At 41.7% G+C, this 275,784-nt stretch overlaps 6 protein-coding genes, 1 long non-coding RNA gene and 105 other non-coding genes across 113 annotated transcripts; 109 read left to right on the forward strand and 3 right to left on the reverse strand.

The window, feature by feature from the left end:
* Positions 1-963: 963 nt before the first annotated feature.
* TRNAL-CAA (transfer RNA leucine (anticodon CAA)) lies at positions 964-1,085 on the forward strand. Its single transcript has 2 exons — positions 964-1,001; positions 1,040-1,085. It is a non-coding gene; the product is annotated as a tRNA-Leu (tRNA).
* A 1,384-nt stretch (positions 1,086-2,469) lies between these two features.
* TRNAL-CAA (transfer RNA leucine (anticodon CAA)) lies at positions 2,470-2,591 on the forward strand. The gene is made up of 2 exons: positions 2,470-2,507; positions 2,546-2,591. It is a non-coding gene; the product is annotated as a tRNA-Leu (tRNA).
* Positions 2,592-2,845: 254 nt separating this feature from the next.
* On the forward strand, positions 2,846-2,967 carry TRNAL-CAA (transfer RNA leucine (anticodon CAA)). The gene is made up of 2 exons: positions 2,846-2,883; positions 2,922-2,967. It is a non-coding gene; the product is annotated as a tRNA-Leu (tRNA).
* Positions 2,968-3,785: 818 nt separating this feature from the next.
* On the forward strand, positions 3,786-3,908 carry TRNAL-CAA (transfer RNA leucine (anticodon CAA)). Its single transcript has 2 exons — positions 3,786-3,823; positions 3,863-3,908. It is a non-coding gene; the product is annotated as a tRNA-Leu (tRNA).
* A 5,506-nt stretch (positions 3,909-9,414) lies between these two features.
* Positions 9,415-9,536, forward strand: TRNAL-CAA (transfer RNA leucine (anticodon CAA)). The gene is made up of 2 exons: positions 9,415-9,452; positions 9,491-9,536. It is a non-coding gene; the product is annotated as a tRNA-Leu (tRNA).
* Positions 9,537-10,728: 1,192 nt separating this feature from the next.
* Positions 10,729-10,850, forward strand: TRNAL-CAA (transfer RNA leucine (anticodon CAA)). Its single transcript has 2 exons — positions 10,729-10,766; positions 10,805-10,850. It is a non-coding gene; the product is annotated as a tRNA-Leu (tRNA).
* A 3,635-nt stretch (positions 10,851-14,485) lies between these two features.
* Positions 14,486-14,607, forward strand: TRNAL-CAA (transfer RNA leucine (anticodon CAA)). The gene is made up of 2 exons: positions 14,486-14,523; positions 14,562-14,607. It is a non-coding gene; the product is annotated as a tRNA-Leu (tRNA).
* A 1,007-nt stretch (positions 14,608-15,614) lies between these two features.
* Positions 15,615-15,736, forward strand: TRNAL-CAA (transfer RNA leucine (anticodon CAA)). The gene is made up of 2 exons: positions 15,615-15,652; positions 15,691-15,736. It is a non-coding gene; the product is annotated as a tRNA-Leu (tRNA).
* Positions 15,737-16,928: 1,192 nt separating this feature from the next.
* Positions 16,929-17,050, forward strand: TRNAL-CAA (transfer RNA leucine (anticodon CAA)). The gene is made up of 2 exons: positions 16,929-16,966; positions 17,005-17,050. It is a non-coding gene; the product is annotated as a tRNA-Leu (tRNA).
* Positions 17,051-26,311: 9,261 nt separating this feature from the next.
* Positions 26,312-26,433, forward strand: TRNAL-CAA (transfer RNA leucine (anticodon CAA)). The gene is made up of 2 exons: positions 26,312-26,349; positions 26,388-26,433. It is a non-coding gene; the product is annotated as a tRNA-Leu (tRNA).
* A 12,249-nt stretch (positions 26,434-38,682) lies between these two features.
* On the forward strand, positions 38,683-38,804 carry TRNAL-CAA (transfer RNA leucine (anticodon CAA)). Its single transcript has 2 exons — positions 38,683-38,720; positions 38,759-38,804. It is a non-coding gene; the product is annotated as a tRNA-Leu (tRNA).
* Positions 38,805-39,997: 1,193 nt separating this feature from the next.
* TRNAL-CAA (transfer RNA leucine (anticodon CAA)) lies at positions 39,998-40,119 on the forward strand. Its single transcript has 2 exons — positions 39,998-40,035; positions 40,074-40,119. It is a non-coding gene; the product is annotated as a tRNA-Leu (tRNA).
* A 2,132-nt stretch (positions 40,120-42,251) lies between these two features.
* On the forward strand, positions 42,252-42,373 carry TRNAL-CAA (transfer RNA leucine (anticodon CAA)). The gene is made up of 2 exons: positions 42,252-42,289; positions 42,328-42,373. It is a non-coding gene; the product is annotated as a tRNA-Leu (tRNA).
* Positions 42,374-45,442: 3,069 nt separating this feature from the next.
* TRNAL-CAA (transfer RNA leucine (anticodon CAA)) lies at positions 45,443-45,564 on the forward strand. Its single transcript has 2 exons — positions 45,443-45,480; positions 45,519-45,564. It is a non-coding gene; the product is annotated as a tRNA-Leu (tRNA).
* A 630-nt stretch (positions 45,565-46,194) lies between these two features.
* On the forward strand, positions 46,195-46,316 carry TRNAL-CAA (transfer RNA leucine (anticodon CAA)). The gene is made up of 2 exons: positions 46,195-46,232; positions 46,271-46,316. It is a non-coding gene; the product is annotated as a tRNA-Leu (tRNA).
* Positions 46,317-46,570: 254 nt separating this feature from the next.
* On the forward strand, positions 46,571-46,692 carry TRNAL-CAA (transfer RNA leucine (anticodon CAA)). Its single transcript has 2 exons — positions 46,571-46,608; positions 46,647-46,692. It is a non-coding gene; the product is annotated as a tRNA-Leu (tRNA).
* A 2,506-nt stretch (positions 46,693-49,198) lies between these two features.
* TRNAL-CAA (transfer RNA leucine (anticodon CAA)) lies at positions 49,199-49,320 on the forward strand. The gene is made up of 2 exons: positions 49,199-49,236; positions 49,275-49,320. It is a non-coding gene; the product is annotated as a tRNA-Leu (tRNA).
* Positions 49,321-52,200: 2,880 nt separating this feature from the next.
* Positions 52,201-52,322, forward strand: TRNAL-CAA (transfer RNA leucine (anticodon CAA)). The gene is made up of 2 exons: positions 52,201-52,238; positions 52,277-52,322. It is a non-coding gene; the product is annotated as a tRNA-Leu (tRNA).
* A 3,071-nt stretch (positions 52,323-55,393) lies between these two features.
* On the forward strand, positions 55,394-55,515 carry TRNAL-CAA (transfer RNA leucine (anticodon CAA)). Its single transcript has 2 exons — positions 55,394-55,431; positions 55,478-55,515. It is a non-coding gene; the product is annotated as a tRNA-Leu (tRNA).
* A 3,261-nt stretch (positions 55,516-58,776) lies between these two features.
* TRNAL-CAA (transfer RNA leucine (anticodon CAA)) lies at positions 58,777-58,898 on the forward strand. The gene is made up of 2 exons: positions 58,777-58,814; positions 58,853-58,898. It is a non-coding gene; the product is annotated as a tRNA-Leu (tRNA).
* A 66-nt stretch (positions 58,899-58,964) lies between these two features.
* TRNAL-CAA (transfer RNA leucine (anticodon CAA)) lies at positions 58,965-59,086 on the forward strand. The gene is made up of 2 exons: positions 58,965-59,002; positions 59,041-59,086. It is a non-coding gene; the product is annotated as a tRNA-Leu (tRNA).
* A 1,194-nt stretch (positions 59,087-60,280) lies between these two features.
* On the forward strand, positions 60,281-60,402 carry TRNAL-CAA (transfer RNA leucine (anticodon CAA)). Its single transcript has 2 exons — positions 60,281-60,318; positions 60,357-60,402. It is a non-coding gene; the product is annotated as a tRNA-Leu (tRNA).
* Positions 60,403-60,655: 253 nt separating this feature from the next.
* Positions 60,656-60,777, forward strand: TRNAL-CAA (transfer RNA leucine (anticodon CAA)). The gene is made up of 2 exons: positions 60,656-60,693; positions 60,732-60,777. It is a non-coding gene; the product is annotated as a tRNA-Leu (tRNA).
* A 1,193-nt stretch (positions 60,778-61,970) lies between these two features.
* Positions 61,971-62,092, forward strand: TRNAL-CAA (transfer RNA leucine (anticodon CAA)). The gene is made up of 2 exons: positions 61,971-62,008; positions 62,047-62,092. It is a non-coding gene; the product is annotated as a tRNA-Leu (tRNA).
* A 253-nt stretch (positions 62,093-62,345) lies between these two features.
* On the forward strand, positions 62,346-62,467 carry TRNAL-CAA (transfer RNA leucine (anticodon CAA)). Its single transcript has 2 exons — positions 62,346-62,383; positions 62,422-62,467. It is a non-coding gene; the product is annotated as a tRNA-Leu (tRNA).
* Positions 62,468-63,283: 816 nt separating this feature from the next.
* TRNAL-CAA (transfer RNA leucine (anticodon CAA)) lies at positions 63,284-63,405 on the forward strand. The gene is made up of 2 exons: positions 63,284-63,321; positions 63,360-63,405. It is a non-coding gene; the product is annotated as a tRNA-Leu (tRNA).
* Positions 63,406-63,471: 66 nt separating this feature from the next.
* TRNAL-CAA (transfer RNA leucine (anticodon CAA)) lies at positions 63,472-63,593 on the forward strand. Its single transcript has 2 exons — positions 63,472-63,509; positions 63,548-63,593. It is a non-coding gene; the product is annotated as a tRNA-Leu (tRNA).
* A 3,074-nt stretch (positions 63,594-66,667) lies between these two features.
* Positions 66,668-66,789, forward strand: TRNAL-CAA (transfer RNA leucine (anticodon CAA)). Its single transcript has 2 exons — positions 66,668-66,705; positions 66,744-66,789. It is a non-coding gene; the product is annotated as a tRNA-Leu (tRNA).
* An 818-nt stretch (positions 66,790-67,607) lies between these two features.
* Positions 67,608-67,729, forward strand: TRNAL-CAA (transfer RNA leucine (anticodon CAA)). The gene is made up of 2 exons: positions 67,608-67,645; positions 67,684-67,729. It is a non-coding gene; the product is annotated as a tRNA-Leu (tRNA).
* A 1,194-nt stretch (positions 67,730-68,923) lies between these two features.
* Positions 68,924-69,045, forward strand: TRNAL-CAA (transfer RNA leucine (anticodon CAA)). The gene is made up of 2 exons: positions 68,924-68,961; positions 69,000-69,045. It is a non-coding gene; the product is annotated as a tRNA-Leu (tRNA).
* Positions 69,046-69,487: 442 nt separating this feature from the next.
* TRNAL-CAA (transfer RNA leucine (anticodon CAA)) lies at positions 69,488-69,609 on the forward strand. The gene is made up of 2 exons: positions 69,488-69,525; positions 69,564-69,609. It is a non-coding gene; the product is annotated as a tRNA-Leu (tRNA).
* A 66-nt stretch (positions 69,610-69,675) lies between these two features.
* Positions 69,676-69,797, forward strand: TRNAL-CAA (transfer RNA leucine (anticodon CAA)). The gene is made up of 2 exons: positions 69,676-69,713; positions 69,752-69,797. It is a non-coding gene; the product is annotated as a tRNA-Leu (tRNA).
* A 66-nt stretch (positions 69,798-69,863) lies between these two features.
* Positions 69,864-69,985, forward strand: TRNAL-CAA (transfer RNA leucine (anticodon CAA)). Its single transcript has 2 exons — positions 69,864-69,901; positions 69,940-69,985. It is a non-coding gene; the product is annotated as a tRNA-Leu (tRNA).
* Positions 69,986-70,051: 66 nt separating this feature from the next.
* On the forward strand, positions 70,052-70,173 carry TRNAL-CAA (transfer RNA leucine (anticodon CAA)). The gene is made up of 2 exons: positions 70,052-70,089; positions 70,128-70,173. It is a non-coding gene; the product is annotated as a tRNA-Leu (tRNA).
* A 66-nt stretch (positions 70,174-70,239) lies between these two features.
* TRNAL-CAA (transfer RNA leucine (anticodon CAA)) lies at positions 70,240-70,361 on the forward strand. Its single transcript has 2 exons — positions 70,240-70,277; positions 70,316-70,361. It is a non-coding gene; the product is annotated as a tRNA-Leu (tRNA).
* Positions 70,362-70,992: 631 nt separating this feature from the next.
* On the forward strand, positions 70,993-71,114 carry TRNAL-CAA (transfer RNA leucine (anticodon CAA)). Its single transcript has 2 exons — positions 70,993-71,030; positions 71,069-71,114. It is a non-coding gene; the product is annotated as a tRNA-Leu (tRNA).
* A 631-nt stretch (positions 71,115-71,745) lies between these two features.
* Positions 71,746-71,867, forward strand: TRNAL-CAA (transfer RNA leucine (anticodon CAA)). The gene is made up of 2 exons: positions 71,746-71,783; positions 71,822-71,867. It is a non-coding gene; the product is annotated as a tRNA-Leu (tRNA).
* A 441-nt stretch (positions 71,868-72,308) lies between these two features.
* TRNAF-AAA (transfer RNA phenylalanine (anticodon AAA)) lies at positions 72,309-72,430 on the forward strand. The gene is made up of 2 exons: positions 72,309-72,346; positions 72,385-72,430. It is a non-coding gene; the product is annotated as a tRNA-Phe (tRNA).
* A 66-nt stretch (positions 72,431-72,496) lies between these two features.
* TRNAL-CAA (transfer RNA leucine (anticodon CAA)) lies at positions 72,497-72,618 on the forward strand. Its single transcript has 2 exons — positions 72,497-72,534; positions 72,573-72,618. It is a non-coding gene; the product is annotated as a tRNA-Leu (tRNA).
* Positions 72,619-73,060: 442 nt separating this feature from the next.
* On the forward strand, positions 73,061-73,182 carry TRNAL-CAA (transfer RNA leucine (anticodon CAA)). Its single transcript has 2 exons — positions 73,061-73,098; positions 73,137-73,182. It is a non-coding gene; the product is annotated as a tRNA-Leu (tRNA).
* A 441-nt stretch (positions 73,183-73,623) lies between these two features.
* Positions 73,624-73,745, forward strand: TRNAF-AAA (transfer RNA phenylalanine (anticodon AAA)). The gene is made up of 2 exons: positions 73,624-73,661; positions 73,700-73,745. It is a non-coding gene; the product is annotated as a tRNA-Phe (tRNA).
* A 66-nt stretch (positions 73,746-73,811) lies between these two features.
* On the forward strand, positions 73,812-73,933 carry TRNAF-AAA (transfer RNA phenylalanine (anticodon AAA)). Its single transcript has 2 exons — positions 73,812-73,849; positions 73,888-73,933. It is a non-coding gene; the product is annotated as a tRNA-Phe (tRNA).
* A 254-nt stretch (positions 73,934-74,187) lies between these two features.
* Positions 74,188-74,309, forward strand: TRNAL-CAA (transfer RNA leucine (anticodon CAA)). The gene is made up of 2 exons: positions 74,188-74,225; positions 74,264-74,309. It is a non-coding gene; the product is annotated as a tRNA-Leu (tRNA).
* A 2,321-nt stretch (positions 74,310-76,630) lies between these two features.
* On the forward strand, positions 76,631-76,752 carry TRNAL-CAA (transfer RNA leucine (anticodon CAA)). Its single transcript has 2 exons — positions 76,631-76,668; positions 76,707-76,752. It is a non-coding gene; the product is annotated as a tRNA-Leu (tRNA).
* A 2,318-nt stretch (positions 76,753-79,070) lies between these two features.
* Positions 79,071-79,192, forward strand: TRNAV-CAC (transfer RNA valine (anticodon CAC)). Its single transcript has 2 exons — positions 79,071-79,108; positions 79,147-79,192. It is a non-coding gene; the product is annotated as a tRNA-Val (tRNA).
* Positions 79,193-80,196: 1,004 nt separating this feature from the next.
* Positions 80,197-80,318, forward strand: TRNAV-CAC (transfer RNA valine (anticodon CAC)). Its single transcript has 2 exons — positions 80,197-80,234; positions 80,273-80,318. It is a non-coding gene; the product is annotated as a tRNA-Val (tRNA).
* Positions 80,319-80,949: 631 nt separating this feature from the next.
* Positions 80,950-81,071, forward strand: TRNAL-CAA (transfer RNA leucine (anticodon CAA)). The gene is made up of 2 exons: positions 80,950-80,987; positions 81,026-81,071. It is a non-coding gene; the product is annotated as a tRNA-Leu (tRNA).
* A 2,130-nt stretch (positions 81,072-83,201) lies between these two features.
* Positions 83,202-83,323, forward strand: TRNAV-CAC (transfer RNA valine (anticodon CAC)). Its single transcript has 2 exons — positions 83,202-83,239; positions 83,278-83,323. It is a non-coding gene; the product is annotated as a tRNA-Val (tRNA).
* Positions 83,324-84,517: 1,194 nt separating this feature from the next.
* TRNAL-CAA (transfer RNA leucine (anticodon CAA)) lies at positions 84,518-84,639 on the forward strand. Its single transcript has 2 exons — positions 84,518-84,555; positions 84,594-84,639. It is a non-coding gene; the product is annotated as a tRNA-Leu (tRNA).
* A 253-nt stretch (positions 84,640-84,892) lies between these two features.
* TRNAV-CAC (transfer RNA valine (anticodon CAC)) lies at positions 84,893-85,014 on the forward strand. The gene is made up of 2 exons: positions 84,893-84,930; positions 84,969-85,014. It is a non-coding gene; the product is annotated as a tRNA-Val (tRNA).
* A 631-nt stretch (positions 85,015-85,645) lies between these two features.
* On the forward strand, positions 85,646-85,767 carry TRNAL-CAA (transfer RNA leucine (anticodon CAA)). The gene is made up of 2 exons: positions 85,646-85,683; positions 85,722-85,767. It is a non-coding gene; the product is annotated as a tRNA-Leu (tRNA).
* A 442-nt stretch (positions 85,768-86,209) lies between these two features.
* TRNAL-CAA (transfer RNA leucine (anticodon CAA)) lies at positions 86,210-86,331 on the forward strand. The gene is made up of 2 exons: positions 86,210-86,247; positions 86,286-86,331. It is a non-coding gene; the product is annotated as a tRNA-Leu (tRNA).
* Positions 86,332-90,903: 4,572 nt separating this feature from the next.
* TRNAV-CAC (transfer RNA valine (anticodon CAC)) lies at positions 90,904-91,025 on the forward strand. Its single transcript has 2 exons — positions 90,904-90,941; positions 90,980-91,025. It is a non-coding gene; the product is annotated as a tRNA-Val (tRNA).
* A 1,382-nt stretch (positions 91,026-92,407) lies between these two features.
* On the forward strand, positions 92,408-92,529 carry TRNAL-CAA (transfer RNA leucine (anticodon CAA)). The gene is made up of 2 exons: positions 92,408-92,445; positions 92,484-92,529. It is a non-coding gene; the product is annotated as a tRNA-Leu (tRNA).
* A 442-nt stretch (positions 92,530-92,971) lies between these two features.
* On the forward strand, positions 92,972-93,093 carry TRNAL-CAA (transfer RNA leucine (anticodon CAA)). The gene is made up of 2 exons: positions 92,972-93,009; positions 93,048-93,093. It is a non-coding gene; the product is annotated as a tRNA-Leu (tRNA).
* A 1,758-nt stretch (positions 93,094-94,851) lies between these two features.
* Positions 94,852-94,973, forward strand: TRNAL-CAA (transfer RNA leucine (anticodon CAA)). Its single transcript has 2 exons — positions 94,852-94,889; positions 94,928-94,973. It is a non-coding gene; the product is annotated as a tRNA-Leu (tRNA).
* Positions 94,974-95,603: 630 nt separating this feature from the next.
* On the forward strand, positions 95,604-95,725 carry TRNAF-AAA (transfer RNA phenylalanine (anticodon AAA)). Its single transcript has 2 exons — positions 95,604-95,641; positions 95,680-95,725. It is a non-coding gene; the product is annotated as a tRNA-Phe (tRNA).
* An 818-nt stretch (positions 95,726-96,543) lies between these two features.
* TRNAL-CAA (transfer RNA leucine (anticodon CAA)) lies at positions 96,544-96,665 on the forward strand. Its single transcript has 2 exons — positions 96,544-96,581; positions 96,620-96,665. It is a non-coding gene; the product is annotated as a tRNA-Leu (tRNA).
* A 1,008-nt stretch (positions 96,666-97,673) lies between these two features.
* Positions 97,674-97,795, forward strand: TRNAL-CAA (transfer RNA leucine (anticodon CAA)). Its single transcript has 2 exons — positions 97,674-97,711; positions 97,750-97,795. It is a non-coding gene; the product is annotated as a tRNA-Leu (tRNA).
* A 442-nt stretch (positions 97,796-98,237) lies between these two features.
* On the forward strand, positions 98,238-98,359 carry TRNAL-CAA (transfer RNA leucine (anticodon CAA)). Its single transcript has 2 exons — positions 98,238-98,275; positions 98,314-98,359. It is a non-coding gene; the product is annotated as a tRNA-Leu (tRNA).
* Positions 98,360-99,741: 1,382 nt separating this feature from the next.
* TRNAF-AAA (transfer RNA phenylalanine (anticodon AAA)) lies at positions 99,742-99,863 on the forward strand. The gene is made up of 2 exons: positions 99,742-99,779; positions 99,818-99,863. It is a non-coding gene; the product is annotated as a tRNA-Phe (tRNA).
* Positions 99,864-101,058: 1,195 nt separating this feature from the next.
* On the forward strand, positions 101,059-101,180 carry TRNAL-CAA (transfer RNA leucine (anticodon CAA)). The gene is made up of 2 exons: positions 101,059-101,096; positions 101,135-101,180. It is a non-coding gene; the product is annotated as a tRNA-Leu (tRNA).
* A 1,006-nt stretch (positions 101,181-102,186) lies between these two features.
* TRNAF-AAA (transfer RNA phenylalanine (anticodon AAA)) lies at positions 102,187-102,308 on the forward strand. The gene is made up of 2 exons: positions 102,187-102,224; positions 102,263-102,308. It is a non-coding gene; the product is annotated as a tRNA-Phe (tRNA).
* Positions 102,309-103,503: 1,195 nt separating this feature from the next.
* TRNAL-CAA (transfer RNA leucine (anticodon CAA)) lies at positions 103,504-103,625 on the forward strand. The gene is made up of 2 exons: positions 103,504-103,541; positions 103,580-103,625. It is a non-coding gene; the product is annotated as a tRNA-Leu (tRNA).
* Positions 103,626-104,631: 1,006 nt separating this feature from the next.
* On the forward strand, positions 104,632-104,753 carry TRNAL-CAA (transfer RNA leucine (anticodon CAA)). The gene is made up of 2 exons: positions 104,632-104,669; positions 104,708-104,753. It is a non-coding gene; the product is annotated as a tRNA-Leu (tRNA).
* Positions 104,754-105,007: 254 nt separating this feature from the next.
* On the forward strand, positions 105,008-105,129 carry TRNAL-CAA (transfer RNA leucine (anticodon CAA)). Its single transcript has 2 exons — positions 105,008-105,045; positions 105,084-105,129. It is a non-coding gene; the product is annotated as a tRNA-Leu (tRNA).
* Positions 105,130-105,195: 66 nt separating this feature from the next.
* TRNAL-CAA (transfer RNA leucine (anticodon CAA)) lies at positions 105,196-105,317 on the forward strand. Its single transcript has 2 exons — positions 105,196-105,233; positions 105,272-105,317. It is a non-coding gene; the product is annotated as a tRNA-Leu (tRNA).
* A 254-nt stretch (positions 105,318-105,571) lies between these two features.
* On the forward strand, positions 105,572-105,693 carry TRNAL-CAA (transfer RNA leucine (anticodon CAA)). The gene is made up of 2 exons: positions 105,572-105,609; positions 105,648-105,693. It is a non-coding gene; the product is annotated as a tRNA-Leu (tRNA).
* A 254-nt stretch (positions 105,694-105,947) lies between these two features.
* On the forward strand, positions 105,948-106,069 carry TRNAL-CAA (transfer RNA leucine (anticodon CAA)). Its single transcript has 2 exons — positions 105,948-105,985; positions 106,024-106,069. It is a non-coding gene; the product is annotated as a tRNA-Leu (tRNA).
* Positions 106,070-107,451: 1,382 nt separating this feature from the next.
* TRNAL-CAA (transfer RNA leucine (anticodon CAA)) lies at positions 107,452-107,573 on the forward strand. Its single transcript has 2 exons — positions 107,452-107,489; positions 107,528-107,573. It is a non-coding gene; the product is annotated as a tRNA-Leu (tRNA).
* A 2,134-nt stretch (positions 107,574-109,707) lies between these two features.
* TRNAL-CAA (transfer RNA leucine (anticodon CAA)) lies at positions 109,708-109,829 on the forward strand. Its single transcript has 2 exons — positions 109,708-109,745; positions 109,784-109,829. It is a non-coding gene; the product is annotated as a tRNA-Leu (tRNA).
* Positions 109,830-111,211: 1,382 nt separating this feature from the next.
* Positions 111,212-111,333, forward strand: TRNAL-CAA (transfer RNA leucine (anticodon CAA)). Its single transcript has 2 exons — positions 111,212-111,249; positions 111,288-111,333. It is a non-coding gene; the product is annotated as a tRNA-Leu (tRNA).
* Positions 111,334-114,175: 2,842 nt separating this feature from the next.
* TRNAV-UAC (transfer RNA valine (anticodon UAC)) lies at positions 114,176-114,248 on the forward strand. The gene has a single exon. It is a non-coding gene; the product is annotated as a tRNA-Val (tRNA).
* A 1,623-nt stretch (positions 114,249-115,871) lies between these two features.
* On the forward strand, positions 115,872-115,993 carry TRNAL-CAA (transfer RNA leucine (anticodon CAA)). Its single transcript has 2 exons — positions 115,872-115,909; positions 115,948-115,993. It is a non-coding gene; the product is annotated as a tRNA-Leu (tRNA).
* Positions 115,994-116,247: 254 nt separating this feature from the next.
* TRNAL-CAA (transfer RNA leucine (anticodon CAA)) lies at positions 116,248-116,369 on the forward strand. The gene is made up of 2 exons: positions 116,248-116,285; positions 116,324-116,369. It is a non-coding gene; the product is annotated as a tRNA-Leu (tRNA).
* A 1,006-nt stretch (positions 116,370-117,375) lies between these two features.
* TRNAL-CAA (transfer RNA leucine (anticodon CAA)) lies at positions 117,376-117,497 on the forward strand. The gene is made up of 2 exons: positions 117,376-117,413; positions 117,452-117,497. It is a non-coding gene; the product is annotated as a tRNA-Leu (tRNA).
* A 66-nt stretch (positions 117,498-117,563) lies between these two features.
* Positions 117,564-117,685, forward strand: TRNAL-CAA (transfer RNA leucine (anticodon CAA)). The gene is made up of 2 exons: positions 117,564-117,601; positions 117,640-117,685. It is a non-coding gene; the product is annotated as a tRNA-Leu (tRNA).
* A 254-nt stretch (positions 117,686-117,939) lies between these two features.
* TRNAL-CAA (transfer RNA leucine (anticodon CAA)) lies at positions 117,940-118,061 on the forward strand. Its single transcript has 2 exons — positions 117,940-117,977; positions 118,016-118,061. It is a non-coding gene; the product is annotated as a tRNA-Leu (tRNA).
* An 818-nt stretch (positions 118,062-118,879) lies between these two features.
* TRNAL-CAA (transfer RNA leucine (anticodon CAA)) lies at positions 118,880-119,001 on the forward strand. The gene is made up of 2 exons: positions 118,880-118,917; positions 118,956-119,001. It is a non-coding gene; the product is annotated as a tRNA-Leu (tRNA).
* Positions 119,002-120,571: 1,570 nt separating this feature from the next.
* Positions 120,572-120,693, forward strand: TRNAL-CAA (transfer RNA leucine (anticodon CAA)). Its single transcript has 2 exons — positions 120,572-120,609; positions 120,648-120,693. It is a non-coding gene; the product is annotated as a tRNA-Leu (tRNA).
* Positions 120,694-121,887: 1,194 nt separating this feature from the next.
* TRNAL-CAA (transfer RNA leucine (anticodon CAA)) lies at positions 121,888-122,009 on the forward strand. Its single transcript has 2 exons — positions 121,888-121,925; positions 121,964-122,009. It is a non-coding gene; the product is annotated as a tRNA-Leu (tRNA).
* Positions 122,010-122,075: 66 nt separating this feature from the next.
* On the forward strand, positions 122,076-122,197 carry TRNAL-CAA (transfer RNA leucine (anticodon CAA)). The gene is made up of 2 exons: positions 122,076-122,113; positions 122,152-122,197. It is a non-coding gene; the product is annotated as a tRNA-Leu (tRNA).
* A 66-nt stretch (positions 122,198-122,263) lies between these two features.
* Positions 122,264-122,385, forward strand: TRNAL-CAA (transfer RNA leucine (anticodon CAA)). Its single transcript has 2 exons — positions 122,264-122,301; positions 122,340-122,385. It is a non-coding gene; the product is annotated as a tRNA-Leu (tRNA).
* Positions 122,386-123,203: 818 nt separating this feature from the next.
* Positions 123,204-123,325, forward strand: TRNAL-CAA (transfer RNA leucine (anticodon CAA)). The gene is made up of 2 exons: positions 123,204-123,241; positions 123,280-123,325. It is a non-coding gene; the product is annotated as a tRNA-Leu (tRNA).
* A 66-nt stretch (positions 123,326-123,391) lies between these two features.
* On the forward strand, positions 123,392-123,513 carry TRNAL-CAA (transfer RNA leucine (anticodon CAA)). The gene is made up of 2 exons: positions 123,392-123,429; positions 123,468-123,513. It is a non-coding gene; the product is annotated as a tRNA-Leu (tRNA).
* Positions 123,514-125,271: 1,758 nt separating this feature from the next.
* Positions 125,272-125,393, forward strand: TRNAL-CAA (transfer RNA leucine (anticodon CAA)). The gene is made up of 2 exons: positions 125,272-125,309; positions 125,348-125,393. It is a non-coding gene; the product is annotated as a tRNA-Leu (tRNA).
* Positions 125,394-126,775: 1,382 nt separating this feature from the next.
* On the forward strand, positions 126,776-126,897 carry TRNAL-CAA (transfer RNA leucine (anticodon CAA)). Its single transcript has 2 exons — positions 126,776-126,813; positions 126,852-126,897. It is a non-coding gene; the product is annotated as a tRNA-Leu (tRNA).
* An 818-nt stretch (positions 126,898-127,715) lies between these two features.
* Positions 127,716-127,837, forward strand: TRNAL-CAA (transfer RNA leucine (anticodon CAA)). The gene is made up of 2 exons: positions 127,716-127,753; positions 127,792-127,837. It is a non-coding gene; the product is annotated as a tRNA-Leu (tRNA).
* A 10,261-nt stretch (positions 127,838-138,098) lies between these two features.
* On the forward strand, positions 138,099-140,019 carry LOC149665647 (uncharacterized). Its single transcript, XR_016368406.1, has 3 exons — positions 138,099-138,358; positions 138,430-138,651; positions 139,815-140,019. It is a non-coding gene; the product is annotated as an uncharacterized LOC149665647 (long non-coding RNA).
* A 10-nt stretch (positions 140,020-140,029) lies between these two features.
* On the reverse strand, positions 140,030-144,684 carry LOC149665648 (uncharacterized). Of its 2 annotated transcripts, XR_016368405.1 has the most exons (3): positions 144,167-144,684; positions 144,023-144,099; positions 140,030-140,180 (listed from the first exon to the last, which is right to left on the reverse strand). XR_016368405.1 is itself a non-coding variant. In XM_089841946.1 (2 exons), exons 1-2 carry the CDS (start codon positions 144,632-144,634, stop codon positions 144,085-144,087), a joined length of 483 nt encoding a protein of 160 aa, XP_089698072.1. In that variant the 5' UTR covers positions 144,635-144,684; the 3' UTR covers positions 143,652-144,084. The 2 variants fall into 2 exon arrangements, 1 of the variants encoding a protein (XP_089698072.1); XM_089841946.1 differs by lacking the exon at positions 140,030-140,180 and having other exon boundaries at positions 143,652-144,099.
* Positions 144,685-144,888: 204 nt separating this feature from the next.
* Positions 144,889-145,974, forward strand: LOC149665649 (uncharacterized). Its single transcript, XM_089841948.1, has 3 exons — positions 144,889-145,648; positions 145,707-145,840; positions 145,905-145,974. The coding sequence occupies exons 1-3, from the start codon at positions 145,390-145,392 to the stop codon at positions 145,956-145,958; spliced, it is 447 nt and encodes a 148-aa protein (XP_089698074.1). The 5' UTR covers positions 144,889-145,389; the 3' UTR covers positions 145,959-145,974.
* An 877-nt stretch (positions 145,975-146,851) lies between these two features.
* TRNAL-CAA (transfer RNA leucine (anticodon CAA)) lies at positions 146,852-146,973 on the forward strand. The gene is made up of 2 exons: positions 146,852-146,889; positions 146,928-146,973. It is a non-coding gene; the product is annotated as a tRNA-Leu (tRNA).
* A 1,006-nt stretch (positions 146,974-147,979) lies between these two features.
* TRNAL-CAA (transfer RNA leucine (anticodon CAA)) lies at positions 147,980-148,101 on the forward strand. The gene is made up of 2 exons: positions 147,980-148,017; positions 148,056-148,101. It is a non-coding gene; the product is annotated as a tRNA-Leu (tRNA).
* Positions 148,102-148,355: 254 nt separating this feature from the next.
* On the forward strand, positions 148,356-148,477 carry TRNAL-CAA (transfer RNA leucine (anticodon CAA)). The gene is made up of 2 exons: positions 148,356-148,393; positions 148,432-148,477. It is a non-coding gene; the product is annotated as a tRNA-Leu (tRNA).
* An 818-nt stretch (positions 148,478-149,295) lies between these two features.
* On the forward strand, positions 149,296-149,417 carry TRNAL-CAA (transfer RNA leucine (anticodon CAA)). The gene is made up of 2 exons: positions 149,296-149,333; positions 149,372-149,417. It is a non-coding gene; the product is annotated as a tRNA-Leu (tRNA).
* Positions 149,418-150,422: 1,005 nt separating this feature from the next.
* Positions 150,423-150,544, forward strand: TRNAL-CAA (transfer RNA leucine (anticodon CAA)). Its single transcript has 2 exons — positions 150,423-150,460; positions 150,499-150,544. It is a non-coding gene; the product is annotated as a tRNA-Leu (tRNA).
* A 1,194-nt stretch (positions 150,545-151,738) lies between these two features.
* On the forward strand, positions 151,739-151,860 carry TRNAL-CAA (transfer RNA leucine (anticodon CAA)). Its single transcript has 2 exons — positions 151,739-151,776; positions 151,815-151,860. It is a non-coding gene; the product is annotated as a tRNA-Leu (tRNA).
* Positions 151,861-152,303: 443 nt separating this feature from the next.
* Positions 152,304-152,425, forward strand: TRNAL-CAA (transfer RNA leucine (anticodon CAA)). Its single transcript has 2 exons — positions 152,304-152,341; positions 152,380-152,425. It is a non-coding gene; the product is annotated as a tRNA-Leu (tRNA).
* Positions 152,426-154,183: 1,758 nt separating this feature from the next.
* On the forward strand, positions 154,184-154,305 carry TRNAL-CAA (transfer RNA leucine (anticodon CAA)). Its single transcript has 2 exons — positions 154,184-154,221; positions 154,260-154,305. It is a non-coding gene; the product is annotated as a tRNA-Leu (tRNA).
* Positions 154,306-155,686: 1,381 nt separating this feature from the next.
* TRNAL-CAA (transfer RNA leucine (anticodon CAA)) lies at positions 155,687-155,808 on the forward strand. The gene is made up of 2 exons: positions 155,687-155,724; positions 155,763-155,808. It is a non-coding gene; the product is annotated as a tRNA-Leu (tRNA).
* Positions 155,809-157,002: 1,194 nt separating this feature from the next.
* TRNAL-CAA (transfer RNA leucine (anticodon CAA)) lies at positions 157,003-157,124 on the forward strand. Its single transcript has 2 exons — positions 157,003-157,040; positions 157,079-157,124. It is a non-coding gene; the product is annotated as a tRNA-Leu (tRNA).
* Positions 157,125-160,174: 3,050 nt separating this feature from the next.
* On the forward strand, positions 160,175-160,296 carry TRNAL-CAA (transfer RNA leucine (anticodon CAA)). Its single transcript has 2 exons — positions 160,175-160,212; positions 160,251-160,296. It is a non-coding gene; the product is annotated as a tRNA-Leu (tRNA).
* A 631-nt stretch (positions 160,297-160,927) lies between these two features.
* TRNAL-CAA (transfer RNA leucine (anticodon CAA)) lies at positions 160,928-161,049 on the forward strand. Its single transcript has 2 exons — positions 160,928-160,965; positions 161,004-161,049. It is a non-coding gene; the product is annotated as a tRNA-Leu (tRNA).
* Positions 161,050-161,867: 818 nt separating this feature from the next.
* On the forward strand, positions 161,868-161,989 carry TRNAL-CAA (transfer RNA leucine (anticodon CAA)). Its single transcript has 2 exons — positions 161,868-161,905; positions 161,944-161,989. It is a non-coding gene; the product is annotated as a tRNA-Leu (tRNA).
* A 1,759-nt stretch (positions 161,990-163,748) lies between these two features.
* On the forward strand, positions 163,749-163,870 carry TRNAL-CAA (transfer RNA leucine (anticodon CAA)). The gene is made up of 2 exons: positions 163,749-163,786; positions 163,825-163,870. It is a non-coding gene; the product is annotated as a tRNA-Leu (tRNA).
* A 254-nt stretch (positions 163,871-164,124) lies between these two features.
* On the forward strand, positions 164,125-164,246 carry TRNAL-CAA (transfer RNA leucine (anticodon CAA)). The gene is made up of 2 exons: positions 164,125-164,162; positions 164,201-164,246. It is a non-coding gene; the product is annotated as a tRNA-Leu (tRNA).
* Positions 164,247-164,876: 630 nt separating this feature from the next.
* Positions 164,877-164,998, forward strand: TRNAL-CAA (transfer RNA leucine (anticodon CAA)). The gene is made up of 2 exons: positions 164,877-164,914; positions 164,953-164,998. It is a non-coding gene; the product is annotated as a tRNA-Leu (tRNA).
* A 254-nt stretch (positions 164,999-165,252) lies between these two features.
* On the forward strand, positions 165,253-165,374 carry TRNAL-CAA (transfer RNA leucine (anticodon CAA)). Its single transcript has 2 exons — positions 165,253-165,290; positions 165,329-165,374. It is a non-coding gene; the product is annotated as a tRNA-Leu (tRNA).
* Positions 165,375-165,947: 573 nt separating this feature from the next.
* On the reverse strand, positions 165,948-168,521 carry LOC149665667 (uncharacterized). The gene is made up of 3 exons (XM_089842084.1): positions 167,413-168,521; positions 166,784-167,271; positions 165,948-165,985 (listed from the first exon to the last, which is right to left on the reverse strand). The coding sequence occupies exons 1-3, from the start codon at positions 168,519-168,521 to the stop codon at positions 165,948-165,950; spliced, it is 1,635 nt and encodes a 544-aa protein (XP_089698210.1).
* Positions 168,522-171,809: 3,288 nt separating this feature from the next.
* Positions 171,810-172,767, reverse strand: LOC149665668 (uncharacterized). Its single transcript, XM_089842085.1, has 4 exons — positions 172,428-172,767; positions 172,248-172,353; positions 172,043-172,204; positions 171,810-171,942 (listed from the first exon to the last, which is right to left on the reverse strand). Exons 1-4 carry the CDS (start codon positions 172,765-172,767, stop codon positions 171,810-171,812), a joined length of 741 nt encoding a protein of 246 aa, XP_089698211.1.
* A 14,375-nt stretch (positions 172,768-187,142) lies between these two features.
* LOC149665669 (uncharacterized) lies at positions 187,143-188,213 on the forward strand. Its single transcript, XM_089842086.1, has one exon. The coding sequence runs from the start codon at positions 187,143-187,145 to the stop codon at positions 188,211-188,213; it is 1,071 nt and encodes a 356-aa protein (XP_089698212.1).
* A 114-nt stretch (positions 188,214-188,327) lies between these two features.
* LOC149665670 (uncharacterized) lies at positions 188,328-189,347 on the forward strand. Its single transcript, XM_089842087.1, has one exon. The coding sequence runs from the start codon at positions 188,328-188,330 to the stop codon at positions 189,345-189,347; it is 1,020 nt and encodes a 339-aa protein (XP_089698213.1).
* Positions 189,348-275,784: the final 86,437 nt, after the last annotated feature.

Below are 275,784 nucleotides of genomic sequence, written 5' to 3' on the forward strand. Positions count from 1 at the left end.
GTCCAAATTACACAAAACCACGTCAGTATGGCCGAGCGGTCTAAGGCGCCAGACTCAAGGGGCTTAGCTTCCTTCGTTCACGATGTGAATCTGTGTATTCTCGTCTTCGTTTGAGGGCGTGGGTTCGAATCCCACTTCTAACACGATGTGTTTTTTGAAAATAACTGGAAGAGATGTAATTTTATAACGTCCAAATTACATAAAACCACGTCAGGATGGCCGAGCGGTCTAAGGCGCAAGACTCAAGGGGCTTAGCTCTCTTCGTTCACGATGTGAATCAGTGTATTATGGTCCTCGTTTGAGGGCGTGGGTTCGTATCGCACTTCTGACACGATGTGTTTTATGAAAATAACTGGAAGAGATGTAATTTTAAAACGTTCAAATTACATAAAACCACGTCAGTATGGCCGAGCGGTCTTAGGCGACAGACTCAAGGGTTCTTAGCTTCCTTCGTTCACGATGTGAATCTGTGTATTCTCGTTCTCGTTTGAGGGCGTGGGTTCGAATCCCACTTCTGACACGATGTGTTTTTTGAAAATAACTGGAAGAGATGTAATTTTAAAACCTCCAAATTACATAAAACCACGTCAGTATGCCCGAGCGGTCTAAGGCGCCAGACTCGAGTGGCTTAGCTTCCTTCGTTCACGATGTGAATCTGTGTATTCTGGTCCTCGTTTGAGGGCGTGGGTTCGTATCGCCCTTCTGACACGATGTGTTTTATGAAAATAACTGGAAGAGATGTAATTTTAAAACGTCGAAATTACATAAAACCACGTCAGTATGGCCGAGCGGTCTTAGGCGACAGACTCACGGGTTCTTAGCTTCCTTCGTTCACGATGTGAATCGCTGTATTCTGGTCCTCGTTTGCGGGAGTGTTTTCGAATCCCACTTCTGACACGATGTGTTTTATGAAAATAACTAGAAGAGATGTAATTTTAAAACGTCCAAATTACATAAAACCACGTCAGTATGGCCGAGCGGTCTAAGGCGCCAGACTCAAGGGGCTTAGCTTCCTTCGTTGACGATGTGAATCTGTGTATTCTGGTCCTCGTTTGAGGGCGTGGGTTCAAATCCCACTTCTGACACGATGTGTTTTTTGAAAATAACTGGAAGAGATGTAATTTTAAAACGTTCAAATTACATAAAACCACGTCAGTATGGCCGAGCGGTCTTAGGCGACAGACTCAAGGGTTCTTAGCTTCCTTCGTTCACGATGTGAATCTGTGTATTCTCGTTCTCGTTTGAGGGCGTGGGTTCGAATCCCACTTCTGACACGATGTGTTTTATGAAAATAACTGGAAGAGATGTAATTTTAAAACGTTCAAATTACATAAAACCACGTCAGTATGGCCGAGCGGTCTTAGGCGACAGACTCAAGGGTTCTTAGCTTCCTTCGTTCACGATGTGAATCTGTGTATTCTCGTTCTCGTTTGAGGGCGTGGGTTCGAATCCCACTTCTGACACGATGTGTTTTTTGAAAATAACTGGAAGAGATGTAATTTTAAAACCTCCAAATTACATAAAACCACGTCAGTATGCCCGAGCGGTCTAAGGCGCCAGACTCGAGTGGCTTAGCTTCCTTCGTTCACGATGTGAATCTGTGTATTCTGGTCCTCGTTTGAGGGCGTGGGTTCGTATCGCCCTTCTGACACGATGTGTTTTATGAAAATAACTGGAAGAGATGTAATTTTAAAACGTCGAAATTACATAAAACCACGTCAGTATGGCCGAGCGGTCTTAGGCGACAGACTCAAGGGGCTTAGCTTCCTTCGTTCACGATGTGAATCTGTGTATTCTCGTCCTCGTTTGAGGGCGTGGGTTCGAATCCCACTTCTGACACGAATGGTTTTTTGAAAATAACTGGAAGAGATGTAATTTTAAAACGTCCAAATTACATAAAACCACGTCAGGATGGCCGAGCGGCCTAAGGTGCCAGACTCAAGGGGCTTAGCTTCCTTCGTTCACGATGTGAATCGCTGTATTCTGGTCCTCGTTTGCGGGAGTGTTTTCGAATCCCACTTCTGACACGATGTGTTTTATGAAAATAACTAGAAGAGATGTAATTTTAAAACGTCCAAATTACATAGAACCACGTCAGTATGGCCGAGCGGTCTAAGGCGCCAGACTCAAGGGGCTTAGCTTCCTTCGTTCACGATGTGAATCTGTGTATTCTCGTCCTCGTTTGAGGGCGTGGGTTCGAATCCCACTTCTGACACGAATGGTTTTTTGAAAATAACTGGAAGAGATGTAATTTTAAAACGTCCAAATTACATAAAACCACGTCAGGATGGCCGAGCGGCCTAAGGTGCCAGACTCAAGGGGCTTAGCTTCCTTCGTTCACGATGTGAATCGCTGTATTCTGGTCCTCGTTTGCGGGAGTGTTTTCGAATCCCACTTCTGACACGATGTGTTTTTTGAAAATAACTGGAAGAGTTGTAATTTTAAAACGTCCAAATTACATAAAACTACGTCAGGATGGCCGAGCGGTCTAAGGCGCCAGACTCAAGGGGCTTAGCTTGCTTCGTTGACAATGTGTATCTGTGTATTCTGGTCCTCGTTTGAGGGCGTGGGTTCGAATCCCACTTCTGACACGATGTGTTTTTTGAAAATAACTGGAAGAGATGTAATTTAAAAACGTCCAAATTATATAAAACCACGTCAGGATGGCCGAGCGGTCTAAGGCGCCAGACTCAAGGGGCTTAGCTTCCTTCGTTCACGATGTGAATCTGTGTATTCTCGTCCACGTTTGAGGGCGTGGGTTCGAATCCCTCTTCTGACACGAATGGTTTTTTGAAAATAACTGGAAGAGTTGTAATTTTAAAACGTCCAAATTACATAAAACTACGTCAGGATGGCCGAGCGGTCTAAGGCGCCAGACTCAAGGGGCTTAGCTTCCTTCGTTCACGATGTGAATCTGTGTATTCTGGTCCTCGTTTGAGGGCGTGGGTTCGAATCCCACTTCTGATACGATGTGTTTTATGAAAATAACTAGAAGAGATGTAATTTTAAAACGTCCAAATTACATAAAACCACGTCAGTATGGCCGAGCGGTCTAAGGCGCCAGACTCAAGGGGCTTAGCTTCCTTCGTTCACGATGTGAATCTGTGTATTCCCGTCCTCGTTTGAGGGCGTGGGTTCGAATCCCACTTCTGACACGATGTGTTTTTTGAAAATAACTGGAAGAGGTGTAATTTTAAAACGTCCAAATTACATAAAACCACGTCAGGATGGCCGAGCGGTCTAAGGCGCCAGACTCAAGGGGCTTAGCTTCCTTCGTTCACGATGTGAATCTGTGTATTCTCGTCCACGTTTGAGGGCGTGGGTTCGAATCCCTCTTCTGACACGATGTGTTTTTTGAAAATAACTGGAAGAGATGTAATTTTAAAACGTCCAAATTACATAAAACCACGTCAGTATGGCCGAGCGGTCTAAGGCGCCAGACTCAAGGGGCTTAGCTTCCTTCGTTCACGATGTGAATCTGTGTATTCTCGTCCTCGTTTGAGGGCGTGGGTTCGAATCCCACTTCTAACACGATGTGTTTTTTGAAAATAACTGGAAGAGATGTAATTTTATAACGTCCAAATTACATAAAACCACGTCAGGATGGCCGAGCGGTCTAAGGCGCAAGACTCAAGGGGCTTAGCTCTCTTCGTTCACGATGTGAATCAGTGTATTATGGTCCTCGTTTGAGGGCGTGGGTTCGTATCGCACTTCTGACACGATGTGTTTTATGAAAATAACTAGAAGAGATGTAATTTTGAAACGTCCAAATTACATAAAACCACGTCAGTATGGCCGAGCGGTCTAAGGCGCCAGACTCAAGGGTTCTTAGCTTCCTTCGTTCACGATGTGAATCTGTGTATTCTGGTCCTCGTTTGAGGGCGTGGGTTCGAATCCCACTTCTGACACGATGTGTTTTTCGAATATAACTGGAAAGGTGTAATTTTAAAACGTCCAAATTACATAAAACCACGTCAGGATGGCCGAGCGGCCAAAGGTGCCAGACTCAAGGGGCTTAGCTTCCTTCGTTCACGATGTGAATCTGTGTATTCTCGTCCTCGGTTTAGGGCGTGGGTTCGAATCCCACTTCTGACACGAAGTGTTTTTTGAAAATAACTGGAAGAGATGTAATTTTAAAACGTCCAAATTACATAAAACTACGTCAGGATGGCCGAGCGGTCTAAGGCGCCAGACTCAAGGGGCTTAGCTTCCTTCGTTGACGATGTGAATCTGTGTATTCTGGTCCTCGTTTGAGGGCGTGGGTTCGTATCCCACTTCTGACACGATGTGTTTTATGAAAATAACTGGAAGAGATGTAATTTTAAAACGTCCAAATTACATAAAACCACGTCAGGAGGGCCGAGCGGTCTAAAAGCCAGACTCAAGGGGCTTAGCTTCCTTCGTTCACGATGCGAATCTGTGTATTCTGGTCCTCGTTTGAGGACGTGGGTTCGTATCCCACTTCTGACACGATGTGTTTTATGAAAATAACTGGAAGAGATGTAATTTTAAAACGTCCAAATTACATAAAACCACGTCAGGAGGGCCGAGCGGTCTAAACGCCAGACTCAAGGGGCTTAGCTTCCTTCGTTTACGATGTGAATCTGTGTATTCTGGTCCTCGTTTGAGGGCGTGGGTTCGAATCCCACTTATGACACGATGTGTTTTATGAAAATAACTTGAAGAGATGTAATATTAAAACGTCAAAATTACCAAAGACCACAACAGGATGGCCGAGCTGTCTAAGGCGACAGACTCAAGGGGCTTAGCTTCCTTCGTTCACGATGTGAATCTGTGTATTCTCGTCCTCGTTTTAGGGCGTGGGTTCGAATCCCACTTCTGACACGATGTGTTTTTTGAAAATAACTGGAAGAGATGTAATTTTAAAACGTCCAAATTACATAAAACCACGTCAGAATGGCCGAGCGGCCTAAGGTGCCAGACCCAAGGGGCTTAGCTTCCTTCGTTCACGATGTGAATCTGTGTATTCTCGTCCTCGGTTTAGGGCGTGGGTTCGAATCCCACTTCTGACACCATGTGTTTTTTGAAAATAACTGGAAGAGATGTAATTTTAAAACGTCCAAATTACATAAAACTACGTCAGGATGGCCGAGCGGTCTAAGGCGCCAGACTCAAGGGGCTTAGCTTCCTTCGTTCACGATGTGAATCTGTGTATTCTGGTCCTCGTTTGAGGGCGTGGGTTCGTATCCCACTTCTGACACGATGTGTTTTATGAAAATAACTGGAAGAGGTGTAATTTTAAAACGTCCAAATTACATAAAACCACGTCAGGAGGGCCGAGCGGTCTAAACGCCAGACTCAAGGGGCTTAGCTTCCTTCGTTTACGATGTGAATCTGTGTATTCTGGTCCTCGTTTGAGGGCGTGGGTTCGAATCCCACTTATGACACGATGTGTTTTATGAAAATAACTTGAAGAGATGTAATTTTAAAACGTCAAAATTACCAAAGACCACAACAGGATGGCCGAGCTGTTTAAGGCGACAGACTCAAGGGGCTTAGCTTCCTTCGTTCACGATGTGAATCTGTGTATTCTCGTCCTCGTTTTAGGGCGTGGGTTCGAATCCCACTTCTGACACGATGTGTGTTTTGAAAATAACTGGAAGAGATGTAATTTTAAAACGTCCAAATTACATAAAACCACATCAGGATGGCCGAGCGGCCTAAGGTGCCAGACTCAAGGGGCTTAGCTTCCTTCGTTCACGATGTGAATCTGTGTATTCTCGTCCTCGTTCTAGGCCGTGGGTTCGAATCCCACTTCTGACACGATGTGTTTTTTGAAAATAACTGGAAGAGATGTAATTTTAAAACGTCCAAATTACATAAAACTACGTCAGGATGGCCGAGCGGTCTAAGGCGCCAGACTCAAGGGGCTCAGCTTCCTTCGTTCACGATGCGAATCTGTGTATTCTGGTCCTCGTTTGAGGACGTGGGTTCGTATCCCACTTCTGACACGATGTGTTTTATGAAAATAACTGGAAGAGATGTAATTTTAAAACGTCCAAATTACATAAAACCACGTCAGGAGGGCCGAGCGGTCTAAAAGCCAGACTCAAGGGGCTTAGCTTCCTTCGTTTACGATGTGAATCTGTGTATTCTGGTCCTCGTTTGAGGGCGTGGGTTCGAATCCCACTTATGACACGATGTGTTTTATGAAAATAACTGGAAGAGATGTAATTTAAAACGTCAAAATTACCAAAGACCACAACAGGATGGCCGAGCTGTCTAAGGTGACAGACTCAAGGGGCTTAGCTTCCTTCGTTCACGATGTGAATCTGTGTATTCTCGTCCTCGTTTTAGGGCGTGGGTTCCAATCCCACTTCTGAAACGATGTGTTTTTTGAAAATAACTGGAAGAGATGTAATTTTAAAACGTCCAAATTACATAAAACCACGTCAGGATGGCCGAGCGGCCTAAGGTGCCAGACTCAAGGGGCTTAGCTTCCTTCGTTCACGATGTGAATCTGTGTATTCTGGTCCTCGTTTGAGGGCGTGGGTTCGAATCCCACTTTTGACACGATGTGTTTTTCGAATATAACTGGAAAGGTGTAATTTTAAAACGTCCAAATTACATAAAACCACGTCAGGATGGCCGAGCGGCCTAAGGTGCCAGACTCAAGGGGCTTAGCTTCCTGCGTTCACGATGTGAATCTGTGTATTCTCGTCCTCGGTTTAGGGCGTGGGTTCGAATCCCACTTCTGACACGAAGTGTTTTTTTAAAATAACTGGAAGAGATGTAATTTTAAAACGTCCAAATTACATAAAACTACGTCAGGATGGCCGAGCGGTCTAAGGCGCCAGACTCAAGGGGCTTAGCTTCCTTCATTGACGATGTGAATCTGTGTATTCTGGTCCTCGTTTGAGGGCGTGGGTTCGTATCCCACTTCTGACACGATGTGTTTTATGAAAATAACTGGAAGAGATGTAATTTTAAAACGTCCAAATTACATAAAACCACGTCAGGAGGGCCGAGCGGTCTAAAAGCCAGACTCAAGGGGCTTAGCTTCCTTCGTTTACGATGTGAATCTGTGTATTCTGGTCCTCGTTTGAGGGCGTGGGTTCGAATCCCACTTATGACACGATGTGTTTTATGAAAATAACTGGAAGAGATGTAATTTAAAACGTCAAAATTACCAAAGACCACAACAGGATGGCCGAGCTGTCTAAGGTGACAGACTCAAGGGGCTTAGCTTCCTTCGTTCACGATGTGAATCTGTGTATTCTCGTCCTCGTTTTAGGGCGTGGGTTCCAATCCCACTTCTGAAACGATGTGTTTTTTGAAAATAACTGGAAGAGATGTAATTTTAAAACGTCCAAATTACATAAAACCACGTCAGGATGGCCGAGCGGCCTAAGGTGCCAGACTCAAGGGGCTTAGCTTCCTTCGTTCACGATGTGAATCTGTGTATTCTGGTCCTCGTTTGAGGGCGTGGGTTCGAATCCCACTTTTGACACGATGTGTTTTTCGAATATAACTGGAAAGGTGTAATTTTAAAACGTCCAAATTACATAAAACCACGTCAGGATGGCCGAGCGGCCTAAGGTGCCAGACTCAAGGGGCTTAGCTTCCTGCGTTCACGATGTGAATCTGTGTATTCTCGTCCTCGGTTTAGGGCGTGGGTTCGAATCCCACTTCTGACACGAAGTGTTTTTTTAAAATAACTGGAAGAGATGTAATTTTAAAACGTCCAAATTACATAAAACTACGTCAGGATGGCCGAGCGGTCTAAGGCGCCAGACTCAAGGGGCTTAGCTTCCTTCATTGACGATGTGAATCTGTGTATTCTGGTCCTCGTTTGAGGGCGTGGGTTCGTATCCCACTTCTGACACGATGTGTTTTATGAAAATAACTGGAAGAGATGTAATTTTAAAACGTCCAAATTACATAAAACCACGTCAGGAGGGCCGAGCGGTCTAAACGCCAGACTCAAGGGGCTTAGCTTCCTTCGTTTACGATGTGAATCTGTGTATTCTGGTCCTCGTTTGAGGGCGTGGGTTCGAATCCCACTTATGACACGATGTGTTTTATGAAAATAACTGGAAGAGATGTAATTTTAAAACGTCAAAATTACCAAAGACCACAACAGGATGGCCGAGCTGTCTAAGGCGACAGACTCAAGGGGCTTAGCTTCCTTCGTTCACGATGTGAATCTGTGTATTCTCGTCCTCGTTTTAGGGCGTGGGTTCCAATCCCACTTCTGAAACGATGTGTTTTTTGAAAATAACTGGAAGAGATGTAATTTTAAAACGTCCAAATTACATAAAACCACGTCAGGATGGCCGAGCGGCCTAAGGTGCCAGACTCAAGGGGCTTAGCTTCCTTCGTTCACGATGTGAATCACTGTATTCTGGTCCTCGTTTGAGGGCGTGGGTTCGAATCCCACTTCTGACACGATGTGTTTTTTGAAAATAACTGGAAGAGATGTAATTTTAAAACGTCCAAATTACATAAAACCACGTCAGGATGGCCGAGCGGCCTAAGGTGCCAGACTCAAGGGGCTTAGCTTCCTTCGTTCACGATGTGAATCTGTGTATTCTCGTCCTCGTTCTAGGCCGTGGGTTCGAATCCCACTTCTGACACGATGTGTTTTTTGAAAATAACTGGAAGAGATGTAATTTTAAAACGTCCAAATTACATAAAACTACGTCAGGATGGCCGAGCGGTCTAAGGCGCCAGACTCAAGGGGCTTAGATTCCTTCGTTCACGATGCGAATCTGTGTATTCTGGTCCTCGTTTGAGGACGTGGGTTCGTATCCCACTTCTGACACGATGTGTTTTATGAAAATAACTGGAAGAGATGTAATTTTAAAACGTCCAAATTACATAAAACCACGTCAGGAGGGCCGAGCGGTCTAAAAGCCAGACTCAAGGGGCTTAGCTTCCTTCGTTTACGATGTGAATCTGTGTATTCTGGTCCTCGTTTGAGGGCGTGGGTTCGAATCCCACTTATGACACGATGTGTTTTATGAAAATAACTGGAAGAGATGTAATTTTAAAACGTCAAAATTACCAAAGACCACAACAGGATGGCCGAGCTGTCTAAGGCGACAGACTCAAGGGGCTTAGCTTCCTTCGTTCACGATGTGAATCTGTGTATTCTCGTCCTCGTTTTAGGGCGTGGGTTCCAATCCCACTTCTGAAACGATGTGTTTTTTGAAAATAACTGGAAGAGATGTAATTTTAAAACGTCCAAATTACATAAAACCACGTCAGGATGGCCGAGCGGCCTAAGGTGCCAGACTCAAGGGGCTTAGCTTCCTTCGTTCACGATGTGAATCACTGTATTCTGGTCCTCGTTTGAGGGCGTGGGTTCGAATCCCACTTCTGACACCATGTGTTTTATGAAAATAACTAGAAGAGATGTAATTTTGAAACGTCCAAATTACATAAAACCACGTCAGTATGGCCGAGCGGTCTAAGGCGCCAGACTCAAGGGGCTTAGCTTCCTTCGTTCACGATGTGAATCTGTGTATTCTGGTCCTCGTTTGAGGGCGTGGGTTCGAATCCCACTTCTGACACGATGTGTTTTTCGAATATAACTGGAAAGGTGTAATTTTAAAACGTCCAAATTACATAAAACCACGTCAGGATGGCCGAGCGGCCTAAGGTGCCAGACTCAAGGGGCTTAGCTTCCTTCGTTCACGATGTGAATCTGTGTATTCTCGTCCTCGGTTTAGGGCGTGGGTTCGAATCCCACTTCTGACACGAAGTGTTTTTTGAAAATAACTGGAAGAGATGTAATTTTAAAACGTCCAAATTACATAAAACTACGTCAGGATGGCCGAGCGGTCTAAGGCGCCAGACTCAAGGGGCTTAGCTTCCTTCATTGACGATGTGAATCTGTGTATTCTGGTCCTCGTTTGAGGGCGTGGGTTCGTATCCCACTTCTGACACGATGTGTTTTATGAAAATAACTGGAAGAGATGTAATTTTAAAACGTCCAAATTACATAAAACCACGTCAGGAGGGCCGAGCGGTCTAAACGCCAGACTCAAGGGGCTTAGCTTCCTTCGTTTACGATGTGAATCTGTGTATTCTGGTCCTCGTTTGAGGGCGTGGGTTCGAATCCCACTTATGACACGATGTGTTTTATGAAAATAACTGGAAGAGATGTAATTTTAAAACGTCAAAATTACCAAAGACCACAACAGGATGGCCGAGCTGTCTAAGGCGACAGACTCAAGGGGCTTAGCTTCCTTCGTTCACGATGTGAATCTGTGTATTCTCGTCCTCGTTTTAGGGCGTGGGTTCCAATCCCACTTCTGAAACGATGTGTTTTTTGAAAATATCTGGAAGAGATGTAATTTTAAAACGTCCAAATTACATAAAACCACGTCAGGATGGCCGAGCGGCCTAAGGTGCCAGACTCAAGGGGCTTAGCTTCCTTCGTTCACGATGTGAATCACTGTATTCTGGTCCTCGTTTGAGGGCGTGGGTTCGAATCCCACTTCTGACACGATGTGTTTTTCGAATATATCTGGAAGAGGTGTAATTTTAAAACGTCCAAATTACATAAAACCACGTCAGGATGGCCGAGCGGCCTAAGGTGCCAGACTCAAGGGGCTTAGCTTCCTTCGTTCACGATGTGAATCTGTGTATTCTCGTCCTCGGTTTAGGGCGTGGGTTCGAATCCCACTTCTGACACGATGTGTTTTTTGAAAATAACTGGAAGAGATGTAATTTTAAAACGTCCAAATTACATAAAACTACGTCAGGATGGCCGAGCGGTCTAAGGCGCCAGACTCAAGGGGCTTAGCTTCCTTCGTTCACGATGTGCATCTGTGTATTCTGGTCCTCGTTTGAGGGCGTGGGTTCGAATCCCACTTCTGACACGATGTGTTTTTCGAATATATCTGGAAGAGGTGTAATTTTAAAACGTCCAAATTACATAAAACCACGTCAGGATGGCCGAGCGGCCTAAGGTGCCAGACTCAAGGGGCTTAGCTTCCTTCGTTCACGATGTGAATCTGTGTATTCTCGTCCTCGGTTTAGGGCGTGGGTTCGAATCCCACTTCTGACACGATGTGTTTTTTGAAAATAACTGGAAGAGATGTAATTTTAAAACGTCCAAATTACATAAAACTACGTCAGGATGGCCGAGCGGTCTAAGGCGCCAGACTCAAGGGGCTTAGCTTCCTTCGTTCACGATGTGAATCTGTGTATTCTGGTCCTCGTTTGAGGGCGTGGGTTCGTATCCCACTTCTGACACGATGTGTTTTATGAAAATAACTGGAAGAGATGTAATTTTAAAACGTCTAAATTACATAAAACCACGTCAGGAGGGCCGAGCGGTCTAAACGCCAGACTCAAGGGGCTTAGCTTCCTTCGTTCACGATGTGAATCTGTGTATTCTCGTCCTCGTTTTAGGGCGTGGGTTCGAATCCCACTTCTGACACGATGTGTTTTTTGAAAATAACTGGAAGAGATGTAATTTTAAAACGTCCAAATTACATAAAACCACGTCAGGATGGCCGAGCGGCCTAAGGTGCCAGACTCAAGGGGCTTAGCTTCCTTCGTTCACGATGTGAATCTGTGTATTCTCGTCCTCGTTTTAGGGCGTGGGTTCGAATCCCACTTCTGACACGATGTGTTTTTTGAAAATAACTGGAAGAGATGTAATTTTAAAACGTCCAAATTACATAAAACTACGTCAGGATGGCCGAGCGGTCTAAGGCGCCAGACTCAAGGGGCTTAGCTTCCTTCGTTCACGATGCGAATCTGTGTATTCTGGTCCTCGTTTGAGGACGTGGGTTCGTATCCCACTTCTGACACGATGTGTTTTATGAAAATAACTGGAAGAGATGTAATTTTAAAACGTCCAAATTACATAAAACCACGTCAGGAGGGCCGAGCGGTCTAAAAGCCAGACTCAAGGGGCTTAGCTTCCTTCGTTTACGATGTGAATCTGTGTATTCTGGTCCTCGTTTGAGGGCGTGGGTTCGAATCCCACTTATGACACGATGTGTTTTATGAAAATAACTGGAAGAGATGTAATTTTAAAACGTCAAAATTACCAAAGACCACAACAGGATGGCCGAGCTGTCTAAGGCGACAGACTCAAGGGGCTTAGCTTCCTTCGTTCACGGTGTGAATCTGTGTATTCTCGTCCTCGTTTTAGGGCGTGGGTTCGAATCCCACTTCTGACACGATGTGTTTTTTGAAAATAACTGGAAGAGATGTAATTTTAAAACGTCCAAATTACATAAAACCACGTCAGGATGGCCGAGCGGCCTAAGGTGCCAGACTCAAGGGGCTTAGCTTCCTTCGTTCACGATGTGAATCTGTGTATTCTCGTCCTCGTTTTAGGGCGTGGGTTCGAATCCCACTTCTGACACGATGTGTTTTTTGAAAATAACTGGAAGAGATGTAATTTTAAAACGTCCAAATTACATAAAACTACGTCAGGATGGCCGAGCGGTCTAAGGCGCCAGACTCAAGGGGCTTAGCTTCCTTCGTTCACGATGCGAATCTGTGTATTCTGGTCCTCGTTTGAGGACGTGGGTTCGCATCCCACTTCTGACACGATGTGTTTTATGAAAATAACTGGAAGAGATGTAATTTTAAAACGTCCAAATTACATAAAACCACGTCAGGAGGGCCGAGCGGTCTAAAAGCCAGACTCAAGGGGCTTAGCTTCCTTCGTTTGCGATGTGAATCTGTGTATTCTGGTCCTCGTTTGAGGGCGTGGGTTCGAATCCCACTTATGACACGATGTGTTTTATGAAAATAACTGGAAGAGATGTAATTTTAAAACGTCAAAATTACCAAAGACCACAACAGGATGGCCGAGCTGTCTAAGGCGACAGACTCAAGGGGCTTAGCTTCCTTCGTTCACGGTGTGAATCTGTGTATTCTCGTCCTCGTTTTAGGGCGTGGGTTCGAATCCCACTTCTGACACGATGTGTTTTTTGAAAATAACTGGAAGAGATGTAATTTTAAAACGTCCAAATTACATAAAACCACGTCAGGATGGCCGAGCGGCCTAAGGTGCCAGACTCAAGGGGCTTAGCTTCCTTCGTTCACGATGTGAATCTGTGTATTCTCGTCCTCGTTTTAGGGCGTGGGTTCGAATCCCACTTCTGACACGATGTCTTTTTTGAAAATAACTGGAAGAGATGTAATTTTAAAACGTCCAAATTACATAAAACCACGTCAGGATGGCCGAGCGGCCTAAGGTGCCAGACTCAAGGGGCTTAGCTTCCTTCGTTCACGATGTGAATCTGTGTATTCTCGTCCTCGTTTTAGGGCGTGGGTTCGAATCCCACTTCTGACACGATGTGTTTTTTGAAAATAACTGGAAGAGATGTAATTTTAAAACGTCCAAATTACATAAAACTACGTCAGGATGGCCGAGCGGTCTAAGGCGCCAGACTCAAGGGGCTTAGCTTCCTTCGTTCACGATGCGAATCTGTGTTTTCTGGTCCTCGTTTGAGGACGTGGGTTCGCATCCCACTTCTGACACGATGTGTTTTATGAAAATAACTGGAAGAGATGTAATTTTAAAACGTCCAAATTACATAAAACCACGTCAGGAGGGCCGAGCGGTCTAAAAGCCAGACTCAAGGGGCTTAGCCTCCTTCGTTTACGATGTGAATCTGTGTATTCTGGTCCTCGTTTGAGGGAGTGGGTTCGAATCCCACTTATGACACGATGTGTTTTATGAAAATAACTGGAAGAGATGTAATTTTAAAACGTCAAAATTACGAAAGACCACAACAGGATGGCCGAGCTGTCTAAGGCGACAGACTCAAGGGGCTTAGCTTCCTTCGTTCACGATGTGAATCTGTGTATTCTCGTCCTCGTTTTAGGGCGTGGGTTCCAATCCCACTTCTGACACGATGTGTTTTTTGAAAATAACTGGAAGAGATGTAATTTTAAAACGTCCAAATTACATAAAACCACGTCAGGATGGCCGAGCGGCCTAAGGTGCCAGACTCAAGGGGCTTAGCTTCCTTCGTTCACGATGTGAATCACTGTATTCTGGTCCTCGCTTGAGGGCGTGGGTTCGAATCCCACTTCTGACACGATGTGTTTTTTGAAAATAACTGGAAGAGATGTAATTTTAAAACGTCCAAATTACATAAAACCACGTCAGGATGGCCGAGCGGTCTAAGACGCCAGACTCAAGGGGCTTAGCTTCCTTCGTTCACGATGTGAATCTGTGTATTCTGGTCCTCTTTTGAGGACGTGGGTTCCTATCGCACTTCTGACACGATGTGTTTTATGAAAATAACTGTAAGAGATGTAATTTTAAAACGTCCAAATTACATAAAACCGCAACAGGATGGCCGAGCGGTCTTAGGCGACAGACTCAAGTGTTCTTAGTTTCATTGGTTAACGATGTGAATCTCTGTATTCTGGTCCTCGTTTGCGGGAGTGTTTTCGAATCCCACTTCTGACACGATGTGTTTTATGAAAATAACTAGAAGAGATGTAATTTTCAAACGTCCAAATTACATAAAACCACGTCAGTATGGCCGAGCGGTCTAAGGCGCCAGACTCAAGGGGCTTAGCTTCCTTCGTTCACGATGTGAATCTGTGTATTCTGGTCCTCGTTTGAGGGCGTGGGTTCGAATCCCACTTCTGACACGATGTGTTTTTTGAAAATAACTGGAAGAGATGTAATTTTAAAACGTCCAAGTTACATAAAACTACGTCAGGATGGCCGAGCGGTCTAAGGCGCCAGACTCAAGGGGCTTAGCTTCCTTCGTTCACGATATGAATCTGTGTATTCTCGTCCTCGTTTTAGGGCGTGGGTTCGAATCCCACTTCTGACACGATGTGTTTTTTGAAAATAACTGGAAGAGATGTAATTTTAAAACGTCCAAATTACATAAAACCACGTCAGGATGGCCGAGCGGTCTAAGGCGCCAGACTCAAGGGGCTTAGCTTCCTTCGTTCACGATGTGAATCTGTGTATTCTCGTCCTCGTTTTAGGGCGTGGGTTCGAATCCCACTTCTGACACGATGTGTTTTTTGAAAATAACTGGAAGAGATGTAATTTTAAAACGTCCAAGTTACATAAAACTACGTCAGGATGGCCGAGCGGTCTAAGGCGCCAGACTCAAGGGGCTTAGCTTCCTTCGTTCACGATATGAATCTGTGTATTCTCGTCCTCGTTTTAGGGCGTGGGTTCGAATCCCACTTCTGACACGATGTGTTTTTTGAAAATAACTGGAAGAGATGTAATTTTAAAACGTCCAAATTACATAAAACCACGTCAGGATGGCCGAGCGGTCTAAGGCGCCAGACTCAAGGGGCTTAGCTTCCTTCGTTCACGATGTGAATCTGTGTATTCTGGTCCTCTTTTGAGGACGTGGGTTCGTATCGCACTTCTGACACGATGTGTTTTATGAAAATAACTGTAAGAGATGTAATTTTAAAAAGTCCAAATTACATAAAACCGCAACAGGATGGCCGAGCGGTCTTAGGCGACAGACTCAAGTGTTCTTAGTTTCATTGGTTCACGATGTGAATCTCTGTATTCTGGTCCTCGTTTGCGGGAGTGTTTTCGAATCCCACTTCTGACACGATGTGTTTTATGAAAATAACTAGAAGAGATGTAATTTTCAAACGTCCAAATTACATAAAACCACGTCAGTATGGCCGAGCGGTCTAAGGCGCCAGACTCAAGGGGCTTAGCTTCCTTCGTTCACGATGTGAATCTGTGTATTCTGGTCCTCGTTTGAGGGCGTGGGTTCGAATCCCACTTCTGACACGATGTGTTTTTCGAATATAACTGGAAGAGATGTAATTTTAAAACGTCCAAATTACATAAAACTACGTCAGGATGGCCAAGCGGCCTAAGGTGCCAGACTCAAGGGGCTTAGCTTCCTTCGTTCACGATGTGAATCTGTGTATTCTCGTCCTCGTTTTAGGGCGTGGGTTCGAATCCCACTTCTGACACGATGTGTTTTTTGAAAATAACTGGAAGAGATGTAATTTTAAAACGTCCAAGTTACATAAAACTACGTCCGGATGGCCGAGCGGTCTAAGGCGCCAGACTCAAGGGGCTTAGCTTCCTTCGTTCACGATGTGAATCTGTGTATTCTGGTCCTCGTTTTAGGGCGTGGGTTCGAATCCCACTTCTGACACGATGTGTTTTTTGAAAATAACTGGAAGAGATGTAATTTTAAAACGTCCAAATTACATTAAATTACGTCAGGATGGCCGAGCGGTCTAAGGCGCCAAACTCAAGGGGCTTAGCTTCCTTCGTTCACGATGCGAATCTGTGTATTCTGGTCCTCGTTTGAGGACGTGGGTTCGTATCCCACTTCTGACACGAGGGTTTTATGAAAATAACTGGAAGAGATGTAATTTTAAAACGTCCAAATTACATAAAACCACGTCAGGAGGGCCGAGCGGTCTAAAAGCCAGACTCAAGGGGCTTAGCTTCCTTCGTTTACGATGTGAATCTGTGTATTCTGGTCCTCGTTTGAGGGCGTGGGTTCGAATCCCACTTATGACACGATGTGTTTTATGAAAATAACTGGAAGAGATGTAATTTTAAAACGTCAAAATTACCAAAGACCACAACAGGATGGCCGAGCTGTCTAAGGCGACAGACTCAAGAAGCTTAGCTTCCTTCGTTCACGATGTGAATCTGTGTATTCTCGTCCTCGTTTTAGGGCGTGGGTTCCAATCCCACTTCTGACACGATGTGTTTTTTGAAAATAACTGGAAGAGATGTAATTTTAAAACGTCCAAATTACATAAAACCACGTCAGGATGGCCGAGCGGCCTAAGGTGTCAGACTCAAGGGGCTTAGCTTCCTTCGTTCACGATGTGAATCACTGTATTCTGGTCCTCGCTTGAGGGCGTGGGTTCGAATCCCACTTCTGACACGATGTGTTTTATGAAAATAACTAGAAGAGATGTAATTTTTAAACGTCCAAATTACATAAAACCACGTCAGTATGGCCGAGCGGTCTAAGGCGCCAGACTCAAGGGGCTTAGCTTCCTTCGTTCACGATGTGAATCTGTGTATTCTGGTCCTCGTTTGAGGGCGTGGGTTCGAATCCCACTTCTGACACGATGTGTTTTTCGAATATAACTGGAAGAGATGTAATTTTAAAACGTCCAAATTACATAAAGCTACGTCAGGATGGACAAGCGGCCTAAGGTGCCAGACTCAAGGGGCTTAGCTTCCTTCGTTCACGATGTGAATCTGTGTATTCTCGTCCTCGTTTTAGGGCGTGGGTTCGAATCCCACTTCTGACACGATGTGTTTTTTGAAAATAACTGGAAGAGATGTAATTTTAAAACGTCCAAGTTACATAAAACTACGTCAGGATGGCCGAGCAGTCTAAGGCGCCAGACTCAAGGGGCTTAGCTTCCTTCGTTTACGATGTGAATCTGTGTATTCTGGTCCTCGTTTGAGGGCGTGGGTTCGAATCCCACTTATGACACGATGTGTTTTATGAAAATAACTGGAAGAGATGTAATTTTAAAACGTCAAAATTACCAAAGACCACAACAGGATGGCCGAGCTGTCTAAGGCGACAGACTCAGGGGGCTTAGCTTCCTTCGTTCTCGATGTGAATCTGTGTATTCTGGTCCTCGTTTGAGGGCGTGGGTTCGTATACCACTTCTGACACGATGTGTTTTATGAAAATAACTGGAAGAGATGTAATTTTAAAACGTCCAAATTACATAAAACCACGTCAGGAGGGCCGAGCGGTCTAAACGCCAGACTCAAGGGGCTTAGCTTCCTTCGTTTACGATGTGACTCTGTGTATTCTGGTCCTCGTTTGAGGGCGTGGGTTCGAATCCCACTTCTGACACGATGTGTTTTTTGAAAATAACTGGAAGAGATGTAATTTTAAAACGTCCAAGTTACATAAAACTACGTCAGGATGGCCGAGCGGTCTAAGGCGCCAGACTCAAGGGGCTTAGCTTCCTTCGTTCACGATGTGAATCTGTGTATTCTCGTCCTCGTTTTAGGGCGTGGGTTCGAATCCCACTTCTGACACGATGTGTTTTTTGAAAATAACTGGAAGAGATGTAATTTTAAAACGTCCAAATTACATTAAATTACGTCAGGATGGCCGAGCGGTCTAAGGCGCCAGACTCAAGGGGCTTAGCTTCCTTCGTTCACGATGCGAATCTGTGTATTCTGGTCCTCGTTTGAGGACGTGGGTTCGTATCCCACTTCTGACACGATGTGTTTTATGAAAATCACTGGAAGAGATGTAATTTTAAAACGTCCAAATTACATAAAACCACGTCAGGAGGGCCGAGCGGTCTAAAAAACAGACTCAAGGGGCTTAGCTTCCTTCGTTTACGATGTGAATCTGTGTATTCTGGTCCTCGTTTGAGGGCGTGGGTTCCAATCCCACTTATGACATGATGTGTTTTATGAAAATAACTGGAAGAGATGTAATTTTAAAACGTCAAAATTACCAAAGACCACAACAGGATGGCCGAGCTGTCTAAGGCGACAGACTCAAGAAGCTTAGCTTCCTTCGTTCACGATGTGAATCTGTGTATTCTCGTCCTCGTTTTAGGGCGTGGGTTCCAATCCCACTTCTGACACGATGTGTTTTTTGAAAATAACTGGAAGAGATGTAATTTTAAAACGTCCAAATTACATAAAACCACGTCAGGATGGCCGAGCGGTCTAAGGCGCCAGACTCAAGGGGCTTAGCTTCCTTCGTTCACGATGTGAATCTGTGTATTCTGGTCCTCGTTTGAGGGCGTGGGTTCGAATCCTACTTATGACACGATGTGTTTTATGAAAATAACTGGAAGAGATGTAATTTTAAAACGTCCAAATTACATAAAACTACGTCAGGATGGCCGAGCGGTCTAAGGCGCCAGACTCAAGGGGCTTAGCTTCCTTCGTTCACGATATGAATCTGTGTATTCTGGTCCTCGTTTGAGGGCGTGGGTTCGTATCCCACTTCTGACACGATGTGTTTTATGAAAATAACTGGAAGAGATGTAATTTTAAAACGTCCAAATTACATAAAACCACGTCAGGAGGGCCGAGCGGTCTAAACGCCAGACTCAAGGGGCTTAGCTTCCTTCGTTTACGATGTGAATCTGTGTATTCTGGTCCTCGTTTGAGGGCGTGGGTTCGAATCCCACTTATGACACGATGTGTTTTATGAAAATAACTGGAAGAGATGTAATTTTAAAACGTCAAAATTACCAAAGACCACAACAGGATGGCCGAGCTGTCTAAGGCGACAGACTCAAGGGGCTTAGCTTCCTTCGTTCTCGATGTGAATCTGTGTATTCTGGTCCTCGTTTGAGGGCGTGGGTTCGTATACCACTTCTGACACGATGTGTTTTATGAAAATAACTGGAAGAGATGTAATTTTAAAACGTCCAAATTACATAAAACCACGTCAGGAGGGCCGAGCGGTCTAAACGCCAGACTCAAGGGGCTTAGTTTCCTTCGTTTACGATGTGAATCTGTGTATTCTGGTCCTCGTTTGAGGGCGTGGGTTCGAATCCTACTTAATGACACGATGTGTTTTATGAAAATAACTGGAAGAGATGTAATTTTAAAACGTCAAAATTACCAAAGACCACAACAGGATGGCCGAGCTGTCTAAGGCGACAGACTCAAGGGGCTTAGCTTCCTTCGTTCACGATGTGAATCTGTGTATTCTCGTCCTCGTTTTAGGGCGTGGGTTCGAATCCCACTTCTGACACGATGTGTTTTTCGAATATAACTGGAAGAGATGTAATTTTAAAACGTCCAAATTACATAAAACCACGTCAGGATGGCCGAGCGGCCTAAGGCGCCAGACTCAAGGGGCTTAGCTTCCTTCGTTCACGATGTGAATCTGTGTATTCTCGTCCTCGTTTTAGGTCGTGGGTTCGAATCCCACTTCTGACACGATGTGTTTTTTGAAAATAACTGGAAGAGATGTAATTTTAAAACGTCCAAATTACATAAAACCACGTCAGGATGGCCGAGCGGTCTAAGGCGCCAGACTCAAGGGGCTTAGCTTCCTTCGTTCACGATGTGAATCACTGTATTCTGGTCCTCGTTTGAGGGCGTGGGTTCGGATCCCACTTCTGACACGATGTGTTTTATGAAAATAACTGGAAGAGATGTAATTTTAAAACGTCCAAATTACTTAAAACCACGTCAGGAGGGCCGAGCGGTCTAAACGCCAGACTCAAGGGGCTTAGCTTCCTTCGTTCACGATGTGAATCTGTGTATTCTGGTAATCGTTTGAGGGCGTGGGTTCGAATCCCACTTATGACACGATGTGTTTTATGAAAATAACTGGAAGAGATGTAATTTTAAAACGTCCAAATTACATAAAACCACGTCAGGAGGGCCGAGCGGTCTAAACGCCAGACTCAAGGGGCTTAGCTTCCTTCGTTTACGATGTGAATCCGTGTATTCTGGTAATCGTTTGAGGGCGTGGGTTCGAATCCCACTTATGACACGATGTGTTATATGAAAATAACTGGAAGAGATGTAATTTTAAAACGTCAAAATTACCAAAGACCACAACAGGATGGCCGAGCTGTCTAAGGCGACAGACTCAAGGGGCTTAGCTTCCTTCGTTCACGATGTGAATCTGTGTATTCTGGTCCTCGTTTGAGGGCGTGGGTTCGAATCCCACTTCTGACACGATGTGTTTTTCGAATATAACTGGAAGAGATGTAATTTTAAAACGTCCAAATTACATAAAACCACGTCAGGATGGCCGAGCGGCCTAACATGCTAGACTCAAGGGGCTTAGCTTCCTTCGTTCACGATGTGAATCACTGTATTCTGGTCCTCGTTTGAGGGCGTGGGTTCGAATCCCACTTCTGACACGATGTGTTTTTTGAAAATAACTGGAAGAGATGTAATTTTAAAACGTCCAAATTACATAGAACTACGTCAGGATGGCCGAGCGGTCTAAGGCGCCAGACTCAAGGGGCTTAGCTTCCTTCGTTCACGATGTGAATCACTGTATTCTGGTCCTCGTTTGAGGGCGTGGGTTCGGATCCCACTTCTGACACGATGTGTTTTATGAAAATAACAGGAAGAGATGTAATTTTAAAACGTCCAAATTACTTAAAACCACGTCAGGAGGGCCGAGCGGTCTAAACGCCAGACTCAAGGGGCTTAACTTCCTTCGTTCACGATGTGAATCACTGTATTCTGGTCCTCGTTTGAGGACGTGGGTTCGAATCCCACTTCTGACACGATGTGTTTTTTGAAAATAACTGGAAGAGATGTAATTTTAAAACGTCCAAATTACTTAAAACCACGTCAGGAGGGCCGAGCGGTCTAAACGCCAGACTCAAGGGGCTTAGCTTCCTTCGTTCACGATGTGAATCTGTGTATTCTGGTAATCGTTTGAGGGCGTGGGTTCGAATCCCACTTATGACACGATGTGTTTTATGAAAATAACTGGAAGAGATGTAATTTTAAAACGTCCAAATTACATAAAACCACGTCAGGAGGGCCGAGCGGTCTAAACGCCAGACTCAAGGGGCTTAGCTTCCTTCGTTTACGATGTGAATCCGTGTATTCTGGTAATCGTTTGAGGGCGTGGGTTCGAATCCCACTTATGACACGATGTGTTATATGAAAATAACTGGAAGAGATGTAATTTTAAAACGTCAAAATTACCAAAGACCACAACAGGATGGCCGAGCTGTCTAAGGCGACAGACTCAAGGGGCTTAGCTTCCTTCGTTCACGATGTGAATCTGTGTATTCTGGTCCTCGTTTGAGGGCGTGGGTTCGAATCCCACTTCTGACACGATGTGTTTTTCGAATATAACTGGAAGAGATGTAATTTTAAAACGTCCAAATTACATAAAACCACGTCAGGATGGCCGAGCGGCCTAACATGCTAGACTCAAGGGGCTTAGCTTCCTTCGTTCACGATGTGAATCACTGTATTCTGGTCCTCGTTTGAGGGCGTGGGTTCGAATCCCACTTCTGACACGATGTGTTTTTTGAAAATAACTGGAAGAGATGTAATTTTAAAACGTCCAAATTACATAGAACTACGTCAGGATGGCCGAGCGGTCTAAGGCGCCAGACTCAAGGGGCTTAGCTTCCTTCGTTCACGATGTGAATCACTGTATTCTGGTCCTCGTTTGAGGGCGTGGGTTCGGATCCCACTTCTGACACGATGTGTTTTATGAAAATAACAGGAAGAGATGTAATTTTAAAACGTCCAAATTACTTAAAACCACGTCAGGAGGGCCGAGCGGTCTAAACGCCAGACTCAAGGGGCTTAACTTCCTTCGTTCACGATGTGAATCACTGTATTCTGGTCCTCGTTTGAGGACGTGGGTTCGAATCCCACTTCTGACACGATGTGTTTTTTGAAAATAACTGGAAGAGATGTAATTTTAAAACGTCCAAATTACATAAAAGCACGTCAGGATGGCCGAGCGGCCTAAGGTGCCAGACTCAAGGGGCTTAGCTTCCTTCGTTCACGATGTGAATCTGTGTATTCTCGTCCTCGTTTTAGGGCGTGGGTTCGAATCCCACTTCTGACACGATGTGTTTTTTGAAAATAACTGGAAGAGATGTAATTTTAAAACGTCCAAATTACATAGAACTACGTCAGGATGGCCGAGCGGTCTAATTCGCCAGACTCAAGGGGCTTAGCTTCCTTCGTTCACGATGTGAATCACTGTATTCTGGTCCTCGTTTGAGGGCGTGGGTTCGGATCCCACTTCTGACACGATGTGTTTTATGAAACTAACTGGAAGAGATGTAATTTTAAAACGTCCAAATTACTTAAAACCACGTCAGGAGGGCCGAGCGGTCTAAACGCCAGACTCAAGGGGCTTAACTTCCTTCGTTCACGATGTGAATCACTGTATTCTGGTCCTCGTTTGAGGGCGTGGGTTCGAATCCCACTTCTGACACGATGTGTTTTTTGAAAATAACTGGAAGAGATGTAATTTTAAAACGTCCAAATTACATAAAAGCACGTCAGGATGGCCGAGCGGTCTAAGGCGCCAGACTCAAGGGGCTTAGCTTCCTTCGTTCACGTTGTGAATCTGTGTGTTCTGGTAATCGTTTGAGGGCGTGGGTTCGAATCCCACTTATGACATGATGTGTTTTATGAAAATAACTGGAAGAGATGTAATTTTAAAACGTCCAAATTACATAAAACCACGTCAGGAGGGCCGAGCGGTCTAAACGCCAGACTCAAGGGGCTTAGCTTCCTTCGTTTACGATGTGAATCCGTGTATTCTGGTAATCGTTTGAGGGCGTGGGTTCGAATCCCACTTATGACACGATGTGTTATATGAAAATAACTGGAAGAGATGTAATTTTAAAACGTCAAAATTACCAAAGACCACAACAGGATGGCCGAGCTGTCTAAGGCGACAGACTCAAGGGGCTTAGCTTCCTTCGTTCACGATGTGAATCTGTGTATTCTGGTCCTCGTTTGAGGGCGTGGGTTCGAATCCCACTTCTGACACGATGTGTTTTTCGAATATAACTGGAAGAGATGTAATTTTAAAACGTCCAAATTACATAAAACCACGTCAGGATGGCCGAGCGGCCTAACATGCTAGACTCAAGGGGCTTAGCTTCCTTCGTTCACGATGTGAATCACTGTATTCTGGTCCTCGTTTGAGGGCGTGGGTTCGAATCCCACTTCTGACACGATGTGTTTTTTGAAAATAACTGGAAGAGATGTAATTTTAAAACGTCCAAATTACATAGAACTACGTCAGGATGGCCGAGCGGTCTAAGGCGCCAGACTCAAGGGGCTTAGCTTCCTTCGTTCACGATGTGAATCACTGTATTCTGGTCCTCGTTTGAGGGCGTGGGTTCGGATCCCACTTCTGACACGATGTGTTTTATGAAAATAACAGGAAGAGATGTAATTTTAAAACGTCCAAATTACTTAAAACCACGTCAGGAGGGCCGAGCGGTCTAAACGCCAGACTCAAGGGGCTTAACTTCCTTCGTTCACGATGTGAATCACTGTATTCTGGTCCTCGTTTGAGGACGTGGGTTCGAATCCCACTTCTGACACGATGTGTTTTTTGAAAATAACTGGAAGAGATGTAATTTTAAAACGTCCAAATTACTTAAAACCACGTCAGGAGGGCCGAGCGGTCTAAACGCCAGACTCAAGGGGCTTAGCTTCCTTCGTTCACGATGTGAATCTGTGTATTCTGGTAATCGTTTGAGGGCGTGGGTTCGAATCCCACTTATGACACGATGTGTTTTATGAAAATAACTGGAAGAGATGTAATTTTAAAACGTCCAAATTACATAAAACCACGTCAGGAGGGCCGAGCGGTCTAAACGCCAGACTCAAGGGGCTTAGCTTCCTTCGTTTACGATGTGAATCCGTGTATTCTGGTAATCGTTTGAGGGCGTGGGTTCGAATCCCACTTATGACACGATGTGTTATATGAAAATAACTGGAAGAGATGTAATTTTAAAACGTCAAAATTACCAAAGACCACAACAGGATGGCCGAGCTGTCTAAGGCGACAGACTCAAGGGGCTTAGCTTCCTTCGTTCACGATGTGAATCTGTGTATTCTGGTCCTCGTTTGAGGGCGTGGGTTCGAATCCCACTTCTGACACGATGTGTTTTTCGAATATAACTGGAAGAGATGTAATTTTAAAACGTCCAAATTACATAAAACCACGTCAGGATGGCCGAGCGGCCTAACATGCTAGACTCAAGGGGCTTAGCTTCCTTCGTTCACGATGTGAATCACTGTATTCTGGTCCTCGTTTGAGGGCGTGGGTTCGAATCCCACTTCTGACACGATGTGTTTTTTGAAAATAACTGGAAGAGATGTAATTTTAAAACGTCCAAATTACATAGAACTACGTCAGGATGGCCGAGCGGTCTAAGGCGCCAGACTCAAGGGGCTTAGCTTCCTTCGTTCACGATGTGAATCACTGTATTCTGGTCCTCGTTTGAGGGCGTGGGTTCGGATCCCACTTCTGACACGATGTGTTTTATGAAAATAACAGGAAGAGATGTAATTTTAAAACGTCCAAATTACTTAAAACCACGTCAGGAGGGCCGAGCGGTCTAAACGCCAGACTCAAGGGGCTTAACTTCCTTCGTTCACGATGTGAATCACTGTATTCTGGTCCTCGTTTGAGGACGTGGGTTCGAATCCCACTTCTGACACGATGTGTTTTTTGAAAATAACTGGAAGAGATGTAATTTTAAAACGTCCAAATTACATAAAAGCACGTCAGGATGGCCGAGCGGCCTAAGGTGCCAGACTCAAGGGGCTTAGCTTCCTTCGTTCACGATGTGAATCTGTGTATTCTCGTCCTCGTTTTAGGGCGTGGGTTCGAATCCCACTTCTGACACGATGTGTTTTTTGAAAATAACTGGAAGAGATGTAATTTTAAAACGTCCAAATTACATAGAACTACGTCAGGATGGCCGAGCGGTCTAATTCGCCAGACTCAAGGGGCTTAGCTTCCTTCGTTCACGATGTGAATCACTGTATTCTGGTCCTCGTTTGAGGGCGTGGGTTCGGATCCCACTTCTGACACGATGTGTTTTATGAAAATAACTGGAAGAGATGTAATTTTAAAACGTCCAAATTACTTAAAACCACGTCAGGAGGGCCGAGCGGTCTAAACGCCAGACTCAAGGGGCTTAACTTCCTTCGTTCACGATGTGAATCACTGTATTCTGGTCCTCGTTTGAGGGCGTGGGTTCGAATCCCACTTCTGACACGATGTGTTTTTTGAAAATAACTGGAAGAGATGTAATTTTAAAACGTCCAAATTACATAAAAGCACGTCAGGATGGCCGAGCGGTCTAAGGCGCCAGACTCAAGGGGCTTAGCTTCCTTCGTTCACGTTGTGAATCTGTGTGTTCTGGTAATCGTTTGAGGGCGTGGGTTCGAATCCCACTTATGACATGATGTGTTTTATGAAAATAACTGGAAGAGATGTAATTTTAAAACGTCCAAATTACATAAAACCACGTCAGGAGGGCCGAGCGGTCTAAACGCCAGACTCAAGGGGCTTAGCTTCCTTCGTTTACGATGTGAATCCGTGTATTCTGGTAATCGTTTGAGGGCGTGGGTTCGAATCCCACTTATGACACGATGTGTTATATGAAAATAACTGGAAGAGATGTAATTTTAAAACGTCAAAATTACCAAAGACCACAACAGGATGGCCGAGCTGTCTAAGGCGACAGACTCAAGGGGCTTAGCTTTCTTCGTTCACGATGTGAATCTGTGTATTCTCGTCCTCGTTTTAGGGCGTGGGTTCGAATCCCTTTTCTGACACGATGTGTTTTTTGAAAATAACTGGAAGAGATGTAATTTTAAAACGTCCAAATTACATAGAACTACGTCAGGATGGCCGAGCGGTCTAAGGCGCCAGACTCAAGGGGCTTAGCTTCCTTCGTTCACGATGTGAATCTGTGTATTCTGGTCCTCGTTTGAGGGCGTGGGTTCGAATCCCACTTCTGACACGATGTGTTTTTTGAAAATAACTGGAAGAGATGTAATTTTAAAACGTCCAAATTACATTAAAGCACGTCAGGATGGCCGAGCGGCCTAAGGTGCCAGACTCAAGGGGCTTAGCTTCCTTCGTTCACGATGTGAATCTGTGTATTCTCGTCCTCGTTTTAGGGCGTGGGTTCGAATCCCACTTCTGACACGATGTGTTTTTTGAAAATAACTGGAAGAGATGTAATTTTAAAACGTCCAAATTACATAGAACTACGTCAGGATGGCCGAGCGGTCTAATTCGCCAGACTCAAGGGGCTTAGCTTCCTTCGTTTACGATGTGAATCACTGTATTCTGGTCCTCGTTTGAGGGCGTGGGTTCGGATCCCACTTCTGACACGATGTGTTTTATGAAAATAACTGGAAGAGATGTAATTTTAAAACGTCCAAATTACTTAAAACCACGTCAGGAGGGCCGAGCGGTCTAAGGCGCCAGACTCAAGGGGCTTAGCTTCCTTCGTTCACGATGTGAATCTGTGTATTCTGGTAATCGTTTGAGGGCGTGGGTTCGAATCCCACTTATGACACGATGTGTTTTATGAAAATAACTGGAAGAGATGTAATTTTAAAACGTCCAAATTACATAAAACCACGTCAGGAGGGCCGAGCGGTCTAAACGCCAGACTCAAGGGGCTTAGCTTCCTTCGTTTACGATGTGAATCCGTGTATTCTGGTAATCGTTTGAGGGCGTGGGTTCGAATCCCACTTATGACACGATGTGTTATATGAAAATAACTGGAAGAGATGTAATTTTAAAACGTCAAAATTACCAAAGACCACAACAGGATGGCCGAGCTGTCTAAGGCGACAGACTCAAGGGGCTTAGCTTCCTTCGTTCACGATGTGAATCTGTGTATTCTGGTCCTCGTTTGAGGGCGTGGGTTCGAATCCCACTTCTGACACGATGTGTTTTTCGAATATAACTGGAAGAGATGTAATTTTAAAACGTCCAAATTACATAAAACCACGTCAGGATGGCCGAGCGGTCTAAACGCCAGACTCAAGGGGCTTAGCTTCCTTCGTTCACGATGTGAATCACTGTATTCTGGTCCTCGTTTGCGGGAGTGTTTTCGAATCCCACTTCTGACACGATGTGTTTTATGAAAATAACTGGAAGAGATGTAATTTTAAAACGTCCAAATTACATAAGACCACGTCAGGATGGCCGAGCGGCCTAAGGTGCCAGACTCAAGGGGCTTAGCTTCCTTCGTTCACGATGTGAATCACTGTATTCTGGTCCTCGTTTGCGGGAGTGTTTTCGAATCCCACTTCTGACACGATGTGTTTTTTGAAAATAACTGGAAGAGATGTAATTTTAAAACGTCCAAAATACATAAAAGCACGTCAGGATGGCCGAGCGGTCTAAGGCGCCAGACTCAAGGGGCTTAGCTTCCTTCGTTCACGATGTGAATCTGTGTATTCTGGTAATCGTTTGAGGGCGTGGGTTCGAATCCCACTTATGACACGATGTGTTTTATGAAAATAACTGGAAGAGATGTAATTTTAAAACGTCCAAATTACATAAAACCACGTCAGGAGGGCCGAGCGGTCTAAACGCCAGACTCAAGGGGCTTAGCTTCCTTCGTTTACGATGTGAATCCGTGTATTCTTGTAATCGTTTGAGGGCGTGGGTTCGAATCCCACTTATGACACGATGTGTTTTATGTAAATAACTGGAAGAGATGTAATTTTAAAACGTCCAAATTACAAAAAACTACGTCAGGATGGCCGAGCGGTCTAAGGCGCCAGACTCAAGGGGCTTAGCTTCCTTCGTTTACGGTGTGAATCTGTGTATTCTGGTCCTCGTTTGAGGGCGTGGGTTCGTATCCCACTTCTGACACGATGTGTTTTTTGAAAATAACTGGAAGAGGTGTAATTTTAAAACGTCCAAATTACATAAAACCACGTCAGGATGGCCGAGCGGTCTAAGGCGCCAGACTCAAGGGGCTTAGCTTCCTTCGTTCACGATGTGAATCTGTGTATTCTCGTCCACGTTTGAGGGCGTGGGTTCGAATCCCTCTTCTGACACGATGTGTTTTTTGAAAATAACTGGAAGAGATGTAATTTTAAAACGTCCAAATTACATAAAACCACGTCAGTATGGCCGAGCGGTCTAAGGCGCCAGACTCAAGGGGCTTAGCTTCCTTCGTTCACGATGTGAATCTGTGTATTCTCGTCCTCGTTTGAGGGCGTGGGTTCGAATCCCACTTCTGACACGAATGGTTTTTTGAAAATAACTGGAAGAGATGTAATTTTAAAACGTCCAAATTACATAAAACCACGTCAGGATGGCCGAGCGGCCTAAGGTGCCAGACTCAAGGGGCTTAGCTTCCTTCGTTCACGATGTGAATCAGTGTATTCTGGTCCTCGTTTGAGGGCGTGGGTTCGAATCCCACTTCTGACACCATGTGTTTTATGAAAATAACTAGAAGAGATGTAATTTTGAAACGTCCAAATTACATAAAACCACGTCAGTATGGCCGAGCGGTCTAAGGCGCCAGACTCAAGGGGCTTAGCTTCCTTCGTTCACGATGTGAATCTGTGTATTCTGGTCCTCGTTTGAGGGCGTGGGTTCGAATCCTACTTAATGACACGATGTGTTTTTTGAAAATAACTGGAAGAGATGTAATTTTAAAACGTCCAAATTACATAAGACTACGTCAGGATGGCCGAGCGGTCTAAGGTGCCAGACTCAAGGGGCTTAGCTTCCTTCGTTCACGATGTGAATCTGTGTATTCTCGTCCTCGTTTTAGGGCGTGGGTTCGAATCCCACTTCTGACACGATGTGTTTTTGAAAATAACTGGAAGAGATGTAATTTTAAAACGTCCAAATTACATAGAACTACGTCAGGATGGCCGAGCGGTCTAAGGCGCCAGACTCAAGGGGCTTAGCTTCCTTCGTTCACGATGTGAATCACTGTATTCTGGTCCTCGTTTGAGGGCGTGGGTTCGGATCCCACTTCTGACACGATGTGTTTTATGAAAATAACTGGAAGAGATGTAATTTTAAAACGTCCAAATTACTTAAAACCACGTCAGGAGGGCCGAGCGGTCTAAACGCCAGACTCAAGGGGCTTAACTTTCTTCGTTCACGATGTGAATCACTGTATTCTGGTCCTCGTTTGAGGGCGTGGGTTCGAATCCCACTTCTGACACGATGTGTTTTTTGAAAATAACTGGAAGAGATGTAATTTTAAAACGTCCAAAATACATAAAAGCACGTCAGGATGGCCGAGCGGTCTAAGGCGCCAGACTCAAGGGGCTTAGCTTCCTTCGTTCACGATGTGAATCTGTGTATTCTGGTAATCGTTTGAGGGCGTGGGTTCGAATCCCACTTATGACACGATGTGTTTTATGAAAATAACTGGAAGAGATGTAATTTTAAAACGTCCAAATTACATAAAACCACGTCAGGAGGGCCGAGCGGTCTAAACGCCAGACTCAAGGGGCTTAGCTTCCTTCGTTTACGATGTGAATCCGTGTATTCTTGTAATCGTTTGAGGGCGTGGGTTCGAATCCCACTTATGACACGATGTGTTATATGAAAATAACTGGAAGAGATGTAATTTTAAAACGTCAAAATTACCAAAGACCACAACAGGATGGCCGAGCTGTCTAAGGCGACAGACTCAAGGGGCTTAGCTTCCTTCGTTCACGATGTGAATCTGTGTATTCTGGTCCTCGTTTGAGGGCGTGGGTTCGAATCCCACTTCTGACACGATGTGTTTTTCGAATATAACTGGAAGAGATGTAATTTTAAAACGTCCAAATTACATAAAACCACGTCAGGATGGCCGAGCGGCCTAAGGTGCTAGACTCAAGGTGCTTAGCTTCCTTCGTTCACGATGTGAATCTGTGTATTCTCGTCCTCGTTTTAGGGCGTGGGTTCGAATCCCATTTCTGACACGATGTGTTTTTTGAAAATAACTGGAAGAGATGTAATTTTTAAACGTCCAAATTACATAAAACTACGTCAGGATGGCCGAGCGGTCTAAGGCGCCAGACTCAAGGGGCTTAGCTTCCTTCGTTCACGATGTGAATCTGTGTATTCTCGTCCTCGTTTGAGGGCGTGGGTTCGAATCCCACTTCTGACACGATGTGTTTTATGAAAATAACTGGAAGAGATGTAATTTTAAAACGTCCAAATTACATAAAACCACGTCAGGAGGGCCGAGCGGTCTAAACGCCAGACTCAAGGGGCTTAGTTTCCTTCGTTTACGATGTGAATCTGTGTATTCTGGTCCTCGTTTGAGGGCGTGGGTTCGAATCCTACTTAATGACACGATGTGTTTTTTGAAAATAACTGGAAGAGATGTAATTTTAAAACGTCCAAATTACATAAGACTACGTCAGGATGGCCGAGCGGTCTAAGGCGCCAGACTCAAGGGGCTTAGCTTCCTTCGTTCACGATGTGAATCTGTGTATTCTGGTAATCGTTTGAGGGCGTGGGTTCGAATCCCACTTATGACACGATGTGTTTTATGAAAATAACTGGAAGAGATGTAATTTTAAAACGTCCAAATTACATAAAACCACGTCAGGAGGGCCGAGCGGTCTAAACGCCAGACTCAAGGGGCTTAGCTTCCTTCGTTTACGATGTGAATCCGTGTATTCTGGTAATCGTTTGAGGGCGTGGGTTCGAATCCCACTTATGACACGATGTGTTATATGAAAATAACTGGAAGAGATGTAATTTTAAAATGTCAAAATTACCAAAGACCACAACAGGAAGGCCGAGCTGTCTAAGGCGACAGACTCAAGGGGCTTAGCTTCCTTCGTTCACGATGTGAATCTGTGTATTCTGGTCCTCGTTTGAGGGCGTGGGTTCGAATCCCACTTCTGACACGATGTGTTTTTCGAATATAACTGGAAGAGATGTAATTTTAAAACGTCCAAATTACATAAAACCACGTCAGGATGGCCGAGCGGCCTAAGGTGCCAGACTCAAGGGGCTTAGCTTCCTTCGTTCACGATGTGAATCTGTGTATTCTCGTCCTCGTTTTAGGGCGTGGGTTCGAATCCCACTTCTGACACGATGTGTTTTTTGAAAATAACTGGAAGAGATGTAATTTTAAAACGTCCAAATTCCATAAAACTACGTCAGGATGGCCGAGCGGTCTAAGGCGCCAGACTCAAGGGGCTTAGCTTCCTTCGTTCACGATGTGAATCTGTGTATTCCGGTGCTCGTTTGAGGGCGTGGGTTCGTATCGCACTTCTGACACGATGTGTTTTATGAAAATAACTGGAAGAGATGTAATTTTATAACGTCCAAATTACATAAAACCACGTCAGGAGGGCCGAGCGGTCTAAACGGGGGCTTAGTTTCCTTCGTTTACGATGTGAATCTGTGTATTCTGGTCCTCGTTTGAGGGCGTGGGTTCGAATCCCACTTCTGACACGATGTGTTTTTCGAATATAACTGGAAGAGATGTAATTTTAAAACGTCCAAATTACATAAAACCACGTCAGGAGGGCCGAGCGGTCTAAACGCCAGACTCAAGGGGCTTAGTTTCCTTCGTTTACGATGTGAATCTGTGTATTCTGGTCCTCGTTTGAGGGCGTGGGTTGGAATCCTACTTATGACACGATGTGTATTATGAAAATAACTGGAAGAGATGTAATTTTAAAACGTCAAAATTACCAAAGACCACAACAGGATGGCCGAGCTGTCTAAGGCGACAGACTCAAGGGGCTTAGCTTTCTTCGTTCACGATGTGAATCTGTGTATTCTCGTCCTCGTTTTAGGGCGTGGGTTCGAATCCCACTTCTGACACGATGTGTTTTTTGAAAATAACTGGAAGAGATGTAATTTTAAAACGTCCAAATTACATAAAACCACGTTAGGATGGCCGAGCGGCCTAAGGTGCCAGACTCAAGGGGCTTAGCTTTCTTCGTTCACGATGTGAATCTGTGTATTCTCGTCCTCATTTTAGGGCGTGGGTTCGAATCCCACTTCTGACACGATGTGTTTTTTGAAAATAACTGGAAGAGATGTAATTTTAAAACGTCCAAATTACATAAAACCACGTCAGGAGGGCCGAGCGGTCTAAACGCCAGACTCAAGGGGCTTAGCTTCCTTCGTTTACGATGTGAATCTGTGTATTCTGGTCCTCGTTTGAGGGCGTGGGTTCGAATCCCACTTATGACACGATGTGTTTTATGAAAATAACTGGAAGAGATGTAATTTTAAAACGTCCAAATTACATAAAACCACGTCAGGAGGGCCGAGCGGTCTAAACGCCAGACTCAAGGGGCTTAGTTTCCTTCGTTTACGATGTGAATCTGTGTATTCTGGTCCTCGTTTGAGGGCGTGGGTTCGAATCCTACTTAATGACACGATGTGTTTTTTGAAAATAACTGGAAGAGATGTAATTTTAAAACGTCCAAATTACATAAGACTACGTCAGGATGGCCGAGCGGTCTAAGGCGCCAGACTCAAGGGGCTTAGCTTCCTTCGTTCACGATGTGAATCTGTGTATTCTGGTAATCGTTTGAGGGCGTGGGTTCGAATCCCACTTATGACACGATGTGTTTTATGAAAATAACTGGAAGAGATGTAATTTTAAAACGTCCAAATTACATAAAACCACGTCAGGAGGGCCGAGCGGTCTAAACGCCAGACTCAAGGGGCTTAGCTTCCTTCGTTTACGATGTGAATCCGTGTATTCTGGTAATCGTTTGAGGGCGTGGGTTCGAATCCCACTTATGACACGATGTGTTATATGAAAATAACTGGAAGAGATGTAATTTTAAAATGTCAAAATTACCAAAGACCACAACAGGAAGGCCGAGCTGTCTAAGGCGACAGACTCAAGGGGCTTAGCTTCCTTCGTTCACGATGTGAATCTGTGTATTCTGGTCCTCGTTTGAGGGCGTGGGTTCGAATCCCACTTCTGACACGATGTGTTTTTCGAATATAACTGGAAGAGATGTAATTTTAAAACGTCCAAATTACATAAAACCACGTCAGGATGGCCGAGCGGCCTAAGGTGCCAGACTCAAGGGGCTTAGCTTCCTTCGTTCACGATGTGAATCTGTGTATTCTCGTCCTCGTTTTAGGGCGTGGGTTCGAATCCCACTTCTGACACGATGTGTTTTTTGAAAATAACTGGAAGAGATGTAATTTTAAAACGTCCAAATTCCATAAAACTACGTCAGGATGGCCGAGCGGTCTAAGGCGCCAGACTCAAGGGGCTTAGCTTCCTTCGTTCACGATGTGAATCTGTGTATTCCGGTGCTCGTTTGAGGGCGTGGGTTCGTATCGCACTTCTGACACGATGTGTTTTATGAAAATAACTGGAAGAGATGTAATTTTATAACGTCCAAATTACATAAAACCACGTCAGGAGGGCCGAGCGGTCTAAACGGGGGCTTAGTTTCCTTCGTTTACGATGTGAATCTGTGTATTCTGGTCCTCGTTTGAGGGCGTGGGTTCGAATCCCACTTCTGACACGATGTGTTTTTCGAATATAACTGGAAGAGATGTAATTTTAAAACGTCCAAATTACATAAAACCACGTCAGGAGGGCCGAGCGGTCTAAACGCCAGACTCAAGGGGCTTAGTTTCCTTCGTTTACGATGTGAATCTGTGTATTCTGGTCCTCGTTTGAGGGCGTGGGTTGGAATCCTACTTATGACACGATGTGTATTATGAAAATAACTGGAAGAGATGTAATTTTAAAACGTCAAAATTACCAAAGACCACAACAGGATGGCCGAGCTGTCTAAGGCGACAGACTCAAGGGGCTTAGCTTTCTTCGTTCACGATGTGAATCTGTGTATTCTCGTCCTCGTTTTAGGGCGTGGGTTCGAATCCCACTTCTGACACGATGTGTTTTTTGAAAATAACTGGAAGAGATGTAATTTTAAAACGTCCAAATTACATAAAACCACGTTAGGATGGCCGAGCGGCCTAAGGTGCCAGACTCAAGGGGCTTAGCTTTCTTCGTTCACGATGTGAATCTGTGTATTCTCGTCCTCATTTTAGGGCGTGGGTTCGAATCCCACTTCTGACACGATGTGTTTTTTGAAAATAACTGGAAGAGATGTAATTTTAAAACGTCCAAATTACATAAAACCACGTCAGGAGGGCCGAGCGGTCTAAACGCCAGACTCAAGGGGCTTAGCTTCCTTCGTTTACGATGTGAATCTGTGTATTCTGGTCCTCGTTTGAGGGCGTGGGTTCGAATCCCACTTATGACACGATGTGTTTTATGAAAATAACTGGAAGAGATGTAATTTTAAAACGTCAAAATTACCAAAGACCACAACAGGATGGCCGAGCTGTCTAAGGCGACAGACTCAAGGGGCTTAGCTTCCTTCGTTCACGATGTGAATCTGTGTATTCTCGTCCTCGTTTTAGGGCGTGGGTTCGAATCCCACTTCTGACACGATGTGTTTTTTGAAAATAACTGGAAGAGATGTAATTTGAAAACGTCCAAATTACATAAAACCACGTCAGGATGGCCGAGCGGCCTAAGGTGCCAGACTCAAGGGGCTTAGCTTCAATCGTTCACGATGTGAATCACTGTATTCTGGTCCTCGTTTGAGGGCGTGGGTTCGAATCCCACTTCTGACACGATGTGTTTTTTGAAAATAACTGGAAGAGATGTAATTTTAAAACGTCCAAATTACATAAAACTACGTCAGGATGGCCGAGCGGTCTAAGGCGCCAGACTCAAGGGGCTTAGCTTCCTTCGTTCACGATGTGAATCTGTGTATTCTCGTCCTCGTTTTAGGGCGTGGGTTCGAATCCCACTTCTGACACGATGTGTTTTTTGAAAATAACTGGAAGAGATGTAATTTGAAAACGTCCAAATTACATAAAACCACGTCAGGATGGCCGAGCGGCCTAAGGTGCCAGACTCAAGGGGCTTAGCTTCCTTCGTTCACGATGTGAATCACTGTATTCTGGTCCTCGTTTGAGGGCGTGGGTTCGAATCCCACTTCTGACACGATGTGTTTTTTGAAAATAACTGGAAGAGATGTAATTTTAAAACGTCCAAATTACATAAAACTACGTCAGGATGGCCGAGCGGTCTAAGGCGCCAGACTCAAGGGGCTTAGCTTCCATCGTTCACGATGTGAATCTGTGTATTCTCGTCCTCGTTTTAGGGCGTGGGTTCGAATCCCACTTCTGACACGATGTGTTTTTTGAAAATAACTGGAAGAGATGTAATTTTAAAACGTCCAAATTACATAAAACTACGTCAGGATGGCCGAGCGGTCTAAGGCGCCAGACTCAAGGGGCTTAGCTTCCTTCGTTCACGATGTGAATCTGTGTATTCTGGTCCTCGTTTGAGGGCGTGCGATCGTATCCCACTTCTGACACGATGTGTTTTATGAAAATAACTGGAAGAGATGTAATTTTAAAACGTCCAAATTACATAAAACCACGTCAGGAGGGCCGAGCGGTCTAAACGCCAGACTCAAGGGGCTTAGTTTCCTTCGTTTACGATGTGAATCTGTGTATTCTGGTAGTCGTTTGAGGGCGTGGGTTCGAATCCCACTTATGACAAGATGTGTTTTATGAAAATAACTGGAAGAGATGTAATTTTAAAACGTCAAAATTACCAAAGACCACAACAGGATGGCCGAGCGGTCTAAGGCGCCAGACTCAAGGGGCTTAGCTTCCTTCGTTCACGATGTGAATCTGTGTATTCTGGTCCTCGTTTGAGGGCGTGGGTTCGAATCCCACTTCTGACACGATGTGTTTTTCGAATATAACTGGAAGAGATGTAATTTTAAAACGTCCAAATTACATAAAACCACGTCAGGATGGCCGAGCGGCCTAAGGTGCCAGACTCAAGGGGCTTAGCTTCCTTCGTTCACGATGTGAATCTGTGTATTCCGGTGCTCGTTTGAGGGCGTGGGTTCGTATCGCACTTCTGACACGATGTGTTTTATGAAAATAACTGGAAGAGATGTAATTTTAAAACGTCCAAATTACATAAAACCACGTCAGGAGGGCCGAGCGGTCTAAACGCCAGACTCAAGGGGCTTAGTTTCCTTCGTTTACGATGTGAATCTGTGTATTCTGGTCCTCGTTTGAGGGCGTGGGTTCGAATCCTACTTATGACACGATGTGTATTATGAAAATAACTGGAAGAGATGTAATTTTAAAACGTCAAAATTACCAAAGACCACAACAGGATGGCCGAGCTGTCTAAGGCGACAGACTCAAGGGGCTTAGCTTTCTTCGTTCACGATGTGAATCTGTGTATTCTCGTCCTCGTTTTAGGGCGTGGGTTCGAATCCCACTTCTGACACGATGTGTTTTTTGAAAATAACTGGAAGAGATGTAATTTTAAAACGTCCAAATTACATAAAACCACGTCAGGATGGCCGAGCGGTCTAAGGCGCAAGACTCAAGGGGCTTAGCTTCCTTCGTTCACGATGTGAATCTGTGTATTCTGGTCCTCGTTTGAGGGCGTGGGTTCGAATCCCACTTCTGACACGATGTGTTTTTTGAAAATAACTGGAAGAGATGTAATTTTAAAACGTCCAATTTACATAAAACCACGTCAGGATGGCCGAGCGGTCTTAGGCGACAGACTCAAGTGGCTTAGCTTCCTTCGTTCACGAAGTGAATCGCTGTATTCTGGTCCTCGTTTTCGGGAGTGTTTTCGAATCCCACTTCTGACACGATGTGTTTTTTGAAAATAACTGGAAGAGATGTAATTTTAAAACGTCCAAATTACATAAGACTACGTCAGGATGGCCGAGCGGTCTAAGGCGCCATACTCAAGGGGCTTAGCTTCCTTCGTTCACGATGTGAATCTGTGTATTCTGGTCCTCGTTTGAGGGCGTGGGTTCGAATCCCACTTCTGCACGATGTGTTTTATGAAAATAACTAGAAGAGATGTAATTTTAAAACGTCCAAATTACATAAAACCACGTCATTATGGCCGAGCGGTCTAAGGCGCCAGACTCAAGGGGCTTAGCTTCCTTCGTTCACGATGTGAATCTGTGTATTCTTGTCCTCGTTTGAGGGCGTGGGTTCGAATCCCACTTCTGACACGATGTGTTTTTTGAAAATAACTGGAAGAGATGTAATTTTAAAACGTCCAAATTACATAAAACCACGTCAGGATGGCCGAGCGGCCTAAGGTGCCAGACTCAAGGGGCTTAGCTTCCTTCGTTCACGATGTGAATCTGTGTATTCTGGTCCTCGTTTGAGGGCGTGGGTTCGAATCCCACTTCTGACACGATGTGTTTTTTGAAAATAACTGGAAGAGATGTAATTTTAAAACGTCCAATTTACATAAAACCACGTCAGGATGGCCGAGCGGTCTTAGGCGACAGACTCAAGTGGCTTAGCTTCCTTCGTTCACGAAGTGAATCGCTGTATTCTGGTCCTCGTTTTCGGGAGTGTTTTCGAATCCCACTTCTGACACGATGTGTTTTTTGAAAATAACTGGAAGAGATGTAATTTTAAAACGTCCAAATTACATAAGACTACGTCAGGATGGCCGAGCGGTCTAAGGCGCCATACTCAAGGGGCTTAGCTTCCTTCGTTCACGATGTGAATCTGTGTATTCTGGTCCTCGTTTGAGGGCGTGGGTTCGAATCCCACTTCTGCACGATGTGTTTTATGAAAATAACTAGAAGAGATGTAATTTTAAAACGTCCAAATTACATAAAACCACGTCATTATGGCCGAGCGGTCTAAGGCGCCAGACTCAAGGGGCTTAGCTTCCTTCGTTCACGATGTGAATCTGTGTATTCTTGTCCTCGTTTGAGGGCGTGGGTTCGAATCCCACTTCTGACACGATGTGTTTTATGAAAATAACTAGAAGAGATGTAATTTTAAAACGTCCAAATTACATAAAACCACGTCAGGATGGCCGAGCGGCCTAAGGTGCCAGACTCAAGGGGCTTAGCTTCCTTCGTTCACGATGTGAATCACTGTATTCTGGTCCTCGTTTGAGGGCGTGGGTTCGAATCCCACTTCTGACACGATGTGTTTTTCGAATATAACTGGAAGAGATGTAATTTTAAAACGTCCAAATTACATAAAACCACGTCAGGATGGCCGAGCGGCCTAAGGTGCCAGACTCAAGGGGCTTAGCTTCCTTCGTTCACGATGTGAATCTGTGTATTCTTGTCCTCGTTTGAGGGCGTGGGTTCGAATCCCACTTCTGACACGATGTGTTTTATGAAAATAACTAGAAGAGATGTAATTTTGAAACGTCCAAATTACATAAAACCACGTCAGTATGGCCGAGCGGTCTAAGGCGCCAGACTCAAGGGGCTTAGCTACCTTCGTTCACGATGTGAATCTGTGTATTCTGGTCCTCGTTTGAGGGCGTGGGTTCGAATCCCACTTCTGACACGATGTGTTTTTCGAATATAACTGGAAGAGATGTAATTTTAAAACGTCCAAATTACATAAAACCACGTCAGGATGGCCGAGCGGTCTAAGGCGCAAGACTCAAGGGGCTTAGCTTCCTTCGTTCACGATGTGAATCTGTGTATTCTGGTCCTCGTTTGAGGGCGTGGGTTCGAATCCCACTTCTGACACGATGTGTTTTATGAAAATAACTCGAAGAGATGTAATTTTAAAACGTCAAAATTACCAAAGACCACAACAGGATGGCCGAGCTGTCTAAGGCGACAGACTCAAGGGGCTTAGCTTTCTTCGTTCACGATGTGAATCTGTGTATTCTCGTCCTCGTTTTAGGGCGTGGGTTCGAATCCCACTTCTGACACGATGTGTTTTTTGAAAATAACTGGAAGAGATGTAATTTTAAAACGTCCAAATTACATAAAACCACGTCAGGATGGCCGAGCGGTCTAAGGCGCAAAACTCAAGGGGCTTAGCTTCCTTCGTTCACGATGTGAATCTGTGTATTCTGGTCCTCGTTTGAGGGCGTGGGTTCGAATCCCACTTCTGACACGATGTGTTTTTTGAAAATAACTGGAAGAGATGTAATTTTAAAACGTCCAATTTACATAAAACCACGTCAGGATGGCCGAGCGGTCTTAGGCGACAGACTCAAGTGGCTTAGCTTCCTTCGTTCACGAAGTGAATCGCTGTATTCTGGTCCTCGTTTTCGGGAGTGTTTTCGAATCCCACTTCTGACACGATGTGTTTTTTGAAAATAACTGGAAGAGATGTAATTTTAAAACGTCCAAATTACATAAGACTACGTCAGGATGGCCGAGCGGTCTAAGGCGCCATACTCAAGGGGCTTAGCTTCCTTCGTTCACGATGTGAATCTGTGTATTCTGGTCCTCGTTTGAGGGCGTGGGTTCGAATCCCACTTCTGCACGATGTGTTTTATGAAAATAACTAGAAGAGATGTAATTTTAAAACGTCCAAATTACATAAAACCACGTCATTATGGCCGAGCGGTCTAAGGCGCCAGACTCAAGGGGCTTAGCTTCCTTCGTTCACGATGTGAATCTGTGTATTCTTGTCCTCGTTTGAGGGCGTGGGTTCGAATCCCACTTCTGACACGATGTGTTTTATGAAAATAACTAGAAGAGATGTAATTTTGAAACGTCCAAATTACATAAAACCACGTCAGTATGGCCGAGCGGTCTAAGGCGCCAGACTCAAGGGGCTTAGCTACCTTCGTTCACGATGTGAATCTGTGTATTCTGGTCCTCGTTTGAGGGCGTGGGTTCGAATCCCACTTCTGACACGATGTGTTTTTCGAATATAACTGGAAGAGATGTAATTTTAAAACGTCCAAATTACATAAAACCACGTCAGGATGGCCGAGCGGCCTAAGGTGCCAGACTCAAGGGGCTTAGCTTCCTTCGTTCACGATGTGAATCTGTGTATTCTCGTCCTCGTTTTAGGGCGTGGGTTCGAATCCCACTTCTGACACGATGTGTTTTTTGAAAATAACTGGAAGAGATGTAATTTTAAAACGTCCAAATTACATAAAACCACGTCAGGATGGCCGAGCGGTCTAAGGCGCAAGACTCAAGGGGCTTAGCTTCCTTCGTTCACGATGTGAATCTGTGTATTCTGGTCCTCGTTTGAGGGCGTGGGTTCGAATCCCACTTCTGACACGATGTGTTTTTTGAAAATAACTGGAAGAGATGTAATTTTAAAACGTCCAATTTACATAAAACCACGTCAGGATGGCCGAGCGGTCTTAGGCGACAGACTCAAGTGGCTTAGCTTCCTTCGTTCACGAAGTGAATCGCTGTATTCTGGTCCTCGTTTTCGGGAGTGTTTTCGAATCCCACTTCTGACACGATGTGTTTTTTGAAAATAACTGGAAGAGATGTAATTTTAAAACGTCCAAATTACATAAAACTACGTCAGGATGGCCGAGCGGTCTAAGGCGCCATACTCAAGGGGCTTAGCTTCCTTCGTTCACGATGTGAATCTGTGTATTCTGGTCCTCGTTTGAGGGCGTGGGTTCGAATCCCACTTCTGCACGATGTGTTTTATGAAAATAACTAGAAGAGATGTAATTTTAAAACGTCCAAATTACATAAAACCACGTCATCATGGCCGAGCGGTCTAAGGCGCCAGACTCAAGGGGCTTAGCTTCCTTCGTTCACGATGTGAATCTGTGTATTCTTGTCCTCGTTTGAGGGCGTGGGTTCGAATCCCACTTCTGACACGATGTGTTTTTTGAAAATAACTGGAAGAGATGTAATTTTAAAACGTCCAAATTACATAAAACCACGTCAGGATGGCCGAGCGGCCTAAGGTGCCAGACTCAAGGGGCTTAGCTTCCTTCGTTCACGATGGGAATCACTGTATTCTGGTCCTCGTTTGAGGGCGTGGGTTCGAATCCCACTTCTGACACGATGTGTTTTTCGAATATAACTGGAAGAGATGTAATTTTAAAACGTCCAATTTACATAAAACCACGTCAGGATGGCCGAGCGGTCTTAGGCGACAGACTCAAGTGGCTTAGCTTCCTTCGTTCACGAAGTGAATCGCTGTATTCTGGTCCTCGTTTTCGGGAGTGTTTTCGAATCCCACTTCTGACACGATGTGTTTTTTGAAAATAACTGGAAGAGATGTAATTTTAAAACGTCCAAATTACATAAAACTACGTCAGGATGGCCGAGCGGTCTAAGGCGCCATACTCAAGGGGCTTAGCTTCCTTCGTTCACGATGTGAATCTGTGTATTCTGGTCCTCGTTTGAGGGCGTGGGTTCGAATCCCACTTCTGCACGATGTGTTTTATGAAAATAACTAGAAGAGATGTAATTTTAAAACGTCCAAATTACATAAAACCACGTCATCATGGCCGAGCGGTCTAAGGCGCCAGACTCAAGGGGCTTAGCTTCCTTCGTTCACGATGTGAATCTGTGTATTCTTGTCCTCGTTTGAGGGCGTGGGTTCGAATCCCACTTCTGACACGATGTGTTTTTTGAAAATAACTGGAAGAGATGTAATTTTAAAACGTCCAAATTACATAAAACCACGTCAGGATGGCCGAGCGGCCTAAGGTGCCAGACTCAAGGGGCTTAGCTTCCTTCGTTCACGATGGGAATCACTGTATTCTGGTCCTCGTTTGAGGGCGTGGGTTCGAATCCCACTTCTGACACGATGTGTTTTTCGAATATAACTGGAAGAGATGTAATTTTAAAACGTCCAAATTACATAAAACCACGTCAGGATGGCCGAGCGGCCTAAGGTGCCAGACTCAAAGGGCTTAGCTTCCTTCGTTCACGATGTGAATCTGTGTATTCTTGTCCTCGTTTGAGGGCGTGGGTTCGAATCCCACTTCTGACACGATGTGTTTTATGAAAATAACTAGAAGAGATGTAATTTTGAAACGTCCAAATTACATAAAACCACGTCAGTATGGCCGAGCGGTCTAAGGCGCCAGACTCAAGGGGCTTAGCTACCTTCGTTCACGATGTGAATCTGTGTATTCTGGTCCTCGTTTGAGGGCGTGGGTTCGAATCCCACTTCTGACACGATGTGTTTTTCGAATATAACTGGAAGAGATGTAATTTTAAAACGTCCAAATTACATAAAACCACGTCAGGATGGCCGAGCGGCCTAAGGTGCCAGACTCAAGGGGCTTAGCTTCCTTCGTTCACGATGTGAATCTGTGTATTCTCGTCCTCGTTTTAGGGCGTGGGTTCGAATCCCACTTCTGACACGATGTGTTTTTTGAAAATAACTGGAAGAGATGTAATTTTAAAACGTCCAAATTACATAAAACTACGTCAGGATGGCCGAGCGGTCTAAGGCGCCATACTCAAGGGGCTTAGCTTCCTTCGTTTACGATGTGAATCTGTGTATTCTGGTCCTCGTTTGAGGGCGTGGGTTCGAATCCCACTTCTGCACGATGTGTTTTATGAAAATAACTAGAAGAGATGTAATTTTAAAACGTCCAAATTACATAAAACCACGTCATCATGGCCGAGCGGTCTAAGGCGCCAGACTCAAGGGGCTTAGCTTCCTTCGTTCACGATGTGAATCTGTGTATTCTTGTCCTCGTTTGAGGGCGTGGGTTCGAATCCCACTTCTGACACGATGTGTTTTTTGAAAATAACTGGAAGAGATGTAATTTTAAAACGTCCAAATTACATAAAACCACGTCAGGATGGCCGAGCGGCCTAAGGTGCCAGACTCAAGGGGCTTAGCTTCCTTCGTTCACGATGTGAATCACTGTATTCTGGTCCTCGTTTGAGGGCGTGGGTTCGAATCCCACTTCTGACACGATGTGTTTTTCGAATATAACTGGAAGAGATGTAATTTTAAAACGTCCAAATTACATAAAACCACGTCAGGATGGCCGAGCGGCCTAAGGTGCCAGACTCAAGGGGCTTAGCTTCCTTCGTTCACGATGTGAATCTGTGTATTCTTGTCCTCGTTTGAGGGCGTGGGTTCGAATCCCACTTCTGACACGATGTGTTTTTCGAATATAGCTGGAAGAGATGTAATTTTAAAACGTCCAAATTACATAAAACTACGTCAGGATGGCCGTGCGGTCTAAGGCGCCAGACTCAAGGGGCTTAGCTTCCTTCGTTCACGATGTGAATCTGTGTATTCTCGTCCTCGTTTTAGGGCGTGGGTTCGAATCCCACTTCTGACACGATGTGTTTTTTGAAAATAACTGGAAGAGATGTAATTTTAAAACGTCCAAATTACATAAAACTACGTCAGGATGGCCGAGCGGTCTAAGGCGCCAGACTCAAGGGGCTTAGCTTCCTTCGTTCACGATGTGAATCTCTGTATTCTGGTCCTCGTTTGAGGGCGTGGGTTCGTATCCCACTTCTGACACGTTGTGTTTTATGAAAATAACTGGAAGAGATGTAATTTTAAAACGTCCAAATTACATAAAACCACGTCAGGAAGGCCGAGCGGTCTAAACGCCAGACTCAAGGGGCTTAGTTTCCTTCGTTTACGATGTGAATCTGTGTATTCTGGTAATCGTTTAAGGGCGTGGGTTCGAATCCCACTTATGACACGATGTGTTTTATGAAAATAACTGGAAGAGATGTAATTTTAAAACGTCCAAATTCCATAAAACTACGTCAGGATGGCCGAGCGGTCTAAGGCGCCAGACTCAAGGGGCTTAGCTTCCTTCGTTCACGATGTGAATCTGTGTATTCCGGTGCTCGTTTGAGGGCGTGGGTTCGTATCGCACTTCTGACACGATGTGTTTTATGAAAATAACTGGAAGAGATGTAATTTTAAAACGTTCAAATTACATAAAACCACGTCACGAGGGCCGAGCGGTCTAAACGCCCGACTCAAGGGGCTTAGTTTCCTTCGTTCACGATGTGAATCACTGTATTCTGGTCCTCGTTTGAGGGCGTGGGTTCGAATCCCACTTCTGACACGATGTGTTTTTTGAAAATAACTGGAAGAGATGTAATTTTAAAACGTCCAAATTACATAAAACTACGTCAGGATGGCCGTGCGGTCTAAGGCGCCAGACTCAAGGGGCTTAGCTTCCTTCGTTCACGATGTGAATCTGTGTATTCTCGTCCTCGTTTTAGGGCGTGGGTTCGAATCCCACTTCTGACACGATGTGTTTTTTGAAAATAACTGGAAGAGATGTAATTTTAAAACGTCCAAATTACATAAAACTACGTCAGGATGGCCGAGCGGTCTAAGGCGCCAGACTCAAGGGGCTTAGCTTCCTTCGTTCAGGATGTGAATCTGTGTATTCTGGTCCTCGTTTGAGGGCGTGGGTTCGTATCCCACTTCTGACACGATGTGTTTTATGAAAATAACTGGAAGAGATGTAATTTTAAAACGTCCAAATTACATAAAACCACGTCAGGAGGGCCGAGCGGTCTAAACGCCAGACTCAAGGGGCTTAGTTTCCTTCGTTTACGATGTGAATCTGTGTATTCTGGTCCTCGTTTGAGGGCGTGGGTTCGAATCCTACTTATGACACGATGTGTTTTATGAAAATAACTGGAAGAGATGTAATTTTAAAACGTCAAAATTACCAAAGACCACAACAGGATGGCCGAGCTGTCTAAGGCGACAGACTCAAGGGGCTTAGCTTCCTTCGTTTACGGTGTGAATCTGTGTATTCTGGTCCTCGTTTGAGGGCGTGGGTTCGTATCCCACTTCTGACACGATGTGTTTTATGAAAATAACTGGAAGAGATGTAATTTTAAAACGTCCAAATTACTTAAAACCACGTCAGGAGGGCCGAGCGGTCTAAACGCCAGACTCAAGTGGCTTAGTTTCCTTCGTTTACGATGTGAATCTGTGTATTCTGGTCCTCGTTTGAGTGCGTGGGTTCGAATCCCACTTATGACACGATTTGTTTTATGAAAATAACTGGAAGAGATGTAATTTTAAAACGTCAAAATTACCAAAGACCACAACAGGATGGCCGAGCTGTCTAAGGCGACAAACTCAAGGGGCTTAGCTTCCTTCGTTCACGATGTGAATCTGTGTATTCTCGTCCTCGTTTTAGGGCGTGGGTTCGAATCCCACTTCTGACACGATGTGTTTTTTGAAAATAACTGCAAGAGATGTAATTTGAAAACGTCCAAATTACATAACACCACGTCAGGATGGCCGAGCGGCCTAAGGTGCCAGACTCAAGGGGCTTAGCTTCCTTCGTTCACGATGTGAATCACTGTATTCTGGTCCTCGTTTGAGGGCGTGGGTTCGAATCCCACTTCTGACACGATGTGTTTTTTGAAAATAACTGGAAGAGATGTAATTTTAAAACGTCCAAATTACATAAAACTACGTCAGGATGGCCGTGCGGTCTAAGGCGCCAGACTCAAGGGGCTTAGCTTCCTTCGTTCACGATGTGAATCTGTGTATTCTGGTAATCGTTTGAGGGCGTGGGTTCGAATCCCACTTATGACACGATGTGTTTTATGAAAATAACTGGAAGAGATGTAATTTTAAAACGTCAAAATTACCAAAGACCACAACAGGATGGCCGAGCGGTCTAAGGCGCCAGACTCAAGGGGCTTAGCTTCCTTCGTTCACGATGTGAATCTGTGTATTCCGGTGCTCGTTTGAGGGCGTGGGTTCGTATCGCACTTCTGACACGATGTGTTTTATGAAAATAACTGGAAGAGATTTAATTTTAAAACGTCCAAATTACATAAAACCACGTCAGGATGGCCGAGCGGCCTAAGGTGCCAGACTCAAGGGGCTTAGCTTCCTTCGTTCACGATGTGAATCTGTGTATTCCGGTGCTCGTTTGAGGGCGTGGGTTCGTATCGCACTTCTGACACGATGTGTTTTATGAAAATAACTGGAAGAGATGTAATTTTAAAACGTTCAAATTACATAAAACCACGTCAGGATGGCCGAGCGGCCTAAGGTGCCAGACTCAAGGGGCTTAGCTTCCTTCGTTCACGATGTGAATCACTGTATTCTGGTCCTCGTTTGAGGGCGTGGGTTCGAATCCCACTTCTGACACGATGTGTTTTTTGAAAATAACTGGAAGAGATGTAATTTTAAAACGTCCAAATTACATAAAACTACGTCAGGATGGCCGTGCGGTCTAAGTCGCCAGACTCAAGGGGCTTAGCTTCCTTCGTTCACGATGTGAATCTGTGTATTCTCGTCCTCGTTTTAGGGCGTGGGTTCGAATCCCACTTCTGACACGATCTGTTTTTTGAAAATAACTGGAAGAGATGTAATTTGAAAACGTCCAAATTACATAACACCACGTCAGGATGGCCGAGCGGCCTAAGGTGCCAGACTCAAGGGGCTTAGCTTCCTTCGTTCACGATGTGAATCACTGTATTCTGGTCCTCGTTTGAGGGCGTGGGTTCGAATCCCACTTCTGACACGATGTGTTTTTTGAAAATAACTGGAAGAGATGTAATTTTAAAACGTCCAAATTACATAAAACTACGTCAGGATGGCCGTGCGGTCTAAGTCGCCAGACTCAAGGGGCTTAGCTTCCTTCGTTCACGATGTGAATCTGTGTATTCTCGTCCTCGTTTTAGGGCGTGGGTTCGAATCCCACTTCTGACACGATGTGTTTTTTGAAAATAACTGGAAGAGATGTAATTTTAAAACGTCCAAATTCCATAAAACTACGTCAGGATGGCCGAGCGGTCTAAGGCGCCAGACTCAAGGGGCTTAGCTTCCTTCGTTCACGATGTGAATCTGTGTATTCCGGTGCTCGTTTGAGGGCGTGGGTTCGTATCGCACTTCTGACACGATGTGTTTTATGAAAATAACTGGAAGAGATGTAATTTTAAAACGTTCAAATTACATAAAACCACGTCAGGATGGCCGAGCGGTCTAAGGCGCCAGACTCAAGGGGCTTAGCTTCCTTCGTTCACGATGTGAATCTCTGTATTCTGGTCCTCGTTTGAGGGCGTGGGTTCGTATCCCACTTCTGACACGATGTGTTTTATGAAAATAACTGGAAGAGATGTAATTTTAAAACGTCCAAATTACATAAAACCACGTCAGGAGGGCCGAGCGGTCTAAACGCCAGACTCAAGGGGCTTAGTTTCCTTCGTTTACGATGTGAATCTGTGTATTCTGGTAATCGTTTGAGGGCGTGGGTTCGAATCCCACTTATGACACGATGTGTTTTATGAAAATAACTGGAAGAGATGTAATTTTAAAACGTCAAAATTACCAAAGACCACAACAGGATGGCCGAGCGGTCTAAGGCGCCAGACTCAAGGGGCTTAGCTTCCTTCGTTCACGATGTGAATCTGTGTATTCTGGTCCTCGTTTGAGGGCGTGGGTTCGAATCCCACTTCTGACACGATGTGTTTTTCGAATATAACTGGAAGAGATGTAATTTTAAAACGTCCAAATTACATAAAACCACGTCAGGATGGCCGAGCGGCCTAAGGTGCCAGACTCAAGGGGCTTAGCTTCCTTCGTTCACGATGTGAATCTGTGTATTCCGGTGCTCGTTTGAGGGCGTGGGTTCGTATCGCACTTCTGACACGATGTGTTTTATGAAAATAACTGGAAGAGATGTAATTTTAAAACGTCCAAATTACATAAAACCACGTCAGGAGGGCCGAGCGGTCTAAACGCCAGACTCAAGGGGCTTAGCTTCCTTCGTTCACGATGTGAATCTGTGTATTCCGGTGCTCGTTTGAGGGCGTGGGTTCGTATCGCACTTCTGACACGATGTGTTTTATGAAAATAACTGGAAGAGATGTAATTTTAAAACGTTCAAATTACATAAAACCACGTCAGGAGGGCCGAGCGGTCTAAACGCCAGACTCAAGGGGCTTAGTTTCCTTCGTTCACGATGTGAATCACTGTATTCTGGTCCTCGTTTGAGGGCGTGGGTTCGAATCCCACTTCTGACACGATGTGTTTTTTGAAAATAACTGGAAGAGATGTAATTTTAAAACGTCCAAATTACATAAAACCACGTCAGGATGGCCGAGCGGCCTAAGGTGCCAGACTCAAGGGGCTTAGCTTCCTTCGTTCACGATGTGAATCTGTGTATTCTCGTCCTCGTTTTAGGGCGTGGGTTCGAATCCCACTTCTGACACGATGTATTTTTTGAAAATAACTGGAAGAGATGTAATTTTAAAACGTCCAAATTCCATAAAACTACGTCAGGATGGCCGAGCGGTCTAAGGCGCCAGACTCAAGGGGCTTAGCTTCCTTCGTTCACGATGTGAATCTGTGTATTCCGGTGCTCGTTTGAGGGCGTGGGTTCGTATCGCACTTCTGACACGATGTGTTTTATGAAAATAACTGGAAGAGATGTAATTTTAAAACGTCCAAATTACATAAAACCACGTCAGGAGGGCCGAGCGGTCTAAACGCCAGACTCAAGGGGCTTAGTTTCCTTCGTTTACGATGTGAATCTGTGTATTCTGGTCCTCGTTTGAGGGCGTGGGTTCGAATCCTACTTATGACACGATGTGTTTTATGAAAATAACTGGAAGAGATGTAATTTTAAAACGTCAAAATTACCAAAGACCACAACAGGATGGCCGAGATGTCTAAGGCGACAGACTCAAGGGGCTTAGCTTCCTTCGTTTACGGTGTGAATCTGTGTATTCTGGTCCTCGTTTGAGGGCGTGGGTTCGAATCCCACTTATGACACGATGTGTTTTATGAAAAAAACTGGAAGAGATGTAATTTTAAAACGTCAAAATTACCAAAGACCACAACAGGATGGCCGAGCTGTCTAAGGCGACAGACTCAAGGGGCTTAGCTTCCTTCGTTCACGATGTGAATCTGTGTATTCTCGTCCTCGTTTTAGGGCGTGGGTTCGAATCCCACTTCTGACACGATCTGTTTTTTGAAAATAACTGGAAGAGATGTAATTTGAAAACGTCCAAATTACATAACACCACGTCAGGATGGCCGAGCGGCCTAAGGTGCCAGACTCAAGGGGCTTAGCTTCCTTCGTTCACGATGTGAATCACTGTATTCTGGTCCTCGTTTGAGGGCGTGGGTTCGAATCCCACTTCTGACACGATGTGTTTTTTGAAAATAACTGGAAGAGATGTAATTTTAAAACGTCCAAATTACATAAAACTACGTCAGGATGGCCGTGCGGTCTAAGTCGCCAGACTCAAGGGGCTTAGCTTCCTTCGTTCACGATGTGAATCTGTGTATTCTCGTCCTCGTTTTAGGGCGTGGGTTCGAATCCCACTTCTGACACGATGTGTTTTTTGAAAATAACTGGAAGAGATGTAATTTTAAAACGTCCAAATTACATAAAACTACGTCAGGATGGCCGAGCGGTCTAAGGCGCCAGACTCAAGGGGCTTAGCTTCCTTCGTTCACGATGTGAATCTCTGTATTCTGGTCCTCGTTTGAGGGCGTGGGTTCGTATCCCACTTCTGACACGATGTGTTTTATGAAAATAACTGGAAGAGATGTAATTTTAAAACGTCCAAATTACATAAAACCACGTCAGGAGGGCCGAGCGGTCTAAACGCCAGACTCAAGGGGCTTAGTTTCCTTCGTTTACGATGTGAATCTGTGTATTCTGGTAATCGTTTGAGGGCGTGGGTTCGAATCCCACTTCTGACACGATGTGTTTTTCGAATATAACTGGAAGAGATGTAATTTTAAAACGTCCAAATTACATAAAACCACGTCAGGATGGCCGAGCGGCCTAAGGTGCCAGACTCAAGGGGCTTAGCTTCCTTCGTTCACGATGTGAATCTGTGTATTCCGGTGCTCGTTTGAGGGCGTGGGTTCGTATCGCACTTCTGACACGATGTGTTTTATGAAAATAACTGGAAGAGATGTAATTTTAAAACGTCCAAATTACATAAAACCACGTCAGGAGGGCCGAGCGGTCTAAACGCCAGACTCAAGGGGCTTAGCTTCCTTCGTTCACGATGTGAATCTGTGTATTCCGGTGCTCGTTTGAGGGCGTGGGTTCGTATCGCACTTCTGACACGATGTGTTTTATGAAAATAACTGGAAGAGATGTAATTTTAAAACGTTCAAATTACATAAAACCACGTCAGGAGGGCCGAGCGGTCTAAACGCCAGACTCAAGGGGCTTAGTTTCCTTCGTTCACGATGTGAATCACTGTATTCTGGTCCTCGTTTGAGGGCGTGGGTTCGAATCCCACTTCTGACACGATGTGTTTTTTGAAAATAACTGGAAGAGATGTAATTTTAAAACGTCCAAATTACATAAAACCACGTCAGGATGGCCGAGCGGCCTAAGGTGCCAGACTCAAGGGGCTTAGCTTCCTTCGTTCACGATGTGAATCTGTGTATTCTCGTCCTCGTTTTAGGGCGTGGGTTCGAATCCCACTTCTGACACGATGTGTTTTTTGAAAATAACTGGAAGAGATGTAATTTTAAAACGTCCAAATTACATAAAACTACGTCAGGATGGCCGAGCGGTCTAAGGCGCCAGACTCAAGGGGCTTAGCTTCCTTCGTTCACGATGTGAATCTCTGTATTCTGGTCCTCGTTTGAGGGCGTGGGTTCGTATCCCACTTCTGACACGATGTGTTTTATGAAAATAACTGGAAGAGATGTAATTTTAAAACGTCCAAATTACATAAAACCACGTCAGGAGGGCCGAGCGGTCTAAACGCCAGACTCAAGGGGCTTAGTTTCCTTCGTTTACGATGTGAATCTGTGTATTCTGGTAATCGTTTGAGGGCGTGGGTTCGAATCCCACTTCTGACACGATGTGTTTTTCGAATATAACTGGAAGAGATGTAATTTTAAAACGTCCAAATTACATAAAACCACGTCAGGATGGCCGAGCGGCCTAAGGTGCCAGACTCAAGGGGCTTAGCTTCCTTCGTTCACGATGTGAATCTGTGTATTCCGGTGCTCGTTTGAGGGCGTGGGTTCGTATCGCACTTCTGACACGATGTGTTTTATGAAAATAACTGGAAGAGATGTAATTTTAAAACGTCCAAATTACATAAAACCACGTCAGGAGGGCCGAGCGGTCTAAACGCCAGACTCAAGGGGCTTAGCTTCCTTCGTTCACGATGTGAATCTGTGTATTCTCGTCCTCGTTTTAGGGCGTGGGTTCGAATCCCACTTCTGACACGATGTGTTTTTTGAAAATAACTGGAAGAGATGTAATTTTAAAACGTCCAAATTCCATAAAACTACGTCAGGATGGCCGAGCGGTCTAAGGCGCCAGACTCAAGGGGCTTAGCTTCCTTCGTTCACGATGTGAATCTGTGTATTCCGGTGCTCGTTTGAGGGCGTGGGTTCGTATCGCACTTCTGACACGATGTGTTTTATGAAAATAACTGGAAGAGATGTAATTTTAAAACGTCCAAATTACATAAAACCACGTCAGGAGGGCCGAGCGGTCTAAACGCCAGACTCAAGGGGCTTAGTTTCCTTCGTTTACGATGTGAATCTGTGTATTCTGGTCCTCGTTTGAGGGCGTGGGTTCGAATCCTACTTATGACACGATGTGTTTTATGAAAATAACTGGAAGAGATGTAATTTTAAAACGTCAAAATTACCAAAGACCACAACAGGATGGCCGAGATGTCTAAGGCGACAGACTCAAGGGGCTTAGCTTCCTTCGTTTACGGTGTGAATCTGTGTATTCTGGTCCTCGTTTGAGGGCGTGGGTTCGAATCCCACTTATGACACGATGTGTTTTATGAAAATAACTGGAAGAGATGTAATTTTAAAACGTCAAAATTACCAAAGACCACAACAGGATGGCCGAGCTGTCTAAGGCGACAGACTCAAGGGGCTTAGCTTCCTTCGTTCACGATGTGAATCTGTGTATTCTCGTCCTCGTTTTAGGGCGTGGGTTCGAATCCCACTTCTGACACGATCTGTTTTTTGAAAATAACTGGAAGAGATGTAATTTGAAAACGTCCAAATTACATAACACCACGTCAGGATGGCCGAGCGGCCTAAGGTGCCAGACTCAAGGGGCTTAGCTTCCTTCGTTCACGATGTGAATCACTGTATTCTGGTCCTCGTTTGAGGGCGTGGGTTCGAATCCCACTTCTGACACGATGTGTTTTTTGAAAATAACTGGAAGAGATGTAATTTTAAAACGTCCAAATTACATAAAACTACGTCAGGATGGCCGTGCGGTCTAAGTCGCCAGACTCAAGGGGCTTAGCTTCCTTCGTTCACGATGTGAATCTGTGTATTCTCGTCCTCGTTTTAGGGCGTGGGTTCGAATCCCACTTCTGACACGATGTGTTTTTTGAAAATAACTGGAAGAGATGTAATTTTAAAACGTCCAAATTACATAAAACTACGTCAGGATGGCCGAGCGGTCTAAGGCGCCAGACTCAAGGGGCTTAGCTTCCTTCGTTCACGATGTGAATCTCTGTATTCTGGTCCTCGTTTGAGGGCGTGGGTTCGTATCCCACTTCTGACACGATGTGTTTTATGAAAATAACTGGAAGAGATGTAATTTTAAAACGTCCAAATTACATAAAACCACGTCAGGAGGGCCGAGCGGTCTAAACGCCAGACTCAAGGGGCTTAGTTTCCTTCGTTTACGATGTGAATCTGTGTATTCTGGTCCTCGTTTGAGGGCGTGGGTTCGAATCCCACTTCTGACACGATGTGTTTTATGAAAATAACTGGAAGAGATGTAATTTTAAAACGTCAAAATTACCAAAGACCACAACAGGATGGCCGAGCGGTCTAAGGCGCCAGACTCAAGGGGCTTAGCTTCCTTCGTTCACGATGTGAATCTGTGTATTCTGGTCCTCGTTTGAGGGCGTGGGTTCGAATCCCACTTCTGACACGATGTGTTTTTCGAATATAACTGGAAGAGATGTAATTTTAAAACGTCCAAATTACATAAAACCACGTCAGGATGGCCGAGCGGCCTAAGGTGCCAGACTCAAGGGGCTTAGCTTCCTTCGTTCACGATGTGAATCTGTGTATTCCGGTGCTCGTTTGAGGGCGTGGGTTCGTATCGCACTTCTGACACGATGTGTTTTTTGAAAATAACTGGAAGAGATGTAATTTTAAAACGTCAAAATTACCAAAGACCACAACAGGATGGCCGAGCGGTCTAAGGCGCCAGACTCAAGGGGCTTAGCTTCCTTCGTTCACGATGTGAATCTGTGTATTCTGGTCCTCGTTTGAGGGCGTGGGTTCGAATCCCACTTCTGACACGATGTGTTTTTCGAATATAACTGGAAGAGATGTAATTTTAAAACGTCCAAATTACATAAAACCACGTCAGGATGGCCGAGCGGCCTAAGGTGCCAGACTCAAGGGGCTTAGCTTCCTTCGTTCACGATGTGAATCTGTGTATTCTCGTCCTCGTTTTAGGGCGTGGGTTCGAATCCCACTTCTGACACGATGTGTTTTTTGAAAATAACTGGAAGAGATGTAATTTTAAAACGTCCAAATTCCATAAAACTACGTCAGGATGGCCGAGCGGTCTAAGGCGCCAGACTCAAGGGGCTTAGCTTCCTTCGTTCACGATGTGAATCTGTGTATTCCGGTGCTCGTTTGAGGGCGTGGGTTCGTATCGCACTTCTGACACGATGTGTTTTATGAAAATAACTGGAAGAGATGTAATTTTAAAACGTCCAAATTACATAAAACCACGTCAGGAGGGCCGAGCGGTCTAAACGCCAGACTCAAGGGGCTTAGTTTCCTTCGTTTACGATGTGAATCTGTGTATTCTGGTCCTCGTTTGAGGGCGTGGGTTCGAATCCTACTTATGACACGATGTGTTTTATGAAAATAACTGGAAGAGATGTAATTTTAAAACGTCCAAATTACATAAAACTACGTCAGGATGGCCGTGCGGTCTAAGGCGCCAGACTCAAGGGGCTTAGCTTCCTTCGTTCACGATGTGAATCTGTGTATTCTGGTCCTCGTTTGAGGGCGTGGGTTCGAATCCCACTTCTGACACGATGTGTTTTTTGAAAATAACTGGAAGAGATGTAATTTTAAAACGTCCAAATTCCATAAAACTACGTCAGGATGGCCGAGCGGTCTAAGGCGCCAGACTCAAGGGGCTTAGCTTCCTTCGTTCACGATGTGAATCTGTGTATTGCGGTGCTCGTTTGAGGGCGTGGGTTCGTATCGCACTTCTGACACGATGTGTTTTATGAAAATAACTGGAAGAGATGTAATTTTAAAACGTCCAAATTACATAAAACCACGTCAGGAGGGCCGAGCGGTCTAAACGCCAGACTCAAGGGGCTTAGCTTCCTTCGTTCACGATGTGAATCTGTGTATTCTTGGTCCTCGTTTGAGGGCGTGGGTTCGAATCCTACTTATGACACGATGTGTTTTATGAAAATAACTGGAAGAGATGTAATTTTAAAACGTCAAAATTACCAAAGACCACAACAGGATGGCCGAGCTGTCTAAGGCGACAGACTCAAGGGGCTTAGCTTTCTTCGTTCACGATGTGAATCTGTGTATTCTCGTCCTCGTTTTAGGGCGTGGGTTCGAATCCCACTTCTGACACGATGTGTTTTTTGAAAATAACTGGAAGAGATGTAATTTTAAAACGTCCAAATTCCATAAAACTACGTCAGTATGGCCGAGCGGTCTAAGGCGCCAGACTCAAGGGGCTTAGCTTCCTTCGTTCACGATGTGAATCTGTGTATTCCGGTGCTCGTTTGAGGGCGTGGGTTCGTATCGCACTTCTGACACGATGTGTTTTATGAAAATAACTGGAAGAGATGTAATTTTAAAACGTCCAAATTACATAAAACCACGTCAGGAGGGCCGAGCGGTCTAAACGCCAGACTCAAGGGGCTTAGTTTCCTTCGTTTACGATGTGAATCTGTGTATTCTGGTCCTCGTTTGAGGGCGTGGGTTCGAATCCTACTTATGACACGATGTGTTTTATGAAAATAACTGGAAGAGATGTAATTTTAAAACGTCAAAATTACCAAAGACCACAACAGGATGGCCGAGCTGTCTAAGGCGACAGACTCAAGGGGCTTAGCTTTCTTCGTTCACGATGTGAATCTGTGTATTCTCGTCCTCGTTTTAGGGCGTGGGTTCGAATCCCACTTCTGACACGATGTGTTTTTTGAAAATAACCGGAAGAGATGTAATTTTAAAACGTCCAAATTACATAAAACCACGTCAGGATGGCCGAGTGGTCTAAGGCGCAAGACTCAAGGGGCTTAGCTTCCTTCGTTCACGATGTGAATCTGTGTATTCTGGTCCTCGTTTGAGGGCGTGGGTTCGAATCCCACTTCTGACACGATGTGTTTTTTGAAAATAACTGGAAGAGATGTAATTTTAAAACGTCCAATTTACATAAAACCACGTCAGGATGGCCGAGCGGTCTTAGGCGACAGACTCAAGTGGCTTAGCTTCCTTCGTTCACGATGTGAATCTGTGTATTCCGGTGCTCGTTTGAGGGCGTGGGTTCGTATCGCACTTCTGACACGATGTGTTTTATGAAAATAACTGGAAGAGATGTAATTTTAAAACGTTCAAATTACATAAAACCACGTCAGGAGGGCCGAGCGGTCTAAACGCCAGACTCAAGGGGCTTAGTTTCCTTCGTTCACGATGTGAATCACTGTATTCTGGTCCTCGTTTGAGGGCGTGGGTTCGAATCCCACTTCTGACACGATGTGTTTTTTGAAAATAACTGGAAGAGATGTAATATTAAAACGTCCAAATTACATAAAACTACGTCAGGATGGCCGAGCGGTCTAAGGCGCCAGACTCAAGGGGCTTAGCTTCCTTCGTTCACGATGTGAATCTGTGTATTCTGGTCCTCGTTTGAGGGCGTGGGTTCGTATCCCACTTCTGACACGATGTGTTTTATGAAAATAACTGGAAGAGATGTAATTTTAAAAGGTCCAAATTACATAAAACCACGTCAGGAGGGCCGAGCGGTCTAAACGCCAGACTCAAGGGGCTTAGTTTCCTTCGTTTACGATGTGAATCTGTGTATTCTGGTAATCGTTTGAGGGCGTGGGTTCGAATCCCAATTATGACACGATGTGTTTTATGAAAATAACTGGAAGAGATGTAATTTTAAAACGTCAAAATTACCAAAGACCACAACAGGATGGCCGAGCGGTCTAAGGCGCCAGACTCAAGGGGCTTAGCTTCCTTCGTTCACGATGTGAATCTGTGTATTCTGGTCCTCGTTTGAGGGCGTGGGTTCGAATCCCACTTCTGACACGATGTTGTTTTTCGAATATAACAGGAAGAGATGTAATTTTAAAACGTCCAAATTACATAAAACCACGTCAGGATGGCCGAGCGGCCTAAGGTGCCAGACTCAAGGGGCTTAGCTTCCTTCGTTCACGATGTGAATCTGTGTATTCTCGTCCTCGTTTTAGGGCGTGGGTTCGAATCGCACTTCTGACACGATGTGTTTTTTGAAAATAACTGGAAGAGTTGTAATTTTAAAACGTCCAAATTCCATAAAACTACGTCAGGATGGCCGAGCGGTCTAAGGCGCCAGACTCAAGGGGCTTAGCTTCCTTCGTTCACGATGTGAATCTGTGTATTCCGGTGCTCGTTTGAGGGCGTGGGTTCGTATCGCACTTCTGACACGATGTGTTTTATGAAAATAACTGGAAGAGATGTAATTTTAAAACGTCCAAATTACATAAAACCACGTCAGGAGGGCCGAGCGGTCTAAGGCGCCAGACTCAAGGGGCTTAGTTTCCTTCGTTTACGATGTGAATCTGTGTATTCTGGTCCTCGTTTGAGGGCGTGGGTTCGAATCCTACTTATGACACGATGTGTTTTATGAAAATAACTGGAAGAGATGTAATTTTAAAACGTCCAAATTACATAAAACTACGTCAGGATGGCCGTGCGGTCTAAGGCGCCAGACTCAAGGGGCTTAGCTTCCTTCGTTCACGATGTGAATCTGTGTATTCTGGTCCTCGTTTGAGGGCGTGGGTTCGAATCCCACTTCTGACACGATGTGTTTTTTGAAAATAACTGGAAGAGATGTAATTTTAAAACGTCCAAATTCCATAAAACTACGTCAGTATGGCCGAGCGGTCTAAGGCGCCAGACTCAAGGGGCTTAGCTTCCTTCGTTCACGATGTGAATCTGTGTATTCTGGTCCTCGTTTGAGGGCGTGGGTTCGAATCCTACTTATGACACGATGTGTTTTATGAAAATAACTGGAAGAGATGTAATTTTAAAACGTCAAAATTACCAAAGACCACAACAGGATGGCCGAGCTGTCTAAGGCGACAGACTCAAGGGGCTTAGCTTTCTTCGTTCACGATGTGAATCTGTGTATTCTCGTTCTCGTTTTAGGGCGTGGGTTCGAATCCCACTTCTGACACGATGTGTTTTTTGAAAATAACTGGAAGAGATGTAATTTTAAAACGTCCAAATTCCATAAAACTACGTCAGTATGGCCGAGCGGTCTAAGGCGCCAGACTCAAGGGGCTTAGCTTCCTTCGTTCACGATGTGAATCTGTGTATTCCGGTGCTCGTTTGAGGGCGTGCGTTCGTATCGCACTTCTGACACGATGTGTTTTATGAAAATAACTGGAAGAGATGTAATTTTAAAACGTCCAAATTACATAAAACCACGTCAGGAGGGCCGAGCGGTCTAAACGCCAGACTCAAGGGGCTTAGTTTCCTTCGTTTACGATGTGAATCTGTGTATTCTGGTCCTCGTTTGAGGGCGTGGGTTCGAATCCTACTTATGACACGATGTGTTTTATGAAAATAACTGGAAGAGATGTAATTTTAAAACGTCAAAATTACCAAAGACCACAACAGGATGGCCGAGCTGTCTAAGGCGACAGACTCAAGAGGCTTAGCTTTCTTCGTTCACGATGTGAATCTGTGTATTCTCGTCCTCGTTTTAGGGCGTGGGTTCGAATCCCACTTCTGACACGATGTGTTTTTTGAAAATAACTGGAAGAGATGTAATTTTAAAACGTCCAAATTACATAAAACTACGTCAGGATGGCCGAGCGGTCTAAGGCGCCAGACTCAAGGGGCTTAGCTTCCTTCGTTCACGATGTGAATCTGTGTATTCCGGTGCTCGTTTGAGGGCGTGGGTTCGTATCGCACTTCTGACACGATGTGTTTTATGAAAATAACTGGAAGAGATGTAATTTTAAAACGTCCAATTTACATAAAACCACGTCAGGATGGCCGAGCGGTCTTAGGCGACAGACTCAAGTGGCTTAGCTTCCTTCGTTCACGATGTGAATCTGTGTATTCCGGTGCTCGTTTGAGGGCGTGGGTTCGTATCGCACTTCTGACACGATGTGTTTTATGAAAATAACTGGAAGAGATGTAATTTTAAAACGTCCAAATTACATAAAACCACGTCAGTATGGCCGAGCGTACTTAGGCGACAGACTCAAGGGTTCTTAGCTTCCTTCGTTCACGAAGTGAATCGCTGTATTCTGGTCCTCGTTTTCGGGAGTGTTTTCGAATCCCACTTCTGACACGATGTGTTTTTTGAAAATAACTGGAAGAGATGTAATTTTAAAACGTCCAAATTACATAAAACTACGTCAGGATGGCCGAGCGGTCTAAGGCGCCAGACTCAAGGGGCTTAGCTTCCTTCGTTCACGATGTGAATCTGTGTATTCTGGTCCTCGTTTGAGGGCGTGGGTTCGAATCCCACTTCTGACACGATGTGTTTTATGAAAATAACTAGAAGAGATGTAATTTTAAAACGTCCAAATTACATAAAACCACGTCAGTATGGCCGAGCGGTCTAAGGCGCCAGACTCAAGGGGCTTAGCTTCCTTCGTTCACGATGTGAATCTGTGTATTCTGGTCCTCGTTTGAGGGCGTGGGTTCGAATCCCACTTCTGACACGATGTGTTTTTCGAATATAACTGGAAGAGATGTAATTTTAAAACGTCCAAATTCCATAAAACTACGTCAGGATGGCCGAGCGGTCTAAGGCGCCAGACTCAAGGGGCTTAGCTTCCTTCGTTCACGATGTGAATCTGTGTATTCCGGTGCTCGTTTGAGGGCGTGGGTTCGTATCGCACTTCTGACACGATGTGTTTTTTGAAAATAACTGGAAGAGATGTAATTTTAAAACGTCCAAATTCCATAAAACTACGTCAGGATGGCCGAGCGGTCTAAGGCGCCAGACTCAAGGGGCTTAGCTTCCTTCGTTCACGATGTGAATCTGTGTATTCCGGTGCTCGTTTGAGGGCGTGGGTTCGTATCGCACTTCTGACACGATGTGTTTTATGAAAATAACTGGAAGAGATGTAATTTTAAAACGTCCAAATTCCATAAAACTACGTCAGGATGGCCGAGCGGTCTAAGGCGCCAGACTCAAGGGGCTTAGCTTCCTTCGTTCACGATGTGAATCTGTGTATTCCGGTGCTCGTTTGAGGGCGTGGGTTCGTATCGCACTTCTGACACGATGTGTTTTATGAAAATAACTGGAAGAGATGTAATTTTAAAACGTCCAAATTACATAAAACCACGTCAGGAGGGCCGAGCGGTCTAAACGCCAGACTCAAGGGGCTTAGTTTCCTTCGTTTACGATGTGAATCTGTGTATTCTGGTCCTCGTTTGAGGGCGTGGATTCGAATCCTACTTATGACACGATGTGTTTTATGAAAATAACTGGAAGAGATGTAATTTTAAAACGTCAAAATTACCAAAGACCACAACAGGATGGCCGAGCTGTCTAAGGCGACAGACTCAAGAGGCTTAGCTTTCTTCGTTCACGATGTGAATCTGTGTATTCCGGTGCTCGTTTGAGGGCGTGGGTTCGTATCGCACTTCTGACACGATGTGTTTTATGAAAATAACTGGAAGAGATGTAATTTTAAAACGTCCAAATTACATAAAACCACGTCAGTATGGCCGAGCGTACTTAGGCGACAGACGCAAGGGTTCTTAGCTTCCTTCGTTCACGAAGTGAATCGCTGTATTCTGGTCCTCGTTTTCGGGAGTGTTTTCGAATCCCACTTCTGACACGATGTGTTTTTTGAAAATAACTGGAAGAGATGTAATTTTAAAACGTCCAAATTACATAAAACCACGTCAGTATGGCCGAGCGGTCTAAGGCGCCAGACTCAAGGGGCTTAGCTTCCTTCGTTCACGATGTGAATCTGTGTATTCTGGTCCTCGTTTGAGGGCGTGGGTTCGAATCCCACTTCTGACACGATGTGTTTTTCGAATATAACTGGAAGAGATGTAATTTTAAAACGTCCAAATTACATAAAACCACGTCAGGATGGCCGAGCGGCCTAAGGTGCCAGACTCAAGGGCTTAGCTTCCTTCGTTCACGATGTGAATCTGTGTATTCCGGTCCTCGTTTGAGGGCGTGGGTTCGAATCCCACTTCTGACACGATGTGTTTTATGAAAATAACTAGAAGAGATGTAATTTTAAAACGTCCAAATTACATAAAACCACGTCAGTATGGCCGAGCGGTCTAAGGCGCCAGACTCAAGGGGCTTAGCTTCCTTCGTTCACGATGTGAATCTGTGTATTCTGGTCCTCGTTTGAGGGCGTGGGTTCGAATCCCACTTCTGACACGATGTGTTTTTCGAATATAACTGGAAGAGATGTAATTTTAAAACGTCCAAATTACATAAAACCACGTCAGGATGGCCGAGCGGCCTAAGGTGTCAGACTCAAGGGCTTAGCTTCCTTCGTTCACGATGTGAATCTGTGTATTCTCGTCCTCGTTTTAGGGCGTGGGTTCGAATCCCACTTCTGACACGATGTGTTTTTTGAAAATAACTGGAAGAGATGTAATTTTAAAACGTCCAAATTCCATAAAACTACGTCAGGATGGCCGAGCGGTCTAAGGCGCCAGACTCAAGGGGCTTAGCTTCCTTCGTTCACGATGTGAATCTGTGTATTCCGGTGCTCGTTTGAGGGCGTGGGTTCGTATCGCACTTCTGACACGATGTGTTTTATGAAAATAACTGGAAGAGATGTAATTTTAAAACGTCCAAATTCCATAAAACTACGTCAGGATGGCCGAGCGGTCTAAGGCGCCAGACTCAAGGGGCTTAGCTTCCTTCGTTCACGATGTGAATCTGTGTATTCCGGTGCTCGTTTGAGGGCGTGGGTTCGTATCGCACTTCTGACACGATGTGTTTTATGAAAATAACTGGAAGAGATGTAATTTTAAAACGTCCAAATTACATAAAACCACGTCAGGAGGGCCGAGCGGTCTAAACGCCAGACTCAAGGGGCTTAGTTTCCTTCGTTTACGATGTGAATCTGTGTATTCTGGTCCTCGTTTGAGGGCGTGGATTCGAATCCTACTTATGACACGATGTGTTTTATGAAAATAACTGGAAGAGATGTAATTTTAAAACGTCAAAATTACCAAAGACCACAACAGGATGGCCGAGCTGTCTAAGGCGACAGACTCAAGAGGCTTAGCTTTCTTCGTTCACGATGTGAATCTGTGTATTCCGGTGCTCGTTTGAGGGCGTGGGTTCGTATCGCACTTCTGACACGATGTGTTTTATGAAAATAACTGGAAGAGATGTAATTTTAAAACGTCCAAATTACATAAAACCACGTCAGTATGGCCGAGCGTACTTAGGCGACAGACGCAAGGGTTCTTAGCTTCCTTCGTTCACGAAGTGAATCGCTGTATTCTGGTCCTCGTTTTCGGGAGTGTTTTCGAATCCCACTTCTGACACGATGTGTTTTTTGAAAATAACTGGAAGAGATGTAATTTTAAAACGTCCAAATTACATAAAACCACGTCAGTATGGCCGAGCGGTCTAAGGCGCCAGACTCAAGGGGCTTAGCTTCCTTCGTTCACGATGTGAATCTGTGTATTCTGGTCCTCGTTTGAGGGCGTGGGTTCGAATCCCACTTCTGACACGATGTGTTTTTCGAATATAACTGGAAGAGATGTAATTTTAAAACGTCCAAATTACATAAAACCACGTCAGGATGGCCGAGCGGCCTAAGGTGCCAGACTCAAGGGCTTAGCTTCCTTCGTTCACGATGTGAATCTGTGTATTCCGGTCCTCGTTTGAGGGCGTGGGTTCGAATCCCACTTCTGACACGATGTGTTTTATGAAAATAACTAGAAGAGATGTAATTTTAAAACGTCCAAATTACATAAAACCACGTCAGTATGGCCGAGCGGTCTAAGGCGCCAGACTCAAGGGGCTTAGCTTCCTTCGTTCACGATGTGAATCTGTGTATTCTGGTCCTCGTTTGAGGGCGTGGGTTCGAATCCCACTTCTGACACGATGTGTTTTTCGAATATAACTGGAAGAGATGTAATTTTAAAACGTCCAAATTACATAAAACCACGTCAGGATGGCCGAGCGGCCTAAGGTGCCAGACTCAAGGGCTTAGCTTCCTTCGTTCACGATGTGAATCTGTGTATTCTCGTCCTCGTTTTAGGGCGTGGAATCGAATCCCACTTCTGACACGATGTGTTTTTTGAAAATAACTGGAAGAGATGTAATTTTAAAACGTCCAAATTCCATAAAACTACGTCAGGATGGCCGAGCGGTCTAAGGCGCCAGACTCAAGGGGCTTAGCTTCCTTCGTTCACGATGTGAATCTGTGTATTCCGGTGCTCGTTTGAGGGCGTGGGTTCGTATCGCACTTCTGACACGATGTGTTTTATGAAAATAACTGGAAGAGATGTAATTTTAAAACGTCCAAATTACATAAAACCACGTCAGGAGGGCCGAGCGGTCTAAACGCCAGACTCAAGGGGCTTAGTTTCCTTCGTTTACGATGTGAATCTGTGTATTCTGGTCCTCGTTTGAGGGCGTGGGTTCGAATCCTACTTATGACACGATGTGTTTTATGAAAATAACTGGAAGAGATGTAATTTTAAAACGTCAAAATTACCAAAGACCACAACAGGATGGCCGAGCTGTCTAAGGCGACAGACTCAAGAGGCTTAGCTTTCTTCGTTCACGATGTGAATCTGTGTATTCTCGTCCTCGTTTTAGGGCGTGGGTTCGAATCCCACTTCTGACACGATCTGTTTTTTGAAAATAACTGGAAGAGATGTAATTTTAAAACGTCCAAATTACATAAAACTACGTCAGGATGGCCGAGCGGTCTAAGGCGCCAGACTCAAGGGGCTTAGCTTCCTTCGTTCACGATGTGAATCTGTGTATTCTGGTCCTCGTTTGAGGGCGTGGGTTCGAATCCCACTTCTGACACGATGTGTTTTATGAAAATAACTAGAAGAGATGTAATTTTAAAACGTCCAAATTACATAAAACCACGTCAGTATGGCCGAGCGGTCTAAGGCGCCAGACTCAAGGGGCTTAGCTTCCTTCGTTCACGATGTGAATCTGTGTATTCTGGTCCTCGTTTGAGGGCGTGGGTTCGAATCCCACTTCTGACACGATGTGTTTTTCGAATATAACTGGAAGAGATGTAATTTTAAAACGTCCAAATTACATAAAACCACGTCATTATGGCCGAGCGGCCTAAGGTGCCAGACTCAAGGGGCTTAGCTTCCTTCGTTCACGATGTGAATCTGTGTATTCTCGTCCTCGTTTTAGGGCGTGGGTTCGAATCCCACTTCTGACACGATGTGTTTTTTGAAAATAACTGGAAGAGATGTAATTTTAAAACGTCCAAATTCCATAAAACTACGTCAGGATGGCCGAGCGGTCTAAGGCGCCAGACTCAAGGGGCTTAGCTTCCTTCGTTCACGATGTGAATCTGTGTATTCCGGTGCTCGTTTGAGGGCGTGGGTTCGTATCGCACTTCTGACACGATGTGTTTTATGAAAATAACTGGAAGAGATGTAATTTTAAAACGTCCAATTTACGTAAAACCACGTCAGGATGGCCGAGCGGTCTAAACGCCAGACTCAAGGGGCTTAGTTTCCTTCGTTTACGATGTGAATCTGTGTATTCTGGTCCTCGTTTGAGGGCGTGGGTTCGAATCCTACTTATGACACGATGTGTTTTATGAAAATAACTGGAAGAGATGTAATTTTAAAACGTCAAAATTACCAAAGACCACAACAGGATGGCCGAGCTGTCTAAGGCGACAGACTCAAGAGGCTTAGCTTTCTTCGTTCACGATGTGAATCTGTGTATTCTCGTCCTCGTTTTAGGGCGTGGGTTCGAATCCCACTTCTGACACGATGTGTTTTTTGAAAATAACTGGAAGAGATGTAATTTTAAAACGTCCAAATTCCATAAAACTACGTCAGGATGGCCGAGCGGTCTAAGGCGCCAGACTCAAGGGGCTTAGCTTCCTTCGTTCACGATGTGAATCTGTGTATTCCGGTGCTCGTTTGAGGGCGTGGGTTCGTATCGCACTTTCAACACGATGTGTTTTATGAAAATAACTGGAAGAGATGTAATTTTAAAACGTCCAATTTACATAAAACCACGTCAGGATGGCCGAGCGGTCTTAGGCGACAGACTCAAGTGGCTTAGCTTCCTTCGTTCACGATGTGAATCTGTGTATTCCGGTGCTCGTTTGAGGGCGTGGGTTCGTATCGCACTTCTGACACGATGTGTTTTATGAAAATAACTGGAAGAGATGTAATTTTAAAACGTCCAAATTACATAAAACCACGTCAGTATGGCCGAGCGTACTTAGGCGACAGACTCAAGGGTTCTTAGCTTCCTTCGTTCACGAAGTGAATCGCTGTATTCTGGTCCTCGTTTTCGGGAGTGTTTTCGAATCCCACTTCTGACACGATGTGTTTTTTGAAAATAACTGGAAGAGATGTAATTTTAAAACGTCCAAATTCCATAAAACTACGTCAGGATGGCCGAGCGGTCTAAGGCGCCAGACTCAAGGGGCTTAGCTTCCTTCGTTCACGATGTGAATCTGTGTATTCCGGTGCTCGTTTGAGGGCGTGGGTTCGTATCGCACTTCTGACACGATGTGTTTTATGAAAATAACTGGAAGAGATGTAATTTTAAAACGTCCAAATTACATAAAACCACGTCAGGAGGGCCGAGCGGTCTAAACGCCAGACTCAAGGGGCTTAGTTTCCTTCGTTCACGATGTGAATCTGTGTATTCTGGTCCTCGTTTGAGGGCGTGGGTTCGAATCCTACTTATGACACGATGTGTTTTATGAAAATAACTGGAAGAGATGTAATTTTAAAACGTCAAAATTACCAAAGACCACAACAGGATGGCCGAGCTGTCTAAGGCGACAGACTCAAGGGGCTTAGCTTTCTTCGTTCACGATGTGAATCTGTGTATTCTGGTCCTCGTTTGAGGGCGTGGGTTCGAATCCCACTTCTGACACGATGTGTTTTTCGAATATAACTGGAAGAGATGTAATTTTAAAACGTCCAAATTACATAAAACCACGTCAGGATGGCCGAGCGGCCTAAGGTGCCAGACTCAAGGGGCTTAGTTTCCTTCGTTCACGATGTGAATCTGTGTATTCTCGTCCTCGTTTTAGGGCGTGGGTTCGAATCCCACTTCTGACACGATGTGTTTTTTGAAAATAACTGGAAGAGATGTAATTTTAAAACGTCCAATTTACATAAAACCACGTCAGGATGGCCGAGCGGTCTTAGGCGACAGACTCAAGTGGCTTAGCTTCCTTCGTTCACGATGTGAATCTGTGTATTCCGGTGCTCATTTGAGGGCGTGGGTTCGTATCGCACTTCTGACACGATGTGTTTTATGAAAATAACTGGAAGAGATGTAATTTTAAAACGTCCAAATTACATAAAACCACGTCAGTATGGCCGAGCGTACTTAGGCGACAGACTCAAGGGTTCTTAGCTTCCTTCGTTCACGAAGTGAATCGCTGTATTCTGGTCCTCGTTTTCGGGAGTGTTTTCGAATCCCACTTCTGACACGATGTGTTTTTTGAAAATAACTGGAAGAGATGTAATTTTAAAACGTCCAAATTACATAAAACTACGTCAGGATGGCCGAGCGGTCTAAGGCGCCACACTCAAGGGGCTTAGCTTCCTTCGTTCACGATGTGAATCTGTGTATTCTGGTCCTCGTTTGAGGGCGTGGGTTCGAATCCCACTTCTGACACGATGTGTTTTATGAAAATAACTAGAAGAGATGTAATTTTAAAACGTCCAAATTACATAAAACCACGTCATTATGGCCGAGCGGTCTAAGGCGCCAGACTCAAGGGGCTTAGCTTCCTTCGTTCACGATGTGAGTCTGTGTATTCTTGTCCTCGTTTGAGGGCGTGGGTTCGAATCCCACTTCTGACACGATGTGTTTTTCGAATATAACTGGAAGAGATGTAATTTTAAAACGTCCAAATTACATAAAACCACGTCAGGATGGCCGAGCGGCCTAAGGTGCCAGACTCAAGGGGCTTAGCTTCCTTCGTTCACGATGTGAATCTGTGTATTCTCGTCCTCGTTTTAGGGCGTGGGTTCGAATCCCACTTCTGACACGATGTGTTTTTGGAAAATAACTGGAAGAGATGTAATTTTAAAACGTCCAAATTCCATAAAACTACGTCAGGATGGCCGAGCGGTCTAAGGCGCCAGACTCAAGGGGCTTAGCTTCCTTCGTTCACGAAATGAATCTGTGTATTCTGGTCCTCGTTTGAGGGCGTGGGTTCGAATCCCACTTCTGACACGATGTGTTTTTCGAATATAACTGGAAGAGATGTAATTTTAAAACGTCCAAATTACATAAAACCACGTCAGGATGGCCGAGCGGCCTAAGGTGCCAGACTCAAGGGGCTTAGCTTCCTTCGTTCACGATGTGAATCTGTGTATTCCGGTGCTCGTTTGAGGGCGTGGGTTCGTATCGCACTTCTGACACGATGTGTTTTATGAAAATAACTGGAAGAGATGTAATTTTAAAACGTCCAAATTACATAAAACCACGTCAGGATGGCCGAGCGGTCTAAGGCGCCACACTCAAGGGGCTTAGCTTCCTTCGTTCACGATGTGAATCTGTGTATTCTGGTCCTCGTTTGAGGGCGTGGGTTCGAATCCCACTTCTGACACGATGTGTTTTATGAAAATAACTAGAAGAGATGTAATTTTAAAACGTCCAAATTACATAAAACCACGTCATTATGGCCGAGCGGTCTAAGGCGCCAGACTCAAGGGGCTTAGCTTCCTTCGTTCACGATGTGAGTCTGTGTATTCTTGTCCTCGTTTGAGGGCGTGGGTTCGAATCCCACTTCTGACACGATGTGTTTTTCGAATATAACTGGAAGAGATGTAATTTTAAAACGTCCAAATTACATAAAACCACGTCAGGATGGCCGAGCGGCCTAAGGTGCCAGACTCAAGGGGCTTAGCTTCCTTCGTTCACGATGTGAATCTGTGTATTCTCGTCCTCGTTTTAGGGCGTGGGTTCGAATCCCACTTCTGACACGATGTGTTTTTGGAAAATAACTGGAAGAGATGTAATTTTAAAACGTCCAAATTCCATAAAACTACGTCAGGATGGCCGAGCGGTCTAAGGCGCCAGACTCAAGGGGCTTAGCTTCCTTCGTTCACGAAATGAATCTGTGTATTCTGGTCCTCGTTTGAGGGCGTGGGTTCGAATCCCACTTCTGACACGATGTGTTTTTCGAATATAACTGGAAGAGATGTAATTTTAAAACGTCCAAATTACATAAAACCACGTCAGGATGGCCGAGCGGCCTAAGGTGCCAGACTCAAGGGGCTTAGCTTCCTTCGTTCACGATGTGAATCTGTGTATTCCGGTGCTCGTTTGAGGGCGTGGGTTCGTATCGCACTTCTGACACGATGTGTTTTATGAAAATAACTGGAAGAGATGTAATTTTAAAACGTCCAAATTACATAAAACCACGTCAGGAGGGCCGAGCGGTCTAAACGCCAGACTCAAGGGGCTTAGTTTCCTTCGTTTACGATGTGAATCTGTGTATTCTGGTCCTCGTTTGAGGGCGTGGGTTCGAATCCTACTTATGACACGATGTGTTTTATGAAAATAACTGGAAGAGATGTAATTTTAAAACGTCAAAATTACCAAAGACCACAACAGGATGGCCGAGCTGTCTAAGGCGACAGACTCAAGGGGCTTAGCTTTCTTCGTTCACGATGTGAATCTGTGTATTCTCGTCCTCGTTTTAGGGCGTGGGTTCGAATCCCACTTCTGACACGATGTGTTTTTTGAAAATAACTGGAAGAGATGTAATTTTAAAACGTCCAAATTACATAAAACCACGTCAGTATGGCCGAGCGGTCTAAGGCGCAAGACTCAAGGGGCTTAGCTTTCTTCGTTCACGATGTGAATCTGTGTATTCTGGTCCTCGTTTGAGGGCGTGGGTTCGAATCCCACTTCTGACACGATGTGTTTTTTGAAAATAACTGGAAGAGATGTAATTTTAAAACGTCCAATTTACATAAAACCACGTCAGGATGGCCGAGCGGTCTTAGGCGACAGACTCAAGTGGCTTAGCTTCCTTCGTTCACGATGTGAATCTGTGTATTCCGGTGCTCGTTTGAGGGCGTGGGTTCGTATCGCACTTCTGACACGATGTGTTTTATGAAAATAACTGGAAGAGATGTAATTTTAAAACGTCCAAATTACATAAAACCACGTCAGTATGGCCGAGCGTACTTAGGCGACAGACTCAAGGGTTCTTAGCTTCCTTCGTTCACGAAGTGAATCGCTGTATTCTGGTCCTCGTTTTCGGGAGTGTTTTCGAATCCCACTTCTGACACGATGTGTTTTTTGAAAATAACTGGAAGAGATGTAATTTTAAAACGTCCAAATTACATAAAACTACGTCAGGATGGCCGAGCGGTCTAAGGCGCCAGACTCAAGGGGCTTAGCTTCCTTCGTTCACGATGTGAATCTGTGTATTCTGGTCCTCGTTTGAGGGCGTGGGTTCGAATCCCACTTCTGACACGATGTGTTTTATGAAAATAACTAGAAGAGATGTAATTTTAAAACGTCCAAATTACATAAAACCACGTCATTATGGCCGAGCGGTCTAAGGCGCCAGACTCAAGGGGCTTAGCTTCCTTCGTTCACGATGTGAGTCTGTGTATTCTTGTCCTCGTTTGAGGGCGTGGGTTCGAATCCCACTTCTGACACGATGTGTTTTTCGAATATAACTGGAAGAGATGTAATTTTAAAACGTCCAAATTACATAAAACCACGTCAGGATGGCCGAGCGGCCTAAGGTGCCAGACTCAAGGGGCTTAGCTTCCTTCGTTCACGATGTGAATCTGTGTATTCTCGTCCTCGTTTTAGGGCGTGGGTTCGAATCCCACTTCTGACACGATGTGTTTTTGGAAAATAACTGGAAGAGATGTAATTTTAAAACGTCCAAATTCCATAAAACTACGTCAGGATGGCCGAGCGGTCTAAGGCGCCAGACTCAAGGGGCTTAGCTTCCTTCGTTCACGATGTGAATCTGTGTATTCTGGTCCTCGTTTGAGGGCGTGGGTTCGAATCCCACTTCTGACACGATGTGTTTTTCGAATATAACTGGAAGAGATGTAATTTTAAAACGTCCAAATTACATAAAACCACGTCAGGATGGCCGAGCGGCCTAAGGTGCCAGACTCAAGGGGCTTAGCTTCCTTCGTTCACGATGTAAATCTGTGTATTCTGGTCCTCGTTTGAGGGCGTGGGTTCGAATCCCACTTCTGACACGATGTGTTTTATGAAAATAACTAGAAGAGATGTAATTTTAAAACGTCCAAATTACATAAAACCACGTCAGGATGGCCGAGCGGCCTAAGGTGCCAGACTCAAGGGGCTTAGCTTCCTTCGTTCACGATGTAAATCTGTGTATTCTGGTCCTCGTTTGAGGGCGTGGGTTCGAATCCCACTTCTGACACGATGTGTTTTATGAAAATAACTAGAAGAGATGTAATTTTAAAACGTCCAAATTACATAAAACCACGTCAGGATGGCCGAGCGGCCTAAGGTGCCAGACTCAAGGGGCTTAGCTTCCTTCGTTCACGATGTGAATCTGTGTATTCTGGTCCTCGTTTGAGGGCGTGGGTTCGAATCCCACTTCTGACACGATGTGTTTTATGAAAATAACTAGAAGAGATGTAATTTTAAAACGTCCAAATTACATAAAACCACGTCAGGATGGCCGAGCGGCCTAAGGTGCCAGACTCAAGGGGCTTAGCTTTCTTCGTTCACGATGTGAATCTGTGTATTCTGGTCCTCGTTTGAGGGCGTGGGTTCGAATCCCACTTCTGACACGATGTGTTTTTTGAAAATAACTGGAAGAGATGTAATTTTAAAACGTCCAATTTACATAAAACCACGTCAGGATGGCCGAGCGGTCTTAGGCGACAGACTCAAGTGGCTTAGCTTCCTTCGTTCACGATGTGAATTTGTGTATTCCGGTGCTCGTTTGAGGGCGTGGGTTCGTATCGCACTTCTGACACGATGTGTTTTATGAAAATAACTGGAAGAGATGTAATTTTAAAACGTCCAAATTACATAAAACCACGTCAGTATGGCCGAGCGTACTTAGGCGACAGACTCAAGGGTTCTTAGCTTCCTTCGTTCACGAAGTGAATCGCTGTATTCTGGTCCTCGTTTTCGGGAGTGTTTTCGAATCCCACTTCTGACACGATGTGTTTTTTGAAAATAACTGGAAGAGATGTAATTTTAAAACGTCCAAATTACACAAAACCACGTCAGGATGGCCGAGCGGCCTAAGGTGCCAGACTCAAGGGGCTTAGCTTCCTTCGTTCACGATGTGAATCACTGTATTCTGGTCCTCGATTGAGGGCGTGGGTTCGAATCCCACTTCTGACACGATGTGTTTTATGAAAATAACTAGAAGAGATGTAATTTTGAAACGTCCAAATTACATAAAACCACGTCAGTATGGCCGAGCGGTCTAAGGCGCCAGACTCAAGGGGCTTAGCTTCCTTCGTTCACGATGCGAATCTGTGTATTCTGGTCCTCGTTTGAGGGCGTGGGTTCGAATCCCACTTCTGACACGATGTGTTTTTTGAAAATAACTGGAAGAGATGTAATTTTAAAACGTCCAATTTACATAAAACCACGTCAGGATGGCCGAGCGGTCTTAGGCGACAGACTCAAGTGGCTTAGCTTCCTTCGTTCACGATGTGAATTTGTGTATTCCGGTGCTCGTTTGAGGGCGTGGGTTCGTATCGCACTTCTGACACGATGTGTTTTATGAAAATAACTGGAAGAGATGTAATTTTAAAACGTCCAAATTACATAAAACCACGTCAGTATGGCCGAGCGTACTTAGGCGACAGACTCAAGGGTTCTTAGCTTCCTTCGTTCACGAAGTGAATCGCTGTATTCTGGTCCTCGTTTTCGGGAGTGTTTTCGAATCCCACTTCTGACACGATGTGTTTTTTGAAAATAACTGGAAGAGATGTAATTTTAAAACGTCCAAATTACACAAAACCACGTCAGGATGGCCGAGCGGCCTAAGGTGCCAGACTCAAGGGGCTTAGCTTCCTTCGTTCACGATGTGAATCACTGTATTCTGGTCCTCGATTGAGGGCGTGGGTTCGAATCCCACTTCTGACACGATGTGTTTTATGAAAATAACTAGAAGAGATGTAATTTTGAAACGTCCAAATTACATAAAACCACGTCAGTATGGCCGAGCGGTCTAAGGCGCCAGACTCAAGGGGCTTAGCTTCCTTCGTTCACGATGCGAATCTGTGTATTCTGGTCCTCGTTTGAGGGCGTGGGTTCGAATCCCACTTCTGACACGATGTGTTTTTCGAATATAACTGGAAGAGATGTAATTTTAAAACGTCCAAATTACATAAAACCACGTCAGGATGGCCGAGCGGCCTAAGGTGCCAGACTCAAGGGGCTTAGCTTCCTTCGTTCACGATGTGAATCTGTGTATTCTCGTCCTCGTTTTAGGGCGTGGGTTCGAATCCCACTTCTGACACGATGTGTTTTTGGAAAATAACTGGAAGAGATGTAATTTTAAAACGTCCAAATTCCATAAAACTACGTCAGGAGGGCCGAGCGGTCTAAACGCCAGACTCAAGGGGCTTAGCTTCCTTCGTTCACGATGTGAATCTGTGTATTCCGGTGCTCGTTTGAGGGCGTGGGTTCGAATCTCACTTCTGACACGATGTGTTTTTTGAAAATAACTGGAAGAGATGTAATTTTAAAACGTCCAAATTACATAAAACCACGTCAGGATGGCCGAGCGGCCTAAGGTGCCAGACTAAAGGGGCTTAGCTTCCTTCGTTCACGATGTGAATCACTGTATTCTGGTCCTCGTTTGAGGTCGTGGGTTCGAATCCCACTTCTGACACGATGTGTTTTTTGAAAATAACCGGAAGAGATGTAATTTTAAAACGTCCAAATTACATAAAACTACGTCAGGATGGCCGAGCGGTCTAAGGCGCCAGACTCAAGGGGCTTAGCTTCCTTCGTTCACGATGTGAATCTGTGTATTCTGGTCCTCGTTTGAGGGCGTGGGTTCGAATCCCACTTCTGACACGATGTGTTTTATGAAAATAACTAGAAGAGATGTAATTTTAAAACGTCCAAATTACATAAAACCACGTCATTATGGCCGAGCGGTCTAAGGCGCCAGACTCAAGGGGCTTAGCTTCCTTCGTTCACGATGTGAGTCTGTGTATTCTTGTCCTCGTTTGAGGGCGTGGGTTCGAATCCCACTTCTGACACGATGTGTTTTTTGAAAATAACTGGAAGAGATGTAATTTTAAAACGTCCAAATTACACAAAACCACGTCAGGATGGCCGAGCGGCCTAAGGTGCCAGACTCAAGGGGCTTAGCTTCCTTCGTTCACGATGTGAATCACTGTATTCTGGTCCTCGATTGAGGGCGTGGGTTCGAATCCCACTTCTGACACGATGTGTTTTATGAAAATAACTAGAAGAGATGTAATTTTGAAACGTCCAAATTACATAAAACCACGTCAGTATGGCCGAGCGGTCTAAGGCGCCAGACTCAAGGGGCTTAGCTTCCTTCGTTCACGATGCGAATCTGTGTATTCTGGTCCTCGTTTGAGGGCGTGGGTTCGAATCCCACTTCTGACACGATGTGTTTTTCGAATATAACTGGAAGAGATGTAATTTTAAAACGTCCAAATTACATAAAACCACGTCAGGATGGCCGAGCGGCCTAAGGTGCCAGACTCAAGGGGCTTAGCTTCCTTCGTTCACGATGTGAATCTGTGTATTCTCGTCCTCGTTTTAGGGCGTGGGTTCGAATCCCACTTCTGACACGATGTGTTTTTGGAAAATAACTGGAAGAGATGTAATTTTAAAACGTCCAAATTCCATAAAACTACGTCAGGAGGGCCGAGCGGTCTAAACGCCAGACTCAAGGGGCTTAGCTTCCTTCGTTCACGATGTGAATCTGTGTATTCCGGTGCTCGTTTGAGGGCGTGGGTTCGAATCTTACTTCTGACACGATGTGTTTTTTGAAAATAACTGGAAGAGATGTAATTTTAAAACGTCCAAATTACATAAAACCACGTCAGGATGGCCGAGCGGCCTAAGGTGCCAGACTAAAGGGGCTTAGCTTCCTTCGTTCACGATGTGAATCACTGTATTCTGGTCCTCGTTTGAGGTCGTGGGTTCGAATCCCACTTCTGACACGATGTGTTTTTTGAAAATAACCGGAAGAGATGTAATTTTAAAACGTCCAAATTACATAAAACCACGTCAGTATGGCCGAGCGGTCTAAGGCGCCAGACTAAAGGGGCTTAGCTTCCTTCGTTCACGATGTGAATCTGTGTATTCTGGTCCTCGTTTGAGGGCGTGGGTTCGAATCCCACTTCTGACACGATGTGTTTTTCGAATATAACTGGAAGAGATGTAATTTTAAAACGTCCAAATTACATAAAACCACGTCAGGATGGCCGAGCGGCCTAAGGTGCCAGACTCAAGGGGCTTAGCTTCCTTCGTTCACGATGTGAATCTGTGTATTCTCGTCCTCGTTTTAGGGCGTGGGTTCGAATACCACTTCTGACAAGATGTGTTTTTTGAAAATAATTGGAAGAGATGTAATTTTAAAACGTCCAAATTACATAAAACTACGTCAGGATGGCCGAGCGGTCTAAGGCGCCAGACTCAAGGGGCTTAGCTTCCTTCGTTCACGATGTGAATCTGTGTATTCTGGTCCTCGTTTGAGGGCGTGGGTTCGAATCCCACTTCTGACACGATGTGTTTTTTGAAAATAACTGGAAGAGATGTAATTTTAAAACGTCCAAATTACACAAAAGCACGTCAGGATGGCCGAGCGGTCTAAGGCGCCAGACTCAAGGGGCTTAGCTTCCTTCGTTCACGATGTGAATCTGTGTATTCTGGTCCTCGTTTGAGGACGTGGGTTCGTATCGCACTTCTGACACGATGTGTTTTATGAAAATAAATGGAAGAGATGTAATTTTAAAACGTCCAAATTACATAAAACCACAACAGGATGGCCGAGCGGTCTTAGGCGACAGACTCAAGTGTTCTTAGTTTCATTGGTTCACGATGTGAATCGCTGTATTCTGGTCCTCGTTTGCGGGAGTGTTTTCGAATCCCTTTTCTGACACGATGTGTTTTATGAAAATAACTGGAAGAGATGTAATTTTAAAACGTCCAAATTACATAAGACCACAACAGGATGGCCGAGCGGTCTAAGGCGCAAGACTCAAGGGGCTTAGCTCCCTTCGTTCACGATGTGAATCTGTGTATTCTGGTCCTCGTTTGAGGGCGTGGGTTCGAATCCCACTTATGACACGATGTGTTTTATGAAAATAACTGGAAGAGATGTAATTTTAAAACGTCAAAATTACCAAAGACCACAACAGGATGGCCGAGCTGTCTAAGGCGCCAGACTCAAGGGGCTTAGCTTCCTTCGTTCACGATGTGAATCTGTGTATTCTGGTCCTCGTTTGAGGGCGTGGGTTCGAATCCCACTTCTGACACGATGTGTTTTTCGAATATAACTGGAAGAGATGTAATTTTAAAACGTCCAAATTACATAAAACCACGTCAGGATGGCCGAGCGGCCTAAGGTGCCAGACTCAAGGGGCTTAGCTTCCTTCGTTCACGATGTGAATCTGTGTATTCTCGTCCTCGTTTTAGGGCGTGGGTTCGAATCCCACTTCTGACACGATGTGTTTTTTGAAAATAACTGGAAGAGATGTAATTTTAGAACGTCCAAATTCCATAAAACTACGTCAGGATGGCCGAGCGGTCTAAGGCGCCAGACTCAAGGGGCTTAGCTTCCTTCGTTCACGATGTGAATCTGTGTATTCCGGTGCTCGTTTGAGGGCGTGGGTTCGTATCGCACTTCTGACACGATGTGTTTTATGAAAATAACTGGAAGAGATGTAATTTTAAAACGTCCAAATTACATAAAACCACGTCAGGAGGGCCGAGCGGTCTAAACGCCAGACTCAAGGGGCTTAGTTTCCTTCGTTTACGATGTGAATCTGTGTATTCTGGTCCTCTTTTGAGGGCGTGGGTTCGAATCCTACTTATGACACGATGTGTTTTATGAAAATAACTGGAAGAGATGTAATTTTAAAACGTCCAAATTACATAAAACTACGTCAGGATGGCCGTGCGGTCTAAGGCGCCAGACTCAAGGGGCTTAGCTTCCTTCGTTCACGATGTGAATCTGTGTATTCTCGTCCTCGTTTTAGGGCGTGGGTTCGAATCCCACTTCTGACACGATGTGTTTTTTGAAAATAACTGGAAGAGATGTAATATTAAAACGTCCAAATTACATAAAACTACGTCAGGATGGCCGAGCGGTCTAAGGCGCCAGACTCAAGGGGCTTAGCTTCCTTCGTTCACGATGTGAATCTGTGTATTCTGGTCCTCGTTTGAGGGCGTGGGTTCGTATCCCACTTCTGACACGATGTGTTTTATGAAAATAACTGGAAGAGATGTAATTTTAAAACGTCCAAATTACATAAAACCACGTCAGGAGGGCCGAGCGGTCTAAACGCCAGACTCAAGGGGCTTAGTTTCCTTCGTTTACGATGTGAATCTGTGTATTCTGGTAATCGTTTGAGGGCGTGGGTTCGAATCCCACTCATGACACGATGTGTTTTATGAAAATAACTGGAAGAGATGTAATTTTAAAACGTCAAAATTACCAAAGACCACAACAGGATGGCCGAGCGGTCTAAGGCGCCAGACTCAAGGGGCTTAGTTTCCTTCGTTCACGATGTGAATCTGTGTATTCTGGTCCTCGTTTGAGGGCGTGGGTTCGAATCCCACTTCTGACACGATGTGTTTTTCGAATATAACTGGAAGAGATGTAATTTTAAAACGTCCAAATTACATAAAAGCACGTCAGGATGGCCGAGCGAACTAAGGTGCCAGACTCAAGGGGCTTAGCTTCCTTCGTTCACGATGTGAATCTGTGTATTCTCGTCCTCGTTTTAGGGCGTGGGTTCGAATCCCACTTCTGACACGATGTGTTTTTTGAAAATAACTGGAAGAGATGTAATTTTAAAACGTCCAAATTCCATAAAACTACGTCAGGATGGCCGAGCGGTCTAAGGCGCCAGACTCAAGGGGCTTAGCTTCCTTCGTTCACGATGTGAATCTGTGTATTCCGGTGCTCGTTTGAGGGCGTGGGTTCGAATCCCACTTCTGACACGATGTGTTTTTCGAATATAACTGGAAGAGATGTAATTTTAAAACGTCCAAATTACATAAAAGCACGTCAGGATGGCCGAGCGGCCTAAGGTGCCAGACTCAAGGGGCTTAGCTTCCTTCGTTCACGATGTGAATCTGTGTATTCTCGTCCTCGTTTTAGGGCGTGGGTTCGAATCCCACTTCTGACACGATGTGTTTTTTGAAAATAACTGGAAGAGATGTAATTTTAAAACGTCCAAATTCCATTAAACTACGTCAGGATGGCCGAGCGGTCTAAGGCGCCAGACTCAAGGGGCTTAGCTTCCTTCGTTCACGATGTGAATCTGTGTATTCCGGTGCTCGTTTGAGGGCGTGGGTTCGTATCGCACTTCTGACACGATGTGTTTTATGAAAATAACTGGAAGAGATGTAATTTTAAAACGTCCAAATTACATAAAACCACGTCAGGAGGGCCGAGCGGTCTAAACGCCAGACTCAAGGGGCTTAGGTTCCTTCGTTTACGATGTGAATCTGTGTATTCTGGTCCTCGTTTGAGGGCGTGGGTTCGAATCCTACTTATGACACGATGTGTTTTATGAAAATAACTGGAAGAGATGTAATTTTAAAACGTCCAAATTACATAAAACTACGTCAGGATGGCCGTGCGGTCTAAGGCGCCAGACTCAAGGGGCTTAGCTTCCTTCGTTCACGATGTGAATCTGTGTATTCTCGTCCTCGTTTTAGGGCGTGGGTTCGAATCCCACTTCTGACACGATGTGTTTTTTGAAAATAACTGGAAGAGATGTAATATTAAAACGTCCAAATTACATAAAACTACGTCAGGATGGCCGTGCGGTCTAAGGCGCCAGACTCAAGGGGCTTAGCTTCCTTCGTTCACGATGTGAATCTGTGTATTCTGGTCCTCGTTTGAGGGCGTGGGTTCGTATCCCACTCCTGACACGATGTGTTTTATGAAAATAACTGGAAGAGATGTAATTTTAAAACGTCCAAATTACATAAAACCACGTCAGGAGGGCCGAGCGGTCTAAACGCCAGACTCAAGGGGCTTAGTTTCCTTCGTTTACGATGTGAATCTGTGTATTCTGGTAATCGTTTGAGGGCGTGGGTTCGAATCCCACTCATGACACGATGTGTTTTATGAAAATAACTGGAAGAGATGTAATTTTAAAACGTCAAAATTACCAAAGACCACAACAGGATGGCCGAGCGGTCTAAGGCGCCAGACTCAAGGGGCTTAGCTTCCTTCGTTCACGATGTGAATCTGTGTATTCTGGTCCTCGTTTGAGGGCGTGGGTTCGAATCCCACTTCTGACACGATGTGTTTTTCGAATATAACTGGAAGAGATGTAATTTTAAAACGTCCAAATTACATAAAACCACGTCAGGATGGCCGAGCGGCCTAAGGTGCCAGACTCAAGGGGCTTAGCTTCCTTCGTTCACGATGTGAATCTGTGTATTCTCGTCCTCGTTTTAGGGCGTGGGTTCGAATCCCACTTCTGACACGATGTGTTTTTTGAAAATAACTGGAAGAGATGTAATTTTAAAACGTCCAAATTCCATAAAACTACGTCAGGATGGCCGAGCGGTCTAAGGCGCCAGACTCAAGGGGCTTAGCTTCCTTCGTTCACGATGTGAATCTGTGTATTCCGGTGCTCGTTTGAGGGCGTGGGTTCGTATCGCACTTCTGACACGATGTGTTTTATGAAAATAACTGGAAGAGATGTAATTTTAAAACGTCCAAATTACATAAAACCACGTCAGGAGGGCCGAGCGGTCTAAACGCCAGACTCAAGGGGCTTAGTTTCCTTCGTTTACGATGTGAATCTGTGTATTCTGGTCCTCGTTTGAGGGCGTGGGTTCGAATCCTACTTATGACACGATGTGTTTTATGAAAATAACTGGAAGAGATGTAATTTTAAAACGTCCAAATTACATAAAACTACGTCAGGATGGCCGTGCGGTCTAAGGCGCCAGACTCAAGGGGCTTAGCTTCCTTCGTTCACGATGTGAATCTGTGTATTCCGGTGCTCGTTTGAGGGCGTGGGTTCGTATCCCACTTCTGACACGATGTGTTTTATGAAAATAACTGGAAGAGATGTAATTTTAAAACGTCCAAATTACATAAAACCACGTCAGGCGGGCCGAGCGGTCTAAACGCCAGACTCAAGGGGCTTAGTTTTCTTCGTTTACGATGTGAATCTGTGTATTCTGGTAATCGTTTGAGGGCGTGGGTTCGAATCCCACTTATGACACGATGTGTTTTATGAAAATAACTGGAAGAGATGTAATTTTAAAACGTCAAAATTACCAAAGACCACAACAGGATGGCCGAGCGGTCTAAGGCGCCAGACTCACGGGGCTTAGCTTCCTTCGTTCACGATGTGAATCTGTGTATTCTGGTCCTCGTTTGAGGGCGTGGGTTCGAATCCCACTTCTGACACGATGTGTTTTTCGAATATAACTGGAAGAGATGTAATTTTAAAACGTCCAAATTACATAAAAGCACGTCAGGATGGCCGAGCGGCCTAAGGTGCCAGACTCAAGGGGCTTAGCTTCCTTCGTTCACGATGTGAATCTGTGTATTCTCGTCCTCGTTTTAGGGCGTGGGTTCGAATCCCACTTCTGACACGATGTGTTTTTTGAAAATAACTGGAAGAGATGTAATTTTAAAACGTCCAAATTACATAAAACCACGTCAGGATGGCCGAGCGGTCTTAGGCGACAGACTCAAGTGGCTTAGCTTCCTTCGTTCACGATGTGAATCTGTGTATTCCGGTGCTCGTTTGAGGGCGTGGGTTCGTATCGCACTTCTGACACGATGTGTTTTATGAAAATAACTGGAAGAGATGTAATTTTAAAACGTCCAAATTACATAAAACCACGTCAGGAGGGCCGAGCGGTCTAAACGCCAGACTCAAGGGGCTTAGTTTCCTTCGTTTACGATGTGAATCTGTGTATTCTGGTCCTCGTTTGAGGGCGTGGGTTCGAATCCTACTTATGACACGATGTGTTTTATGAAAATAACTGGAAGAGATGTAATTTTAAAACGTCCAAATTACATAAAACTACGTCAGGATGGCCGTGCGGTCTAAGGCGCCAGACTCAAGGGGCTTAGCTTCCTTCGTTCACGATGTGAATCTGTGTATTCCGGTGCTCGTTTGAGGGCGTGGGTTCGTATCCCACTTCTGACACGATGTGTTTTATGAAAATAACTGGAAGAGATGTAATTTTAAAGCGTCCAAATTACATAAAACCACGTCAGGCGGGCCGAGCGGTCTAAACGCCAGACTCAAGGGGCTTAGTTTTCTTCGTTTACGATGTGAATCTGTGTATTCTGGTAATCGTTTGAGGGCGTGGGTTCGAATCCCACTTATGACACGATGTGTTTTATGAAAATAACTGGAAGAGATGTAATTTTAAAACGTCAAAATTACCAAAGACCACAACAGGATGGCCGAGCGGTCTAAGGCGCCAGACTCACGGGGCTTAGCTTCCTTCGTTCACGATGTGAATCTGTGTATTCTGGTCCTCGTTTGAGGGCGTGGGTTCGAATCCCACTTCTGACACGATGTGTTTTTCGAATATAACTGGAAGAGATGTAATTTTAAAACGTCCAAATTACATAAAAGCACGTCAGGATGGCCGAGCGGCCTAAGGTGCCAGACTCAAGGGGCTTAGCTTCCTTCGTTCACGATGTGAATCTGTGTATTCTCGTCCTCGTTTTAGGGCGTGGGTTCGAATCCCACTTCTGACACGATGTGTTTTTTGAAAATAACTGGAAGAGATGTAATTTTAAAACGTCCAAATTACATAAAACCACGTCAGGATGGCCGAGCGGTCTTAGGCGACAGACTCAAGTGGCTTAGCTTCCTTCGTTCACGATGTGAATCTGTGTATTCCGGTGCTCGTTTGAGGGCGTGGGTTCGTATCGCACTTCTGACACGATGTGTTTTATGAAAATAACTGGAAGAGATGTAATTTTAAAACGTCCAAATTACATAAAACCACGTCAGTATGGCCGAGCGGTCTTAGGCGACAGACTCAAGGGTTCTTAGCTTCCTTCGTTCACGAAGTGAATCGCTGTATTCTGGTCCTCGTTTTCGGGAGTGTTTTCGAATCCCACTTCTGACACGATGTGTTTTTTGAAAATAACTGGAAGAGATGTAATTTTAAAACGTCCAAATTACATAAAACTACGTCAGGATGGCCGAGCGGTCTAAGGCGCCAGACTCAAGGGGCTTAGCTTCCTTCGTTCACGATGTGAATCTGTGTATTCTGGTCCTCGTTTGAGGGCGTGGGTTCGAATCCCACTTCTGACACGATGTGTTTTTTGAAAATAACTGGAAGAGATCTAATTTTAAAACGTCCAAATTACATAAAACTACGTCAGGATGGCCGAGCGGTCTAAGGCGCCAGACTCAAGGGGCTTAGCTTCCTTCGTTCACGATGTGAATCTGTGTATTCCGGTGCTCGTTTGAGGGCGTGGGTTCGTATCGCACTTCTGACACGATGTGTTTTATGAAAATAACTGGAAGAGATGTAATTTTAAAACGTCCAAATTACATAAAACCACGTCAGGAGGGCCGAGCGGTCTAAACGCCAGACTCAAGGGGCTTAGGTTCCTTCGTTTACGATGTGAATCTGTGTATTCTGGTCCTCGTTTGAGGGCGTGGGTTCGAATCCTACTTATGACACGATGTGTTTTATGAAAATAACTGGAAGAGATGTAATTTTAAAACGTCCAAATTACATAAAACTACGTCAGGATGGCCGTGCGGTCTAAGGCGCCAGACTCAAGGGGCTTAGCTTCCTTCGTTCACGATGTGAATCTGTGTATTCTCGTCCTCGTTTTAGGGCGTGGGTTCGAATCCCACTTCTGACACGATGTGTTTTTTGAAAATAACTGGAAGAGATGTAATATTAAAACGTCCAAATTACATAAAACTACGTCAGGATGGCCGTGCGGTCTAAGGCGCCAGACTCAAGGGGCTTAGCTTCCTTCGTTCACGATGTGAATCTGTGTATTCTGGTCCTCGTTTGAGGGCGTGGGTTCGTATCCCACTCCTGACACGATGTGTTTTATGAAAATAACTGGAAGAGATGTAATTTTAAAACGTCCAAATTACATAAAACCACGTCAGGAGGGCCGAGCGGTCTAAACGCCAGACTCAAGGGGCTTAGTTTCCTTCGTTTACGATGTGAATCTGTGTATTCTGGTAATCGTTTGAGGGCGTGGGTTCGAATCCCACTCATGACACGATGTGTTTTATGAAAATAACTGGAAGAGATGTAATTTTAAAACGTCAAAATTACCAAAGACCACAACAGGATGGCCGAGCGGTCTAAGGCGCCAGACTCAAGGGGCTTAGCTTCCTTCGTTCACGATGTGAATCTGTGTATTCTGGTCCTCGTTTGAGGGCGTGGGTTCGAATCCCACTTCTGACACGATGTGTTTTTCGAATATAACTGGAAGAGATGTAATTTTAAAACGTCCAAATTACATAAAACCACGTCAGGATGGCCGAGCGGCCTAAGGTGCCAGACTCAAGGGGCTTAGCTTCCTTCGTTCACGATGTGAATCTGTGTATTCTCGTCCTCGTTTTAGGGCGTGGGTTCGAATCCCACTTCTGACACGATGTGTTTTTTGAAAATAACTGGAAGAGATGTAATTTTAAAACGTCCAAATTCCATAAAACTACGTCAGGATGGCCGAGCGGTCTAAGGCGCCAGACTCAAGGGGCTTAGCTTCCTTCGTTCACGATGTGAATCTGTGTATTCCGGTGCTCGTTTGAGGGCGTGGGTTCGTATCGCACTTCTGACACGATGTGTTTTATGAAAATAACTGGAAGAGATGTAATTTTAAAACGTCCAAATTACATAAAACCACGTCAGGAGGGCCGAGCGGTCTAAACGCCAGACTCAAGGGGCTTAGTTTCCTTCGTTTACGATGTGAATCTGTGTATTCTGGTCCTCGTTTGAGGGCGTGGGTTCGAATCCTACTTATGACACGATGTGTTTTATGAAAATAACTGGAAGAGATGTAATTTTAAAACGTCCAAATTACATAAAACTACGTCAGGATGGCCGTGCGGTCTAAGGCGCCAGACTCAAGGGGCTTAGCTTCCTTCGTTCACGATGTGAATCTGTGTATTCCGGTGCTCGTTTGAGGGCGTGGGTTCGTATCCCACTTCTGACACGATGTGTTTTATGAAAATAACTGGAAGAGATGTAATTTTAAAACGTCCAAATTACATAAAACCACGTCAGGCGGGCCGAGCGGTCTAAACGCCAGACTCAAGGGGCTTAGTTTTCTTCGTTTACGATGTGAATCTGTGTATTCTGGTAATCGTTTGAGGGCGTGGGTTCGAATCCCACTTATGACACGATGTGTTTTATGAAAATAACTGGAAGAGATGTAATTTTAAAACGTCAAAATTACCAAAGACCACAACAGGATGGCCGAGCGGTCTAAGGCGCCAGACTCACGGGGCTTAGCTTCCTTCGTTCACGATGTGAATCTGTGTATTCTGGTCCTCGTTTGAGGGCGTGGGTTCGAATCCCACTTCTGACACGATGTGTTTTTCGAATATAACTGGAAGAGATGTAATTTTAAAACGTCCAAATTACATAAAAGCACGTCAGGATGGCCGAGCGGCCTAAGGTGCCAGACTCAAGGGGCTTAGCTTCCTTCGTTCACGATGTGAATCTGTGTATTCTCGTCCTCGTTTTAGGGCGTGGGTTCGAATCCCACTTCTGACACGATGTGTTTTTTGAAAATAACTGGAAGAGATGTAATTTTAAAACGTCCAAATTACATAAAACCACGTCAGGATGGCCGAGCGGTCTTAGGCGACAGACTCAAGTGGCTTAGCTTCCTTCGTTCACGATGTGAATCTGTGTATTCCGGTGCTCGTTTGAGGGCGTGGGTTCGTATCGCACTTCTGACACGATGTGTTTTATGAAAATAACTGGAAGAGATGTAATTTTAAAACGTCCAAATTACATAAAACCACGTCAGGAGGGCCGAGCGGTCTAAACGCCAGACTCAAGGGGCTTAGTTTCCTTCATTTACGATGTGAATCTGTGTATTCTGGTCCTCGTTTGAGGGCGTGGGTTCGAATCCTACTTATGACACGATGTGTTTTATGAAAATAACTGGAAGAGATGTAATTTTAAAACGTCCAAATTACATAAAACTACGTCAGGATGGCCGTGCGGTCTAAGGCGCCAGACTCAAGGGGCTTAGCTTCCTTCGTTCACGATGTGAATCTGTGTATTCCGGTGCTCGTTTGAGGGCGTGGGTTCGTATCGCACTTCTGACACGATGTGTTTTATGAAAATAACTGGAAGAGATGTAATTTTAAAACGTCCAAATTACATAAAACCACGTCAGGATGGCCGAGCGGTCTTAGGCGACAGACTCAAGTGGCTTAGCTTCCATCGTTCACGATGTGAATCTGTGTATTCCGGTGCTCGTTTGAGGGCGTGGGTTCGTATCGCACTTCTGACACGATGTGTTTTATGAAAATAACTGGAAGAGATGTAATTTTAAAACGTCCAAATTACATAAAACCACGTCAGTATGGCCGAGCGGTCTTAGGCGACAGACTCAAGGGTTCTTAGCTTCCTTCGTTCACGAAGTGAATCGCTGTATTCTGGTCCTCGTTTTCGGGAGTGTTTTCGAATCCCACTTCTGACACGATGTGTTTTTTGAAAATAACTGGAAGAGATGTAATTTTAAAACGTCCAAATTACATAAAACTACGTCAGGATGGCCGAGCGGTCTAAGGCGCCAGACTCAAGGGGCTTAGCTTCCTTCGTTCACGATGTGAATCTGTGTATTCTGGTCCTCGTTTGAGGGCGTGGGTTCGAATCCCACTTCTGACACGATGTGTTTTATGAAAATAACTGGAAGAGATGTAATTTTAAAACGTCCAAATTACATAAAACCACGTCAGGCGGGCCGAGCGGTCTAAACGCCAGACTCAAGGGGCTTAGTTTTCTTCGTTTACGATGTGAATCTGTGTATTCTGGTAATCGTTTGAGGGCGTGGGTTCGAATCCCACTTATGACACGATGTGTTTTATGAAAATAACTGGAAGAGATGTAATTTTAAAACGTCAAAATTACCAAAGACCACAACAGGATGGCCGAGCGGTCTAAGGCGCCAGACTCACGGGGCTTAGCTTCCTTCGTTCACGATGTGAATCTGTGTATTCTGGTCCTCGTTTGAGGGCGTGGGTTCGAATCCCACTTCTGACACGATGTGTTTTTCGAATATAACTGGAAGAGATGTAATTTTAAAACGTCCAAATTACATAAAAGCACGTCAGGATGGCCGAGCGGCCTAAGGTGCCAGACTCAAGGGGCTTAGCTTCCTTCGTTCACGATGTGAATCTGTGTATTCTCGTCCTCGTTTTAGGGCGTGGGTTCGAATCCCACTTCTGACACGATGTGTTTTTTGAAAATAACTGGAAGAGATGTAATTTTAAAACGTCCAAATTACATAAAACCACGTCAGGATGGCCGAGCGGTCTTAGGCGACAGACTCAAGTGGCTTAGCTTCCTTCGTTCACGATGTGAATCTGTGTATTCCGGTGCTCGTTTGAGGGCGTGGGTTCGTATCGCACTTCTGACACGATGTGTTTTATGAAAATAACTGGAAGAGATGTAATTTTAAAACGTCCAAATTACATAAAACCACGTCAGTATGGCCGAGCGGTCTTAGGCGACAGACTCAAGGGTTCTTAGCTTCCTTCGTTCACGAAGTGAATCGCTGTATTCTGGTCCTCGTTTTCGGGAGTGTTTTCGAATCCCACTTCTGACACGATGTGTTTTTTGAAAATAACTGGAAGAGATGTAATTTTAAAACGTCCAAATTACATAAAACTACGTCAGGATGGCCGAGCGGTCTAAGGCGCCAGACTCAAGGGGCTTAGCTTCCTTCGTTCACGATGTGAATCTGTGTATTCTGGTCCTCGTTTGAGGGCGTGGGTTCGAATCCCACTTCTGACACGATGTGTTTTATGAAAATAACTAGAAGAGATGTAATTTTAAAACGTCCAAATTACATAAAACCACGTCATTATGGCCGAGCGGTCTAAGGCGCCAGACTCTAGGGGCTTAGCTTCCTTCGTTCACGATGTGAATCTGTGTATTCTGGTCCTCGTTTGAGGGCGTGGGTTCGAATCCCACTTCTGACACGATGTGTTTTATGAAAATAACTAGAAGAGATGTAATTTTAAAACGTCCAAATTATATAAAACCACGTCATTATGGCCGAGCGGTCTAAGGCGCCAGACTCAAGGGGCTTAGCTTCCTTCGTTCACGATGTGAATCTGTGTATTCTGGTCCTCGTTTTCGGGAGTGTTTTCGAATCCCACTTCTGACACGATGTGTTTTTTGAAAATAACTGGAAGAGATGTAATTTTAAAACGTCCAAATTACATAAAACTACGTCAGGATGGCCGAGCGGTCTAAGGCGCCAGACTCAAGGGGCTTAGCTTCCTTCGTTCACGATGTGAATCTGTGTATTCTGGTCCTCGTTTGAGGGCGTGGGTTCGAATCCCACTTCTGACACGATGTGTTTTATGAAAATAACTAGAAGAGATGTAATTTTAAAACGTCCAAATTACATAAAACCACGTCATTATGGCCGAACGGTCTAAGGCGCCGGACTCAAGGGGCTTAGCTTCCTTCGTTCACGATGTGAATCTGTGTATTCTCGTCCTCGTTTTAGGGCGTGGGTTCGAATCCCACTCATGACACGATGTGTTTTATGAAAATAACTGGAAGAGATGTAATTTTAAAACGTCAAAATTACCAAAGACCACAACAGGATGGCCGAGCGGTCTAAGGCGCCAGACTCAAGGGGCTTAGCTTCCTTCGTTCACGATGTGAATCTGTGTATTCTGGTCCTCGTTTGAGGGCGTGGGTTCGAATCCCACTTCTGACACGATGTGTTTTTCGAATATAACTGGAAGAGATGTAATTTTAAAACGTCCAAATTACATAAAAGCACGTCAGGATGGCCGAGCGGCCTAAGGTGCCAGACTCAAGGGGCTTAGCTTCCTTCGTTCACGATGTGAATCTGTGTATTCTCGTCCTCGTTTTAGGGCGTGGGTTCGAATCCCACTTCTGACACGATGTGTTTTATGAAAATAACTAGAAGAGATGTAATTTTAAAACGTCCAAATTATATAAAACCACGTCATTATGGCCGAGCGGTCTAAGGCGCCAGACTCAAGGGGCTTAGCTTCCTTCGTTCACGATGTGAATCTGTGTATTCTGGTCCTCGTTTTCGGGAGTGTTTTCGAATCCCACTTCTGACACGATGTGTTTTTTGAAAATAACTGGAAGAGATGTAATTTTAAAACGTCCAAATTCCATAAAACTACGTCAGGATGGCCGAGCGGTCTAAGGCGCCAGACTCAAGGGGCTTAGCTTCCTTCGTTCACGATGTGAATCTGTGTATTCCGGTGCTCGTTTGAGGGCGTGGGTTCGTATCGCACTTCTGACACGATGTGTTTTATGAAAATAACTGGAAGAGATGTAATTTTAAAACGTCCAAATTACATAAAACCACGTCAGGAGGGCCGAGCGGTCTAAACGCCAGACTCAAGGGGCTTAGTTTCCTTCGTTTACGATGTGAATCTGTGTATTCTGGTCCTCGTTTGAGGGCGTGGGTTCGAATCCTACTTATGACACGATGTGTTTTATGAAAATAACTGGAAGAGATGTAATTTTAAAACGTCCAAATTACATAAAACTACGTCAGGATGGCCGTGCGGTCTAAGGCGCCAGACTCAAGGGGCTTAGCTTCCTTCGTTCACGATGTGAATCTGTGTATTCTCGTCCTCGTTTTAGGGCGTGGGTTCGAATCCCACTTCTGACACGATGTGTTTTTTGATAATAACTGGAAGAGATGTAATATTAAAACGTCCAAATTACATAAAACTACGTCAGGATGGCCGAGCGGTCTAAGGCGCCAGACTCAAGGGGCTTAGCTTCCTTCGTTCACGATGTGAATCTGTGTATTCTGGTCCTCGTTTGAGGGCGTGGGTTCGTATCCCACTTCTGACACGATGTGTTTTATGAAAATAACTGGAAGAGATGTAATTTTAAAACGTCCAAATTACATAAAACCACGTCAGGAGGGCCGAGCGGTCTAAACGCCAGACTCAAGGGGCTTAGTTTCCTTCGTTTACGATGTGAATCTGTGTATTCTGGTAATCGTTTGAGGGCGTGGGTTCGAATCCCACTCATGACACGATGTGTTTTATGAAAATAACTGGAAGAGATGTAATTTTAAAACGTCAAAATTACCAAAGACCACAACAGGATGGCCGAGCGGTCTAAGGCGCCAGACTCAAGGGGCTTAGCTTCCTTCGTTCACGATGTGAATCTGTGTATTCTGGTCCTCGTTTGAGGGCGTGGGTTCGAATCCCACTTCTGACACGATGTGTTTTTCGAATATAACTGGAAGAGATGTAATTTTAAAACGTCCAAATTACATAAAACCACGTCAGGATGGCCGAGCGGCCTAAGGTGCCAGACTCAAGGGGCTTAGCTTCCTTCGTTCACGATGTGAATCTGTGTATTCTCGTCCTCGTTTTAGGGCGTGGGTTCGAATCCCACTTCTGACACGATGTGTTTTTTGAAAATAACTGGAAGAGATGTAATTTTAAAACGTCCAAATTCCATAAAACTACGTCAGGATGGCCGAGCGGTCTAAGGCGCCAGAGTCAAGGGGCTTAGCTTCCTTCGTTCACGATGTGAATCTGTGTATTCTGGTCCTCGTTTGAGGGCGTGGGTTCGAATCCCACTTCTGACACGATGTGTTTTTCGAATATAACTGGAAGAGATGTAATTTTAAAACGTCCAAATTACATAAAAGCACGTCAGGATGGCCGAGCGGCCTAAGGTGCCAGACTCAAGGGGCTTAGCTTCCTTCGTTCACGATGTGAATCTGTGTATTCTCGTCCTCGTTTTAGGGCGTGGGTTCGAATCCCACTTCTGACACGATGTGTTTTTTGAAAATAACTGGAAGAGATGTAATTTTAAAACGTCCAAATTCCATAAAACTACGTCAGGATGGCCGAGCGGTCTAAGGCGCCAGACTCAAGGGGCTTAGCTTCCTTCGTTCACGATGTGAATCTGTGTATTCCGGTGCTCGTTTGAGGGCGTGGGTTCGTATCGCACTTCTGACACGATGTGTTTTATGAAAATAACTGGAAGAGATGTAATTTTAAAACGTCCAAATTACATAAAACCACGTCAGGAGGGCCGAGCGGTCTAAACGCCAGACTCAAGGGGCTTAGTTTCCTTCGTTTACGATGTGAATCTGTGTATTCTGGTCCTCGTTTGAGGGCGTGGGTTCGAATCCTACTTATGACACGATGTGTTTTATGAAAATAACTGGAAGAGATGTAATTTTAAAACGTCCAAATTACATAAAACTACGTCAGGATGGCCGTGCGGTCTAAGGCGCCAGACTCAAGGGGCTTAGCTTCCTTCGTTCACGATGTGAATCTGTGTATTCTCGTCCTCGTTTTAGGGCGTGGGTTCGAATCCCACTTCTGACACGATGTGTTTTTTGAAAATAACTGGAAGAGATGTAATATTAAAACGTCCAAATTACATAAAACTACGTCAGGATGGCCGAGCGGTCTAAGGCGCCAGACTCAAGGGGCTTAGCTTCCTTCGTTCACGATGTGAATCTGTGTATTCTGGTCCTCGTTTGAGGGCGTGGGTTCGTATCCCACTTCTGACACGATGTGTTTTATGAAAATAACTGGAAGAGATGTAATTTTAAAACGTCCAAATTACATAAAACCACGTCAGGAGGGCCGAGCGGTCTAAACGCCAGACTCAAGGGGCTTAGTTTCCTTCGTTTACGATGTGAATCTGTGTATTCTGGTAATCGTTTGAGGGCGTGGGTTCGAATCCCACTCATGACACGATGTGTTTTATGAAAATAACTGGAAGAGATGTAATTTTAAAACGTCAAAATTACCAAAGACCACAACAGGATGGCCGAGCGGTCTAAGGCGCCAGACTCAAGGGGCTTAGCTTCCTTCGTTCACGATGTGAATCTGTGTATTCTGGTCCTCGTTTGAGGGCGTGGGTTCGAATCCCACTTCTGACACGATGTGTTTTTCGAATATAACTGGAAGAGATGTAATTTTAAAACGTCCAAATTACATAAAACCACGTCAGGATGGCCGAGCGGCCTAAGGTGCCAGACTCAAGGGGCTTAGCTTCCTTCGTTCACGATGTGAATCTGTGTATTCTCGTCCTCGTTTTAGGGCGTGGGTTCGAATCCCACTTCTGACACGATGTGTTTTTTGAAAATAACTGGAAGAGATGTAATTTTAAAACGTCCAAATTCCATAAAACTACGTCAGGATGGCCGAGCGGTCTAAGGCGCCAGAGTCAAGGGGCTTAGCTTCCTTCGTTCACGATGTGAATCTGTGTATTCCGGTGCTCGTTTGAGGGCGTGGGTTCGTATCGCACTTCTGACACGATGTGTTTTATGAAAATAACTGGAAGAGATGTAATTTTAAAACGTCCAAATTACATAAAACCACGTCAGGAGGGCCGAGCGGTCTAAACGCCAGACTCAAGGGGCTTAGTTTCCTTCGTTTACGATGTGAATCTGTGTATTCTGGTCCTCGTTTGAGGGCGTGGGTTCGAATCCTACTTATGACACGATGTGTTTTATGAAAATAACTGGAAGAGATGTAATTTTAAAACGTCCAAATTACATAAAACTACGTCAGGATGGCCGTGCGGTCTAAGGCGCCAGACTCAAGGGGCTTAGCTTCCTTCGTTCACGATGTGAATCTGTGTATTCTGGTCCTCGTTTGAGGGCGTGGGTTCGTATCCCACTTCTGACACGATGTGTTTTATGAAAATAACTGGAAGAGATGTAATTTTAAAACGTCCAAATTACATAAAACCACGTCAGGCGGGCCGAGCGGTCTAAACGCCAGACTCAAGGGGCTTAGTTTTCTTCGTTTACGATGTGAATCTGTGTATTCTGGTAATCGTTTGAGGGCGTGGGTTCGAATCCCACTTATGACACGATGTGTTTTATGAAAATAACTGGAAGAGATGTAATTTTAAAACGTCAAAATTACCAAAGACCACAACAGGATGGCCGAGCGGTCTAAGGCGCCAGACTCACGGGGCTTAGCTTCCTTCGTTCACGATGTGAATCTGTGTATTCTGGTCCTCGTTTGAGGGCGTGGGTTCGAATCCCACTTCTGACACGATGTGTTTTTCGAATATAACTGGAAGAGATGTAATTTTAAAACGTCCAAATTACATAAAAGCACGTCAGGATGGCCGAGCGGCCTAAGGTGCCAGACTCAAGGGGCTTAGCTTCCTTCGTTCACGATGTGAATCTGTGTATTCTCGTCCTCGTTTTAGGGCGTGGGTTCGAATCCCACTTCTGACACGATGTGTTTTTTGAAAATAACTGGAAGAGATGTAATTTTAAAACGTCCAAATTCCATAAAACTACGTCAGGATGGCCGTGCGGTCTAAGGCGCCAGACTCAAGGGGCTTAGCTTCCTTCGTTCACGATGTGAATCTGTGTATTCTGGTCCTCGTTTGAGGGCGTGGGTTCGTATCGCACTTCTGACACGATGTGTTTTATGAAAATAACTGGAAGAGATGTAATTTTAAAACGTCCAAATTACATAAAACCACGTCAGGAGGGCCGAGCGGTCTAAACGCCAGACTCAAGGGGCTTAGTTTCCTTCGTTTACGATGTGAATCTGTGTATTCTGGTCCTCGTTTGAGGGCGTGGGTTCGAATCCTACTTATGACACGATGTGTTTTATGAAAATAACTGGAAGAGATGTAATTTTAAAACGTCAAAATTACCAAAGACCACAACAGGATGGCCGAGCTGTCTAAGGCGACAGACTCAAGGGGCTTAGCTTTCTTCGTTCACGATGTGAATCTGTGTATTCTCGTCCTCGTTTTAGGGCGTGGGTTCGAATCCCACTTCTGACACGATGTGTTTTTTGAAAATAACTGGAAGAGATGTAATTTTAAAACGTCCAAATTACATAAAACCACGTCAGGATGGCCGAGCGGTCTAAGGCGCAAGACTCAAGGGGCTTAGCTTCCTTCGTTCACGATGTGAATCTGTGTATTCTGGTCCTCGTTTGAGGGCGTGGGTTCGAATCCCACTTCTGACACGATGTGTTTTTTGAAAATAACTGGAAGAGATGTAATTTTAAAACGTCCAATTTACATAAAACCACGTCAGGATGGCCGAGCGGTCTTAGGCGACAGACTCAAGTGGCTTAGCTTCCTTCGTTCACGATGTGAATCTGTGTATTCCGGTGCTCGTTTGAGGGCGTGGGTTCGTATCGCACTTCTGACACGATGTGTTTTATGAAAATAACTGGAAGAGATGTAATTTTAAAACGTCCAAATTACATAAAACCACGTCAGTATGGCCGAGCGGTCTTAGGCGACAGACTCAAGGGTTCTTAGCTTCCTTCGTTCACGAAGTGAATCGCTGTATTCTGGTCCTCGTTTTCGGGAGTGTTTTCGAATCCCACTTCTGACACGATGTGTTTTTTGAAAATAACTGGAAGAGATGTAATTTTAAAACGTCCAAATTACATAAAACTACGTCAGGATGGCCGAGCGGTCTAAGGCGCCAGTCTCAAGGGGCTTAGCTTCCTTCGTTCACGATGTGAATCTGTGTATTCTGGTCCTCGTTTGAGGGCGTGGGTTCGAATCCCACTTCTGACACGATGTGTTTTATGAAAATAACTAGAAGAGATGTAATTTTAAAACGTCCAAATTACATAAAACCACGTCATTATGGCCGAGCGGTCTAAGGCGCCAGACTCAAGGGGCTTAGCTTCCTTCGTTCACGATGTGAATCTGTGTATTCTGGTCCTCGTTTGAGGGCGTGGGTTCGAATCCCACTTCTGACACGATGTGTTTTATGAAAATAACTAGAAGAGATGTAATTTTAAAACGTCCAAATTACATAAAACCACGTCATTATGGCCGAGCGGTCTAAGGCGCCAGACTCAAGGGGCTTAGCTTCCTTCGTTCACGATGTGAATCTGTGTATTCTGGTCCTCGTTTTCGGGAGTGTTTTCGAATCCCACTTCTGACACGATGTGTTTTTTGAAAATAACTGGAAGAGATGTAATTTTAAAACGTCCAAATTACATAAAACTACGTCAGGATGGCCGAGCGGTCTAAGGCGCCAGACTCAAGGGGCTTAGCTTCCTTCGTTCACGATGTGAATCTGTGTATTCTGGTCCTCGTTTGGGGGCGTGGGTTCGAATCCCACTTCTGACACGATGTGTTTTATGAAAATAACTAGAAGAGATGTAATTTTAAAACGTCCAAGTTACATAAAACCACGTCATTATGGCCGAGCGGTCTAAGGCGCCAGACTCAAGGGGCTTAGCTTCCTTCGTTCACGATGTGAATCTGTGTATTCTCGTCCTCGTTTTAGGGCGTGGGTTCGAATCCCACTTCTGACTTGATGTGTTTTTGGAAAATAACTGGAAGAGATGTAATTTTAAAACGTCCAAATTCCATAAAACTACGTCAGGATGGCCGAGCGGTCTAAGGCGCCAGACTCAAGGGGCTTAGCTTCCTTCGTTCACGATGTGAATCTGTGTATTCCGGTGCTCGTTTGAGGGCGTGGGTTCGTATCGCACTTCTGACACGATGTGTTTTTCGAATATAACTGGAAGAGATGTAATTTTAAAACGTCCAAATTACATAAAAGCACGTCAGGATGGCCGAGCGGCCTAAGGTGCCAGACTCAAGGGGCTTAGCTTCCTTCGTTCACGATGTGAATCTGTGTATTCTCGTCCTCGTTTTAGGGCGTGGGTTCGAATCCCACTTCTGACACGATGTGTTTTTTGAAAATAACTGGAAGAGATGTAATTTTAAAACGTCCAAATTCCATAAAACTACGTCAGGATGGCCGAGCGGTCTAAGGCGCCAGACTCAAGGGGCTTAGCTTCCTTCGTTCACGATGTGAATCTGTGTATTCCGGTGCTCGTTTGAGGGCGTGGGTTCGTATCGCACTTCTGACACGATGTGTTTTATGAAAATAACTGGAAGAGATTTAATTTTAAAACGTCCAAATTACATAAAACCACGTCAGGAGGGCCGAGCGGTCTAAACGCCAGACTCAAGGGGCTTAGTTTCCTTCGTTTACGATGTGAATCTGTGTATTCTGGTCCTCGTTTGAGGGCGTGGGTTCGAATCCTACTTATGACACGATGTGTTTTATGAAAATAACTGGAAGAGATGTAATTTTAAAACGTCAAAATTACCAAAGACCACAACAGGATGGCCGAGCTGTCTAAGGCGACAGACTCAAGGGGCTTAGCTTTCTTCGTTCACGATGTGAATCTGTGTATTCTCGTCCTCGTTTTAGGGCGTGGGTTCGAATCCCACTTCTGACACGATGTGTTTTTTGAAAATAACTGGAAGAGATGTAATTTTAAAACGTCCAAATTACATAAAACCACGTCAGGATGGCCGAGCGGTCTAAGGCGCAAGACTCAAGGGGCTTAGCTTCCTTCGTTCACGATGTGAATCTGTGTATTCTGGTCCTCGTTTGAGGGCGTGGGTTCGAATCCCACTTCTGACACGATGTGTTTTTTGAAAATAACTGGAAGAGATGTAATTTTAAAACGTCCAATTTACATAAAACCACGTCAGGATGGCCGAGCGGTCTTAGGCGACAGACTCAAGTGGCTTAGCTTCCTTCGTTCACGATGTGAATCTGTGTATTCCGGTGCTCGTTTGAGGGCGTGGGTTCGTATCGCACTTCTGACACGATGTGTTTTATGAAAATAACTGGAAGAGATGTAATTTTAAAACGTCCAAATTACATAAAACCACGTCAGTATGGCCGAGCGGTCTTAGGCGACAGACTCAAGGGTTCTTAGCTTCCTTCGTTCACGAAGTGAATCGCTGTATTCTGGTCCTCGTTTTCGGGAGTGTTTTCGAATCCCACTTCTGACACGATGTGTTTTTTGAAAATAACTGGAAGAGATGTAATTTTAAAACGTCCAAATTACATAAAACTACGTCAGGATGGCCGAGCGGTCTAAGGCGCCAGTCTCAAGGGGCTTAGCTTCCTTCGTTCACGATGTGAATCTGTGTATTCTGGTCCTCGTTTGAGGGCGTGGGTTCGAATCCCACTTCTGACACGATGTGTTTTATGAAAATAACTAGAAGAGATGTAATTTTAAAACGTCCAAATTACATAAAACCACGTCATTATGGCCGAGCGGTCTAAGGCGCCAGACTCAAGGGGCTTAGCTTCCTTCGTTCACGATGTGAATCTGTGTATTCTGGTCCTCGTTTGAGGGCGTGGGTTCGAATCCCACTTCTGACACGATGTGTTTTATGAAAATAACTAGAAGAGATATAATTTTAAAACGTCCAAATTACATAAAACCACGTCATTATGGCCGAGCGGTCTAAGGCGCCAGACTCAAGGGGCTTAGCTTCCTTCGTTCACGATGTGAATCTGTGTATTCTGGTCCTCGTTTTCGGGAGTGTTTTTGAATCCCACTTCTGACACGATGTGTTTTTTGAAAATAACTGGAAGAGATGTAATTTTAAAACGTCCAAATTACATAAAACTACGTCAGGATGGCCGAGCGGTCTAAGGCGCCAGACTCAAGGGGCTTAGCTTCCTTCGTTCACGATGTGAATCTGTGTATTCCGGTGCTCGTTTGAGGGCGTGGGTTCGTATCGCACTTCTGACACGATGTGTTTTATGAAAATAACTGGAAGAGATGTAATTTTAAAACGTCCAAATTACATAAAACCACGTCAGTATGGCCGAGCGGTCTAAGGCGCCAGACTAAAGGGGCTTAGCTTCCTTCGTTCACGATGTGAATCTGTGTATTCTGGTCCTCGTTTGAGGGCGTGGGTTCGAATCCCACTTCTGACACGATGTGTTTTTCGAATATAACTGGAAGAGATGTAATTTTAAAACGTCCAAATTACATAAAACCACGTCAGGATGGCCGAGCGGCCTAAGGTGCCAGACTCAAGGGGCTTAGCTTCCTTCGTTCACGATGTAAATCTGTGTATTCTCGTCCTCGTTTTAGGGCGTGGGTTCGAATCCCGCTTCTGACAAGATGTGTTTTTTGAAAATAACTGGAAGAGATCTAATTTTAAAACGTCCAAATTACATAAAACTACGTCAGGATGGCCGAGCGGTCTAAGGCGCCAGACTCAAGGGGCTTAGCTTCCTTCGTTCACGATGTGAATCTGTGTATTCTGGTCCTCGTTTGAGGGCGTGGGTTCGAATCACGCTTATGACACGATGTGTTCTATGAAAATAACTGGAAGAGATGTAATTTTAAAACGTCCAAATTACATAAAACCACGTCAGGATGGCCGAGCGGCCTAAGGTGCCAGACTCAAGGGGCTTAGCTTCCTTCGTTCACGATGTAAATCTGTGTATTCTCGTCCTCGTTTTAGGGCGTGGGTTCGTATCCCACTTCTGACACGATGCGTTTTATGAAAATAACTGGAAGAGATGTAATTTTAAAACGTCCAAATTACGTAAAACCACGTCAGGAGGGCCGAGCGGTCTAAGGCGACAGACTCAAGGGGCTTAGCTTCCTTCGTTCACGATGTGAATCTGTGTATTCTCGTCCTCGTTTTAGGTCGTGGGTTCGAATCCCACTTCTGACACGATGTGTTTTTTGAAAATAACTGGAAGAGATGTAATTTTAAAACGTCCAAATTACATAAAACCACGTCAGGATGGCCGAGCGGCCTAAGGTGCCAGACTCAAGGGGCTTAGCTTCCTTCGTTCACGATGTGAATCACTGTATTCTGGTCCTCGTTTGAGGGCGTGGGTTCGAATCCCACTTCTGACACGATGTGTTTTTTGAAAATAACTGGAAGAGATGTAATTTTAAAACGTCCAAATTACATAAAACCACGTCAGGATGGCCGAGCGGTCTTAGGCGACAGACTCAAGTGGCTTAGCTTCCTTCGTTCACGATGTGAATCTGTGTATTCCGGTGCTCGTTTGAGGGCGTGGGTTCGTATCGCACTTCTGACACGATGTGTTTTATGAAAATAACTGGAAGAGATGTAATTTTAAAACGTCCAAATTACATAAAACCACGTCAGTATGGCCGAGCGGTCTTAGGCGACAGACTCAAGGGTTCTTAGCTTCCTTCGTTCACGAAGTGAATCGCTGTATTCTGGTCCTAGTTTGCGGGAGTGTTTTCGAATCCCACTTCTGACACGATGTGTTTTTGGAAAATAACTGGAAGAGATGTAATTTTAAAACGTCCAAATTACATAAAACCACGTCAGGATGGCCGAGCGGTCTAAGGCGCAAGACTCAAGGGGCTTAGCTTCCTTCGTTCACGATGTGAATCTGTGTATTCTGGTCCTCGTTTGAGGGCGTGGGTTCGAATCCCACTTCTGACACGATGTGTTTTTTGAAAATAACTGGAAGAGATGTAATTTTAAAACGTCCAATTTACATAAAACCACGTCAGGATGGCCGAGCGGTCTTAGGCGACAGACTCAAGTGGCTTAGCTTCCTTCGTTCACGATGTGAATCTGTGTATTCCGGTGCTCGTTTGAGGGCGTGGGTTCGTATCGCACTTCTGACACGATGTGTTTTATGAAAATAACTGGAAGAGATGTAATTTTAAAACGTCCAAATTACATAAAACCACGTCAGTATGGCCGAGCGGTCTTAGGCGACAGACTCAAGGGTTCTTAGCTTCCTTCGTTCACGAAGTGAATCGCTGTATTCTGGTCCTCGTTTTCGGGAGTGTTTTCGAATCCCACTTCTGACACGATGTGTTTTTTGAAAATAACTGGAAGAGATGTAATTTTAAAACGTCCAAATTACATAAAACTACGTCAGGATGGCCGAGCGGTCTAAGGCGCCAGTCTCAAGGGGCTTAGCTTCCTTCGTTCACGATGTGAATCTGTGTATTCTGGTCCTCGTTTGAGGGCGTGGGTTCGAATCCCACTTCTGACACGATGTGTTTTATGAAAATAACTAGAAGAGATGTAATTTTAAAACGTCCAAATTACATAAAACCACGTCATTATGGCCGAGCGGTCTAAGGCGCCAGACTCAAGGGGCTTAGCTTCCTTCGTTCACGATGTGAATCTGTGTATTCTGGTCCTCGTTTGAGGGCGTGGGTTCGAATCCCACTTCTGACACGATGTGTTTTATGAAAATAACTAGAAGAGATATAATTTTAAAACGTCCAAATTACATAAAACCACGTCATTATGGCCGAGCGGTCTAAGGCGCCAAACTCAAGGGGCTTAGCTTCCTTCGTTCACGATGTGAATCTGTGTATTCTGGTCCTCGTTTTCGGGAGTGTTTTCGAATCCCACTTCTGACACGATGTGTTTTTTGAAAATAACTGGAAGAGATGTAATTTTAAAACGTCCAAATTACATAAAACTACGTCAGGATGGCCGAGCGGTCTAAGGCGCCAGACTCAAGGGGCTTAGCTTCCTTCGTTCACGATGTGAATCTGTGTATTCTGGTCCTCGTTTGGGGGCGTGGGTTCGAATCCCACTTCTGACACGATGTGTTTTATGAAAATAACTAGAAGAGATGTAATTTTAAAACGTCCAAGTTACATAAAACCACGTCATTATGGCCGAGCGGTCTAAGGCGCCAGACTCAAGGGGCTTAGCTTCCTTCGTTCACGATGTGAATCTGTGTATTCTCGTCCTCGTTTTAGGGCGTGGGTTCGAATCCCACTTCTGACTTGATGTGTTTTTGGAAAATAACTGGAAGAGATGTAATTTTAAAACGTCCAAATTCCATAAAACTACGTCAGGATGGCCGAGCGGTCTAAGGCGCCAGACTCAAGGGGCTTAGCTTCCTTCGTTCACGATGTGAATCTGTGTATTCCGGTGCTCGTTTGAGGGCGTGGGTTCGTATCGCACTTCTGACACGATGTGTTTTATGAAAATAACTGGAAGAGATGTAATTTTAAAACGTCCAAATTACATAAAACCACGTCAGTATGGCCGAGCGGTCTAAGGCGCCAGACTAAAGGGGCTTAGCTTCCTTCGTTCACGATGTGAATCTGTGTATTCTCGTCCTCGTTTTAGGGCGTGGGTTCGAATCCCGCTTCTGACAAGATGTGTTTTTTGAAAATAACTGGAAGAGATCTAATTTTAAAACGTCCAAATTACATAAAACTACGTCAGGATGGCCGAGCGGTCTAAGGCGCCAGACTCAAGGGGCTTAGCTTCCTTCGTTCACGATGTGAATCTGTGTATTCTGGTCCTCGTTTGAGGGCGTGGGTTCGAATCACGCTTATGACACGATGTGTTTTATGAAAATAACTGGAAGAGATGTAATTTTAAAACGTCCAAATTACATAAAACCACGTCAGGATGGCCGAGCGGCCTAAGGTGCCAGACTCAAGGGGCTTAGCTTCCTTCGTTCACGATGTAAATCTGTGTATTCTCGTCCTCGTTTTAGGGCGTGGGTTCGTATCCCACTTCTGACACGATGCGTTTTATGAAAATAACTGGAAGAGATGTAATTTTAAAACGTCCAAATTACGTAAAACCACGTCAGGATGGCCGAGCGGTCTAAGGCGCCAGACTCAAGGGGCTTAGCTTCCTTCGTTCACGATGTGAATCTGTGTATTCTCGTCCTCGTTTTAGGGCGTGGGTTCGAATCCCACTTCTGACTTGATGTGTTTTTGGAAAATAACTGGAAGAGATGTAATTTTAAAACGTCCAAATTCCATAAAACTACGTCAGGATGGCCGAGCGGTCTAAGGCGCCAGACTCAAGGGGCTTAGCTTCCTTCGTTCACGATGTGAATCTGTGTATTCCGGTGCTCGTTTGAGGGCGTGGGTTCGTATCGCACTTCTGACACGATGTGTTTTATGAAAATAACTGGAAGAGATGTAATTTTAAAACGTCCAAATTACATAAAACCACGTCAGTATGGCCGAGCGGTCTAAGGCGCCAGACTAAAGGGGCTTAGCTTCCTTCGTTCACGATGTGAATCTGTGTATTCTGGTCCTCGTTTGAGGGCGTGGGTTCGAATCCCACTTCTGACACGATGTGTTTTTCGAATATAACTGGAAGAGATGTAATTTTAAAACGTCCAAATTACATAAAACCACGTCAGGATGGCCGAGCGGCCTAAGGTGCCAGACTCAAGGGGCTTAGCTTCCATCGTTCACGATGTAAATCTGTGTATTCTCGTCCTCGTTTTAGGGCGTGGGTTCGAATCCCGCTTCTGACAAGATGTGTTTTTTGAAAATAACTGGAAGAGATCTAATTTTAAAACGTCCAAATTACATAAAACTACGTCAGGATGGCCGAGCGGTCTAAGGCGCCAGACTCAAGGGGCTTAGCTTCCTTCGTTCACGATGTGAATCTGTGTATTCTGGTCCTCGTTTGAGGGCGTGGGTTCGAATCACGCTTATGACACGATGTGTTTTATGAAAATAACTGGAAGAGATGTAATTTTAAAACGTCCAAATTACATAAAACCACGTCAGGATGGCCGAGCGGCCTAAGGTGCCAGACTCAAGGGGCTTAGCTTCCTTCGTTCACGATGTGAATCTGTGTATTCTCGTCCTCGTTTTAGGTCGTGGGTTCGAATCCCACTTCTGACACGATGTGTTTTTTGAAAATAACTGGAAGAGATGTAATTTTAAAACGTCCAAATTACATAAAACCACGTCAGGATGGCCGAGCGGTCTAAGGCGCCAGACTCAAGGGGCTTAGCTTCCTTCGTTCACGATGTGAATCTGTGTATTCTGGTCCTCGTTTGAGGGCGTGGGTTCGTATCGCACTTCTGACACGATGTGTTTTATGAAAATAACTGGAAAAGATGTAATTTTAAAACGTCCAAATTACATAAAACCACAACAGGATGGCCGAGCGGTCTTAGGCGACAGACTCAAGTGTTCTTAGTTTCATTGGTTCACGATGTGAATCGCTGTATTCTGGTCCTAGTTTGCGGGAGTGTTTTCGAATCCCACTTCTGACACGATGTGTTTTATGAAAATAACTGGAAGAGATGTAATTTTAAAACGTCCAAATTACATAAAACTACGTCAGGAGGGCCGAGCGGTCTAAGGCGCCAGACTCAAGGGGCTTAGCTTCCTTCGTTTACGATGTGAATCTGTGGATTCTGGTCCTCGTTTGAGGGCGTGGGTTCGAATCCCACTTCTGACACGATGTGTTTTTCGAATATAACTGGAAGAGATGTAATTTTAAAACGTCCAAATTACATAAAACTACGTCAGGATGGCCGAGCGGTCTAAGGCGCCAGACTCAAGGGGCTTAGCTTCCATCGTTTACGATGTGAATCTGTGTATTCTGGTCCTCGTTTGAGGGCGTGGGTTCGAATCCCACTTCTGACACGATGTGTTTTATGAAAATAACTGGAAGAGATGTAATTTTAAAATGTCCAAATTACATAAAACCACGTCAGTATGGCCGAGCGGTCTAAGGCGCCAGACTAAAGGGGCTTAGCTTCCTTCGTTCACGATGTGAATCTGTGTATTCTCGTCCTCGTTTTAGGGCGTGGGTTCGAATCCCGCTTCTGACAAGATGTGTTTTTTGAAAATAACTGGAAGAGATCTAATTTTAAAACGTCCAAATTACATAAAACTACGTCAGGATGGCCGAGCGGTCTAAGGCGCCAGACTCAAGGGGCTTAGCTTCCTTCGTTCACGATGTGAATCTGTGTATTCTGGTCCTCGTTTGAGGGCGTGGGTTCGAATCACGCTTATGACACGATGTGTTTTATGAAAATAACTGGAAGAGATGTAATTTTAAAACGTCCAAATTACATAAAACCACGTCAGGATGGCCGAGCGGCCTAAGGTGCCAGACTCAAGGGGCTTAGCTTCCTTCGTTCACGATGTAAATCTGTGTATTCTCGTCCTCGTTTTAGGGCGTGGGTTCGTATCCCACTTCTGACACGATGCGTTTTATGAAAATAACTGGAAGAGATGTAATTTTAAAACGTCCAAATTACGTAAAACCACGTCAGGATGGCCGAGCGGTCTAAGGCGCCAGACTCAAGGGGCTTAGCTTCCTTCGTTCACGATGTGAATCTGTGTATTCTCGTCCTCGTTTTAGGGCGTGGGTTCGAATCCCACTTCTGACTTGATGTGTTTTTGGAAAATAACTGGAAGAGATGTAATTTTAAAACGTCCAAATTCCATAAAACTACGTCAGGATGGCCGAGCGGTCTAAGGCGCCAGACTCAAGGGGCTTAGCTTCCTTCGTTCACGATGTGAATCTGTGTATTCCGGTGCTCGTTTGAGGGCGTGGGTTCGTATCGCACTTCTGACACGATGTGTTTTATGAAAATAACTGGAAGAGATGTAATTTTAAAACGTCCAAATTACATAAAACCACGTCAGTATGGCCGAGCGGTCTAAGGCGCCAGACTAAAGGGGCTTAGCTTCCTTCGTTCACGATGTGAATCTGTGTATTCTGGTCCTCGTTTGAGGGCGTGGGTTCGAATCCCACTTCTGACACGATGTGTTTTTCGAATATAACTGGAAGAGATGTAATTTTAAAACGTCCAAATTACATAAAACCACGTCAGGATGGCCGAGCGGCCTAAGGTGCCAGACTCAAGGGGCTTAGCTTCCATCGTTCACGATGTAAATCTGTGTATTCTCGTCCTCGTTTTAGGGCGTGGGTTCGAATCCCGCTTCTGACAAGATGTGTTTTTTGAAAATAACTGGAAGAGATCTAATTTTAAAACGTCCAAATTACATAAAACTACGTCAGGATGGCCGAGCGGTCTAAGGCGCCAGACTCAAGGGGCTTAGCTTCCTTCGTTCACGATGTGAATCTGTGTATTCTGGTCCTCGTTTGAGGGCGTGGGTTCGAATCACGCTTATGACACGATGTGTTTTATGAAAATAACTGGAAGAGATGTAATTTTAAAACGTCCAAATTACATAAAACCACGTCAGGATGGCCGAGCGGCCTAAGGTGCCAGACTCAAGGGGCTTAGCTTCCTTCGTTCACGATGTGAATCTGTGTATTCTCGTCCTCGTTTTAGGTCGTGGGTTCGAATCCCACTTCTGACACGATGTGTTTTTTGAAAATAACTGGAAGAGATGTAATTTTAAAACGTCCAAATTACATAAAACCACGTCAGGATGGCCGAGCGGTCTAAGGCGCCAGACTCAAGGGGCTTAGCTTCCTTCGTTCACGATGTGAATCTGTGTATTCTGGTCCTCGTTTGAGGGCGTGGGTTCGTATCGCACTTCTGACACGATGTGTTTTATGAAAATAACTGGAAAAGATGTAATTTTAAAACGTCCAAATTACATAAAACCACAACAGGATGGCCGAGCGGTCTTAGGCGACAGACTCAAGTGTTCTTAGTTTCATTGGTTCACGATGTGAATCGCTGTATTCTGGTCCTAGTTTGCGGGAGTGTTTTCGAATCCCACTTCTGACACGATGTGTTTTATGAAAATAACTGGAAGAGATGTAATTTTAAAACGTCCAAATTACATAAAACTACGTCAGGAGGGCCGAGCGGTCTAAGGCGCCAGACTCAAGGGGCTTAGCTTCCTTCGTTTACGATGTGAATCTGTGGATTCTGGTCCTCGTTTGAGGGCGTGGGTTCGAATCCCACTTCTGACACGATGTGTTTTTCGAATATAACTGGAAGAGATGTAATTTTAAAACGTCCAAATTACATAAAACTACGTCAGGATGGCCGAGCGGTCTAAGGCGCCAGACTCAAGGGGCTTAGCTTCCATCGTTTACGATGTGAATCTGTGTATTCTGGTCCTCGTTTGAGGGCGTGGGTTCGAATCCCACTTCTGACACGATGTGTTTTATGAAAATAACTGGAAGAGATGTAATTTTAAAATGTCAAAATTACCAAAGACCACAACAGGATGGCCGAGCTGTCTAAGGCAACAGACTCAAGGGGCTTAGCTTCCTTCGTTCACGATGTGAATTTGTGTATTCTCGTCCTCGTTTTAGGGCGTGGGTTCGAATCCCACTTCTGACACGATGTGTTTTTTGAAAATAACTGGAAGAGATGTAATTTTAAAACGTCCAAATTACATAAAACCACGTCAGTATGGCCGAGCGGTCTAAGGCGCCAGACTAAAGGGGCTTAGCTTCCTTCGTTCACGATGTAAATCTGTGTATTCTCGTCCTCGTTTTAGGGCGTGGGTTCGAATCCCGCTTCTGACAAGATGTGTTTTTTGAAAATAACTGGAAGAGATCTAATTTTAAAACGTCCAAATTACATAAAACTACGTCAGGATGGCCGAGCGGTCTAAGGCGCCAGACTCAAGGGGCTTAGCTTCCTTCGTTCACGATGTGAATCTGTGTATTCTGGTCCTCGTTTGAGGGCGTGGGTTCGTATCGCACTTCTGACACGATGTGTTTTATGAAAATAACTGGAAGAGATGTAATTTTAAAACGTCCAAATTACATAAAACCACGTCAGGAGGGCCGAGCGGTCTAAGGCGCCAGACTCAAGGGGCTTAGCTTCCTTCGTTTACGATGTGAATCTGTGGATTCTGGTCCTCGTTTGAGGGCGTGGGTTCGAATCCCACTTATGACACGATGTGTTTTATGAAAATAACTGGAAGAGATGTAATTTTAAAACGTCAAAATTACCAAAGACCACAACAGGATGGCCGAGCTGTCTAAGGCGACAGACTCAAGGGGCTTAGCTTCCTTCGTTCACGATGTGAATCTGTGTATTCTCGTCCTCGTTTTTGGGCGTGGGTTTGAATCCCACTTCTGACACGATGTGTTTTTTGAAAATAACTGGAAGAGATGTAATTTTAAAACGTCCAAATTACATAAAACCACGTCAGGATGGCCGAGCGGCCTAAGGTGCCAGACTCAAGGGGCTTAGCTTCCTTCGTTCACGATGTGAATCACTGTATTCTGGTCCTCGTTTGAGGGCGTGGGTTCGAATCCCACTTCTGACACGATGTGTTTTTTGAAAATAACTGGAAGAGATGTAATTTAAAAACGTCCAAATTACATAAAACCACGTTAGGATGGCCGAGCGGTCTAAGGCGCCAGACTCAAGGGGCTTAGCTTCCTTCGTTCACGATGTGAATCTGTGTATTCTCGTCCTCGTTTGAGGGCGTGGGTTCGAATCCCACTTCTGACACGATGTGTTTTTTGAAAATAACTGGAAGAGATGTAATTTTAAAACGTCCAAATTACATAAAACCACGTCAGGATGGCCGAGCGGCCTAAGGTGCCAGACTCAAGGGGCTTAGCTTCCTTCGTTCACGATGTGAATCACTGTATTCTGGTCCTCGTTTGAGGGCGTGGGTTCGAATCCCACTTCTGACACGATGTGTTTTTTGAAAATAACTGGAAGAGATGTAATTTTAAAACGTCCAAATTACATAAAACCACGTCAGGATGGCCGAGCGGTCTAAGGCGCCAGACTCAAGGGGCTTAGCTTCCTTCGTTCACGATGTGAATCACTGTATTCTGGTCCTCGTTTGAGGGCGTGGGTTCGAATCCCACTTCTGACACGATGTGTTTTTTGAAAATAACTGGAAGAGATGTAATTTAAAAACGTCCAAATTACATAAAACCACGTCAGGATGGCCGAGCGGTCTAAGGCGCCAGACTCTAGGGGCTTAGCTTCCTTCGTTCACGATGTGAATCACTGTATTCTGGTCCTCGTTTGAGGGCGTGGGTTCAAATCCCACTTCTGACACGATGTGTTTTATGAAAATAACTAGAAGAGATGTAATTTTGAAACGTCCAAATTACATAAAACCACGTCAGTATGGCCGAGCGGTCTAAGGCGCCAGACTCAAGGGGCTTAGCTTCCTTCGTTCACGATGTGAATCTGTGTATTCTGGTCCTCGTTTGAGGGCGTGGGTTCGAATCCCACTTCTGACACGATGTGTTTTTTGAATATAACTGGAAGAGATGTAATTTTAAAACGTCCAAATTACATAAAACTACGTCAGGATGGCCGAGCGGCCTAAGGTGCCAGACTCAAGGGGCTTAGCTTCCTTCGTTCACGATGTGAATCACTGTATTCTGGTCCTCGTTTGAGGGCGTGGGTTCGAGTCCCACTTCTGACACGATGTGTTTTATGAAAAAAACTGGAAGAGATGTAATTTTAAAACGTCCAAATTACATAAAACTACGTCAGGATGGCCGAGCGGTCTAAGGCGCCAGACTCAAGGGGCTTAGCTTCCATCGTTTACGATGTGAATCTGTGTATTCTGGTCCTCGTTTGAGGGCGTGGGTTCGAATCCCACTTCTGACACGATGAGTTTTATGAAAATAACTGGAAGAGATGTAATTTTAAAACGTCCAAATTACATAAAACCACGTCAGGATGGCCGAGCGGTCTAAGGCGCCAGACTCAAGGGGCTTAGCTTCCTTCGTTCACGATGTGAATCTGTGTATTCAGGTCCGCGTTTGAGGGCGTGGGATCGAATCCCACTTCTGACACGATGTGTTTTATGAAAATAACTGGAAGAGATGTAATTTTAAAACGTCCAAATTACATAAGACCACAACAGGATGGCCGAGCGGTCTAAGGCGCAATACTCAAGGGGCTTAGCTCCCTTCGTTCTTGATGTGAATCTGTGTATTCTGGTCCTCGTTTGAGGGCGTGGGTTCGAATCCCACTTCTGACACGATGTGTTTTTTGAATATAACTGGAAGAGATGTAATTTTAAAACGTCCAAATTACACAAAACCACGTCAGGATGGCCGAGCGGCCTAAGGTGCCAGACTCAAGGGGCTTACCTTCCTTCGTTCACGATGTGAATCTGTGTATTCTCGTCCTCGTTTTAGGGCGTGGGTTCGAATCCCACTTCTGACACGATGTGTTTTTTGAAAATAACTGGAAGAGATGTAATTTTAAAACGTCCAAATTACATAAAACCACAACAGGATGGCCGAGCGGTCTAAGGCGCCAGACTCAAGGGGCTTAGCTTCCTTCGTTCACGATGTGAATCTGTGTATTCTCGTCCTCGTTTGAGGGCGTGGGTTCGAATCCCACTTCTGACACGATGTGTTTTTTGAATATAACTGGAAGAGATGTAATTTTAAAACGTCCAAATTACATAAAACCACAACAGGATGGCCGAGCGGTCTAAGGCGCCAGACTCAAGGGGCTTAGCTTCCTTCGTTCACGATGTGAATCTGTGTATTCTGGTCCTCGTTTGAGGGCGTGGGTTCGAATCCCACTTCTGACACGATGTGTTTTTTGAATATAACTGGAAGAGATGTAATTTTAAAACGTCCAAATTCCATAAAAACACGTCAGGATGGCCGAGCGGCCTAAGGTGCCAGACTCAAGGGGCTTACCTTCCTTCGTTCACGATGTGAATCTGTGTATTCTCGTCCTCGTTTGAGGGCGTGGGTTCGAATCCCACTTCTGACACGATGTGTTTTTTGAATATAACTGGAAGAGATGTAATTTTAAAACGTCCAAATTACATAAAACTACGTCAGGATGGCCGAGCGGCCTAAGGTGCCAGACTCAAGGGGCTTAGCTTCCTTCGTTCACGATGTGAATCACTGTATTCTGGTCCTCGTTTGAGGGCGTGGGTTCGAGTCCCACTTCTGACACGATGTGTTTTATGAAAAAAACTGGAAGAGATGTAATTTTAAAACGTCCAAATTACATAAAACTACGTCAGGATGGCCGAGCGGTCTAAGGCGCCAGACTCAAGGGGCTTAGCTTCCATCGTTTACGATGTGAATCTGTGTATTCTGGTCCTCGTTTGAGGGCGTGGGTTCGAATCCCACTTCTGACACGATGAGTTTTATGAAAATAACTGGAAGAGATGTAATTTTAAAACGTCCAAATTACATAAAACCACGTCAGGATGGCCGAGCGGTCTAAGGCGCCAGACTCAAGGGGCTTAGCTTCCTTCGTTCACGATGTGAATCTGTGTATTCAGGTCCGCGTTTGAGGGCGTGGGATCGAATCCCACTTCTGACACGATGTGTTTTATGAAAATAACTGGAAGAGATGTAATTTTAAAACGTCCAAATTACATAAGACCACAACAGGATGGCCGAGCGGTCTAAGGCGCAATACTCAAGGGGCTTAGCTCCCTTCGTTCACGATGTGAATCTGTGTATTCTGGTCCTCGTTTGAGGGCGTGGGTTCGAATCCCACTTCTGACACGATGTGTTTTTTGAATATAACTGGAAGAGATGTAATTTTAAAACGTCCAAATTACACAAAACCACGTCAGGATGGCCGAGCGGCCTAAGGTGCCAGACTCAAGGGGCTTACCTTCCTTCGTTCACGATGTGAATCTGTGTATTCTCGTCCTCGTTTTAGGGCGTGGGTTCGAATCCCACTTCTGACACGATGTGTTTTTTGAAAATAACTGGAAGAGATGTAATTTTAAAACGTCCAAATTACATAAAACCACAACAGGATGGCCGAGCGGTCTAAGGCGCCAGACTCAAGGGGCTTAGCTTCCTTCGTTCACGATGTGAATCTGTGTATTCTCGTCCTCGTTTGAGGGCGTGGGTTCGAATCCCACTTCTGACACGATGTGTTTTTTGAATATAACTGGAAGAGATGTAATTTTAAAACGTCCAAATTACATAAAACCACAACAGGATGGCCGAGCGGTCTAAGGCGCCAGACTCAAGGGGCTTAGCTTCCTTCGTTCACGATGTGAATCTGTGTATTCTGGTCCTCGTTTGAGGGCGTGGGTTCGAATCCCACTTCTGACACGATGTGTTTTTTGAATATAACTGGAAGAGATGTAATTTTAAAACGTCCAAATTCCATAAAACCACGTCAGGATGGCCGAGCGGCCTAAGGTGCCAGACTCAAGGGGCTTACCTTCCTTCGTTCACGATGTGAATCTGTGTATTCTCGTCCTCGTTTTAGGGCGTGGGTTCCAATCCCACTTCTGACACGATGTGTTTTATGAAAATAACTGGAAGAGATGTAATTTTAAAACGTCCAAATTACATAAGACCACAACAGGATGGCCGAGCGGTCTAAGGCGCAATACTCAAGGGGCTTAGCTCCCTTCGTTCACGATGTGAATCTGTGTATTCTGGTCCTCGTTTGAGGGCGTGGGTTCGAATCCCACTTCTGACACGATGTGTTTTTTGAATATAACTGGAAGAGATGTAATTTTAAAACGTCCAAATTACACAAAACCACGTCAGGATGGCCGAGCGGCCTAAGGTGCCAGACTCAAGGGGCTTACCTTCCTTCGTTCACGATGTGAATCTGTGTATTCTCGTCCTCGTTTTAGGGCGTGGGTTCGAATCCCACTTCTGACACGATGTGTTTTTTGAAAATAACTGGAAGAGATGTAATTTTAAAACGTCCAAATTACATAAAACCACAACAGGATGGCCGAGCGGTCTAAGGCGCCAGACTCAAGGGGCTTAGCTTCCTTCGTTCACGATGTGAATCTGTGTATTCTCGTCCTCGTTTGAGGGCGTGGGTTCGAATCCCACTTCTGACACGATGTGTTTTTTGAATATAACTGGAAGAGATGTAATTTTAAAACGTCCAAATTACATAAAACCACAACAGGATGGCCGAGCGGTCTAAGGCGCCAGACTCAAGGGGCTTAGCTCCCTTCGTTCACGATGTGAATCTGTGTATTCTGGTCCTCGTTTGAGGGCGTGGGTTCGAATCCCACTTCTGACACGATGTGTTTTTTGAATATAACTGGAAGAGATGTAATTTTAAAACGTCCAAATTACATAAAACTACGTCAGGATGGCCGAGCGGCCTAAGGTGCCAGACTCAAGGGGCTTAGCTTCCTTCGTTCACGATGTGAATCACTGTATTCTGGTCCTCGTTTGAGGGCGTGGGTTCGAGTCCCACTTCTGACACGATGTGTTTTATGAAAAAAACTGGAAGAGATGTAATTTTAAAACGTCCAAATTACATAAAACTACGTCAGGATGGCCGAGCGGTCTAAGGCGCCAGACTCAAGGGGCTTAGCTTCCATCGTTTACGATGTGAATCTGTGTATTCTGGTCCTCGTTTGAGGGCGTGGGTTCGAATCCCACTTCTGACACGATGAGTTTTATGAAAATAACTGGAAGAGATGTAATTTTAAAACGTCCAAATTACATAAAACCACGTCAGGATGGCCGAGCGGTCTAAGGCGCCAGACTCAAGGGGCTTAGCTTCCTTCGTTCACGATGTGAATCTGTGTATTCAGGTCCGCGTTTGAGGGCGTGGGATCGAATCCCACTTCTGACACGATGTGTTTTATGAAAATAACTGGAAGAGATGTAATTTTAAAACGTCCAAATTACATAAGACCACAACAGGATGGCCGAGCGGTCTAAGGCGCAATACTCAAGGGGCTTAGCTCCCTTCGTTCACGATGTGAATCTGTGTATTCTGGTCCTCGTTTGAGGGCGTGGGTTCGAATCCCACTTCTGACACGATGTGTTTTTTGAATATAACTGGAAGAGATGTAATTTTAAAACGTCCAAATTACACAAAACCACGTCAGGATGGCCGAGCGGCCTAAGGTGCCAGACTCAAGGGGCTTACCTTCCTTCGTTCACGATGTGAATCTGTGTATTCTCGTCCTCGTTTTAGGGCGTGGGTTCGAATCCCACTTCTGACACGATGTGTTTTTTGAAAATAACTGGAAGAGATGTAATTTTAAAACGTCCAAATTGCATAAAACCACAACAGGATGGCCGAGCGGTCTAAGGCGCCAGACTCAAGGGGCTTAGCTTCCTTCGTTCACGATGTGAATCTGTGTATTCTCGTCCTCGTTTGAGGGCGTGGGTTCGAATCCCACTTCTGACACGATGTGTTTTTTGAATATAACTGGAAGAGATGTAATTTTAAAACGTCCAAATTCCATAAAACCACGTCAGGATGGCCGAGCGGCCTAAGGTGCCAGACTCAAGGGGCTTACCTTCCTTCGTTCACGATGTGAATCTGTGTATTCTCGTCCTCGTTTTAGGGCGTGGGTTCGAATCCCACTTCTGACACGATGTGTTTTTTGAAAATAACTGGAAGAGATGTAATTTTAAAACGTCCAAATTACATAAAACCACAACAGGATGGCCGAGCGGTCTAAGGCGCCAGACTCAAGGGGCTTAGCTTCCTTCGTTCACGATGTGAATCTGTGTATTCTCGTCCTCGTTTGAGGGCGTGGGTTCGAATCCCACTTCTGACACGATGTGTTTTTTGAAAATAACTGGAAGAGATGTAATTTTAAAACGTCCAAATTACATAAAACCACGTCAGGATGGCCGAGCGGCCTAAGGTGCCAGACTCAAGGGGCTTAGCTTCCTTCGTTCACGATATGAATCACTGTATTCTGGTCCTCGTTTGAGGAAGTGGGTTCGAATACCACTTCTGACACGATGTGTTTTATGAAAATAACTAGAAGAGATGTAATTTTGAAACGTCCAAATTACATAAAACCACGTCAGTATGGCCGAGCGGTCTAAGGCGCCAGACTCAAGGGGCTTAGCTTCCTTCGTTCACGATGTGAATCTGTGTATTCTGGTCCTCGTTTGAGGGCGTGGGTTCGAATCCCACTTCTGACACGATGTGTTTTTTGAATTCTGAGAGAGCGGTAGCTCTCTTAGATAAGACTTCATACTGCTTTTAATGTATAAGGAGGGTTTTTTGTTTGGATGTAGTTTTTTTTGTATTGTATTAATTCATTCGAAAACATTCCACAGAACTACAATTCGGGCCCTTAATATGTGGTTAAAATTTCAAAGAGATTCATAAATTAGTTTATTTTATGAAAAATAAAGTTGCTAAGGGTGGTTTTCATTTCCATAAAATTAATCACACCTTTTGATGAAAAACAGGAATTTTTCCCATAGAAATAACATGGGAAATGTTTCGAAAAAAACAAATCGGTTATTCGTGATTTAGGAAAACTATACGTTGGTTAGTTTTGGGAACGGTCTTAAATTAAACTTTAAACCTTTTTCTAGGACCATTTTTAAGGTTTTTGAGAAAAATTAATTTTAAGTATGTTTAATTTTAAATTTCAAAAACTACCCCAATCTGCGATATTTTGGCATGGATAGACTGTTTTATTAGCAAATATCAGCGCAACCAATATTGGCCTTTTTTTACGTATAGTTGCCTCATAATAATCCGATTGTTTATTCTTAATGCCTTTTGGTTGAAATGGCCTATCGATAGTGAGATAAGACTGCTTTAATAGCTCTTTTCCCCTTTTTCACCCCGTTTGTGGCCGCCATTTTTTTAAGGTGAAAAAATTTGAGAGTGGGTCCTTTTTCGTTGTCATTTTCATATATTTTGAGGATTTGCTCATGGATGGATTTTAAATATAATATAAAGTAGGTTTCAAGCTTTAATATAAGCCCAATTTCATAATTTTCCACCTTTTTATTGTCCCACAATCTATTTCTAAACTTGGCACTTTTTCTGAGGCGGTGAAACCCGTGAAATTGCGCTAAGCCTTGGCTTACCGCTAATTTTGCCATTTAAAAAAATGTTTACCTCTCGTTGCCCGTTACTTCGCCTTCTCGTATCGTCGAATTTTTAAAGTTTAGACTTTGAAAGTAGTGCTTAGTTTTCTTAAATATTACTTAATTGTATAAAATTTTAATATTATAATTGCGTAAAACGAATTCAATGTTTTTTGTTGATGGAACGCGCCTTGCATTTGAATTTCGTTCCCTCGAAACTACCCCCTTTAAGTTACTGGCCGGACTCCGCCGGAGGCTTTTTCTTTATTGCCGCGGTCGCTCCTTCAGCCCCAAAAACAGCTGTAGTGAGAATTGTTATTTACTTAAATGTATAGGCTCAGTGTGTTGTTGTGTTTGCATTTTAATGCTTCCAATCGTAGTGCGTGTCGAGGTTTACGAATCCAACGTGTGTTGCGAAATGAAAATCAAGGGTGGATACTATATGATCTATGCTTTAAAAGGAATTTGACGGCGACATGCAGCCAAGCAAAACGGTATTAGGCCTTGCCAAAACTTGACTGAGCTAGTGCACCTTGTCAAATTATCACATATAATAAATTCACCCTCGGATATTCTGTGAGGAGGAGATGGTTTTAAAGTTACTAACACTCGATTTTGGAGGTAGATATTGTCTTGTGACACTTGAAGTAACGATTTAATCTTATAAACAAACTAACATCATGAGCCCATATAGTAAATTAACCGATGTTGATATTACAGCTTAATTGAAATACTGATACCAATTTTTTTAACTCAATGAATCTTTAATATCAACATCAACAATTATCTTCTAAAAGAGATAACTACTTATATTCCATTCAAATTTCTCGCAACATTTCAAATTAACGAATAGAAATGTGCAAATGAAGTTCAAACTGATTAATTGGGCAAATTGCTATATTGTTCACCGTTACCGATCACACATAGATTTGCGTCCTTCAGTAGTGTTTATTATGCTTGTGAAATGGTAAGCGAAATCTGCGATTAAAGTTTAAAATAGACATGAGCAAAAAGGGCTTTATAAACATCAACTCGGTGACTAAAATTAAATTTAAAATAAATCATTTGCATAATGCACATTTTAGATTTTTAATTACAGTACTAACGCTTCCCACGAAAAGAATGTATAATTGTCAGCCTTTTCCAACAGTATCATTAGGTGTTTATGAAATTAAAAATAAATAAATTTTTTTGGTTTAATTATTGATGGTTGTTAAAGAGGTTTGGACTACCTTAATCTGGTCTCTGATGGAGAAAGCTCTGCGTTAGTGTAAACAATAGTTTTTAAACTTTGAATCATGGGATGGTTTAGTTATTATTTAGTGACAATTATTAGGTAACAGTTAAATTTGAAAATTTTTTGCTGTCCATAACTCCGTTTTAAAAATTATAATTTCTAATTTTGTAAAATAATTATCTCTTTACGATAAATACAGTTTATTTCCCTAACTTTCAACTTAGGCCCTCGACTATGGGAGCATCTAGTTGTGCTGCCCCAGATATTTTCTTATATCACTCTAAGAAAAATTAATTATGTTAGGAACGAAATGATTAACGTAAGTTGATGAAGAAATTCATTATTATTTAATAGATATTTTTCATTCTACAGGGACGGTAGGCCCTTGTAGATATGACTTGATACTCTTTTGTAACGTTAAAGCAAAATTCACATGCTTTTACCAATTTTCCTATGGAGATTAACATGGGGTTTTTCGTGATATTTAACCACCTCTAACTGAAAAACTAGAGCGAAGTTACTTTTCGGAATACTCTTAAATTAACAATTAAGTATTCAGGGTGTGCGATCGGCTAGTCTAATCAGAAACAATTAAGTCTAAGTATGTTAATTTTAGTTAATTACAGAAGTACTTGTTTCGACCATCGTGATTGGACATAATAATAATGCTAGAGCTCTTCGAAAACTGAAAATAACTAAGTATCTATGGTGTAGTGGTTATCACGTCCGCTTTACACTCGGAAGGTCCCAGGTTCGAGCCCTGGTAGATACATGACTTGACTATCGTTATTGGACACAATAATAAGCTAGATCTCTTCGAAAACTCAGAATAACCAAGTATTCATTGTGTAGTGGTTATCACGTCCGCTTTACATGCGGAAGGTCCCGGGTTCGAGCCCTGGTAGATACATGTTTTGACCATCGTGATTGGACATAATAATAAGCTAAGATCTCTTAGGAATCTCAGTATTACCAGGTATGTGTAGTGTAGTGGTTATCTCGTCCGCCTAACACGCGGAAGGTGCAACGTTCGGGCCCTGCTAGATGCATGTTTTGACCATCGTAATTGGACATAATAATAAGCGGTAAAGAAAACATAATTACTCAAAATTTAATTACATTAAGACTGAAGCGACAGATATTATATAAAAACGTCTTGGTTTGGACCAAGGCCGAAAAAACAAACGATATGAGTGAGGTTTTTCAATTGACTGAAGTATCAGATATTGAAATTTTTTCTAGTTATTTTTATACACTCAATCCTTAATCAATATTTAATTCAATCAACTGATTTTACTGTTAATCGACCTAGTCCCTCTAAATTAATTGAAAAAATTACATATCTACGCTTTTTCAAGAACAATTACATTTTCCGAAAACATTTTATCATGAAATTAATTATTTTGAAGGGATTTCGTGTCGATGCTCACAAGTTAGTGAGCATCTTGACCGACATAGATTTAATTGTTGCTGGCTTGACAAATTTTCAAGTTTGCACCAAAAGAAGTTTAAATCTGTTTTAAGTTGTTGATAAGACTGTAGTTTAGAGTGAATGTCGTCTACTTAAGACAAAGCAACAAAGTTTATCCTGTGTGGTAAAGGGTAAAGATCACATAAACAGAAATACTTCTCAGAATTGTTATATTCATTTCCCGCGGAAATAATATGGTTAAACACATCACTCATTACTAGTTATGCCAAGAAGGTCACATTTAACTCCGACACCCCCTCCCTTCCTCTAATTTCAAAATATATGGCATTTTATAATCACCAGTGGTTTCAGTGTATGGGTCATCTGAGCCGTCGCAACACACTCAGCCAATATTACCATAGACTGAGTTATGACCAAGAAATTCTTAAGTACGGAAAAGGAAGTTCCAGTGCAACTTTACCATCAAAGATGCGACAATAGAAATGTAGCATTTCGATATACGAAATTAAATGTATAAATTCGCGCAACACCCTTTTTTGGCATCCACGATCAAATATTTACATTTTCCATTCGAGTTATGCCAAAGTTCGCTTGCTTTTTTTAGACATCCAGTAGAACATTTCAAATATTCAATACTGTATCCTCAACATGATAAATTAATTTCACGATAAAATGTTTTCGGAAAATGTAATTGTTCTTGAAAAAGCGTAGATATGTAATTTTTTCAATTAATTTAGAGGGACTAGGTCGATTAACAGTAAAATCAGTTGATTGAATTAAATATTGATTAAGGATTGAGTGTATAAAAATAACTAGAAAAAATTTCAATATCTGATACTTCAGTCAATTGAAAAACCTCACTCATATCGTTTGTTTTTTCGGCCTTGGTCCAAACCAAGACGTTTTTATATAATATAACTGGAAGAGATGTAATTTTAAAACGTCCAAATTACATAAAACCACGTCAGGATGGCCGAGCGGCCTAAGGTGCCAGACTCAAGGGGCTTAGCTTCCTTCGTTCACGATGTGAATCTGTGTATTCTGGTCCTCGTTTGAGGGCGTGGGTTCGAATCCCACTTCTGACACGATGTGTTTTTTGAATATAACTGGAAGAGATGTAATTTTAAAACGTCCAAATTACATAAAACTACGTCAGGATGGCCGAGCGGCCTAAGGTGCCAGACTCAAGGGGCTTAGCTTCCTTCGTTCACGATGTGAATCACTGTATTCTGCTCCTCGTTTGAGGGCGTGGGTTCGAGTCCCACTTCTGACACGATGTGTTTTATGAAAATAACTGGAAGAGATGTAATTTTAAAACGTCCAAATTACATAAAACTACGTCAGGATGGCCGAGCGGTCTAAGGCGCCAGACTCAAGGGGCTTAGCTTCCATCGTTTACGATGTGAATCTGTGTATTCTGGTCCTCGTTTGAGGGCGTGGGTTCGAATCCCACTTCTGACACGATGAGTTTTATGAAAATAACTGGAAGAGATGTAATTTTAAAACGTCCAAATTACATAAAACCACGTCAGGATGGCCGAGCGGTCTAAGGCGCCAGACTCAAGGGGCTTAGCTTCCTTCGTTCACGATGTGAATCTGTGTATTCTGGTCCGCGTTTGAGGGCGTGGGATCGAATCCCACTTCTGACACGATGTGTTTTTTGAATATAACTGGAAGAGATGTAATTTTAAAACGTCCAAATTACATAAAACTACGTCAGGATGGCCGAGCGGCCTAAGGTGCCAGACTCAAGGGGCTTAGCTTCCTTCGTTCACGATGTGAATCACTGTATTCTGGTCCTCGTTTGAGGGCGTGGGTTCGAGTCCCACTTCTGACACGATGTGTTTTATGAAAATAACTGGAAGAGATGTAATTTTAAAACGTCCAAATTACATAAAACTACGTCAGGATGGCCGAGCGGCCTAAGGTGCCAGACTCAAGGGGCTTAGCTTCCTTCGTTCACGATGTGAATCACTGTATTCTGGTCCTCGTTTGAGGGCGTGGGTTCGAATCCCACTTATGACACGATGTGTTTTATGAAAATAACTAGAAGAGATGTAATTTTGAAACGTCCAAATTACATAAAACCACGTCAGTATGGCCGAGCGGTCTAAGGCGCCAGACTCAAGGGGCTTAGCTTCCTTCGTTCACGATGTGAATCTGTGTATTCTGGTCCTCGTTTGAGGGCGTGGGTTCGAGTCCAACTTCTGACACGATGTGTTTTATGAAAATAACTGGAAGAGATGTAATTTTAAAACGTCCAAATTACATAAAACTACGTCAGGATGGCCGAGCGGCCTAAGGTGCCAGACTCAAGGGGCTTAGCTTCCTTCGTTCACGATGTGAATCACTGTATTCTGGTCCTCGTTTGAGGGCGTGGGTTCGAATCCCACTTATGACACGATGTGTTTTATGAAAATAACTAGAAGAGATGTAATTTTGAAACGTCCAAATTACATAAAACCACGTCAGTATGGCCGAGCGGTCTAAGGCGCCAGACTCAAGGGGCTTAGCTTCCTTCGTTCACGATGTGAATCTGTGTATTCTGGTCCTCGTTTGAGGGCGTGGGTTCGAGTCCCACTTCTGACACGATGTGTTTTATGAAAATAACTGGAAGAGATGTAATTTTAAAACGTCCAAATTACATAAAACCACGTCAGGATGGCCGAGCGGCCTAAGGTGCCAGACTCAAGGGGCTTAGCTTCCTTCGTTCACGATGTGAATCTGTGTATTCTGGTCCTCGTTTGAGGGCGTGGGTTCGAATCCCACTTCTGACACGATGTGTTTTTTGAATATAACTGGAAGAGATGTAATTTTAAAACGTCCAAATTACATAAAACTACGTCAGGATGGCCGAGCGGCCTAAGGTGCCAGACTCAAGGGGCTTAGCTTCCTTCGTTCACGATGTGAATCACTGTATTCTGGTCCTCGTTTGAGGGCGTGGGTTCGAGTCCCACTTCTGACACGATGTGTTTTATGAAAATAACTGGAAGAGATGTAATTTTAAAACGTCCAAATTACATAAAACTACGTCAGGATGGCCGAGCGGTCTAAGGCGCCAGACTCAAGGGGCTTAGCTTCCATCGTTTACTATGTGTATCTGTGTATTCTGGTCCTCGTTTGAGGGCGTGGGTTCGAATCCCACTTCTGACACGATGAGTTTTATGAAAATAACTGGAAGAGATGTAATTTTAAAACGTCCAAATTACATAAAACCACGTCAGGATGGCCGAGCTGTCTAAGGCGCCAGACTCAAGGGGCTTAGCTTCCTTCGTTCACGATGTGAATCTGTGTATTCTGGTCCGCGTTTGAGGGCGTGGGATCGAATCCCACTTCTGACACGATGTGTTTTTTGAATATAACTGGAAGAGATGTAATTTTAAAACGTCCAAATTACATAAAACTACGTCAGGATGGCCGAGCGGCCTAAGGTGCCAGACTCAAGGGGCTTAGCTTCCTTCGTTCACGATGTGAATCACTGTATTCTGGTCCTCGTTTGAGGGCGTGGGTTCGAGTCCCACTTCTGACACGATGTGTTTTATGAAAATAACTGGAAGAGATGTAATTTTAAAACGTCCAAATTACATAAAACTACGTCAGGATGGCCGAGCGGCCTAAGGTGCCAGACTCAAGGGGCTTAGCTTCCTTCGTTCACGATGTGAATCACTGTATTCTGGTCCTCGTTTGAGGGCGTGGGTTCGAATCCCACTTATGACACGATGTGTTTTATGAAAATAACTGGAAGAGATGTAATTTTAAAACGTCAAAATTACCAAAGACCACAACAGGATGGCCGAGCGGTCTAAGGCGCCAGACTCAAGGGGCTTAGCTTCCATCGTTTACGATGTGAATCTGTGTATTCTGGTCCTCGTTTGAGGGCGTGGGTTCGAATCCCACTTCTGACACGATGAGTTTTATGAAAATAACTGGAAGAGATGTAATTTTAAAACGTCCAAATTACATAAAACCACGTCAGGATGGCCGAGCGGTCTAAGGCGCCAGACTCAAGGGGCTTAGCTTCCTTCGTTCACGATGTGAATCTGTGTATTCTGGTCCTCGTTTGAGGGCGTGGGTTCGAATCCCACTTCTGACACGATGTGTTTTTTGAATATAACTGGTAGAGATGTAATTTTAAAACGTCCAAATTACACAAAGCCACGTCAGGATGGCCGAGCGGCCTAAGGTGCCAGACTCAATGGGCATACCTTCCTTCGTTCACGATGTGAATCTGTGTATTCTCGTCCTCGTTTTAGGGCGTGGGTTCGAATCCCACTTCTGACACGATGTGTTTTTTGAAAATAACTGGAAGAGATGTAATTTTAAAACGTCCAAATTACATAAAACCACAACAGGATGGCCGAGCGGTCTAAGGCGCCAGACTCAAGGGGCTTAGCTTCCTTCGTTCACGATGTGAATCTGTGTATTCTCGTCCTCGTTTGAGGGCGTGGGTTCGAATCCCACTTCTGACACGATGTGTTTTTTGAATATAACTGGAAGAGATGTAATTTTAAAACGTCCAAATTACATAAAACCACAACAGGATGGCCGAGCGGTCTAAGGCGCCAGACTCAAGGGGCTTAGCTTCCTTCGTTCACGATGTGAATCTGTGTAATCTGGTCCTCGTTTGAGGGCGTGGGTTCGAATCCCACTTCTGACACGATGTGTTTTTTGAATATAACTGGAAGAGATGTAATTTTAAAACGTCCAAATTACATAAGACCACAACAGGATGGCCGAGCGGTCTAAGGCGCAATACTCAAGGGGCTTAGCTCCCTTCGTTCACGATGTGAATCTGTGTATTCTGGTCCTCGTTTGAGGGCGTGGGTTCGAATCCCACTTCTGACACGATGTGTTTTTTGAAAATAACTGGAAGAGATGTAATTTTAAAACGTCCAAATTACATAAAACCACGTCAGGATGGCCGAGCGGCCTAAGGTGCCAGACTCAAGGGGCTTACCTTCCTTCGTTCACGATGTGAATCTGTGTATTCTGGTCCGCGTTTGAGGGCGTGGGATCGAATCCCACTTCTGACACGATGTGTTTTTTGAATATAACTGGAAGAGATGTAATTTTAAAACGTCCAAATTACATAAAACTACGTCAGGATGGCCGAGCGGCCTAAGGTGCCAGACTCAAGGGGCTTAGCTTCCTTCGTTCACGATGTGAATCACTGTATTCTGGTCCTCGTTTGAGGGCGTGGGTTCGAGTCCCACTTCTGACACGATGTGTTTTATGAAAATAACTGGAAGAGATGTAATTTTAAAACGTCCAAATTACATAAAACTACGTCAGGATGGCCGAGCGGCCTAAGGTGCCAGACTCAAGGGGCTTAGCTTCCTTCGTTCACGATGTGAATCACTGTATTCTGGTCCTCGTTTGAGGGCGTGGGTTCGAATCCCACTTATGACACGATGTGTTTTATGAAAATAACTGGAAGAGATGTAATTTTAAAACGTCAAAATTACCAAAGACCACAACAGGATGGCCGAGCGGTCTAAGGCGCCAGACTCAAGGGGCTTAGCTTCCATCGTTTACGATGTGAATCTGTGTATTCTGGTCCTCGTTTGAGGGCGTGGGTTCGAATCCCACTTCTGACACGATGAGTTTTATGAAAATAACTGGAAGAGATGTAATTTTAAAACGTCCAAATTACATAAAACCACGTCAGGATGGCCGAGCGGTCTAAGGCGCCAGACTCAAGGGGCTTAGCTTCCTTCGTTCACGATGTGAATCTGTGTATTCTGGTCCTCGTTTGAGGGCGTGGGTTCGAATCCCACTTCTGACACGATGTGTTTTTTGAATATAACTGGTAGAGATGTAATTTTAAAACGTCCAAATTACACAAAGCCACGTCAGGATGGCCGAGCGGCCTAAGGTGCCAGACTCAATGGGCATACCTTCCTTCGTTCACGATGTGAATCTGTGTATTCTCGTCCTCGTTTTAGGGCGTGGGTTCGAATCCCACTTCTGACACGATGTGTTTTTTGAAAATAACTGGAAGAGATGTAATTTTAAAACGTCCAAATTACATAAAACCACAACAGGATGGCCGAGCGGTCTAAGGCGCCAGACTCAAGGGGCTTAGCTTCCTTCGTTCACGATGTGAATCTGTGTATTCTCGTCCTCGTTTGAGGGCGTGGGTTCGAATCCCACTTCTGACACGATGTGTTTTTTGAATATAACTGGAAGAGATGTAATTTTAAAACGTCCAAATTACATAAAACCACAACAGGATGGCCGAGCGGTCTAAGGCGCCAGACTCAAGGGGCTTAGCTTCCTTCGTTCACGATGTGAATCTGTGTAATCTGGTCCTCGTTTGAGGGCGTGGGTTCGAATCCCACTTCTGACACGATGTGTTTTTTGAATATAACTGGAAGAGATGTAATTTTAAAACGTCCAAATTACATAAGACCACAACAGGATGGCCGAGCGGTCTAAGGCGCAATACTCAAGGGGCTTAGCTCCCTTCGTTCACGATGTGAATCTGTGTATTCTGGTCCTCGTTTGAGGGCGTGGGTTCGAATCCCACTTCTGACACGATGTGTTTTTTGAAAATAACTGGAAGAGATGTAATTTTAAAACGTCCAAATTACATAAAACCACGTCAGGATGGCCGAGCGGCCTAAGGTGCCAGACTCAAGGGGCTTACCTTCCTTCGTTCACGATGTGAATCTGTGTATTCTCGTCCTCGTTTTAGGGCGTGGGTTCGAATCCCACTTCTGACACGATGTGTTTTTTGAAAATAACTGGAAGAGATGTAATTTTAAAACGTCCAAATTACATAAAACCACGTCAGGATGGCCGAGCGGCCTAAGGTGCCAGACTCAAGGGGCTTAGCTTCCTTCGTTCACGATATGAATCACTGTATTCTGGTCCTCGTTTGAGGAAGTGGGTTCGAATACCACTTCTGACACGATGTGTTTTATGAAAATAACTAGAAGAGATGTAATTTTGAAACGTCCAAATTACATAAAACCACGTCAGTATGGCCGAGCGGTCTAAGGCGCCAGACTCAAGGGGCTTAGCTTCCTTCGTTCACGATGTGAATCTGTGTATTCTGGTCCTCGTTTGAGGGCGTGGGTTCGAGTCCCACTTCTGACACGATGTGTTTTATGAAAATAACTGGAAGAGATGTAATTTTAAAACGTCCAAATTACATAAAACTACGTCAGGATGGCCGAGCGGTCTAAGGCGCCAGACTCAAGGGGCTTAGCTTCCATCGTTTACGATGTGAATCTGTGTATTCTGGTCCTCGTTTGAGGGCGTGGGTTCGAATCCCACTTCTGACACGATGAGTTTTATGAAAATAACTGGAAGAGATGTAATTTTAAAACGTCCAAATTACATAAAACCACGTCAGGATGGCCGAGCGGTCTAAGGCGCCAGACTCAAGGAGCTTAGCTTCCTTCGTTCACGATGTGAATCTGTGTATTCTGGTCCTCGTTTGAGGGCGTGGGTTCGAATCCCACTTCTGACACGATGTGTTTTTTGAATATAACTGGAAGAGATGTAATTTTAAAACGTCCAAATTACACAAAGCCACGTCAGGATGGCCGAGCGGCCTAAGGTGCCAGACTCAATGGGCATACCTTCCTTCGTTCACGATGTGAATCTGTGTATTCTCGTCCTCGTTTTAGGGCGTGGGTTCGAATCCCACTTCTGACACGATGTGTTTTTTGAAAATAACTGGAAGAGATGTAATTTTAAAACGTCCAAATTACATAAAACCACAACAGGATGGCCGAGCGGTCTAAGGCGCCAGACTCAAGGGGCTTAGCTTCCTTCGTTCACGATGTGAATCTGTGTATTCTCGTCCTCGTTTGAGGGCGTGGGTTCGAATCCCACTTCTGACACGATGTGTTTTTTGAATATAACTGGAAGAGATGTAATTTTAAAACGTCCAAATTACATAAAACCACAACAGGATGGCCGAGCGGTCTAAGGCGCCAGACTCAAGGGGCTTAGCTTCCTTCGTTCACGATGTGTATCTGTGTATTCTCGTCCTCGTTTGAGGGCGTGGGTTCGAATCCCACTTCTGACACGATGTGTTTTTTGAAAATAACTGGAAGAGATGTAATTTTAAAACGTCCAAATTACATAAAACCACGTCAGGATGGCCGAGCGGCCTAAGGTGCCAGACTCAAGGGGCTTAGCTTCCTTCGTTCACGATATGAATCACTGTATTCTGGTCCTCGTTTGAGGAAGTGGGTTCGAATACCACTTCTGACACGATGTGTTTTATGAAAATAACTAGAAGAGATGTAATTTTGAAACGTCCAAATTACATAAAACCACGTCAGTATGGCCGAGCGGTCTAAGGCGCCAGACTCAAGGGGCTTAGCTTCCTTCGTTCACGATGTGAATCTGTGTATTCTGGTCCTCGTTTGAGGGCGTGGGTTCGAGTCCCACTTCTGACACGATGTGTTTTATGAAAATAACTGGAAGAGATGTAATTTTAAAACGTCCAAATTACATAAAACTACGTCAGGATGGCCGAGCGGTCTAAGGCGCCAGACTCAAGGGGCTTAGCTTCCATCGTTTACGATGTGAATCTGTGTATTCTGGTCCTCGTTTGAGGGCGTGGGTTCGAATCCCACTTCTGACACGATGAGTTTTATGAAAATAACTGGAAGAGATGTAATTTTAAAACGTCCAAATTACATAAAACCACGTCAGGATGGCCGAGCGGTCTAAGGCGCCAGACTCAAGGGGCTTAGCTTCCTTCGTTCACGATGTGAATCTGTGTATTCTGGTCCGCGTTTGAGGGCGTGGGATCGAATCCCACTTCTGACACGATGTGTTTTATGAAAATAACTGGAAGAGATGTAATTTTAAAACGTCCAAATTACATAAGACCACAACAGGATGGCCGAGCGGTCTAAGGCGCAATACTCAAGGGGCTTAGCTCCCTTCGTTCACGATGTGAATCTGTGTATTCTGGTCCTCGTTTGAGGGCGTGGGTTCGAATCCCACTTCTGACACGATGTGTTTTTTGAATATAACTGGAAGAGATGTAATTTTAAAACGTCCAAATTACACAAAACCACGTCAGGATGGCCGAGCGGCCTAAGGTGCCAGACTCAAGGGGCTTACCTTCCTTCGTTCACGATGTGAATCTGTGTATTCTCGTCCTCGTTTTAGGGCGTGGGTTCGAATCCCACTTCTGACACGATGTGTTTTTTGAAAATAACTGGAAGAGATGTAATTTTAAAACGTCCAAATTACATAAAACCACAACAGGATGGCCGAGCGGTCTAAGGCGCCAGACTCAAGGGGCTTAGCTTCCTTCGTTCACGATGTGAATCTGTGTATTCTCGTCCTCGTTTGAGGGCGTGGGTTCGAATCCCACTTCTGACACGATGTGTTTTTTGAATATAACTGGAAGAGATATAATTTTAAAACGTCCAAATTACATAAAACCACAACAGGATGGCCGAGCGGTCTAAGGCGCCAGACTCAAGGGGCTTAGCTTCCTTCGTTCACGATGTGAATCTGTGTATTCTGGTCCTCGTTTGAGGGCGTGGGTTCGAATCCCACTTCTGACACGATGTGTTTTTTGAATATAACTGGAAGAGATGTAATTTTAAAACGTCCAAATTACATAAAACCACGTCAGGATGGCCGAGCGGCCTAAGGTGCCAGACTCAAGGGGCTTACCTTCCTTCGTTCACGATGTGAATCTGTGTATTCTCGTCCTCGTTTTAGGGCGTGGGTTCGAATCCCACTTCTGACACGATGTGTTTTTTGAAAATAACTGGAAGAGATGTAATTTTAAAACGTCCAAATTACATAAAACCACAACAGGATGGCCGAGCGGTCTAAGGCGCCAGACTCAAGGGGCTTAGCTTCCTTCGTTCACGATGTGAATCTGTGTATTCTCGTCCTCGTTTGAGGGCGTGGGTTCGAATCCCACTTCTGACACGATGTGTTTTTTGAAAATAACTGGAAGAGATGTAATTTTAAAACGTCCAAATTACATAAAACCACGTCAGGATGGCCGAGCGGCCTAAGGTGCCAGACTCAAGGGGCTTAGCTTCCTTCGTTCACGATATGATTCACTGTATTCTGGTCCTCGTTTGAGGAAGTGGGTTCGAATACCACTTCTGACACGATGTGTTTTATGAAAATAACTAGAAGAGATGTAATTTTGAAACGTCCAAATTACATAAAACCACGTCAGTATGGCCGAGCGGTCTAAGGCGCCAGACTCAAGGGGCTTAGCTTCCTTCGTTCACGATGTGAATCTGTGTATTCTGGTCCTCGTTTGAGGGCGTGGGTTCGAATACCACTTCTGACACGATGTGTTTTTTGAAAATAACTGGAAGAGATGTAATTTTAAAACGTCCAAATTACATACAACCACGTCAGGATGGCCGAGCGGTCTAAGGCGCCAGACTCAAGGGGCTTAGCTTCCTTCGTTCACGATGTGAATCTGTGTATTCTGGTCCTCGTTTGAGGGCGTGGGTTCGAGTCCCACTTCTGACACGATGTGTTTTATGAAAATAACTGGAACAGATGTAATTTTAAAACGTCCAAATTACATAAAACTACGTCAGGATGGCCGAGCGGTCTAAGGCGACAGACTCAAGGGGCTTAGCTTCCTTCGTTCACGATGAGAATTTGTGTATTCTCGTCCTCGTTTTAGGGCGTGGGTTCGAATCCCACTTCTGACACGATGCGTTTTTTGAAAATAACTGGAAGAGATGTAATTTTAAAACGTCCAAATTACATAAAACCACGTCAGGATGGCCGAGCGGTCTAAGGCGCCAGACTCAAGGGGCTTAGCTTCCTTCGTTCACGATGTGAATCTGTGTATTCTGGTCCGCGTTTGAGGGCGTGGGTTCGAATCCCACTTCTGACACGATGTGTTTTATGAAAATAACTGGAAGAGATGTAATTTTAAAACGTCCAAATTACATAAGACCACAACAGGATGGCCGAGCGGTCTAAGGCGCAATACTCAAGGGGCTTAGCTCCCTTCGTTCACGATGTGAATCTGTGTATTCTCGTCCTCGTTTGAGGGCGTGGGTTCGAATCAAACTACTGACACGATGTGTTTTTTGAAAATAACTGGAAGAGATGTAATTTTAAAACGTCCAAATTACATAAAACCACGTCAGGATGGCCGAGAGGCCTAAGGTGCCAGACTCAAGGGGCTTAGCTTCCTTCGTTCACGATGTGAATCACTGTATTCTGGTCCTCGTTTGAGGGCGTGGGTTCGAATCCCACTTCTGACACGATGTGTTTTTTGAAAATAACTGGAAGAGATGTAATTTTAAAACGTCCAAATTACATACAACCACGTCAGGATGGCCGAGCGGTCTAAGGCGCCAGACTCAAGGGGCTTAGCTTCCTTCGTTCACGATGTGAATCTGTGTATTCTGGTCCTCGTTTGAGGGCGTGGGTTCGTATCGCACTTCTGACACGATGTGTTTTATGAAAATAACTGGAAGAGATGTAATTTTAAAACGTCCAAATTACATAAAACCACAACAGGATGGCCGAGCGGTCTAAGGCGCCAGACTCAAAGGGCTTAGCTTCCTTCGTTCACGATGTGAATCTGTGTATTCTCGTCCTCGTTTGAGGGCGTGGGTTCGATTCCCACTTCTGACACGATGTGTTTTTTGAAAATAACTGGAAGAGATGTAATTTTAAAACGTCCAAATTACATAAAACCACGTCAGGATGGCCGAGCGGCCTAAGGTGCCAGACTCAAGGGGCTTAGCTTCCTTCGTTCACGATATGATTCACTGTATTCTGGTCCTCGTTTGAGGAAGTGGGTTCGAATACCACTTCTGACACGATGTGTTTTATGAAAATAACTAGAAGAGATGTAATTTTGAAACGTCCAAATTACATAAAACCACGTCAGTATGGCCGAGCGGTCTAAGGCGCCAGACTCAAGGGGCTTAGCTTCCTTCGTTCACGATGTGAATCTGTGTATTCTGGTCCTCGTTTGAGGGCGTGGGTTCGAATCCCACTTCTGACACGATGTGTTTTTTGAATATAACTGGAAGAGATGTAATTTTAAAACGTCCAAATTACATAAAACCACGTCAGGATGGCCGAGCGGCCTAAGGTGCCAGACTCAAGGGGCTTAGCTTCCTTCGTTCACGATGTGAATCACTGTATTCTGGTCCTCGTTTGAGGGCGTGGGTTCGAATCAAACTACTGACACGATGTGTTTTTTGAAAATAACTGGAAGAGATGTAATTTTAAAACGTCCAAATTACATAAAACCACGTCAGGATGGCCGAGAGGCCTAAGGTGCCAGACTCAAGGGGCTTAGCTTCCTTCGTTCACGATGTGAATCACTGTATTCTGGTCCTCGTTTGAGGGCGTGGGTTCGAATCCCACTTCTGACACGATGTGTTTTTTGAAAATAACTGGAAGAGATGTAATTTTAAAACGTCCAAATTACATACAACCACGTCAGGATGGCCGAGCGGTCTAAGGCGCCAGACTCAAGGGGCTTAGCTTCCTTCGTTCACGATGTGAATCTGTGTATTCTGGTCCTCGTTTGAGGGCGTGGGTTCGTATCGCACTTCTGACACGATGTGTTTTATGAAAATAACTGGAAGAGATGTAATTTTAAAACGTCCAAATTACATAAAACCACAACAGGATGGCCGAGCGGTCTAAGGCGCCAGACTCAAAGGGCTTAGCTTCCTTCGTTCACGATGTGAATCTGTGTATTCTCGTCCTCGTTTGAGGGCGTGGGTTCGAATCCCACTTCTGACACGATTTGTTTTTTGAAAATAACTGGAAGAGATGTAATTTTAAAACGTCCAAATTACATAAAACCACGTCAGGATGGCCGAGCGGCCTAAGGTGCCAGACTCAAGGGGCTTAGCTTCCTTCGTTCACGATATGAATCACTGTATTCTGGTCCTCGTTTGAGGGCGTGGGTTCGAATCCCACTTCTGACACGATGTGTTTTATGAAAATAACTAGAAGAGATGTAATTTTGAAACGTCCAAATTACATAAAACCACGTCAGTATGGCCGAGCTGTCTAAGGTGCTAGACTCAAGGGGCTTAGCTTCCTTCGTTCACGATGTGAATCTGTGTATTCTGGTCCTCGTTTGAGGGCGTGGGTTCGAATCCCACTTCTGAAACGATGTGTTTTTTGAATATAACTGGAAGAGATGTAATTTTAAAACGTCCAAATTACATAAAACCACGTCAGGATGGCCGAGCGGCCTAAGGTGCCAGACTCAAGGGGCTTAGCTTCCTTCGTTCACGATGTGAATCACTGTATTCTGGTCCTCGTTTGAGGGCGTGGGTTCGAGTCCCACTTCTGACACGATGTGTTTTATGAAAATAACTGGAACAAGTAGTGATAGCTACCTAGATTCGCAGAGATCCAAGATGGCCGCCCTCTCCTCATCCACCAAACTCAAACCAAACTTCCACCCAAAGATTAAGCTAAACTCCTACCTGATCAACCCTACCTTCCAGCATGCTATGACTCTTTAGAGGGGTTTTACCCATTTTTTCCCCAAAACAAGCTCGGCTTAACCCTCGGAGGCTGTAGTTCTTTTAATAAACCAGTCTAGTTATTTTGTAAGATTCTTGTTTGAATTTCCCGCCATAAACCCATGTCTGAGAAACAAAGACAAATAAATAAATAAAGATTTTTTAATAACAAATACCAAATAATATATACAATAAAATAGAGAATAACAAGAATATAAATAGAGAATAACAAGAATATAAATAGAGAATAACAAGAATATAAACAAAAATTAAATTAAAACCAGAAATATTTACCGCTACTTTTACCACTAATAAAAACCAGTCTTTAAATCGAAATTTTGAAGGTAATTGTTTTTATCTCTGGCGTAAAAAGCATCTTGCTCAAAGTGACATTTTGATTTTCAAAACTTGATATTTTAGTCGAAATCTTAACTGAAAGCCGGTCTTTAAATCGTAATTAGCGCCACGTTTTATTAACAATTTCACGACATCAACGCGGCATTCACTCTAGCGGGGCGTCGGTTGCCAGCTTTTTTCAGGCACTCTGGTGGTACATGCCTCCATTGACTCAAGAAGATCTTGGGCATTTTCGGCTCCGAATCCTATCCACGTTGATCGAGCGAACAGCTGTTAAGTTTGAGAAGGACATCGAAGTCAAGGCCTCACTGAAGAGAACGTGCTCCAGTTGGTGCAGGGTACGCAGAACCTTATGCGGTGGCAGGGCTTGTCGGGTTGTACGGGCCATGTCCTATAAAATTCTTCGTTGACCCTTTACCTCCCGAAGGAAGTTACATCCGAGCCACTGCGGGGCTTGAAGCGACTTCACACAAATTTTACACAACTTTAAAGAGACCATAATACAAATTTCTTTTCCATCCCGATCTATAACCAAGATGGAAAAAGCGTCAAATTAAGTCCTGGCGCAAACTGTTGCTTGCGCCAGGACTTCCCCTTCATTGCAATAGTCAGTTGTATGTATGCATATGACATTGCAATGAAGGGCGATTCATGAACCACAACCAACAGGCTTTGCTCATGCATTCTGATGGCTGAGGCAACTTTTTACGTTGGCTAGACTATATGTAACTTTGAAGGATTTATACAAAAAGTTACATAAATCTAGCTCATGAATCGAAATTGGTCTCTTTTCAGGCGATGCCCGAGAAGAGACAGCTAGAAAAATCGAAATTGGTCCCTTTTCCGTTGGAAAATTGAGTTTGGTCTTTTCTCACCCAACAAAAGCGGCACGAGTTAAAGAAAGACATCTTTAGTTGGACTTTTAAGAGCATAGCTGAGCAACTGATAACTTTCTTCATGAAACACGGAGCTTATATACTAAATGACCGAGAGCAGATTTAATATTAAACAAGCTCTCTAGATAAAAAAATTTATTTTTTACCGACCACACCCTATTGACCACACCCTGAAACGTATTATTAAAGCCGCGTGTCTTATATAATAACCGCTTGAAAACAGGTTAAAACCGGCTCGAACTAGTCAGGGCGTTGTCTTTTTTATTGGAATCGGGTAAGGTCAATTACCTAGCTACGTAGATTTTTCAAGGGTAGCGACTTTTAAAAGTTTAAGAATTTAAGTTTTTTTGATGAAGATAAACGGCGTGTATTTTAAGATCGTCCATAGCTCAGTGGTTAAAGGCAGGGTCTACTAATGTAATACCCAAAAAGGTGGCGAGTTCAAATCCCGGCCAGGCTACCGAGCTATGGACGATCTTTTTTATGTATAAAATAAGCTTTGTTTAAGAAGTTGGGGTTAGTTGATAAACAGGCGTTAGTCATGAATGACGACTTTTTTTTAACTTTAGCGTCTAATACGTGTCTAGATATATACCCAAACAATACCCAATCAAGTTTTAAAAATTATTTGCATCAACCTCTTAACTTGACTAGCGATTATGAAGTTGGGCTGGCAGAAATCATATTTCCAAATCATTGGGTGAATATAAGCGAAGAGTTTAACAAGTTTGAAATTCAGGTTGTAAGTGACCCGAACCGTGACAACTATGCAGCTGTTCGAGAGCCTGTTGAATATCAAAAAATAGAGATACCTGTCAATCGTTATGCCAAGACCAAAGAGTACGAACTGCCCCAAAATTTTGTCGAGCTGTTAAATGATGATGTAAACAGTCATCCGTATTTAAAAGGCAAATTATCTTTTAAATTAGTGAATAAATATAAAGACGGGGCCCTGGGAAAACAGTTAGATACAAACTTTCCCGTTTACCTGCAAGTTTTAGGAGAGGAAAACATACGGTTCAAAATACCAGCTGATTCTCCCTTGACCACGCTATTTGAATTTAAAGAGAATAATTACGAAGATGTTCCATATATATCCAAATATCCTGTATCAAAGCATGCTAAAAATATAAGTTTAAATTACACTAATAATTACGTGGAAATCGAAATTGATAATGTTGGAGATAGTTTTAAAAAAAAATTTGATTACAAGTACATTCCCAAAGCCGCCATTAAACGTAAAACAAGCCATGAGGTTCCGCCAATAAGAAAAAAGCCTCAACCAGAATATAAACCTGTACCGCCATCTATACCTATTTTACCGCGAACTACGCCTTTTCTTCCGATACCTATTGCTACGACTGAATCCGTAGTATTTGTACAACCACAGCCATCCAAAATAACCCCTCCCCCACCACCACCACCACCACCACCACCCAAAATAACGCTTCCGAAACAAACCTCTCCAAAGCCTTATTATCCAACATATTCAGGGCCTGACCCCTCTAAAACGCCAGCTTCAGGTAAACAGTTACCTCCAAATTCGACTAAACCGATACCTCCAAGTTCAAATAAACCGATACCTCCAAGTTCGGATAAACTAATACCTCCGAGCTCAACTAATTCAGCCGCTACTACAACGATTAATTCAGCATCTACCACAACAACTAAACCAACATCTACTACAACAACAACATCTAGACCAACCCCGTCTACTTCAGATCCCTTAAAGATTCTGACTACAGACCCACCAAAGGCTGAATTACCGAAGCCAAAGCCGGAGCCAACGAAGTCCGAACTACCAAAACCAAAGGCTGAATTACCGAAGTCAAAGCCGGAGCCAGATCCCCTAAAACTTCCGGATCCCCCCAAAATTCCAGCTCCGGACCCATATAAGCCTGATCTATCAAAACAAGAGACCCCGAAACCCTCTACCTTCGAACCACTGACGCCGACCCCCTCGCCAACGGAGGTTGAGGAAATATATATATTTCCAGACCTCCCAAAACCTGACTTACCGAAACCCGACTTACCGAAACCCGACTTACCGAAACCCGACTTACCGAACCCCGACTTACCAAACCCCGACCTATCAAAACCTGATCTATCCAAGCCTGATCTCTCAAAATCTCCAGACTCTACAACATCCTCTACTTTTGAGCTACCCGTATTACCGACATCCTCCCCACCACCGGTTGATAAAAAACCCTTGTTTCCGCAGCCGGTTGATCCGCCAAAGAAAAAACCCGAGCCAATTATCTCTGAAAAGCCTAAACAAATTAACCCCGAAGATTATGATAACTATAAAATATTGTTCTTACCTCAAACTTTTAAAGCCAGTAAAACGCCAGAGAAAAACGCCGAAGGGCTTTATCGAGCCGTAGCCAACACCTTAGAAAAATTAGTAATAAATAAAATTCAATTCACATATCACGTAGTAGATAATTGGGGCTATGCTATCGTGTATAATTTCAAAACACCGGAATGGGTGGAAATTAAATTTTCTCCCCAATTAGCTAAATTGCTCAACCTCGACCCCGATAAATATTATACCGGAAAGCAGCAATGCGGGCCCTTAAGCCTCACGATACAAGAATATACCATAAATGAAAACAATGCCTATCTAGAATATCGAATCAATAGAACCATTAAGCATTATACCGCCGGGGAGGAGCCATGGATTTATTTATTGTTCTTGGTGTCAGGCGAGTTTAAAGCGAAACAATCTTTGGAGGATGATTTTAAAATTTATTATGAAATCGCCGAAAAGCTCAAAATAAGCTCGAACAACCACGATCCTTTAAGATTGCACAATGCTGAATTTAGCGTTATTAAACAAGGAGCGGAGCATTATTTTAGAGTCCATTGTCCGGCAAAAATTGAAATGAAATTTTCGCCGGATTTGCAGGATATATTAAATTTAGAAAATGAATACGTTGGGGGGACGTTTCTATCCAAGAGGCCTCTAGAGCGTAATTTTACGCATTTTAAAACTACTAACAGTACAGGAGTGTCATATCGCGTCCACTTTTCATTAATGTATCTTTTTACAAAGACGGAGACAACGAAAATCAAAATACCGGCGCGTGAATATACCTGTGATTTTACCCCGACCGGTGCGGTAATCCCCTTTTCGCTACATTTGAAAGTGATTAACAAATTATTAGAAGCTCAGCAATTTATGACTCGCCGTCATTTTAAAATCTTTATTCTCAAAACGGCGCCAGAAAATAGATACTACACGCGTCTCGAAATAGAGCGAGGTGTTCGCGTATCGGTAGCTGGACCGATGGCCAAGTTATTTAACATTCCCGAAGAGGGAGAAGTTTTGCAACATAGCCACTCGGGTGTAGCGTTGGTGAACCCCCGATTGAGATCAATGACACTGACAGAGGCTAATAATTTTTGGACTAGCGAATACGATGTTGATAGATTTCCAGAAGATCCAAATATGGCTGACCAGCCGTCCCTACCCGGATATCAACAGGATAACCCTCAAGGCAAACGAGTTGACAATTACGCGTGCGAGATTCCTCCCGGGGTATACTATCATATTAGCGATGTTTTAAGTGCTATGAGCGAAGCCATGTCCCCGGCGCATAGGAAAAGTCTAAAATTTACGCAGAATGTAGACGGAACCGTGACGGTTTCAAAATTAAACGATACGGTCTCAATTTTGTTTCCCAAAACAACACCCGGAAGAGGGCTCGGGAGGCTGTTAGGCTTTAGTGCCAATCAATTAGATCGGTATCTTAATAACGAGACTTCGGAGTACCCCGCTGATATCATGAGAGGCGTCGATGCCATGTTTGTTTATACCAATATTATCCGCCAACAAGTGGTGGGTGGTGGTCAAGCCCCTCTGTTACGTTTCATAAAAATGCCGGCTTTTTCGCTGCTAGACGAGGAGAACCAGGAAATATTTAATAATATCGACTTTTATCCAATTTCAACCAGCGATATACAAGAAATTGAAATTGAATTGAAATCCGATTACGGGGAAAATATCCCGTTTAATTTGGGCAAAGTATATATTAAACTGTTTTTTAGGCGTCGACGTCAATAGAACAGGAGCAATGGTGCCTAATAGATACACTCTGTATTTCCAAAGAGGATCGTCCCTTCCGGCTTTACACGCAAACGTTTTCCAATCTGGGGGTCGCTTCAGTGTGGGCGGCATCTTTAATTCTTTATTGCGCAAAATTACACCCTTTATTAGGCCGGCCATTAGTACTTTAGCGTCCGAAGCTGTGGGGTTAACGAGTAGAGTAATTAGCGATGCCCAAAACCCCACCATATCACCTCGAGAATCGATTAAACGAAATGTCAAACAATCTATAAATTCCCTACTACATAAAGGCGTGGACCGGTTCGTCAACACTCAAAGCGGGACGGGCCGAAAACGAAAGAGGACTGCTAAAACAAGCCGGAGCAAACGTGTTAAGCGACGCACTAAACGCGATTTTCTAGACTAAACATGTCGACCTACGAAAGTGTTCTTTCCGACTTTGAAGTATTTGAAAAGCCAGTGGTGAATAATAATATTGTTGGGACTAAAACGACTGCTCATTATCCAATTGCCCCACTAACTAATGCAAAATATATAGAATTTATCATTCCTCCCTCTAACAATTATCATGATTTGACTAAAACTCTTTTGAGATTAAAATTTCGCGTTTTACACGAGGACGGCACGGCCGTTCCAGATGCGGAAAAGAAAGTCTCGGTAACAAATTTAATAATTGCCTCGCTATTTTGTCAAGTAGAATTATTTCTCAATGGTGTTGCTGTCCAGCAACCTAATAATATGTACCCATATATGGCCTATTTTAAAATACTTTTAAATTATGGACAAACGGCGGCCAATTCCTGGTTAACTTCTATGTTATATTATTTGGATACCATTATCGATCCGGCGACGGCTTTAGCAGATGCCAATATTAACAAAGAAAATAATGGTATTGGTCGTCGCGCTAAACGCGTGGCACAATCAAAGACGTGCGATGTAATTGGCGAATTATTTTTGGATATGTTCAAAACGCCCAAATTCTTACTAGATAATATCGAGGTGCGAATTAGACTTCATCGAAGCTCCACGGATTTTGCTATTATTCACAATGAAACGGGCAAAAAGTATAAGATTGATTTAACGGAATGCACTTTGTTTACGCGCGAAATTGAGGTTAATCCCGAACTGCAACTAGCTCACGCCCAGATGTTAAACTCGGGAATAAACGCTCGCTACGAAGTAAACTCTATTGTTATGAAAAATTTCTTAATAACCACCGGAACGCAAGATTTTATTAGGGACAGCTTGTTTACGGGGCAATTACCCTCGCGAACTGTCGTGGCTTTCGTTACTAATAAAAAATTTGTAGGGGAAGCAACTTCTAACCCCCTGGATCTCCAACATTTCAAACTCGATTTCATGCAATTCTCTTTAAATTCTCAAAATTATCCTGATATCCCGTTTACGCCTAATTTTGACGACGACCAGTACGTTAGATGTTACAATTCTTTATTCGAGGGTCTCGAGATATTAGGTCTTGACCGAGGAAATATAATTTCTTACGATTTATATAAGAAGGGCTTTTTTGTCGTTGTTTTTGATTTGAGTAGAGAACATCTCGCTTCGTTAGGTTTAAATTCCATGCCCCAGACTGGTAACTTGCGATTATCGTTAAGATTTAGTTCTCCGCTAACCGAAAACGTCACGTGTATTGTCATGGCCGAATTTCCAAACAATCAGTTAATAATATCTAAAAACAGAGAAATTATTTATAATCACCCCAACGTATAAAAGACTAAAACTTTATAAATACAATATCAGTCGCGAGCCAAGATGCACCAAGTACACACCGTCACGCCAAAGCTCGACATTTGCGTCATTGAATCAATTGAACCTAAAATATTAATTCAAAGATCGGATACGCGTACAAAAACTATATTAAAACCTAACGCCTGGTACGCTTTGTTTCGGTTTCAAAATGAACTCACGTCCTTTTTTGACGGAAAAATACCTCGCTATCATATTTGGTTGCCCGTCAAAGAGCGCATCAAGCTGGAATGCTTCGTCAACTCGAAAGATGAACGTCTAATCGATCTTCGATACTATGAACGAGGCAGCGGCAGTCGTTATTTCCTCAACTTTAGCACCAGCGAAGGATTCAGCCTGAACAAAACAGGATGGCAGACATTGATCGACTTAAAGCCGTTGATTGACGAGGATCTCAAGGCTAAAGGGATAGCTGTCTGTCGCATGCGCGAATTAATTTTAAACGAGCTCACTACCACTTTGTTTGACGTCACTTCCACTTGCTCCAACGTCGAGTGTCGAAAACAAATATGCCACTCTCAAAGCTGCTCGGAATTTGACACAAATTTCAGCGATCGAGTCGAGCGTAATTTGCACGAAGCGTTGCCTCAACTGGATCGTGAGAAAATTTTGCATCAATTTGAGACCGAACACGGATGGATCGAGGATCAAGAGGATATTTACGCTTATTTTGTCAACAGTTTTGCCGATTTAAAGAATGCCTTGATTTATGGCTATTAAGATAAATGTACTGATATATCGTATTTGTTTAACTGATATTGTTTTTATAAAATACCTTTGCGTGTATTAAATAAAGTTGTTTATTGGTAAACCATTTAGTCGTTATTTATACTTGTTAAGACATGGACGCTAAAATTAGAAAAATTTATTACGACATGGCTAATCCGGCCGCCTATGGATCGCTAGCCAGATTACAAAAGGCCTTACCGGACGTGCCAAAAGCAAAATTAATCGCCTTTCTCGAGAAACAACCTGCCTACACGAAACATCGATTTCGACGTTTCCGATTCAAAACTAACCAGGTGTACGCTTCGAGCATGGACGATGTTTTTCAAGCTGATTTGTTGGATCTACCGAAATTAAAACGTTTTAATAAAAATGTTCGCTATGTTTTGTGCGTCATTGACGTCTTAAGCCGCTACGGATGGACAGTACCTCTTAGAAACAAAACATCTGGCGAGGTTATCGAGGCTTTTAAAAAAATATTTCGAGAGAGGATCCCTTTAAAAATATACACGGACTACGGTGGAGAATTTAGTTCGCGCAACTTTGATTCCTTCTTGAAACGGCACAATGTGCAAATACATTTTGCCCGGAGTCAGCATAAAGCCAGTCTCGCGGAACGCTTTATTAGAACAATTAAGGAACAAATTGCCCGGGTTATTACGGCCACGGGGAATAAAAATTACGTTAAATATTTACCTTTAATTACTCAAGCCTATAATGAACGGGTTCATTCAACTACTGGAATTGCACCGGTTCGTGTTAATATAGATAACGAATCAATCATTTGGAATAAACTGTACGGGAAATCAAACGGCATTACTCGATACGCACCGAGGCTTAAAGTTGGCGACTACGTGCGTCTCTCTATAGCTAGTCGGGTATTTAGAAAAACCAGCTCGGGAGGCACGTTTACTGACGAAATATTTCGCGTTGTTGACGTCATACCCAGGTCACCACCCGTCTATCGCGTAGCGGATTTAAAGGGGGAGCAAATTCTGGGTGTTTTCTACGGCGCCGAATTACAAAAAGTCTCGTTACCTGAGACTAAATTATGAACACTTCGCAAATAAACGCTCTTTTAACTTGCGACAAAAGAACGCGACCCTATTATTTAGGGTGCTTCCCAGTAGACAGACTCCCAGAACGGCCAAAAAGGTCCAAATTTTGCTTTATATTTAATAATGAAGCAGCTGGAGAGGCTGGAGAACATTGGATAGCGTGCTTTTCTAACAATGACACGGTGGAAATGTTTTGCACTTACGGAAATTCGCCGCGATACTATAAAGTTAATTTAAAACGATACGGGAAACGAGTTGTTTACAATAAACAACAAATTCAACATCCATTTTTTCAACTGTGCGGTATCCATTGTTGTCTGTACCTAGCACTCCGCTGTCAGGGCGTGGCTAGAAAGACGATATTAGACGCCATCTATGACCAGAATCTTAAACTTAACGACTATGTCGCCTTATTATATTTATCTTTACATTTAAAAAAACATGTACACAGATATTGTTCGCAATAAAACAATTTTTTATTTGTCTAAATATTACATTTTTTTATTAATCAATATCGCGCCATTTATTATGCCTCTTTCTCCTCTCGTTAGATGGAACCAGCGGTCCTAAGTTTTGAAGTTCGTCTTTCTTTTTCCGAGGTTTTTTCTTTTTTTCTTGTTCTTCTGTTTAGCGGAGGCCGTCTCAAACAGGTTTTCCAAGTCCGTTAAATTGTCCCCGTTTTCCTCCGCTAAATTCTCTTGTTCATCGACAATTTCCTCTTGTAAATCGTCATCACGATTTGCATAACCGACAGCTCCTTCTTCTAGCTCTCTTTTTGGCGTGAAAAATGTGTTTTGCAAATGATTTGCAAGAACTTCGGCTTGCCGTTTCACCATATCTCCAACATAGGTCGGCCCATATTGCTGGTAAAAATCTTCTCGTGTTGGTGTCCCCGCAGCCGTTTCGCTTTTTAAAACCTTTTGCCGAGGCTCGGTTCGTTTAGGCGTAGTAAAAGAACTGCCCGAAGCGCTTGTTGTCGGTGATGACGTGGCATAGCTCGGCCATGACAATTGTTTTTTTCGCGGGGGCATTTTAGGGGTGACCGGTAATGGCGGCGTGGGGACATTGGACATTGCTTGTGTTACGACCTCAAATTTAGGTAAGGGAATTTGTTTCTCGATACTTAAATATTTCTTAAAAGCGTCTAAATATTTATATAATTTATCGTAGGCATTCAATGGCGATTTTAAAATATCCTCAATCTCTCGGTCCAAAGCAGAGTGCTCTTGGGCAGCTGTTGAAGTTACGGCAGACGCCGGTACAAGAACCATTTGTTTCATAGTTTAGCAGCTATAGCTTGGACAATTGAAGGCAAGATTGCGGCAAGCAACGTCGTAAGAAAACCACCTGATTGCTGCAACAACAGCTTTTTTTTTGCTTTTCTGCGACAAGGTACTTGATCCGAGTTGTCTAATAATTTTCTTGTACTTTGCTAGCTTTTTCTTACGGTCTTTACTCAAATAAATACCTCCGCCCTTTAAATTCTTACAAATTGTCTGAATGCTCTTTAATTGAGGCGCGCTACTATTGTTTAAGAGGGTTCGCCGTTGTTTACAGCTAGTTTGACGCAAACTCTGTAAATAAGGGACAAATTTGGCAAACTTGGTCGAGGGACGCGCTACGACGAGTCGGGAGCGTTTTGCTGATCGACGTTTAACGCGTGGGGCCATTATTCAAATGACAATTAAATTTAATCGACATAGACATACATAGGTGATTCGTGAGGTAGAACTCGCGACCTTAATCGTAAATTTTCCGGAGTTTCTTGTTTTAAATCAATTAACAAATAGCTATAGGGTTCTCTAGTGGCTAGTCTGTACGCCTCCGTAATACGCTTCGGGTTATCTGGACTTATTTGTTGCGCCAAATATCTAATAGAGGCGACATCTCGAGGATTTTTCATTATTATAAAATAGGAAGAGTTTTGAGAAATTATCCGCGATTGGCTACCCTTGGGAAACAGTTGTTGAGTAATAATAATAACCGTATACCCTAAATGATGCGATGTCACGCACACTAAATCGGCAATATGAGTTTGTTTAAATAATTGGCTAGCTAAGTCGTCTAGTATCAAGTAGGAGTCGCGATTCATTTCCCAAAAGTCCGGATCCGCCGTTGGCAAGCCTTGAATAAATTGAATTCCCGGAATCAATTGTTTCAATTTTTCGTAGTTTGGCTGCCAGGCGGCGTAGCAATAAATAACCTTTTTATGCGGTGGGTCAAACATAAGCTGATGATTTTGCAATAAGTTACTTAAAAGAAAACTCTTCCCCGCTTGCGTTGGCCCCACGATTAGAAACTGGGCGGGTGTTTGGAACTTTAAAGAATGCGAGACTGACTCGGTTGGATTCATCTTGATTAATAAACATTTTTATTTTAATTAACAGTTTATATATATAATATACATAATCAAAAATACAATTAACCCAAAACCCAAAGACCCTTAATAAACACAAATTAGAAAATATTTAAACAAAATAAACGAAACCCTTTTACCCAAAAAATTCCCCTATTTAGTAATTGTTTTTTTTAAAAAGTTTCTCTTCTAATTCCAGACAACGCTGGCGGAAGCGTTGGGCGTTGAGGAGGTTAAAGTTGACGCGTGACTCGGAGGGTAGTTGGTACACACGCACTACAGAAGAAAACACGACGGATTTATGCGCACGCGCACTTTTTCGTTTCCCGACCGCTCGTTGTTGGTGGCTGGGCATGTTTGGATTAGAGGCTCGCAAACATCCTCGCCCTCGCTGGTCGGGAAGTCCGGAACCCCTGACGCAGTGGTTTATTGTTGCACGGTTTTTTGGAAACCATCGGACACGATGGGCTGTGTTTCCGATGTTCCCTCGATGGATGGTCCGTGCAACGCCACTAGTACAAGGCGATGCCGCAAAAGGCGCAGCGCGTCGTCTGTGTTTCTACATCTGCAAGATAGAAACCGTCTTTGGCCAGGGCTTCGATAGGAACGCAAGATTCCCACAAGCCCTCAAAAGTATGTCTTCGCCTAGCCTCGTAATTCATGCGAAAGAGATGCTGAAGCGGGTGTTGCCTCTTTGAAACCGTAGGGTCGACTGGTTGTCAAATCGGCGTTCAACAATCTCTTATTCGAGGTTTGGCGAAATCTTTTGGTGATTTTAACGGCCTCTAGCTGCAGCTTGTATTTATCCCGTTTAAAATTAAAAGGGACATTGACTGTAACTTCCTTTTCCGGATTCATCGCTACACTTTCAAAGGTTTCAAAGTCAAGTTTTTCAAGATTTTCTCGATTTAACGTCAACCCTTTAATTTTCTTGACTTCTTTTCCTTTGCTAGTGCAAAACGAGTAACTTTTGGCACCGGTACTACAAAAGGAAGTTATATAATCACCGCCGAGTTCGTCCGCCCAGCAACCAATATGATTGCCAGTTGGAATGTCAAACTTTCCCGGTAGATGGCGGTAGATTATCGAGTCGGTGTCACAATACAAAGCTGCGCGGTCTAATTGAAGCAGCATCTTGTTCAATTCGAGTCGCCCGTAGCAAGAAACAAAGCTCCCCACAATGGCCGACCCCAGTTTGTAGTCTAGAATGTAATCGCTTTTGGCTTTGTACGATAAGAGAGCGATCGACTCCGTAACTGGCCGTAAGTCGACTAATTCCAGAGTGTAATCGCTCGCGTATCGTATCAATTCGTAATAATTGTTGATAAAGATGCTGCGAATCTTTCCCGTATTTAACGCCATGCGACCCCAAAGAGAATTTAAATTAATTTTAGCGATATTACGCAGGGAAGGATTTGTTTGAATATCCGCCACGGTCAGAGAAAGCTTTTCATTCTTGTTTATATCAGCGATATACGCCTCTTTTTGCAGAGGCGTTTGCGCGTGAGCGGGAAATCCGGAATTCTTCACTTTCAAGGCGATAAAATCAGTCATGTACTGGGCAAAGAAATATTCCGTTTTTGGATAATGGTACACCTCGAATATATCGAGGAGTTTATAACCATGTTCCATAGCGGCATAGACTTCGACCGTTGGCCAAACTGATTCGAAAGCCCGTTCATTAACAGTGTGATCGCAGATTTCCGCTCGCAATTCTAGGCACGTGCGACAGAGGGCGTAAGCTAATTTACCACCGCTGCGAAAGGGAATTAAGGGGATGTGGAGATCTTGAGGGGCCAACAGACGACAACTCATAACGCCAAAATACCACCCTGGCGATTTGTCAAAATCTCTGTTATAGATTATGGGGTGGCCGCTAGGGTACGGACAATCGCGACAAACTTTCGGGTACAAAGAAATAATATCCTTGTAGAAAATTTTCTCCTCACCTTGCACGTGGCAGTTAAGAACAAAATTTTCCGTTCGTCCCCCATAGAGAGCGCTACGGGCTGATATTTGAGGTCGAAAAGTTAAACTTTTACAGAAAGCCTTTGCTTCGGCGTTTTCTTTTAAAAGCTTAGCAAATTGACACTCAAAAATCGAGGTATATTCATACCCGACCATCTTCTCTTTAATAAACAGCTCTCTATCTAGAGTCCGTTCGTACAGAAATCTGTTGCTGGCTTTGAGTTGGGTATTGTAGGCATTAAGTTTTTGGCATGGACAACCGTGAAAGTAGCAACCGTGGAAATCGTAGATTTTGGGCGGAGTTTCGCTATAGCCGTCCACTAAATAGCGCCCCACCCGATATTCACCCCCATAGCTTAAAGCCGTTCGCAATTTTATATTTTCCGTTTTCTCCACCCAAGCGAGATATTTTAAACTAATCTGACTGTGATTAAATTTTGCGTTATAGCCGTTAGAAGGAACAATACCCATGCTGTAAGGTTTATAGTAATTGTTAAGATAAATAGTGGTTAAAGCACCCGCCAAAGTAATATTTTTTAAGCAAAAAGGGTCTAATTTTGTTAGATCTACGTAAATTTTTCTAAAAGCTTCGACGCCTTGTCTTAGGACTTTGACGTCTTGAATGCAATATTTAATAAGCTCTTCTTTGATGTTGTAAATAGATCCTTCCATTGACGCGTACCAAGCTTGAAAATCTCGATAATCATTGGCCTTCATTTGAGCTACGTTAAAGTACGAAGCTTCAGGGATGACACCAATGTAATTAAGATTTTCTTCGGTATGAAAATCAAATGGAAAGAATCCTTTCGCCACATCGCCGAGGCTAAACATGCTGGTGAAATTACGCAGAGGTTGACTAATGTAATTAAAGCTATCGAGGAATCTAATTTGCGGTCCCTCAAGATGAATCATTAAAATTTTACTACCGTCAAAAATAACGGCAGGGGTGACGTGTCTATGGACTAAAGCGTTAAGAATTAAGAAGTTATCAAAAGCTTTCGCGTAATGAGCTACGACTTGAGTCTTGGTAAAGCGCGGTTGATACGTCTTACGTTTCTGTCCAGTCAAAACTACCTGCTCTACGCTAAATAAATAATTTAAAAATTGCTCGACGCAATTGGCGCCGTAAAAAATTTTAGTTTCAAAGCCAGCTTCAGTCTCTACGTCGCAAACTAGCAAAATGGGGACGTGGATATTATTTCTCAGAATAGTCTCAATGTCGTAATAAATAAACCGCGAGGCTTTCATTTTGGTTTCCAAAGGCATAACAAAATGTTCACCTGGCGGATGGCCTATTTTACACTGAGAGTATTTGGGATTGCAGTCGTGATCGTCACCCATCAGTCGCCCACATTCTAAACATCGTTTTTGGCTCGCGCAGGTGCCATTAAGTAAATGAGTTTCGTAGCAGGGGCCCGGGAAAAAGTAGCGGTGGCATTCATCGCAGCGTTTTAAAACATCCTCGTTGGTTAAATGAAAAGCTTCTCCTTGACACCGAAAACATATATAGGGTTTTGTATCCTCGGGGCATTTATGCTCTTTTAACAATTCACGTTTGTAAAAAGATTTCAAGCATAAATCGCAAGAGGTAACACCGCCCATCATGCCGTGCCAAGTTTTCGCGGGGTGGATATGGTCGCCAATTTTTAAGAGATAGATAAATTTAGGGGCTTGGGGGCCTTTGAAAAATATGGTAAAATTATTCGCAGCATCAACAATTACGATTCGATAATGGGGAACTAAATAATTTTGAAATTTTTGAATATCTTCTAGAGTAACGAAACCTTCGGGGACGCTGGCTTTTCGGTGCAAGATTTTCGCAATATTGCCCACGAGGGTGCTATTGCGTTTCAGTTTGTCAAAATTGTTCTGGTTAAAGGGCGGACCTTGCTTATTTTGTTGGTAAAAATTGCGATCGGCCATCTCTTTACCCAGAACTAAACTTCGAGCAAAGCAGAGGTTATCATTGTTCTCCATAAAAATAAATTGGTTATTTTGTTTAACGAAATAATCCAAATTAACCAAAGTTCTATTTTTTATAGATTTATAATAAGTCCCTATATTTGCATCGAGGTTTAGAAAAATTATGTCAAACTGAAAATCTTCACCATTAAAGACAAAGTCCCGACTAGATTGCGTTACTCTATAGATGGTGCGCATGATTCGCTTACTGGTGAATTTGTCAATTTTTATAAATTTAATATTAACGGGAGTCGTCAATCCGGGGGAGCTTAAAACAAATCGAACCCGATTATACCCGGGATTCTCGGTTACTAATTTACGTATAACTTCGTCGAGAATTTTTCGAAAAATTCGAAAAAAATCTCGCGTTGGAATGTCATTCAAATTTTTAAAAGCTATACGCAAATCGATTTGTTTACAATGCCACTTGCGACTTGTTTTGTCAATCTGCCGCTCAATTGTGTAGTACCGGTTTACCTGTGCGTGTTCATCTCTGTCGCTACCCTCCGAGTCACTCCCGCTGCTGCCGCTGCTCGAACTCATTTTTTGAATCTCTATCAGAAATAATAAAAATTGGAACAAAATTTTGGTTTGTAAATTTATTGTTAATAAGATACGTACTTTGCTAGGCGGCTGCTGAGCGGCTTCTGCGTCGTTCTTCACGTCGTCCACCAAGCGATGGAAAGCGTTAAGAAGTTTGATGGCGTCTTTGTTTTTAGCGTCAACGACTCTTTTTAGCCGCTTATGTCTACACTCCCACAGTTTGTCCGCCTGGGCGTCTTTTATATCTTTAAATTTATAGATACTGATGTCTATGTAGAAATCCCCCTTTCGCGGGGGGATTTTAGTTTCGAAATATTGCCCGTCGCTTCTCAAGCGATAGGACCCCTCAACCCCGTTGACGCCGACAACGTGTTTCTGCAACACGTCCTGGACAAACTCCTCGTCGTCAGAATCGAGGAGGATCTCAACGGGGTCGGGTTTTACAAATTGACTCAGCGTTCGTTGACCGTTGCTGGATCCTTGTCGATTATTAGGAGAAGACGGTGGAGATTCAAACATAGATTGAGACTCTTGGTACTTGTTCATGGCTGGATCGATTGTGAGAATCCAATACCAATGCTCAAGCTTTTATACCCAAAATCTTAGACCATTTTTTTTTTAGAATACAGGCTTAGACATGGTTTTTTTATTAAGAGTTTAAAAAATATAATTATGTCTGATACGCTATTTTTAATTTGACCTAAAAAACATTTTTTTATTGTGGAGTTGGTACTAAAGATTATAGAAGACATTAGGATATCTATCTATATAAAAAATACCTCTATAGTTTAATATTAATATACATTTATTTAGATTTAAATCATGTTAAAAAACAATTTCCGTCCCTCCCAAAGTAATTAGTTTTAACCTTCACTAATAAATTGTTTTTCTTATATAAAGCGATCTCGTGAGAATTATTCAAATTATTCGAAACACGCCTAAACAAGCTTTTGCATACGAATAATATTTGTCCCCTTAGGCATTTATCAAAGTAACTTCTTTTTAACCTTCGCTAAAGGGTTTTTTATATAACACGATCTCGTTTGAATTATTTAAAACACACCTAGACAACTTTTTTGCATACGAAAAAAAAACTTAGACCTCGGAGAGATTTTGTAATTTTATACCTATATATCTAATTAACTTTTTGGCTATTTATTGAATTTTAAAAATCTTGAAAGTATTGGCTAGACACTATTAGATTTGACCTCGCTAATTTTGTATATAAGCCCCGTGTTTCAAAATGAAAGTTATCAGTTGTTTAACTTCTGTTTCTGAAACACTATCCCAAAAACTTTAAGATGTCTTTTTCGACCGCTCCTCGTTTGCCCTGCCTGCCCGTGATCAAAATCCATCCGGCAGCGCTTACTCCCCGTCGTGCCACCCCCCAGTCGGCCGGGCTGGACTTATATTGTCCAGTGGATACCGTAATCGACCCTCACGGTATCAAAATCGTGTCGACTGGGTTAGGCGTGATGCTGCCCGAGAACAGCTACGGCCGCCTTGTTGGCCGTAGCAGCTTAACAGCCCAAGGGCTGTTTGTCGCCGAGGGGACGATAGGTATGTTTATTAGTTATTTTATAGTGTGTAAAAGTATAATAATTCTTAACAATAATAGACGCCGACTATCGGGGACCCCTAAAAGTCGTCGTCGCAAATGTCGGGGAAACCCCCTACGTTGTCAAGCGGGGTGATCGTTTCGCCCAATTGATAGTGACCCCGGTTATATTGCTAAGACCGGTGGAAACGGCGGTAAATATTTTCAAGTTTTTTAATTTAGAATTCAACTTGTAACATGTTTTTATGTTGTTTCTAGACTTTGACCCCGACGGCACGCGGCAGTGGGGGGTTTGGGTCGACCAGTGTTTAATCTTTTTAAATGGTGGTGGGTTTTTTCATATAAATATTTGTTATTGTATATATTATATTGTTTGTTATTAAAAATTTTTATTTCTATATTTGTTATTCTTGTCAGACTTATAATTATAGGCTTATTTTCTAACTCCACCTTAATTAGCCTATCCAATGATATTATCTCTTTACTTACGCTCCGCCTAATGTGACAAATAGGATCCAATTAAAACTGCCGCTTAACTCTCTAGTATGTTACATATAGCATGTACTAGCAATTTAAATATCATTTGTTATCATAGCCCTCGCAATATGTTGTGCCTCATTTTCTTTTTTGTTTACGGGTTAATAGTCAACGTTTTGTTAACTCTTTACGAAATTGAACGGCGAAGCAGAAAACAATTAGAAAATAAACCCAAACGTCCCTCCGCCGATTGCACTTCCGAGTCAAATAACGATACAGGGTCAACGTGAAAAAATGAACTCTTTAAAACATGTTTGTTTATCCTTGTTGGTTGTTGATTATTTTGTAATATATATTCTGTATTTATTTATCACCCATATCTGTACATCTTATAAAAAGTAAATATTTGATGTCTTAAAATCTGTGTTTTTATTAACTTTAGGCTTACAGAGAAAAAAGGGTAACACCCAATGTTAGCAAGCCAGGGAATGACGTCAAGGTTGACTATAGTTTTAGTTTTAGTTTAAGTTAAGAAGATGATGTCATGGGAGGGATGAAACTAACAGCTCGGGCTAGTCCAGACTTGTCTGAAAAGTTTGGTTTGAGTCTGGTGGATGGGGAGAGGGCGGCCATCTTGGGTGGCGGCCATCTTGGATCTCTGCGAATCTAGGTAGCTATCACTACTGGAACAGATGTAATTTTAAAACGTCCAAATTACATAAAACTACGTCAGGATGGCCGAGCGGTCTAAGGCGCCAGACTCAAGGGGCTTAGCTTCCTTCGTTTACGATGTGAATCTGTGTATTCTGGTCCTCGTTTGAGGGCGTGGGTTCGAATCCCACTTCTGACACGATGTGTTTTATGAAAAGAACTGGAAGAGATGTAATTTTAAAACGTCAAAATTACCAAAGACCACAACAGGATGGCCGAGCTGTCTAAGGCGACAGACTCAAGGGGCTTAGCTTCCTTCGTTCACGATGAGAATTTGTGTATTCTCGTCCTCGTTTTAGGGCGTGGGTTCGAATCCCACTTCTGACACGATGTGTTTTTTGAAAATAACTGGAAGAGATGTAATTTTAAAACGTCCAAATTACATAAAACCACGTCAGGATGGCCGAGCGGTCTATGGCGCCAGACTCAAGGGGCTTAGCTTCCTTCGTTCACGATGTGAATCTGTGTATTCTCGTCCTCGTTTGAGGGCGTGGGTTCGAATCAAACTACTGACACGATGTGTTTTTTGAAAATAACTGGAAGAGATGTAATTTTAAAACGTCCAAATTACATAAAACCACGTCAGGATGGCCGAGAGGCCTAAGGCGCAATACTCAAGGGGCTTAGCTCCCTTCGTTCACGATGTGAATCTGTGTATTCTCGTCCTCGTTTGAGGGCGTGGGTTCGAATCAAACTACTGACACGATGTGTTTTTTGAAAATAACTGGAAGAGATGTAATTTTAAAACGTCCAAATTACATAAAACCACGTCAGGATGGCCGAGAGGCCTAAGGTGCCAGACTCAAGGGGCTTAGCTTCCTTCGTTCACGATGTGAATCACTGTATTCTGGTCCTCGTTTGAGGGCGTGGGTTCGAATCCCACTTCTGACACGATGTGTTTTTTGAAAATAACTGGAAGAGATGTAATTTTAAAACGTCCAAATTACATAAAACCACGTCAGGATGGCCGAGCGGCCTAAGGTGCCAGACGCAAGGGGCTTAGCTTCCTTCGTTCACGATATGAATCACTGTATTCTGGTCCTCGTTTGAGGGCGTGGGTTCGAATCCCACTTCTGACACGATGTGTTTTATGAAAATAACTAGAAGAGATGTAATTTTGAAACGTCCAAATTACATAAAACCACGTCAGTATGGCCGAGCGGTCTAAGGTGCCAGACTCAAGGGGCTTAGCTTCCTTCGTTCACGATGTGAATCTGTGTATTCTGGTCCTCGTTTGAGGGCGTGGGTTCGAATCCCACTTCTGACACGATGTGTTTTTTGAATATAACTGGAAGAGATGTAATTTTAAAACGTCCAAATTACATAAAACCACGTCAGGATGGCCGAGCGGCCTAAGGTGCCAGACTCAAGGGGCTTAGCTTCCTTCGTTCACGATGTGAATCACTGTATTCTGGTCCTCGTTTGCGGGCGTGGGTTCGAGTCCCACTTCTGACACGATGTGTTTTATGAAAATAACTGGAACAGATGTAATTTTAAAACGTCCAAATTACATAAAACTACGTCAGGATGGCCGAGCGGTCTAAGGCGCCAGACTCAAGGGGCTTGGCTTCCTTCGTTTACGATGTGAATCTGTGTATTCTGGTCCTCGTTTGAGGGCGTGGGTTCGAATCCCACTTCTGACACGATGTGTTTTATGAAAAGAACTGGAAGAGATGTAATTTTAAAACGTCAAAATTACCAAAGACCACAACAGGATGGCCGAGCTGTCTAAGGCGACAGACTCAAGGGGCTTAGCTTCCTTCGTTCACGATGAGAATTTGTGTATTCTCGTCCTCGTTTTAGGGCGTGGGTTCGAATCCCACTTCTGACACGATGTGTTTTTTGAAAATAACTGGAAGAGATGTAATTTTAAAACGTCCAAATTACATAAAACCACGTCAGGATGGCCGAGCGGTCTATGGCGCCAGACTCAAGGGGCTTACCTTCCTTCGTTCACGATGTGAATCTGTGTATTCTGGTCCGCGTTTGAGGGCGTGGGTTCGAATCCCACTTCTGACACGATGTGTTTTATGAAAATAACTGGAAGAGATGTAATTTTAAAACGTCCAAATTACATAAGACCACAACAGGATGGCCGAGCGGTCTAAGGCGCAATACTCAAGGGGCTTAGCTCCCTTCGTTCACGATGTGAATCTGTGTATTCTCGTCCTCGTTTGAGGGCGTGGGTTCGAATCAAACTACTGACACGATGTGTTTTTTGAAAATAACTGGAAGAGATGTAATTTTAAAACGTCCAAATTACATAAAACCACGTCAGGATGGCCGAGAGGCCTAAGGTGCCAGACTCAAGGGGCTTAGCTTCCTTCGTTCACGATGTGAATCACTGTATTCTGGTCCTCGTTTGAGGGCGTGGGTTCGAATCCCACTTCTGACACGATGTGTTTTTTGAAAATAACTGGAAGAGATGTAATTTTAAAACGTCCAAATTACATACAACCACGTCAGGATGGCCGAGCGGTCTAAGGCGCCAGACTCAAGGGGCTTAGCTTCCTTCGTTCACGATGTGAATCTGTGTATTCTGGTCCTCGTTTGAGGGCGTGGGTTCGAATCCCACTTCTGACACGATGTGTTTTTTGAAAATAACTGGAAGAGATGTAATTTTAAAACGTCCAAATTACATAGAACCACGTCAGGATGTCCGAGCGGCCTAAGGTGCCAGACTCAAGGGGCTTAGCTTCCTTCGTTCACGATGTGAATCACTGTATTCTGGTCCTCGTTTGAGGGCGTGGGTTCGAATCCTTTTCTGACACCATGTGTTTTATGAAAGTAACTAGAAGAGATGTAATTTTGAAACGTCCAAATTACATAAAACCACGTCAGTATGGCCGAGCGGTCTAAGGCGCCAGACTCAAGGGGCTTAGCTTCCTTCGTTCACGATGTGAATCTGTGTATTCTCGTCCTCGTTTGAGGGCGTGGTTCGAATCCCACTTCTGACACGATGTGTTTTTTGAAAATAACTGGAAGATATGTAATTTTAAAACGTCCAAATTACATAAAACCACGTCAGGGTGGCCGAGCGGCCTAAGGTGCCAGACTCAAGGGGCTTAGCTTCCTTCGTTCACGATGTGAATCACTGTATTCTGGTCCTCGTTTGCGGGAGTGTTTTCGAATCCCACTTCTGACACGATGTGTTTTATGAAAATAACTGGAAGAGATGTAATTTTAAAACGTCCAAATTACATAAGACCACAACAGGATGGCCGAGCGGTCTAAGGTTCAAGACTCAAGGGGCTTAGCTCTCTTCGTTCACGATGTGAATCTGTGTATTCTGGTCCTCGTTTGAGGGCGTGGGTTCGTATCGCACTTCTGACACGATGTGTTTTATGAAAATAACTGGAAGAGATGTAATTTTAAAACGTTCAAATTACATAAAACCACGTCAGTATGGCCGAGTGGTCTTAGGCGACAGACTCAAGGGTTCTTAGCTTCCTTCGTTCACGATGTGAATCGCTGTATCCTGGTCCTCGTTTGCGGGAGTGTTTTCGAATCCCACTTCTGACACGATGTGTTTTTTGAAAATAACTGGAAGAGATGTAATTTTAAAACGTCCAAATTACATAAAACTACGTCAGGATGGCCGAGCGGTCTAAGGCGCCAGACTCAAGGGGCTTAGCTTCCTTCGTTCACGATGTGAATCTGTGTATTCTGGTCCTCGTTTGAGTGCGTGGGTTCGAATCCCACTTCTGACATGATGTGTTTTATGAAAATAACTAGAAGAGATGTAATTTTAAAACGTCCAAATTACATAAAACCACGTCAGTATGGCCGAGCGGTCTAAGGCGCCAGACTCAAGGGGCTTAGCTTCCTTCGTTCACGATGTGAATCTGTGTATTCCCGTCCTCGTTTGAGGGCGTGGGTTCGAATCCCACTTCTGACACGATGTGTTTTTTGAAAATAACTGGAAGAGATGTAATTTTAAAACGTCCAAATTACATAAAACCACGTCAGGATGGCCGAGCGGTCTAAGGCGCCAGACTCAAGGGGCTTAGCTTCCTTCGTTCACGATGTGAATCTGTGTATTCTCGTCCACGTTTGAGGGCGTGGGTTCGAATCCCTCTTCTGACACGATGTGTTTTTTGAAAATAACTGGAAGAGATGTAATTTTAAAACGTCCAAATTACATAAAACCACGTCAGTATGGCCGAGCGGTCTAAGGCGCCAGACTCAAGGGGCTTAGCTTCCTTCGTTCACGATGTGAATCTGTGTATTCTCGTCCTCGTTTGAGGGCGTGGGTTCGAATCCCACTCCTGACACCATGTGTTTTATGAAAATAACTAGAAGAGATGTAATTTTGAAACGTCAAAATTACATAAAACCACGTCAGGATGGCCGAGCGGTCTAAGGCGCCAGACTCAAGGGGCTTAGCTTCCTTCGTTCACGATGTGAATCTGTGTATTCTCGTCCACGTTTGAGGGCGTGGGTTCGAATCCCTCTTCTGACACGATGTGTTTTTTGAAAATAACTGGAAGAGATGTAATTTTAAAACGTCCAAATTACATAAAACCACGTCAGTATGGCCGAGCGGTCTAAGGCGCCAGACTCAAGGGGCTTAGCTTCCTTCGTTCACGATGTGAATCTGTGTATTCTCGTCCTCGTTTGAGGGCGTGGGTTCGAATCCCACTCCTGACACCATGTGTTTTATGAAAATAACTAGAAGAGATGTAATTTTGAAACGTCAAAATTACATAAAACCACGTCAGTATGGCCGAGCGGTCTAAGGCGCCAGACTCAAGGGTCTTAGCTTCCTTCGTTCACGATGTGAATCTGTGTATTCTCGTCCTCGTTTGAGGGCGTGGGTTCGAATCCCACTTCTGACACGATGTGTTTTTTGAAAATAACTGGAAGAGATGTAATTTTAAAACGTCCAAATTACATAAAACCACGTCAGGATGGCCGAGCGGCCTAAGGTGCCAGACTCAAGGGGCTTAGCTTCCTTCGTTCACGATGTGAATCACTGTATTCTGGTCCTCGTTTGAGGGCGTGGGTTCGAATCCCACTTCTGACACCATGTGTTTTATGAAAATAACTAGAAGAGATGTAATTTTAAAACGTCCAAATTACATAAGACCACAACAGGATGGCCGAGCGGTCTAAGGCGCAAGACTCAAGGGGCTTAGCTCTCTTCGTTCACGATGTGAATCTGTGTATTCTGGTCCTCGTTTGAGGGCGTGGGTTCGTATCGCACTTCTGACACGATGTGTTTTATGAAAATAACTGGAAGAGATGTAATTTTAAAACGTTCAAATTACATAAAACCACGTCAGTATGGCCGAGCGGTCTTAGGCGACAGACTCAAGGGTTCTTAGCTTCCTTAGTTCACGATGTGAATCGCTGTATTCTGGTCCTCGTTTGCGGGAGTGTTTTCGAATCCCACTTCTGACACGATGTGTTTTTTGAAAATAACTGGAAGAGATGTAATTTTAAAACGTCCAAATTACATAAAACTACGTCAGGATGGCCGAGTGGTCTAAGGCGCCAGACTCAAGGGGCTTAGCTTCCTTCGTTCACGATGTGAATCTGTGTATTCTGGTCCTCGTTTGAGGGCATGGGTTCGAATCCCACTTCTGACACGATGTGTTTTATGAAAATAACTAGAAGAGATGTAATTTTAAAACGTCCAAATTACATAAAATCACGTTAGTATGGCCGAGCGGTCTAAGGCGCCAAACTCAAGGGGCTTAGCTTCCTTCGTTCACGATGTGAATCTGTGTATTCCCGTCCTCGTTTGAGGGCGTGGGTTCGAATCCCACTTCTGACACGATGTGTTTTTTGAAAATAACTGGAAGAGATGTAATTTTAAAACGTCCAAATTACATAAAACCACGTCAGGATGGCCGAGCGGTCTAAAGCGCCAGACTCAAGGGGCTTAGCTTCCTTCGTTCACGATGTGAATCTGTGTATTCTCGTCCACGTTTGAGGGCGTGGGTTCGAATCCCTCTTCTGACACGATGTGTTTTTTGAAAATAACTGGAAGAGATGTAATTTTAAAACGTCCAAATTACATAAAACCACGTCAGTATGGCCGAGCGGTCTAGGGCGCCAGACTCAAGGGGCTTAGCTTCCTTCGTTCACGATGTGAATCACTGTATTCTGGTCCTCGTTTGAGGGCGTGGGTTCGAATCCCACTTCTGACACCATGTGTTTTATGAAAATAACTAGAAGAGATGTAATTTTGAAACGTCCAAATTACATAGAACCACGTCAGTATGGCCGAGCGGTCTAAGGCGCCAGACTCAAGGGGCTTAGCTTCCTTCGTTCACGATGTGAATCTGTGTATTCTCGTCCTCGTTTGAGGGCGTGGGTTCAAATCCCACTTCTGACACGAATGGTTTTTTGAAAATAACTGGAAGAGATGTAATTTTAAAACGTCCAAATTACATAAAACCACGTCAGGATGTCCGAGCGGCCTAAGGTGCCAGACTCAAGGGGCTTAGCTTCCTTCGTTCACGATGTGAATCACTGTATTCTGGTCCTCGTTTGAGGGCGTGGGTTCGAATCCTTTTCTGACACCATGTGTTTTATGAAAGTAACTAGAAGAGATGTAATTTTGAAACGTCCAAATTACATAAAACCACGTCAGTATGGCCGAGCGGTCTAAGGCGCCAGACTCAAGGGGCTTAGCTTCCTTCGTTCACGATGTGAATCTGTGTATTCTCGTCCACGTTTGAGGGCGTGGGTTCGAATCCCTCTTCTGACACGATGTGTTTTTTGAAAATAACTGGAAGAGATGTAATTTTAAAACGTCCAAATTACATAAAACCACGTCAGTATGGCCGAGCGGTCTAGGGCGCCAGACTCAAGGGGCTTAGCTTCCTTCGTTCACGATGTGAATCACTGTATTCTGGTCCTCGTTTGAGGGCGTGGGTTCGAATCCCACTTCTGACACCATGTGTTTTATGAAAATAACTAGAAGAGATGTAATTTTGAAACGTCCAAATTACATAAAACCACGTCAGTATGGCCGAGCGGTCTAAGGCGCCAGACTCAAGGGGCTTAGCTTCCTTCGTTCACGATGTGAATCTGTGTATTCTGGTCCTCGTTTGAGTGCGTGGGTTCGAATCCCACTTCTGACATGATGTGTTTTATGAAAATAACTAGAAGAGATGTAATTTTAAAACGTTCAAATTACATAAAACCACGTCAGTATGGCCGAGCGGTCTTAGGCGACAGACTCAAGGGTTCTTAGCTTCCTTAGTTCACGATGTGAATCGCTGTATTCTGGTCCTCGTTTGCGGGAGTGTTTTCGAATCCCACTTCTGACACGATGTGTTTTTTGAAAATAACTGGAAGAGATGTAATTTTAAAACGTCCAAATTACATAAAACTACGTCAGGATGGCCGAGTGGTCTAAGGCGCCAGACTCAAGGGGCTTAGCTTCCTTCGTTCACGATGTGAATCTGTGTATTCTGGTCCTCGTTTGAGGGCATGGGTTCGAATCCCACTTCTGACACGATGTGTTTTATGAAAATAACTAGAAGAGATGTAATTTTAAAACGTCCAAATTACATAAAATCACGTTAGTATGGCCGAGCGGTCTAAGGCGCCAAACTCAAGGGGCTTAGCTTCCTTCGTTCACGATGTGAATCTGTGTATTCCCGTCCTCGTTTGAGGGCGTGGGTTCGAATCCCACTTCTGACACGATGTGTTTTTTGAAAATAACTGGAAGAGATGTAATTTTAAAACGTCCAAATTACATAAAACCACGTCAGGATGGCCGAGCGGTCTAAAGCGCCAGACTCAAGGGGCTTAGCTTCCTTCGTTCACGATGTGAATCTGTGTATTCTCGTCCACGTTTGAGGGCGTGGGTTCGAATCCCTCTTCTGACACGATGTGTTTTTTGAAAATAACTGGAAGAGATGTAATTTTAAAACGTCCAAATTACATAAAACCACGTCAGTATGGCCGAGCGGTCTAGGGCGCCAGACTCAAGGGGCTTAGCTTCCTTCGTTCACGATGTGAATCACTGTATTCTGGTCCTCGTTTGAGGGCGTGGGTTCGAATCCCACTTCTGACACCATGTGTTTTATGAAAATAACTAGAAGAGATGTAATTTTGAAACGTCCAAATTACATAGAACCACGTCAGTATGGCCGAGCGGTCTAAGGCGCCAGACTCAAGGGGCTTAGCTTCCTTCGTTCACGATGTGAATCTGTGTATTCTCGTCCTCGTTTGAGGGCGTGGGTTCAAATCCCACTTCTGACACGAATGGTTTTTTGAAAATAACTGGAAGAGATGTAATTTTAAAACGTCCAAATTACATAAAACCACGTCAGGATGTCCGAGCGGCCTAAGGTGCCAGACTCAAGGGGCTTAGCTTCCTTCGTTCACGATGTGAATCACTGTATTCTGGTCCTCGTTTGAGGGCGTGGGTTCGAATCCTTTTCTGACACCATGTGTTTTATGAAAGTAACTAGAAGAGATGTAATTTTGAAACGTCCAAATTACATAAAACCACGTCAGTATGGCCGAGCGGTCTAAGGCGCCAGACTCAAGGGGCTTAGCTTCCTTCGTTCACGATGTGAATCTGTGTATTCTCGTCCACGTTTGAGGGCGTGGGTTCGAATCCCTCTTCTGACACGATGTGTTTTTTGAAAATAACTGGAAGAGATGTAATTTTAAAACGTCCAAATTACATAAAACCACGTCAGTATGGCCGAGCGGTCTAGGGCGCCAGACTCAAGGGGCTTAGCTTCCTTCGTTCACGATGTGAATCACTGTATTCTGGTCCTCGTTTGAGGGCGTGGGTTCGAATCCCACTTCTGACACCATGTGTTTTATGAAAATAACTAGAAGAGATGTAATTTTGAAACGTCCAAATTACATAAAACCACGTCAGTATGGCCGAGCGGTCTAAGGCGCCAGACTCAAGGGGCTTAGCTTCCTTCGTTGACGATGTGAATCTGTGTATTCTGGTCCTCGTTTGAGGGCGTGGGTTCGAATCCCACTTCTGACACGATGAGTTTTTTGAAAATAACTGGAAGAGATGTAATTTTAAAACGTCCAAATTACATAGAACCACGTCAGTATGGCCGAGCGGTCTAAGGCGCCAGACTCAAGGGGCTTAGCTTCCTTCGTTCACGATGTGAATCTGTGTATTCTCGTCCTCGTTTGAGGGCGTGGGTTCAAATCCCACTTCTGACACGAATGGTTTTTTGAAAATAACTGGAAGAGATGTAATTTTAAAACGTCCAAATTACATAAAACCACGTCAGGATGTCCGAGCGGCCTAAGGTGCCAGACTCAAGGGGCTTAGCTTCCTTCGTTCACGATGTGAATCACTGTATTCTGGTCCTCGTTTGAGGGCGTGGGTTCGAATCCTTTTCTGACACCATGTGTTTTATGAAAGTAACTAGAAGAGATGTAATTTTGAAACGTCCAAATTACATAAAACCACGTCAGTATGGCCGAGCGGTCTAAGGCGCCAGACTCAAGGGGCTTAGCTTCCTTCGTTCACGATGTGAATCTGTGTATTCTCGTCCTCGTTTGAGGGCGTGGGTTCGAATCCCACTTCTGACACGATGTGTTTTTTGAAAATAACTGGAAGATATGTAATTTTAAAACGTCCAAATTACATAGAACCACGTCAGGATGGCCGAGCGGCCTAAGGTGCCAGACTCAAGGGGCTTAGCTTCCTTCGTTCACGATGTGAATCACTGTATTCTGGTCCTCGTTTGCGGGAGTGTTTTCGAATCCCACTTCTGACACGTTGTGTTTTATGAAAATAACTGGAAGAGATGTAATTTTAAAACGTCCAAATTACATAAGACCACAACAGGATGGCCGAGCGGTCTAAGGCGTAAGACTCAAGGGGCTTAGCTCTCTTCGTTCACGATGTGAATCTGTGTATTCTGGTCCTCGTTTGAGGGCGTGGGTTCGTATCGCACTTCTGACACGATGTGTTTTATGAAAATAACTGGAAGAGATGTAATTTTAAAACGTTCAAATTACATAAAACCACGTCAGTATGGCCGAGCGGTCTTAGGCGACAGACTCAAGGGTTCTTAGCTTCCTTCGTTCACGATGTGAATCGCTGTATCCTGGTCCTCGTTTGCGGGAGTGTTTTCGAATCCCACTTCTGACACGATGTGTTTTTTGAAAATAACTGGAAGAGATGTAATTTTAAAACGTCCAAATTACATAAAACTACGTCAGGATGGCCGAGCGGTCTAAGGCGCCAGACTCAAGGGGCTTAGCTTCCTTCGTTCACGATGTGAATCTTTGTATTCTGGTCCTCGTTTGAGGGCGTGGGTTCGAATCCCACTTCTGACATGATGTGTTTTATGAAAATAACTAGAAGAGATGTAATTTTAAAACGTCCAAATTACATAAAACCACGTCAGTATGGCCGAGCGGTCTAAGGCGCCAGACTCAAGGGGCTTAGCTTCCTTCGTTCACGATGTGAATCTGTGTATTCCCGTCCTCGTTTGAGGGCGTGGGTTCGAATCCCACTTCTGACACGATGTGTTTTTTGAAAATAACTGGAAGAGATGTAATTTTAAAACGTCCAAATTACATAAAACCACGTCAGGATGGCCGAGCGGTCTAAGGCGCCAGACTCAAGGGGCTTTTTTTTTTTTTTTTTTTTTCCACCTACAACACTAGTGCTTAGCCGTTAGGCCTTGAGCACCAGGAAGAATTGAGCGGGAGACCCTACGCGGCCCAGCACTGACGGGGGCCGCTAGGTCGTATGTGTATAAGCAGGGAAGGAAATGAGGTTTACTTGGGAGGTGACGGAAGGTGGAATTGGGGTAAGTCACCTCCGGCGGACACGGGACAGTCGGCACCTATAGGGTAGGATCGCCGACATGTGTCGTATTCCCTCAAACTTTGCCGCCCAGAAGCGACTCAAGGGGCTTAGCTTCCTTCGTTCACGATGTGAATCTGTGTATTCTCGTCCTCGTTTGAGGGCGTGGGTTCGAATCCCACTTCTGACACGATGTGTTTTATGAAAATAACTGGAAGAGATGAAATTTTAAAACGTCCAAATTACATAAGACCACGTCAGGATGGCCGAGCGGCCTAAGGTGCCAGACTCAAGGGGCTTAGCTTCCTTCGTTCACGATGTGAATCACTGTATTCTGGTCCTCGTTTGCGGGAGTGTTTTCTAATCCCACTTCTGACACGATGTGTTTTATGAAAATAACTGGAAGAGATGTAATTTTAAAACGTCCAAATTACATAAGACCACAACAGGATGGCCGAGCGGTCTAAGGCGACAGACTCAAGGGTTCTTAGCTTCCTTCGTTCACGATGTGAATCGCTGTATCCTGGTCCTCGTTTGCGGGAGTGTTTTCGAATCCCACTTCTGACACGATGTGTTTTTTGAAAATAACTGGAAGAGATGTAATTTTAAAACGTCCAAATTACATAAAACCACGTCAGGATGTCCGAGCGGCCTAAGGTGCCAGACTCAAGGGGCTTAGCTTCCTTCGTTCACGATGTGAATCACTGTATTCTGGTCCTCGTTTGAGGGCGTGGGTTCGAATCCTTTTCTGACACCATGTGTTTTATGAAAGTAACTAGAAGAGATGTAATTTTGAAACGTCCAAATTACATAAAACCACGTCAGTACACTGTTAAAAATAAAGGTATTTTGAAGGTACTATAAAATACCTCCGCGACCTTTTTAGTACCCATGAACGTATTTTATTAGTTGTCTCACAGTGCGGGTATTAAATGATTTCGAAAAAGGTATTTTGGAAATATAAGGTATATAATGAAACCTTTTAGAGTTTCTGCGCTTCTGCTGGTATGTTATCGTACCCTGGAAGCAGAAAAGGACTTAACAGACTCCTTTAGAGGGAGTTTTTAGTTCCGGCGTGCTGATTATAATTAACACTACGAAAGTAAAATACATGATATAATACTTCAAGCCCAAATTCTCTAACACTAACTGTTTACTTCACCAGTAGCACTAGTAATGACAGCGTAGAAGAAATCTCTGTTGGAATATTATTAATAACCATAAAGAATAGGTTCGGTAGGGTAGAATAGGGTAGTGGTTTTCTACCCGAGATTTCAATTTCAATCTCAAGTTTCCTAGCTAGTGGTTTTTCTTAAATATATAATTACATATAATTAACATTAATTATTTTCTTTGACAGCTATATACACTAGCATACGTTACATCATTTAAAGGCAATACAATTATGATATAAGGCTTACATAGTTAATATAAAGGTTTGAATCCGAGCTTACGCCTTCAGTCGCCATTCAGAAAATATCCATGTATATGTGACCCTGAATTACCTTTACACTATAACAGTATCACACCTTCCTTAACAAGGGGAAGCTAAATATAGTATCGGGAAATGTAGAGTGGTTAATCCCTTGCTTACTATGCGAACTCTCACGACCCCGCAAGCCTATGGCGCAGACACTTAAAGGCGAGATGGAAGGCAAAATTTTACCCTCATCCCGTAAGCCCACAAAACAGACACTAAAAGTTGAGATGGAAGGAAAATATTACTCTCGTGTCTTTCAGTCTCATTTGCATCGAAGTGGTGTATTGCTTACCATGTCTGAAAATGATTCAAGCCCGCGGTAATAAAGGAAAGTTTACCAGTTTCAAATGTGGCGCAAATATTTTTGATGGCGCGAAAGTATAATTTAGACCTGTTTGTGGGTTTTATTTGACACCTAATTCGGTAGCACAAAATACCTTTAGAAGTATATTATCGAACCTTTTCGAGTGTTAACAGGTACCCTTTTCGGTAATAAGGAGTACCTTTCACAATTTGAAAGTTTTATTCCGACCTTTGTTGAGGTTTAAATGATACCCATTACGGGGTCACAAAATACCTTGTAGTCCTCAAAAGTACCTTCTTCAAGAGGTATTTCATAGTACCTTTACACAACGGTATTTTGTAGTACCTATATAGGTACGTCTGGGGATGCATTGAAAAATACCTTTAAAGGTACTAGACAGTACGGTTATTTTTTACAGTGTATGGCCGAGCGGTCTAAGGCGCCAGACTCAAGGGGCTTAGCTTCCTTCGTTCACGATGTGAATCTGTGTATTCTCGTCCACGTTTGAGGGCGTGGGTTCGAATCCCTCTTCTGACACGATGTGTTTTTTGAAAATAACTGGAAGAGATGTAATTTTAAAACGTCCAAATTACATAAAACCACGTCAGTATGGCCGAGCGGTCTAGGGCGCCAGACTCAAGGGGCTTAGCTTCCTTCGTTCACGATGTGAATCACTGTATTCTGGTCCTCGTTTGAGGGCGTGGGCTCGTATCCCACTTCTGACACCATGTGTTTTATGAAAATAACTAGAAGAGATGTAATTTTGAAACGTCCAAATTACATAAAACCACGTCAGTATGGCCGAGCGGTCTAAGGCGCCAGACTCAAGGGGCTTAGCTTCCTTCGTTGACGATGTGAATCTGTGTATTCTGGTCCTCGTTTGAGGGCGTGGGTTCGAATCCCACTTCTGACACGATGAGTTTTTTGAAAATAACTGGAAGAGATGTAATTTTAAAACGTCCAAATTACATAGAACCACGTCAGTATGGCCGAGCGGTCTAAGGCGCCAGACTCAAGGGGCTTAGCTTCCTTCGTTCACGATGTGAATCTGTGTATTCTCGTCCTCGTTTGAGGGCGTGGGTTCAAATCCCACTTCTGACACGAATGGTTTTTTGAAAATAACTGGAAGAGATGTAATTTTAAAACGTCCAAATTACATAAAACCACGTCAGGATGTCCGAGCGGCCTAAGGTGCCAGACTCAAGGGGCTTAGCTTCCTTCGTTCACGATGTGAATCACTGTATTCTGGTCCTCGTTTGCGGGAGTGTTTTCGAATCCCACTTCTGACACGATGTGTTTTATGAAAATAACTGGAAGAGATGTAATTTTAAAACGTCCAAATTACATAAGACCACAACAGGATGGCCGAGCGGTCTAAGGCGACAGACTCAAGGGTTCTTAGCTTCCTTCGTTCACGATGTGAATCGCTGTATCCTGGTCCTCGTTTGCGGGAGTGTTTTCGAATCCCACTTCTGACACGATGTGTTTTTTGAAAATAACTGGAAGAGATGTAATTTTAAAACGTCCAAATTACATAAAACCACGTCAGGATGGCCGAGCGGTCTAAGGCGCCAGACTCAAGGGGCTTAGCTTCCTTCGTTCACGATGTGAATCTGTGTATTCTGGTCCTCGTTTGAGGGCGTGGGTTCGAATCCCACTTCTGACATGATGTGTTTTATGAAAATAACTAGAAGAGATGTAATTTTAAAACGTCCAAATTACATAAAACCACGTCAGTATGGCCGAGCGGTCTAAGGCGCCAGACTCAAGGGGCTTAGCTTCCTTCGTTCACGATGTGAATCTGTGTATTCCCGTCCTCGTTTGAGGGCGTGGGTTCGAATCCCACTTCTGACACGATGTGTTTTTTGAAAATAACTGGAAGAGATGTAATTTTAAAACGTCCAAATTACATAAAACCACGTCAGGATGGCCGAGCGGTCTAAGGCGCCAGACTCAAGGGGCTTAGCTTCCTTCGTTCACGATGTGAATCTGTGTATTCTCGTCCACGTTTGAGGGCGTGGGTTCGAATCCCTCTTCTGACACGATGTGTTTTTTGAAAATAACTGGAAGAGATGTAATTTTAAAACGTCCAAATTACATAAAACCACGTCAGTATGGCCGAGCGGTCTAAGGGGCCAGACTCAAGGGGCTTAGCTTCCTTCGTTCACGATGTGAATCTGTGTATTCTCGTCCTCGTTTGAGGGCGTGGGTTCGAATCCCACTTCTGACACGAATGGTTTTTTGAAAATAACTGGAAGAGATGTAATTTTAAAACGTCCAAATTACATAAAACCACGTCAGTATGGCCGAGCGGTCTAGGGCGCCAGACTCAAGGGGCTTAGCTTCCTTCGTTCACGATGTGAATCACTGTATTCTGGTCCTCGTTTGAGGGCGTGGGCTCGTATCCCACTTCTGACACCATGTGTTTTATGAAAATAACTAGAAGAGATGTAATTTTGAAACGTCCAAATTACATAAAACCACGTCAGTATGGCCGAGCGGTCTAAGGCGCCAGACTCAAGGGGCTTAGCTTCCTTCGTTGACGATGTGAATCTGTGTATTCTGGTCCTCGTTTGAGGGCGTGGGTTCGAATCCCACTTCTGACACGATGAGTTTTTTGAAAATAACTGGAAGAGATGTAATTTTAAAACGTCCAAATTACATAGAACCACGTCAGTATGGCCGAGCGGTCTAAGGCGCCAGACTCAAGGGGCTTAGCTTCCTTCGTTCACGATGTGAATCTGTGTATTCTCGTCCTCGTTTGAGGGCGTGGGTTCAAATCCCACTTCTGACACGAATGGTTTTTTGAAAATAACTGGAAGAGATGTAATTTTAAAACGTCCAAATTACATAAAACCACGTCAGGATGTCCGAGCGGCCTAAGGTGCCAGACTCAAGGGGCTTAGCTTCCTTCGTTCACGATGTGAATCACTGTATTCTGGTCCTCGTTTGCGGGAGTGTTTTCGAATCCCACTTCTGACACGATGTGTTTTATGAAAATAACTGGAAGAGATGTAATTTTAAAACGTCCAAATTACATAAGACCACAACAGGATGGCCGAGCGGTCTAAGGCGACAGACTCAAGGGTTCTTAGCTTCCTTCGTTCACGATGTGAATCGCTGTATCCTGGTCCTCGTTTGCGGGAGTGTTTTCGAATCCCACTTCTGACACGATGTGTTTTTTGAAAATAACTGGAAGAGATGTAATTTTAAAACGTCCAAATTACATAAAACCACGTCAGTATGGCCGAGCGGTCTAAGGCGCCAGACTCAAGGGGCTTAGCTTCCTTCGTTCACGATGTGAATCTGTGTATTCCCGTCCTCGTTTGAGGGCGTGGGTTCGAATCCCACTTCTGACACGATGTGTTTTTTGAAAATAACTGGAAGAGATGTAATTTTAAAACGTCCAAATTACATAAAACCACGTCAGGATGGCCGAGCGGTCTAAGGCGCCAGACTCAAGGGGCTTAGCTTCCTTCGTTCACGATGTGAATCTGTGTATTCTCGTCCACGTTTGAGGGCGTGGGTTCGAATCCCTCTTCTGACACGATGTGTTTTTTGAAAATAACTGGAAGAGATGTAATTTTAAAACGTCCAAATTACATAAAACCACGTCAGTATGGCCGAGCGGTCTAAGGGGCCAGACTCAAGGGGCTTAGCTTCCTTCGTTCACGATGTGAATCTGTGTATTCTCGTCCTCGTTTGAGGGCGTGGGTTCGAATCCCACTTCTGACACGAATGGTTTTTTGAAAATAACTGGAAGAGATGTAATTTTAAAACGTCCAAATTACATAAAACCACGTCAGGATGGCCGAGCGGCCTAAGGTGCCAGACTCAAGGGGCTTAGCTTCCTTCGTTCACGATGTGAATCACTGTATTCTGGTCCTCGTTTGAGGGCGTGGGTTCGAATCCCACTTCTGATACCATGTGTTTTATGAAAATAACTAGAAGAGATGTAATTTTGAAACGTCCAAATTACATAAAACCACGTCAGTATGGCCGAGCGGTCTAAGGCGCCAGACTCAAGGGGCTTAGCTTCCTTCGTTCACGATGTGAATCTGTGTATTCTCGTCCTCGTTTGCGGGAGTGTTTTCGAATCCCACTTCTGACACGATGTGTTTTATGAAAATAACTGGAAGAGATGAAATTTTAAAACGTCCAAATTACATAAGACCACGTCAGGATGGCCGAGCGGCCTAAGGTGCCAGACTCAAGGGGCTTAGCTCTCTTCGTTCACGATGTGAATCTGTGTATTCTGGTCCTCGTTTGAGGGCGTGGGTTCGTATCGCACTTCTGACACGATGTGTTTTTTGAAAATAACTGGAAGAGATGTAATTTTAAAACGTCCAAATTACATAAAACCACGTCAGTATGGCCGAGCGGTCTAAGGCGCCAGACTCAAGGGGCTTAGCTTCCTTCGTTGACGATGTGAATCTGTGTATTCTGGTCCTCGTTTGAGGGCGTGGGTTCGAATCCCACTTCTGACACGATGAGTTTTTTGAAAATAACTGGAAGAGATGTAATTTTAAAACGTCCAAATTACATAGAACCACGTCAGTATGGCCGAGCGGTCTAAGGCGCCAGACTCAAGGGGCTTAGCTTCCTTCGTTCACGATGTGAATCTGTGTATTCTCGTCCTCGTTTGAGGGCGTGGGTTCAAATCCCACTTCTGACACGAATGGTTTTTTGAAAATAACTGGAAGAGATGTAATTTTAAAACGTCCAAATTACATAAAACCACGTCAGGATGGCCGAGCGGCCTAAGGTGCCAGACTCAAGGGGCTTAGCTTCCTTCGTTCACGATGTGAATCACTGTATTCTGGTCCTCGTTTGAGGGCGTGGGTTCGAATCCCACTTCTGACACCATGTGTTTTATGAAAATAACTAGAAGAGATGTAATTTTGAAACGTCCAAATTACATAAAACCACGTCAGTATGGCCGAGCGGTCTAAGGCGCCAGACTCAAGGGGCTTAGCTTCCTTCGTTCACGATGTGAATCTGTGTATTCTCGTCCTCGTTTGCGGGAGTGTTTTCGAATCCCACTTCTGACACGATGTGTTTTATGAAAATAACTGGAAGAGATGAAATTTTAAAACGTCCAAATTACATAAGACCACGTCAGGATGGCCGAGCGGCCTAAGGTGCCAGACTCAAGGGGCTTAGCTTCCTTCGTTCACGATGTGAATCACTGTATTCTGGTCCTCGTTTGCGGGAGTGTTTTCGAATCCCACTTCTGACACGATGTGTTTTATGAAAATAACTGGAAGAGATGTAATTTTAAAACGTCCAAATTACATAAAACCACGTCAGTATGGCCGAGCGGTCTAAGGCGCCAGACTCAAGGGGCTTAGCTTCCTTCGTTCACGATGTGAATCTGTGTATTCTCGTCCTCGTTTGAGGGCGTGGGTTCGAATCCCACTTCTGACACGAATGGTTTTTTGAAAATAACTGGAAGAGATGTAATTTTAAAACGTCCAAATTACATAAAACCACGTCAGGATGGCCGAGCGGTCTAAGGCGCCAGACTCAAGGGGCTTAGCTTCCTTCGTTGACGATGTGAATCTGTGTATTCTGGTCCTCGTTTGAGGGCGTGGGTTCGAATCCCACTTCTGACACGATGAGTTTTTTGAAAATAACTGGAAGAGATGTAATTTTAAAACGTCCAAATTACATAGAACCACGTCAGTATGGCCGAGCGGTCTAAGGCGCCAGACTCAAGGGGCTTAGCTTCCTTCGTTCACGATGTGAATCTGTGTATTCTCGTCCTCGTTTGAGGGCGTGGGTTCAAATCCCACTTCTGACACGAATGGTTTTTTGAAAATAACTGGAAGAGATGTAATTTTAAAACGTCCAAATTACATAAAACCACGTCAGGATGGCCGAGCGGCCTAAGGTGCCAGACTCAAGGGGCTTAGCTTCCTTCGTTCACGATGTGAATCACTGTATTCTGGTCCTCGTTTGAGGGCGTGGGTTCGAATCCCACTTCTGACACCATGTGTTTTATGAAAATAACTAGAAGAGATGTAATTTTGAAACGTCCAAATTACATAAAACCACGTCAGTATGGCCGAGCGGTCTAAGGCGCCAGACTCAAGGGGCTTAGCTTCCTTCGTTCACGATGTGAATCTGTGTATTCTCGTCCTCGTTTGCGGGAGTGTTTTCGAATCCCACTTCTGACACGATGTGTTTTATGAAAATAACTGGAAGAGATGAAATTTTAAAACGTCCAAATTACATAAGACCACGTCAGGATGGCCGAGCGGCCTAAGGTGCCAGACTCAAGGGGCTTAGCTTCCTTCGTTCACGATGTGAATCACTGTATTCTGGTCCTCGTTTGCGGGAGTGTTTTCGAATCCCACTTCTGACACGATGTGTTTTATGAAAATAACTGGAAGAGATGTAATTTTAAAACGTCCAAATTACATAAAACCACGTCAGTATGGCCGAGCGGTCTAAGGCGCCAGACTCAAGGGGCTTAAGGCCCGTTCACATTACCCAACTTTAGTCAGCTGACAAATCATAGACTTGTCAGGCCGACTTGTCACCCAATTTAGTCTAGTCAGGTCACTCGTTCACACCACCCAACCAGTCGGGTTGACTACCTTTGAAACACAAGAGGACGTACAAAGCGGTACATAATGATAGGAATTATTTGTTTTGGATTATAAATGAACTCATATTCTCGAATAAATTCGACTACTTTACGAGCATCAAAGCTATTCCCACTAAATTTCTGCAGTTCAGAACAAAATAAAGGTCAATTATATCAGAAGCAATATAGGAAACTTCCCTACTATATTACTACTGATAATATTCAATGAGGAACAACCATCAAAACGTAAAAATTAACCCATGTTAAAAAATGGCCAAGGCCCGAAATCATTTTTCAGGCTTTCATCGACAATTAAATAATGGCCGATACTCTCGGTTCTCTCTCTCTCTCGAGCTGAAAGAAAACCAGCTCGTGTCCCATGACGTAATAGCCAAGGCTTATTGTGATTGGTTTGTTCCCTCTCTGACTTTAGTCGGCCCGACTCCAATCGCCTACCTACCCGATTAGAATCCGAGCTTGAACCTGACAATAGTACGGTTGGGTGAAACGTTCATATTGCCTGACAATCTGGCCTGACTGGTCAGATCGGCTTTGTCAGCTGACTATAGTTGGGTAATGTGAACGGGCCTTTAGCTTCCTTCGTTCACGATGTGAATCTGTGTATTCTCGTCCTCGTTTGAGGGCGTGGGTTCGAATCCCACTTCTGACACGAATGGTTTTTTGAAAATAACTGGAAGAGATGTAATTTTAAAACGTCCAAATTACATAAAACCACGTCAGGATGGCCGAGCGGCCTAAGGTGCCAGACTCAAGGGGCTTAGCTTCCTTCGTTCACGATGTGAATCACTGTATTCTGGTCCTCGTTTTTGAGAAAACTCCTCGATTTCTTGGCTGCTTACAATGGTGACAGCATGGCAGACGTAAGGGGCCTCGAGTGCGACGATTTCAATTTGCAAATCTCGATCATGAATGTTTCGGAGCATTGACTTAACTTCTTTCAGAAACTGATCACCAAATCCGACAATCATTAAAACTTGCTCTCCCACGACTGGAAGCCTTAATCGGCTTCTGATGAAAGTGGCCTGACTCCCGGTGTCTAAAAGGCATCTTGATTGAAGGGTATTATTTGGGTTTCCTGGGTTATTGACTTGTATTTTAGCCGTTTGGAGCAGGATGGTTTTTCTGGTTTGCGCTGGCTCTAACGTCGAGATGTAGGCACCTATAGGTTCCTTTGGTGTGGTTTCTGTTTCCTTGGCTCGGTGATTGGCTTCGTTTTCCTCGCAAATGGCGAAATTGTGACCCTTTCGACATTTTTTGCATGTGGAGTAATGGGATCTACAATTCGCGGTTTCATGATTTCGGCGTAGACAAATAAAACATCTTCCCGACACGCGGACGATTTTTTTCTTTTCCTCGAGCGAGAGATTTTGGCAATTGTTAGTGGCGTGGGTTGTGTTCTTGCAGAAGATGCGTTACGTTTCCCTTGGTGCAACGTTGTTTGACAAGACACTTGCGGTTGCGGGATTGTGGGTATTTAGGTTTTTATCATAATGGTTGGATTTAGAATTATAGCGGTCTCGATTTTGATTCGACCACTGATGACGCGGCTTTTCGCGACTTTCTTGTTTTTCTTCTCCTAAATTGGAGCACGTTTCGCGGCTCTCTACTTCCTTTCTAAGAAATTCAACTAAAGCGGTGAGGTTCCATTCCTCGTCTCTTAAATTTGAACGACTATAAGCTAACCGCTCATCGGGTGGTAAGCATGCGATAAGAACTGGACAGATAAAATTGCCGCTTAAGGCGGCGTCTACCCCTAAGCCACTCAAACATCTGATATTTACTTGTATTACATCATATAAATTACGTAAAGCTACAATGTTGTTCGAATCGCTGACAGTTTGTACACCCATAAGGCGTTTACTATGCGTTTGAATGACTAAATCCTTGCGTTCGAAACGCTCTTTTAAAGTTCTAATAGCTTCGAGGTAGTTCTCGTCCGATGCCTTCATGCCCTTGAGAGACTTTTTCGCGTCCCCTTCCAGGTAACCAATTAAATAATTAAATTTTTGGACCCTAGTTAGCGTAGTCTTCTCGTCCACGGAGGTTTGAAACTGTGACCAAAATCCGTCCCATTCGGTCCTGTCGCCAGCAAAATTCGGTATTGAAAGTTCTGGGAGTTTGGACTCTTGGAATTTGCAGGTCGACTCCACTATTGTTGATGCTGATGAAGAGGCTCCACTCGGAAATCGGTATTTCCTCAGCCACCTTTCCGCAGCTCTACGACTCATCGTTATACGGTCTTGATAATCCATCGCGGTCTCGGTTTCTTTTTCCAAGTCTTTTCCCTCAACTGAATAGCGCACTACTTCCGAATCTAATTTAGTTAAGATTTCGTTTTTATTTAAAAGAAGCGCGAGCTGGTCCTCCACATCATCTTCATTGGAATTGGGATCTTTTGATAAGGCATTGAAAGTATTCATTAATCGCGAAACACTGGATCGCGTTGTGGTTCTAAGCGATTTGGCCTTCGCTAATTCATCTAGGCGGATATTTTCTTCCTCTTGTTGCGCGGCAGTTAGGGACATCTTGGTTCTTGGTGAATGGACTTGAATTTATTTGGTATTTACTTCAGTTTATGCACTGTCTTTTCCCTTTTGTCCCGGGTTTCGGTACCATGTTGCGAATAGCTCTTTGTTGGTGTTTAGGTTATTGGGAGAACCAATACTAACTAGATGAACTAATTAACCGACTGAAAAATTAACTAGTCTTAATATACTTTTGTTGGTAATTTTGTAAATGATATATTGCTTTTGATATAATAAACAGTATATTATAAACTTTGCGACTTTATTGTAGGTAATGGTTTACTCTAGCAAGGTTAAAATTAGATGAACTTCTCGCGTTGGAGGTAATTTCGAGAGTGATTCTTAAGAAATCCACTAGCAAGAGACGCGAGACCCCATAGGTCACGTGTCCATTTTTTATCTTAGAACAACAGAGGTTTTTTAAGTTGTTATCTTGTTTACCTATATTCTTTTTTTACAATGGTCTATTTTGTTAATTTTATACTATCCATTATTAATTTTTATGATTATTTGATTATTATTTTACACAAGATAAAATCACTAAAAATAGTTTAAATTCTTAAAATTTCTGGCGCGACATTCTTAACATCGATAGCTTACCGCGACGGATTCGAAGAGGAAGTTACGATCGGCAAACTATTGTCCGAGTTTGAGGGGCTTTACGAGGAAGTGAACCGGAGACTTCCTCGTTAAGTTTTCTACGTTTGCGAAAACCGGAACTTTTTAAATTACTCCTATGGGGCGACATGCCATTAAGAGTTTAGTAGAGTGACCTAAAAGCCTGCGGAACTTAAAAGAAAAAGTGGAGTAGCAGTGCGGGGCGCGATTTAATGCCGCGGTGGTGAATTTGTATCGGGATGGGAGGGATAGTGTTGGGTGGCACTCCGATGATGAATATGGAGTGCACTCCACTATCGCCTCCCTATCTTTCGGCGCTGAAAGGAAATTTCAGATGCGACCGAAAGGCGAATCTCGGGCAACCATTTCGGTTGTTTTAAGAAACGGTTCCCTTCTTTCAATGAGGGGTTTGAATTGTCAAAAAGATTGGGAGCTTTCCGTTCCCAAGGATTTCAACCCCTCATTAAAAGAAAGGGTAAATGTTACCTTTAGACACATGGGGGACATAAGGCGTGGATACGCGAAGGAAAATCCCTCATGCGTGTGATTTTTTATAAAAATATGCTGTAATATGTCTATATATATTTAGTTAAATAAATGAGAAAGTATTAAATTCGAATATTTATTATTTAAATTCAAAGTATTATTTACAGGATGAGTTACATACACTTAAGGTGCGTTCAGATTATCCAACTTTTGTCAGCTGACAAGGTCAGTCGTACAAGTCAGTACGACATGTCGGGTTGTGTGAATGCTAGTCCTGACTTGATTTTTGTCAGGTTCGAAGCCGATTTTTAATCGGGTTGGTAGCCGATCAGGGTCAGGCCGACAAAAATCGGGGGAGCGTTTATCCAATCAGGAGATAGAGACTTTGACGTCACTAAACACGTGCCTAAAGTGTTTTGTGGCGAAGAACGAGACTTTGGACGTTCAATATGAGCTCAAATAAAGGAAGAACAAAACCTGTGGTAAGATAGAAAACTAATTGTATTTGGTTTAATGTATGTATGTACTATAAATAGTAATTATGAAATTGTAGAAATTTAACTGGAGCAGCATAGCTTCGCGGAAATTGAGAGAATTTATCAAACCAAATGAATTTTTGTATAATACAAAGCACCCGAACTACAAAAAAAAACCGCTCAGTGAGAAAAGGTTTTCCAGGATGTGGCTGAAAATATTGGTTGTTCAGGTATTTATTGATTGGTACATCATGCGATTAAAGCTCAATTGTTATGTGTTTGTTTAAAGTGGCTGATGTTAAAACTCGCTGGGAAGGGCTCAGGACGTACTTTTCGCGTGAGCTCTCAAAGGTAACAGCGTGAAAAAAAAGCGGTTCTAGCACTGATGATGTGTATGAGCCCAAGTGGGAGTTCTTCAGTGATATGCTATTTTTGAAAACCTCACTTCAACCAAGAAAAGCTCGCTCAAGTTTAGAAACTGAGGAAACACAAAGAGCAATGGATACGGTATAAATATTCAGTTAAAATCAGAACATAAATACCAAAAACTCTTAAAGCTTATTTTTATTCTTAGGTTGAAAATGAACGCAAACCAATTGAAATATGCCAACAAACAATTAGTTTTTTCGATGATGAAATTATCGAGCCTCAGGATGGGGAAGGTGAAAAAGATTTGGATGATATCACTGAAGCTCGGGAAGACGTAAGACCGTCATCATCATTTTCGTCATCGACAAATTGGACTAGCATAGGAGCTTGTCCCTCCCACTCTGAATATGGGAAACTTCCACCAAAAAAAGAGCAAAACAAGTGAAGCATCGGCAGTGACTGAAGAATTTCTGGTGGAAGCTCTTGAGTGCTTAAAAAATCCGCCAAAAACAAAAAAAGACACTAGCGACGAACATGATTTGTTTGGGGCCTTCATAGCATCACAGATGCGAGGTCTTAACACTAAAGTGGCTGATAAATTGCGGTGCAGCATTATGCAAATGATTTTTGAAAAAAAGCATGAAAACTTCGATGATTAAAATATTTTATTTGAACATTTAAAGAGATGAAAACACTGAAATTCGAGAAATTTTTTACATTTTCCTTTCCTTTGATCTTTAAAATATAAATCGTCATAACTTTTTTAACGTTTTTTTCTACTTACAATATTAACGTTAGTAATCACGAATTCTTTCCCATTGGAAATCAACTGCTCCTTCATTGCAAAAATACTGCATAAACTCTTCCTCTACTTTTTTCGCCTCTGCCGATGACCTAGAGCCTTGGTGAGCAAGGGGCGTCAATCTTCTTATATCATTGTTTTTCTCATTGCCTTCTCCTAGGCCTACATCTTCATCCTCGTTAGTATCAATAGATTGTTGACGTAGAATATTGTTCAGAGTGCAGACCGCTAGAACAATAGTTTCCACATTTTTCGGCAGGGCTTGAATGGTTTTCAGTAAAATCCGAAATCTTTTTACAATTATTCCGAAGAAATTTTCAGAGACCCTTCTAGCTCTCGAAAGCCTAAAAAGCAAGAAATTAATTAATGCTTCAATTGTCCATAAAGTAATTAAACGAGCATAGGTTCCTGTATTTATTTCATACCTATAGTTGAAAACTCTTTTGTGGAATGTCAGCTCATTTTTTGAATATGGTCTCATTACATTAGGTTTCAAGGTAAAAGCTTCATCGGCCACTATAACATAAGGCACGGGAATTAATCTTTCAGGTAAGGGTTTAGGGTCTGGTAGCTTCTCCGAATCATTTTGTAAAGATTTTGAGAGTTTAGAGTTGGAAAAGTTGGAAATGTCATGACACCGTCTATTTGTTCCGACATCAACAAATATTGCCTACAATTAGAACATACATTAGAATTCAAATAACAACATTAATTTGAATTCTCGAACCTTTGAATTTGCATCTACCAGAGCCAAAAGTACAACACTGAACGTCCCTTTGTAATTGTAAAAAAACGAGCCGGAGTTTGGAGGTGCAGTAATGTTTATGTGCTTTCCATCCATAGCACCGATACAATTGTCAAACTGCCACTTGTTCTTGAATTTTTTGGCAATTTTTAACCAATCGTCTTTGGACTGAGGATACGCTAGGTGCCTGTTTAGAATCACAACATATTTAATTTTATAAATAAATTTACTTTGGTGCAAGTTGCTGAAATATTGCGTTGCATGGCTCGTAAACGATTTCGTGAATGGTGCTCACACCCATACGGAATTGATATCGTAAAGAATGCATGCTTTCCCCTAAAAAAATAATAACAATTTTAATTATAAGAGTCTAGTAAAATGTCATAATGAATTAGTAACAAAATACCAACCTGTTGCCAAGAACCGTAGCGTCAGTGCCAATCGTTGTTCAGCAGGAATAGGTTCTCTAAACAGTGTTTCTTGTTTTTCAATATGAAATTTAACAGCTTTAAGACTATCGACAAAGGTATCTTCAGACATTCGAAGATAATTTCGATAATCATTCGCCTCTTCCTTCAGCTTCAAAATAAGAGAGTTGTACGCTCCTTTTTCATTTCGCTTCGCTATCCAGTTCTTAACCCACATCGACCTTTTCTTGGCTTGTTTCTTTTTTTTCGTTCGATCTATTAAAGTCACTATTCCTATAAGGGCAATGTTTCTCTTTCTACAATAATCCTCCTCCACATCCATAATGTGGTTTTAAAATCGTCAAAGTTCGAACCAAAAGAGAAGCTTAACAAGCTATTTTCGTATTTCCTTAAGCAGACGACAATAGCAGACGATAATAATTTCGATTGGCAATTTTCAATATTTTAGCCATCTCGTGGCGAAGAAGAGAACTAAAAACCTTCTTAAAAGCGCACTGACTGGTCAGGTAGTGTGAATGATTGGACAGACCTAACTGGTCGGCCGGACAAGTCAAGCCGACTAGTCGGGGTTTTGTCAGCTGACAAAAGTTGGATAATCTGAACGCACCTTCAGAGAAACCATTTGCTTACAGAATTGAAAACTTAAGTGCAATTATTAAACATCTAATTCAACCAATAAGTTAAATAAAATCTGCGAAATAATTATTGGCGAAATAATGATTCGAACCGTTGGATCTCATATGATAATGAACTTCGTAAAACATTAAACTCTGGGTGTGATCATACAGACACTCGGCTAACTAGCAAGTATACATGGCCTTGAACATATAATGTATGGCCGTCTCGTTTTTATCCTTATAGTTTTTTCTAACTGCCTTGTAAGTTTTATAAACCATAAACATGCACATATGGAGAGCTAGGTTTAGAACTCTTAAGTACTGTAGGGACAATGAAATTCGTATCCCCCGTAGTAAAAGGTGCGAAATTTACATTCCTCCTCATTGCGAGGATGGCAACTGCCTAACGGGCAATAATTTTGGGTTGGGCATTCCGTACATTTTGTGGGGGAGAGATGTACATAATGTGCATAGATAGAATCCCCCTCGAATTCTTTTCTATTATTTATGATACATGGAAACTGTCTAGCAAACATGTCGATAAATGTCCGTGGTGGGAGTTGGGCAGAGACAGTTAGTAACTTGTACACCGCTAAGTGCTTCAAACCTAAATTTATGTAAGGAGCATTAACGTATTGCAATGTGTAATATTCGCCACAATCATATAAATTAAAGACTTCATTCGGTATGGGGTTTATTACTAAATCCCCCGTTTCTGAATCTATGGTACGTTCGGCTCTCCCGTAATCCTTATCCCGTCCGATGGCTTCGAATTTCCTAATTCTTCTTAAGTTCTTTCGTCTTACGACAGATTCTACAATAATGGGATAATTCTTTCTCGGATCCACATTACTCCGAATAGAGTTGGAAAGCTCGTTCTGTGTATTACTGGTTTCAAAGGATGTTAAAGGTTCAACCCTGTTGTGGTAGAAAACCATATCCATAAAAAAGGGGGAAATTAACTACCATAAATATATGAAAATAATTATACTTACATTTTGCGAATCTGGATCGGTACTTCAAGGGAGGATGTAGGATTTTCAGGGTGCACCTGATTCACTGACGCCATAGGACGACTGCGACACGTCATCTACGTTTCACTGACGACGTCACAACATGGTTGTCAGAAAAATGTTCGATTCACTGGCGCCATAAGAAGAAAAAATGCGGTGGACACCATGTCTGACTCATTGACGCCATATTTACTGGTGCCAGATCATGTGCCAGATCTGGCACGATGCTGGCACACTGACGCCACTGTCCCCAATTCGGTATTTACTATTAAGCGCCCTCGTCTCAATGTAGTCAAAAACTCATTTATTTATCGGGTAGTTCCCCTATGGAGCTCCTTGCCCCCGGAAATAGTAGATTCTCCAAACATCAATATTTTTAAAACTAAACTTAAAACTCATTTAATATCCACGTAAATTTAATATCATTTAATTTCTTTTCGATAAACAAAACTAAAGGACATTGTCCATCATATTCTCCCCTAAAACAAACAATTTTTAATATTCCACCCTATCAAACGGAGCTGTAATGGCTTAACAAGCCCTAGTTCCTAGCCAAAAAACAGAAAAGAAAAAGATAAGAATGCAAGGAATCTAATGACACTGCCCCCCCAAACTCGTATAAATTTAGACACGTCTGAACGTGTTTACGTATAAATAAAAACAGATTGGGATAAATCCTTTTGTTGTGGACCAAGTTCGATCTCCTCCACCCCTAATGTCATATAACCTACACTTGGTGGGTGGCCGAAAGGGAATTCTGTAAACTATAGAGTGATTTCACTTCGGAACTCTGGAGAGAAAGGTTGGTGACTATGCTAGTAAGAAATCATGAATTTCCTCCGATGCAGGTTATGGTAATTCGAACGAAATTGAAAATTTCTAACTGGACCAAATTTTTCAAATATCCCACATCAAGGTGTTTATCCCAGAGTCCACTTCACCACACCTGGCCTATATTTAGAATTGCTTGAAGCATGGTTTGATACAGCAAACGAATTCCCTGACTCTTTAGGAAGGAACTTAGAAAACTAAGTCAGACCACTGACTCACCGTGCATCCCTGATGTCGATTCGACACAAAATTAACGTGATAACAGAATATTTATAAAAACCTTTACGAGCTTCTAATTCCGGACACTCGAAGCTACACCGTGTATCATAATTTAAAAAACATATGATTTTACCGATTAGTTTCCCCTAGTTTCTCAATCAGACATATTTGGTTAACCAGACTCCCTGGAACCAAGCAGTCTTGGAAAATAAGGAACTTTTTTTCTAAACGAGACCTTGAAACTGTTGACCCTCTAGCGTCCATAATTGTAAACTGTTAAGTTTTCCTATAGAATTCGCAATTTATAAATTGGTTTTTGACCTGTGGACCTTTGCTACTTCCAAGACTATCAACCCCCCACCGTAAAAAATATCAATCTCGCGCCAAGTATGAACTCCTCCGGGTCCTCCCTTAATGCGTTTTTTAAAGTACATTAAAATATTTTAAACAAATATGCTGTATGTTCAGTTTTCATCACAAAGGCCACCTAAAATCGTTTACAATAAAGGCAGAAGTCCATTAAATTAGCCTAGGAAGTATACAAGAGCGGGGTTTGGGACTCCCCTCTCTTATGTAGCAATACTGAAGAAGGGCGACACATTCGCCACCTCGCGATAATTTTTCTCAGATCTCCGGTTTAGGTGCGACTTGTACGCCAAAATTTGCCCTTTCGAGAGAAAAAACTATTGGCTGAAAATGAACACTGTACCTCTAAAGGGACCGGGAAACGCCCCCTTCCACTGTAAAACCGAGCCCTCTTTAGCATAGAATCAGGGGAGGGATGGGGGTGTGAATTTTTGGAACCGTCAAGGTCATTCAGTTTTTTATGACTCTTCATAAACCTATTGAAAAAAAACTATTTAACGACCGTGGCCGTTCCTTTTTTTATATATAAAACAAACAATCTACCCTTTAGAGATCCAGTGGTCAAGGGCTGAAAAAGTCACGCTCCGCTCACGTCAAGAAAGAGAGGAGCTCGAGATTTCTAACAATGTTAGGAAAGGGGGAAATTTTAACCCCCTTTCCATGGAGTTAGAAGGATTTCTTACCCCAGCAGAGACGTACGCTATACCAGCTATTTTAATTGTTTACTTTCTTGGCTAATTTAATGGACTTCTGATAAAGGCTTTTAGTTAATCCAACAATAATTTAGTTTATTAATAGTGGTTAAACAAAAATGAAGGAAGAGTTACAAATTGGATTACAATAACACATTTGAAAAGAGTGCATGTGCATGAATATGATTTATAAAGAGAAGATTATTATTTTTTAGCGTTTTCAATATAAGAACTCGAGCTCAAAGTTATTACCTTAAATAGGTGGCCAAAATTGGGGAAACCTACAATGAAACACAGAACTAAATTAAAACAGTGGGCTGTGTTCGATTTACATGGTCTAAAGATACAATAGATATCAAATATCATGAATAAGATATACAATTAAAAATATAGAATAGAATAGCTTGTTTACTGGGCATAAAAATAATTGCATAGGATTCACGAGATTATACAGAAAATTATTATATACATACATTCGTAATACTAATACTAAACTGGAAGCAATACTTATGTCTTAATTAAATAATTGTACAATTTAGTGTCACGTAAGTAAAACCTTTTATTTAAACAAGATGACCCAGTCATATTATTTTTTATCGCCTTTTAGTGAAAAGAATTAGTATTACTATATTCATTATAAGATGACCCCAGCTAATTAAGAATTTCGAGTTTTTTTTCATTGTTTATAAAATAGCATTCTTATTATGAATAAACCAAAATCTAGTAATAAACTACAGCAACTTACTCATTTGGTTCATTTTAAACTTAACCTACAGAACTTTATCTTAATTAAATTACAGAATAATATTTATTAAACTAGGGTTGGTACTGGTAAATGTGAACGATTCTATTTTTCTTTAAAATTTTGCAGCTAATTTTTGGGCGGCTTAAATTCCTTTTAAAAGGGCTCTATTTGCAGATTGAAAATCGAGAGTTACGATAAAAATGGTCCAAATATTGTAGGAATTCGTGGATGAAAGATACGAACCTATATACACACCAACTCGGACTAATCAACTTAAGTTGATGCCAATTTTAGGTGTTGCTTAATACAATACCATCGGGGAATAAGCTTTAGCAAGAGTTACAATAATCCCACGATAACAAACCTTTAATCGTTAGATAGATCACGTTTTTCGCTAGAAAATTGATATTAATATCTGTGGGTTTCGATTCGGAATTCGATTTTATAAATAGAGTTGGAAAAAACCAAGTAAAAATTGCAAATGTTTCAAGGTTAATTAGAATCCTTTTTAAACTATTTTACTATAAAATAAAAAGTAAAAGTGGTGTAAGGAATCTACGTTCGGATAATATTAACTTTAAAAAACCATCATTGACCCAAAAAAGACTCAAATTTCGCGCCATTAGTAAATTTATCAATTTAGCGGTAAGAGGGCGGTAGCTACCACTACTTTTTGGGCGGGAAAGCGAGAAAACGAGACAGCTGTTATGGTATCGAAATAAATAGGACTTCTCAACAAATTATTGAACATTTTGACTCGGGTATTGTTTTAACTATATTATCTTATTATCCTATTATCACTTATCACATCTGCGTAAACTTTAATCTAGGTGCATGAATTTAGGCCCTACGTAATGGTAGCTCCTTCAGGGTTGCCACGGAATTTTCAGAACCAAATTCCCTGACTTTTCCAGGTTTTCCCTGAGACATTTTAAAAAAGGTACTGTTGAAATCTTTAGAAAACAACTGATAACTTTCATTTTGAAATACAGGGCTTATATACTAAATTAGCGAGGTCAAATCTAATAGTGTCTAGCCAATACTTTTAAGATTCTTAAAATTCAATAAATAGCAAAAAGTTAATTATATATATAGGCATAAAATTACAAAATCTCTCCGAGGTCTAAGTTTTTTTCGTATGCAAAAAAGTTGTCTAGGCCTGTTTTAAATAATTCAAACGAAATCGTGTTATATAAAAAAACCCTTTAGTGAAGGTTAAAAATGAGTTACTTTGATAGAAGCCTGAGGGGACAAATATTATTCGTATGCAAAAGCTTGTTTAGGCGTGTTTCGAATAATTAAATTTGAATAATTCTCACGAGATCGCTTTATATAAGCAAAACAATTTATTAGTGAAGGTTAAAACTAATTACTTTGGGAGGGACGGAAATTGTTTTTTAACATTATTTAAATCTAAATAAATGTATATTAATATTAAACTATAGAGGTTATTTTTTATATAGATAGATATATTAATGTCCTCTTTAATCTTTAGTATCAACTCCGCAATAAAAAAATGTATTTTAGGTTAAATTAAAAAATAGCGTATCAGACATAATTATATTTTTTTTAACTCTTAATAAGAATAGAATAAGGTTGTGTTATAAAAAAACCATGTCTGGGCCTGTATTCTAAAAAAATGGCCCTGAGATTTTGGTATAAAAGCTCGAGCATGGGCATTGGATTTTCACAATCGAACTATCAACAATGAACAAGTATCAGGAATCAAAGTCCCTCTCCCAGTCACTTATTGATTCACCACCAACGTCTCCCGGTGCTCGACCAGGACCGAGTAGCGGTCGTCATTCGTTAGGCCATTTTCTAACACCGGCTGCCCCGGAGAAACTAATAGACTCGGACGACGAGTCATTTGTGCAGGAAGTCCTGCAGAAAAACATCGTCGGGTCCAGTGGTATCGAGGGCTCCTTTCGCCTCAGAAAAGAAGGGCAGTACTTCGAGACAAAAGTCCCCCCACGCCAGGGGCATTTTTACGTAGACGTCGCGGTCTATAAGTTTCCGGACATTAGAAACTCCCAGCCTGATAAGGTCTGGGAGTGCGATCACATAAGACTGAAAACAGTCTTAAAAAAACCAACAAAGAAGGCGTTAAATTCCTTAACGCCTTCAAGAAGCTGGTGGAGGTCGTCAAACAAGACGAAGAAGCCAAACAAGTAAGTATCTTATTAACAATAAAATTACAAACCAAATTTTTTTTTATTTCTTTTTATTTCTGATAGAGATTTAAAAAATGAGTTCGAGCAGCAGCAGCGGCAGCGACTCGGAGGGTAGTGAGAGGGAAGAACACGCGCAGGTAAACCGTTACTACAGAATTGAGCGGCAGATTGACAAAACGAGTCGCAAGTGGCACTGTAAACAAATCGATTTGCGTATAGCTTTCAAAAATCTGGAAGACATTCCAACGCGAGACTTTTTTCGAATTTTTCGAAAAATTCTCGACGACGTTATACGCAAATTAGTAACCGAGAACCCCGGATATAATCGGGTTCGATTTGTTGAAAGCTCCCCCGGATTGACGACCCCCGTAAATATTAAATTTATAAAAATTGACAAATTCACCAGTAAGCGAATTATGCGCACAATCTATAGAGTAACGCAATCTAGTCGGGACTTTGTCTTTAATGGGGAAGATTTTCAGTTTGACATAATTTTTTTAAACCTCGATGCAAATATAGGAGTTTATTATAAGTCCATTAAAAATAGAACTTTGGTTAATTTGGATTATTTCGTAAAACAAAATAACCAATTTATTTTTATGGAGAACAATGATAATCTCTGTTTTGCTCGGAGTTTAGTTTTGGGTAAAGAGATGGCCGATCGCAATTTTTATCGACAAAAAAAGCAAGGTCCGCCCTTTAACCAGAACAATTTTGACAAACTGAAACGTAATAGCACCCTTCAAGGTAATATTGCGAAAATCTTGCACAGAAAAGCCGGCGTCCCCGAGGGTTACGTTACTCTAGAAGATATTCAAAAATTTCAAAATTATTTAGCTCCCCATTATCGGATCGTGATAGTTGATGCTTCGAATAATTTTACCATATTTTTCAAAGGACCCCAAGCTCCTAAATTTATTTATCTATTCAAAATTGGCGACCATATCCACCCTGCGAAAACTTGGCACGGCATGATGGGTGGTTGTATTTCTTGCGATTTATGCTTGAATTCTTTTTACAAATACGAATTGTTAAAAGAGCATAAATGCCCCGAGGATACAAAACCCTATATATGTTTCGGTGCCAAGGAGAAGCTTTTCATTTAACCAACGAGGACGTTTTAAAACGTTGCGACGAATGCCACCGCTATTTTCTCCCTGGCCCCTGCTACGAAACTCATTTACTTAATGGCACCTGCGCGAGTCGAAAACGTTGTTTAGAATGCGGGCGGCTGATGGGCAAGGAGCACGACTGCAATCCCGAATGCTCTCAATGTAAAATAGTTCATCCGCCAGGCGAACATTTTGTTATGCCTTTGGAAACCAAAATGAAAGCCTCGCGGTTTATTTATTACGACATTGAGACTATTCTTAGAAATAATATCCACGTCCCCATTTTATTAGTTTGCGACGTAGAAAATGAAGCTGGCTTTGAAACTAAAATTTTTTACGGCGCCAATTGCGTCGAGCAATTTTTAAATTATTTATTTAGCGTAGAGCAGGTAGTTTTGACTGGACAGAAGCGTAAGACGTACCAACCGCGCTTTACTAACACTCAAGTCGTAGCCCATTACGCGAAAGCTTTTGATAACTTCTTAATTCTCAACGCTTTAGTTCATAGACACGTCACCCCTGCCGTTATCTTTGACGGCAGTAAAATTCTAATGATTCATCTTGAGGGACCGCAAATTAGATTCCTCGATAGCTTTAATTACATTAGTCAACCTCTGCGTAATTTCACCAGCATGTTTAACCTCGGCGATGTGGCGAAAGGATTCTTTCCATTTGATTTTCATACCGAAGAAAATCTCAATTACATTGGCGTCATCCCTGAAGCTTCGTACTTTAACGTAGCTCAAATGAAAGCCAATGATTATCGGGATTTTCAAACTTGGTACGCGTCAATGGAAGGATCTATTTATAACATCAAAGAGGAGCTTATTAAATATTGCGTTCAAGAGGTCAAAGTCCTAAGACAAGGCGTCGAAGCTTTTAGAAAAATTTACGTAGATCTAACAAAATTAGACCCCTTTTGCTTAAAAAATATTACTTTGGCGGATGCTTTTACCACTATCTATCTTAACAATTACTATAAACCTTACAGCATGGGCATTGTTCCTTCTAACGGCTATAACGCAAATTTTAATCACAGTCAGATTAGCTTAAAATATCTCGCTTGGGTGGAGAAAACGGAGGATATAAAATTGCGAACGGCTCTAAGCTATGGGGGCGAATATAGGGTGGGTCGCTATTTAGTCGACGGCTATAGCGAAACTCCGCCCAAAATCTGCGATTTCCACGGTAGCTACTTTCACGGCTGTCCATGTCAAAAACTTAATGCCTACAATACCCAACTCAAAGCCAGCAACAGATTTCTGTACGAGCGGACGCTAGATAGAGAGCTGTTCATCAAAGAGAAGATGGTGAGGTATGAATAAACCTCGATTTTTGAGTGTCAATTTGCTAAGCTTTTAAAAGAAAACGCCGAAGCAAAGGCTTTCTGCAAAAGTTTAACTTTTCGACCTCAAATATCAGCCCGTAGCGCTCTCTATGGGGGACGAACGGAATTTTGTTCTTAACTGCCACGCGCAAGGTGAGGAGAAAATTTTCTACAAGGATATTATTTCTTTGTACCCGAAAGTTTGTCGCGATTGTCCATACCCTAGCGGCCACCCCATAATCTATAACAGAGATTTTGACAAATCGCCAGGCTGGTATTTTGGCGTTATGAGTTGTCGTCTGCTGGCCCCTCAAGATCTCCACATCCCTTTAATTCCCTTTCGCAGCGGTGGTAAATTAGCCTACGCCCTCTGTCGCACGTGTCTAGAATGGCGAGCGGAAATCTGCGATCACACTGTCAACGAACGGGCTTTCGAATCAGTCTGGCCAACGGTAGAAGTTTATGCCGCTATGGAGCATGGTTATAAAGTCCTCGATATATTCGAAGTTTACCATTATCCAAAAACGGTAAACTTCTTCGCGCAGTACATGACTGATTTTATCGCCTTGAAGGTGAAGAATTCCGGATTTCCCGCTCACGCGCAAACGCCTCTGCAAAAAGAAGCGTATATCGCCGATATAAACAAGAATGAAAAGCTCTCGCTGACCGTAGCGGATATTCAATCAAATCCTTCTTTGCGTAATATCGCTAAAATTAATTTAAATTCTCTCTGGGGTCGCATGACTCTAAATACGGGAAAGATTCGCAGCATCTTTATCAACAATTATTACGAATTGATACGATACGCGAGCGATTACACTCTGGAATTAGTCGACTTACGGCTAATCACGGAGTCGATCGCTCTCTTATCGTACAAAGCCAAAAGCGATTACGTTTCGGACTATAAACTGGGGTCGGCCATTGTGGGGAGCTTCGTTTCTTGCTACGGGCGACTCGAATTGAACAAGATGCTGCTTCAATTGGACCGCGCAGCCTTGTATTGTGACACCGACTCCATCATCTACCGCCATCTACCGGGAGAGTTTGACATTCCGATTGGCAATCATATTGGTTGCTGGGCGGACGAACTCGGCGGTGATTATATAACTTCCTTTTGTAGTACCGGTGCCAAAAGTTACTCGTTTCGCACTAGCAAAGGAAAAGAAGTCAAGAAAATTAAAGGGTTCACGTTAAATCGAGAAAATCTGGAAAAACTTGACTTTGAAACCTTTGAAAGTGTGGCGATGAATCCGGAAAAGGAAGTTACAGTCAATGTCCCTTTTAATTTTAAACGGGACAAATACAAGCTGCAGCTAGAGGCCGTTAAAATTACCAAAAGATTTCGCCAAACCTAGAATAAGAGATTGTTGAACGCCGATTTGACAACCAGTCGTCCGTACGGTTTCAAAGAGACAACACCCGCTTCAACATCTCTTGCGCATGAATTACGAGGCTAGGCGGAGACAAACTTTTGAGGGCTTGTGGGAATCTTGCGTTCCTATCGAAGCCCTGGCCAAAGACGGTTTCTATCTTGCAGATGTAGAAACACAGACGACGCGCTGCGCCTTTTGCGGGATTGCCTTGTACCAGTGGCGTTGCACGGACCATCCATCGAGGGAACATCGGAAGCACAGTCCATCGTGTCCGATGGTTTCCAAAAAACCGTGCAACAACAAACCACTGCGTCAGGGGTTTCCCGACTTCCCGACCAACGAGGGCACGGATGTTTGCGACCTCCAAACGTGCCCAACCATCAACGAAGAGCGGTCGGGAAACGAAAAAGTGCGCGTGCGCATCAATCCGTCGTGTTTTCTACTGTAGTGCGTGTGTACAGCCTACCCTCCGAGTCTCGCGTAAACTTTGACCTCCTGAATGCCCAACGGTTTCGGCAACGGATTACGGGCTTTGAAATTTTTTTTAAAAACAATTAACTAATAGGGGTTTTTTCTGGGTAAAAGGGTTTTTGTTTGTTTATAGTGTTTTTTTTTAATTCTGTTTAAATGTGTAAGGGTTTTTTGGGGGTTTTCTGGGTTTGTATTGTTTTAATTCTTTAATTATTGTTATGTTTTATTAAATATATTTTTATGTTACTATATAATATGTGCATCTAAATAAAAAATGTTTATTATTCGAAATGAATCCGCCCGAGTCAGTCTCGCATTCTTTAAAGTTCCAAACACCCGCTCAGTTTCTAATCGTGGGGCCGACGCAAGCGGGAAAAAGCAGCCTTTTAAGTAACTTATTGCAAAATCATCAGCTTATGTTTGACCCGCAGCATAAAAAGGTTATTAATTGCTACGCCGCCTGGCTACCAAACTACGAAAAATTGAAACAATTGATTCCGGGAATTCAATTTATTCAAGGATTGCCAACCGCCGATCCGGGTTTTTGGGAGACGCATCGCGATTCCTACTTGATACTAGGCGACTTAGCTAGTCAATTATTTAAGCAAGCTCATATTGCCGATTTAGTGTGCGAGAAGAGAGAGAGAGGACGTCGCATCGTTTAGGGTATACTGTCATTATTATTACGCAACAACTGTTTCCCAAGGGTAGTCAGTCGCGGATAATTTCTCAAAACTCTTCCTATTTTATAATAATGAAAAATCCTCGAGATGTTGCCTCTATTAGGTATTTAACGCAACAAATTAGTCCAGATAACCCGAAGCGTATTACGGACGCGTACAGACTAGCCACTAGAGAACCCTATAGCTATTTGTTAATTGATTTAAAACAAGAAACTCCGGAAAAATTACGATTAAGGTCGCGTGTTCTACCTCACGAATCCCCTATGTATGTGTATGTCGATTAAATTTAATTGTCATTTGAATAATAGCCCCGCGCGTTAAACGTCGATCAGGAAAACGCTCCCGACTCGTCGTAGCCCGTCCCTCAGCCAAGTTTGCCAAATTTGTCCCTTATTTACAGAGTTTGCGTCAAACTAGCTGTAAACAACGGCGAACCCTCTTAAACAATAGTAGCGCGCCTCAATTAAAGAGCATTCAGACAATTTGTAAGAATTTAAAGGGCGGGGGCATTTATTTGAGTAAAGACCGTAAGAAAACGCTAGCAAAGTACAAGAAAATTATTAGACAACTCGGATCAAGTACCTTGTCGCAGAAAAGCAAAAAAAGTTGCTCTTGCAGCAATCAGGTGGTTTTCTTACGACGCTACTTGGCGCAATCTTGCCTTCAATTGTCCAAGCCATAGCTGCTAAACTATGAAACAAATGGTACTTGTCCCGGCTTCCGCCGTAACTTCAACAGCTGCCCAAGAACATACCGCCTTGGACCGAGAGATTGAGGACATTTTAAAATCGCCATTGAATGCCTACGATAAATTATATAAATATTTAGACGCCTTTAAGAAATATTTAAGTATCGAGAAACAAATTCCATTACCTAAATTTGAGGTCGTCAGTCCTACAATGGCTACCGCCAGCGTGCCGCCATTACCGGTCACCCCTAAAATGCCGCCGCGAAAAAAACAATATTCATGGCCGAGCTCTGCCACGTCCTCACCGACAACAAGCACGTCGGGCAGTTCTTTCACTACGCCTAAACGAACCGAGCCTCGACAAAGGGTTTTTAAAAGCGAAACGGCTGTTGGGACACCAACACAAGAAGATTTTTACCAACAATTTGGACCGACCTATGTTGGCGACCTGGTAAAACGGCAAGCTGAAGTTTTGGCAAATCGTTTGCAAAAGACATTTTTTACGCCGAAAAAAGAGGACGAAACAGAAGGGGCTGTCGGTTATGCAAATCCGGACGACGCTTTTCAAGAAGAAATTGCAGATGAACAAGAGAATCTAGCGGAAGCGGACAGTTTAACGGACTTGGAAAACCTGTTTGAGACGGCCTCCGCTAAACAGAAGAAAAAGAAAAAACAAAAAACCTCGGAAAAAGAAAGACGAGCTTCAAAATCTCGGCCCAGTAGTTCCATCTAACGAACGGAGGGCTCGACACCATAAATGGCGTGATATTGATTAATAAAAAATGTAATATTAAGACAAATAAAAAATTGTTTTATTGTGAACAATATCTGTGTACATGTTTTTTTAAATGTAAACATAAATATAATAAATCAACATAGTCGTTAAGTTTAAGATTCTGGTCATAGATGGCGTCTAAGATCGTCTTTCTAGCCACGCCCTGGCAACGGAGTGTTAAAAACATGGCGGCGTGCAGACTGCAGACCACACAGTTGAAAGTATGGATGTTGAATTTGTTGTTTATTGTAACAACAACTCGTCTCCCGTATCGTTTTAAATTAACTTTATAGTATCGCGGCGACTTTCCGTAAGTGCAAAACATTTCTACCGTGTCATGGATACAAAAACACGCTATCCAATGTTGTCCAGCCTCTCCAGCTGCTTCATTATTGAATATGAAGCAAAATTTGGGCCTTTTTGGATGTGCTGGGAGTCTGTCTACTGGGAAGCATCCTAAATAGTAGGGTCGCGTTCTTTTATCGCAAGTTAAAAGAGCGTTTATTTGCGAAGTGTTCATAATTTAGTCTTGACAACTCCCGTCTCAGGTAACGAGACTTTTTGTAGTTCAGCACCGTAAAAGACACCTAGAATCTGCTCTCCTTTCAAATCCGCTACGCGATAGACGGGTGGTGACCTTGGTATAACGTCAACAACTCGAAATATTTCGTCAGTAAACGTGCCGCCCGAGCTGGTTTTTCTAAATACCCGACTAGCTATAGAGAGACGCACGTGGTCGCCAACTTTAAAAGTCGGGGCGTATCGATTAATTCCGTTAGATTTCCCGTACAATTTATTCCAAATGATTGATTCGTTATCTATATTAACATGAGCCGGTGCAATTCCAATTGTTGAATGAACCCGTTCATTATAGGCTTGAGTAATTAAAGGTAAATATTTAACGTAATTTTTATTCCCCGTGGCCGTAATAACCCGGGCAATTTGTTCCTTGATTGTTCTAATAAAACGTTCCGCTAGACTGGCTTTATGCTGACTCCGGGAAAAATGTATTTGCACATTGTGACGTTTCAAGAAGGAATCAAAGTTGCGTGAACTAAATTCTCCACCGTAGTCAGTGTATATTTTTAAAGGGATCCTCTCTCGAAATATTTTTTTAAAAGCTTCGATAACCTCGCCAGATGTTTTGTTTTCGATGGCTCTTCTCACTCTCCAAACTTTCCGTCAATTAACGACTGTCTCCACTCAGGACCAGCTTTGAATGTAGATCTATTTAGGTCTTCTCGTCAAATTCAGAAAGAATAAAATCGCCTTCACCGCGGACATAGAAAAAGCGTTTCTCCAAGTTGGACTGTCCGAAAGCGATCGAGATGTGACGAGATTCTTATGGATTAAAAACAGAGAATTAAGCCCGGATAAACTTGAATTCGAAGTACTCAGAATGACCCGAGTTTCATTTGGACTGACGTCAAGCCCTTATTTACTCGCGGCAACCATTCGATTTCATATCGAAAAGTACAAAGAAGAATTACCGGAAGCCTACGAACTGTTAAGAGATTTTTATATGTTGATGACCTCGTGGGAGGAGCTCAAGAAGAACAGAAAGCGCTGGATCTAGCTAAAGAAGCTAAAGGCATCTTAAGCACCGCGGCAATGCCTTTACGCAAATTCCAGTCAAACTCGACATGGCTAAAAGACCAACTGTCAGAAGAACAAAGTAATCAAGAATCAAAGGAAATTACCAGTAAACCAGAAAGCACCCTCATGAAAGTATTGGGTATCTCTTGGAAACCAGAAGCGGACGTATTTTGTTTTGATGTCTCGAACCTTCTAACGTTTATCAAAGACAAAAGAAATACGAAGCGATTTATTTTGCAAGCATCCTCACGTATTTTTGATCCAATTGGGTTGATATCACCATTCACAGTTAGAATCAAGTGCGTCTATCAAGAATTATGGAAACGTGGCACTGATTGGGACCAAGAAATAGATCCAGATTTAACTGAAAATTGGAACAAATGGTGCCTGGAATTGCAGCACATGTCTGAATTAGAAATTCCAAGACATTACGGTTCTAACTTTGGAAAACTTCAGCTACATTGCTTCACTGATGCCAGCGAGAGGGCATTCGGAGCCGTTGTCTATATTCGATCAATAGAAGAAAATGGCACTCCCAAAGTACTATTAGTGGCGTCTAAGAGTCGTGTTTCGCCTTTGAAGAAACTGGCAGTTCCTAAACTAGAGCTTATGGGAGCTATAATTGGATCCAGATTGATGAAAACAATTAAATCTAATTTCGAAAAGGAGAAACCCATTTTACATTTTTGGTGCGACAACCAATCAGTCATTTCCTGGATCAAAAGTAACGCCACAGAGTGGAAGCCTTTCGTAGAGAACCGCGTTGGCGAAATCCAGGAACTAACGGAACCAGTACAATGGAAATACGTTCCTACCAAACAGAATCCAGCCGACTTTCTCACGCGTGGCCTAACAATAGATGGACTTAAAGCGAACGATACCTGGTGGACAGGACCAGAGTTTTTAAAGAAGCCTGAATCAGAATGGCCTGTTCAACCTGCCAGATATATCAAATCAGATGAAGCTGAAGCAGAAAAAAGGCCTAAGTACAGACCCTCCATTGTCTTATACGCGAGCGAAATGTCAACCAAAAGGATTGAACCTGTATTTAAACTAGAGAACTACAGTAGTCATTCGAGAGTCTAAAGGACAACCGCTTGGATAAGAAGGTTTATTTTCAACTGTAAGAATCCAACCAAGAAAATTAAAGGAGAATTAAGCACAGAAGAAATCAACCAAAGCGAAATTTATTGGATTAAAATGGCGCAACAGGAAACCTATCTAAGAGAAATAAAGGCTCTCAAGGAAAAACGGGAGATTCATCAAGGTTCATTACTGTCAGAATTGAAGCCCTTCTTAGACCAAGACGGTTTATGTAGAATAGGAGGTAGACTTGGCTTCGCAAACATGACATTTGATGAAAGACATCCAATTATCCTGCCAACCGAACATCATTATACCTACCTTCTAATCCAGAAGCAACACAAAAATGTAATGCACATGAGCGTCACCGCAACTCTTTCGAGTCTTAGAGGAAGGTACTGGATTCCGCGAGGACGGCAGATCGTGAAGAAACAATTGGCCGGTTGTGTAACATGCAAGAGAATGAAATCGCGTCCGTTCGTTCGCGAAACCGCGCCTTTACCTCCAGAACGTATCAACGCGAGTCCGGCTTTCGAAACGACAGGAGTAGACTTTGCAGGTCCGGTCTATGTTAGATGTTATGACGAAAAGGAAGCAAAGTTTATTCAATCGAAAACTAAAAGTTACATCGCGCTTTTCACTTGCGCAATAACTCGGGCAGTGCATCTCGAATTGGTTTCGGATTTGAGCACTGAAAATTTTATATTGGCTCTCAAACGGTTTGTCGGTCGTCGAGGCGTATGTAGACTTTTCTTGTCGGACAATTCAAAAACATTTAAAAGACCAGAAAAGGAATTGTCAAAACTTTGGAACTCGGTCCTCACACCAGAAACTAAACAATATTTCGGAGAAAATAAAATTGAGTGGAAATTTATTGTAGATTATGCCCCATGGTGGGGAGGAATATGGGAAAGGATGGTAAGGACAGTGAAGGACTGTTTGAAGAAGGTTTTAGGCACAGCTCTATTGTCTTACGAAGAGTTCGAAACGGTTTTGATAGAAGTTGAATCAGTAGTTAATTCTCGCCCTATTACCTTTACCGCTAGTGACCATAACGAGCCTTCACCCCTTACTCCATCCCATTTCCTTATTGGAAGGAGACTTGACGCTCTTCCCCCACGGAAATTTAAATTGTAGGAGTTAGAACACAGAAGACATGATCTAACAAGTAGACGGAAACACCGTCAAGAGTTAGTATACAGATTTTGGGTTAGGTGGCGGAAAGAATACCTGCTAGAGCTCAGAACAGCTCAGATAATGGAACCAAATGGTCAGCTCAGATTAAAGTAGACGACATATTTTAATAAAGGATGATAAGTTGCCAAGACATCTTTGGAAATTAGGAAAGGTATTGGAACTCCATCTAGGACGAGATGGAATATGTCGGTCTGTTTCAATTAAGAAAAGTTCATCCATCATAAAGCGTCCAGTACAACTTTTGTACCCATTAGAAGTTCAAAAGTAGTTTTTTCTTTTTGTCATTAAGTTTAAAAAAAAATTGATTGTAAAAATAAGGATTCAAAGAACCCTCATTTGGGGGGAGTGTAACGAAAACATGATTTTTTTATATATTTAACCGTTCTAAGTTTTATTTGCTCATGACAGAGCCCGAGGAAAAATATCGTCGCGAAAAATCCCCTTTCGTACCAAAAACGTTAAAGAAGATAGTTCGCCTTGATAAGTTGATAAGCGGCCTTTGGCCTACCCTTATCTACCTAGATAAAAAACACCTATTGTGAGCAGCATGGACACTAGTGGAAAATTTGGTGATTCACGCGTTCTTGGTACGAGAGAGGCCTCCTATTTTTAAGATACTGTACCCTTTCTATAGAGAGGGTAGTTGTAAACTTTTTGTAAACCCGAAAGGACGTGTTTTTCGCTTCAAATAAAGTTGTTTTTTCATTAAGTTTATATCGACGTTTAGTGTTGTTAATTTTAAGTCGCCAACCTCAGTTAAGTTTAGTCTGAAACTATTTCGAATCGTTTCACACGCCATTCAATAATACTTTCTTACTTACTTTGAACTGCAAAAACTAGTGGTTTGCATATACATAAATGTAGTATAGTTTAACTAAAATGTAAACACCCATTTCAAATATTAATATCAAAAGATGTTCTTCAAATATCGTAATGAAACGGAGCATTAGTGCTACAAAGCTAGTAAAGGCATCGCATTTCCAAAGAATTTTCGTTTTATATTGTAAAAAAAAAGGTAATTATAATTTTGTTGTATTTCTTCACACACCAACACAAGGGAAACTGCTAAAGTGGTGCACTAATGTCACAACGGACGCTTACAGACACACAGATAGACGACTTTATTACTCTTTCTGTATAAAAATTGAGCTAAGAAATAAGAGTATCTTAAAATATCAAAGTAAAGGTAATTAATATTATATATTTTCGTCGTTAATATTTCATCTTATTGCGCATTACATCGTTTTGAGAAAGAACAATTAAACACTCTTGAGAGACTGGACTAATATTGACGTTTGAAATGAAGCATACGCCGGTTGTTTCGCCATACGCAAATCGGTAGTATATAAAGATTTCGAATTCCAATGATGTAAATGACAGCGCAATTGCATAAAGCTTTGAAGGAAGCACTGAGTTACAATCTCCTCGGTATTTTAAGTCAATCACACAATAAAACTTGTATTTAAAAAAATTGCGTCATCTTTTGGCTAAAATTGTGCTGGTATAACCCAGAAGCTGCATATGGGCATCTTTCGCATATAACCTAATTTTGAATACTAAGACCTTGAATTTTAATATTAAATTTTAAATTGGTTTCTGGATTTTTTACCTCTCCGAGTGAAGATGACGGTACGGAGAGGTATTACATCGGACTTGCCTGTCAGCGCGTTCGCACATAAAAAATTGGAGCAAACGCGTTCACAGAAAGCAATTTTTGGCTTCTATTCCCATCATTTCACCAAAGATGCACGCAGTAACAATTTTTCTTATAATTTATGATATAATGTGAATCAAAGCGCCTTATATACCCCAAATTTCCAAAAATTGTTAAAGAGGCATACAGTTGTATTCAAACGTCAACAATAGCAATGTTTTAAATTATTTTAGGAATAAAGTTTCTTGAAACTATTTAACTAATATTAAGGTAAGTTAATTACGATTAATATAATAATTATCAATTATATTTATTTGATTATGAGAAAAACCTCTTAATTTCGTCTCGACTTGGAGTAGTCTATTTTAGTTTATCATAAGAAAATAGCTCATAGCTCCCTGTAAGTATGAAACTCTTAACAGCATTTTCATCCATATTTTCCGGCGCATCGTGCTTTTCGCGAACCCCTTAGGCGGCGGTGCTGGTTTTGTGCCCACCTATTGTAGTACCAAAACTCCTACCACAGGGTGCAAAAGTGTAAGCGAGCTAAATCTGAAAGCAAATGTTGTAGTATGAAAATATTCTACGTTTCATAATTATAGGGTGCCATATATTATTTTCTTATGAATTTATTATTAGTATTTTTAATTGGATAGCTAAATTGTTAAAAGTTTCGGGAACTCAAAGGTTTTTGAAATTCCAGCATTACCATCTTTCAAGGTTCTTTTTTCAGAAGTAAAAGGGTTTGTATTCAGCACATACGTATTATATGTTTTTTAAAATCGAAAGAAGACCCTCTTGCTTCTTTTTTAACTCAGAGGTTTACGCTGTTTGTTCAACCTATGCAAACCTTGCTGTTTTTAGCATTACCATTTTTTAAACCATCAAGGAGTTATCTTAAAAGGGACTACATTGAAACCATTTTTTCAAAGATCCCTGGCATTTCTTTTCAAAAACCAGAAACGGTTTATCAAAGTTGTTTTAAACTAGTAATAGTTTGCTGTTTTTGAAGGCGACCCTTTTAAACCATTTAGTTGGTGCTGTAAAACCCTTAGTGGTTGCTGAGAAAATCATAAACCCTATATAAACCCTTTGAGCACCATTATTTTTAACTGTGCAAATTGTCTGATAAAATTAGGGTAGTGAATCAAATAGTGACATTTTGGTGTTAAACTTTCTGCACCATATCTTTCCACAATTATTTCGAGAAAATCGGGAATCATTATTTCTAATTCGTCTATTTGTTGCAAGGGAATTTTTTCAGCAAATAAAATGTCGCAAATATCACGTAATTTCAAGTAAACTTTCCAATCTTCTGTGCATACGTTAACGAAGTCGTGCAGCATTAATGGAAAAAGTCAGAAAAGACCAAAAATCTCGCTTGCCGAACTTTTTAAGCTACTCTTCCCAGTAATTGCATTTTTAGTTTGAGTTTTAGATTTGTTTATCTCATATTTTTCATAAGGAAATTAATCTATTATTTTATTAATTTCCTTGAGAGTTACTTTATTTCTGATACTAAACGACATAAAAGTTGTTTCAATAAAAACGGAATAACACGAAGTAAATCATGCATGATATCAGGTACTAACTGTTGAGTTAAATCAAAGTAGGACATATTCGTTAAGGGGTTTTAACACCGTACAGAGTCAATTCGTTTGGAATATTTTCGATAAACGACAATGATCAATCCAAAGACCTCAAAACCGTGTCTTTTTCCCATTTTCTTACTCCTATTTCTGAATAATCTGTCATGCAAAACCTGCATATCCTACCAGAGGAGAAATACGGCACAAAACCACCAATTTTATGCTGATCAAGGTTATCACCACTAATAATTGATACGTAGTCCCCAGTGACTCGCCAAAATTTCCAGGAGGTTTGAGAATTTCGGACCACCCGTAATTTTCGACATCATTAGAATTTGCTGGGGAAATTAAGTGTATATCTTCTAATTTTGACCGATACTTGTATTTTCGGTTTAAAATGGAAAAATAGCATCCTAATGTTTTGTGCACTCTTCGTTTTGAGCCTAATGAGTTGACGATCTCAAACTCATCCCAATATATTTGGAAATGTATGGTTTTAGCAGATAGTTTGATCAAATTTCATACAAAATGAACTGTTTAGAAAATGAGAAACAACTTGTCCATCTAATTCCTTTTTGACCTTTTCATGATAACGAAATTAATCGCTTTGCTTGAAGATATTCGCGATGGTACGTAACAATAGTACGTAACGGAAATGTTGTTTTCATCCATTCCAGCGGATTGAGCAAATTTTACTTGAGTTGGTTCTACCATTCCCATCTCCAATATGCATATCCTCTTAATTTTGTGAATGTAATTTAGAAAATCAAACGCAGCACTCAAAGTCTCGATGTCACTGTAAACTATTTCCCTCTGGTCACTTTTATCTAGATTATCATCTTTGTTGAAAACCTTTTTAGCTTGAGCTGTTAATACAAACTAATTAAGTCATTTAATAAATCTTGAATAACAGAATAAGCTAACCTGTGCTGCTCACTGTATTTAAGTAAAATTAACCAAATAGAATTTTTAAAATTTAATGGATCAGTCGCATTATCCTTATTTTCCAGATCTCTTGATCCATAAAACTGTTAAACTCATAATTTCCGCTGTATAGTTTTGATTATCGTCAGAAAGATCTTCCGTGTCAGGGCCGTTGTTTTCCTGTAAAGCTGTAGGGTATTTTTTCCTTAGATGTCGGCGAAAGTACAATAATTTATGTGAACTCGACCACACGAACTACACCACACTTTATCTGAAAATTTGATTCATTCTTATGTTTCAGTCGAATATGATTCAACAGCAACGAGTATTTTTGGCTAAAATACGTACACCTCTCACAACTTAAAAGTTTCATAATATTATAACTCATTACTGTTCAAAAACGTTTAATAAATACTAAATAATCGAAACACCTTGGTTAAAACCACAACATATTTAAATTTTCAAGGCAACTTTTTGGTGACTCGACTACGAGAATGATAATTATTTCACTGAGCCGTGATCAATGTCCATAGATATAAAACATTAACTAAATTTTATTGCGTATTATCGCGATGAAAGTCTTTTAACATTAAATAATATGTGCACAACAGTATGCCTAACATACGAAAAAATTAAAAGATTTTAAACTTTAAACTAAAAAAGAAAATTGCGATGATTTAAAATTAAGAAGAGAAAATTCAAGCCATAATACATTGAAAAACAGGCAGATGTTTAAATGTATGGTATTTTTAGCTTGTTAATTTACATTAGGTCTATGTCAGTGTAATCGTGGGGGAAAGGAAACGCTAGAAATGGGACTTTGACTCCATTGAATTTCTACCGTTGCCATTTCGCTGCTATAGGAACGAAGTAGAGTGAAATATTTTTGGCCTAAACGAGGATTCAATTTGCAACAGTACATGTACGCCTACGCTACAATACAGGGAGGCTCGCTATTAAACTTGCGATTTGTCCCCCATCCGATATCACTATCGATACAGAAAAGTGTAAGAATTCAAAAGAATCTTGGTGTTTTTTTTGTTCAATATAAAAAGTAATAGATGCATAATTTTTCGATTCCGTTTGTAAAGACTGAGTTGCAAATAAATATGTCGTTAAATAGCATTGAAAAACGTGACATTTTGGCTGTATTCGGTCCAACCTGGAGGGTCCGGTCCAATGAGACACAAGCCTAAGTTTCGGCCTTTTATAATTTATTAATCAACGAGAAAATAAAAAATGTTTTATTTGCGGAAATTGCAAGGAAATGAGTTATGAAAAACTGTGCGATTAAAGGGACATTACAACGGGCTGGCTATTGTTCGTTAAAGTGTCCCTTGAAAAAAATTGGAGGCCCCAAAATCAATTGGAAAACCATGATAATAAATTAGTTTTAAAAAGAAATCTTACGACCTTGATCATTTTTCACTTCAGAATCCCTTTAAGGTCGACTGATATAGTGTTCTGTCCTCGCTGATATCGTTAATTTTGACTGATATTGTATTTTGCTGAACTCTAGATAAACGCTTCCTTAATATGGCTCTAGGTAGAAGTTAACTGCTATTACCACCACAGCACTTTCGATCACGCGAGTTGCGAGCGCGTGATCGAGTGAGCTATGTGCTATAACAGACGGGGGTTTTACAAAAAAGTGACGTCACGTGACAATCTCGCTGCTAAAAGCTATAATCACGTGTATAGAAAATAATTCACCAACAACGTATAAATATATATAAACAGTCTCTTGTTACATTATTAACGCCACAATTACATTTTCGTCTAAAAATATTGAAATTTTGTATTAACAACGATATAGCCACGGCAACACGTATTATTTTCCAGCCTGGTTTTAATACAGGTGCCATTACTATACGTTAATATATCGTCGATATAAAATAGAGCCCTAGGCTGTCCGCTGCAAATATCACTTAACAATATTTAACACTTAAGGTTTATAATTACGCCTCGTTAACTTTAATCTCAATTTAATTTCTCAATTAATAACGTCATTAATTAGACGAAATTAATTATTTTTAAAAGTGACTAGTATTCAATTCAGGTTTTTCCCGTCGCGGTATTTATTTTCCGTCCCGGTATTTATTTTTCCGTCACCGTATTTATATTCCGTCGCGGTATTTATTTATCCGTCGCGGTTTCTAATGTTCACGGTTCTGAATTCGGCATTTCGGTAAAATAGTCGAAAAGGTTCAGTGTGTTTAGGGTTTGGTACGATGGGAGGATTTGATATTCGGAATTCTCCTTTTTTCAGCAGTTCAGACGTTCAGCAGATTAGTCAATCCCTGATTTGGGAGTGTTTCGAATGATCTGGTAGGAATTCGAGTGACAATTTTAATGATTACATTGATTTTAATCGATCCTCAGTGATTTTTATAGTGATTTGAATGATTTACTAGTGATTTCACACTGAGTTGCGCGCGGGAATTTGTGCAGGGATTTTATTGATTTCATAGCGATTTTCGTGGTTGGCTTGATTTTTGAAGTGATTACATACGTCATTTGTATGATTTGAATTTGCCTAGGTGGGTGTACGAGATTTGAAGGAGCGACGGGGACCCTCGTAACTTCTCTAATTAATAACCCTGGATGGATGTGAAGGGAGGAGATGTCTTTGAATATGCCTTTCTTTTATAGTGTACTAGCACTGCCAGAGACAAAAGAAATGATCCTATCCCTCAATTTCCTATTAGTTCACCCTCTCTTTAAAGCGCATAAACTAATTAAAAACAGGGAGCACAATTCGACTTGCCTTAATATACTATATCTATATACACGCGAACAAAATAAATTACCATAAACAGGAATCCGTGTCATTTTAGAAACGGGAATGGAGAACGGTTAACCGTTACTTCAGTTATTCCGACTCATAGCCCAGAGGCGGGAGGGTCATAACGACAGAGGTAAAAAGGAAACTATGTATTTTTCGTCGTACCCGTTAGCAACGTCATCATAACTTAGTTTAAGTGAGACAATAAGATAATTTAATATTTTTGTTACGTGTTGGAGGGAGAAAGGCTCTATGAGTCGCACTGAAGTAAATACTAACCGTTCTCCATTCCTGCTTGTAAAATTACATTTATCCCTGATAATATTAATGAGCAATGTTTATTTAAAACGCACCTTTTTAAATCCAATTTAATGAGGTTGGAGGTATTTTTAGCCACATCGTGGGTCATAGTTTGACCTCGCCTGTTGTTGGCGGCGGCGGCGGTGTCGTGAAAGAGAACCGCAATAAGCCTGGATCCCAATTGGCAAATAAAAGAACGCGAAATAATTTATCGCTGGGCGAAATTTCTTGGCGATAATTTATTCGCCGGAGCCTCCGTTCCCATTTGCCGGGAATTTTGAATCGATAGATCGCGCGCGAGATTTATTTTAGGCTAACGTTAAGCCTATTATTCTTTTCGTACGGCTTAAAATGGAAAACATAAATTATGAAAATGCTGGAAGGTTGAATTTAACGCTAATTAACGTTATAATATTTTACACTGTTTATAACAAATTCATCGCTTCGAAAGTTAGATGCTTTTGGGTTAGGGACATATTTCAAAAAAGGCCTGAGCAAGGTTATTTCAAAAATCTCATTCGGGAAATGAGAGAAGTTCACCGTGAAAGCTTCTTCAGCTAAGAAATAATGAATTATCAGAACTTCAATTCGGATTCTATAAAGTTTTATTTTTGAATACATTTTTTAGGATGTCACCTGAGCAGTTCGATACTATATTAAGCTTGATAAAGCCAAAGACAGAAAAAAGAATACTAGGTTCCGAGAAGCTGTTTCTGCTAATGAAAGACTGGCTCTCACCCTACGGTAGTTATGGGTAATTGTAAATTTTAGCTAAGCTGTAAGTTATACACGTAATTCTGTCATTAGGTTTCTAGCTAGCGGTGATACGCAAGTTAGCTTCTCCTTTGGTTTTCGGCTAGGAAGATCTACGTTATGCAAAATTATAAAAGAAACCTGTCAAGGAATGTGGGAGGTTCTTTCTCCTACATAATTACAATTTCCTAAGTCAATTAATGAGTGGCTCGAGATAGCATCTGGTTTTGAAAATAGATGGGATTTACCACATTGCCTGGGAGCAATAGATAGAAAACAAGTACAAATCGAATGTCCAGCTAAAACTGGCTCGAAATTTTTCAATTACAAGGGCACATTCAGCATAATTCTCATGGGCTTATGCGACTCCCATTATCGGTTCAAAATGGTTGATATCGGCAATTTCGGAAGGCAGAGTGATGGGGGGGTATTTTTCCTTTCTAATTTCGGAATTACGCTACGCAATAAGAAACTAAATCTACGAAAAGAAAGCGTAATGCCCAATTCGGATCTTGTACTACCTTATTTTTTTGTTGGAGATGAAGCTTTCCCTCTTATGGAAAACCTTATGCGCCCATATCCAGGAAAATATTTGAACTACGCGAAGAAATTGTACAATTTCAGAATATGCCGGGCTCGTCGTGTTATAGAGAACACCTTTGGAATAATGGTAGCCAGATGGAGAATATTCAAAACCGCTATTAAAGGTAGCCCAAAAAATATTGATGAGATCATAAAGGCTTGCGTTGTCTTGCATAATTTCATGTTGTCTGATGATTTTGGCAAGCCCACACATCATCGAATGTACGCGCCTCCTGGATTTGCTGACACTGAGGATGCGGATGGAAATGTGATAAATGGGATGTGAAGAGATATAGTTGCTGTTGATGTCTTGCATAATAATTTTTGTCAACCTGGACCAAACAGGTACAAGAAAACTGCCGGCCAAATACGAGACCTATTAGCAGAATACCTCGTACAAGATAGTAAAGTTCCTTGGCAAGATGCCTACGTTCGACGAGGGGCTATCTAAAGTTACCAGAAATGAGATCCACAAGAATTTTCGTAAGAATTTTAATAAATTTATGTACAACGCATAAAAACAAAAACAATTTATAAGGAGCTCAGCTCTATTTGTTTTTATTGTTATTATGTTTAAAATAAATAAATATTATCGCTTGGCTACATAGTTTCTTTAAGATGAATGTCACTCTTCTTCCGCTTTTTCTTCAAAAAATATAGTTTCCACTTTCATTGGAAGAGTCCTTTGTTTTTTCGTTGGTAAACGTCGAAATCTTTCAGCCAGACTGGAGAAATATAAGGTAATTTCATCTTTTGAACACACAGGCTGTGAAACTGGAGCAAATTCTCTATGTTCTCCTTTGCAATTTAAATGAGTGAACTCATTTCCGAAGCTATCTTGCGCTTGTTGGTGGAACTTTTAGGGGCATCATATATCTTGCGCTTCTCACTTTCAGATAAGCAAGTTTCGTTTCTTCGTTGGTGATAATCAGGTGTTGTGTTCTCATTTCTATTTTCATTTGCGTTATTTACTGATACGTTTGAATCTATATCAATAGTAACCCTAAAGGAAAAACATAATTAGAAACGTATGCGATAATGAAGTACCATACAGAAGCGCATAATTAACTCTCCATAGTAGGAAAGGACAGACTGCACAAAGATTGTGAAAAAACTCAAACCCCAAAGTATCTGCGGACATAACGGCGCTAATATTTTCCAGGTAATCCTCATTTTTGCTGAGATCACTATAGTCACAGACATTTTTCATTTGATTCAATAATTGGTTAGCTAATTGGCTTTTTTCTTTGTAAGCTGCTTTATTAGCTTTTTGTTCAGTGGAAATATTGTCCCTTATTAATTCCAAATCACAGTTTGATGATGAACTATATAAAAAATGTTTGCTTTAAATTAATTATTGAGATTATAATCCAAAATACAACTTACTCTTTACGCTGCAAAGACTCGCACAAAACACTCTCTAAAATGCTGTACATTCTCCATTAGGGATTTTTCATCTCAATAGTACCAGCTCCACACCTAGTACTAATCTCTTTTTCCCGTTTTAGTTTCATGTAAGTATATCTCAAACCTTTCCATTTTTTCTTGGCTACTACTCCTATGGAAATTTGTGTTTACATATTATTACACCACGCAAAGCATTGACATGAATTGAGCGATTGTCAACCACCATGCATTAAAATGATTATATAAACAAACAGGTTGAAATCAGAAACGAATTTAATTAAACTCTCAGCTCTTACTTGCTATATTGAATTTTTCTGCGATGACGTCCCAGCGATTGTCCTTCTTTCTTATATCCTTATAATCAGACTCGATAGGGTCATAAAAATACGGAGTTTTCCTAACCTCTTCCACATTAATTCAGTATTTAGGAAAAATTTTTCTCTGTGCTTTTTATCTTCCGCGGTTGCGACTCCACTTTTATTATATAAATTGTAAATTACTCTCCGAGGGTTCGATTGAGCAAACTGTTAAACCTTGAAGGTAGAACAAACCGAGACAGCGAGAATTAGGCCTAAAACAAAACCCGAAACGATCGAGCAGACGACACCACAAGAGTTCAAGAGAAAGGACAGGGAGGGATCTAGGTTTTGATTGGTTGTTTCAAGGACGATTTTTTTTTCCTTTTTCGCCTTGACTAGAAAAATAGAACAAGTCAGTCGCTCCGTTTCGCGAAAGTGATTTTTTGTCGGCGAATATGAAAAATTCGCTCAATTTTATCGCGTTGATCATTTCGCGCTCAATTTTCGTCCTGTTTTCGCCAAGTGGGAACCAGGCTTTAGGCTCTAAAAGATATTTTTGGTCAAAGTCGCGAAACGTTACCAAATGCCCGAAATGTCAAGTTGAGCAAAATTCGGAAAATATTGTTGAAAGCAACATTTTCAATCTTCCACTAGAAAACCGAGATAAAATTCATTGGAAATCTCTAGAAAAAAGGATGAGATTAACAGAGATGAGATGCGTTTTCTGTAATAATCCAACAATACAAGAGCGTGATGTATTATGATATCCAGCGGAAAGTACGTTTTTCTGTGCCTTCTACGGGGAGATTATTATTATTATTGTTGTTGAGGAGGGCACGCGCCCTAGCACCGATGCCAAAGGCATATTGTGCATCCTCATATTCAGGCCTTGAATAGGCCCGTAGCTGCAGCGTAGCGAAGAATTCGCTCCACCGTAATAGAGGAGACCCTCGAGGGTTCCAATGTATGTGAATGAAAATATTCTAGTCTAAGCGAGGCGAAGCAGTCGCACTCGCAAAGTACGTGAGCGGATGTTTCTTCCTTCTCCTGACACGACCTACAAAGAGGGTCGTCGGCAAAACCCATCAGATGGAGGTGCCTATTAAGCCGACAGTGCCCGGTCAGAAGACCGGTGGCCAACCTAATATCCCATCTGCTGAGCGAAATTAGGTCTCTAGCACGAGACCTGCAGGGACCATTGACTAACTGTTTTGTCTGTCTCTGGCCCTCCATGTTATGCCAGAGCTGGTTTTGTATGACAGTCAACCTGTCTTGCAGACTCCGTTTGACGTGCCCGTAGTGGATGGGGACGGCCGGCTCCGGCCCCAAGAGCTTGGCCTCCGCGCCCCTTTTCGCAAAACTATCGGCTTTCTCATTGCCATATTATCCGCTATGCCCTGGCACCCAGTACAACAGAACCCTGTTGCAGGACGCCAGCCGCGCTAGCAGATCAAGGCAGCTGCGCACCAGTTGTGAAGTAATCTGACACTGGTTCAGCGCGTTCAGGGCGGCCTGACTGTCAGAATAAATTCCCACAGTCCGTCCGGTATACCCTTTGTTAATGCAGTAATCTGCGCAATAACAGATCGCGGTAATTTCCGCCTGGAACACACTAGCAAAGGTGCCCAGGCAAGCAGAAAAGCCGACCCTTGTGGTTTGGCAGTAATAGCCGGCGCCAGCGCCGGAATCAGTCTTGGAACCATCGGTGAACCAAATAGTTTCACCCCAGTGCCAAGAGGCAGTAGGTTAGTCCACTCTGCTCGACTGGGGAAGTGGATGCTGAATGGCTTAGTGAAATCAAAACTGGTAACGGTTTTGTCAGAGCACATCGTTAACGACGGCTCAAGTGCGGCGTTCTCCCGAAAGAGCTTCGTATGGCTGTAATCCCAGAGTATTGGAACCCAACAGCCATTAATGTTGAGCCTGTAGGCCCCCATGACAGCCTCCTCCTCAATGAAGAGATGAAGAGGATGCATGTCAAGGAGCACCTCCAGGGAAGCAGTTGGGGTCTATCTCATGGCCCTCGTAACTTCAATGCAGGCAAGCCTTTGAAGCTTGCACAGGGCAGCCTGCACCGTCTCGAGCCGGACCCTTGTCCACCAGACAAGTGCCCCGTAGGATAGTATGGGTCTGATGATCCCAGTATAGAGCCAGTGTACAGCCTTGGGGTTGAGGCCCCAAGTCTGGAAGACAGAGCTCCTGGTCCTCCAGAAAAGCATCTTGGCCTTCTTGATGAACCTATCAAGATACGGCTTCCATGTGAGTCTGCAATCAAAGGTCATCCCTAGGTATTTCACCTCGGAGGACTTGGCCAAAGAAAGAGATATTATTGAACAGATCCTTAGTATTCTTCCTCGTTAAAGGAACAAGGACAGTTTTATCAGGATTAACAGTGAGGTTAACCGCCTGACACCATTGCTCCACGCTAGAGAGAGCAGATCTCATGAGTGCGGTAACAGCATCCGGGAACTTCCCGTTAAAGACTATCGCTACATCGTCCGCATACCCGAAGCAGCTACAGCCCCCAGCGCCCCCGAGCCCCTCCAAGAGTTCGTCCACCACCAGGCACCAAAACAGGGGGGAGAGCACTCCACCCTGAGGGCAGCCCCTGCTGGTAGTCACCCCTAGAGAGTCCCCAAGGAGGCACGCCGACACCTTGCGGTCGGTAAGCATGGACTTGATCCAGCGGCCAAGAGTGTCGCTGATGCCAAATCTCTTAACAGCTTCAGTAATAACCGAGCTAGAGACCTTATCGATATCGAGGAAAATGGCCACTTAAAATTCCTTAAACTCGAATGCCCTATCCAGGCAATTCGTAAGGCCATGAAGGGCCGTCTCAGTGGATTTGCCTTTTTGGTAAGCGAGTTATGAAGAAGAGAGAGGAGTTACCGAAAGTACCTCGTCTCTAATGTACCTGTCCACCAGCTTCTCCAGAATTTTGAGGAAGAAGGAGGTCAGACATATGGGCCTAAATGCCTTCGCCTCGAGATAGGAAGCCTTCCCGGGCTTGGGAATAAAGATGACCCTGGAGCGCTTCCAGTCACAAGGTATGTGACCGAGAGCAATGCAAAGTCTATAGATCTTGCATAGCGGAGAGGCGATGTGGACTAAGCCCTCCTGCAAAAGAAGAAGGAAGACCCCATCGGGACCCGGAGACTTGTAGGGCTCAAAACAGTTGACAGCCCACCGAAGCTTAAGAATAGTGACAACCTGTCTGGCTACAAGCCAGTCCTCTCTCTTCGCCCTGTGCAGAACAGGGTATAGAGAGTCAGGGTTTGTTGGATTGATTGGAGTGGAGTCAGGGAAGTGGACCTCCAGCATATGCTTGAGAGTCTCAACCCCAGACTTAGTGTACACACCCTCCCGCAGCTTAATAGTATTAAGTCGATGTGTGCTTTCGTGCGCTAGAATCTTCATGACCCTGGCCGTAGCAGGGACATTGGAGACTTGCTCACAGAAGGTCCGCCAGGAGTCCTTCTTAGCAGCTCTAATGGCCCTGTTGTAGGTGTTAAGGGACTTCCTGTATCCAGTCCATTCACCCGTGCGCTTGGCTTTGTTAAAGAGCCTGCGCGTGTATTTCCGAAGCCGGCTGAGATCCGCGTTCCACAAAGGGACAAGCCCTCGCTACCCTATTGTAAATTTCTTTAAATTTGGTTTGGCTCTCCTACAAGAGAGTCGCAATAAAATTTACTATTCATCAGCTGCTCTTTGCACCGGATTGTGTCGTTGAATATTTCCATAAGAGCTGATAAGGTTATTTTCAGTGGAAAATTTCCGATTGGAATTACTTTTAGAGACGGGGGCTGAAAATATAGAAGTTTTAACTAATGAAGCAAATTTGTTGAATTATTATTTCTCACAATACAGAATAAAAATGGTTTTATATTCACAATTTTAGTTTAGAGCCTATTATTGTATTTAATTATTAATTAGATTGTGCGCTTGATGTGTTCTCGGAGAGATTAAATGACTGAAGCTTCACTTCACTTACAATTAACTTTATAATTAATTATAAATTCTAGCAGTTCTACTTCGCGTTTCATTAGATTTGATATTTAAAAGAGAACTGACCATTTCATGTCTGCTGGATTAGCGAAACTAGAGTGCCCCAATTTTACCACTAACATCTATTTTATGCCAGTATAGTGTGCTAAAGAATAGTTTTTAATTTTCATGTTAGTTGATGCGTATAGATTAGTGTCCGGATTCAGCTGCCAAAGAAATCTCCACCTACCACTCCTACGCTCCTTCATTGGTCAATCCAAATCAAGATTAAGGCTTTTCATTGGCGATGGCAGTTATGAGCAGATTGACCTTAAAGGTTGTGATTCGATGTTGATATGAGGAAGAAAACAATCTGGTTCAGTTCAGTTTACTTTTTCATGAACAATGAACTGTGTGAGGTCAGTGCAATAACCTTTACAATAAATGTTTAAGTGCTTTACGCCATCTAGTTTATTAACCATAACTTAACCATATATATTTCCCACGGGCTTGGAGAATTTTTGTACTGTGTTTTATCCGAAGGGTCGGTCATTCATGAAATCCCGTACGCTACCCGTGAAATCCAATTTAAGATATCCGAAGTCAATGTTGATTTCGAAATCAAATAAAAAATCTGAAATCAGCAATGAAATCACAAAATCAGTAAAGAAATCACAAAATCAGCAAAGAAATCACGAAATCAGAAGCGAAATCACAAAATCAGTAAAGAAATTGTGAAATCCATTCCAAAATTCACGAAATCCAAAATCCGACGAAATCACGGGGAAAAATCTCAAAATCCGAGGAAATCACGCGAAAATCCAACGAAATCAAGGAAAATATCGCAAAATCAGTCGAAATCATGGTAAAAATAGCAAAATCCGACGGAATCACGGGAAAAATCTCAAAATTCGATGAAATCCATATCCATTGGATTTTATCGAATTCTGAAATCAAACAAAATCCGATGAAATCAAACGAAATCCGATGAAATCAAATGAAATCCTATGAAATCAAATGAAATCCGACGAAATCAAATTGGATTTCGAAATCCCGTACACTTTTTCTTAAACGCCCGACCCCTCGGTTTTATCACACTGGCATGAGATTGGAAAAGCTATTTTTTACGGTATTGAAATCAAATTTCTGGGTTGGCTTTTGGTAGGTGGAATGAAACTATATTTAATTTTAAATTGTTAAATTCATTACTATAATGTATCAGCCCCTCTTAATGTTATTAGCCAGAGCTTCGTTATTGGGCTTTGCGAGCGCGTTTGACATGAACAAAATGAAACTGATACTTTCTTCCCATTGATAATTAGTTGGGTCCACTCTCCACTGCCAACATACTCAGTTGCTGTGTAAATATATATATAAAATTCACCGTATTTGATCAAAGAAGTACACTCGAAATTAATTTTTAAGTGTGAGTAAAGGTTAGAAGTGGTAATTGAAAAAATGTATTGATTCGAGATAAAATACATCGTCCTCTTTCAATTACAGATCATAATTTTAAAAACTATTAGTTTAATCTTATTAATATATATTAAAATTACCATATTTAATGAAACAAGTACACTCGAAATTAATTTTTAAGTGCATGTAAATTTAAAACCGGTTTAGAAAAATGCAAAAAAGGCAAATTTTATTATGTAGTCAAAACGTTAAGATAAGAAACATGTCCAATTTACCATTAGAGACTATAAAAGATAAGAAAAATTTCCAATTTACCATTAGGGACTATAAAAGAAACGAAGATCCGCTAATGTTGATTAAAAATGTTCGCTCTCTCTCTTTGGTAAGTCATATTTTTAATATCTTTCCTTCCACTGCTCGAATAATTTCTAGAAGACTCTTCTTTAGACTTAATATTCGCAATATGAATTTATAAAATAAAAACCTTCAGAAATTATGAAAAACAAGATGACCTCCCCCCCGGTTTAGGCTCGCAATAAGGGTCGCATCGTACCTTACTTAACAAGCGTGGCGAAAATTAGTGTGAACAGCCCCTCGTCAAGTTGCCTTTACATTCCAGCGCTAAAATTATTATCCGGAACATCTAAATAGCCCTTATTTCCAGTCCCTTTTAAAGTTTTAATTGAGAAGTCCCTCGACGCGTTACCTTCAAACGATACCATGAACTCTGTGTGGTTATGTAATTACCACCAACGGAGGAATGCGCTGACTCCCAGTTAGTTATTTAGTATAATGCAGGCAGTGGAAGCAATGCCATAGATATTTGATACATAAAGGGGGACTGGTAAAAGCGATTGATTCGATATCTCAAACATTTTGGCACGAGGATAGTTTTGAAGATCAGTAGCTAGCTGGGGTTCTATAAGAAGTTGTGAAACGTACCTCATAAGAGTTTGTAGAAGTGTAGAATCATTTGTAGAAGTGTAGAATCATTTTTAAAGTCGTCCTAGAAGTGAATAATTTCGCTTTTTTTATATACCTATAATGTACCTTACTTCCGCCAGTCTTACACCAGCCCATTTGCTTTTTTTTATATTGTATCTAACTTCCGTTAGTCTTACACCAGCCCCAAAAGATCCAAGACTTTTTCACAACGAAATATGCATTCGGGTAAGGGTATGATCAACATTTATAGTAGTTTAATTGAATTTCGTTAATTCGTTTAAATTACATTAGGGCAAGAACAAAACACCGACAAACGAATTTTGTCTGGCCAAGAAACATGGTTTGGTTACCAACAAACTGTTACCAAGGCAATGGAAGCCCATGTTGAACGTTGATAAATACGTGTCCTTTTCGTTCCAAACGGACCGATTATCGATTTTATTTCTTCCATTTTGAAAATTGGTAGCGATGACATTGGTCATTTAAACGCTAACCAAATCAAAATGTTGAATGGGGAGTTCGAAAATCTGCAAATTCAGACTAATCACTTAACGACGTATAAACGAAAGTATCGGGTCTGGAAGATAACGAAGAGTTAGACCCCAGTAGCGGAGTCTTCATCGAGAAAATGTTTCTCGAAATTAAATCTAAACCTCGGTTTTGGTTTTTACTCTTAGCTGCCCGACGTCAACTTGAGCGATGTCGTCTTAGGACGCAATAGCAACTACGGCCAAATCAAACAAATGGTCGAAACTATACTGGATCTTAGGACTCAATGCGTTAAAGATGAAATTGAAAAATTGAGTTGTTATTTGTGCAACACTTTTGATAGGTAATATTACAATCCTCGATGTTTTGAAAGAAGTTTGTTTGTTCAACTTATAATTTTGGTTTCAGATGCACGCACGCAATTTCATTACCAGCGCCAACAAAATACGCTCATTTAGTCACAAAAAGGGCAAAAAATTAATTCAACAATATTGTAGGCGATATTGCTGAATTGCCGGATAATGTAATTAAGAATGTAATTAATATGGAAATGTATTTCATTTTAACAGTTCTTTTTTTTTAATTTTAAGAAATAAATACCGCTTTTTTCCACTTCAATTTTGTTCTAGAACTTTATTCTCTAAAAATTTAGCGTCACTACCTTTTTCATTACTAAAATTTTCTTCTTATTTATTAGTCAATACAATTGGTTTATATACAAGTAATACCAGATTTTTAGCTGAATATCAATTGGAAAATAGTAAGCGAAATTTGCGAGTAACGTTTGAAATATTTACCAAATATTAATACTTTTTAATTAGTTTTGAAATGAGTTTAATTCTAACTTTAAATATATGGGCTAATTAGTTGACCCTAGATAATTTACTACCTTAGTGAAATTTATGCTTAAAATTTATATTGGCTTTAAAATTTCAATATAATTATTTTCCGATTGCTGAATCTACAAAACAATTTCGAAATAACATGAAAAAATCCAAGGCTTAAAAACATTTTATTTATATATATAGCCGCTCAAAAGAATTTACTAAACAACATGAAGTAAAATTATTAATGAAAGAGAAAGTGATGTACATTTGGTTGGGTAAAGGTTTCGCGGGAGATCCAAATGTCTATTTAAAGAATACAGTTTTAAGCGCCCTGTCCAAATGGAAGCGATCCAAATATTTAGATTTGCATCTTCGTCCGAATGATTTAGATTTTTAGAGAATATGATCCAAATTATCAGTAAAATGAAGTAAATAAAATAATTATAAAATATGAAGAAAAAGTTGAAGAAGAAAAAGAAGATTCGGAGGAAAATGAAAATTTAGAATTGTATTGAGAAAAATTACTTTAAAGTAAATTAAAAAAAACATTCTAAACATTTTAAAATATTTATCAAATTTTAATGAAACGGTTTAAACAAAAGAAATATGAATTTTTTTAAAAAATCGAAAAAAGCGTCCGTATTTGCTTCTTAAAGTTCGTGTTCCAAGGGAAAGAAAACGAGAAAAATCTACGCTATAAAACATTATTTTTAAATGATTATATAAAGATATATATTGTATATTTCGTAATCAATGGGTTTGATGACGGAAATAGTTTCATCATCGCATCATGGGCCAAGAATAGTAAGAGGACTAGGCAGGGTCGCGAAAAGGCGTCCAACGGAAAAAACGGCCACTAGTAGCGCGATCTATCGGCTCAATTTATCGGAAAGCGGAACTTCGTCACTCTTTGTGGTCAAATCACGTGGCTCAAAAATCCGGAAACTATAATTCCAACTTCAGCGCATGCGCGAGTGTGACAAGGCCTAAGAGCAGCTGAGCTGATTACTTCAGTCACTCTGTCAGACTGTCACGCTCAGCCGAGAAGTATCATGCAAATTTAATTAAAAATAAAGTGAGTATTAACTTTTAATTTAAGATATTAAACGCTTGTAAACAATAAAAATTGTTTATTTTAGAATGTTTAGTCTTAATACCTTTTCAACTTTGGGGATTAAACATCATCCCCGTGTTATTGACGCAGGTGAGGTTCACATTTTAATTCGATTATCTCATCACAAAGCTTATTATCTAATTAGAAACCGCTTGTTTTCAACAGATTCAGAATCAGATACCGCCTGTGATGATTTAATAGCAGCTTGTGATAAACTTTTTGATGACAATTTTATGGATGAAGACAATATGAAACCAGGGCCAAGTCAATGTAATGAAATTACCCCACCGAAACCAACAAAACCAAAGAAGAAAACGGTGAAAAAAATTAAATGTGATAAAGAAGAAGAAGCTGCTATCAAAGTACCGAAGAGATTAAACGCCACAATCGTTGGTTTAGAGGACTATGATCTAATGTTTGATTATGTTGTTAATTATGCAATCGGAGCAGTATGAACTGCTATTGATGAAATGGAAGTGGAAGATAATAGTTCCACAGTTTTACTATGGGCGTTAAAATTAAAAAACAATGAAACTATATTTGCTCTAAAGTCGCATCTAAAGGAGCTATTCACCAAGACACCGGAAGAGCGATAGGTTCAAAAAAGTGAAGACATAAAATCATCTCTAACATTCATGAATGATATTTTGTCCACAATGTCAAGTGTAACTGTAAGTCTAGCGGGTACTTTATCTTAATACGTCTATACGAACCCCCAGAGATCTAATTGTAATAACTACTTTTGCAAATATAAACAGGAACCGCAAATATCTGATTTTCTAAAGACCAGAGCAGTCCATTTTTTCCTTATACACATCTTAGAAAAAGGTTTGAGGTTTGGTGAGGCTGCTCCTCAAGTTCCGCTGCACGATAAAAAAGGAAATGACGGAGCCTTATTCTACGTTGTGGGAACACTTTTGAGGTCCTTTCAAAAAACACAACAAGGCTGTGCAGTATTCGAAGCAATGTCCTGTGATAAAGATGATAAGGATTGTGTAGTATGCCCAATTAAGAAATGGACTGAGATGCAAGATCGGGGAGCCCTAATCTACGCAAGGAAAGATAGCTTCGAATTCTTCTCGAAAATTCATAATATTATTACGGATCTGCTTTGTAAGAAAAATAAGCAGCAGTTAGATAGGACGAGAAAAGTGAAAGATCTGATCATAAGGGACGAAGCTATTCAGTCACATTGGAAACAAATTTGTGATTCTTGTCATATTTCAAATGAGCTTCAAACAAAGTTGTTTGACAAAATGCTTTCTAAATTTATAAATACGGTGGCCAATGGACACGTAAAAAATGAAAAAGAAGACATGAAGGAGGAACAACGTCATAAAAATGCTGAAGCTAGATCAAAGAAAGCTTTACGGCAACAACTTTCCGATATTAGCAACTGCGCCTCTAATAAAATGTGATTCCCCTCCCCCACTCTGTTTTATTTATTATGTTCTGTTTGTTGTTAAATGAAAGTTCCTAAGTTATTAGTGACAAAATGAAATTGCTTTTATTTTAAGCAGATTAAAAAATAAAATTTCATACAATGACTAAGATTCATAATTATAAAAACACATCTATTTACAATTCCTTCCCATAGCTTTAATTTTTATATTCCCACTCTTGATTGCTACTAGTTTAGGACCATTAGTGCACACCTGTTGGTAAGTTGGATTTTGTCCAGAACCACAGGCTTGTCTGTGTCTACTAAATTCATTTTCCAACGGATCTTGATTGAAGTTTTCTGACAATACAAACTTGGCGCCTTTAGAAAGCAAAAATGGAATAATTTACACCATAGCTTTGGCTATAAAAATATCATTTGAACCAATATAATTATTTTTCATTAATAATATTAGGCAGGGTTACCACAGGTCAGGCTATACCTGAAAAGTTTGGCATTAGGCCAAAAAGTCTGGGAATTTGAATCTTAACATTCCGTGGCAACCCTGTTAGGTTTTTAGTTTTAAACCCTCACTTGTCTGTTTTAATCCTGATAATGTCTCCTGACTCAGTAACATCTTCTTTCTTGCCTCATTTGATAAAGGTTTTCCTTCGAATGTTTTTTTTTTGACGCACATCCTCTTCCCAGTCAGTGAGGTATTGCATGAAGTCTTCTCTGAGCCACTGTAAGAAATGAAAATGCTCAACTATGATTTCATTTTATATTAGTATTTTCTAAAATTACCTTCAGCCTAAAATCATTTGGGGTTCGGTAAGAGTTCACCCAATTATATTATATAAAAAAGGACTTGGTTTGCCCAAGCCTAAAAAACAAAACGATAAGAGTTTTTTCCAGTTGACTGAAGCGCGGATATTTTATTTTTCTGTATAATTTTAAAGACAATCTGTATTTTACTACTCTTTAATTCAATCTCCTGATTTTACTGGTAATGGATTTATTTCCTATAAATTAATTGCAATAAAATATCTTATCTCAGATTTTTCAACAACAATTCCATTTTCGTAAAAATTTTATCATGAAAAATCTGAGATAAGTAATTTTTAATTTCAATTAATTTATAGGAAATAAATCCATTACCAGTAAAATCAGGAGATTGAATTAAAGAGCAGTAAAATACAGATTGTCTTTAAAATTATATAGAAAAATAAAATATCCGCGCTTCAGTCAACTGGAAAAAACTCTTATCGTTTTGTTTTTTAGGCTTGGGCAAACCAAGTCCTTTTTTATATAATATCTGTTCCTTCAGTCTTTATTTGTATTAATCTATTATAAAATAATATTTGCCTGAAATGCGAAATTTTTCACTTCTAGGACGAGGTTAAAAATGGCTCAACATTTCAACTAATTCTTATAAGATACGGCTCACAATTCGTTTTAGAACCCGAGCTTTATGGTCAACTTCAAAACCAACATCCTGCCACGATTTTAAACTATCAAAGCCGTATCTTTTACAGTCCACTTTACGATTGCAATTATCCATGACATTGCGTGCACTGCCCTTGTACGTTTACAGTGATTGGCATCGTGGACAGTTATTTTAATTAAAATACCTAGGCCACAGGTCCAGTTTTAAAAATATCCTTATTTCCAACACTGATCCATCTATCCTTCCAGCTTTTACAATCACCCATTGCATAGACTCACTCAATAGTCTGCCTAAGCATGGATTTATAATAGAAGCTTACGCTTCCTGGATATTTCACTCACCTTAAAACGCGCACAACATTTATTCCTCGTCTAAAATAGTACCAGCCTGGCACGCGCGTTTGTGACGTAGAATTTGAGGCAAATTCAGAGGGGGGTTGAAGTTTTTCACGTGATCGAGTTCTAATTTTGAATAGCGCGCGCGCGCACGCGCGCCAAAAGAAACAAGTTTGCCTCAATTTCTACGTCATCAGCCCCCCAGTCCCCACCCGCGCGAATTTTTGTGACATAAATGTGTTTAAAAACAAAATGCCTTACTGAAGGCTACAGGGAAATATCCATGAAGCGTAAGCTTCTATTATAAATCCATGGCATAAGTAAGGCAACTTAAGCCTTAGTCGAAACTAACATCTAAAATATAAATTAAAAAGGTATCTTAAGTATAGAATTTCAACCGAGACACGTAATTAAACGAAAATTAGACCCGCCAGAGAAGTTTTTAATAAATATAGTGTTATATTTATTGAAAAATATCAAGTTAAAGTTTCAAGGCGGTGAATTGGCAAATTAGCGTCGTCTACTGTAGAGTAACGAACAATTAGCGCCGTCTGCTGTAGAATTATCTTTTGAGGTACTTACATTTTTAATTAAATTAACATACTTAGACTTAATTAAATTTGATGAAACTTGAAAAAGGCACACCTTGAATAGTTACTTGTTAATTTAAAAGTATTCCGAAAGCTAACTTCCATGTAGTTTTTAAATGATTCGATGTACAGGAGCACCAAAAACCCCATGTTATTCCTATGGGAAAATCGGCGAAAATCTGTGAATTTTCATTTAACATTACGGGAGGGTGTGGGATCTTATCTAGAAGGGCCTACCGGCCCTCTAGAATTTCTTGTAAAGTATCCTTCTTTAAAATTGGTAACATTCATGCAGTCGAATAGGAATAGCGTTGTTTCGGACACAGATGCACCAAACTCCTCCTCAACTGCATTCGCAACAGAACCACTAAGTACTTGAGTAGCAAGTTTTACTTTCATCTTAGCCTGAGGCGTAGGGTACAAATGATCATCAGATAATTTGTAAGCTTTTCGTAACGTTGACCTACTCCGTTCCACTTCCAGCAATTTGATAATTGTAGTCCAAACCAAATCCTGGCCATTTTTATACATTAACCTAAAGCTACAACCGTCTCGGCTGTTTAGAAGGCAGTTTCGCACTGTTTTTATTAAATGCGGAGGATCAAAAATGAAATATATGTAGCGCTCTTCATCCATAGCATGTGCATTAATGCAGCGATGAGAACCATCTGCACCTTGGTGTTTGGTAAACACTTTTCTATTTGTAGAAGCACCATCTCCAATAACTGATATCATTCTAAATCCTTTTAGCTCCAAAAGAGCTATACATCGCCAAACTAGGAAATGTAGTTCATCACCACATATGCAGTGAGTAAGAAAATGTGCCAAAGCAAATTTCAGATTCGTTGTAGCACCCCTAGCCATGAAAACCAACGCATGAGTTGCAACAGGTTTAACTTTAGTATGAAATAAATCGTTTTCAATTGCTGCCATTTTATCGAAGGGATCCGTAACATTTGTATAGCCGATTAAATCACCCATCTTCTTACTATATATTAAATCTTTTTTAATTTTCATCTCATCAATGAGCAAGGAAAAGTATTTTTGATAATCCGCAAGTGGCGTGTTGTGCTAGTTTAATAAACATTGCTGGTTGAAAACTTGGCTTTCGACCTTCATCACCCGTGTTCCGCAACAAAGTTTTATAGCTGGGTAAGTGGAGGATTCCAGAAGATTCGAGGGATTTATAGAGACCTGGTGATTTATGGTACATAAAAAGCCACCACTGAATCACCAGTGGATGCCATCACCTCATTTTTTTACTATTTATCTGGCTCATTTTCAATTGAGTACATAAGAAAAGTTTAGGGAACTCAACTTTCTCTTCGTCTAATCCTTTGTGGATGACATCTTTGAGCCATTCTTCTCCTTTAGGGCTGACAGTCTCTCCAATCTTCATGATCAATTTACTAATTTTTTTCTCTCTCCGATTAAGTTTTCTTTTCAGCTTTATTTCTTTTGATTTACTATTTTTAAGTTCGCGTATAATTTCAGACTGGCTTAGGCTTTTGAAAGAAGAAATTCTATCTTTCTGCTTTTTTCTCCTAAAACTCTCGCCAAGGAAATAGCTTCTTAATTTTACACAGTTTCCACATATTTTCATTTGCGAAAGTAGGCAGCATTTTTTATGACGGATCGCATCCGTAAACCAACAAAATTTGCCATTAGGAACAACTTTTTCCTTGAAAATATTTTTGTATACTTCATCACGACTTCCTTGGCTGACTTTTAGAGAAGAATGTCCAATAATTTGGTGAAATCATCTAGACACGATAATTTGATTACTAAGTTTGGTAGTAAAGTGTGTTCTTTTATAGTTTCATTCAGAATTTGAAGAGATAAGTCTAACTCTTGACTAATAGTTATTAAAATTATAACCCCGCCGGTATTATAATTGATTTTGGATATTTTCAAACCCTCGTCAATTTCCGCAATGGACCACTCTTTGGGAAAATCGTATAAGGAAAACAGATCCCTGAGTTTTTGGTTTGATAAATATGAACCCAAAATCTTCAGAATTTGCCTTGGATTAGCTGTAATATCAACTGGTGACGATGAGTTACGTTTAGAGCCTTCAATTCCTTCATCGATCAAACCACTTGTTGATGTTGTTACATTATCATGATTGAGAAGAGGTTGTGGTTTGGGTAAAGGGCTGGCCACACAGTGTGTTTTCTTTACAGCACGGCTTATTTCCAATTCCTTTTGTCCATCAACATTGGAATTCTCAATAAAATCAGAATTGTTTGAGAGCGTATCTTCATAACTCACTGCTAATACTGTTCTATCGCAAAGAAAATCTGAAGCCTGCGTGTTCAACGTTTGACTTGAAACTGGAGTCATGAATATTGATTTTCTGGGTAGAGATTTTCTTTCAGTTGCAACAGGTGTTTTATTTAAAATATTTGAACTGTTAGTTGGACATGCTTCCGCAGTCATGAGCAGAGAATCTGGGGTCCCCGTGTCCATAATAGGTGTTTCAGTGACTGATGACGATCTCAATGGGGTTGTCAAGATAGAAACTGAAGGTTTCATAATTGTCAAAGCTTTTAAAATGTAATAAAGACATATCAGTAACAAATTATGTTGAGAGTCAATAAAATATTTAATACTCACCAGGAGCCTGAGTTCTTGGATTTAGCCAGTCTTGGGTTTTAAAAAATTCATCCCTCAAATGCTTGGAGCAGATGAATGTATGATACTTCACATCACTAACCTTAAACCCTGGCCTAAATTTAGCCAGCCAATCCGCCCATTGTTTGCATAGCAAAGGCTTAGTTTTTAGTTTAGGAAACGCTATGAACTCAACACCTTTCATGTACGGTTTATAAAAGTAGCGACTATCACTATTGCAGTTAGGTAAAGCGCAGAGCTTGTTTTTAACCATCTTGAAAAATTTAAATACTAAACTTTACCCTTTCCTGTACCGTTTATTTATTTTTGGTTTGGGATTAAACAAGATAAATTCGGGATTCGGAAAACCGCCATATTTAAAAGGCAATACTCTGAAATACGGCCAACCGAGATCGCACAAAGTTGGCCGTAGCCGGAAATGCTTGACCCCAATTCCGGTTTCTCCCCTATTTTAACCCCCACTGATATAGGAAGGCTGTTTTTTTAGAAAGACGAAATCGTTTGCGCGTAGAAGCTTGCGACTGCCTAGTCCTCTTACTATTCTTGGCCCATGATCGCATCTACATTTTGGTAAGGCATTTATAAAAGCTCTTCTTAAAGCCGTGTAGTCTGCGTTCGTTTTTTTTCGGAAAATCCCGCTTTTTTAGTCTGGCGTAATCTTTTGAAAAAAAATAAACAAAACATAAAACGTGAAATAAAAAGTTTTTAAATTTTTTTATTTTTACTTACGAAAAACATTCGCCAATATTCATCTCTGGTATCATCTGAATATCCGTTGAGAGTAGATTGGTGAATAAAATTCACCCGGAAAATCATGTAATTATGTGATCTATTTATGATTGTTAGTGTGTTTGCGTATGCATTGTTAAAGAGGGCATTTTTCACAAAATTCCACATTAGAATAATTTTACTGAAAATATTGTTTAAAGAAAACAAAAAATTAATTTAATAACCTATAAAACTAATGTAATAACTGTACCTTTTAGATGTGGCGTAATCTGTATCCGTCGTTGAGGATGCTTCTTTATATTGACTTTTGGTTGGAATCTGGGCGTAAGCCATAGTATTGTAGTGTTTTTATTGCATACTAAACAAAAAAATAGTAAAAATAATATTTTTTTTTATTTAAGAAGTTAGATATTATACGGAATTTCATTGATATTGTGTTGAATTTAGAATCGCGATGCTCTTAAATTAAAAATATTTATAATTTTACACTTCAATTTTTTCGACAAAAGAATTATAATTTATACTTTTTCTTAACTTATAATTATTCCTCCCCCCTTTAACCTAATTGTAGTCAAGTAGCGTCTCAGCTACTATTAGAGCTTAGCCCCTGGGTCGTCATTTTGTTAAACTTTATTCGTGGAAGAAACAGGGGCTCCGACAATGTGGGGGGTTCAGACCCCCTTCTGGAAAGCGCTCCTTCTTTTGACACTATAAGGAAAATAATAATGGCCTTTTCTTGTTGCGATAATAGAGTTATTTTAGTCTCTTTTACTTATTAGAATTAGGTTTGTACTTTCATTGGCATAGTCATCCCTATCAACATATATACCCTAAATTTCAAGTAAACATATTCCGTTAATTATGGAACTAGCACGATTATTTTCATAACGGAGACACTCAATGTTTTCAGGTTCGATTTTTTAATACCAATACTTGGTATCGCTTAGAAACGCCAATCAGTGACTGCTAGAGACCTAATTATCCAGGAGTCGGGGGGGGGGGGTTGATGTTGCGAGGAGACCAGCGGTCCTATAACTCCTATAAAATGCTATATCTTTGAAACTAGATAGGTGTTACCCTATAATTTCATGAAAGTTCCTATAATATGCTATATTTTTGTCCTAGTAGTAGATATTCTACTAGATCCATAAATAGTAATTTCCGTGTGGAAGGCTTGAAAAATACGTTACGAAAGAAAAAACTAAATTTCCTTACATAACATTATGGATCAATTAGTCGAAAGATATGGACTCAATCATACGAGAATTTTTTTCTCATATATTTTTCTATTAAAACACACAATTTCTCCTATAAAAACCTATAACTCCTATTTTTCCTATTGGCTACACTCTCTGGTGTTATTCCTTGGGCACAGCCCCCCCCCTGGGAAAAATAATGATCGGCGTCCCTGGGAGGATAGTATTAATATTGAAACTTCAACTTACCAAACTAGGATATGCTTAAAGAATAACTTTCAGTCAGTTCCGTCTTGCGAATTTAAACCTTTTTTATCTCAACCATTAGCTCGGTTAAGTTTGAAGTACAAAATTTGTCTCAAAAGTATCAAAATTTTAATAAATCGTTAAGTACCTTATTCTCATGATTGAACTACATGTGTCTTATTAATTTCAAACCCTCACACCCGACCTGCCCCATGCCACTAGTATTAAATTTCAAAGAGGCACTTCGAATATTTTAAGCGTAATTCATAATTTCAAAACTAGTTAGTTTAGTACACTCGAAATTAATTTTTAATAGTCATAAAGGAAAAAGTTAATTGATACAAGATAAACTACCACGTCTTTACTCGAATGTTTTAAATGCATATCATATTTTTAAAAACTATTAGTTTAATTTTATTATATATATAAAATTCACTATATTTAATCAAACAAGTACTCGCGAAATTAATTTTAAAGTACGCGCAAAGGTTAAAAGTCGTGGAAAAGAAATGGATCGATACAAGATAAATTTTTATTTCATCTAGTGAAAAGTTAAGATAAGAAATATTTCCTATTTACCATTAGGCTTTATAAATAAACGGAATCCACAAATTTTCATTAAAAATATTCTCTCTCTCTTGGGTATGTCATATTTTTCATATTTTTCCTTCCACCACGCGAATAATTTCTAGAAGACGCTTCTTTAAAACTTACATTTTGCAAAATGAGCTTATAAAATAAGAACCTCCAGAAATTATGAAAAAAAGATGACCTCCCGAGGTTTAGGCTCGTAATAATGGTCATATCGTACCTTACTTAACAATAAATATTAAACTTTTCTTTTGCCATGGTAAAATATTTTTATAATGAAAGACTAATTTTGCGAAGAAAAGCTCATGGTAATGATTTAGTACATTATTAGATGTAAAATTTCTCTAGCAAATAAAACAAGCGGATGGCTTTCGACCCGAGGGTCTTCATCAGTCCAAAACACTATTGGCTCTAAACTATCACGGAAACTAAAACCATATGAAATCATCTCGGTTTATGTTAATCAGATTGCGCCCTCTTACGGCTTAAGATGTTTATCATCGATCACACCCCACAGTGTTGATTCACTACTACCCTGATTTAAATTTAGTGTTCCAGATTTTTTAATGAATAGGCCTTCGATAAATTTTCTTTCTCGCCAATGTTTTTCATGGTATAAAATCTTTGGTTCTTTAAAGTCTATTATGTGACCTTTCGACTCCCAAACGTGTGCAGCAAAGCCATTCTCCTTATTAAAGTTTTTTTGTACATTGTTTATGTCCATTTAATCTATTTTTTAGGGTTTGTTGGGTTTCGCCAACATAAGTTTTACTACAGGTTTGGCAATTTACTTGGTAGACTACGCAACGGTTCTCTAATAAATTTTTGTTTTGTTTTGGTCTATTTTTAACTAAGTGATCTCTAACCGTTTTCCCCCCCGCATGAATTAATTGAATACCAAATTTTCCCTTTAAAAGTCTACTTAATTTTTCGCTGTTTCCTTTTATATATGGTAGTGCTAAACACGGCTGGGAGTCGTTAGGGTTACTAATATTATTTTTCTTGATTATATGGTTCTTAAAAATAGAATCAATTAAATTATCTGGATAATTACTATTGATTAATTGCTTTTTAACTAAGGCTTTATATATGTCAGATTCGTCGGATATATTTTCAATACGATATTTTAGGCTTTATACTACAACGATATTTTTGATACGAACAAAGATGTATTATAATGATAGAGTCAAAGAATATTGGCTCTTCATTAGGAAAAGGACTTAATTTATAACATAATTGTTCAATTGGCGATTGAATGAGAACCAAATGGCAGACTTGGCTCTACATGGGATCTCAGAACGTTTTACGGCGGACAAGGTTGGCAAAAATTAAGTTTTTTTAAAAAAAAACAAAAGTTGTGTTTTTTATTGTTTAAAACACGATTTTTTGTTTTAAATTGTTTTTTAAACAAGTAGAAAAAAACACAAAAAAAACTAGTTTTAAAACTTGTTTAAATCACTCTTCCAGATCTAATAGTCTATATCGCGGCTCTCCATTTAAGCCACTACTCTCGCTAGCGCAAGGCGCTTATTTTCACAACCTACTTGATTAAAAAAAGGTCTTGGTTTGGACCAAGACAGAAAAAACAAACGATAAGAGTGACGTTTATCAATTGACTGAAGTCCCGATATTGCAATTTTTCTTTATTTATATTAATTTAATCCTTAATCAATATTTAAATCAATCAACTGATTTAACAGTTAGTCGATTTATTCCCTCCAAATTGATTGAAAAACTACAAATTTACGCATTTTCAAGAACCAATTAGATTTTCCGAAATTATTTTATGATATTAATTATTTTGAGAGTTCAATATTGAATAAATTTAGAATTTCAATTTCAAGGTGTAAGAAATTGTCCGTGGACCGTGTGGAATTAGAACCAGGGACCACTTGAACCCAAGGCAAGTATTATACACCTAGACCAACGGACCACGAAATGTGTTGAGAAGTAAAACACGAAAATAAAAATACTCTTAAATTTATAATATGAAGCTCTAAGACGCGACGTTCCGGGATTTAACCTGGTACCACTCGCAACCAGCGCGAGTATCATACCCCAAGACCAACGTACAACGAACATGTACTGCAAAGTCAAACAGGAAAATCGAGAGCTCCTAAAATTTAGAATTTGAAGGTGTAAGAAAGGGTCCTTGTCAGGGTTGGCAAAAAAAAATTTGTGTTTTTATTGTTTATAACACGATTTAAAGATAGATTTTCGGAAAACATTTTATCATGAAATTAATTATTTACGTGTTGAGGGTACAATATTGAATATTTGAAAAATTCTACTGACTGTTTAAAAAAGAGCAAACGATCTTTTCAAAAGGAAAATATAATTTTTTTAATAGCGGATACAAAATGAGTGTGATGCGTAAATTTGTACATTTAACCCCTAATGTCTAGATGCCTGATTTCTTTTGTGGCCACTATTCAGTCATTTCCGCTCCGTACTTCCGAGTTTCTTGGTCAGAACTCATCATACATTTGAAACTTCACCACCCCTTACTTATTTGTAGGCGCTCATGTTTTCCGTTTTCGGATTAGGCGTATTAATTTTAGCACTGTCAAAGGCCTGGCTTTATAGATTACGCGTAATCCTTTTAGAACAGTAAAATGTACCAACAGTGTAGAGAAACCACATAGGAAAAATGTTATTGGCTTGCTTTAAGTAGATGACAAAATAAATTATCCTTAATCATATTTTTCAATATCAGTCTTCAATACAGATTGGTAATGGATAAAACAACTGGTAGGGTCTCCAAACAATTAAACACACATTTGAAACAGTCGAATAATTGGAAGGTTTTGACTGGAGCTTATTATTTGTATTATTTAATCTTTTCGCTCATTTTCAAATAAAAAAGAGTTAAAAATATTCGAAATTTTTCTCCATAAAAAAAACATGTTTTAAACTTTTTGTTTAAAACGTTTTAAACAAATTAAAGTTTTTTTTCATGGCTGTTTAAAACAAGTTTTAAACCAAAGTTTAAAACAATTTGTTTAAAACTTGCCAACCCTGACGGCGGAGAGGCTTGGTCCATTTGGAAAATTGTGTTGGCTCCGCTGGCTATTCTACTTGAGTTCCCACACCACCAGTTTTGGTTTTCGTCCACTCCACATAGACACTAGTCTGTACTTGCTGGCTTCCAGGCATCACCATCTTCAGGTCTTTGTCCATTCCACATGGACGCCAGTCAGTACATTCGGGCTTCTTTTCCGACGTCATCGTTTGGTTTCAAGATATACGCGGCGATAGGCTAGGGTTACGAGAAACGTCTAGCCTCCCAGTGGCAGGGCTTCCACCATCGGTTCACGCGAATGCGTTTTTATCTATTATTATAATGGAAACGAATCGTATATATATCCCAAAATTTTAAAAAAGCGGGCAAGAGGGGTACCCTTCACTTTAAACGTCAATATTAGAAAAGTTTCGAAAGATAATAGGAACAACTTTATTTTAAACGATTTAACTATTTGTAAAGTTATTTACTGGCGATTAAAATAATTAAAAATAATTATATTTATTTAAATATTAAAGGTAAACCTCTCAAGTACCGAAGTCGATAAATCATTGCCTCCTATATCTATTTAGGCCCGTGCATTGCGTTATATTTCCTTCTTTGCCTTCCTTATCCAACAAGGCCCGTGCGTTGTGATATATTTCCTTCATTGCCTCTATATATCTATCAACGCCCGTACATTGAGATATATATCCTTCATTGCCTCCTATTCTATCAAGGCCCGTGCATTGCGATATAATTTGAAAACAACAGCCAAAATGGGAAGCTCCTATCGGCAATTCGATTTGAATGGCTCTTTCTGATGTATCATTCTCTGAGCACTGTTCATAATGGACAGGAACGTAGAGATTCGAGACACAATAAATTACGATAGTGTTTCAAATCCTCTGTAATGAGGGGTTAACGTCTTGGAGTGAGTCTAAAGATAAATACACATCCGATATTTTAGTTGTACCATGCGTACCACAATGTTGCCAGGCGTTTATTGAAGGATGCTTGGGTACTTGGTACAGACTGTTACGTCTACCAAGTTTTCTTGCATCCAAGAATAAATAGGATTCATTGAAGCCATGGGTCAAGTCGTTAAATATATCGACGCAGTTAAATAGCTGATTACATTATTTTATCCACTTTCTCATTGCGTTTCGAGAGGAAGTTCAACTTTGGCACGGACGACAGATGGCGCTCTTAACCTTCTACCCCCAAAAATCGTTGTTGTCTGCTCGTTTTCCCCCTCCGCGTTTTTTCGTTATAAACTTATGATTTAACAAACTGTTAAGATAAAATAGACAGATAAGCTTCTACTCCTTTCATCTTACTCCCAGTTAGATTTAACCTTGTTAAAATATAATCAGATGAATTTGAGTTACAATGCCGTAAAATCCTCTGCATACAGTTACCTAGGAGTGATAGAGACATTTTTACCGATAAACTTAAGCAAAATTGTTTTACGTTTGAATAAAAATACCGCTTCCAGTAGTGGGTTTATAGTACTCCTTGTTTGTGTAAGATTAGTGTAGGTGTAGAGAGTAATCATTATAAACGCTTAAAAATATATTTTCAAAAATGAAGAATATAGAACATTTATTTTGTATCAAAAAGTATTTTGGTGCTAAGATTGCATTAGAAAAAACCAAACGGCTAAGTATTGGTAAAAAAAGACATGTGTAAGCTATTTGTAGATGAGATAATTGTTTAACATGATTTAATTGAGACTAAAACTTCCACTATTGTGTCTAAAAAAGTGTTGGCAATGTATATTTTTTAAATATGACGGAATTGCGGTTGATATGATAGCGCCCTATTTGCGAAAAAAACCTTTTTTTAAACAGTTGAATCACTCTTTGATAGAATTTCAAAGGCAGAAATTAAGCGTTAAATTTGCTCAATTAATTTTGTTCTGAAAATAATATATTTAAGCGTTACGTATTACTGAAGGAGATTGATTTTGCCAATTTTTGTGAGTATTTAACTACTGAAGGAGATTGATTTTGCCAATCTTTGTGAGTATTTAACTACTGAAAGAGTTTGATTTTGCCAATCTTTGTGAGTTTTTAACTGATTAATAATTAAATGGAGGAAGATAATAATTTAAGTAAAGAGGAAATCAGGAAACGTAAAGCAAGGGAAAGAATGAGGGCAAAAAGGTCAGATCGTGAATTTAGAAAACGAGAAAATGAAAGGAGAAGAGTGTTAGTAGCTGAAAAAAAGGCTGTTTCGGGAACAGGTTCTAGCACACCCAATGTTGGTCCTACCGCGAGGCCAGTTGGCCATGATCCTGAGAAAGATGATGCATTAAATAAAAGCTCTATTGAAAGTACTATAAGCGTAGACATATCTATTAATGAGGAACCCAATAATGTACAAAATGATAATGCTAATATTAGTGAAATAATCGAAGACGATGAACAAGAAACTTGTACGTCCCATGGTAATGTCTATCCCTTAGAAAGATTAAGAATCTGGAGACAAAATGAAGAATGCAGTAAGAGGGAGTCGCTAGGTAAGGGGAAAAAGCAAGAGAATGAGTCAAATTGCGAAATTGAAAATCAGAGTGGAATATTTACCAAGAAATTAAAAAGGGTTGATGAATCGTATAAAGCAAACGAACGTGTAAGAAATCAGTTAAGTAAGGCTACTGAACGCCAAGATCCAAATTATAGGGAAAGAGAACGTGTCAGAAACCAATTGTATAAGTCGGTTAAACGCCAAGATCCCGAGTATAGGCATGTTGAATGTGCTAGAAACCAGACGGGTATGGCGGCTAAACGCCAAGATCCCGAGTATAGAGATGTTGAACGTGATAGAAACCAGGCTTGTAAGGCGGCTAAACGCCAAGGTCCCGAGTATAGAGATGTTGAACGTGATAGAAACCAGGCTTGTAAGGCGGCTAAACGCCAAGATCCCGAGTTTAGAGATGTTGAACGTGCTAGAAACCAGACGCGTATGGCGGCTAAACGCCAAGATCCCGATTATAGAGATGTTGAACGTGCTAGAAAAAGATCTTCAGCCGCAGATAGGCGAGCAAATCCCTCGCTTATAGAGCAGAACCATTTTAATACCATAAAAGACGGCCCAACGTGGCCGTGTGAAGGATGTTCAAATCTTTTTTTAAGTCATCTGGCACCATTGTAAAGTCCATAGATTTTTGGTCAGTCCCTGGTATTGAACAAAGAGAGATGAATGATGAAATATTTTTGTGTAGTACTTGTAATAAAACCGTTAAGAGAAAGCAAATTCCAAAATTTTCAAGGGAAAATGGATTTGTGTTTCCTAAAATACCTGCGCAATTAAGTAACATAAGTAATTTAGAAGAAAGAATGATATCACCACGAATACCATTCATGCAAATACGAAGTTTAGGGTGTGACCAACAACGTGGTATTAAAGGAAATGTGGTTAACGTCCCTATAAATGTAGAGTCCAACGTCTCGGTTTTACCCAGGTTACCTCGAGACACGGATACTATTCAAATGGAGTTTATGAGAAGAATGCAGTATAACACACCCTATTTGTACGAAACTGTGAGACCCAGTCATTTTAGAGGCCCTTAACGTTCTGGTAAAAACGCCTTTGTATGTTAAACATGGAATTACCGTTAAGAGTGACATATTAGACCCCATTCCTGAAGAACTTGAATTTATTGTTGACGAAAATGACCGTCAGGTAAATCAAGTTGATGTATCAGGAGATAATCCAGTAGCGCCAATAAACGCAGAGAATGATAGCGATGATATGTGGAATGAACCCAACGAAAGTAGTTCGTTAAAAGTGGGAATCAAGACACATTATTAGTTTCTTTAAGTAATTTCTTGCCAAGTAATACCATGCATGTTAAGTTTGCTCCTGGTGAAGGTCAAACCCCAATGTCTTTACTCTTTGACGAGGATGCGGAAGAATTGTCATTCCCGAGCATTTACGTGGGTCAAAAAATGAACCTTAAGGTTAAGGGAAGTTTTGGTGATATTTTTAAATAGGAGCTTCGTAATATTGATAGGCGCTGTGCTAAAAATCCTTCGAAATTGTTTTACTCTTTTGTCAAATTGGAAACCTTGAAAGTTAGTCAATCTATACAGGTTTGCATGAGGAAAACTAAAAGAACAGATGGGTCTAATTATACTGCTGGACTTTTAGCCTCTGCAGGTTCTCTTGATGCTTTAATTAAGCAGGATGATGGTTTTAGGGTTTTAGAAAGACTACAGAGCTCGCCTTCTTATTGGCAACACAGACAAAAGGAATTGATGGGTATGATTAGACAGCTTGGTACGGCTACCTTTTTCATAACGTTTTCGGCTGCCGAAAGTAAATGGCCTGAGCTACTGAATATTTTGAGACTAGAATCTGGGCAGGAGAGTTTACCTAACGATGATATTAATAATTTAAGTTTTTCGGAAAGGGCAAAACTGATTCAGGATGATCCTGTTACTTGCGCTAGATATTTTGACCACCGTTTTCGGGCTTTGCTTAAGGCTTTACAGAAATTAGGTCCTCTTGGCGTTATAGAAGACTATTATTTTAGAGTTGAAATACAGCAAAGAGGTTCGCCCCACCAACATGGTTTGATTTGGATAAAAGATGCTCCAAAACTTAAGAATGATCTCTCAAATGTTAAGGAAGTAGAGGAATTTATTGATAACGTTATTTCTTGTGCTGCTGAGCACAATGACGATCATTTAGATTTGTTAACACGATTACAAATTCACAAACACACAACGACTTGCAGAAAGAAGGTCGATAATAATTCCGTTTGTCGTTTTGGAATCCCGTTTCCACCTATGCCCAGAACCATAATTTACGACCCTGGTTTAAGAGAGCCTGGTAGCGTACAGGAAGAACTCAGATGTAAGGCAAGTTCAAAGAGATTGTATGAGATGTTGCAATCGAAAGAAAAAGATTTTTGGGTAGATAGTTTTGAGGAGTTGCTAGCTAAGTTGGGTTGGTCAGAAGTGGAATATATTTCTGCCGTTACTTATGACCTCAAAAGGAAAAGAGTTTTGTTGAAAAGACACCCTAAAGATACTAGAGTTAATCCTTACAATCCGTGCGCTTTGCGTCTTTGGCAGGCGAATATGGACATTCAATTCGTTCTTGATGCTTACGCACTGATTATGTATATTGTATCATATATAGGAAAGTCTCAAAGAGGGATGTCTTTGCTTCTGCGCGAAGCTTCTAAACAGGCCAAAAATGATAAATGTTCAGTAAAACAGAAGTTGAAACTAATTGCTAATCAGTTCTTGAATGCCCACGAGGTAAGCGCTCAGGAAGCGGCTTACTGTGGTTTACAAATTCCTGTGTCCAGGTGCAGTCGCGCCTGTGTTTTTATAAACACCAATGCCCCTGAATATCAGTAGTGATAGCTATACAAATACGCATGGATCCAAGATGGCCGCCACCCCAAGATGGCGGCCAGAACCTCATCCACCAGACTCAAACCAAACTTTTCAGACAAGTCTGGACTAGCCCGAGCTGTTAGTTTCAACCCCCATGACATCATCTTCTTAACTTAAACTAAAACTAAAACTATAGTCAATCTTGACGTCATCCCTGGCTTGCTAACATTGGGTGTTGCCCTTTAACCACTCCAGCTTTCTGTAAGCCTAAAGTTAATAAAAAACACAGATTTTAAGACATTAAATATTTACTTTTTATAAGATGTACAGATATGGGTGATAAATAAATACAGAATATATATTACAAAATAATCAACAACCAGCAAGGATAAACAAACATGTTTTAAAGAGTTCATTTTTCACGTTGACCCTGTATCGTTATTTGACTCGGAAGTGCAATCGGCGGAGGGACGTTTGGGTTTATTTTCTAATTGTTTTCTGCTTCGCCGTTCAATTTCGTATAGAGTTAACAAAACGTTGACTATTAACCCGTAAACAAAAAAGAAAATGAGGCACAACATATTGCGAGGGCTATGATAGCAAATGATATTTAAATTGCTAGTACGTGCTATATGTAACATACTAGAGAGTTAAGCGGCATTTTTAATTGGATCCTATTTGTCACATTAGGCGGAGCGTAAGTAAAGAGATAATATCATTGGATAGGTTAATTAAGGTGGAGTTAGAAAATAAGCCTATAATTATAAGTCTGACAAGAATAACAAATATAGAAATAAAAATTTTTTAATAACAAACAATATAATATATACAATAACAAATATTTATATGAAAAACCCACCACCATTTAAAAAGATTAAACACCGGTCGAGCCGAACCCCCCAGTGCCACGTGATGTAGGGGTCAGACTCTAGAAACAACATAAAAATGTGTTACATGTTGAAACCTAAATTAAAAACTTGAAAATATTTACCGCCGTTTCCACCGGTCTTAGCAATATAACCGGGGTCACTATCAATTGGGCAAGCCTATTGCCCCGCCGAATATTGTAGGCGGTGTCCCCGACGTTGGCGATGACGACTTTTAGGGGTCCCCGATAGTCGACGTCTATTATTGTTAAGAATTATTATACTTTTACGCACTATAAAATAACTAATAAACATACCTATCGTCCCCTCGGCGACAAACAGCCCTTGGGCCGTTAAACTGCTACGGCCAACAATGCGGCCGTAGCTGTTCTCGGGCAGCATCACGCCTAACCCAGTCGACACGATTTTGATACCGTGAGGGTCGATTACGGTATCCACTGGACAATATAAGTCCAGTCCGGCCGACTGGGGGGTGGCACGACGGGGAGTAAGCGCTGCCGGATGGATTTTGATCACGGGCAGGCAGGGCAAACGAGGAGCGGTCGAAAAAGACATCTTAAAGTTTTTGGGATAGTGTTTCAGAAACAGAAGTTAAACAACTGATAACTTTCAATTTGAAACTTGGGGCTTATAAACAAAATTAGAGAGGTCAAATCTAATAGTGTCTAGCCAATACTTTCAAGATTCTTAAAATTCAATAAATAGCAAAAAGTTAATTAGATATATAGGCATAAAATTACAAAATCTCTCCGAGGTCTAAGATTTTTTTTCGTATGCAAAAAAGTTGTCTAGGTGTGTTTTAAATAATTCAAACGAGATCGTGTTATATAAAAAAACCCTTTAGCGAAGGTTAAAAAGAAGTTACTTTGATAAATGCCTAAGGGGACAAATGTTATTCGTATGCAAAAGCTTGTTTAGGCGTGTTTCGAATAATTTGAATAATTCTCACGAGATCGCTTTATATAAGAAAAACAATTTATTAGTGAAGGTTAAAACTAATTACTTTGGGAGGGACGGAAATTGTTTTTTAACATGATTTAAATCTAAATAAATGTATATTAATATTAAACTAGAGAGGTTATTTTTTATATAGATAGATATATTAAGGTCCTCTTTAATCTTTAGTATCAACTTCGCAATAAAAAAATGTATTTTAGGTTAAATTAAAAAATAGCGTATCAGACATAATTATATTTTTTGAAACTCTTAATATGAATCGAATAAGGTTGTGTTATAAAAAACCATGTCTGGGCCTGTATTTTTAAAAAAAATGCCCCTGAGATTTTGGGTATAAAAGCTCGAGCATGGGCATTGGATCTTCACAATCAATCCAGCCATGAGTAGCAAATATCCTCAAGAATCACAGTCTATGTTTGACTCTCCACCGTCTTCTCCTGGGGATCGAGCCGGAACCAGCAGCGGTAAGCGGACCATAAATCAATTTTTGAAGCCCGACCCTGTCGAAGTGTTAATCGACTCGGACGACGAGACGTTCGTCCAAGACGTACTACAAAAACACGTCGTTGGCATTCACGGCATTGAAGGGTCGTACAGGCTGAGGAGTGACGGCCAATACTTCGAGACACGAGTCCCCCCGCGAAAAGGGGACTATTTTGTAGACATAAGTGTCTACAAATTTAAGGATATAAAGGACTCCCAAGCCGACAAGCTTTGGGAGTGCAGCCACAAGCGGCTGAAGCGAGTCGTTGACGGGAAAGATAAAGAGGCGGTCAAACTCCTCAACGCCTTCCACCGGTTGGTGGAGGACATAAAGGGTGACGCGCAGGCCACGCAGCAGCCGCCAAGCAAAGTAAGTATCTTATTAATAATAAATTTACAAACCAAAATTTTGTTCCAATTTTTTTTATTTCTGATAGAGATTCAAAAAATGAGTTCGAGCAGCGGCAGCAGCGGGAGTGACTCGGAGGGTAGTGGAGGAGAGGAACACGCACAGGTAAACCGGTACTACACAATTGAGCGGCAGATTGACAAAACGAGTCGCAAGTGGCATTGTAAACAAATCGATTTGCGTATAGCTTTTAAAAATTTGAATGACATCCCAACAAGAGATTTTTTTCGAATTTTTCGAAAAATTCTCGACGAAGTTATACGTAAATTAGTAACCGAGAATCCCGGGTATAATCGGGTTCGATTTGTTTTAAGCTCCCCCGGATTGACGACTCCCGTTAATATTAAATTTATAAAAATTGACAAATTCACCAGTAAGCGAATCATGCGAACCATTTATAGAGTAACGCAATCTAGTCGGGACTTTGTCTTTAATGGGGAAGATTTTCAGTTTGACATTATTTTTTAAACCTCGACGCGAATATAGGAGTTTATTATAAGTCCATAAAAAATAGAACTTTGGTTAATTTGGATTATTTCGTTAAACAAAATAGCCAATTTATTTTTATGGAGAACAATGATAACCTTTGTTTTGCTCGGAGTTTAGTTTTGGGTAAAGAGCTGGCCGATCGCAATTTTTATCGACAAAAAAAGCAAGGTCAGCCATTTAACCGGAACAATTTTGACAAACTGAGACGCAATAGCGACCTTCAAGGTAATATTGCGAAAATCTTGCACAGGAAAGCCGGCGTCCCCGAGGGTTTCGTTACTCTAGAAGATATTCAAAAATTTCAAATTTATTTAGCTCCCCATTATCGAATCGTAATCGTTGATGCTGCGAATAATTTTACCATATTTTTCAAAGGCCCCCAAGCTCCTAAATTTATTTATTTATTAAAAATTGGCGATCATATCCACCCCGCGAAAACTTGGCACGGTATGATGGGCGGTTGTGTCTCTTGCGATTTATGCTTAAAATCCTTTTACAAATACGAATTGTTAAAAGAGCATAAATGCCCCGAGGATACAAAGCCCTATATATGTTTTCGGTGCCAAGGTGAAGCTTTTCATTTAACTAACGAGGATGCTTTAAAACGTTGCAACGAATGCCACCGCTACTTTTTCCCTGGCCCCTGCTACGAAACTCATTTACTTAATGGCACCTGCGCGAGCCAAAAACGATGTTTAGAATGTGGGCGACTAATGGGTGACGATCACGACTGCAATCCCGAATGCTCTCAATGTAAAATAGTCCATCCGCCAGGTGAACATTTTGTTATGCCTTTGGAAACCAAAATGAAAGCCTCGCGGTTTATTTATTACGACATTGAGACTATTCTTAGAAATAATATCCACGTCCCCATTTTATTAGTTTGCGATGTAGAGACTGAAGCCGGCTTTGAAACTAAAATTTTTTACGGCGCCAATTGCGTCGAGCAATTTTTAAATTATTTATTTAGCGTAGAGCAGGTAGTTTTGACTGGACAAAAACGTAAGACGTACCAACCGCGCTTTACTAACACTCAAGTCGTAGCTCATTACGCGAAAGCTTTTGATAACTTCTTAATTCTTAACGCTTTAGTTCATAGACACGTTACCCCTGCCGTTATTTTCGATGGTAGTAAAATTCTCATGATTCATCTCGAGGGACCGCAAATTAGATTCCTCGATAGCTTTAATTACATTAGTCAACCTCTGCGTAATTTCACCAGCATGTTTAGCCTCGGCGATGTGGCGAAAGGATTCTTTCCATTTGATTATCATACCGAAGAAAATCTTAATTACATTGGTGTCATCCCTGAAGCTTCGTACTTTAACGTAGCTCAAATGAAAGCCAATGATTATCGAGATTTTCAAACTTGGTACGCGTCAATGGAAGGATCTATTTACAACATCAAAGAGGAGCTTATTAAATATTGCATTCAAGACGTCAAAGTCCTGAGACAAGGCGTCGAAGCTTTTAGAAAAATTTACGTAGATCTAACAAAATTAGACCCTTTTTGCTTAAAAAATATTACTTTGGCGGGTGCTTTAACCACTATTTATCTTAACAATTACTATAAACCTTACAGCATGGGTATTGTTCCTTCTAACGGCTATAACGCAAAATTTAATCACAGTCAGATTAGCTTAAAATATCTCGCTTGGGTGGAGAAAACGGAAAATATAAAATTGCGAACGGCTTTAAGCTATGGGGGTGAATATCGGGTGGGGCGCTATTTAGTCGAAGGCTATAGCGAAACTCCGCCCAAAATCTACGATTTCCACGGTTGCTACTTTCACGGTTGTCCATGCCAAAAACTTAATGCCTACAATACCCAACTCAAAGCCAGCAACAGATTTCTGTACGAACGGACTCTAGATAGAGAGCTGTTTATTAAAGAGAAGATGGTCGGATATGAATATACCTCGATTTTTGAGTGTCAATTTGCTAAGCTTTTAAAAGAAAACGCCGAAGCAAAGGCTTTCTGTAAAAGTTTAACTTTTCGACCTCAAATATCAGCCCGTAGCGCTCTCTATGGGGGACGAACGGAAAATTTTGTTCTTCACTGCCACGTGCAAGGTGAGGAGAAAATTTTCTACAAGGATATTATTTCTTTGTACCCGAAAGTTTGTCGCGATTGTCCGTACCCTAGCGGCCACCCCATAATCTATAACAGAGATTTTGATAAATCGCCAGGGTGGTATTTTGGCGTTATGAGTTGTCGTCTGTTGCCCCTCAAGATCTCCACATCCCCTTAATTCCCTTTCGCAGCGGTGGTAAATTAGCTTACGCCCTCTGTCGCACGTGCCTAGAATTGCGAGCGGAAATCTGCGATCACACTGTCAATGAACGGGCTTTCGAATCAGTCTGGCCAACGGTCGAAGTCTATGCCGCTATGGAACATGGTTATAAACTCCTCGATATATTCGAGGTGTACCATTATCCAAAAACGGAATATTTCTTTGCCCAGTACATGACTGATTTTATCGCCTTGAAAGTGAAGAATTCCGGATTTCCCGCTCACGCGCAAACGCCTCTGCAAAAAGAAGCGTATATCGCTGATATAAACAAGAATGAAAAGCTTTCTCTGACAGTGGCGGATATTCAAACAAATCCTTCCCTGCGTAATATCGCTAAAATTAATTTAAATTCTCTTTGGGGTCGCATGGCTCTGAATACGGGAAAGATTCGCAGCATCTTTATCAACAATTATTACGAATTGATACGATACGCGAGCGATTACACTCTGGAATTAGTCGACTTACGGCCAGTTACGGAGTCGATCGCTCTCTTATCGTACAAAGCCAAAAGCGATTACATTCTAGACTACAAACTGGGGTCGGCCATTGTGGGGAGCTTTGTTTCTTGCTACGGGCGACTCGAATTGAACAAGATGTTGCTTCAATTAGACCGCGCAGCTTTGTATTGTGACACCGACTCGATAATCTACCGCCATCTACCGGGAAAGTTTGACATTCCAACTGGCAATCATATTGGTTGCTGGGCGGACGAACTCGGCGGTGATTATATAACTTCCTTTTGTAGTACCGGTGCCAAAAGTTACTCGTTTCGCACTAGCAAAGGAAAAGAAGTCAAGAAAATTAAAGGGTTGACGTTAAATCGAGAAAATCTTGAAAAACTTGACTTTGAAACCTTTGAAAGTGTAGCGATGAATCCGGAAAAGGAAGTTACAGTCAATGTCCCTTTTAATTTTAAACGGGATAAATACAAGCTGCAGCTAGAGGCCGTTAAAATCACCAAAAGATTTCGCCAAACCTCGAATAAGAGATTGTTGAACGCCGATTTGACAACCAGTCGACCCTACGGTTTCAAAGAGGCAACACCCGCTTCAACATCTCTTTCGCATGAATTACGAGGCTAGGCGAAGACATACTTTTGAGGGCTTGTGGGAATCTTGCGTTCCTATCGAAGCCCTGGCCAAAGACGGTTTCTATCTTGCAGATGTAGAAACACAGACGACGCGCTGCGCCTTTTGCGGCATCGCCTTGTACCAGTGGCGTTGCACGGACCATCCATCGAGGGAACATCGGAAGCACAGTCCATCGTGTCCGATGGTTTCCAAGAAACCGTGCAACAACAAACCACTGCGTCAGGGGTTTCCCGAATTCCCGACCAGCGAGGGCGAGGATGTTTAAGAGCCTCTAATCCAAACATGCCCAGCCACCAACAACGAGCGGTCGGGAAACGAAAAAGTGCGCGTGCGCATAAATCCGTCGTGTTTTCTTCTGTAGTGCGTGTGTACCAGCTGCCCTCCGAGTCTCGCGTGAACTTTGACCTCATCAACGACCAACGCTTTCGCCAAAGGATAACGGAATTTGAAAAAAAAATTTTAAAAACAATTAATTAATAGGGATTTTTTTTTTGGGTAAAAGGGTTTTTTTTGTTTATATTGTTTTTTAATGCTGTTTAAATATGTAAGGGTTTTTGGGTTTATAGTGTTTTAATTTTTTTGATTATTAATGTTTTTTAAATATCTATGTTTTTTAATATAAATAACCTGTCAACAATAATAAAATGCTTATTATTTAAAATGAATCCAACCGAGTCAGTCTCGCATTCTTTAAAGTTCCAAACACCCGCCCAGTTTCTAATCGTGGGGCCAACGCAAGCGGGGAAGAGTTTTATTTTAAGTAAGTTATTGCAAAATCATCAGCTTATGTTTGACCCACCGCATAAAAAGGTTATTTATTGCTACGCCGCCTGGCAGCCAAACTACGAAAAATTGAAACAATTGATTCCGGGAATTCAATTTATTCAAGGCTTGCCAACGGCGGATCCGGACTTTTGGGAAATGAATCGCGACTCCTACTTGATACTAGACGACTTAGCTAGCCAATTATTTAAACAAGCTCATATTGCCGATTTAGTGTGCGTGACATCGCATCATTTAGGGTATACGGTTATTATTATTACTCAACAACTGTTTCCCAAGGGTAGCCAATCGCGGATAATTTCTCAAAACTCTTCCTATTTTATAATAATGAAAAATCCTCGAGATGTCGCCTCTATTAGATATTTAGCGCAACAAATAAGTCCAGATAACCCGAAGCGTATTACGGAGGCGTACAGACTAGCCACTAAAGAACCCTATAGCTATTTGTTAATTGATTTAAAACAAGAAACTCCGGAAAATTTACGATTAAGGTCGCGTGTTTTACCTCACGAATCACCTATGTATGTCTATGTCGATTAAATTTAATTGTCATTTGAATAATGGCCCCACGCGTTAAACGTCGATCAGCAAAACGCTCCCGACTCGTCGTAGCGCGTCCCTCAGCAAAGTTTGCCAAATTTGTCCCTTATTTACAGAGCTTGCGTCAAACTAGCTGTAAACAACGGCGAACCCTCTTAAACAATAGTAGCGCGCCTCAATTAAAGAGCATTCAGACAATTTGTAAGAATTTAAAGGGCGGGGGTATTTTTTTGAGTAAAGACCGCAAGAAAAAGCTAGCAAAGTACAAGAAAATTATTAGACAACTCGGATCAAGTACCTTGTCGCAGAAAAGCAAGAAAAAGCTGTTGTTGCAGCAATCAGGTGGTTTTCTTACGACGTTGCTTGCCGCCATTTTGCCTTCAATTGTCCAAGCCATAGCTGCTAAACTATGAAACAAATGGTTCTTGTACCGGCGTCCGCCGTAACTTCAACAGCTGCCCAAGAACACTCTGCTTTGGACCGAGAGATTGAGGATATTTTAAAATCGCCATTGAATGCCTACGATAAATTATATAAATATTTAGACGCTTTTAAGAAATATTTAAGTATCGAGAAACAAATTCCTTTACCTAAATTTGAGGTCGTAACACAAACAATGTCCAATGTCCCCACGCCGCCACTACCGGTCACCCCTAAAATGCCCCCGCGAAAAAAACAATTGTCATATGCCACGTCATCACCGACAACAAGCACGGCGAGCAGTTCTTTTACTACGCCTAAACGAACCGAGTCTCGGCAAAAGGTTTTTAAAAGCGAAACGGCTGCGGGGACACCAACACGAGAAGATTTTTACCAACAATTTGGGCCGACCTATGTTGGAGATATGGTGAAACGGCAAGCCGAAGTCCTGGCAAATCATTTGCAAAACACATTTTTTACGCCAAAAAGAGAGCTAGAAGAGGGGCCGTCGGTTATGCAAATCCCGACAATTTTCAAGAAGAAATCGCCGATGAACAAGAGAATTTAGCGGAGGAAAACGGGGACAATTTAACGGACTTGGAAAACCTGTTTGAGACGGCCTCCGCTAAACAGAAGAACAAGAAAAAAAAGAAAAAACCTCGGAAAAAGAAAGACGAGCTTCAAAATCTCGGTCCAGTAGTTCCATCTAACGAACGAAGACCTCGACATCATAAATGACGAGATATTGATTAATAAAATGTAATATTAAGACAAATAAAAAATTGTTTTATTGCGAACAATATCTGTGTACATGTTTTTTTAAATGTAAAGATAAATATAATAAGGCGACATAGTCGTTAAGTTTAAGATTCTGGTCATAGATGGCGTCTAATATCGTCTTTCTAGCCACGCCCTGACAGCGGAGTGCTAGGTACAGACAACAATGGATACCGCACAGTTGAAAGAATGGATGTTGAATTTGTTGTTTATTGTAAACAACTCGTTTCCCGTATCGTTTTAAATTAACTTTATAGTATCGCGGCGACTTTCCGTAAGTGCAAAACATTTCCACCGTGTCATTGTTAGAAAAGCACGCTATCCAATGTTCTCCAGCCTCTCCAGCGGCTTCATTATTAAATATAAAGCAAAATTTGGGCCTTTTTGGCCGTTCTGGGAGTCTGTCTACTGGGAAGCACCCTAAATAATAGGGTCGCGTTCTTTTGTCGCAAGTTAAAAGAGCGTTTATTTGCGAAGTGTTCATAATTTAGTCTCAGGTAACGAGACTTTTTGTAGTTCGGCGCCGTAGAAAACACCCAGAATTTGCTCCCCCTTTAAATCCGCTACGCGATAGACGGGTGGTGACCTGGTTATGACGTCAACAACGCGAAATATTTCGTCAGTAAACGTGCCTCCCGAGCTGGTTTTTCTAAAGACTCTACTAGCTATAGAGAGACGCACGTAGTCGCCAACTTTAAGCCTTGGTGCGTATCGAGTAATGCCGTTTGATTTCCCGTACAGTTTATTCCAAATGATTGATTCGTTATCTATATTAACATGAGCCGGTGCAATTCCAGTAGTTGAATGTTCGTTCAACTACAGGTAGAGGAATAAAACGCAAACCACCCACCTTAGATAAAATATAATATAATCAAGGTTTGCCAATACCTAGAGCTAGAGCTCGCATTCACGCGAAACTTCGACTTTCCTATCGAAGTCACGTTGTGACAGCTCAACATCTTCTTTATTCGTTTGCCTTTTAATTTCGTTGTTTCTTAACCTGTTAATGAACTAATTTTTAATATGGAGGTGCATAAAATGAACAGAAACGAGAAATGCAAAGGCAATAGACCAATGCGGAAATTACAAACAGAGAAACAAACACTCAGGGGGCGAGATCGCCATTGGGGGACACTTTTAACAAGTTAAGATTGGAGGAGTATTTTACGGATGACCCCTTAAATATAAATAAAAACTGAAGGACAATGATTTCTTTTAATTTAACATTTTCGACTCAAAATCGTTCATAGAAGCATAAGTTGATAAGATATGTTCCATCCATAAGTTTGTCACTGGTTACAAACTGGAGCTTGTCATGAAGTGAGTGAGGTATATCATAGATTCGAGGTAAAGAGACGTCTGGTGAGGCGCTACTATCAAAGGTTTAGTACAGACAAGGGTTGTAAATTTTCCGGAAAAATAAAACGCGGAAAATTTTCCGCTAATCGGAAAAATATAAAACTATCAATTAAAGAATTAAAACACTCTCCAGTTATTTCGCCATCTTTAGTAGATTTATTAAAGTACCGACAAATATTAGTGGTTGATTTTCCCATAATTTGTGACTTTAAACAGGGTTAACAAACTTAATAACATTAACAACATAACACCCTTACAATGACGCAGACGATCACTATCCTTTATGCCTGATAATTTTAGTTTCACTTGGGTCTCTTAACGGTTAGGTCTTGAGTCTCTAACGCCTTATACCGTCATAAGAGCAAACCGTAACCCTATGCATGCAAGCGATAGCCAATGAGTGAGCTTTTGCTATAGAGAATAGGGGTCACTAGACTCTGTGCCCTTGGACAATTTTTCCCCCTCCGAATTCACCGAAAACAAAATAATGAATGTTTTGAAAAGAAAGGCAATTGAAAATTTTTAAAGTATTAACTTTCCAATTGAGAAACCGGTAGCGGAAAAATACGGAAAATTTTCCGGAAAAATATAGCTCGGTCATTTTCCGGAAAATTTTCCGACTTACAACCCTAGTACAGAATAAATAGGACCTAGATGGACTGCAAAATTAACCACCGAGTGTAGCCAATCCATTCTCGCTTGTCGTTCTCGAACTAGTTATCTCGAGCTGCAAGTCTCTAGCATTACGAAGTATAGGAAGTGTCCTACTTATGGAAGGAACATATCTTATAAACTTATGATAGAACCTACCGTACTTCGGTTTTACTACACTTTTCCGAGACTCAAAATCAAATTTTTCAAATTTTTGATACTTTTAGTTAGGTTCTAAAATATCTGGCAAAGTCCATGGGCTTTCAAAATGAGTATGAAATGAAAGATGATTATTTTCATATCTATTCTGTACTTCTCCCAAGTGCTAGCGAGAACTAAACTTTCTATTATTTTCCCTCTCTTTATAGTCAGGATCTCGGCGCTAAGCAGCCATACCTGACTGGTTTCTGTTCTCTCTCTTTATAGTCAGGATCTTGGCGCTTAGCAGCCATACCTAACTGGTTTCTATTCTGTTCCCTCTCTTTATAGTCAGGATCTTGGCGCTTAGCAGCCATACCTAACTGGTTTCTATTACTTTCCCTCTCTTTACAGTCAGGATCTTGGCGCTTAGCAGCCATACCTAACTGGTTTCTATTACTTTCCCTCTCTTTACAGTCAGGATCTTGGCGCTTAGCAGCCATACCTAACTGGTTTCTATTACTTTCCCTCTCTTTACAGTCAGGATCTTGGCGCTTAGCAGCCATACCTGACTGGTTTCTATTGCTTTCCCTCCCTTTATAGTCAGGATCTTTGCGCCTAGCAGCCATACTTAACTGGTTTCTATTCTATTCCCTCTCTTTATAGTCAGGATCTTGGCGCTTGGCAGCCATACCTAACTGGTTCGTATTAGTTTAACTCTCTTTATATTCAGGATCTTGGCGCTTAGCAGCCATACCTAACTGGTTTCTATTCCATTCCCTCTTTTTATATTCAGGATCTTGGCGTTTAGCAGCCATACCTGACTGGTTTCTATTGTTTTCCCTCTCTTTATAGTCTGGATCTTGGCGTTTAGCAGCCATACCTGACAGGTTTGTATTCCATTCCCTCTCTTTATATTCAGGATCTTTGCGCCTAGCAGCCATACTTAACTGGTTTCTATTCTATTCCCTCTCTTTATATTCCGGATCTTGGCGTCTAGCAGCCATACCTAACTGGTTTCTATTAGTTTCACTCTCTTTATATTCAGGATCTTGGCGTCTAGCAGCCATACCTAACTGGTTTCTATTGCTTTCCCTCTCTCTATAGTCAGGATCGTGGCGCTTAGCAGCCATACCTGACTGGTTACTATTACTATCCCTCTCTTTATAGTCAGGATCGTGGCGCTTAGCAGCCATACCTAACTGGTTTCTATTACTTTCCCTCTCTTTACAGTCAGGATCTTGGCGCTTAGCAGCCATATCTAACTGGTTTCTATTGCTTTCCCTCTCTTTATAGTCAGGATATTGGCGCTTAGCAGCCATAACTGACAGGTTTGTATTCCATTCCCTATCTTTATAGTCCGGATCTTGGCGCTTAGCAGCCATACCTAACTGGCTTCTATACTTTCCCTCTCTTTATATTCAGGATCTTGGCATTTAACAGCCATACTTAACTGGTTTCTATTCTGGCCCTCAAACAAGAACCGTGGATTTGCCATGGCAAAATCCTCGGTCTTGACGCGGCGGGGTCACTATTTTATGACCATACTGCTGCTAGACCTAGGGCGTGTATTCTGGTTCGGAGGGATATTTGTTGTATCTCTCTACCGCTGTACACGTCCCAGGACACGGTGGCCGTGAAGCTAGTCCTGGCCACTGGGCATGCCAAGTTGACTATCACGGCTGCCTCTGCATACTTTGCCCACGACGCGGACTCTCTCCCGACAATTGAGGTGATCAATTTGGTCAATCAATGTGAAAAGAGAGGGGACAAACTAATCATTGGCTGTGACGCCAATGCTCATCACATCACGTGGGGCAGTTCTGACTGCAACAGGAGAGGTGATGATTTACTAGAATATTTAGTTGATTGTAAACTCTATATTCTTAATCAAAGCAATGAACCTACTTTTGTTACTTCTAATAGAAGGGAGGTCATTGACCTCACGCTAGCCACGGAAAACCTCGTGTCTTCCGTGTCTAACTGGCATGTGTCTAACGAGCCGTCTCTGTCGGATCATAGGCACATCTGCTTTACTGTCGCGACTACCTCTGTCCCGGCGAGGACGGAGATACGCAATCCAAAACGGACTAATTGGGCCGGCTATAGGGAAGACCTAATCCTACGCTACGGAGGGGGTCACACTCCTAAACTTACTTCACCTAAGGATCTTGATAGGGCTGCTGGTGATTTACAGTGCTCCATCATGGAGTCGTTCCACCGGAACTGCCTACTTAAGACCGTCAACCGCTCGAGGCTTGTCCCTTGGTGGAACGCGGATCTAAGCCGGCTTCGTAAATACACGCGCAGGCTCTTTAACAAAGCCAAGCGCACGGGTAACTGGGCTGGATACAGGCAGTCCCTTAACACCTACAACAGGGCCATTAGAGCTGCTAAGAAGGACTCCTGGCGGACCTTCTGTGAGCAAGTCTCCAATGTCCCTGCTACGGCTAGGGTCATGAAGATTGTAGCGCACGACAGCACACATCGACTTAATGCTATTAAGCTGCGGGAGGGTGCGCACACTAAATCTGGGGCTGAGACTCTCAAGCACATGTTGGAGGTCCATTTTCCTGACTCTACTTTCATCAATCCAACAAACCCTGACTCTCTCTACCCTGTCCTGCACAGGGCTAAGAGGGAAGACTGGCTTTTAGCCAGACAGGTTGTCACGATTCCCAAGCTTCGGTGGGCTGTCAACTGTTTTGAGCCCTACAAGTCTCCGGGACCCGATGGGGTCTTCCCTCTGCTTTCGCTATGCAAGATCTACAAACTCTGCATTGCTTTCGGTCACATACCTCGTGACTGGAAACGCTCTAGGGTCATCTTTATTCCCAAGCCCGGGAAGGCTTCCTATCTCGAGGCGAAGGCATTTAGGCCCATATGCCTGACCTCCTTCTTCCTCAAAATTCTGGAGAAGCTGGTGGACAGGTATATTAAAGACGAGGTACTTTCGGTAACTCCTCTCTCTTCTTCACAATTTGCTTACCAAAAAGGCAAATCCACCGAGACGGCTCTTCACGGCCTTACGAATTGCCTGGATAGGGCATTCGAGTTTCAGGAAATTTCAATGGCCGTCTTCCCCATATTGAGGGGGCCTTTGACAAGGTCTCTAGTTCGGTTATTACTGAAGCTGTTAAGAGATTTTGCATCAGCGACACTCTTGGCCGCTGGATCAAGTCCATGCTTACCGACCGCGAGGTGTCGGCGTCCCTCCTTGGGGACTCTCTACGGGTGACTACCAGCAGTGGCTGCCCTCAGGGTGGTGTGCTCTCCCCCCTGTTGTGGTGCCTGGTGGAGGACGAACTCTTGGGGAGGCTCGGAGGTGCTGGGGGCTGTAGCTGCTTCGGGTATGCGGACGATGTAGCGATAGTCTTTACCGGGAAGTTCCCGGATACTGTTACCGCGCTTATGAGATCTACTCTCTCTAGCGTGCAGTAATGGTGTCAGGCGGTAAACCTCACCGTTAATCCTGATAAAACTGTCCTTGTTCCGTTTACGAGGAAAAATACGAAGGATCTGTTCAATGATATCTCTTTCTTTGGCCAGGTCCTGACAAAGTCCTCCGAGGTGAAATACCTGGGGGTGATCTTTGATTGCAGACTCACATGGAAGCCGCATCTTGATCGGTGTATTAAGAAGGCCAAGATGCTCTTCTGGAGGACCAGGAGCTCTGTCGGCAAGACTTGGGGCCTCAACCCCAAGGCTGTACACTGGCTCTATACTGGGATCATCAGACCCATACTATCTTACCCGGCACTTGTCTGATGGACAAGGGTCCGGCTTAAGACGGTGCAGGCTGCCTTGTGCAAGCTTCAAAGGCTTGCCTGCATTGGTGTTACGGGGGCCATGAGATCGACCCCAACTGCTTACCTGGAGGTGCTCCATGACATGCTTCCTCTTCATCTCTTCATTGAGGAGGAGGCTGTCATTGGGGCCTACAGGCTCAACATTAGTGGCTGCTGGGTTCCAAGACTTTGGGATTACAGCCATACGAAGCTCTTTCGGGAGTACGCCGCAATTGAGCCGTCGCTAACGATGTGCTCTGACAAAACCGTTACCAGTTTTGACTTCACTAAGCCATTCATCATCCACTTCCCCAGTCGGGCAGAGTGGACTAACCTGCTGCCTCTTGGCACTAAGGGTGAAACTATTTGGTTCACCGATGGTTCCAAGACTGATTCCGGTGCTGGTGCCGGCTATTACTGCCAAAACACAAGGGTCGGATTTTCTGCTTGCCTGGGCACCTTCGCTAGTGTGTTCCAGGCGGATATTGCCGCGATCTGTTATTGCGCAGATTACTGTATTAACAATGGGTATACCGGACGGACTGTGAGAATTTATTCTGACAGTCAGGCCGCCCTGAACGCGCTGAACCAGTGTCAGATTACCTCTCAACTGGTGCGCAGCTGCCTTGATCTGCTAGCGCGACTGGCATCCTGCAACAGGGTTCTGTTGTACTGGGTGCCAGGGCATAGAGGATATCATGGCAATGAGCAAGCCGATAGATTTGCGAAAAGGGCTGCGGAGGCCAAGCTCCTGGGGCCGGAGCCGGCCGTCCCCATCCCCTACAGGCACGTCAAACGGTGTCTGCATGACAGGTTGACTGTCATACAAAACCAGCTCTGGCATAACATGGAGGGCCAGAGACAGACAAAACTGTTAGTCAATGGTCCCTGCCCCTAGTAGCACTGCCGACGTAGGGCCTACATGGTTGGCTTTGTGTGTTACCGACGAGTTGGTAAAAAGTCACTAATATGTCGGGAGAGTAATGGTTTGAAAGTCGAAATGTCCGCCTGGAGGGACGACGGCCCGCCGGTTTTCCTACTGTTTTGAGGCTACTATAAAACGACTGTTGGCTGACTATATGTCGGCGTCATTATGCCTACCTAAAGCCGCGCTCAATCCGACGATTTCACGGCTTTTTAGTATAGGAACGGTAAATCGTCGGTAAAGGGCTGGTAGAGTAAGGGTTTGAGAGTCGTAATGTCCGCCCGGCGGGACGACGGCCCGCCGGTTTTCCGACTGTTATGAGGCGACTATAAAACGACTGCTGGCCGACTATATGTCGGTGTCATTATGTATACCAAAAGCCGCGCTCAATCCGACGATTTCGCGGCTTTTTAGTATAGGTACGGTAAATCGTCGGTAAAGGGCAGGTAGAGTAAGGGTTTGAGAATCGAAATGTCCGCCCGGTGGGACGACGGCCCACTGGTTTACACGACACGAATGAAATACGACTCTCTTCCAACACGTTTGAGAGTCGACTTAACCGCCTGTCAGCAAGAGGTCCGACGCTTTTGCGATGATCAAACCTTAACTCGAGGCCCGACGCTTTTGCGACGATCAAGCCTTAACTCGAGGCTTCATTCGCTTATAATAAAGTTTACTGATACCTAGTACTGTAATTTCTTTATTACATTTTCAATGAAAATCGCTTTAGAATTTGTACTTTGAATATTTCAAGTAACATACAGGTTGAGCATCAATTGTAACAATTTCAAATATTAAACAATGTATTCGATATTACACGACTAGTCGAATGGAAATATTAGCTGCCTTGCTAATTGGTTTTAACAAAAAGTAAAATTTTTCAGGGCTAGTATAATATTTACATCAATTAAAGTATTTATTATTATTCATTGTTAATATCTTCGATGTGGCCAGTTACTATCTCTTAAATTACAAAAATGTTAATGAAAAATATGCACTTACAGATTTTTTAAAGAAAAAGAAAAACATACAATTCTAAAGGGTATTACTTGACACATTTTCTCTTAAAATGTTTGAAACCGCATAAAAATTCTGTAACTAAAACAAATTGAGATCTATTTTGCAATTCAGTATTATTTTCACAACCAAAAATCTTTAAAATACTTAATATATAAGGTTTTTGAACTCCAAGCGCCCCAAAACACTTGCTTCTTTTATATTCAAACAAAGAAACTGAAGGTATACAAAAACGTTTAAGTTTTGGTTTCACTTTATAGGGGTGTGGTTCCCAGCAGATGAGAAGCTAGGTAAAAAGCCAAGGCTTATGCATAAAACTGGCTCTAAGAGGTAGATAAATTGATAATTCAATAACAAAATTCAAACCTTACGTGACAAACGAAGGCGTTTATAGTTTATATAGTGTGACAAAGAAGCTTAGCAATGAAATTAAAAGTTAGCAAGCCTAGAACTAATCATTTTCGACCACAAAAATCTCGTTTAAACATTCTAACGACCCAGCCGCGCCAGAGATACTGGAAAGGCTGACTTGCTTTCGCACTAGCAGCGCCCTCTTCAATGATGACGCCAATAGAACAGAGGCGTGTCACCTGACCCGAGAAATTACAGGAGGGAAAATTCAAACTAGAAAATCAGATGTGTTTTCTTGCTTTGCAGTTTTTTTGTAACGTTATGTTTCTAGTGTTGCCAAAAATATAGTATTATCAACTTCTGCTTGTGGGTCGAAATATAGTATAAGTTAAATATATAACAAAAAAAATTTGGTGGCATATGCGGAATAGTAAAAGTCAAAAAAACCGTCCCACGGAAAAATAAGGCCAATACAACAACTTCGTTTTTCATTTTACTCTTTTAAAACGTGACCATACCGACTAGCGGGAAGTAGTTGGTAATCAATTGGCAAAAATGGGTTACATGTTTAGGACGGTAGGCAAGCCTACTTCAAAACCACCACAGTTCCAACTGTCGGATAAATGTCGGTTACTAAACGGCCCAAGAATAACTTTGCTTTTAATTTTACTCTTCTTAAACGTCACAATAACGACTAGCGCGAGGGAGTTGGTAATCAATTGACAAAAAATGTGTTGGAATTTTCTAGACGGTAGGCAAGCCTACTTCAAACCACCACAGTTCCAACTGTCGGATAAATGTCGGTTACTAAACGGCCTAAGAATATCTTTTTGTTTTAATTTTACTCTTCTTAAACGTCACAATAACGACTAGCGCGAGAGAGTTGGTAATCAATTGGCAGAAAATGTGTTGGAATTTTCTAGACAGTAGGCAAGCCTACTTTAAACCATCTCAGTTCCAACTGTCGGATAAATGTCGGTTACTAAACGGCCTTAGCATAACTTTGCTTTTAATTTTACTCTTCTAAAACGTCACAATACCGACTAGCGCGAGAGAGTCGGTAATCAATTGGCAAAAAATAAGTTGGAATTTTCTAGACGGTAGGCAAGCCTACTTTAAACCATCTCTGTTCCAACTGTCAGATAGATGTCGGCATTGCCAACTAAAAGAAGTAGTCGGCTTCAAGAGTCGGAAAAGTGTCGGAATAAGCATGGTACAGCTGACTGGACCGTAAACCGACTATTCGACCTTTAACCGACTGTTATGCGGAAGGCTTGTGCTACTGGGGGCAGGTCTCGTGCACAGAGACCTAATTTCGCTCAGCAGATGGGATATTAGGCTGGCCACTGGTCTTCTGACCGGCCACTGTCGGCTTAATAGGCACCTCCATCTGAAGGGTTTTGCCGACGACCCTATCTGTAGGTCGTGTCAGGAGAAGGAAGAAACATCCGCTCAAGTACTTTGCGAGTGCGACTGCTTCGCCTCGCTTAAACTAGAATATTTTGATTCACACACTTTGGAACCCTCGCGGGTCTCCTCTTTTACGGTGCAGCGAATTCTTCGCTACGCTGCTGCTACGGGCCTTTTTAAGGCCTGAATCCGAGGATGAACAATATGCCTTTGGCATCGGTGCTAGGGCGCGTACCCTCCTCAACAACAATAATAATAATATTAACCCTATGCATGCAAGCGAAAGCCAATGAGTGAGCTTTTGCTATAGAGAATAGGGGTCACTAGACTCTGTGCCCTTGGTCAATTTTTCCCCCTCCGAATTCACCGAAAACAAATAATGAATGTTTTGAAAAGAAAGGCAATTGAAAAATTTTAAAGTATTAACTTTCCAATTGAGAAACCGGTAGCGGAAAAATACGGAAAATTTTCCGGAAAAATATAGCTCGGTCATTTTCCGGAAAATTTTCCGACTTACAACCCTAGTACAGATTAAATAGAACCTAGATGGACTGCAAAATTAACCACCGAGTGTAGCCAATCCATTCTCGCTTGTCATTCTCGAACTAGTATCTCGAGCTGCAAGTCTCTAGCATTACGAAGTATAGGAAGTGTCTTACTTAAGGAAGGAACATATCTTATAAACTTATGATAGAACCTACCGTACTTCGGTTTAACTACACTTTTCCGAGACTCAAAATCAAATTTTTCAAATTTTTGAAACTTATAGTTAGGTTCTAAAATATCTGGCAAAGTCCATGGGCTTTCAAAATGGGTATGAAATGAAAGATGATTATTTTCATATCTATTCTGTACTTCTCCCAAGTGCTAGCGAGAACTAAACTTTCTATTACTTTCCCTCTCTTTATAGTCAGGATCTCGGCGCTAAGCAGCCATACCTGACTGGTTTCTGTTCTCTCTCTTTATAGTCAGGATCTTGGCGCTTAGCAGCCATACCTAACTGGTTTCTATTCTGTTCCCTCTCTTTATAGTCAGGATCTTGGCGCTTAGCAGCCATCCCTAACTGGCTTCTATACTTTCCCTCTCTTTACAGTCAGGATCTTGGCGCTTAGCAGCCATACCTAACTGGTTTCTATTCTGTTCCCTCTCTTTATAGTCAGGATCTTGGCGCTTAGCAGCTATACCTAACTGGTTTCTATAACTTTCCCTCTCTTTACAGTCAGGATCTTGGCGCTTAGCAGCCATACCTAACTGGTTTCTATTCTGTTCCCTCTCTTTATAGTCAGGATCTTGGCGCTTAGCAGCCATACCTGCCTGGTTTCTATTGCTTTCCCTCTCTTTATAGTCAGGATCTTAGCGCTTAGCAGCCATACCTGCCTGTTTTCTATTGCTTTCCCTCTCTTTATAGTCAGGATCTTGGCGCTTAGCAGCTATACCTGACTGGTTTTTATTGCTTTCCCTCTCTTTATAGTCAGGATCTTGGCGTTTAGGAGCCATACCTGACAGGTTTGTATTCCATTCCCTATCTTTATAGTCTGGATCTTGGCGTTTAGCAGCCATACCTAACTGGTTTCTATTGCTTTCCCTCTCTTTATATTCAGGATCTTGGCGCCTAGCAGCCATACTTAACTGGTTGCTATTCTATTCCCTCTCTTTATTGTCAGGATCTTGGCGCTTAGCAGCCATACCTAACTGGTTTCTACTACTTTCCCTCTCTTTATAGTCAGGATCCTGGCGCTTAGCAGCCATACATAACTGGTTTCTACTACTTTCCCTTTTTTTATTGTCAGGATCTTGGCGCTTAGCAGCCAAACCTAACTAGTTTCTATTCTGTTCCCTCTCTTTATAGTCAGGATCTCTGCGCTTAGCAGCCATACCTTACTGGTTTCTATTACTTTCCCTCTCTTTTTAGTCAGGATCTTAGCGTCTAGCAGCCATACCTAGCTGGTTTCTACTACTTTCCCTCTTTTTATATTCAGGATCTTGTCGTTTAGCAGCATACCTAAATGGTTTCTATTCCATTCCCTCTTTTTATATTCAGGATCTTGTCGTCTAGCAGCATACCTAAATGGTTTCTATTCCATTCCCTCTTTTTATATACAGGATCTTGTCGTTTAGCAGCCATACCTAAATGGTTTCACTTACTTTCCCTCTCTTTATAGTCATTATCTTGGCGCTTAGCAGTCATACCTGACTTGTTTCTATTGCTCTCTCTCTCTCTTTATAATCAGGATCTTGCCGCTTAGCAGCTATACCTGACAGGTTTCAATTCCATTCCCTCTCTTTATAGTCAGGATCGTGGCGCTTAGCAGCCATACCTGACTGGTTTCTATTCTATTCCCTCTTCTTATATTCAGGATCTTGTCGTTTAGCAGCATACCTAACTGGTTTCTATTACTTTCCCTCTCTTTATAGTCAGGATCTTGGCGTTTAACAGCCATACTTAACTGGTTTCTATTCTATTCCCTCTCTTTATAGTCAGGATCTTGGCGCTTAGAAGCTATAGCTGACAGGTTTCTATTCCATTACCTCTTTTTATATTCAGGATCTTGTCGTTTAGCAGCATACCTAAATGGTTTCCATTCCATTCCCTCTTTTTATATTCAGGATCTTGTCGTTTAGCAGCCTATATTCATGATCTTGTCGTTTAGCAGCCATACCTAACTGGTTTCACTTACTTTCCCTCTCTTTATAGTCATTATCTTGGCGCTTAGCAGTCATACCTGACTTGTTTCTATTGCTTTCCCTCTCTTTATAGTCAGGATCTTGCCGCTTAGCAGCTATACCTGACAGGTTTCAATTCCATTCCCTATTTTTATAGTCAGGATCTTGGCGCTTAGCAGCTATACCTGACTGGTTTCTATTGCTTTCCCTCTCTTTATAGTCAGGATCTTGGCGTTTAGCAGCCATACCTGACAGGATTGTATTCCATTCCCTATCTTTATAATCTGGATCTTGGCGTTTAGCAGCCATACGTAACTGGTTTCTATTGCTTTCTCTCTCTTTATATTCAGGATCTTGGCGCCTAGCAGCCATACTTAACTGGTTTCTATTCTATTCCCTCTTTATAGTCAGGATCTTGGCGCTTAGCAGCCATACCTAACTGGTTTCTATTACTTTCCCTCTCTTTATAGTCACACTGTAAAAAAAATGGTTTATTTCCATTCCATTAATGGATATTTCACTTTTGTCAGAAAACCGAACCCTATGTGGTTTAATTTTGAACCATCAGTGGTGTACGAAATGGATTGTTACTGCACCAGTAGCATTCCCTTCGTGGACGATATTTAAACCATGAACATTTCATAACGGATTAAGCATAAACCATTATCAATCCATTCATGGATAATTTGTAAACCACTTCCACACCATTGTTGGTTTCTAGTCAAACCATTATCATTCCTTAGGTGGTTAAGGTTTAAACCCTTACTATTCCTTATAGTCGTGTTTGCTAAACCATTAACATTCCATTCATGGATGAATTCTACACCGTTACCACACCATCACGGGTTTCTTGTCAAACCATTTTCACTCCAAACGTGGATTAGGCTTAAACCCATACTATTCCTTATAGTCGTGTTTGCTAAACCATTAACATTCCGTTCATGCATGATTTCTACACCATTAACACACCCTCATGGGCTTCTTGTTAAACCCTTATCACTCCGAAGGTTGTGTAAACTTAAACCATCATTATTCTCCTGTCACCCCTTAACATTAAACAATCCTTTTGTAGTGTTAGCTTAAACCATTACTTTTCTCCTGTCATCCCATTAAGACTTCTTTTGTGGATTAGGCTTAAGCCATTATTATAAATGTCATTCGTGGATTAGGGGCTTAAACAAAACAGTTATCATACACTTTAGGAAATTTTTATTGGTTCTTTATAAATCCAATAGTAGAATTTTGAAGATTTCATATAAACAATATTGGCTAAGTCACTTTCATTGTTCGATCATATTATTTAATTCCTTTGCAATGTTTTTCAAGTTTTTTTACAAAGCGATCGCATTTTGTGTAGGGCAAGCCCACTAAACATGACGCAAAAAAACTTAATGTTTTGAAGAGCGATCCAGGATACTGGATATTAAAAATCCAGAAACAAGCGAAAACAACAGTAACAGCGCTGATAAAATCGTGTACTTCTGTGATTTTAAAACCGTCCACAAAAATTTCATATTGTTCACTTGAAATCGCTTTAGCTCCACTATAGGCAATAATTGGCACTTTGGGCATTCTAGAGATGTCTTCGTTCTTTGAGAAAAAAAACCTCTCGTGATTTTCTTTGAAGATACTAGGAATCAGAAGTGTGGAAAGGTAGCCTTTGATGCCTGAAATTTGTTATCATGTAAGATATTGGATTATAAACCCCCATATGTACATGTTAATATATATTACATTGCGTTGCTTCTGCATCTTTTTCTTTTTTGGCTTCACACATAATTTCTGATTTCAAATTTGTCACACCTTTTTTAGCCATATTCCAGATTTTATCGGAGTATACACTTAGATTCTCTTTGAGCTTCTCTTCTATGTTTATTTGAGTAATTCGTCGAAATTCCAAGTTAAGCTTCAAATGGAACTCGATTAAATTTTTCCATTTAATAAATTATATGAACTAATTAATCTATTTTACTTACTTATCTTGCATTGAGAAGGGCAGGATATTCTTTAAAAATTTCAGGTACATTTTCAGATTGAATAATTTTCCTCCTATCTGCCATCGTTTTATCCATTTTGTTGTCAATTGAAACCCAATCGATGTCTTTTTTCTTCATTTCCGTTGCCATCACGGCTTTATGAGCTGAAATGCTCTCATCGTCTTCAAAACGTTCATGAGTGGAAGGCTATTGAAAAGTTATAATTTTTATTATTCCCTTTCAATCAAATCAAAATATTAGTTGTAGATCATTCAATTTAAAGTACCTCAATTCGAATAACGTTTACTAGAGCATTAAGCTCAGAACTGGGCTGAACCGTGGGCTGCTGCACTTTGTAGGAATCTTTTCCATACTTCTTTTTGTAGTCTACCACGATGTCTATGTGCTGCAGGCTCAATCTGAAGTGTTTAAATTTGGCTCTCAAAGCATTATACCACATCTCCTAAATTTTGCAATGTGAACTATGAATTTAAGAAAGTATAAATTAAATACCATCAAGCTTACATGCCCTTCTCCTGGTTGCCCTTTTAGATGGGGATATTCCAAAACCAGTTTCTTGGCCATATGCATGTGATTGGGATATCTATATATTTAAATTTGTGCAAAAATCAGTATCATAAAAGTCAAAAACCCGTGTTTTGCCTGATAAGAGAGCTATTTTAAAATCTTTCCACGCACTTCCCTAACTATAATTAAAGGGTGACTGAAGGGGAAAAATCAAGTGATTTTTTATCGATTATATTATTAAAAATAATATTAAAAATAATATGTTTGCATAGTATAAAGTTCAGGAAATATATCTGATTTTTTTTAAAAAAATTCAAACGGATTCAGATTTCCGTATTTTTTAGTAATTGGAGTTAATCCCCCTTCCCACGACCAATCACTAGGCATACTCTATCACACGCAGTTAACAGATCGCAAATAGACCTCGGGATCCGAGAGTAAGCTCAATTAGGCCGAAAACCTTTTCCGTAATGTCAGCTTAAGTTTTGACTGTTTTACACTTTCGACTATGTTTTACATGAAAAACACATCTAATTGATTAATTTCTGGTTTTGACTTCCGATCACATAATTTCGAATATGTCAAAAAATATTAATTGCAAACGAATTCTCTGATGGCCAAGGCTTAAGGCTCGTTTTCATTAGAGCGATTTGCGAGCGATTTTTGAGAAAACGATGTTATTATTAAGGTTTTTCCATGGATTTTAATAAAAAAAATCACTTGGTTTTTCTTTTTTTCCTCCCTTGAATGAAATTAACATGCTACACGTTCATTCGGTTCTCTACTAGCTCATTAGGTTATGTAATTATACTTATTTAACTCTTGAAAAGGTAACTTACAAACCAAATCTTTTAATGCAATCGCTGAACAAAATACTTAATTCTTTATTCATGGTAGCTTTTTCCTTGGTTGAAAGAGAATCATAAGATTCTGCATTTTTGTAAATTTGTGGGAAATCAGGCAGCGTGTATTGCAAAGCAAACATAGTTGCAGAACACTCTCCAAAACTGTTAGGAAGATTATCGGCCACCCTATGGGAAATATTTACCAGATTAAATAAGTACCATATAATATTTTTTTTTACATATTGGAGGCCAATATCTTCTATAGGGAGTTTTTAACTTTACATGGAATTTAATCCGGTTAAAATTAAAAGGAAAGTATCACCCTAAAACTATTTAAAGGGATAGTGAAGCAGGCACACAAGCTATTTTTTATCGATTATGGCTGTTAAAATATCCATAAAAACATTAAAATCACTCACCAAATCGTTTTCGTTAATTACTAATTAACTGGCAAAGTTGTTATTTGAGCGCGCTAAGCCTAACGCGATTTTTAAACAAAATGGCGATATGGAGAATTGAAATGTCCGTGTCAAGTTTTGAAAGATTAAAATGTAAAAATATTTCATTTTTGTCTATCCTATAGAGGACTTTCAGTAAATGTTATCCATCCATAGGCTATAATACAGTCAAAGGCAGGGTCCTGAAATTACTATATAGAGCTTCGAATCTGTTTTCACGTGCAATCCTTAATTCCTGATTGATCACGGACATTTCAATTCTCCATATCGACATTTTGTTTAAAAATCGCGTTAGGCTTAGCGCGCTCAAATAACAACTTTGCCAATTTATTATAAATTAACGAAAACGATTTGGTGACTGATGTTAATGTTTTTATGGATATTTTAACAGCCTTAATTGATTATAAATAACTTGTTTGCCTGCTTCACTATCCTTTTAAATCTTTTGCGAGCCTCGTCAATATGAGCACGTGGCGAGGGGTTGGACATATGGCGTTTTCGTGGACGGGTATTTGAAATTAGAGAGATATTTTAGGATTTTAAAGCATTTTAGGATGTATTTTAAGATTTCATTTCCAATTTGGTACCATTATTATAGAACAAATTTCGAGATTTTGGGATTTCGTCCGAAGTGTACGGGATTTTGGCTAGTGTCCGAACCAACGGAATGTGATGTTTTCTTACTTGGTATTAACCATTAGGTTACATTTCACTTACTCTGCCACAAGTCGCCATTGATACTTTTCAAACGTATGAAACAAATTACGATACAAATCAACTTACCATGACATCAATTGCTTTTCTTTTTGTGCCGAATCATTTTCTGTTTCCCCCCACATGCGTTTTCCGATCTGGTTTCAATCTAATATCAGTTGAAAACTTCATATTAGCACATTTTTAGCACAATGAATGTTTACTTTTAAGCGCTGGTAATTTTTTTAAAGCTGTATAAAAACGTTTGAACTTTTATCATATTCTATAAAACTTGCCATTATGTTTGTACTTTGATCGTTTTCTTCGTCCGCGAGATAAGAATCCCTAATTTTTTTCCAGGTGGGCTAGCCGAATCTTCACTTAAACGCTTCTTCTTTAATACAAGAAAAATCATTTCATAGCTTGGAAACACACGTCATGAATGACGTCGGCCGAAGTATATACGTAAATAGAGAGATGACTTATTTAGTGAAGAGTATTGTAAGTAGAGAGGGGAGGCGCCAGTGTATCCCTCCCTCTACGCCCGTTTTTAGCCACATCGTATGATGTACATCTACGATGAGGCTCTTAGTTTGACCTGCCCTATTGTTCTTGTAGTAGTAGTAGGGGTGTCAAAGTCGCGCCTTTAGGCAGTATAAAATTTTTCGATCGTCATTGAAGGGAAAGTGAAAGGGAGAGAATTGTGGTGAAGTTGGTATTTTTCGTTCGTCTACTTAAAGGAAGGGAATTATGATAGATAGGTTAAGCCATATACTCTCCCTTAAAAGTTCCTTTCACCCGTCGACAATAAGAGTTTCACGCTCCCCTATTTCAACATTCAAAGAAATCGAGGGAAATTTTGAAAGCAAAAGCAAGTATTTACTGACGTTCTTTATAGAATGGTCTTAAGGCACCGGGATAATACAACTATTGGGTGTTTTACCGAATTCTTTCTCTTTCAAACGCTTCTGGCCATAAGTTCATGTTAAAAACTTATAAGATGCGAAAACTATGCATCGGCATAAGTCTATATGTCATAAACTAAAACTTTCTGTACGTGTATTAATTGAGCGTTAAGTACGTAATGTTAGAAATTTATAAGAAGCGATAAGTGTGCATCGGAATAAGTCTATGTTGTAAACTCATCGAGGGGATAATCACTAAAACTATGTTCTTCGATTCGCCGGAATATTACAATTACGGCATAACTAAATTTATACGGGTAATAATTTTATCACTGTTTAGGGTAGGGCATCGAGGGGCTATTCACTCGTACGATGTGGCTACTATTACGAGCCCTTGGGTCGTCTTGTTGTAAGAGGGAATACTGTTCCCGCTTGTTAGGGGGATTACACGGAGCTTGCAGTTTAGAGTAAGGAAGTGTACTACCCATCGAGGAATGCACTGTCGTTTCCCCTTTCTACTGACATTACTATATAGCACTTCATGTTATCTCTCCATAGAGCCTAATGCAGTCAGAGGCAGGGAGGTTAAATTTCTGATCCTCCCTGTGGGAAAGGGAATTTCCATGGCAATCATAAGCCCATAGAGTGTTGTCAGAAGCGCCGGTGTGACGTCACCCATGCTGTTTTCCCATAAACAAAAAACGGTAACTGTCATGGCCGCCCATTGCTAAAGGCAGACTCGTGACGTTTAACCTTGGATCTGACGTCACAACTGACAGCACTCTATACCAGGGGTGCACACTATGTATATAGAGTAATTTCGGCTCCCTGCCTTTGCCTGTATTAGTGCTTATGGGAAGTTAACATTGAGCCATACTGCTCTATTGCGATATAAAGCTTACGTTCAAATTCAGCTTGATTTTCGATTTGTTGACAAGAATGCTTTTTTCCTCCAAATCAATAAAATCCTCAAAATCCTCATCATAAACCTTAATTTTAAAAGAAAATATTTGATGCGATGTAAAACAATTATATTTGATAAGATTTTCTTATATTAGAAGCGCATCGTTATATAATTTGGGACCGTCCATAAACTACGTCACGCGAAAAAAAGTATTTTCTGACCCCCCCGTCCCCCCAGATCACGCTTCGTCACGCTTTTCTCAGACCCCTCCCCTAAAAACCACGTCACATTTCTTTAACCCCCCCCTCCGCACTATGATTTGTCTTAATTTACAAATTTAATTTGATTAATTTCTTGAGTGATATGCCGCCCTCTCAGAAATATTTTGCTCGGCTGAAAATTCAAGTTCTCTTCCGTTTTAAGCTTTTTCCCTCTGATTGATCTTTAGAATTTTAATGTCTGGATTTGCTTTTTATAAGCTTCAAAAAAGTTCCATAAAGCTTAGTTAAAGGGGCACACTTTTTTAGGTTTCGACACTGTCACCGAAAACAGACTAATCGAGCTTGAGATTTAGAAAATTTGCCAAAGAAACTAAACCATTTCAATCGGCAGGGGGATTTGATTCATCCTCAAAAATAATAGGGGGCGAATAAACAGAGTCATAAGAGAGTTTACGCTTTTTATTTTAAATGCGCTATTTAAATTGGCTATACAAAGGTGTAAATAGTAGATAATTGCTTAAATTTTCTACTATTTAAGCGATGATGGAACAACAATTTTGGAAAATTATTGTAAGGGTGGACTATGGAATGTTGTCTTTCCCTCTTCTATAACATAAGAGAGCCAATCGGCCTCTTACTGACTTCGTAACAAAATCAATGCTAAATGTGACGTCACGCATCGAAGAACCCCTCCCTCCCCCTTGTCACGGACCGTCACAAATTTAGAAACCCCCTCCCCCCATAAGAGTGTGACGTAGTTTATGGACGGTCCCTTTGGTAAACTTGTTCAAAATTTACTTAAATCGGGAAACTTGAGCTGACCTTGGGGGAAGTTTATATATTTCCCTTTTTTATAGTTTCTAAGGTATAGGTCGTCCGAGGGGCAATTCACTGTTCTGCAGGGTGCGTCGTTAAATAATATTTAGTAAATAGTAGAAGGCAGGGATAAACATTAAATTTCGATTTAATCAGGCCAGGGTGCGACTTTAAACAAGGAAGTGAACTACCCCTCAAGGTCGTCAAATCATTCTTAGGTTTGGCCAGCTAACATGGTCTATTAGTCTAATTAAAGCATGCGAACTTCTAAAAGGCAAAAACTATGCAAGAAATAGTTTTACCTGATAAATGATGTTGGTGCCCGTGAAATCTTTTAAGGTTTCGTCATTTTTAAGATGCTCCATAAACGTTGGGAAAGAGTTGTCTTTAATTTGAATTTTTTTCTTGCTTTCACCAAAGCACAATAACAACGAAATCGCGGCTTCTGCCATTGTTTTATTCCCGAAAATTATGAAAACCGTTAAATTCTATAAGGGTGCCGGTTTTCGCGCGCTTTTGGAACTGGGTGGTCAAGAAAACCAAGAGAAATTTTCCGTTTCCCAACCGTCACCGAATGTTCAAAGGAAAGTGATTGTGAGACAGTGAGAAACTGGTTAAAATTTCTTGGAAGCCGTGAGAATAGAAATTCGGAAAGGGGGCTTTTTGGGGGCTTTTTTTTCTCAAAGGTATGCAAGAAGCAAAAGAATGTATCACGTGTTGAAGAGACTCACTGGGCCAATCGATATTTTTGATGGCATGAATGTTCATAGGCAAACATTAAAGGGATAGTGGTAGACGATTGATGAGAATTCTTTTTTATATTGACTAGTCGTGAACACAAAATTGAGCATCATAGAAATATTTACTAGTCCCATCAAATTGCCTCTAATTATTTCAAAACACTAACTAATAAGCTGAAAACAATAACTAACTGCGTCAAAACAACTAATCCCGATTATTTTAGAAATTTACTATAACCTTATATTCTCACACTATTGTAACTCAAAACTAAAGCTTAATAACCAATTATGTACTCTCGTTAGAGATCCCATGGTTTTTCTGAATGTTCCTTAAACGTTATAAATGGTTTTACCACAATTATTATTTTCACAAATTTATATGCGACTACCTCTTTAACCAAAAAACCAACTCTCTGTAGCTTTATCTTCAAACCGAAACAGTCGCCTCTAGGTATAAAACTATTTTTGAACTTCGCGTTGGATGATCAAGTTATTTCACGTGTTACAAAAATCATGGCTGCTACTGGTTTATACAGTTGCGTTAAATGTACATTTTTTCCAAAAAATTTGGAACTCTTTTAACACATATGCAAAATAAACATTCTCATGATCCCAACTTTCGTATCGTTTTTGGGCTTCATGATTGTGGCAAACCTTATAATTCTATAAAATCATTTCACCGCCACGTTAGATACAAGCATAAACAATTTCTGAACAATTCAACACCAATAGAACCTCAAGATCATGAAAATTATGAGAACGATGGATACATTGAATGCGAAAATGAAGCCATGGACGAGGAACCAAGTAAAAGGGACGAGCAAGAACTGAAACCCTTTGAAATCCGAGAAACGCTGTTAAAGATAATTCTCAAATATCGAGAAGTCCATGGTCTACCACGTACTGTAGTACAAGCATTAACGAATGATTTGCTTCAATTTTGTGAACATATTTTATCTGCGAATAAGGATAATACTCTAAAGGCGTTACGACCTAACAATATTAACATTTCTGAAGTTGATTTATATTCCAAGAACATAGAGGTTAGAGAAGCTTTTGAAAGCCTAAACTCCAATTACAAAATAAACGCGCTTTGTAAGTCTGACTATGGATTTATTGAGCCAATCCAATGTGTGTTTTCTGAAACCTTGACCAAAAAAAAAAAAAAAAAAAAGTTTTTCCACTACGTTCTCATTAGAAAAGTGATTGAAAAACTTTACTCAAGGGATCTTCAAATAGCGAAACACGAAGATTTTTCAAAAATACCGCAAGACTGCGTAGGTCATTTTCTCCAAGGCGAAACTGCGAAAAATATATTTGAAAAAAATGTGAATTTCTCATTAAAAACACTGCAATTGCAGATTTATATGGACGAGTTCGAAATTGTAAATCCATTGGGATCGAAGCGTGGTAAACAGAAATTATTGGGATGCTACTTTTCAGTTTTAAATTTGCAAAACAAATATAAATCAAAAATAAGTGACATCAACCTTGTATTCCTAGCAAAGTCAATTGATATTGACAATTTTGGCTGGCACGAAGTTCTTGAACCTCTAATTTTTGATTTAAACGCTCTAGCGGAAGATGGAATTAATTTAGAAAATCAGGAAATGCATTTATCTGTCGTAACATCAATTTTTTGTGGTGATAACCTTGCACTTCATAAGTTAGGAGGTTTTAATGCCTGTTTTAGATCAGGACGAATATGCCGATTTTGTATGATTAGCAAAGATAACATTCACATTAAAACTAAAGAAAGTGGTATCGTTCCTTTCAACCGAATTCCCAATGGACCGAAATCCCATTCGACCGAATATCCCGCAATGATTTTAGATTTCCAGCCCAATGGCTATATTCCCGATGGACCGAAATCCCAATCGTCCGAATATGCCCCTAAAAAATACATGAATATAACTTGAAACACTGTAGCCGTCAGCGATTCGGTGGTGTAGTGGATACGAAGTTGGACTGCGAAGCCATAGGTTGTTGGTTCGAATCTCCGAAAGGTATGTTAATAATATTAAAAGTAAATGTTTCGTGATACTAATTAAAACGCTCACTTTCATTCCTTTCAAGGCAAGAGATACATAGAATTAATAAACAAATTGTGCTTAAAATGAAGTGCAGTCTTAATGGTAGTTCCATCAATGTCTTTAAATTTTAATTTAAAATTTTAATATTTTGGTTTCGGGTGGGTTAGGTTAGGTTAGGTTAGGTTAGGTTAGGTTAGGTTAGGTTAGGTTAGGTTAGGTTAGGTTAGGTTAGGTTAGCTTAGCTTAGGTTAGGTTAGGTTAGGTTAGGTTAGGTTAGGTTAGGTTAGGTTAGCTTAGCTTAGCTTAGGTTAGGTTAGGTTAGGTTAGCTTAGGTTAGGTTAGGTTAGCTTAGGTTAGGTTAGGTTAGGTTAGGTTAGGTTAGGTTAGCTTAGGTTAGGTACCAATAAAACGTTGACACCTTTTCCAAAATATGCTCCTTTTAATTAGCTACCACCTTTTGCAAAATATTCTCCCATTAAATAGCTACCACCTTTTCCAAAACATTCTCTTATTAATTAGCTGCCACCTTTTCCAAAAGATTTTCCTATTAAATAGCTCCCACCTTTTTCAAAATATTCTCCTACTATTTAGCTACCACCTTTTCCAAAACATTCTCCTATTAATTAGCTGCAACCTTTTCCAAAACATTCTCCTACTAATTAGCTCCCACCTTTTTCAAAATATTCTCCTATTAATTAGCTACCACCTTTTCGAAAACATTCTCCTATTAATTAGCTGCAACCTTTTCCAAAACATTCTCCTACTAATTAGCTGCCACATTTTCCAAAATATTCTCCTTTTAATTAGCTACCACCTTTTCTAAAATATTCTCCTATTAATTAGCTGCCACCTTTTCCAAAAGATTTTCCTATTAATTAGCTGCCACCTTTTCCAAAATATTCTCCTGTTAATTATCTGACATCTTTTCCAAAATATTTCTATTATTGCTAATAAATTGTTTTAATACTCATATAAATAATCTTTTTACCTCCAAACAAGGTTGGGTTGGGTTAGGTTAGGTTAGGTTAGGTTAGGTTACGTTTGGTTAGGTTAGGTTAGGTTAGGTTAGGTTACGTTTGGTTAGGTTAGGTTAGGTTAGGTTAGGCTAGGGTAGGTGAGGTGAGGAGTGCAGTAATACATTTTCAACTCACATTTATTTTAACAATAATAAGTTTTGAAATTAAAAATATATTTAATGCAAAACCACACAGTATGTCTTCTTCCAGTTCAATAGAATTTCGGTCCAATGGGACTATAATAAAATCGCACCTTTGGCTACGTTCGATCGAATGGGACCCCAAAAAAAACCCCTTCTGTCGAATGGGAATTCGGTTCAATGGACCAAAGCAAGAAAGTCAGCTACAATTAAGAAGTTTGGATGGCCATAAATATCACTTGCAGGGCATAGCCAAGGATCCAAATGAGAAATCGATATATGGGGTGAGGTTCGAAAGTCCACTTATGAATATTAATTATTTTGATCTGACGCAACAATTGCCACCAGACCCAATGCACGACTTAAAGGAAGGAGTTATGATGAAACTTTTAAAATATATATTAAAATACATGATTACCAAAACGGGCTTGAACGTTGACGCGCTCAACAATATTATAAGTTCGTCCCGCTATGGTAAATCGGAGTCCAATAGACCACAAGTTCAACTTAAAAATGCGATTGCAGGTGATGGTCACCTTAAAGGTTCAGCTAGCGAAATTTTTTGTTTATTTAGGCTGTTACCCATAATGTGTCATGAGTACTTGCCTGAGACTAACGATTTAAATTGGGATGTATACCTACAATTTCGGGTAATTGTTGATTACATTTACGAGAGCTGCCTTCACCAGTCATTTTTACATCAACTCCAAAAGTTAATTGAAACTTTTTTAGATTCTGTAATAAATGTGTGTGGTAGAGAAATTATGACGCCAAAGTTTCATTACCTACTCCATTACGCAAAAGCTTACAATAAGTATGGTCCTCTCAAGGCAATCTCATGTATGAGGTTCGAAAGTAAGCACGGTTATTTCAAAAAATTAGTGACCGCGTCTCATAACTGTATAAACATCACTAAAACCTTGAGTTATCGACATGAGTTTCTGCAATGCTATAACAGAATTAATGAACCATCTTTTGGTATTCAAATGGGAAATTTATTTCTAAAAGCGATTTGCCTGTCCCGTTAAAGTTGATTCTAAATGAAGATTTCCCCGAAAATATATACTCATTCATAGAAGCCACGTTTGATAACGTGCATTATTTAACCGGATGCTTATTGATCTATGCAACGGAAAAAAATGAAGTTAAATCATTCATAAAAATTAAATATATAATACACAGTAATATGTCGTTCATTCTGGCTGGCACATTAAACACTGTAAAATGTTTTTCTAATCGCTTCCATGCTTATGAAGTGGAAGAGGAACCTCAAAATTGGTTACTACTTAAAGCAGGGGATGAATCGCTTTATGAATTACTTGATGTGTACAAAATACGAGAAAAATACTACGTTTCGTTGCGTTCAAAATCGGTTATTTTGCCGAATTAACCAGCGAATAAATTATCTTTCAAACAGTGATTTTAAATTGTAGAGTGAAAAGATTTTGAAACTAACTCATAGCGCAACGACTTTACGAATAAATTCCTTGGATGGACGGTAAAACAGAAATATGTTCACTCTCCCCCAATGTGTAAATGTTTTTTAGTTTCTTTGCACCTGGCAGCGTCCGTGGTGTATATTTGGTGTTAAAAAATAAAAACTTAAACATTCCCAAATATACAAGACTTTGATCTAAATTCCAATTTTAGATTTTCATTCCTAAAATATATAGCTATTCTTTTTTTGGGAGAGGGGGGGGTGAATTTAGCCTGTTGTGATTTCTGCAAGTACATTTCAATATATAGGGAAAGTTGAAGGTCACTTATAAAAATCTCTTATAAATGAAAGTAGATATAAGCGCTGCTACAGGAAATTTCTTTCCATTTTGGCCCTGTTAATGAGGAATTATTACTGCCATTGTTTGTGAATATTCATAATCGCCTTCAAAAAATACTATTATCTATTATTATAATCTTAAATCAGGTTATGGAAACTTGTCTATTTTTGGATTTTATACTATAATTTGTAAATAGTCTCTTTTTATCCCAGCTGAGCCTCCAAAACACGTTTAGGACACCAAACTCAGTTTCAGTCGGTTGGTTTTTCCACGCTAACAAATATGCGCACGTGCACGCGAGTGAGAGTTCATCGGACCTCACCTCGAAAATGGAAAATTACCTGCAACCCCAGGAGAGAGAAATTCTTTGGAAAACTACTGGGAGGCTCCGCTGGGTCAAGAGAGACTATAATTTTGAAACCTTTTTTTTTGTCACTTCACTCTATAAAAACTTGTACGAGAAAGACCTGGCAGACAATGGGAATAAATTTAGTGGTTTTTTTGTTATTGAACTCTGGACTTTCTACTTAGTTGTTAAAACTTTCATCTTCGAACCAACTCTTGGTTTAGTGATTTTTAATCTATCTTAAGGCTCTTTCAGACGATCCATTTTTTTGCCTCAGCTCGATGGGTCAAAACGTTGTATCTACTTGCCCAACTTTTGAAGGGAGAAGTGAAATAAATCCTTCCTTTCCACACTACTAACTATTTGCCGCCAAATGGAACTTTTTAAGCGCCGCCTACCTTGGCACTTACGAAACAACCCGCTTTTTTGTAATTCATTTTGATTGGCTGAAGAAATGAACTTAAAAAGTTGAGTCAGCAAAAATTGGATCACTGATCCAATTTTTCCTAGCCAATTTTTTTGGTGACTCAACTCATCCAGCTTCAATTCACACTATCCAACTAGTTGATTCAACTCGAGTTGACCCATCAAGCTGAGTCAAAAAGTTGGATCGTCTGAAAGAGCCTTTAGTCTTTCTTAGAAACCTTTTTTTTCAGTCGGTAAGGTTTTAGTGCCTAATTAGCTCTCCCCCTTCAAATGAACTATTTCTCCCCCACAGGCCCACCATCTATGCGCCAACTGATATAGTTAACTAAATATAGTTAACATAAGCCATATGAAAATTTAACGTTCAGTAATTATAATGATAATAATAAAAATTATAAAACAATAACTTATAGTAATATAATAAACAGTAATAATATGAAGTACACTATAACATTCTGTGAAAGGTTTACTTTTAAACTATGCGTTCTAATACTCCATTTTATAACAGGTTATAGAATAGAGAGATAAAATGGTAAACCATTTCTATTCCAAACAGTGACCCCATATATCTTTACTTTCCATATTCAAACCCTATATGGAATAGTTATAAAAACGTGAACCACTTCTAAACCAAATATTAACCATTCATCTTTACTTTCCATTTTCAAACCCTATATGGAATAGTTTTAAAAAAGCGAACCATTTCTAAACCAAATATTAACCATTCATTTGTACTTTCCATTTTCAAACCCTATATGGAATAGTTATAAAAAATGAACCATTTCTAAACCAAATATTAACCATTCGTCTTTACTTTCCATTTTCAAACCCTAGATGGAATAGTTTTAAAAAAATGAACCACTTCTAAACCAAATATTAACCATGTATCTTCACTTTTCATTTTCAAACCCTGTATGGAATAGTTATAAGAAATGAACCATTTCTAAACCAATTATTAACCATATATCTTCGCTTTCCATTTTCTAACCCTATATGGAATAATTATAAAAATTATGTGAACCATTAATGATCCATTTATGGTTTTACAACAAACGTAATCCAATTGTAATCCATTACATAGTTAAATTTAAACCATTAATGGTACCAGAGGAATGTTTATACTCTTTTTATTCCATCTCTAAACCATTATTTTTAACAGTGTAGGATTACAAAGAAACACTCGAGAGGTGTGGTAGTAAATGGAGAATCTGTGAAAACTGCAAATGGGCCGATTGAATCCTTTAAATACGTATTGTTTAAAAACATATGTTGTCGAGAATTTAGTATGTATCAGAGACCATGAATTGTGCACCTTAATAACAATTAAAGCTCATGCAATACAGTTATAAAAAATGGATTTTAGCATTAAAACATTTAAGGTATACCAAAACCTTCGCAGTTGCAAATAGCAAATTCCATGGATTTTTTAAAATCCTCATAGTTTTTATGTTTTACAGGCAATTTAATTTGCATTGCGCATGTGTTTGCTTTTGGATAGGGTAAATCTGGTTCTTCGTGAAGAAACTCTATACTTGGAGTAGGAGAGAACCCCATAGGAGGTTCTCTCCCAGCTCCTGTTGCGAACACGAGATATTGTTCAAAGGTAACACTCGATGTACCCTCCTCAATGTCTTGGGTGAGCTCCCTTCAAAACGATATTACCTCCATATTCGATTTCCCTCACAAAAAGAAATATTCTTAAAGATAGTTAAGAATGTTTCTGAAGTTAATTTTGTAGGGTTTTCAGGCCAAACAAAAATGTGGCGAAAGAGGTTCGGTTTTCGTTTTATTTCAGCAAGAAGCCCAAGAGTCTCAAGCCCATCCATAAATCTACCTAATCCTTCTCTATTTCGATTAATAAGATAAAACTTTGTCAGATCTCTGATGATTTTATCCTTGTCGCTAAACGATACGATTGGAGTGAACGTGCCTGATATAGCCCTTAAGTCAGTTAGGCTATCGGCCTGGTCCTGAAGCTCAAACAAATTCGTCGCGTCTTCCACCCTCTTGAGCTTCTCTCGCAACTCAAAATCTTGGATGCCGTTGCTAACTGGGATTATTGAACGTCACAACTAGATTTCCAGCCGGTACTCATTAAGACTTTGAGGCGGGTCAAGACTGGGTCTTTCGCTGTCTCGCTTCTGAGTTGGTCTACTAACTCGTTTGTAACCGGCAGGAGCTTGACTATCGAGCTTACGTGTACTTGGGTTCATCATGCCACTCCGGATCTGCTGGCTGACAAGGTAAGGTAGCTCGTTATAAAGCATCGGCGACGATTAGGTCTTTACCCGGTTTGCACTCCATTTTGTACTGGTATTTTGTCAGTGAGAAGAAAAATCTTTGCAAACGAGGAGGGATGTCCGCTAGTGGTCGTTTCGACATCGCTAACAGGGGTTTGTGGTCGGTCTCGAGTGCGACGTCCTTTCCATATATGTAATTATGAAATTTCTTGCACCCGAACACTAGCCCCAAGCTCTCCTTTTCTATTTGGGCTTACATTATTCTCCATGCTGTTGTAGGAGGACCGCCCCTAGACCATGTTGGGATGCGTCTGTTGAGACCTTAGTTTTTCTGGAGAGGTCGTAGTACTGGAGAACGGGGTCACTCATCAGTATCGTCTGAATCCGTTTCCACTCTGTGTCATGTTCTGCGGCCCATTGTGGCTCTTGATCGTGCTTCAGAAACGATCGTAAATGTACGGTATGGGCTGACAAATTTGGAACAAACTTGCCCACATAGTTTACGACACCCAACGCCCGTTGTACTTCGGCCCTGGTTCGAGGAGTAGGCATGCTTGCTATGGCCTCGACTTTATTTGGATACGGCCGCATTCCTTCTTTGGATATGATTTCACCCATATAGGTTACGGTAGTCGCTCGGAAAATACATTTATCAGGGTTGAGCGTAGCATTGGCAGCTTCTAATGTGGCTAAAGCAATATGCAGGTTGTGATCATGTTCTTCTAGAGTTTTACCCCAGACCAAGACGTCATCATGTATAGGTCTTGCTCCTTTCACCGGTTCCAACACTTGGCGGAAGGCTTTGAAGAATATTTCCGGGGCAGAGGCTATGCCAAAGGGCATCCGCCTAAAACAATAGCGCCCAAAGGGAGTATTGAAAGTGGTGAGTAACTCACTTTCCTTGTCCAATGGTATCTGGTAGAATCCAGATGCTGCGTCTAACTTCGAAAAGTAGCCTGCACCGGACAGCTCTGCCTCTATCTCCTCCTTCGTTGGAATAGGGAAATGTTCTCAACAAATGTGCTCATTTAAGCGCTGCGGGTCTAGGCAGATTCTTAAACGGTTGTCGGGGGTGGCTCCTTGACTTTTTTTCTTTCCCTTCTCGATGAATACTAACGGACTGACCCACTCGGTGGGCTCGTCGACCTTTCTGATGATATCCTGACTCTCTAAATTTTCCAACTCTTGCTTGAGTCGTTCCTTCACTGCAAACGGTATTCGTCTTGGGGAAGTAATAACCGGTATTGGTCTTGGGGGAGTAATAACCGGTATGGCATCTGGGGTAAGCTTGATTTTACAAGTTGTAGGTAAACATCCTATGCCCGTGAATAACTTGCCATACTGGGCCAGTAGGTTTCTTTTGAACTCTGCATCAGGAACGTGAGCTTCTGTGTCTACCGTTTCCACCTGCTCTAAACTTCTATTAGGGTTTACTAACCCCAGAGTGGTGCAGGTGCGTAGTCCCAGAAGTGGTTGGTTATTATCCGGTCCAATCACAAGCTTTGTTAATACTCGGACGGTACCCACTTGGATAGGTAAACGAATTTATTACGTAACTATTGCGAAATATCTATTGTCCCTGACTGTCCCATTGTTAGATTGTAGGCGTATTTTTATGTCAAAGTTCTGAAACCATAGATTAAGGAATTCCAACATTCCCAAAGTCAATAAAATAAATAATACAATGAGTAGTTTTTGGGAATTAATCTCCAAGATCTGACAATTCTTGACAACCTTTGTGTACTTACGTTGTTTTTTTCTTAAGCATGCCTTTAAGTTTCAATTAAAAAGAAAAATTAATATCTGATCCTTCAGTCAAGTGATAACCTCAGTCTTATCGCTACTTTTTAGGTCTTGATTCTAATCAAGACATTTTTGACTAATATCTGCTCCTTCAGTCTTCATTTTAATTAATATTGTTAAGAAACTGCTTTACATTTTCAAAATCTGCACTAAGCAGAAACATATTTAAAGGGGACCGTAACTTTAGCTCAATCAAACATTTATTTGTAATGATACTTCAAAAAAAAACTTAAATCATTAAAAGTTTGTAGTCTTATGATAATAAACGTAATACAATTTTTTACAATCGTTTATTGAAACGCGAGGCGCTCCCCTAAAAATTCCAGAAATAGGACCAAATTTAAAATTTTACACAATTTTTAAACACGCTGATTTATGTCCGTTTAAGCTTTAGCTCAAAATTTTCATAAGCCCAATATGAAATTCGGATATCCTTAATACTTCACAAAGACGATCCGAGATTGTCAATTTCAAACTTTTTGTAGCATTAACTAACGTCTGTTTGATATTAAGCTTAAAACCTTAAACACAATATAGTCAGGGCTACCCTAAAAGTCCACAAAGATGTTTCAAGATTGCTAATACGCCTAAATGTGCCCTCTTCAAAATATGTAGCCGGAGAAAAGAGAGCGTGATCGAGTGGGCTATGCTAGTGGGTATTTGGGTAGGAAGTCGCGGAGGTTGGGAGTGACTTGGGACTCCAGGCATAGCCCATTCCATCACGCACTCGACAACGCAAAGCAACTCGCGCCAGCGTGTGAAATAAGGCGGTGACACAGGACAAATGAACAGTTTAAAAATTGCCTGGTCCAGTTCAAAAATTAAATCGGAGGAACAGTGGTCCACGAGACTACTAAGAAAATTCAAGGGAAACTAGAGTCCACATATTAAAATAATAATATTTTAATTATCCACTTCTTTAGTTTAGCAGACGACGTGCTCTGGTCAATGGTCACGGACCAGTTTATTTATTGCAAGTCAGGACTCGGGAGGGTCGCTGGCCTAATGTCCAGTTTAAAAAAATCCTTATTTCCCACCCTGCGATGTGTTGCGCGTGATCGAGTAGGCTATGCTCAGAGAAAAAGAAATCTTCACTTCAGTCATAGCCCACTCGAGCAGCCGCAGTGCAGCCAGGGCCGGAAATAAGCACAGGACACTGGACATTGTCCAATAAAATTTTAGAATGTCTCATAATTTTTTTAAAAACTAAGGGGGTCACTGGACCCTTTGACCTATAAATTTTCCGAAGTTTTGTTACCTTGACTATGGAGACGCGACACCATTTTTGCACACGCCAGTAGACAATGTCCTATAAATTTTCCAGTCAAACAGGGGGTCACTGGACCCATGTCCTATAACAAATTTTTCTTATTTCCGGCCCTGAGTGCAGCGTCCAGTAGCGTGGATCGAGTATTCGAGTGGGCTATGCATCAGTTGGGAGTCCTGGGCCTGAAATAAGCACAGAACACTGGACATTGTCCAATAAAATTTTATAATGTCCCATAAATATTTTAAACACTAAGGGGGCCACTGGACAGTTGACCAGTGAATTTTTCCGAAGTTCTGATAGTTTGACTTTGAAGACGCGGCACAATTTTTGCGCACTCCAGTGGACAATGTCCTGTAAATTTTCCAGTCAAACAGGGGGTCGCTAGACACACGTCCTATATATATTCTACCCTGATTTGAGCAAATTAGATATCGGTATCCTCAGGAATACATAGATTTACTACTGGGAATCTTTAAGAGGCCATAGACCCCACACAAATATCTAATAAGCGCCGAAAACTTTTAAACCGCCTGCTCCTCCTTCCTCGCGCCTCATTGGTTATGCGATGCGAATGTGTGGGACAGATCGAGATCATCACCTTTTAAGCTGTCGTCTGCATCAGTTTCGGCTCCGAAATGGTCAGTAAGTGGGAGAACTGGGAACAGTTTGACGTTAACGATGTTTTTGAGGCGAAAATTTCCCTAACTGTAACTAAAGTCGACGATTTAGAAGTTAGTGTAGCTCGAAATTCAGTATTGAAAACGAATGCTGTAATAATTTCGAGAAAAGATGACGTTTACCTCCCCTTAAACCGTAAGCCTTTGCCTATGGATACTGATATTTTGTTTTTGTAAAACTTTGGTGAAGAGTGGAAGGAATTAAATTGTTACTCCACCCAGTGAGAATAATAGTATTTAGTTCTTAACTGAAAGCAAGTCTCCAAGTATTTTCGCCTTTTTTTAGAAGCGTAATCCTAGTTCTACTTGTTCAGACGACGTATCATGTTTACATTCGGGTTTACCGCGCATAGGTCGCGGGAGTCGCGGCCAGGGCTCTACATAAGGATATTTTTTTTAGTAGTCAGCCTGACTAGTGAGCCCCCCTATCCCTATTTTTTTAGTAGTCACTGACTAGTGAGACGCATGGTTTACGAATATTTGGGACATTTTTTTACTAGTCAAGTTGACTAGTGAAACCCCAGATTTCGATTTATTCTAGCAGTCAAGGTTTGGAATAGAGAAACATTTCTACTCCAAGGTCAAGGCATTTTTTTTAGTAGTCAAATGCCTTGACTAGTGGTCGCGGCGCAGGTCGCAAAATACGTCAAATAAATTATGCATGACGTCAACGGTGACGGTTTCTACACCTCCTCCCCTTTCAGTCAGACACCCAGGCCCATAAAATGGCCTCTAAAAGATTCCAAGTAGTAAATCTATTTATTCCTGGTATCCTGAATTAACTAGCGCTACTGTTACCTATGTTGACGATAGCGCGTCATCGAGTAGGTTATGCTCCAGGCAAAAAAATCTTCACTTCAGTTCAGCGTGGGAAATAAGGCGGTGGCACAGGTAAAATGACCAGTTTAAAAATTAAATCGGAGGGGGAGCAGTGGTCCACAGGACCACTAAGAAAATTCTATGGTATTAAACCAGGGTCCAGACATTATCTCAACTTTTTTAATTCCACTTCATTAGTTTACCAGACGACGCGCCCTGGTCAATGGTCATGGACCAGTATATTTATTCCAGGCTGGCCCAATGTCTAGTTTTAAAAAAATCCTTATTTCCCACCCTGCTTCTGTTGGGAGTCCTTGGGCTCCTGAAGGCCATGCATATGACAAAGATTCAATTCTTATAAGCGAGAATGGCCAACTTTGTTGTGTAAGAGACAGCCTGGCAGCCCGGTATTTGTTTACTTCTAACCTGTCAGGTTAGAAGTTCATACAGCCCTTTGAATTTAAATAATTAGAAATGAGAAATGTCAGACAGTCAGACAACACATTTTCTGGTTACCCTGATACTGTTATCCAGACTTTCCCTCTAATATATTTTTCCCTGACCTTTAAAAAGGTCCATTTTCACTTTCCCAGACTTTTACCTGACTTTTTAGGACCATTTTCAATTTCCCAGACTTTTCTCTGACTTTTCAGGCCCATTTTCAATTTCCCTGACTTTTCAGGCCCATTTTCAATTTCCCTGACTTTTCAGGCCCATTTTCAATTTCCCTGACTTTTCAGGTCCATTTACAATTTCCCAGACTTTTCAGGCCCATTTTGAATTTCCCAGCCTTTTCCCTTACTTTTCAGGCCCATTTTGAATTTCCCAGACTTGTCCCAGACGTTTCAGGCCCATTTTGAATTTTCCAGACTTGTCCCAGACGTTTTAGGCCCATCTTCAATTTCCCAGACTTGTCCCAGACTTTTCAGGCCCATTTTCAATTTTCCAGACTTTTTTTAGGCCAATCTTCAATTTCCCAGACTTGTCCTCGCTTGTCCCAGACTTTTTAGGCCCATCTTCAATTTCCCAGACTTGTCCCAGACGTTTCAGGCCCATTTTGAATTTTCCAGACTTGTCCCAGACGTTTTAGGCCCATCTTCAATTTCCCAGACTTGTCCCAGACTTTTCAGGCCCATTTTGAATTTCCCAGACTTGTCCCTGATTTTAAGGCCCATCTTCAATTTCCCAGACTTGTCCCAGACTTTTCAGGCCCATTTTGAATTTCCAAGACTTGTCCCTGATTTTTAGGCCCATTTTCAATTTTCCAGACTTGTCCCAGACTTTTCAGGCCCATTTTGAATTTCCCAGACTTGTCCCTGACTTTTTAGGCCCATTTTGAATCTTCCAGACTTTTCCCAGACTTTTCAGGCCCATTTTGAATTTCCCAGACTTGTCCCAGACTTTTTAGGCCCATCTTCAATTTCCCAGACTTTCCCCTAAATTTTTAGGCCCATTTTAAGTTTCCCAGATTTTCCTTTGAATTTAAATAATTACAAATGAGAAATGTCAGACAACACATTTTCTGGTTAACCTGATACTCTTATCCAGAATTTCCCTCTAATATATTTTTCCCTGACCTTTAAAAAGGTCCATTTTCACTTTCCCAGACTTTTACCTGACTTTTCAGGCCCATTTTCAATTTCCCAGACTTGTCCCAGACTTTTCAGGCCCATTTTCAATTTCCCAGACTTTCCCCTGAATTTTTAGGCCCATTTTCAATTTTCCAAACTTGCCCCAGACTTTATTTAAGCCCATTTTCAATTTCCCAGACTTGTCCCAGACTTTTCAGGCCCATTTTCAATTTCCCAGACTTGTCCCAGACTTTTTAGGCCCATTTTGAATTTCCCAGACTTGTCTCAGACTTTTCAGGCCCATTTTCAATTTCCCAGACTTGTCCCTGACTTTTTAGGCCCATTTTCAATTTCCCAGACTTGTCCCTGACTTTTTAGGCCCATTTTCAATTTCCCAGACTTGTCCCAGACTTTTTAGGCCCATCTTCAATTTCCCAGACTTTCCCCTAAATTTTTAGGCCCATTTTAAGTTTCCCAGATTTTTCTTTGAATTTAAATAATTACAAATGAGAAATGTCAGACAACACATTTTCTGGATAACCTGATACTATTATCCAGACTTTCCCTCTAATATATTTTTCCCTGACCTTTAAAAAGGTCCATTTTCACTTTCCCAGACTTTTACCTGACTTTTTAGGACCATTTTCACTTTCCCAGACTTTTACCTGACTTTTTAGGACCATTTTCAATTTCCCTGACTTTTCAGGCCCATTTTCAATTTTCCAGACTTTTCCCAGACTTTTCAGGCCCATTTTGAATTTCCCAGACTTGTCCCAGACTTTTCAGGCCCATTTTGAATTTCCCAGACTTGTCCCTGATTTTTAGGCCCATCTTCAATTTCCCAGACTTGTCCCAGACTTTTCAGGCCCATTTTGAATTTCCCAGACTTGTCCCTGATTTTTAGGCCCATTTTCAATTTTCCAGACTTGTCCCAGACTTTTCAGGCCCATTTTGAATTTCCCAGACTTGTCCCTGACTTTTTAGGCCCATTTTGAATTTTCCAGACTTTTCCAAGACTTTTCAGGCCCATTTTGAATTTCCCAGACTTGTCCCTGACTTTTTAGGCCCATTTTCAATTTTCCAGACATTTTTAGGCCAATCTTCAATTTCCCAGACTTGTCCCAGACTTTTTAGGCCCATCTTCAATTTCCCAGACTTTCCCCTAAATTTTTAGGCCCATTTTAAGTTTCCCAGATTTTCCTTTGAATTTAAATAATTAGAAATGAGAAATGTCAGACAACACATTTTCTGGTTAACCTGATACTCTTATCCAGAATTTCCCTCTAATATATTTTTCCCTGACCTTTAAAAAGGTCCATTTTCACTTTCCCAGACTTTTACCTGACTTTTCAGGCCCATTTTCAATTTCCCAGACTTGTCCCAGACTTTTCAGGCCCATTTTCAATTTCCCAGACTTTCCCCTGAATTTTTAGGCCCATTTTCAATTTTCCAAACTTGCCCCAGACTTTATTTAAGCCCATTTTCAATTTCCCAGACTTGTCCCAGACTTTTTAGGCCCATTTTGAATTTCCCAGACTTGTCTCAGACTTTTCAGGCCCATTTTCAATTTCCCAGACTTGTCCCTGACTTTTTAGGCCCATTTTCAATTTCCCACACTTGTCCCTGACATTTTAGGCCCATCTTCAATTTCCCAGACTTTCCCCTAAATTTTTAGGCCCATTTTAAGTTTCCCAGATTTTCCTTTGAATTTAAATAATTAGAAATGAGAAATGTCAGACAACACATTTTCTGGTTAACCTGATACTCTTATCCAGAATTTCCCTCTAATATATTTTTCCCTGACCTTTAAAAAGGTCCATTTTCACTTTCCCAGACTTTTACCTGACTTTTCAGGCCCATTTTCAATTTCCCAGACTTGTCCCAGACTTTTCAGGCCCTTTTTCAATTTCCCAGACTTTCCCCTGAATTTTTAGGCCCATTTTCAATTTTCCAAACTTGCCCCAGACTTTATTTAAGCCCATTTTCAATTTCCCAGACTTGTCCCAGACTTTTCAGGCCCATTTTCAATTTCCCAGACTTGTCCCAGACTTTTTAGGCCCATTTTGAATTTCCCAGACTTGTCTCAGACTTTTCAGGCCCATTTTCAATTTCCCAGACTTGTCCCTGACTTTTTAGGCCCATTTTCAATTTCCAAGACTTGTCCCTGACTTTTTAGGCCCATTTTCAATTTCCCAGACTTGTCCCAGACTTTTTAGGCCCATCTTCAATTTCCCAGACTTTCCCCTAAATTTTTAGGCCCATTTTAAGTTTCCCAGATTTTCCTTTGAATTTAAATAATTACAAATGAGAAATGTCAGACAACACATTTTCTGGATAACCTGATACTATTATCCAGACTTTCCCTCTAATATATTTTTCCCTGACCTTTAAAAAGGTCCATTTTCACTTTCCCAGACTTTTTCCTGACTTTTTAGGACCATTTTCACTTTCCCAGACTTTTACCTGACTTTTTAGGACCATTTTCAATTTCCCTGACTTTTCAGGCCCATTTTCAATTTTCTAGACTTTTCCCAGACTTTTCAGGCCCATTTTGAATTTCCCAGACTTGTCCCAGACTTTTCAGGCCCAATTTGAATTTCCCAGACTTGTCCCTGATTTTTAGGCCCATCTTCAATTTCCCAGACTTGTCCCAGACTTTTCAGGCCCATTTTGAATTTCCCAGACTTGTCCCTGATTTTTAGGCCCATTTTCAATTTTCCAGACTTGTCCCAGACTTTTCAGGCCCATTTTGAATTTCCCAGACTTGTCCCTGACTTTTTAGGCCCATTTTGAATTTTCCAGACTTTTCCAAGACTTTTCAGGCCCATTTTGAATTTCCCAGACTTGTCCCTGACTTTTTAGGCCCATTTTCAATTTTCCAGACATTTTTAGGCCAATCTTCAATTTCCCAGACTTGTCCCAGACTTTTTAGGCCCATCTTCAATTTCCCAGACTTTCCCCTAAATTTTTAGGCCCATTTTAAGTTTCCCAGATTTTCCTTTGAATTTAAATAATTAGAAATGAGAAATGTCAGACAACACATTTTCTGGTTAACCTGACACTCTTATCCAGAATTTCCCTCTAATATATTTTTCCCTGACCTTTAAAAAGGTCCATTTTCACTTTCCCAGACTTTTACCTGACTTTTCAGGCGCATTTTCAATTTCCCAGACTTGTCCCAGACTTTTCAGGCCCATTTTCAATTTCCCAGACTTTCCCCTGAATTTTTAGGCCCATTTTCAATTTTCCAAACTTGCCCCAGACTTTATTTAAGCCCATTTTCAATTTCCCAGACTTGTCCCAGACTTTTCAGGCCCATTTTCAATTTCCCAGACTTGTCCCAGACTTTTTAGGCCCATTTTGAATTTCCCAGACTTGTCTCAGACTTTTCAGGCCCATTTTCAATTTCCCAGACTTGTCCCTGACTTTTTAGGCCCATTTTCAATTTTCCAGACATTTTTAGGCCAATCTTCAATTTCCCAGACTTGTCCCAGACTTTTTAGGCCCATCTTCAATTTCCCAGACTTTCCCCTAAATTTTTAGGCCCATTTTAAGTTTCCCAGATTTTCCTTTGAATTTAAATAATTAGAAATGAGAAATGTCAGACAACACATTTTCTGGTTAACCTGATACTCTTATCCAGAATTTCCCTCTAATATATTTTTCCCTGACCTTTAAAAAGGTCCATTTTCACTTTCCCAGACTTTTACCTGACTTTTCAGGCCCATTTTCAATTTCCCAGACTTGTCCCAGACTTTTCAGGCCCATTTTCAATTTCCCAGACTTTCCCCTGAATTTTTAGGCCCATTTTCAATTTTCCAAACTTGCCCCAGACTTTATTTAAGCCCATTTTCAATTTCCCAGACTTGTCCCAGACTTTTCAGGCCCATTTTCAATTTCCCAGACTTGTCCCAGACTTTTTAGGCCCATTTTGAATTTCCCAGACTTGTCTCAGACTTTTCAGGCCCATTTTCAATTTCCCAGACTTGTCCCTGACTTTTTAGGCCCATTTTCAATTTCCCAGACTTGTCCCTGACTTTTTAGGCCCATTTTCAATTTCCCAGACTTGTCCCAGACTTTTTAGGCCCATCTTCAATTTCCCAGACTTTCCCCTAAATTTTTAGGCCCATTTTAAGTTTCCCAGATTTTCCTTTGAATTTAAATAATTACAAATGAGAAATGTCAGACAACACATTTTCTGGATAACCTGATACTATTATCCAGACTTTCCCTCTAATATATTTTTCCCTGACCTTTAAAAAGGTCCATTTTCACTTTCCCAGACTTTTACCTGACTTTTTAGGACCATTTTCACTTTCCCAGACTTTTACCTGACTTTTTAGGACCATTTTCAATTTCCCTGACTTTTCAGGCCCATTTTCAATTTTCCAGACTTTTCCCAGACTTTTCAGGCCCATTTTGAATTTCCCAGACTTGTCCCAGACTTTTCAGGCCCATTTTGAATTTCCCAGACTTGTCCCTGATTTTTAGGCCCATCTTCAATTTCCCAGACTTGTCCCAGACTTTTCAGGCCCATTTTGAATTTCCCAGACTTGTCCCTGATTTTTAGGCCCATTTTCAATTTTCCAGACTTGTCCCAGACTTTTCAGGCCCATTTTGAATTTCCCAGACTTGTCCCTGACTTTTTAGGCCCATTTTGAATTTTCCAGACTTTTCCAAGACTTTTCAGGCCCATTTTGAATTTCCCAGACTTGTCCCTGACTTTTTAGGCCCATTTTCAATTTTCCAGACATTTTTAGGCCAATCTTCAATTTCCCAGACTTGTCCCAGACTTTTTAGGCCCATCTTCAATTTCCCAGACTTTCCCCTAAATTTTTAGGCCCATTTTAAGTTTCCCAGATTTTCCTTTGAATTTAAATAATTAGAAATGAGAAATGTCAGACAACACATTTTCTGGTTAACCTGATACTCTTATCCAGAATTTCCCTCTAATATATTTTTCCCTGACCTTTAAAAAGGTCCATTTTCACTTTCCCAGACTTTTACCTGACTTTTCAGGCCCATTTTCAATTTCCCAGACTTGTCCCAGACTTTTCAGGCCCATTTTCAATTTCCCAGACTTTCCCCTGAATTTTTAGGCCCATTTTCAATTTTCCAAACTTGCCCCAGACTTTATTTAAGCCCATTTTCAATTTCCCAGACTTGTCCCAGACTTTTTAGGCCCATTTTGAATTTCCCAGACTTGTCTCAGACTTTTCAGGCCCATTTTCAATTTCCCAGACTTGTCCCTGACTTTTTAGGCCCATTTTCAATTTCCCACACTTGTCCCTGACTTTTTAGGCCCATTTTCAATTTCCCAGACTTGTCCCAGACATTTTAGGCCCATCTTCAATTTCCCAGACTTTCCCCTAAATTTTTAGGCCCATTTTAAGTTTCCCAGATTTTCCCCTAAATTTTTAGGCCCATTTTAAGTTTCCCAGATTTTCCTTTGAATTTAAATAATTACAAATGAGAAATGTCAGACAACACATTTTCTGGATAACCTGATACTATTATCCAGACTTTCCCTCTAATATATTTTTCCCTGACCTTTAAAAAGGTCCATTTTCACTTTCCCAGACTTTTACCTGACTTTTCAGGCCCATTTTCAATTTCCCAGACTTGTCCCAGACTTTTCAGGCCCTTTTTCAATTTCCCAGACTTTCCCCTGAATTTTTAGGCCCATTTTCAATTTTCCAAACTTGCCCCAGACTTTATTTAAGCCCATTTTCAATTTCCCAGACTTGTCCCAGACTTTTCAGGCCCATTTTCAATTTCCCAGACTTGTCCCAGACTTTTTAGGCCCATTTTGAATTTCCCAGACTTGTCTCAGACTTTTCAGGCCCATTTTCAATTTCCCAGACTTGTCCCTGACTTTTTAGGCCCATTTTCAATTTCCCAGACTTGTCCCTGACTTTTTAGGCCCATTTTCAATTTCCCAGACTTGTCCCAGACTTTTTAGGCCCATCTTCAATTTCCCAGACTTTCCCCTAAATTTTTAGGCCCATTTTAAGTTTCCCAGATTTTCCTTTGAATTTAAATAATTACAAATGAGAAATGTCAGACAACACATTTTCTGGATAACCTGATACTATTATCCAGACTTTCCCTCTAATATATTTTTCCCTGACCTTTAAAAAGGTCCATTTTCACTTTCCCAGACTTTT

Source organism: Phalangium opilio, unplaced genomic scaffold, assembly GCF_054372755.1.
Source record: "Phalangium opilio isolate 3A_F unplaced genomic scaffold, DU_Popi_V2 ptg000061l_1, whole genome shotgun sequence".
Lineage (NCBI taxonomy): Eukaryota > Metazoa > Arthropoda > Arachnida > Opiliones > Phalangiidae > Phalangium > Phalangium opilio.

Coding starts and splice junctions, on each gene's coding strand:
- LOC149665668 (XM_089842085.1), bottom strand. CDS start 172,767: ATGGATGTGGAGGAGGATTATTGTAGAAAGAGAAACATTGCCCTTATA. Junction 172,205..172,247: donor TTTCAGCAACTTGCACCAAA/GTAAATTTATTT, acceptor GATTCTAAACAG/GCACCTAGCGTATCCTCAGT. Junction 171,943..172,042: donor TTTTACAATTACAAAGGGAC/GTTCAGTGTTGT, acceptor TTCTAATTGTAG/GCAATATTTGTTGATGTCGG.
- LOC149665649 (XM_089841948.1), top strand. CDS start 145,390: ATGTCTTTTTCGACCGCTCCTCGTTTGCCCTGCCTGCCCGTGATCAAA. Junction 145,649..145,706: donor TGTCGCCGAGGGGACGATAG/GTATGTTTATTA, acceptor TAACAATAATAG/ACGCCGACTATCGGGGACCC. Junction 145,841..145,904: donor TAAGACCGGTGGAAACGGCG/GTAAATATTTTC, acceptor TGTTGTTTCTAG/ACTTTGACCCCGACGGCACG.
- LOC149665648 (XM_089841946.1), bottom strand. CDS start 144,634: ATGAACAAGTACCAAGAGTCTCAATCTATGTTTGAATCTCCACCGTCT.
- LOC149665669 (XM_089842086.1), top strand. CDS start 187,143: ATGCCTTTACGCAAATTCCAGTCAAACTCGACATGGCTAAAAGACCAA.
- LOC149665670 (XM_089842087.1), top strand. CDS start 188,328: ATGGCGCAACAGGAAACCTATCTAAGAGAAATAAAGGCTCTCAAGGAA.
- LOC149665667 (XM_089842084.1), bottom strand. CDS start 168,521: ATGTCCCTAACTGCCGCGCAACAAGAGGAAGAAAATATCCGCCTAGAT. Junction 167,272..167,412: donor AACGTTGCACCAAGGGAAAC/GTAACGCATCTT, acceptor CGCGAATTGTAG/ATCCCATTACTCCACATGCA. Junction 165,986..166,783: donor AAAACGAGGACCAGAATACA/GTGATTCACATC, acceptor TGTGTTTCAAAG/GTAGTCAACCCGACTGGTTG.